The sequence below is a fragment of the Oenanthe melanoleuca genome, chromosome 1, assembly GCF_029582105.1.
Source record: "Oenanthe melanoleuca isolate GR-GAL-2019-014 chromosome 1, OMel1.0, whole genome shotgun sequence".
Classification (NCBI taxonomy): Eukaryota; Metazoa; Chordata; class Aves; order Passeriformes; family Muscicapidae; genus Oenanthe; species Oenanthe melanoleuca.
Genome location: NC_079333.1, coordinates 25,361,189 through 25,613,557, shown reverse-complemented (window position 1 = coordinate 25,613,557; position 252,369 = coordinate 25,361,189). Strand labels below are relative to the sequence as shown.

General features: G+C 43.7%; 10 protein-coding genes across 18 annotated transcripts; 6 read left to right on the top strand and 4 right to left on the bottom strand.

The window, feature by feature from the left end:
- Positions 1-25,753: 25,753 nt before the first annotated feature.
- On the bottom strand, positions 25,754-34,207 carry TENT5C (terminal nucleotidyltransferase 5C). Its single transcript, XM_056499783.1, has 2 exons — positions 34,175-34,207; positions 25,754-31,589 (listed from the first exon to the last, which is right to left on the bottom strand). The coding sequence occupies exon 2, from the start codon at positions 31,556-31,558 to the stop codon at positions 30,383-30,385; it is 1,176 nt and encodes a 391-aa protein (XP_056355758.1). The 5' UTR covers positions 31,559-31,589; positions 34,175-34,207; the 3' UTR covers positions 25,754-30,382.
- A 7,002-nt stretch (positions 34,208-41,209) lies between these two features.
- On the top strand, positions 41,210-44,935 carry DUSP12 (dual specificity phosphatase 12). The gene is made up of 6 exons (XM_056483276.1): positions 41,210-41,907; positions 41,983-42,096; positions 42,169-42,287; positions 43,212-43,308; positions 43,697-43,883; positions 44,383-44,935. The coding sequence occupies exons 1-6, from the start codon at positions 41,639-41,641 to the stop codon at positions 44,542-44,544; spliced, it is 948 nt and encodes a 315-aa protein (XP_056339251.1). The 5' UTR covers positions 41,210-41,638; the 3' UTR covers positions 44,545-44,935.
- A 247-nt stretch (positions 44,936-45,182) lies between these two features.
- On the bottom strand, positions 45,183-75,297 carry ATP6V1A (ATPase H+ transporting V1 subunit A). Of its 2 annotated transcripts, none has more exons than XM_056483254.1 (15): positions 75,064-75,297; positions 62,592-62,685; positions 60,822-60,950; positions 59,136-59,350; positions 58,292-58,429; positions 57,644-57,795; positions 56,671-56,833; positions 55,434-55,542; positions 54,494-54,616; positions 54,292-54,406; positions 53,151-53,214; positions 52,247-52,450; positions 50,515-50,609; positions 49,226-49,397; positions 45,183-47,346 (listed from the first exon to the last, which is right to left on the bottom strand). In XM_056483254.1, the coding sequence occupies exons 2-15, from the start codon at positions 62,671-62,673 to the stop codon at positions 47,254-47,256; spliced, it is 1,854 nt and encodes a 617-aa protein (XP_056339229.1). In that variant the 5' UTR covers positions 62,674-62,685; positions 75,064-75,297; the 3' UTR covers positions 45,183-47,253. The 2 variants fall into 2 exon arrangements, with proteins under 2 accessions (XP_056339229.1, XP_056339236.1); XM_056483261.1 differs by lacking the exon at positions 75,064-75,297 and adding an exon at positions 66,054-66,313.
- Positions 75,298-75,489: 192 nt separating this feature from the next.
- On the top strand, positions 75,490-95,961 carry NAA50 (N-alpha-acetyltransferase 50, NatE catalytic subunit). 3 transcript variants are annotated; one of them, XM_056495792.1, is made up of 5 exons: positions 75,490-75,674; positions 87,970-88,106; positions 88,569-88,688; positions 89,581-89,647; positions 91,960-95,961. In XM_056495792.1, the coding sequence occupies exons 1-5, from the start codon at positions 75,667-75,669 to the stop codon at positions 92,138-92,140; spliced, it is 513 nt and encodes a 170-aa protein (XP_056351767.1). In that variant the 5' UTR covers positions 75,490-75,666; the 3' UTR covers positions 92,141-95,961. The 3 variants fall into 3 exon arrangements, with proteins under 3 accessions (XP_056351767.1, XP_056351777.1, XP_056351760.1); XM_056495802.1 differs by having other exon boundaries at positions 75,496-75,674; positions 87,973-88,106; XM_056495785.1 differs by lacking the exon at positions 75,490-75,674 and having other exon boundaries at positions 87,920-88,106.
- Positions 95,962-99,394: 3,433 nt separating this feature from the next.
- On the top strand, positions 99,395-126,771 carry USF3 (upstream transcription factor family member 3). The gene is made up of 6 exons (XM_056483296.1): positions 99,395-99,490; positions 113,148-113,212; positions 115,122-115,150; positions 117,401-117,483; positions 118,495-118,591; positions 119,672-126,771. The coding sequence occupies exons 1-6, from the start codon at positions 99,446-99,448 to the stop codon at positions 126,130-126,132; spliced, it is 6,780 nt and encodes a 2,259-aa protein (XP_056339271.1). The 5' UTR covers positions 99,395-99,445; the 3' UTR covers positions 126,133-126,771.
- Positions 126,772-135,578: 8,807 nt separating this feature from the next.
- SIDT1 (SID1 transmembrane family member 1) lies at positions 135,579-176,582 on the bottom strand. 2 transcript variants are annotated; one of them, XM_056483310.1, is made up of 25 exons: positions 176,191-176,582; positions 162,528-162,649; positions 161,380-161,550; positions 161,141-161,186; positions 157,798-157,899; positions 156,990-157,073; positions 156,765-156,858; positions 155,527-155,598; positions 155,082-155,175; positions 153,956-153,999; positions 150,103-150,174; positions 148,722-148,870; positions 148,027-148,100; positions 147,462-147,528; positions 146,750-146,823; positions 146,058-146,181; positions 143,592-143,709; positions 143,068-143,204; positions 141,341-141,449; positions 140,110-140,186; positions 139,339-139,385; positions 138,487-138,592; positions 138,079-138,189; positions 137,216-137,329; positions 135,579-136,828 (listed from the first exon to the last, which is right to left on the bottom strand). In XM_056483310.1, exons 1-25 carry the CDS (start codon positions 176,377-176,379, stop codon positions 136,766-136,768), a joined length of 2,460 nt encoding a protein of 819 aa, XP_056339285.1. In that variant the 5' UTR covers positions 176,380-176,582; the 3' UTR covers positions 135,579-136,765. The 2 variants fall into 2 exon arrangements, with proteins under 2 accessions (XP_056339285.1, XP_056339293.1); XM_056483318.1 differs by lacking the exon at positions 162,528-162,649 and having other exon boundaries at positions 176,191-176,276.
- Positions 176,583-180,959: 4,377 nt separating this feature from the next.
- SPICE1 (spindle and centriole associated protein 1) lies at positions 180,960-204,686 on the top strand. Of its 3 annotated transcripts, none has more exons than XM_056488611.1 (17): positions 180,960-181,012; positions 182,234-182,281; positions 183,389-183,535; positions 187,316-187,403; positions 188,198-188,319; positions 189,818-189,903; positions 190,204-190,346; positions 190,575-190,712; positions 191,465-191,730; positions 195,541-195,672; positions 196,318-196,465; positions 197,894-198,118; positions 200,133-200,518; positions 201,622-201,793; positions 203,221-203,323; positions 203,645-203,732; positions 204,552-204,686. In XM_056488611.1, the coding sequence occupies exons 3-17, from the start codon at positions 183,428-183,430 to the stop codon at positions 204,603-204,605; spliced, it is 2,259 nt and encodes a 752-aa protein (XP_056344586.1). In that variant the 5' UTR covers positions 180,960-181,012; positions 182,234-182,281; positions 183,389-183,427; the 3' UTR covers positions 204,606-204,686. The 3 variants fall into 3 exon arrangements, with proteins under 3 accessions (XP_056344586.1, XP_056344571.1, XP_056344578.1); XM_056488596.1 differs by lacking the exon at positions 180,960-181,012 and adding an exon at positions 181,383-181,774; XM_056488603.1 differs by lacking the exons at positions 180,960-181,012; positions 190,575-190,712 and adding an exon at positions 181,401-181,774.
- A 6,258-nt stretch (positions 204,687-210,944) lies between these two features.
- Positions 210,945-221,323, top strand: TRIM45 (tripartite motif containing 45). Its single transcript, XM_056488618.1, is given in 9 exon segments — positions 210,945-211,498; positions 211,501-211,598; positions 213,650-214,185; positions 214,187-214,332; positions 215,277-215,406; positions 217,207-217,321; positions 217,541-217,652; positions 218,443-218,603; positions 219,067-221,323. Coding segments are annotated over 8 exon segments (1,803 nt in total). The 5' UTR covers positions 210,945-210,984; the 3' UTR covers positions 218,595-218,603; positions 219,067-221,323.
- An 8,450-nt stretch (positions 221,324-229,773) lies between these two features.
- On the top strand, positions 229,774-233,465 carry VTCN1 (V-set domain containing T cell activation inhibitor 1). The gene is given in 5 exon segments (XM_056482154.1): positions 229,774-229,897; positions 230,842-231,189; positions 232,383-232,499; positions 232,502-232,660; positions 233,344-233,465. Coding segments are annotated over 5 exon segments (870 nt in total).
- A 2,087-nt stretch (positions 233,466-235,552) lies between these two features.
- CTC1 (CST telomere replication complex component 1) lies at positions 235,553-251,386 on the bottom strand. 3 transcript variants are annotated; one of them, XM_056494686.1, is made up of 24 exons: positions 251,311-251,386; positions 251,089-251,225; positions 249,393-249,639; positions 248,301-248,497; positions 246,580-246,724; positions 245,894-246,196; positions 245,595-245,723; positions 244,708-244,934; positions 243,069-243,225; positions 242,783-242,983; positions 242,418-242,544; positions 242,108-242,222; positions 241,306-241,768; positions 240,880-240,969; positions 240,450-240,593; positions 240,074-240,144; positions 239,202-239,311; positions 238,707-238,872; positions 238,398-238,484; positions 238,152-238,311; positions 237,616-237,680; positions 237,228-237,390; positions 236,962-237,088; positions 235,553-236,045 (listed from the first exon to the last, which is right to left on the bottom strand). In XM_056494686.1, exons 1-24 carry the CDS (start codon positions 251,329-251,331, stop codon positions 235,885-235,887), a joined length of 3,813 nt encoding a protein of 1,270 aa, XP_056350661.1. In that variant the 5' UTR covers positions 251,332-251,386; the 3' UTR covers positions 235,553-235,884. The 3 variants fall into 3 exon arrangements, with proteins under 3 accessions (XP_056350661.1, XP_056350671.1, XP_056350681.1); XM_056494696.1 differs by lacking the exons at positions 251,089-251,225; positions 251,311-251,386 and adding an exon at positions 250,842-250,952; XM_056494706.1 differs by lacking the exons at positions 251,089-251,225; positions 251,311-251,386 and adding an exon at positions 250,660-250,816.
- Between the last annotated feature and the right edge of the window lie 983 nt (positions 251,387-252,369).

The following is a 252,369-nucleotide window of genomic DNA, read 5'->3' as shown; positions in this document are numbered from 1 at the left end:
ATTACACTAATCACTTTCCTGGGCTGTAACATATATATACATTTATATACAACCTATAAAAAGCAAGTGGGTTTCCTTTCTGAGTGCCCCTCAGGGTCCTTAAGTGATTCTATAATCACATCCAAGGTTCTGCTGAAACCTGGAAACTCCAGTGCAATGGAAAACTCCCCTAGTGCTAATACTTGGGAGCACCTTGAGGTCTGTTCACATGTGATTGATTCAGCACTTTTCTGGTGGCTTCTGAGAAGGAAACAGCAGCAGTTTGTGCAGAGCACCTACCACGTGTCCCTCCCACTTCTTTTCACCTGACTGTTTACAGCTGCCCTTGCCTAGTGACTTTTATAGCCAGCACTGAATTTTCCATGCTCCTCTAACGATTTGTGCAGCTTTCCACCCCCGTTAACCATCTGCTGTTTTTCACACCCATAGCATTTCCAATGGGGCTGTTGCAGAATTGAGGCTTGCACTTAATGGGCAGATTAAAGGTGATTCAGAGCTTATTGTGGAAACCAAACTCTCAGCTTGACAGTTTTTAGATTGTTTCTGTCCCTTTAGCTCACAGATGGCTCAGAGTCATAAAACCTAGGCAGTTCTTGTTAGGACTCAGTCTGCACATTTTCCAAACGTGCAGTCATTTTCAGAAATTATTTGGCTTAGTGAAGTGTGAATGTGCCTCCAGAGCACTTGCATAGCAGAAAGGAGATTTTGGCACTGTGCATCTTATTGTGTATATTTTTCCCTTGAAAACTTTGCTTTAAATGTTATCTTTTTACCCAATTATTGCAAATTTCAGTAGCAAAACAGACTGGCATTGTGCTGCAAAGATCCTGCATTTTCCAGTGAGTCTGGAGTTGTGACAATTTACCAGTTTTATGTTTTTAATGGAGACATTTTAATGGAGACATTTTAATGGAGACAGTGAAAAAAACCGAAATCATTGAAATCCTCAGGATATTCACTGCTATTAAAATGTTTCATTGCTTAATTCTAAGATGGAAAAAACTGCATTAAACCAGCTGAGCTGCATTTGTTTTAGGCAGTGATAAACATGGGCCTGCCCTAGTTAAGGGTGGATACAATGCTGTCCTCTGGAAGGTGGCCTGGGAGGCAGTCTATGCATGTCATAACTGTGCATTTTGACATCCCTACCCATTGTAGAAGTCCTGATGAAGGGTTTATTGTCTTGCTTAAAGCCATCTTGCACCATCTGCAGGCTCAAAAAGGGGAGTGTCCTCAGAGAAGTGTATTAGTGTAATTATGAGGGTCATTATTCACCTCAGCATGGCCCAGACTGTTACAGTGGTAGAGTGGCAGCATTGTTGTCAGTAAAACTAAGCTGTGGTGCTCAGGCACTCCTTGGCTACTCCTGTTCTGACAGTTCCTATATTCTTTCAGTGGCACTGCCATTAGATGTCTTAAGTCTGACCATGGACAGGTGATTCACAGTATCTGGGCTTACCTGTTCTCATTTGCCCAGGCTGAGTTTGTAGCAATTGCCAAGGCAGTGACAGATAAATTACCTGGTGGTTGCTGCTCTTGTTGTGTGTTATGCTGATTTCTCAACTGGATGCTTTTGGGAAGTGGCAAGAAGTTGTGGGCAAAGTCAGAGTGTCTACAGGCCTTTGAGCCAGGGTGAATTTAAAGAGTCACAGAATGTTTCGGATTGGAAGGGACCTAAAAAGGTAATCTAGTTCCATCTCCCCTGCCATGGGAGCCTTTCACTAGACCATGTTGCTCAAAGTCCCATCCAACCGGGCCTTGAACAGTTCCAGGGATGGGGCATCCACAGATTCTCTGGACAACCTGTTCTTGTGCCTTGTTTGCCATGTACATTTGAACCTGAACTGTTCTTTTTTCCTATGCTCTGCTGCTCACAAAATCCGAGGATGAAAACAGGGCTGCTGAGTATTTTGGACATCTCTTCCACAGTGGTTGCCTGAACCCCTGTCTTTCCTACTGCAGACGCCTCTGTTGCCTCAGCTTTGCATTGAACAAGGCCTTCTCCCCAGTCTGTCCCTGAGCACCTCTGTGTCTGCAGTGCTGCACCGGATTAGCATCCTGCTGCTGAGAACAGACACTCCATGTGAAATTAATTTAGATGGTTCTGCTATTCAGCAAGCTGATACCAGCCCTTTCCCTCGTCAAACTGAAAAACAAGAGCAAAAGGAGTTATCCCCTTTCCTTGGCCTCTCTGGGATGAATCTCCTGTTACATTTGTGACCAAGCAACCAGCTAGTCCTGGTCTGAAACTTGTTTGCACCTCTAAGTGTAATACAGGAATTCCTGACTATGTTGATCCTGGCTAAATGGGGACTGACTTCTGTTAGCAAGTGCAGTCTTGGGAGAGTAAAGGAATTCTTTCAGCTGTATTTGGGGAAGAAGGCAAGAGGAAAACTACCTGAAACAAACCTATTTGTGATCCTTCAGTGCTAAGGAGGACTAACACCAATATATAACCAGTACTACAGCAGCCGACCCATTGGATAATCTTCAGTCTCTCCAGGAAAGTAATAATTCCCAAATTAGAGGGATGAACAACTGAGTACAGAGACTAGCAATGTGCAGTGTCCAGATTCTGCACTAGGCCAGAGTGAGGATGTGGGTAAGCTAAAGCAGCCCTGAGCCATACTGGACATACTGGAGCAGGTAGAGGCAAGCAAACCTGCTGCAAGGTGCTGTTTCCTTCCAAAGTGAAATGAGAGTAAGATGTTTCATGCCTCAGTATTGCCATACAGAGCCTTCTTTGCTCATGTGCTTAAAATTAAAGCAATGTGTAAGGTGGTGGAGAGGGTGTTCCTCGTTGGTTCCAGAGTTGATACAGCTGCCTCCTCCAGGAGAAGAGGGGAGAGTGCTGTGTAAAGGTTAAGGACTGCAGGGATTAAAATGCTGCATCCCTCAGCCCTCTGCAGAATGGCCTCTGCCTCTTTGAGTACCAGGTGGATTTCTGATAAGCAGTCTACGGCTTGATTCTACAATCTCCCTGAAATATTTTAAATGGCAAAACCATTCTCAATATGTATAACTGAAAAAATGCCAAGACTCCTAATGCAATTTAGACATAGCTATGGAGGAGGTGGCTTTGCTTGGAAGGACATTATGTACAGATACGAGGGGAAGGGGATTGTATCAGATGATCCACAGCAGCCTGTCTGCCAGCACAGCATCTGTTTTTAGTCAGTCAGTCAGATCCTGTTTGAAGCCTTTCTCAGCTGTGCTTCCCTTGAAAACCAGATTCCTCATCCAGATGTGGCAGGACTGCTGCCATTACAGTGTGGTTAGCCCAAGAGCAGCAGAACTCAAAATGTTACTGTGTGCTCAATATTTTCACCAAGCTTTTATGAGAAGTCCTTGCTTCAGGGAAGATGTAGGTACCAGACCCTCACCTCCTTCATTCCTCCCATCTACCACAGTTTATTCCTCTCCTATTTTTAAGGGGGGCTGCAAGGAAGGTTGTTAAATTCCTAACCTTGAGCTGTGGAAGGTGTCAAAACCAGTTCAGTGTCCTCTAATACTGATGCTTCCCAGTGGAACTGGTTTTGGGAGCAGGATTTGGCTTTGTATCCAGGTAGCCAGTAATGGCAGGAGTACCCTGAGCTGGGTCCTGCAGAAATGCTCGGGATAGACTGTTCCTGGACTAGAACCAGTTCTGCACTGTGTCAGTCAGTGTGGTCCTGACACATCTCTGCCTGGTTCCTGCAGATTATTTGCTGCCTGCACACGTGATTTTCAGATCCATCCACTAAGGAAGCTGTGGGCAAATGTTATGGACTTAATCTCAGTCCATTGGGAAGGTTTGTAACTCACTGAGAACTGACATGAATGGCAAACAGAAAAAAGGCTCAGCATGATGATTTGCTCTTGTTGCATCGTTATTTTTCAGAAAGCAAAAGCAATTTTTAAGTAGTTGATAAGAGAAATTATTTAATTGTTAGTGTTTTAATGAAGGTCTGGAGTGATGTACTCAACACCTCTGCTGGAACTAACTGTGTGGCCTGTCACAGAGCGGTAGGGGTCCTGTGTTGGCCATCTTTTCACAAAAATCCCCTGTGTACCTATACCCTCAGGAAGAGGGATTCTGGGTATGACCGAGAAGGTATTCATGATTGCCACAAACCTGAGCTGCTATCCAAGCTGCAGTCCTGGCCTTGCACTGCTTGGTCAGTGCAACTGGGCTGTAATCTGTCCTTCTACTTGAAGAAAGGGCTGAAGATCAAGTTTTTTAAATGTGGCTGTAGAGCTACTGTATCAACAGGGGCATTCACACTTAAATCTTATCTGTAGGTTTGGTTTCCAGCAATGCTGCATAGGAGCAGACAGAAATAATGTATGTGAGTGTCCTGCCCTGGGGGAAGTGCTCGTCCCACAGAACAGGCCCAGTGTGTTCCATCAGTTTATTGTGCTTGTTTCAGTGAAAGAAATGTTTGCAAACCCTGATGCTCATTCTCACCAGAATGTTTGTGCAGCCAGGAGCTTGTAACTCCTGTGGTTTAAAGGTTTAATAGCAGCATCTGGCTGCCATCACAACTTGGACACACTCAGGCATTGCTAATGGTTTGGCCAGAAAAGCTGTTCTTACATCATCTGAACAGGTTTACTTATTTGCAAGCAAGATATTACCCTGTCTGCCCAGGAAGGACATTTCGAAGGCAGCTTTGCATATTGAAGACTAACACTAATGAACATTTCCATAAGAACAGGAAAGGTGAAAATTGGCCCCTTGACTGAATTAATAATGGTAGTAAGGGAAAGGCCTGGCTGGGGTTCATTATCTCTGCTGGTTCTCTAGTTCATTGATTCATTGACACCCTCTTCATGAGATGCGAAGTGTGTAGTCTCAGGCAGGTGAATCCACAGCCCTTGGGACCTGTTCTTTTCAGTAGCAGCCAAAAGCAATAATGAGTGAAGCATAATGCAGCTGCCCTTAGAGGAGTATACATCCTATGTGGATTTAGGAGTTCCTAAAAGTTTTTGGGCCACCTCCTCAGCAAGCTGCAAGGCCCCAGAGGTGAACTAGTAATGGGAGATCCGAAAAGAGAGTCGATGACCCAGCCTGGCAAGTGCTCACCTGAGCACAGAAGAGTGGAGAAAGAAAGTGCAGATCCTGAGCTCATTTGGACCTGTCATTGTTGGTAGGTAAAGCCTCATCAATCCAGCCCATCCAACCCTTGGAGTCTACCAGCAAGGGGCAAACTGAGGGAAAACTGTAGGGCTTAGCTGAAACTCTCCCTGACAGTGCCCTGCATTGCAGGCCAGGGGCAATCCCTCTATTCTGGTCCCAGTGGACTTCGGAGGGTTCGCCAAAAGTGCTGAACAGTACACTTCAGAAACGTGAGCCTCCCTGATTTGTTATGAAAACACATGCAGCAACTTGCACTCACTGTCAGTAGGAAATTTGAACTTGGTAAGAGGCTACTGAGTAGAGATCAGATAATGGTCAACATCATGGTCTGAATGATAATATTGAACAAGAATTTTTCTAAGGCTGGAGCCTTAAAAGAGCACTAAGCAGCAGATCTGCTCTTTATGAGATCAGACAAGAGCATCTGAAAAATGCAAGCTTATTTTATGGTGATGGTAGGATAGCTTCTTTTGGCAGATCCCAGTGAATAGTTACATTGAAGGGAAATGCTCTGTGTCCTGTTGTGGTGACTTTGTTTGCACTTGAGCATCTCTTTGAACTGGACTCTGTTACAGCTGCACACCAAAACATTTTTGAGAGGCTGATCCAAGAATTTAGAAAATAATAATAAAATGTTAAACCCCAAGAACTGACAACCTTGAAGATGAAAATGCAGAGCTGTTCTGCAGCCTGGCTGGTGCAGTAGCAGCCATCAGTGAGACCTGCTGATGTGCCAGGTCAGGACAGCAGAGTTCAGGGTTGTGGGATGGATGCTTTGCCTATCAGAGCACACTGAGACCCAAAGAAAATGATGGAGCAGGTAGAGTTTTTGCAGATGAGGTAACCATAAATAAAGATGCCCTTTTAGACATTTTCAGAGCCACTGGTGCAGTTAGGCAAATTCTCTTCTGCTGCATCACATTTAAATGTCTCCCTCTGTGCATTCTTATCATCACTGCTACCATTAGCCAGCTAAACTGTTACATAGTCTTTACAGAAGTCATAGCACAGAAATTATTCACAATCAGCAATGAACTTTCAAAGTGAGTTACTAAAAATAGATGTTGGGTCTGCCCCCCTGCAAAACCCATGGCTCCCTCCTGCCTCATCTTCCAGTAGCCCAAAATGTTTTCAAGGGGCTCAAAATGCAACACCTTTTCAGCACTTGGTTTGGAAAGGCCTGTTACTGTTTGCTGATGGATATAAGTTATTTTATTGATTCAGAGAGGCAGCAAATTGTACCACTAGAAATAATCCTTAAACTTGTGCAAAACACACTGCAGCCAGCACAAGGGTTTTTGATGCAGGGCTGCTTCCTTAGGCTGGCCTTGCACTGCTCCTCAGCCAGCCTGAGAGAATTCACCACAACCCTGGAGCAACCAGCAAGGATGACAGGGGCAGCAAGCAGTTCCTCTGTCTCCCCACCCCACAGCACAGCTCACTACAGTTTTAAACCATCAATGAATCAAACATGCTGACTGCAGACAGTTTTTTTTTTCAACTGGGGTTTTTGGGGTGAGGAAGAACAAAGCTGTTTGGGAGCCCCCTGGATGCCCCAATTGTTCTTTGATGCATCAAAGCATCCGTGACTGGAGCATGTGCCTGCACCTAGGAATTGCTGGGGAGGTCAGTGCCATGCCCATGGCTGCTTTGCACAGCTGGGAGCTTGCCCTGCTCCGAGCCCTCCATCTCCAGCTGTCAGCATCCCGTGCAGTCTAAACAATACAAAGTTTGCTGTGTCTGAAAAATCCCAAGAGCAGAGCAGATGCAGTCACTCCAGGACAGCAGTAAAGGGACGTGCACATGAATCCAGGAGAATTATTCTTTTCTCCTGGCACTATAGCAAACCCTAACAAGAAGCAGCCATCACGAGCTTTTGAAGAATGAACTCACCAGGAGACTCCTCTGCTCTGATCAGCCTCCAACCTTCTCATCTGCTCAGGAGAAATAATAAACTGGGACATACAAGTTATTTTCATATGCACAGTCGAGTAACCTCACATGAGGAGGACTGGCAGGGAGGATGGGGGCAATGTTGAAGCTGCTGTCCCAAGGACCAGGCAATGCAACAGGGACCTGCATGGCCCACAGAAGTCTCTCAATCCCTTTGGCAAGATGCAGGAGGGGGTCAGGGGAATTAGGTACCTTGTTTCTCAAGACCAAAAGAGCTGTTGTTTTTCACCTGGGCTCAGTTCTGGTTCATGCAGGCCGATTGCCCCAGGACAGATACAGCCAGGCAAATCGCATGTCCTGAGAATATTGTGACTGCCTAGAAAAATAGACAGAAGGAACAGGGTTGTCTTCAACCAAAGAATAAACTTTGAGGATATTATTTGATGGCCCAAACTGTGTTACTAATGGGGATTTCCTTTTCTTTCTTTTTTTTTTTTTATTTTAAGTACCTTTACCTTTTTTAAACCTTATTATTTTTCCTTTAGCATTTGCTTTCCTGCTGGCAGACAATTTTTGAAAGGTGACATCCATTTAGCTTCCATCCATCCTACTGTTACTACTTTCCAAGCCACATAAGGAACAATTAACTTTTTAGTCTAGAAAACAAATTTATAAATAAAATTATCAGGGTGGCCCTAAACCCAGCTGCACACAAATGCAACTACATACAATTGCAATTGCCTCTTTTTTCCAAGACCAAGAGCAGCAATGCAGCTATTTCCCTTTTTCCCACAGAATTTTAGCAACTAAAACTCCTTTCATATTTTGCAAAAGCTCCTCAACTGGGCAAAGCCAGTGATCCAACAAGCACTAGGTTTACCAAAGAAAATTTCAATTCTTCCCAAGAGACAATCCATGTTAGCAAAGCTGAAGTGTGCTCTCCAGGTAGGAAAAGGGCTCTTCCTGTGAAACAAATCAGCCCTTTGCAACATTGCTAATGCACACAAAGTCGTGGGGACACAGTCTTTTTTGATCTCCAAGAGTCCATAGACTACTTGTGGCTCTGGTGAGTTTTAGGTATTGTAGGGCTTTTGCTTTCTGGTATATAAAACCCCCAGAGCAGACAAAAAGGGGCTTGAGTTTGGGTTATTTTTGTTTTTTTTTTTTAAATAGAGATTATAAAATATATATTTGTTGTTTAATCCTGAACTGAGTTCACTTTGCATAATCTGCTTTCCCTAAGATCTCCTGTCTCACTCCTGTTTCCCACAGGAAGAAGGTCAGATAAAAACAGAGATGGAAACCTTGTCCATTGCTAGCTGAAGCAGTGACCACTCCTTGAATTTTCACTAAAGTGCTCCACTTGCCAGACATCTGGAGACAAACAGCTGCTAAAAGGAGCCAACATAAAACAGACCTTTTGAATTGTTTGTTTGACTAAAATATTTTTGAGCCTCTTGCTTGTTCTTGTTTTTCCCTCTTGCTTGAATTGTGCCAAAAGTCTTCCAGGGAAAAGAGAACAATCAAGATCTAATTTACTAAATATAATAAAATTTAAAAAAAAAATCAAGAACCCCAAGTCTGCCAAAGTAGCAGGTATTTGTATCTGCTTCTAAAAAACAAACAACCAAAACTATCCCCCAAACACAGCAACTCTCCTCCCTCCTTCCTCTCACATGATGGGCTAGAACTTCAACTCTGTTTTCTGCTTTAATGCCACTTTTCCAAGAGAAAAGAAGTTTTCAAGTTGGAGACAGAATGAAATGGGTTAATTTATATCACCAATTTGTGCTGAGACTTCCAAAAGCTACCAGAACTGTAGAACCATAGGGTTTAAACCCCTACCTGGCAAATCTCCAAAGGCAAAAAAGAAAGGATAAGCAAAGACACATATAGAAAATTCATAAACCCACTGGCTGCAGCCTGGAGCGCCTGCTACAGAGCAAATGCCATCATCTCACAAACTCAACAGAATTGTCAGCTGAGTCAGCCAAAAAGTGACTAAAAAAACCTAAAAAAAAAACAGATTTGGGCTTTTGGAGGTTTTTAACAAGGTCTTTTCTAAGGTAATATGCAGACAGAGTGTATGGATACAGGCTTGTAGGTTTTGGCGTTTTTTTCTTTCTATCCATTCTGCCTTGTAGTATTTAGCTTAAAGATTATTAAAAGAGGTATTAGAACCCTCCCTGCTAGTGCCAGGCCACATGGACTTGTTGATTCCTGTGCTATATGTTTAAGAAAGAGTGAAGACAGGAGAGTCCTGCCTGCTGTGGTAAAAGAGGAAAAGTTCTGCCATGGAAACCAGGCAAAGAGGTAGAAATGGACAGGAATATTTTATCAGGTTTCCAGGGCTGTGACTGAGATTAGTGACCCTAAAGATGAGGTTGATTTGGGTTGAGGCTGGCAATGAGCTTGGCTGGAGGGACACTTCTATGAAAGCATCACACGCAGTTTCTCTTCGACACCAGAGTCTCCCATGCTTTCACAACTGGACTAACCCTTCCTGCCTGGGAACAGCAAACAGCAGCTCAGTAAACCCCACTCTTTACTATTTTTGGCCCACTTTAACTGATGGTCCTAAATGTCTGGGTCAGCAGCACCTGCCCCAGCAAGCTCCCCAGCAGGCTCTGCCACAGGAGCAATGCCCAACGACACCCTCAGAGCCAGTGCCCATGCTGAGGAGTGCAGGCACAGCCAGGGATGCCAGCACCCAGGAGAGGGGTTAGTGCCATCACTGCCTCCTTGGGACAAAGCTTCTGCAGCATCTGAAACATGATGTAACTCTGAAGCTGCAGCACAACCTTAGATAATGTTTCCACTTCCTGGGATAAATGCCCAAGTCACACGAGCCTGGGGATGCATGTCGGGGTAGTGAGCACTGCAAGCAGCTGGAAGCTCCCACTCAGGGCCTCTCCAGAAGGGCTGTGGCAGGGGCAAGGGTCCCCTCCTGGCATGGAGCCTCACCTCATTGCTTCCTCAAGGCCTTTTCAGGATTTCTTCCTCCAGGACAAAATGTCAACAACCTGGTGCAGAGCTGATGTTTAGTCTGACCTCACTGTACTGTCTCCAGTGTGCTGCTGCCTCTCAGGGATCACTGGCTCTCAGGCATTTTGCACTGCAGAGCTCTCAGACAGTGGCTGAGCAGAGGGGTTACAGCAGCTCCTCCATCAGTGTTGGTTCCCCTGCGAAGCTGAGAGGCAGCTCCTGGGGTCCCAAGTGCTGGTCCAGTCAGGGAATACTGGGGTACTGGCACCCAAGATGGGGCAAAGCAGACAAGAGGCTCAGCCAGCACTGTGAACTCCATCAGATGCACCACGTCTGCCATCTACAGCTGCCATACTCCATGAAAAGCTCTGACTTGCCTTCAAAGAGTCCTTTCCTGTTGCAAAACAGAGGCACTGGCCAAGGAACAACTTACTCACTCCATCCTCTGTGCTCTGTCACTCAGACGTGGAAGCACAAATCCTCCTGGCATCACAGGGACCTCTTGGCAGAATTACACATTGACCTATCCTACATTCCCAAAGGAGCATGCACCTCTGGGCACCACACATTGATTTTTCAGATCGGTTGCAGAGATGGACTATGAACAGCTCAGAACCTTCCTAAGCTGGTAACCAGGTTCACCTACACATGCTCCTCCAGGGTGGATGGGAACATCCCCACCCTGACACCCAGTAGGCTCAGGCTCCCCAGGATGGGTTGGAGATGAGCACAAGCAGCTCATGCTAGCACTGGGCACTCATGGGACTGGATTCAGGGCTGGGAAACAGCAATAAAGAGCCATGCATGGAGCAGGTGCTGCACGAGCCACAGACCCCATTGCAGGACACCACTCAAGTGGCAGATGCTCAGCTGCTGCTGGGATCCTGGTCCATAACCGGGTCCATTCCTGGGCCAGGGAAACAGCAGCACATACAGAATTTTGTTGATAAGTGGCATTTTGCTTGCAAGTCATCCCCCAGCTTCCCCAAGAACTGGGGGAGTTGAAGGCAGCATCCAACATCCCTGCTTAGAGACCCTCACCCAACTCAGCAAGGCTGCCTGAATGTGGCTCAATTTGCCTGTGTCAAACCCTGCAGGTCACCACACTTACAAGGATGGATGGATGGATGGATGTGACATCGATGGTGCTGAGCCACGACACAGACACAAGCACTCTGTGACCAGGCGACAAAAAGCACTTTACTGTTCAGAACTGCTGCTTAAATAACCTCCTTAATGTTCCTCGGCAAGCACTTGTGTTTAGTCCAATAGCCTCCGCAGCCCAGGCAGGAACCCATGGGTCCAAATCCCTGTCTGTTTCCAAATTTGTCCTATCACTGTTCCCTGGAGGACTGTCTGTCCCACCAGGCTGCTTCTCCAAATATGGAGAAGCGATTCACCCAGTAGCAAGGCCAGCTTGTACTGTGACAAATGGAGGTGGAGCAGAGCCCTCTGCTATGGGCTCCGTGCTGGCCATGGCCTCCTCCTACTTACTGGTGCTCAGGTCTGAGAGGAATGTCACATTTGTCTTTACAAACAAGCTGTAGATCTGCTGGTAGAAAAGGTTAGCACAGAGAGGTAAAAGAAACAATGGGAGGGATTACACTGATTGGTGAATGGTAGAAGATATTTGCCTTTACAAACGAGCTGTAGGTTTGCTGGTAAATGAAACTGGGTAACAGAAGATGAAAGAAGCAACAGGAGAAAACTGTGAATTCTGTAAGAATTAAAAATTAAAAGGGAGGGATATACATTAGAGGGAAATCTCAGGTATCAGGCGTTCTGAGAAGTCTGTGCCTCTCAAGTACCTCAGCTAGTGGGAAAAGAGAGAGGGAAACGCGGCCGGGAAAATAGGATAAAAAGGCAGGCTGCGTCCTCCAAAAATCTGAGAGATCCCAGGGGAATGCTCCATGGCTTCTCCCTTTATTCAAATAAAGCAAAAAGGACTCCTCTGTCTCCTTTTTGGAGGTAAATCTCTGGTGTTTGTGGATTATTTTTCCTTACAGGTCAGAGCACAAAAGCAGGGGCAGTAGTGGTTCTGTGGGGTGTAGGAGTGCAGGAAAACGGTGGGGCAAATTCCTTTTCTCAGGTGCAGACAGGAAGCTTCAGTTGCCATGCTGTCTACTGGCATGGGGGAAGAAGAGGAGTAGGGGTAGGAAAAGGGGACCAAAGCATCTTTCAGAAAGGGGGTATCCACATGGCCCGCTCATTCACACACCCACAAAAAATCTGCTTTAGGCACTTTTCTGGAAGTCTAAATGCATGGGCAAGAGGATGCAGGAGGTTTATCTTTCTTTTATTATCCTTATCAACACCTGGGGCACTATGAAAGCTTTCATGCGGCACTTGGCCCTCCAACCTCATCCCATTTTAGCTGCTGTGTCCTCTCACAGAGCTGCTGTTTTGAGTTAGAAAAGGCCACCAAGAGAGCAGCTGTTTCCAGCCACAAGCCCTGCTGCACCTCCCCCCAGAGTCAAGAGCCAAGGTGATAGAGCAGGTCAGGAGAGGGATGTGCCTCACAGGATGCTGACAGTCCCAAAGTGTCCTGGCTTTACCATAACCAGAAGACTCCTGTTTTCGAACATTTTCCCTTGTGGCTCTAACTCTCCTCCAGGGCAACAGGATGTCCACACTGGCCACAGAACCTGCCACCCATGCTACTGTTGTGACAGTGGGGAAGCCAAGCAAGTGCAATATCTTCAACAGAAAGGGTCTTCTCCTGGGACTGCTGATGTTCTGGTGGTCCCTACTTGAGCACAAGCCAGCTTTTGCCTAGATCCATCCCTAGGAGAGCTCTAAGCCTGGCCCTGGGTTCGAAGTTTTCCCTTTCCATTTTCTCAGGCTGTGTGCGACGTACAGGTAACTCATCCCAAGCCATGCCCAAGCCTACAGAGAGCTACAGGTGCCTCTCCTCATGAACAGTCATGTCTGGGACAGGCTGGGAGCATGAGCCCATCTCTTCCAGCAGTTCCCTGGGGCTCAGAGAAGCAACAATTTATCAGTGGGAAACACAAGCATAACCCCTTGTTAGCACCATGCTAGCTCAGAAAGCCAAACCCCACACAGGAGAGGATGTATTTCTCTGCTTCACTTTGCCATACTGTAGGTCTTCTCCCCTGGGAGAAGTGAAGAAACACGCACTTCTGGGCAGTGGCAACCTTCCCCATAGCATCTTCCAGGGACTGAGAGAGAGTGGAGCCACCCTGGATCGTGTCATGCCTCACCAACCCAATCTTTCCACTGTGTGAAAGCTGTGGCCAGGCCCGTCAGAGGCCAAGAAGAGTGATACAGCCCCTCAACTCTTGGTTCTCGAGCCAGCTACAAGGCTGCTCCAAACTGTCAGCTGGGATCATGTTTGGCTGTTTTTGTAGCAGCAGCAGAGGCAGCAATGAAGATGGAGATGGGGAGGGGGCTCTGCCAGAGGCGAGGGACTTGCATGGCACAGGACAAGCCGCCATACCAGGCACAGTAAGACTCCTGCCCTGCATAGCAACAAGGCTGCCTGTGACAGGCTGTTTTGCTGTCTGAAGTCTAAATTTGGCCCTGTGGCCAGCACCCAGTTTCACAGCTGAGAAGCCAAGGTAAGGGGAAGTGAAAGTCACAGGGGCTGTGACACCTGTTCTGCCTCACTGTTTCACTTGTGTCACTCTCAGGAGACCTTGAGTTGCTATATTTGAGTGCTGATTATGTCCTAGCTCTGTTCTTATCCTTGTTTGTGAAGTTTGACTGAGTTCACACACTCCTGTGTACACAATATGCCACCCTCCGGCTGCCAAGGAGCACTCACAGCTGGCTGGGGGTTCTCCCCTCCACCACATGGACACGGGCTCATGGAGAGGATGAAATGCTGTCCCCAGGCCTTCTGCACCACCAGCATCCCAGTGCACATGGGAAACCGGAGAGGAGCTGCTGAAAGCCCAGGCTGGGTGTAGGCCTGCGATTTGACCCCCATGGCAAGAAGTGCCCAGAGATGGCAAGTACTGGTCCCTGTTCTGCAGAGCAGACCACCCTCTGGAAAAGGCAGGACAGCTGACACAGACATGGGGGTCTGCTTTAACAAGGGAGAGGATGGGGTTGAAACCAGCACAGCTACAGAGCAGCCCTGAGAGAGGGATGGGGAACGAAGGCTAGCAAGTGGCAAGTGCAGAGGCTGTGAGGGTTGGGGTCTGTGGGAGAGGAGGGAGAATAAAGGATGGTTACTAAGCCCCAGGCTAGCCTGGGTGAGTGGGGTCCTGATCTCCCAGCTGTCCACCATCAGCATCACCTTTTTACTCCTGAGGGTGATGATAATGATTCTTCCAACCTGAGTCACGCTGTTCCACGGCATGACCCCTCTTCCCTTCAATCCCATCCCATGGCAGCTTTTCCTCTCTGTCTCTTTTTCTGTAGTTGAAGGGACCTTTCATTCTTCTGGGAGAGAAAGGCCATTCAAAACAACTAAGGCTTTCAAGCCAACTCCAAAGACCCTCCACCCTTCTCCTGCCCAGCCAGAGGGGCCACACTGGAAGGAGGCAGCTGAGTCCTCTCTTGACTGGGGGCACCAGCACAGCAGGGAATATATCCCAGTCAGTCAGAGCTTCCACAGGCAAACCAAGAAAAGTCACCTGTGTATTCCAGCTCCTTTCTTCCACTGGCATTTCCCTGGTCAGGCAGATCCAGTTATGACCTCCCTATCCTTAGTTATATACTTGCCTCCTGATATTTTCTTTCACACACTGATATCACACTCTTTCATGAAAACATTTACAGAGGAACCCATACAGCATGGGTCTACCTTGAAATGAACTACCCATTTCTTTTCTACCGTGTCAGGGTGTGTCTCAGTTTGAAAGACAGGTATTTGCCAAGAAAGCCAGGAGCTCCTCCCAAGGTGGAGAATGTAGACACCCCTACCTCCTGATTATTAAAATTTTGGAATCAGGGGCTTTCAGGCAGAGATATGGGGGTGGAATAACAGCTCTTTATTAATATATCTAACCAGACAAACAAACACAACAACAGCTATGAAAATTAACAACAAAACAGAACAGTAACTCAGTTCCAATCCTTTTCAGCTGCAGACACTCATTCGCTGCACTCAGTACCGGTGATGGGGTCAGGGCAGGTCTCACACAGCTGCGGAGGGCTGGGACTATGTCGGCAGTGTCCCAGGTGGGAGAGGATGGAGGAAGGACTCCCCACTCACCATGTGGGCTGTGGCACTTGGCTGAGTGCTTGGAGGTAGCAGCCTGGAGCGGGGAAGGCAGTAGTGCAGTGTCTGACAGCAGAGAACATGGCTCCCGGCGTTGGGATGGCGGGGGGTGGTAGGTAGCAGCACCGGGATGTCTCCCTCCAACCCCACCAGCCACTGAGAGAGAGAGCCAGCGCAGCTACCCTCCCCACCTATTTTGTCACTAGCCATCATGAGCTGGGGCGTAGCCCAACAGGTCCTTAGTATTACAATGGGAAAAAATCCGCAGAGAGTAAAGGGAAATAAAGGAACCAACCCCCAATAGGGGGATTAGAAGTTACAAGTTAAAATACTGCCCAAACAGTGCTGCAAGATTCATAATGTGGTCTCAGGGCACAAAGAAAACAGTCTGAAACAAGTTAGGGAGCTCACACTGTAACATAGAAGAAGAAGGGGGAATGCACGGTTCAAAACCAACATCCAGGTAAGTGCTGCCATTTGAGGGTTCTCAGCTGGCTGCAAACAAAAAACCCTCATGGGTTTTGATCATCATTCACTGAGTGTGAGGTGGGAGCTGAGGTGGGAAAGCTCTTCTCACATTTGTTCTGTTACAGTCATAGACCTGAGTTCTCTCTTCTGTGCAGCCGACTGCTTGTCTGTGCTTTTCGAGAAAGAAGCAAGGAAATTCTTGTGAGCCCAGGCTGCAAGAAAAATTGTTTGACTGGAAGTGTAGTGGTGACCCTGAATGGACACAGAATGGCAAGATTAAAAAAAACAACAACAACAACAACAACAACAAAAAAAAAAAAAAAAAAAAAAAAAAAAAAAAAAAAAAAAAAAGGAATTTCCTGTGTGACAATTTGGATTTTTTTCCTCTTTTTTCTCTTTTCAGGCCTCTGCAAAATAAAACTGGGGTTAAAACACTTTCTTCTCTCTCATTCTGAAAGGCAAATTAATTAGTCCTTATGAGACTCTCTGAGTGAAAGGATTACATAAAATGATATTAACCATTCTATGTTAATGGAAATGCTATGGAAATGCTACACATGTGCCATAGCTGTGAACATCATGGAATATCCCGAGTTGTTAGGAAGCCACAAAGATCACTGAGTAGCTGGATGCACAGTATTTGGACAGGCAACAGGTACAAGAAAAGCCCTGAGAAGATTGGACATGAGACTTCATCTAGAGCTGAAGAAAGAGGCTGACTTCAGAAATGCTGTTGGGAATAGCTTCTAGAAAACAGGCTCTCCCTCTAGAGCCTTGTTTTCAGACCAGGATCACATTGAACATCCCTCCCCATCTCCTTGCAGCATCTCTGCCTTATTTTTTGGAAATTTCTCCATCAAATGAGGGAGCTGTTAAAAGAGTTTATTAGCCCTCTTAATTAAAGGATGTGTGCAGCACCCAAACGTCCTACACACGCACAGGCGCAAACCGCCGGGTCGGGGCTCCCGGGCGGTGTCCCGGGCGGGATGGGCTGTCCCCGCCGGGAGCCGGGCTGGTCCTGGTGCTGTCCGTGGTGCTGAGCAATCCACGCCGCTCCACTGGCACCCTCGGGATACAGGGACACGTCTGCTGCTCGGGTGAAGCTGGCTGACAGGGAGAAAACCTGCCAGCCAGGTAGGAACCAGGAGGAAAAAAAAAAATTCAAAAATCTGAACTGGAATTTAACATTGGAAAATGAGTTTGATGAATGTCTTTTTCTACCCCCTACCAGCTCAGGGGTACCACCATCTTCCAATCTCATTGAGCTCATTATGGTGACTTTTAGCTGAAGCGATCATCTCTCTTGCATACATAGCTCTTTGTCTATCTAATATATCTAATATAGTCCTCCTAAAGAACTTTTTCAGTTTGAAAATGTATTTTTTTCTCGACAAAGTTTTTTTCCTATTCGTCTTCCTCACAGTTTCTTCCTGTAGAGATATTAGGCTTTTAGAGACACATCACAATATACCAAATCACTAGAAGGAATACTCCGTTTCATATCCTAAAGGTTCTCATTTGGATACTCCAAAACCAGCTTCCAAACCCCTGAATGCCTCCTGGTTGAACCAGTCTCAGGTGTGGGCACCAGCACAGATTCAGTACTGACAGGTTTTCTAATTCTGGCTTCTAAATGATTTGGAGTAATTTTCATTCGGAAATAAGGGAGCCCTTGAAGTCTGTGGGGCTGACAGTAACTTTATCCAACCAAAGGTAACAGGAGGAAAATGGTTAAGAGCATGGACTGAATGTGCTTTAAAGATGTGAGTTGTTCCGTGACAAGGCTCTGGCCTCTCACTCAGACTTTCCCCCTGAAGCTCTGCTCCTGCCATGGGAGCAGCACTTGCTGCCACATTCAGACATGGAAAAAACAAAAGCTAGGACAAGTGGGTCACTCAGCTTCATGTGAGAGTGGAAGACAGAAGACACAAAAACTCCTTATCCCTGCAGGAGATGTTTCCACCCTGAAGACCTTTGGCTGAAAGAATTGCTAACACCTAGCTTGACGTAGAGCAGAGAAGACTTGAGCAGCCTGCAAGAATGGACCCACATTGTTATCACAGAACCACAAGAAAGGTGACATGCCTCCACTGGGCTTGAAACAAAATTCCTTGTATTTTTGTCATATTTCTAGCAGTCTGGGATAAGAAGCAATGCTGTAAAGATTAACCAGAGGCTGAGTTCAGGTCCCAGACAACCCAAAGCCAAAGGGCCAATGAGCAGAAAAGCCCCAAACGGGTTTTGCAGCCAGGCACTGACACCAAAGGCTGCCTCGACTCACAGTAACCCCTGGCACAGGCCACAACATTCTGTGAAATGCCATAAGCAGCTTATTTTAGGTGGCTGTATGTCAGGAACCATCAGCCAAAATAAACCCCTTGACTTGCTTCAATGCAACTTTTTAAGAAAAGAATTTATATACTCTTCTGTGAAAGAAAAATATTGTTGTGAACCTGTAATATTTCACAAGATTTTTTAAAAAATTATCTTCACTTCGGAGCATAAGAAGTAAAACATTAGCCTGAATAACAGTCATACCTACATTTTGCTGTTCTTATCATCTGTGGCAGGAATCTCCAGGTGATATCTGGGAGCCAGGCTACAATCAGCACCTACCTGAAGAAAAATGAAAATGGCAACTATTTAATGAAAGTAAGATTTTAGCTCTTTAAAGATATAAGAAGTGTATAACAAAAAATAAAGTAAGTAATAAAAATCCTCTATACGTTAAAACCCACTCTTTAAATATTTGTTTGCACCATTTATAGGGCAGTTACACCTTGTTTATTCAGTGCTTGTCTTCTCTGCTCACTCAATACTGTGAGAATAAAGATTTGGTTAAAGTCTAGGTAAACCGCCAGCACTCTGGCATGTCTGGATTCTCAAGAATCCATTGCTACGGAAATAAAAAGGAAATTAAACCACGGGAAAAATTTAAAAAATATGTTAGGTTTCTATGGAGCCTGATTTAATTTGGGGGCAAGGTTTAACTTGTCGTTTAATTCACGCCATTTGGAGGTAAAGTTTAGTTAACACTTCCTTCACATCATTATGCAGGGGACTGAAGTCCCCTGTGCTGCCTCTCAGTGCTTAGCAGCAGCCCAGGCCCTCTCTAAAATGCCCCATGTACAGAAATCCTCTCCTCAAGAGGCAGTGTGGGCACCACCACCTTTCAGACAGCTCTGGTCACTTGAACCTTAAACACCTTTTTGTGATTTCTCAGTCCTCTGATACAATTTTTAAAAGTAGTGTCATTTCAATGGATGTAAAATTCAGCCACTTAGCCTGCCAGACTGTTTCAAGGAGTGTCACAAGCCAGTGATATTACACTGCAGCCTATTTGTGATGTAATACAATTCAATATGTATAGAAGTGAACCTGCTCCTCTTAGATGATCCCTCTCACAAATTAAACATGGTTTGCAATTTATCAAGCATGCCTGCAACAGCCTGAAGAACAATCATCATCAAAAAAAAAAAAAAAAAAAAAAAACAACAACAACAAAAAAAAACCAAACAAGGCTTATTTTTTCTTTCTGCAGTTTTTCTCTTATTCAAGACTAGATCACTATAGTGCATTGTAACAGTACTTTTCCATGAAGTTTGGGATCTGGGCCTTTTGGCTGTAGTGGACATAAACTCTCTGATGATGATCTAGTATTATAATACTGCAAATCAGTCAAAATATCCCTGAGATGAACTAGAGACGTTTTCAATATTCATCTATTCTTTATTAGCAGTAAGTAAAAACAGCTATCAGGCAGCAAGCACTTTCAAAATAGAAGCTGCTGTTTTGGAATCAAAAGTCATAACTTCACAAGCAGTTTTACAGCAAGACACTTTTCTAGTATCACGATACTGGTAAATGAACTCTTATTAATGAATTTTTTTTTTTTTTTTTAACTAGATGTTCTCACCAGGTACTTAAATTAAAACAAAAATTCAAATCCTGGTCAACTGAAACTCATAACTGTAGTTGCACTTATACCCATACAGAAATCTTTTATTTCTAAGTAGTCAACAAAGTCTGGCTAAACATTCTGAAGGCCACAGTTCACACTGTAAGTGCTGAGGAGAGCCAGTGAGAGAAGAGCACATTTACCAGTGTTTATACTGCAACTGAGTATTGCAAAAAGTTACAAATTATACATGTAAAACATCCTAAGTATGGGCATAAAACAGCCCCACTGCAAGTTCTGCTGGCATGCTGCTGCACTTGGAAATCAAACCTGCTTGTAAGAAAATTGAACACCTCTCTATCAGCTTCCTGGTTCATCTGGGCATTTTTTTTTTTTAACCTGAATCTATTCTATTTGATTTCTGAAATGCAGTACCATCCAGCCTCCCTTTCCCTTCCCACCCCATCAACAGGCAGGACTTCCAAAATACCCACTCCTGGCCCTGCCAGCAGGTCCCTCTGTTACCAAAATGTGATTTTTCCTCTTTTCAGGGCTCATGGTCTGGGAAACATTATTAAATAGATGTGCTGGTTTTGCATGAAGTCACCTAAGAGAAGGGAGGAGGAGCACAGACACACACACAGATGTTTTTTTCCTTCTATGAGAACTTCCTCCGTGGGTTACTGGGGATCAATCGGAAATTTAATTTTATTGATTTAATAATTGACAGCCTGGGAAAACAATTAAAAGTTACTTTGCCTCCATGAATCACATCGGTAAAACTGAAATCTCTCTCTTTTCACTTCCATCTGTGGAACAGGTAATCACTGGCCCGGCCCGGCCCAGCCCCTCCCTGTTATAGATAAAAATGAGATTAAGCTGAATTAAATATGATTAAAATAAGTGATATTTATTTTGCGACTGAAACATGGTCCTTGATAGCCACAACTGCAAAAGAGCAGCACCGAGCCCGGGGTCAGCGTTGGGTGAACACACAATGATTCGAACTCTATCATTCCGAAACAGCTGTGTTCACGAAACAGCTTTAGTTAGTCCAGTTTTATACAGGTTTTCCTTGCCCGGAGCGGAGGTCTTGGTCTTCTCCTGTCATTCAACATATTCATGTAGTTTTCTTTCACCGCGTTGGGCTGGACAAAACCATATCCTGGGAGATGATGAATTCTGATGAGGACATGTCATGGCTTTCGGGAAGGTGACATGGAGATGTATCCTGTCGATCTCCGTTTAAGGGAAACCAGGCATTCAGATGTATTTTTTCCATGGCGTTGATTAAGGGCGCTTATCGGATCCTTGTAGCCTGGCTGCCTCCCTAGACAGGGCCATCTCCACTGCAGATAAGTTTATTAAGTTGTTAATTTGAGCTATCCTACTTTTGTTGGATGTTACAATGATATAATCAAGCGATCTGTGTCTTTACTGTGGTTTGGTTTTAGCCTTTTTGGTTTTTTTTTCTTTGCTCTTACAAATATTGCGTTCTTTACACTGCTATATAATTCTTACACTAATTACATTATATTCATCCATTACACTCCCCATGCAGCCTGGCCAGGCAGGTGGGCTCGGGAACCACTGGAGTCCCCCCCGTTTTCAGCCAGGGGCCCTGATGGCCGGGGCGGGAGAGAGAGGCAGAGACACCTTTGCCACCACGCCAGCTCAAAGCAGCCGTGGGAGGCAAAGCTTTCCCAGCACGGCCTGAAAACCCTTGACACATCTCCAGCTGGGCCTTGCCCAGCTCCCTTCACCTTCTGTGTGCAGTTTTAATCCTGCTAATGCTCGGATAAGACTGCAGATCTCCTGACCTCCCTTGAATGAGAGGAATAGAGCAGAAAGTATACCAAAGTTAGTGAAATAAGAGCCACGTTTCCAGATGGGGAGAGACTGAGGAGATGTCGTGAATAGTTTGGCAGAAAAAACCTTTTTGTGAGCTATGGGGGTGGACTGGACTACACTGAAAATTCCTGTAAATTGTGGAGAAAATACTTGAGGGGGTTGAAGTGTTTGAGAAAAGGATCCTTTGCCCCGAGGGAATGGGGATCTCTTTTCTGGAGACTGGAAAGATGAACAGAGACATTTGACAGAAAAAACAGATGAAGAGAATTTTTGCCTTTGAACAGCTTGCCCTTAAAAGTAATACCCCATGAGTTTTTGACATAACCCATAACACAGCTCTGGAAAGACTGTGAAGATGGGAGGAGTTTCATGATTTGAAGATTTTCCCAGGCTGATGCAAATTGTGAAAGTGAAGACAAACCCTATGGCTAAAACATGAACGAGCTTCTCTCTCTAGAGTGAACTGAAATGATTATTTAAGTGAATGACTGACTGAAGTGTCTATGTATGTTGTTGTTAAGAAATATGGAAGGTGGGGGGGAGGAGGGAGTGATCTGGAAATCTTATTCCAAATTTCTTATTTTCTCTGTGTTATTAATAAATATTTTCTTTATGCTCTTTTAAGTTTTAGACCTGCCTTGTTTTTGCTCCTAAATCCTATCTCAAAGAGAAATTGAGTATATTAAAATTGGCAAACCTAAATCAAACCAAGACAATCGGAATCCTTCTTCTACCAGAGAAGTGCTGCAAGGAGGGAGGCTAATCACCAATTTGAGGCATGCACATCTTTAGCTGGAATATTACTCACATTCAAATTTTCCTCTGCTCCAAAACAGATGCTGGGAGTGTTTTTTACCAGCAAGCAGCATTTCTCTGGAGTAACTCCATGAATTTGATGCCGGAGGCTGAGCTCCATCTGCGCATGTCGCTCCCACTGATCAAACAGGGCTGAGGAAACACAGCCCAGTACAGCTGGGCAGCAGGACAGCTGGAACACAGGAGTCCATGTCACTCAGGTCTGCCAGGCTGTTAGGAAATCCCTTACAGCACTGGACAAACTCCCATAGGTATCACAGGGAATTTGGACTCTGCCTATGGCAGGCTCTCATCCCCAAAATAACTTACTTTGTCCCAGCCTTAAGAAAGACTGTCCAGGAGGACAAAATGGAAGGGAACTCATGGGGGGCCTAGAGATTTACATCAGTCCTGGCAGTTAGTCAGGGCTGTGCAACATTTGGGGAGCCCCACAGGAGCAGCAAGACAGGCAGATGACTGATGAGTTACGAATGTGATGGCAAGAGCAGAAATATGGAGCACTTCAGTTGTGCCAAACTAAAGACCCTTTGACTACTCATCTATTCTTTATTAACAGTAAGTAAAATCAATAAAGGTAGTAAACCTCAAGGACACTTGCAACTGCAGAGTTTTAGATCTGGTGGTGCCAAGGAAAGGACTGAGGAGTTGCTGTTAAGCACTGACAGAATATAAGGTTTCTTCTCTGTCTCTACTCTGCATTTGTCAAACAAATGAAAACTCCCAAAATAACCTGCATCAAGTACGCCTGTGGACTTTGTGCTGACACAGGTTTTAAACCACCTGCAGGTTTCAAAGTGCCCACAACCATGTCATGTACCCTTCAGTATGCAAGAACAATGTAAAACTGTGAGAACTATGCAACACTGAAAACAGCATGATAACAAACAATGAAGATTAATTACTCTGTCCATCCACTTTGTGAGTATTTGCCCATAGAATTCAGACAAAAAAATTTTCCAATACCCCCAAGTGCAAAATACCACATCTGGAAACCAGGAGCACAGATGTTGTTGATAGCAGATGGTAGAAGCTGCCTCAGAAAGCAGCAGATGGAATTTGAAATAACTATGGATAACTGACTCAGCATAAACATTTGGCATTCCATAATGCCATGGTAAAAACAGTGGCAGAGTTTGTGGACATAAACATCAAGAGGCTGAGAAGCAACCTGAGCACTATTTTTTGGAAGTGTGTAGAGCACTGAGCTAACAGCTAGTGCTGGTTCACGAGAAACAGGCACAACAAAGTTACAGAGGAAAATGTTTCCGGCTTCTGAATCCAATGTATACAGCATAAAGCTTCAAGTGCCTATTTTCTGCAGTTCATCCAAGAACTGAAGAGGTAACTGCATAGCAAGAGACCATCTGGGGCTTTTCAGCCTTGTTGATAAGGATGCAGCAATCTACAGGCCAAAGATGAAGTCTAAAGTCCAATGTGAAAATGCAATTGAAATTCTCAGTAATGACCACAGTCAAATATTAGAACAGGTTCTCCCAGTACATGATGAATTGTCCCTATCTTTAGGGCAAGCTTAGGGCACTAACTTTCAGGAGAGAACATGCAGATACAGCTTTCAGAATAAGGTTTTCAGATAAGCAATAGAGAGGGGGTGGGGAAGGGAATTGTTACAGGTGGACAGACAGTTCTGAAGTAAGAAGGGCACCCCCAAAGGGATTAGTCTGTGAGTGTAATTCACATTCCATATATCGGGCACACTCAGATTTGCTGTACTGCATACAGGCAGTGACTAAATTAGAATTCTCACCCTTCAACCCTTCTCTTGCAAGGGGATTTTCCCTTTGCTCGAGGTGCAACCAAGCCTTGGGAGTCTCCTGAAGTATGCAGAAGTTTCCACAGAGGTTTCTCGGTGACAAAAGGTTATTGACACAGACTAGACCAGCCAGTCCTCTGTCTTGGCCAGACTTCACCCAGAGTTTGCACTACTCTATTCTCCAAGCAGTGGGGTAATATGGATTGTCTTCTAATCTACTTACCAGTGACAAAAACAACCCAGCATTTTGCAGCACAGCCCAGGCAGCTTGTTCCTGCTGGTTAATTAAACCACTTAGACAAGGGTCAATGGGATAACACTAAAAAATTTGTAGGATTCCTTAACACACACAAACTACCAGCATAGGCTCTAGCAGCTGCTTGGCACAGAATTTTTGTCAAGAGTCACTTTTTCCAGCATGATAACTCAACCCTTTCCTAGGAGGAAAATCCCTAAGGTTTGGCAGGCTAAGTACTCCCTTGGCTGGGCAGTCTTGCCTATAGGCAATGGAATTTGTTGAGATGAAACAGAACAGATCACAACAGTGCTACTGCAGCAAAACACAACTGCTATGTTTTATACCCATATTCAAGCTGGATAAATAAAAATGCTGTTCTATTGCTGAAAATAGCTAGTGCAGGTATTTAAAGTATTGATGAACTAAATATACTAATATATAATAAGCAATATTAAATAAGAAAAAATGCACAGATTTTTTTTTTCCTCTCACAGGACCAACTACTCTCTCTGTAATGGCACTTTGAATTCTCTGATTTCAAAAATATTAAGTATTCCATCACAGAAGGAAGGAGAAAATAAGTACAGCTGACAAGAGAATGACAATAATATGGAATACCATGTCTCTAATGCCTCACAGCCCGTGACATGACTGAGCTCATCTTGCACAGCATGCAGAAGGCAGAGTTCTAGCAGATACATCAGAACAGGATACTTATTTTCACTAACAATACAACTGCTATAGAACAAAAACATCTTTCTTTAGTTCTCTGAATGTTTACCACTATATAAGCTTTATATGGAACATACAGAGTACTCTGGCAGCACTTGCCTAAGCACAAGTTTTGTTGTTACACTATCATCCTGCAAGGCTGAGCTTGGTATTCTAAAAACATAAGGGTGGTACCCAAAATAACTCTGAAGCTTTCATAGTGTGACAGACAGGAGTTAAGGTAAGAAAGTTTCAGTTGACAAGCAGATAGTTGGTACTGCCCAGCTGCATTATCAGTCCTCTATTTAAGTTCATAGGGAAGCAATCAGATCTGGAAAAGGGACTACACAAGGTTCATGATTACTTCCATGGGATTACACTGCCTCTAAGTTCCACAGAAGTGTCCACTGCAGGTGTTACAAGGTCCTGGAGACTGGAATTTCTCCAGCAATACTTAACCGGGGCTAGAGTTTGAGCTCTGGAGGGGATTAGAAGCAAGCACATGCTCTTTTTAAAGAGCATTTATTCTTTGTTCTAGAGCAGGACCAGATGAAAGGGAAAAAATGGTTCTCTAGAAGCCGTCTCGATAATGAAAGTGAGAGATTAATGTCTTACTTAACTGACTCATCTTCAATAAGTTGAGGCAGATATAAAAAAAATGTACCTTGAATAACATCTAAAGCAAGCATTACTGTGTACCCCACACTATTAATCACCTCAAGTGCACCTGCACACCCACCAGTCAATAAGTCTACAGATACTTTGTCAGCATTATTTAGATGCAAAAATAGCTTGAGGCCAAGGTTGTTTAGCATAAGTTTATTAGCACAAGAATTTCAGCATCATTAAGGTCCAAAACCCAGTTTCCAAGGATGACAAATGAATACAGTAGAACAGTAGACAAAGTTACTGTGACCAATCTCACATTTGGGCTTATCACAAATCCAAATATTTCTAGTACCCTGCTTTGCCAGCTGTAAGAGGGAGGTGAGAGAAATAAAAAAAAACCCAAACTCACTTCTTCCAAAGAGATAAGAGACAGGTTTTTCAATAGGTGGCATCTTTTAATAGTAAAAAAATAAGATAAAGACAGGAAAAAAGGAATTCTAAATTTCAATGGGAAGTGCTGTTTTATTCAGACACAAGCCCAATCCAGACATTTTAGTGAGAAAAACCAGAGTGTTCCAACTATTCCCCCCAAAGTTTCTACTGTAAATGAATGTCCCACTCTATATCTAGCTTCACTGAAAATAAAGAACATTTATGAAGTACACTTAACTGTATTCAATAAACAATTTAGTAAGACTTAGATGTGAGGGCTAGAAGTTTTATTATTCATTTGGCTCTCTCAACGCCCAAATTAGACCAAGCTGCTGGTGGCTGTGGTCCCCTTACTGTTCATTCTCACACTTATGAGTTACAGAATCCTGACTGAGTGAGAGGAATAGGAAACAAGTACCATCAGTACACTGACAGTTTAGAACTAAGTCAGTTTGTCCAGATTCTCTTCTAAGAGGCCTTTTCCCAACTACTCATTTAGAGACAAGCAGAGATCACTATCAACATCAGTGGTTATTCTAGGAATCAGAAACCCACAAAGCCTAGGCACATACCAAATGCTTAACCCCAGAACTCAAGACCAAAATATGGATCTTTGAGTTTCAATCAAAAGCTTTAGGTATTTGGACTAGATTTAAATACTGCTTAGTGTAGTAGGAGGTGATTTATGTGAATGCATGAGGATTTTTGATAAATGGTTATTCAGAAACAAGCAGTATTCGTAAACCCCCAGATTAATGATTGGCTGACTGAGCTGAGGGCAAACACAGCAATAATTAAATCTTTAGCAGAGTAAGCATGAACTATGCTTTAGCTTACAACTTGTCACAATGGCCATGGGTCAGCATAAGGATTTTAGCAAAGTGACTAAAACACAGTCTTCTACCATGTCTCCTTAGTAGCATCTCTAGCAAATAAAAAGGTCTATCTTACAGTGAGGAAGTCACAACAATAAGCTGCAAGTCAAGGGGAACTTGGCAGTAAGTGCTGCCAACAGCTGCTTAACCTCAGACTGGCTTTGTCTTATAAGCTACATGAAGAAAACAGTTATTTTATACCACAGTCTAGTTAGTAGAAACTTGATCCTGAGGAACAAAGCACTGAGTGTTACTGCAGCTTTGTTTAAATGCCACTGCCCAGAGGGAACCTATCAGGTAACAGCCTGAAGTACAGTAGTTTCTCTCTAGCCTCCACATGACATACAAGAGGTAAGAACAGGTTTGCAGAGGCATTACTAGCACTGAGAGGTGACTGAATCAAGCAGGAATGCTAGACTTGGCATAGGGTCATCACTTTTACCTAGTGCTCGTTCTCAAATCATCCCTTGCTTTGAACTCAAACCAGCTAACTCACAGCAAATTAAGCCACTGCCACTCACACCATCAAGCTGCCGGGACAACCCAGAACAGAAAGGGGTAGGCTGCTTGCAGCACAGTGATGAAAAGCTACCGAGTACACCAGCGTTACCTGCCAAGCCAGGATTATTTTGAAGGCAATGAGACAAGCAGTGCCTCAGCAATGCCAAGTACTCCAAGGTCAGAGCAGCAGGTAGTGTGCAGCTTCAGGATACAATTTAACCACTTGAGAGTATCTAAGTATCTTGGTATCAGAGATGGGTTACAAAGCATTAGAATTTCCCATGTGCCAGAGCATCTTAACAGCCAGACAGCGAACACAAGAATCCTGCAAAGCTCAAACCCAGGCATTCAGCTGTTCAGAGAGGAGCAATTCAATGTGGAGCTTCCTCAGAGGCCTCAGCATCAAGTTACATCAGCAAAAGCACAATACTTATGGCAGGAAACTCAGCCTTTTTTCCTTCTCTAGCATTTCTTTTTCCAGAAGATGCACCTGGCCTGATGCTCAGCAGCCAAGGCATTAAAGACTAATAAACAAAGTCTGTGTTTCCAGCTTGTGAGGACTTCTTACCAAGAATCTCACCACTTCTTCCACATGGGCAATGCACAAAAAAAGTTCCTAAAGATCAGCCGTGACATCATAGAAGGCAGACACCTGAGTCTAAGCCCCTCTAGGCAATGGTTCACTTCTGCAATGGTCATAGCAGAGGTTGGCTGCAAACACATCTATGCAAGAGATTATAGTAATTGCAAACTCTCAAGTCTTCTTTCTAGTGACACTCTATATGAGGCCAAGTATTGCTTTTCATACAGGACTTATTCTTGCCTAGGATTGCATTCCAGCAGTAAACTTGCACTAAGTTTAACACATATGACAACACTGGCATCATGTTAGTTTTTTAAAAGTCAAGATCTTAGATGATAGATGTCTTGTCTGTAAACCACACCAAGTCCAAGCCACAGTTCATTAAAAAGGCCAGGTTTGCTTTCAAGTTTAGCCACTTTTGCTGACTAATCAGGAAGCCTTTCATGAAAAAAAACATCCCAATATAATCCACCAATTAACTTGTCTTTTTGCTACCAAAGTTGCTATCAAAACTGTTCAGGAAATTAAGCTAAAGCCTCCTTGGCTACACACTGTCCACTTTGTAGATTGCATCCCTCCCTGTCTTCAGCTAAATCTGAACAGAGAAGTAGCCCCACTGCTCTGTTGAGACAGTCTTCAAGAAGTTATAAAAAGCAGAAAGAACTTGTTGGTCTTATGACGAGCAGGAAATTTTTACTGTCATTTAAGCACAGCACTGCTGCTGTTTTCCACCTTGAATAGCAAACAAACATTGGTCTTCCACCTGCTTTCTTCTTTATTTTCTAAGCCTTAATCTTTTGCTGGATCAGGCGCTTTGGTCTTACAAGCTTGCAGAAACAGTAATAAATAGTCATAGTAATCAAAAAGATTCAGTGAACAAGCATTCTTGAACATTGCAGCAGCACATAATAAACAGTTCTAAGATTTGCCTTTCTAGTCTACATCTCTGGTTAAACAAAAGAAACTCATGATCATGCCTATATGTATTTTACTATTACAGTTCCATGAAAATCATCCAGTTAATAATACCACTATATAAATAACTGAGGAATTTTTAACCTTTCTTGTAAAGCCCAGGAGTCTCAAAAGCAGCAAGTTCAGCATACACCCTTCAGGAAGATCAGCCCCCTGTACCTCCAAGAAAATGTAAACTCTCCCAGAGACTATTCTGAACCCAGGCCCAGACTTTCAATACATACAGGTTCTGTGGAGAGCTCTGCTTAGGGCTTTTACATCTCTTCAAGTGAGGGTTAAGACCAGTAAAAAGGAAGAATTTTACCCTAGCCATTTAAAATGCCATCTCATACAGAGACCTGGTGATACTGATAACCCAGTAAGCTCAACCCTTCAGTGGTGACAGGAAGACAAAGCTTCAGGACCTGTCTGAAGTTGTACAATAAGAAATTCATTTTAGGAGGCACTTCTAGAATTTGTACTGAGGCAGGAGTGCACATAATCCTGCAACTTATAGTGGCTTGGGATTTCTGTTTAGGATTCTTGTTGGTTTTACTGTGGACCCATGAGGAAGAAAATCTGGTCAAACCCCAAAGTAAGAGCTGTGCTGCTTTCCAACTGTACCAAAATTGTTTAGAAGGACAGTCAGGATGCTTGATGCTGAACTCAAAAATATTTTTCTAAGTTAAGTGTTCAAACTGTGTCTCCAATTCTATTTAAAGCTTCAATTCCTCAATTCAAGGACTTTTCACATTACCAAGTTTTAGATTGTGTTTTGGTGTGTTTTTAAAAATGTCACCTTCCAAGTTTTGTAGTCAAGAAAAATTTAACCAGATTATGCTTTATAAATAGACTTACTAAACTATCTTCAACTTCCAAGAAATTAATCTTGAACTCAAGCTAGGACCACATATCCATAGGCACTACAGGAAGCAACATTTATGTCCTCTACAAGACAGACAATATCCATATTGTTACCAGTTCTACATAGTCACTAAGTAAAAGCAGCCCAAGCATAATATGAGCCCAGTCTTGGCACAATTAGTTCAAGAGAAATTTGGCCAGAACTTGGACTGAGGAAGAGTAATGAGGTTAGGGAATAGAAAGAGTTTTGCCACTACTCCAGGAGCAGCTTCTGCTTAAGGCATTTTACAGTTGATTAACCAACCCAGTTTACCTTAGACCACATATTAACAGCCACTTCCAGAGCTAGTACAGTTTCTTAACCACTCCCCTTAATGTTTTGCTGCTGGTTCTCTTCTCCCCGACAAAGAGGTAATAAGGCTTTTTGGCATTTGTAGAAATACACTGAAAGGTTCATAACAGGTCACCTGGTTGCATAATCCCACTGCACACCAGGAAATGGATAGTCTGACACAGTCATGTTTCCATTAGAGAACATCCAACTGACATTATTACTTGTTTACATTTACACTGTGCATCATGGCTTTCAGTAGCCCCCACCCAGGAGCCCTTGAGGGAAGCAATCAATTGCACGGCAACCAAGTGGGGTAGGACTGGCTGTACAGCACAGGGGCACTTGCAAGGTAGTAGTTGCTGAAGTTTGCATCACTGACATAAGGTGCTGGCTGGTAGTAACAGGTTACATTAGTGGCGTTAGGGATGACATTCTGTTCTGCCAGTACCTTGAGTGCCAGCAGAGAAATTAAATTGAGAGTCTGCCTTCGCTCATGTCCCATGAGGCAGACAGTGCTCTCATTCACCACCCTGCGCAGAATCATGAGGTAGTCGTACTTGCTCTTCTCTTCTTTGGAGAAGTGGTTCTGGAGGTAGGTCTCCAGCTTGCGCTGCTGATCCAGGATGTCTGGGAAGTCTATGAAGAATCGGGAGCACATGTAGCGCTCCAATGTTTTGATCTCATCCTTATTCATGGGCCTGAAATCTCGTACTAAGAGGCTACTGTACTTCAGTAGTCCACCACCTCTGATCTCTTCAGGATTTTTTGTAGCTATCAGCTTGTTCTGGAGGTGATCAAAAGCTGCTTCAAAGTCTCCATACATGCTCTCTCCAATCACAGTTGGATGGAAGTGCTCTGACATAGGGGTTTCTGAGTAGTCATAATAAAAGAGCATGGAGTCCAGAATGATCTGGAACGAGTCCACACTGAACTCAAACTGCCGTCGAATGCAGTCTACAAACTTAAGCTCGATGTTTTTGCCATGCTTGTTGGAAAGCGATATCAAGCTCCAACGGTCAGTCTCCGTGTGCACTTTGACCAGCTTCTGGATGTAGGCTTCCTTCAGTGTAACAGGACTGATTTTCAGCTTGCTTACTCCTTCTGGCAGGAAATTCAAGAGGGACCACAAGACCACATCTCGAACTAACTGAAATTCTACCTCACTTGGAAGAGAAACTTGAAAAATGAGATCCAGGTCTTTGCATCCCAACCCATTATCCTTGACCAGGACATGACCAGCTGCAGAGCCATTCAGACGGACATCCTGGACCACAATGCCTGCTTGGCTCAGCTGGCTCCGAACCGTCTGAACAATGTCCTTCAGAGTTATCTTCAGTGTCGGGAAGTTCCCCCGCCCGTGGATCGGAACCACCTCTGTAAGAACTGCGTGCAGACGGCTGACCTGCTCCCAGTTCAGTACACTGCAGGACATGGAGTTTGCTCTGCTACTTCCTTTGCCTGCCATCTTAGGGCTTTTCTTCTTCAAAGGAACTGTACTGAGATAGAATATAAGAAGAAAAAGACAAGTCAGAGCTTTTGTTTGTGCTTCCTAGATCTATTCCTAAGCTCCATTTCTGCCCCATTCACACAGACACAAACAAGAAAGAAATAACTCAGCATATTAATGATTATGAGCAATCCTTTCACTTGAAATGAGACACAGCTTTTCTATTGGTGCAAAAAAACAAATAAAAATATTAGCAGTCATTGTTCTTTTTTTTTGGTGAGGTAGAGTTACTTCAGGAAAGTAGTTTGTGTCAAATGGGAATTACCAAAGATGACACAAGCTTTACCTAAGGCTAAAGTCATCACCAGCATCAGATGAAGAGAGGTGAGCTGCAAAGCACTTATGAGAGTTAGGCTTTGAAGCTGCTTCATGATGCATATAAAACTGCTGCCCAAACTGCTGTCTCAAACTAATACAACTGTAAAAGACCCTCAGGTGCTAGTTTGAGGGCTTAGACATCCACTGATAGCTCTTAAATTATGCCAGAGATACAAGATTTCTTCCTTTTCATAGAACTCTTTCCGTTCTGAACAATCCAGCATCTTTCACCCACAGGATAAAGGCCAAGTCATCTTGTTCCTACAAAAAACTGCAGTTCTTCAACATCCTGGACAGAATTTCAGCTGCAAAGTCAGATAAAAGCATTCAATGGGCACTCTGGTCTTTGTAAGCAACTCCTTACCCTTCTTCAGAGACACTGCCTAACCAAACTACCTTCCTGGAGATATTCATACTTGCCCCAAGTTCTGCTCATTTGTGAAGGGCAAACAAGCTTGTAGCATCTGTGATAAATTCAGATGATGCATGTCAAATTCATGTTACTCTTAACACTCAGAATCTCACTAACCAGACTTAGTCACAGCCTTGTCTGAACATTTTAAGCATAAGAAAATGATCTGATTAGCTGTGACAAGACACCCTAAGTCACCTACCTTTTGTAGCATGTATATACTTTACAGATGTTCTACAGTCATGAACCTCAAACTGGTGCTAATACCCTTTTCTAAGTGTTCCAGGCTTCTGTGTAGCCAAGTGCTTCCTGACAGCTACAGACTGAGGCCTCATCTTCTCCTGTCCCAAGTACTCCTGAAAACTGCAGCTGCAGGTCAGACTAGTCAAACTTAAGCAAATTAACTCTTGCCTACCGAGAATGAAAACCAAACCCTATAGTCTCCTACCGTGCAACAGCACAGTGCATGGAACATTGTAAAGTTACAAAGAGTTTCAAACACCAGCTATTGTAATCTCAGACCTCCCCTTTTCCAGCTTTTCATTTTTGAGCAACTCATTTGACCTGCCACCTCTTCAGATGAAGAGAGTCAAATCCTCGAGCAAGTACACTGTGAGGTTAAAATGCTTCTGGGGAAGTAGCTTCTGTCCTTGAGCACGAGCTGCTGCATTACGAACTATGCTGCCATGGACCACATCAGCACCACCAGGCACAAAACAAACCTGTGGTCTGCAAGATGATTAATCCAGGAAAAACAAGAGGTTCTTCAAGCTCGATCCTTAATGCTCCAACACAGCAAAAACACAAAAGCATCAAGCCTGCCAGCAGTTGCTCTCAGGCAGTTCAAGCGCATTAAAGTGTATTTCCTTTGTAAACTCACTATATTTCCATTAAAACTTTCAAATTACTAAAGGACAAGAGTCTTCCCATGACTTCTAACTGAAGCTGCAAGTGCTTTCAGCTACTACCTCTGAAACTACTCCCTCTCTCCCTTCTCATTTGTAGCTCCCTCTGCAACCAAGACAACACACGCAGCTCACTCAGCCAGAAAGGACTTGGACCAGTGCTTCCAACCTCACCACACACATTCGGTTCCCCTTGGTGACCCTCACCTAGGAGAATAACACACATTGCTGCCCTCAGGGTGAGGAAGATGAAGTATTTCATTTCCAGTTCAGTGAAGAGTTTAATTCTCAGGCTGTCAACCTCCAGAGCTTCCTACCCCTAAATCACTTGTGTTTGCCTACACGGGAAGAGTTATGTTAGTGACAACAGACTCCTAGCAACTCCAGCGTATTTGGGATGCTAGCAGCTCCCATGTCTCTTGCTTCACTGCCAGCCATTCCCTTCACTAGATCTGACACTTGAAGATGCTCACTCCTTGGGAAGAAAACCACTACGGAGGTAGGAGACACTAAGCCATCTTTAATACCGAGTGCAAAGAGCATTGAATACAACGCTCAAATCAGAGGTAAAAAAGAGCGAGGACTACACACCTTCACCTTGGTCACGACTAGGTGCGTTATCCTGCAGCAGCAACTTTCTCCTATAAGACATATAATTTGACACAACACCCAAAAAAGTCCACGAGCCTGTCCCCGCAGAGCCAGCGGCACTGAGGGCGGGAGGTCGGGCTCCCTCCCTCCGTGGGACGCTCATCCTCTCAGCGAGCCCAGCAGAATCCGCAGCGGGGAATCCGCAGCGGGGAACCAGCGTTACGCCGCCTCCACCACCCACAGCCATGACAGAAGCGCTGCCGAGCGCCTGCTCCCAGGAGAGCCCGGCCGCCCGTCCCGCCGGCTCAGCCCCGGAGAGGGGAGAGGAGCCCCGGCCCCGCCGCTCACCTCGACCCCGCCGCTCACTCACCCCGACCAGCCGCGCCAGCCTCGCTACTGCCCGCGACCGCCCTTTATGGCCCTTCACCACCACCCCGCCCCGCCCCGCCCCGGCCCCGCCCGACCCGACCCGGCCCGGCCCTCCCGCCGCAGCGGGGGCGACACTGGGCCGGCGGTCCGGCCGCCGGGTGCTCGGCCCGGGCAGCGGACGGGGGGGCCGCCCGTGCCCTGGAGCCCTCGCCCGCCACCTCGGGGGCTCGCCCCGCCAACTCCACACACAGCGCCCAGCGGCCGCTTCCCGCTCCCCACTCCCATATAAATACAAACTTTTCAAAGGGCCCCTCAGGTCAGGAAGGACGTTGAGGGGCTGGAGCGACTCCAAGGATGAGCAACGGAGTTGGTGAAGGATCTGGAGCACAAGTCCCATGATGAGCGGCTGAAGGAGATGGGGTTGTTTAGTCCGGAGAAGAGGAGGTTCAGGGGAGACCGTATTGCTCTCTACAACTGCCTGAAAGCAGGATGTAGCCGGGTGGCGATCAATCTCTTCTCCCAGGCAACAAGAGACAGTCGACAGAGACGACAGTTTTAAGCTGTGGCAGTCTTAAGCTGTGGCAGGTTGAGGTTGGACATTAGGAAGAAATTCTTCACTGAAAGGGAGATTACTCACTGGAATGGACTGCCCAGGGAGATGATGGAGTCACCATCTCTGGAGTTGTTTAAAGGAAGACTGGATAGGCCACTCAGTGCCATTATCTACTTGCCATGGTGGTGTTTGGTCATGGACTCGACGATCTCAGAGGTCTTTTCCAACCTAATTGTTTCTGTGATTCTGTAAATTTCTGGGCTACAATGAGGAGCTGACTGAAATACAACAGGACTTTCCTGAAGGCACCTTGTCCCAGACAGAACAGTAGTCAGAAGAGATCTCAGACGTCCAGCTCTGCCAAAAAGTTCTCTGTGATGCTCGACTGGAAACAGCCAAACTAGGCACTCAGCCAGAACCTATAAGGATGTTACAGCAGCGTTGAAACAGCGTGCTACTGGAAACTGTGGCTGATGGGCTGTGGGAGGCTCTGTGCACACGAACAAGGATGATGGAATGACTGGATAGGAATCAACTTGGAGATGCAATGTCATAAAAATCAGCTGGTGGTTAATAGTGCAGGGTGTGAGATTGTGAGTTCTGGGGGCAAAATTTCAAAATTACAATTTCTGCTGAGAACACTATGTTTCATCAAATACAGAGGTATCTGCCTTTTGTTAGGATAATCACGAATCAATAGAAATGAGGGGAAAAATCAACACAATCTAGGATAGGCCATCTGATGTAATCCTAGTAGAAGTTTAAAAAGTACTTAGAAAACATTGGAAAAAAATCACCACTACATCTGTTATACTGTTTGGCCATACACAGTCAAGAAAGATGAACTAAAACCTGCACACATATGGAGAAGAGCTGGCCTTGAATGAGGAAATTGGAAAGTTCCTTTTTGCCTAGCAAACACAACAGACCTGCCTTGTTTCACCGACAAAGCCAAAGCTGAGCAGGAATAGGGATGGGTTAGATAATTATTACTTTTACTCCAATATTTCCCCACTGGGATAAATAACAGGAAACAAAATTACCTATTTAAATTAAAGGATAACATTGACACAATAATTAGATTTGAGGCAAGTTACCATCTTGTTGTCCAATGAGATAATAATGATTTTAGAACCTTGCAGGAGGGAAGGGAATAAAACTAGGTTTAAGATGAAGCTAGGAAGAAAATACATGGTGGTATGGAGCTCAACATGAGCATCCAGATCTCTCTCAACGCTTTCTCCCTCTGTTTCTAAATTTTGAAAGAGAAATAGGGAACTCAAAGAGCAGTAGTAGCACAAATAAAAGAAGCCTCTTGTAACCACTTGTAAGGAAATATCTCACCTGGAGATTAAAATAGTGAATGATCTCACCTCTTAAGAATATTTTTCAGCAAGATTTCTGCCTCAAATAGTATTGCCTTTTGACACAACTGATGATTTTGGGCAGTATATTTTCTGTTGCCACATGGGGAGCAACTGAAGTACTTATTAAGAGATATTTTCTATTGGGAATATTTATTAGATACCAATATAGACAAAGATAAACTGCAACCCATACTGCTCTTACAGATGTTAAAGTATTAATCAAATGTTCACACTTTACATTATTTGTTTAAAAGTTTTTATTTCACAAAAACATTTGTAAACACAAAGAGGTATCCACTCTATTTTAGGGTGTTTTCCTTACCCTCTGACTTGCAGACCTTGAGTATTTGTCAAGGGAACAGTACACTGCACAGTACTCTCTGCAGTGAACTTCAACTTCCTGACAATAATCTTGTTCTTTTTAATTGCTTTTCATGGGTACCATACAAAGGGTCTTTGGGATGGGAATTGGAAATGCCATTGAAGTCGGCTGGACCAGGCTCCTAAGTAAATTGCAGGGATAATGAGGAATGCATCTTCGAGTAATGAATGAGCCCATCTACCCCTGAGGAGAAGCTGCCTTCTGCTACACACCCACCTGTCTCTGTGCAGTGGATTATGGTGCCATGAGGATAGAAAACATGGAAATATACTGCCTGCTGCTGAGACAAGAGATTAAAAATCATGGGCTACTGCTTAGGTGCTGTGGCTGCTGAGGTGGCTGACAGATGCCCAGACACAGCTCCAGGGTACAATCTTAATGTTTAGCAATTATTTAGGACTTTCCTGCTTCCTACTCTAACTCTATGTCTAGGGAGAAAAAACGGATTATCCCAATCTTTGCAAGACATACTTTCTCCAAGAATGACTGGGATACAATCCTCCCACAAGACAGTGAGTACTCACAGCCACTGTGCCCCTTTGCTTTTGGACAATTGTCATCTCCCCCTTCTTCCACAGCTGCTCCATCCCTCATCTCTGCCTGTTGCTCCAGTGTTTCCTCCCAGCTTCCTCCCTCCTCCCCTCTCCTGTACCCTTCTTCAGGATACACAGCACTGGATGTGTTTCAATAGGTTTTCAAACAAATGAAGAAGGATCAGCTGGCTCCTGGAAAGCCAGTGTGACAAAGGGAAAAAAGTCTGTGAGCTGCCAAAACAGAGGCAAGTATGGAGTTATATTAAAACAGTGCAAGTTGTTCATTTTTATCCAGTAAATAGGGCAGCAAATGTGGCAGAAGAAACTCACTTAAAAGCCTGTAAGTCAGCTCAGTGACCTGGCACTGTCAGATTAGTTTCCTTATGTGATGCATTGCTGAACGCAATGTGTCATCATAAATCTTAGTTGCTACAGCTGTTAAAGCCATGAAGTGAAGCAGAGTTATTAATACCCAGCAGTAGTAGCTGTCAGGCTCCATTCTGTAATTGAGCATCAGATCTGCAGTTGAAAAACTCTTCTTTTTTGTCTGACATGTGGAGTTACTGCATGTCTGCAGATGCTGAGAGAGTGGAGACAGGTAGGAACATCCCACCCACGCAGGGCTAAGATGAAATCCTCCTGCAGAGTATCAAGAGTGAGCCTCTTTCTCTGTTGTTTCTCCAACTGCCTCTGCAAGTCTGAGGTTTCCTGCTGGGAAATGAAGCAATTCTTCCTCCTGATACATGGATAAAGGTAAACACGTGAATACAGACACGCAGAGTGTAGTTATGTAGGGAACAGCAGCCTTTCAAAAATCAGAAGTTAAATTTGCTGCTACAAGCACTGTGTTTGCTGGAAAGTCCCTGCTCTAAGGGATGGGATGCTGCCATGGAGGACTTCCCAGCCCCCACAGACTTCCAAGCTCAGCAAAACATCCTTTCCCCAAGAGGCAAGAAATGGTACCAGGCCCCTTCACCGGCAGGACCTGTGCAAAGTTCCTGCTGCATTTAGATGCGAGGAAGACACAGAAATCCAGAGCTGCTGTCTCTCACATATGGCTTTCTGAAGATGTCACCACTATTTTGCTGTGTGCCACTCCTGGCAACCCAGGTGTGGGCTGCAGACTCTTCTCTCAAATCCTCTGATAGACAGGGCCCAAACTACCCAAAAGCCCGAAGGAACAGAGCCACCCTGCTGTGCGATGAAAGATGCAGACAAATTCTTCTAGGAGGGAAGAGAGTGTTAAGCCCAGGCCCCCATGCTTTAGCTTCCACAGCAGGAAAATCAGTTTTGCCAGTCTGGTTGTGCTGTGAGGATCCAGAGCAGGCAGCCCAGAGAAGCCTGGCATTTTCCTTTCCCTTAGGAAGCAGCAGGACAGACACACGCAGAGATGGAATGCGCTTGCTGGAGAGGAGGCAGCAGCCCATCATCTGACTGGCTTTTTCTTTGCACCTGAGCTCACCCCAGCTGCCTAATTAGTCACACGGTTTCCTGGAACCTTGGGGAGAACATCACAATTTTCGGTGGTAGAGGAGAAGATGATGGGGGGAGGCGGAGGTGGGGGGAGAACAAGTGTTTGCTAAACAGACTGAAAAAGATATTTACTCTAATTTGGGAGTCATGAGCAAATTCAGGACACGCTGCCTCAGGCTGCAGGTGGCAAATACAGTAAAATGGGGGTGGAGAGAAACAGTGAGGTTTAGCTAGTGCAGTTTTGGTCATGTGAAGATATTAGGTACCGAGCTGTCTGTGGGATCTGCCCCAAGGACTTTGTACTTAGCCCCAGTACTGCTTTCCAGTTTGAAATCACATCTTTTTCACATTCACTCATTATCTACAGCTTTAGAAAGCAGTGTGGAGGGCTGCAGTGCTAACATTACCACTAGACTAGCCTCTTGGGATCTTTCATCAAGCCCTGCTTGGTTTAAGTTGCATACAGTACTGTTTTCCCCTGCATATTCACAGATTTGAAGGTTAACAGAGATTAGTAGCCACTCCTTAGTATTCACATAATACCTGGATAATATAACCCTGCTGTAAAACTCACAGCCCCTTCAGTAACTTGCAATTGTCTGCAGACTTTTTTTCAGATCACTCAAGAAATGAATAATCTGTTTTTTCCCCATGGTAGTTTGCTACAATTGTTATCTGTTTTCACAAGGTCCATACACAGGGTTTTTTTTAATGGTTTTAATATCCACCTGTCTTTCTTTTCAGTATGCTTTTTTTCCCCCTGCTGTTACTGGAAAGTTGTCTGCATTTTAAAATGCTATTTCAGTAAACCTTTTGTTTCTTGCTGGTGGCAGTGGCAACTGGAAGAAGACATTTTGCACATTTATGTAGCTTAAAATAATCTAAATGAGAGCTGTCAGAAACTCCTCATACTCAGATACACAGGCACACCCTCTAGGTCACATTTATGCAATTTAGAACTGATCCGTCCAAAGAGGGGATCTGCCTTTCCCTAGAGCAGCTTGCCAGCTGGACTGCTGTACAATCACACAATCACACAGGCACTAGGGCAAGCATGGGAGGTGAGGCAGGATAGCAGCAAACTTTGAGCACCTTGCACCCTTGGAAACCTTGGAGCCCATCTCAATTACAAAGAGTCATCTCAGTCTGATCAGTGGACAACATGGAAACTCCACAGCTCTGGAAGCTGCTGTCCCACTGCCCATCTCCCAGCAAGACTGGCAACTGGTACATGCTGTCTGCTGGCACTAGTGAGGAAGTGTCTGGTGGATAGCATCCTCAACAGCATCTCCGTGGTGGCCCATCCCTCCTGCAGGACGACAGCTGCTCCACAGTACCCCAGCTCCATCCGCCTCTCCCATGGGAAAAAGATAACAATTTCCCTTCGCAACCAGTTCCAGCCTCACCTTATTAGGTCTGAGGTGACTGCCAGTCTCACTCCTCTGTGGCTAGTCAGCATACTGCAAGAATCCCAGAGGCCCTTGCAGATGTTTTTTGCAACAGTTTTGCCTTCAGCTGTCTCACACAGAGCCACACTAGAACAATCCCTCCAGTGACGGTAATTAGAGCCTTCAGGCTTTCTATCCCATATAGTGGAGATAGGGTAAGGTTCTGTGTCTGAGCCATGGAGAGAGCCTCAGCACAGGTCTGTATAATGAAATCCGGCATTTGGCCATAATAAAAAAGTCAGTGGGGGGGGGAGGGGGGGGGGGGGCAGGGGAGGAGGGGACCAAGAGGATGGAGCCAGGCTCTTCTCACTGGTGCCAGCCACTAGGACACAGGCAGAAACTGATGCACATGAAGTTTCTCCTGAACATGACTAAGAATTTTACAGCGAGGGTGACCATGCAGTGGAACAAGTTGTCCAGAGAGGTTGTGGAGTGAGACAGAAGACAGCTGGCAAACAAACTTTCTAACACAATTTACAGTATTAGAAATCAGGGATCCTTTATTATGAGCATGCTGGACATCCGGAAGGGATCTTCTCCAATTTAGGTCTGTCCAGAGTAAAATTCCATTTTCACCATACATATTCATTGCAGTGTACTTCCTTACTAATACAGAAACATCACTTTTCCTAGAACTAACTTGCATGCATGCACCTCCTACTGGAAGTCCTTTATGAGTGCCCCTGAGAGAAAAGCTAATGTCTTTGGAAACTATTTGATGGGTGAAGGTATGGGTGTTAAAGTCTTTGAAATGTTTTAATGTCTCTGCCAACTTTGGGCAGATTTGTTACAGAGCCCAGACATCTTGGCTTCTGAGACAGACAAGGGTCTGCACAAGTCTGAAATTCTGAGCTTTGGAGTAAAATAGTAGGTTCAAGGGGGAATATGTGGCAAGCGGTTCAGGAAGGCTGTGCCTTCCGAGTACCTCAGCAATGGGGAAAGGAAGAGGGCAACATGCAGCTGGGAGTTTAGCATAAAAGGAGGCTGCACCCTCCGAAATCTCGAGACAGAAAACCCCCTGTGCCCCAGGGGACTCTCTCCCTTTATTCGAATAAAGTCTCGGACTCCTCTGTCTTCTGTTTGGACATAAACCTCTGGCGTTTGTGGATTTTCCTGACACCCCCAGTGTTGCAGATGACCTTGGCTTGAACTTCTCTTGGGGCATGCGCTGCTGCTTCTTGTTACATGGCTTTGCCACAAGAGACACTATATTCCTCATTATCGGTTTATCCATTGGTTGCAGCTACATTTAGCATGCTGTGTGTCTCCTCTTTATCTGTTTTGCTAGCTAGTTATTTAAGTTCTATTTAGCAGCTTAAAGGGGAACTGAAAATCTCTATTCTCTGTGTTCTGTGTCAGGCGTCTCCCTCATTGGCGATACCCCAGGAGCGTCTAGACACAATCCTGTACCATGTGCTCTTGGACAACCCAGCTTGAGCAGGGAGGTGGGACCAAATGACCCACTGTGGTCCATTGCAACCTGACCGACGCTGTGATATATTTTTGTTTTCTGGGCATTTGTAAGGGGTAAGGCAAAAAAGGACGAGTTAAGGCAAACACTCGTGGCTGCAGGGAGAACCGCCTCGGCACGCACGATTACTGCGGAAATCACTCCTTCCAGACTGGCAAGGGAAACGGAAAGCAGCGCCGTGCCGGGGGCGGCGCTTCCCTCCCGCCTCCCGCAGCCATGGCGGCTCCCGGCGGGATGGTGCCGGTGCTGGCGGGGCTCTACGTGGGCGGCGCGGAGTCGTGCTCGTCCCCAGAGGCGCTGTCGGCGGCGGGGGTGGTGGCGGTGCTGACGGTGGACGCGGAGGAGCCACCGGCCGTGCCGGGGGTGCGGGCCATGCACGTCCGGGCGCGGGACGAGCCCGGCGCGGACCTGCTGAGCCGCCTGGATGAGTGCGCCGCGTTCCTGGACGCGGCCCGGGCGGGCGGCGGCGCCGCGCTCGTCCGCTGGTGAGACGGGGCTGTGGCGGGGCCGAGCGCTCCCCGCGGCGGCTCTGCCGCTGACAGGCCGCCCTTGCCTTGCAGCCACGCCGGGGTGAGCCGCAGCGTGGCCGTGGTCGCCGCCTACCTGATGAAGACGCAGCGTCTCGGCTGGGAGGAGGCGCTCGCCGCCGTCAGGGCCGCCAAGCCGGACGCGCAGTGAGTGCCCGCCCGCGCCGCGCCCCCCTCGCCCCCCTCACCCCCCCTCACACCTTCTCGCCCCCGCCGCAGGGTGAACCCGGGCTTCCAGGGGCAGCTGAAACTCTACGAGGCGATGGGCTGCGCCGTGGACACCAGCAGCGTCCTGTACAAGAGGTACCGGCTGGAGATGCTCAGCGAGAGGCTCTCCGGTGAGTGGAAGCATCGCGGGTGCGCGGAGCGAAGTCTCCCAAGGAAGGGAACAAGCTGTTCCGGAAAGAACGCAGAAGGCCCTGTCAGAGGGGCTTGACTTCGAGTGTTGCCCTCAAAGCAGGTGAGGCTGGACTTGGCTAGGGCAAGAATTCATGTTATACCAGCCCTAGAGAATCCCAGCTCATCAGTGGGGGGAAAACGTGCCTTTGAGAGATGCGTGGGAAGTAGGATCTGTAAGGAGCTGAGCTCTTTAGCAAATTGCAGAAAATGGTAAAGTCAATTTGATACTTTTCGTGATTTTCACATTCTTGGCAAAGCAAACAGCATGTTCAGAAAGTATGTCAATGTACTGAAAAAAATAACATGCAAAACTTCAGATAAAGTTGAAATTCAGGTAATGAAGTAAACTTTCATACATTAATTTGCAAAAGATACATGTGCATATCTGTAATTTTATAATAAAATAATAATCTGCAGCTTTTATTGTAAGATTTCAGTGTTGCATACTCAACGTGACAGTGCTGTTGCCCTTTATGTGTCATTGTCCTTAGCAGTTCCCATTTGCAAGCTGACTTCCTGTATTTTGGGCACTAAAACATTGGCACAACTGCTCAGAAACCTCCTCTGCCTTTACTTTCTGTTGAAGTAAGAACATAAAGCAAAATATAGTTATTTTACCATGGTTGAGGCCACAGTCTAGATCCCAGTTCCTTGCCTTTAGCAAATCCCTGTCTTAGGCATGGCAGGATGAGGCTCTTTTTTTTTTACCTTAATGTATTGGAATTGCTGAGAGAACAAATGGAAGGGAAGAAGGTGGCTCCTGCAGGCAGTGACTGGGGCAGAGGCGTAGTTCTGTCTCAGTCCCAGGAGTGCAGCGTGGCTGAGCTGATCTGATTCTCAACATGGTCCTAACCTCTCTGCAGAACCTCAAGACTTGCCCCAAGAAGTCTTTGCAGTTGATCCTACCACTGTATGTCAAAAATTGAACACAGAGATTCTTTACAGATGCAGGAAATGCAGGTATTTCATATATATATAAAAAATGTGTATTTTTATGTATTTATAAAATATTTTGTATTTCTCCTTAAAATGTCGTCGTGAAATCCATGCAAGAGAAGAATAACCTGTGTAAATCAGAGGACATGTCATTGTTGTCAGCTCAAAGATGAGCTGTTGCCTAAGTTTCCATACTGTGTTTGCAAAAAATAATCTGAAGTACAAACCACAAAATTTTTTGTTCCCTGGAGTGGTGCTTGTGAACCTTCTAGACTAATCAAAAATGTAGAATTTGTACTCCTCTTTATTTAGACTCAGGAGACCCATATGCCTATTTTCTATTGTCTTTAGATTTGCCCAGTTAAGAAAGAACATGTGTTTTACTTCTTTTTTCCCATGTCCCGGAGGGCAGACGCGCTCTGTTCCGTAGCTCCAGCATTTTGTCCCACACGGAAGGAATCGGACTGACAGCTTTTGCCCACAAGAGGATAACAAACTCTGCACGGCTTTCTGGGAATGGCCAGGAAAAGTGCACCTCATACTTCATCGAGCCTGTGCAGTGGATGGAACCAGCGTTGCTCGGAGTAATGGAAGGACAGGTGAAGTAAAGAATGTGCTTTATTCTTTGCTTTTTTTTTTTTTTTTTTTTTTTTTTTCTGTAAAGGCAGAACTGTATTTCTTACCTGAAAGGAAAACCCCATGCAAGGTGCTCTCAGCCTTTCTGGCGTGAATTTTGTAGCTTATGGGACGATTCTTAAATGTAAAATATTCTTTCTTACGGAAATGAGCTGGTGCTGTGCTTGAGCTGACAACACCAGACAGCATGTTGGACAGGGTTTACCTGCTGTTTGTTTCTATTATGAGAAAGATTTGTGGGACTTCAGAAGCCTGTTGTGGTCTCAGGTTGACCGAGTCTTTCGACCCTGGTAAAACTTTCTTTGAATCCCACCAGGTCTCAGCTAACCCTCTCTTCTGCCAGGAGAGCTGCCTGCTACCCCCAGGGCTAAAAAGAGCCCTTCCAGTTTGGCTCTTTGGCCTGTTTTTAACTAGATCCACATCAAAACTTATCTTAGACTGAGTCCTGGGTTTTTCTTGCAGCTTCTGTGTCCCAAATGCATGTCAAAGTTGGGCTCCTTCAGCTGGAGAGGGGACCAGTGTTCCTGTGGCCGCTGGGTGACTCCGGCCTTCCAGATCCACAAAAGTAGAGTGGATGAAGTGAGGATGCTGCCAGTTGGTAACTTCCAAATTGCCAAAACCTGAATTCATCACTTCACTTGATGGATTTCTTAATATTTACTGAGAACTACTAGTCCATGGTTGCCAGGAAATGAGCTTATGACTTCCACCCCTTGGTGAGGTAGAATTACTTGAACACCTTCAGCTTGCTGTATCTCTCCATATGAAATATCTATGAAATATCAGGACACTTCCTTCAAAGAGGTGTTACAGAGTAACAAATCTACAAAATAGGTAAAATGTGATGTCATTTATGTTTTGCTGTTCACAGGTGGTCTCCACTCCTTATTCAAAAGGAGTTGCTGTGTCCAGTAGTGTCAAGTGCCCTAAAATGGCACAATTACAGTTGGTTTGCATGCCTGGCAGCAAAAGGCAAACTTACACTTTTATTGTATTAAAAGTAATCCTAAGAATACCTGCCCTAAGAGTATTTACTACTTTGTAACTCTTTCATGTAATGTGTGAGAAGACTCTGCAAGCTGTAATGGAATGGGAGAACTGAAGTAAAGAGTCCATGCCAAATTACTGCTTACAGTTTTAAAGAAATCCCTTAAGTGATGAAGTAATTTTTTTTAAGCAAGCTGTGACCTTTTGTGATGGGCTGCTGTGTACACCACTGTGGCATAGGTTTGGTTTGACATAAGAAAACAGGAGAGATAAAACCTAATTTAAATCAATTTTATTTTCATTGACTTGAACAATTTTTTTTAATTTATTTTTTTACACAATTTCCAGCAACATACATTATGAAATATACAAGATAAAGTAGGTGGTGGGGTTCTGCCCATGTTGTAATTCCTTCCACAGCTGTGGAAGGAAGACTCTCAGGACACAGTGAACATCGGAATCTCAACACTGAAAACAGACACAAAAAGGACAAAAATATATGTGAAACTTTGAACTGGTCACACTTCAGGGCCAGGTACAGCACAATAAATATTAGAACTGCATTATCTTAGACATCTTCTGTAAAGTTTATAACATCCTCTATTTAAAGAGATAAGAACATCTGGTTTCTAGCATGAAATGCTACATTGTACAGTGGTGAAGGGTACAAATGATGAGCCCAGCAAGGGCTCGGATGGTGACTACTCATTCACACATGCTCATTGATAAAATAAGCAGCATACACCAAAAATTTAGTGAGCTGTAAACGTAAGCGTTCACTACCAGAATATCAGCTGGAGGAGCAGTTTCTTTTCAGGAGAACCAAAAATAATCAATCCCTTTAAGTTTCAGCTGGGCTCTCCCCTGACAAACAGTGGGTTGATACCATAATGGAAGTGGCAGCATTTGGTCCATAGCACAAGATCCCTTTGCATCACTACTGTTCAAAGCTGGTGCCGGTGGAAATACTTCAGTGCAGAATTAATGCTCACGTAGGCACTGTGTCACCAACAACAGGTGCTGTCTCAGAACTAAGAAAGCAGTAGGTGGCAGCTGGAACCCAGCTGGGCACAGGATGCCACCTGACACAATTGAGAGGGAGAGACTGGAGAGGATGCCAGCATCTCTCTCTTGCACTCTAGAGCAATGGGATGAGTGCTGGGCTCGGCTTGGGGAGTTTGACAGAAAGGCTGTGCTCTGCTCATTCCTCATCTTCGTCTAGTTTTACCAATAAAAAAGCCCAAGAGACAGCAGTTTCAGCTGCTTGACAGAGCACTTCCAGAGCACAGAGTACATCAGAGCCACTGGTTTCTCTTGCATCGTAATCAACAAGGCAGGAGTAAATACATTTTGTACTCATCAATCTTCCCCCATTCATCCCCTGCCCCCAGCTGAACATCATACATTCCTCTTACACAAGAACTGGGGACTTTCTGTGCCACTACTCAACAGGCCATGTGAGCACAGGTGGAGGAAGAAGGCTAAGCACTTGCTTTCCTTTCCTTGGCATAACCTGGGCATTGCACTGGGGGCAACTGCACTGGCAGAGCACCACCAAGGAAGGACCATGCTGTGGTCAGCACATGTGGCATCACTGTACCTTGCCAACCATGCCCTGCAGTACATGGCAGCAGTCACAAGCTTCACAAGGTAAAGCAGCTGAGTGTCAGGAAATTTTATGGGATAAATGGGACCCAAGAAGGTAAAATTCTGCTGGAAGCTGAGCACTCCAGTGTACAAAATTATACCAGTCGCTTGTACATGCTCATCTTCTAGTTAGTCCCTTCTTGGAGAGGACCAGAACTACCACATTTCAATACCAAAAGACTCAGCTGAGAGACTCAGAAATAACAGAGTAGTGAAGAATTTTTGGTTGTATCAACATGTTATCAGAATATGGTCAAAAGTTCTGTTTGAGAACAGGGAGTTCTACGTCTGATAGTCACTTAGCAAAGTGGCAGGTGTAAATGCCCTTCCCACAGCTCGCAGTGTACTGCATGACTGCATGAAGACCTACACCTTCTCTGCCAGTGCAGCTCAACTGCTTAACAGGAGAGCTGGGAGAGGAAAGGTGAATTTTTTCCCTACCCCAGAAGTGTACAACAGCATTTCTTCACTCAGCCAGGCTCATTCACACATCACTCACCACTTCAGATGCACAAAGCAATGCCAAATACAAACTAAGAGGAATGTTTTTTTGTAAAGACACTCTTTGAGTATGAACAGGGGAAACATAGGATTATTTATCAACTCAAGTACTGTTGCATCATTCTTGTAAGGTAGGGAAGCAGAGGAGCTGAGATGAGGAACTGAGAGGACAAACTGGAGTGGTTACAGAGGTCGAGTCTAGTCTTCCAGACTGCGAAATGCATTCTGCATATCCTCAAAAAGCTGAGCATAGTCCGCCTTGATTTTTGTTTCACCATCTTTAACAGGGTCCTGAAAGAACACAGCAAATAAACAAATCTGTCAGGAAAAGCCCATGGTACTTAAGTCAGCCCTGGTTTGTGACTGCTGTAACCTCTTGACCTCAGGATTAACACTTGCCAACTGCAGAGGAGGCATTGTAGCCGTCTTTGCATCCTGTCTCTCTCACCAACAGCCATAGGGTTTAAATCTCTTTCTCTTCACACAAGTGAGCAGGCAGACTGGGTACTGGAAAGAGATTTTTTCTTTTCTTTTCCTGAGCAGTGGTTATTGCACTGAAAAGCAACTGATTTGGAAAGCAATCAAAAATACTGAGGGTCTTGGCTAGTGCTGTGTGATTTAAGAGCTGCAGTGATAATACCAGCTACTATCTCCATACCAAATGCAGTGCATCCCCAGTAAGTGGAAGAGTTACTCTGACATTACTTAGAGGTTGTTTGGTTCAAATTAAAATGTATTGTGTAATCATAAAAATCTCAAAAATATCTTTGTACAGCTTCATTTTCTCAGAATACTTTTCATGAAAGACAAAAGCAAAAAATGTAACTATAAGCTTTGCTCTGAGGCTGGAAGGTTTTCTCTGCAAGAAGCATTAACTTTCAGGCTGTGAAATCTGTTCAATGTCTTCACCATTCTCCTCTGAGTGCTAAGATCCTCTGGGTCAGTGCAACTCTTGGTAAACACAGAGGCCTTACATGTGTGGATGCACTATTTCTTACATTATCCCTCCAAAGTACCCAAACCACAGGATGCAGAACATTTGATTCCTCACACCTGACTGTTACCTGGGGAATACAATTTGCCTTTCACAACTATTAAAAGTCCAGCTCCACTTAACATATATGCACTGTCTGGATTCCCTTTTTCAGCCATGCTGTCCATTGCTTTGCTGTACTGCAACTGCCTGCTACTGGGCCAGGGTTTGTAGGGAGTGTTTTATTTACCCTATCTCTACATAACCAGCTCTCAAAGAAGCTCATGTCCCCAGGGGCATCTTGTTATGTTCTTGATGCTTTGAGAATATATACCAGGAACCTACTTACTGCAGAAACAAGCTAGTACCCTGCAGGAACAGACTACATTGCCATGGTAGAACATTTAATTCTAAACTTATTTAATCCAATACTACTTGTTCTCTGAAGATTTGCAGTATTGACTTACATGAGTTTTAACAGAGTAAGCATTATATTTCATAGAGGATATCAGTATCACAGGTTATTACTGTCCTACCAGTAACTGCTACACCAGCATGCTCTGGATGACTTTTAGTAAAGCTGTACCCTAAAATGATGGCTACTGAAGTTAACCACAGCAGGTGGCTCCAATTCTTAAGCCCAGGCTAAAGTTACTCCTCCCTTTCCCTCTCCACTTCGAGCAATCTCTTTTATATTAGAGACAGGTATAAGCAGCCTGAAGTTTAAAACCAGGAAAAACTGAATGACAGAAATGTTGACTGAGCTATTTTAGTTAGAAGTTAAGGAAAGAAACCCTCCTGCAAAAATATATGATGTGTCCCATGTTTGGCTTCAGGCTGCTTCTCTCTGATAATAGTCTCCTTAGAACATGTTATAATATTTTACAGAATTTTATCACAAAACCCCCATAGCAAACAAGAAAATATGCTTATACTGTTACCATGATTATATGTAACACAAAAGAGTGCTGAAGATGGGGTTACCAAGGTTGTGCAGTCAGCATCATCTGACCAGATTTCTGCACTGACCATTCCTGTGCTCAAAAACCAATTCTTTACTCTCTTCAAAATGATGGCAAAGAGCCTCTGTTCAGAGACCTTTATCAAAAAGGTCTTTGGTCAGCACCACTGAGTCAGTCTTTCAGAGGCTCTGGAAGCTCACAGGAAGCAGGACAACCCACCTCCTTACAAACATACCTTGAACTTCATGGAGGTAAGTCTGTAGAGGATTTCACTCATGTTCTCTCGGATGATGGACCATGTGATCTTATTGTCACTCTGAGCTGTGGTTTCTACAGCACGGCGTGCCATGTCATAAAATGCAATCATGTTGGAAAGCATTCCCACTGTTTTATAGAAAGGGCAGAACCTGATGGAATAGAAGAGGACCTGTCAGGCATCTTGGAACAGTTAACAGCATTCTCCCCTAACAGAAAGGGTGCCAGCCTACTTTACTCCAGGGATTTTTAATGTATACTGCCAAAGTAGAGAGGCTGCCTCAAATAGGTCCTGCATTTTTAAACAGTCAAATTGCAGGCCAAGACAATCATCCTGAAGCTGACTGAAGCTGAGGTTTCTAAAGCAGTACCCAAACATTCAGGTAAAACAGGAGAGAACACAAACCATTGCTGTACAAGTCTCGCATTTCAATCTGTGCCAATCCTAACAAGTAAAGGAAAAAAATTAGCAGCCAGCAGAATCCTCCTTCCCGTTCTGTCCATCCAGGGAGCAGGCTTCCTCCTAACAGCCTGGGTTGACAGCTCTGCAAGTTTCTTTACTCACAGGAAAGGGAGTTTCCCTATGACAAGAGCATTTCATACAGTTCAATTTTTAATGGGTAGGCGAGTGCCATAAAAGGTATCTCATTATTATTTATGTGCTACTTCCTGTGCTTCCTATAGCATATACACATACCTGCCCTAGTAACCTGATCAAAGGCACACATTTTTACAAAATGATGGATGCCTACATTTTTAGTGATGAAGTACTTGAGACTTCCTGATCTACCTGGGCTGGGGAGTGAGATAAATATAGACAGTTAAAACACAAGGATAGCAAGGAAAGAAGAAAAGCAGAGTTCTCTAGGGTGAAAGAAAGACTAAGAGTTTTTTTGATGGATCAAACTTACTCAAGAATTATGCAATAGTAACTGAAAGCAGATTCTTGCAGTCCCCTGTGTGTTGATGGAATAAACAGGAAGACTTTGGATGTTGTCTGTGAAAAAGCAGTCCTGTCCTCCTCAGACATGCTACTGCAGAAACATTGGCTAACAGACCAATAGAGGAGGACCTGGGAACTCCGAAGGGTTCAGCATGCCTTCAGAAGGGGTAAGACAACATGAATGCACTGTTGAATGGGCTACCTAAGCACAGTTCTTCCACTTCTCTAAGGACAGTAACATTAATTTCTGCATTGGTCAGCTTCCATGTAAAATAACTGTATCAGTCTACACTGCACAGGACTAAGAGTGGCCAATCAGATCTCACCTGTCATAAGGTGTATAGCCATTCTGCTGCAAGAAGTCATCTTTTATCAGCTTGGCAACCTCCAAGGTAATTTTATCTGTTTCTGCCAAGGAAGCCTAGAAAAGTAAGGTAAACAGTTAGGTTAGTACTCAAGTCCATGAAGACACAGTATGTCCTAGCCAAGAACAGATGTTTTTTAGTACCTGTCTTCTTCTCACCCTCCTAAGATAGCATCAGGCAGAACCCTGTCTTTTGGGTACTTCTCACTCCCTGCTATAGAACACCCAATTTAATTTAAGATTAAGATGGGCCAAACAGTCAGTAAGTCTGCTTTAGGTCTATCTGATGATAAAGGGAACTTCCTTCCCACTGTTTAAGACCATGGGAAAGCCACCAGACATTGAAAATGCACATGGATTCGCTATGAGATACATTGAAACATCACCCTCCTACATAAAGAAAAATTCATTTTTATCTTCCTCAATCTTTATGGAAGAAGGACTAGATGTCAGCATGCCAGATCAAGAAACAAGCTAAAGGATTTGGTACTAGTCTGCACCATTACCAATGTCCTTTTCCCACCTGGCATTCAAGAAAAGGAGTTGATGACAATGCCTGTCATACTCCACAGGACAGTCACAACCCTGCTGCACACTGCTGCTCTTGGCACCACAGGTTGGTCTTCTCCATCATCCTTTTGCTAAAGTGGCCTGATTGAGCTTTAAGAAGCCCAACTTGCTTTCTAGACACAAAGTTTGGACCTTCTTTCATGAGGAGACTCACAGAATTCAGAGCTAAAAAGAGAAATACACTGTACTTCTGATTCCCCCTTTCTAAATGTTTGTTGCAGTTGTTAGCCAAGCCCAGACAGAAAAGAACTGTTAAAGATAACATGTCTGAGAAAAAAATCAGCAGTTCCAGTAATTCCATCATAAGAACAACGCCTAGTCATAAGTACTGGCTTATCAATATCCCTTCCACACCAAGGACTGTAAATCCTCATAGCTCATCTGAACATAATGGAATTAAACTACTGTTAAGTACATGCCAGGAACTTGCCAATTACCATATTTACAGTGCTAAGCTGAAACAGTTTTCACTGGGTCCTTTCTGAGAGCTTTCAATGGAAATTTTCCTGTCCAAGTTTAGCTTTCTCTTTGAAACATTGAAGTGAAAAAAAGAAATTTAATGCCTGCAAAATGAAGCCGTATGTCACAGGTTTCCAAAAAAAAAAACAAATGATCACAAGTTTTTTAAAAAGCACACTTCACTTTGTTTTTACAGGCCAACTTGTAAATGCCAACACCTCTGTCCTGAAGCTGGCAACATGGCTTCTAATAAACTGTAACCGTTCAGGTAACTTCAACAGTAAAGATGGGTTTGCATAGTTTCTCTACAAAGACTGTTTCCAATGGAATAGCACTTTAATTTGCTGCAAAGGGCATTTCAACAATACTAGAACACTGAAGCAAGTTTAAAGCAAGCAGTAGGTGTCCCACAATCCCATTTACATAAGAAAAGTAGCCCCAGGCCAAGGCTTAGCAAATCTGAAGAACTACTTGTCATTAGAAGTCAAACAACATGTAGGAAATTTGGAATAAAACACACTTTGAGGTGAGAAAGTGTGACATCTCCCAGTGATCTTCTGTATGCAATGAGTATCCACCAGGTCTGCTCTAAGACATGGTCAAAAGCCTGCACTAACCACAAGGAAATGGAAGATGGCTCAATGACACCACATCTGGTCACTCACCTTCCCCACAAGCTGCACAATCTCTGCAAGGTCCTCTTCCTCCTGTAGGATCTCTTTGGCCTTTGTCCTTAGAGGAACAAATTCTGTGAAATGCTTGTCGTAGTACTCATCCAGGGCTCGCGTGTATTTACTGTAGCTGATCAGCCAGTTCACAGATGGGAAGTGCTTCCGCTGTGCCAGCTTCTTATCCAGGCCCCAGAAAACCTGCCAGAAGCCAGAAAGGTCAATCAGCTCTCCAAATCAAAAGTGAACTAAAATAATTGAAGGAAATTAAAAGTTGAGCAAGTTGGAGTTAATGCAACATGGCAAAGGCTTCACAAATGGAAGCCTGGGAGTCACTATAAAAGTGACATTCAAACAACACTTCTCAAAAAATGATACAACTTTTAAGCTGAGTTCAGATTTATTCAGCTTGAGACTGCTCATGAGAAGCAATCAGCCATAGCAATGACAATATTGGAGTCTAAGTAAAGTGGAGACTGAATAGATGTAACTGCTTTTCCCAAAACTGCATACAGTTGCAAGACACTCGCTCAGCTTCTCTGAGGATTTTTTTGTAGTTTCAATGCACCTATATTAAGAGTGGTCTGCTTTCATCTCAGCTGGAACATACACATTTGCATGCAGCTCAATGGGCAGCACTTAGGAAGGACACAGACACCCTTGAGCAGGCATTGTTGGAACGAATTGCTGCCTCCACTCCCTCTTTCCAAAGGGATCTCAAACACATCAGTTTGAGACCATCTCACAAGGTCACCTTCTACGATGTTAGAACATTTTCCAAAACACCCTACAACGCTGCCTGTGTCAAATCAAAGCCCAGCTATTGGCACAAATGTGCTGAAATACAACCATCTGGAGTCTAACAAAGTGGACAGAAGAGCTGCAACATTGTGGGACGTACCTGAACAATGCCCAGGGTAGCAGATGTGACAGGATCAGAGAAGTCACCACCTGGGGGAGAGACACTGAGCAGGAAGGGATAGGGAAAGGTTATCAGAATTGCTTCCGCAGTTCAAACTGAATTACTGAACATATGACTGACTGCACAGCTCAGCGCAGAGAAACCAGAAAAGTCAACATGATTTCAAGTAAATAACAGATTGTAATACGGTTGCAGAAAGTGCTTGATGCATACCCACACAGGGGTAATATCAAGCATACCGTAAAATAGTTATATCAGTGACTGATTGACAGTATTAAGGTGTAATTTCAGTCACATTAGCTCCAGGTAGTAACTCCAGCTTGGATCATTAAACTTCAGCAATAATGCTGACAGAACATTATGAATACACAGTGCAGTGATTTTACAGGAAACAATATCATAATCTGAAATTATTTTTGATATTCACCTATACAATAACTACTTCTTTTGTGCTTGACACTCCAATACATGCCTTTCCAGAGATTAAAAAACATCTTCAAATCTTAAAAGAAGAAAGACCTTATGTACGTATGCTGTGAACAGCAGAACTAAGCAGAGCAAAAAAATCAACTCTGGATGTTTTTGCAGATGCCAGAGACCCTCCTAAAAACCCAGGGAATCCACTTTGCCCAGAGTATGATACACAAACCTAGGAGAATGCCTGCAGATACCATGCTTTTCACAGCACATCACAGCCTGAGATAACGCTGCTCCATGGAATTCTACTCTATTTGAGCATGAGAGACATAGTTCATTATGTCCCCAACTGCACACACTGCTGCTCCAACTGCCCCTTCTTTCCTGCTCTGAGCATGGTTTGACACACTTTTCAGAAAGATCTAATGACATTCTTCCCTAAGTCACTTGATCTGATTGCTGTGCCTGTGATTCCACACCTTATAGAGCTACCTGTCCACATCAATTCCTTCTGCCTCCACGCACAATTTAACAGCAGTTTTGGATGAACAGAGACTAAGTATCTACCTACTCATTCCCATATTTTTATGTTCTGCAACTGCACAGAGCAACGAGACCTTTTTATCAGAAAAAGGGTACCATGTCATAGAAAAACAGCAAGGAAGAACTGCAGCCAGTGCAGAGGCAAAGCAATGCAACTCACGCTCCAACAATGCTGACACTGCCTTCTCTCTCAGGATTTCCCAGACACTTCACTCTCCCGGCTCGCTCATAGAAAGAGGCCAGACGGGCACTGAGGTAGGCTGGATAACCACTGTCTGCAAGCACCAACACACAGATTCAGTCAAAGGCTCAAAGTTTGAAGGGCTGCATTTACAAGACTAGACTGAGGAAAAACTACTCACCAGCTGGCATTTCAGCCAGTCGCCCTGAGATTTCCCTGAGGGCCTCAGCCCATCGGGAAGTAGAGTCTGCCATCATACTGACATGGTAGCCCATATCCCGGAAATACTCGGACAGGGTGATTCCTGTAACAAAGACAACAGCATGCTGCAGGATACAGTTCAGAAAGGAATTCTACGCTTATGTGTTCTCAGAAAGATGCAAATAAACAATATTATTAGAGTTTATATTTTGATGGAAACAGACAATGGAAGTTACTGTTTCTTCCTGCTTATGTCCCACTGTTTTGGTTTTTTTCTGTTGCCATTTATTTCTTCTCACTCTCCTCATTTTTGTTTACAAACCACTCAGACTCATCTTACATTCATGTGTATTTCTTTGAAGAGACACTGCAATGTCCCTGATGCTACTCTTTCCCTCACTGAAACCATGAACAAAGACTCTTCTTACTGTAAAATGTCTCCTTCCCTTTCCAACCACCAGAATACAAGAGTGAAAAAAGGTCATGTTTTATCCGAATTATCTGACAACTGTTCATAAGAAAGAACTTTAAAAAAAAAAGCATTTAAGAGGCTGCAAAGGAAAGATCAGTCTGCCAACTCAGAGAAGATTATTCCTGTCCAATAAGTGGCTGTACTTGTCAGCAAAAAGCTAGTCAAAACCTAAAGCTTACAAAATTAACACATGCAGAAAACCTACACAAGTCCTGGCACAGTAAGTTCACCTTATAAACAAAATTTACTCAATATTCAGAAATGGCAACTATATGCAAGCAAGTCAGATTCAATTAAGATACTAAGACGTGGTTTAGGCAAGATCTGAAAGGATTTACTTCTGAAACTAGACAGCATTCTCCATATGGCAATCTCAGGAACTGAAAATATTAGAGCACGACGGCTTGCTTTATACACATAACTTCCTCTATCCTCTTGTAAATCTTACCAGTATAGATGGAGGCTTCTCTGGCAGCCACAGGCATGTTGGAAGTATTTGCTACCAGAGCTGTTCTCTTCATGATGCTTTCTACCTTGCCATCAACTTCCATTGTTAACTAAAATGCAAGAAAAGGAAAAACACCCAAACTGTAACAGTAGCAAGTTTTTTTGTTAATTTTTCACTGCTTGGTGTTTTTTTACTGTTTTACTTGCCTTGTCTCAGGATACCCTCCTCACAGCTATTCTACTAAGAGCAGAGATGAGATCCAAAATTTTAGGGTATGTTGGTTTGTCTTTCAGACTGCACACAGCTTAACTTTTTAATGTACATGCTTCAGCCTCACCTCATCTTCTGCAACTGCCAAATCCCTGCTGATCCCATTCAATAAGTAATGCCAAACCCGTTGCACAAGGAAGCACACTGTCCTCTCTCAGATTTCCAGGCTGAAAGAGCTAAAAATTCTTAGCCTCCTGTCCTAAGTCCATTAGGAATCAGAGAGCTTTTTTCCCCCATCTGCAAGAAGCCAAATTAGTATTTGATAGTTCGACATAAAACCACATCTTTAACTTCAATGAAGCCTTACAAGCACCTGAACAATAGAATGCACGCCTTGACATTTGCGTGGAATTCTACTTACGAATACCCTGAGATTTACCTTCTTCAAGGACACCTCAGCTTGACTTTCCCATCTTGTCACCAATCAACACACCTAAACCTTTTACCCCTTATTTCTGACAGTGAAGTTTCCATCTAATACTTCTTACTATCTGACCCGGGCACAAGAACTGGTAAACCTGTTACTTTGGTTTGTTTTTTTTTTTTTATTATTATTAACAAGGTATTTTCTACTTCATTCAAAAGGTATTCCAAAGCTCAACATGTCAAACTAATATCTGGTAACTGTATCACCACCCTGAAACTTATAAATGGATGCTGCATTTTCTAGAGACACGACCAGTGACAGGTAAGATGCTTACAACTGTGCTAAATTCTTCTCTGACATTCATTCTGGCTTTATTTTAAACAACTTAGAAGGTACACCAAAAACCAGTCCAGAAACTTATTGAAGGGCCACTGAAATAATTCTTGAACAAGCCAAAAGGGATTTTTGCCAGAGCTTCATGTCAGGCAAGATGATCTTTTCAAGTCACTCTACCAACACAATATTTTACTCAGTTACAATACCAGTATGATAGCAAGTCTTCCCAGGAAGGTTTACTCTCCATGAACTCTCCATACTAACCTCAGGAAAATCTCTCAGTACTTCAGACATTTCATTTCCTCGTTCTCCACAGCCTACATAAATGATGACATCACTGTTGGAGTACTTTGAAAGAGACTGTGAGATCACAGTCTTTCCACAGCCAAATGCCCCAGGAATCGCTGTTGTACCTCCTTGTACACACCTGAGTAAAGATAAAGGACTGATTTGCAAGGAACTAAAAAACAGCTCTTTCCCATCTTAGAATATATTTTCCACTAGAACTGCCTCACCAAAAGCAGAATGACAGGAGTCACATTCAATGCTCTGAGAGACACAGATGTATTTCACTAAATCAAAAAATCAAGGGATTAAACCATCCTTTTCTTTTCCTGTCCTTTAAGTATATGACTTATGCTGATAGCATGACTTTTGGGCTTGAAACACAGCAGTTTTCACAGCTGGAAGCTGCGACGGAACACAAATGCTAAGAAAAGAACAACTGTACTTAGCTGTGCATTACAGAAAAAGCAGCACAATATTTTAGGACCAAAATAACTGAATTCAGTGTCTTAGAAGTTAGCTGCTTAAATGAGCAGCTTGTGTTACAGTTAAGTGCAACAGTTTTCCTAAGTGGCAACCTCAAAATCATCGGAAACTATACATCCTCAAGACCATGGAAAGATATCCTACTCATGCATTCAAATGAAGATACCAAGCTTGAAAGTTCTAGCCTCTCTGCAGATGTGACACGGTTATATGTCAAGTTTATGCATGCCCAGTCTTTTCTAAATTAAAGCACTAGAACAGTTTTGTTAAACTTCCTTTTTCCACCAGTGGGTTCACCAGCCAAATAAAGATGAGAAGTTCAGCTAAATATTTTTTAAGATTATGCTGTGACACATGGTGAAAACTTACCCTTAAAAAAAAATCTAAGGCTCTAAGGCCTCCTGCCTCTGCTTCCCCCCTAAGAGTGAGATTTCTTACACAGTAGAAAAAAAAGGGAAGTACTTACGGAAAGAGGGCATCCAGGACTCGTTGGCCAGTTAATAAAGGATGATTGGCTGGTAACTTCTCAGTCACAGGACGGACTTGACGTACAGGCCACACCTGCACCATCGTGAACTTCTCCTTCACACCTTCAAACTCCAGCTCTAACACAACATCCTAATAGAGCACCAGACAGGAAGTAAGCAAACAGCTGCACGCTGGACCAGCACACAAATTCTCATCTTAACTACTCTGCACAGCCTTTGGTAATACCACAGAGCTCTTAGAACCTCAACATGCAACCATCACCTCCTGAGGGAAAGTTCTTTCCTGTATTTACAAGGCCACTTGGGGAAAACAGTGCAAGATACAGCATACATTAAAAATATGCTTTTGAAGAGCAACTGAATTTTACATATTCATAAGATACTTAGATCCCCACAGAGGTCATCAAACATGGCATAGTGAAGTGCCATTGGGAAGCCATATACATAGAAAGCAGCTGCGCAAAATAATAATGCAAACTCTGCAGGCTGGGTAGCAGAAGTGATCATTAACTCAGACACCTCGTTGCATGAAACACTTTAGCTGGCCTTACGTAGAACAGAAAGAGTACATCAACCTTATAAAAGGGACATGGAATATACCAGCAACTGCTGTTTGGGAGACTTACTGAAGCGTCATAGTTTCCTGGAGGAGCAATGTATGTAACTGTACCCCTATTTCGTGGGGGCAGCATGATTTTGTGTTTGATCAGGGAGTTTTCATTCACCACACCATAAATATCTCCACCAGTGATGTGGCTGCCAACCTAAAATCAGAACATGTCTATTAGTCATAACTTTTAAAAAATAACCTTGACAAACTTTAAAAAAATACTACAGCTATTAGGCCTACCACTGTGATCACCCCTTTGAAAAATTCCTTGTTACAGCACAGTAGCTCATTTACATAACTCATTACTCCAACATCACTGCTAGCAACACTAGCAATGCCTTTCAAGGCTCAGACAGGAGCAATTACTGACAGACAAGAATTTTCCTTGTTTCTTTTCCATCTCTCAACCTAATGTGCTAAGAAGAGAAAGGATAGCATAGGCTAACCTGCAGGGTTGGAAGAAAGATGCTGCAAAGGGCTAAAGCCACATTTTCCAGCTCTAAGACTACCTTCACCATTTGCAAAATGTGTGCTGCAGTCATTCTTTTTCCTCAGGTAACACCTGCTCCTGCTAATGCTTACTGCAATTCCATGAGTTTCTCTATGTTTGGTAAATACATTAAAACTCTGTAAATTTCTCACATGCAGCAGCAACACACCATAAGTCATATCAAGTAAGTTTTGGTGATTCCCATCCAGTCTCATACATCTACTCCCATCTACTAGCACTCCTTTTGGCAAACTTCGATAAATGTAGAATTAACCACAGCTCCAAGCAGTCACAGCCTTAGCACACTGCTCCAGGCCTAAGCTCTGGGTGTAGAGGAGCAAGAGGGGAATACAGGATTGTCAGAACCTACCCGCAGATTCTTGGAAGGTGTGAAGTCCCATTTGATATCTCGGCTCAAAGCTGACACGTTGACACCTCTAGGGATATAGATACTTTTGGTCAGAGTGCTGATGTCCAAGAGAGGTCTCTGGATACCATCAAAAATAGCACCCATAATGCCAGGCCCCAGTTCCACTGATAGGGGCTTCCCAGTACGGAGCACAGGATCTCCTACAGAGACACCAGCTAGAGATTTGATGAGGAAAAGTTTGTCCAGAATAAGGGAAATAAACCAGGCAAAAGTCATCAGGTTCACAACATCAAGCCCTCAAACTCCTTTTCTGACTTTAAGGTAATATTATTCTCATATTACGCATTACCATTTGAGAAGCATGTAGGCTTTATGCTAAATTCTGAATTTGCTCAAACAGAAAAGTTCACCATCCTTTAGAGGCAAAGTAGTGACAAATATTCTGCTTTACGCTCATTTGTTCAACTGCTGTTGGCAACTAATGTCAACTAATACAGATGAGTTCACTGGAGTGCCAGGCAGTGGGATGACAAAACATCAGACATTTCTTATGTCTTCAAACCTAGAAAACAGATTAGGCTGTTTAAGTCAGATAATGTTAGGAAATACAGAATTTTTCACTTCAGAATTTGTTTAGAGAACAACTGTTTTGATCTTGAGCCTTGCACAGCTTTTTTCAACAGCAGCCTAAATTTTAAAAGGCATTTGTCTAAGACCAGCACTATTGCTCTCCTGCTCTGTATCAAGTTGTCAGCTCTACGCACTACCTAAACTCCAAAGATGCACAATGGATTTTTCTCCGCAAAGGGCCAGCACCTTAGAAGAAGGGTCTGCTAGAATACAAAAGAAACTTCCAAAACTTATACAAAATTCAAAAGACTAAACACAAGTTGACTTCAGAGAGGCCTATGACTTGAGTTTCTGCTCAAAAGGAAATTAAAAGTATAGTCAAAGTAGTTCCATGTACTGATGGAAAGCTATTTGATAATGTAACAATGATGCCATCGAAAATGATGAGTTAGCAGGCAGAGACAGGACCTAGTCAGCAGTTTACCAGCAAGTTCCTCAGAACCAAGGTTTAGGAGCCAGCACAGCCTTTTGTCTAGGCTCTACAGATACACACAGCCCCCTTGGGAGGGGGAGAGAGGCCTGGCTTCAAGTTTTATATCTTATCTTCTGACATTCTCTCATATATATGTAATAAAAAAAATATATTTTCAGTTGCCTAGATTTTAGAGTATATGCTGGACCAAGATGCTGTAAGCCCACTGCAGAAGAAGAAGTGTAATCTATTATACTTGGCAATATACTCTGTCCAGAAGAAGGCATCCTGTCCACTTTACATTTCTTACTTAAGCATTATACAAGCACAGGTATCAAAAGCAAAGAAAAAGATACAAGAAATATTGCTTAGTTTTGCCATTTATGGTTGAGACTTGCCAGTTGCCCTAACAAAGAGGCATTAAATGCATTTGAATTCTAAGGTACACTTTGATTTCCAGTTAAAAAGCCTCCTTGCTACACAGCTGCACAAGGTAAAATTCACCTCAAAACCATCAAAATTTACAAAACACATGCAGAACAGACTTCCTGCCAGAAGCCAAAGTATCGAGGGCTTATTTCCATCCTCTTTACCCTAATCACCAGTACTCTGGACTGGCACAGAGGGAGCAGTGAAAAGGATACATGTTTCTTCATACACCTGGACAGTTGCCAGATCACCTTCCAGCCGGATAATCTCCCCCACCAGTTCACTGTGTCCTACTCGTACCAGCTCATACATGGCAGCCCCGGCCATGTTGCAGGCCGTGACCACTGCAAAAGACAGGCACATAGGTGAGTTATTATTCCTGCAGCTCAGGAAACCTACCCATCACAAGCCAGTAAGAACTGCACAGCATAAACCTAGTATTCACCCATATCAGACACATATACTTGACTTCACAGAAGGATCCACAACTCCTGCTATTTCTGATTTAAAAGTCAAAAGTTTCCTACAGTTTTCACTCTATCCTTTATCCAGAGTAAGAGGACACTATGAGAATGCAGTAATTCATAGGACAATTCAGGCCATAATTTCTCTTATCTATCTTGACAGATTGCAAATGCTGAGGGTGTGAGATGCTGTGAACTTGGACAAACACGTTCTGTAGGCACTTCTCCCTTGCAGTGAGCTGGGCCACATTCTCATCTGATTAACTTAAAATACACAAGAAGATGGCAAAACTTGCCTGATGCCTGGTAGTTACATAAACCTGTGGCTGGGGTCCAGCATTTTCAAATCACTTAAACTTCTGTTTACCTTGGTAGCATCTGGATGCTGACAAACACTGATAGATCAAGCCAAGGCACCTGCTAAATATCCTTGCATCTAAAGTGATGCCTAGAAAGCTTTTAAGAAAACACTGTTTTTTGCTTTATTTTGAAGTAAAGTGATACCTATCTTAGGGCACTTAAATTAACTTCCAACAGATGAAGACTGTTGTGCAGCATGTTTTGGGCCTGTAATTTCCCGTTAGATTTCAGCAGGTCATATATGGAGTCCTGGCTGCTTTAGAACAAAGTTTATTATGTCTTGCATGTTATGATCACAGTAATGCACACAGAATTCACATATCTACACAAAAATACATTTTCCACTTCTTGGGAAAGAAAGCTGTGTCAGTTTAAAATTGTTTCCAAGTACCACTTCTGCAGTTACGGAATTTGCAGTTAAACAATTTCTGCCTATTTAAGTAATGAATTTCTTATTCATTAAATGTGATGTGTTAACAAAAATATTTGCTAATCTTCTGTTCTCATATTCCCAACCTTTCCATCAGCTCTTGAAGAGAATGCAGGAAGGAGCAGAAAAGCCAGCAGAGTCCGCATGTATTCAAAAGCTGTTGCTATCAGAGCCTAAACTATTTCAGCTGATAAAGAAGGAAGAGTCCTCCTTCTCCCAGCAGCACTATCACCACATTCTATCACCTTCCCTGACTCTTATGGCTCCTTGCTGAGCTCCCCCAGCCCATGGTGCAGTAAACAGAACAGCTTGATGCTGACAGGGACTGAATATCTCAGAAAGCACAGGGGAAAACCTTGAGTGAGAACGGACTACATATTTCATACCCTTTCAGAGAAGCTTAGTACACTGGGCCCTGCAGATATCCAAACAATGGGCTTTATCTTATAGAGAAAGCTTACCTTTTTTTATTATTATTGTTTTTGTTCAACTGCCTGCTTCTGCTCATTACATTTTTTTAAGGGTTAATTAATAGTAATATCTTGTTAGCAGATTTTTTAATGGTTTATCAGACGGTAAGTCAGAAATCCTTCTTTAAGTCTCTCACCCCAAAAAAAAAAGTATGAAAAATACCACCCAGAGCTATTTTATACTTCTGTGTTTCCAACTGAAGATTAACAAGATCCTAGATAAAACAAAAGTTATTACTTCCTTTACAAAATAATACCTACCAGGTCCCGAGACTCCATAAACATAGCCAACAAAAGCCTCTCTGTCCTCGTCACGGATTTTGGGGAGTTTTGAGAAGTCCATTTTCCTGTTCAACTGAACAGCAGAAAAAAATAAGAGTCAGTCCTGAAGAACACAGACATGTAGTAAGTTCCTCCTCTTCCCTCTGCTCTCTTCTTATTTCCAGTTAAAAAGAATTCTGACTTCATAGCCTAAACCACTATGATTTTAAAGCTGTAAAAAGTGAAAAAGGAACTGATTTAAACAAACAAAAGATCTGAGATTCCTTGCTGCAGAAACACAGGGGTAGAACATCACTCCATAATATGGTCAACAGAATGCTACTGAACGAAAAAGATGCAGTGAAACAATTCCCTAATACAGCTGAATTGCTTTTAAGTTTGGTAATAGGATATTTAAACAACAGAAAATCTCTTTTGTATTCCATCTCATTACCTTCCTTCAAAATATGGAGTTTTCCATGATTCTGAGTGAGCAAGAGAATGTTCTGGGTCTACTTTACTGCCACCAGTCTCTAAAATGCAATACTACAAATATTAACTGTGCAAATTCAATTTGTGCTGAATCACAGTATTTAGAGAAAGAAACACAGATTTTCAGGAGCACCAGCACACAAACATGTGAGTCCTTTCCATGTGTCTCACAGCTATGTATTACACAGTCTTTGCTTTCAGTGAAACCCATGGAGCATTACAGAAGAATTGTGCTGCATAACAGCCAAACCCCCCAACTTGCAACAGTTAACAGGTTGGCATCTCTTGGCAGTAACTGTTTAGCAAATCTAAACAACTGGCACTGGAAATTTTACCAACAGACTTCCTCAATCCATATTTGTCCTGTGGCTGACAGTTGGGCTGTCCTGCTTCTGGTGCAGATCAGAGGATTTAATGGTTTTGCTTTGTGAGCCCTCATCATGCTGTGCGTTACCTTGGAAACTGATGGGTGTTAGAGAACTGTAAGGCCACACTCTTCCCATTTCTCCTGTACAGACACACTTAGGACATAGCAGTGGTGAAAGGTGCACTATGGTAGCCTCAGCACAGAGCGCTCCTGTGCTAATCAACAGCAAGGCTCCTGGTTTGGTGACATGATCTGGGAGGCATCTGTTGATACTCACAGTCGGTCTTTGAGAGAAGCCTAATCTAACCCAGCATCTTCCACAAGGCAGCAAATACATAGGCATATTCAGGCTTAAAAACCTGGCTCGTGTACCGTAAGCAGGGCAACAACTATATTGCCACCCTTTCCTTCCAATTAAAGGATAATTTTTGCCTATTCTTTGAGAGCAGTAGCTGACATCAGCTATTCTTGAAATCCTACAACTGTTTTCCAGCTTTTTAATATGAGTCCTCTGCCCCTCGGTCTCTTTACTGGTCTATAAATTTTAAATTGGTGGCACTACTCCTCAAGAAAAAGATCTCCCATGATTCTGAACCCCTGTCCATCCTGAAGGAATAGCTTCTTCCAGGCTCCATGTCTCTGTGCACTGTACTGTCTATCATGGCTGCCACTGATTTATTCCACAGCAGCCACAACAGTTGATCATGGCTCAATTACCACTAGCTTGGAGCAGACCTGCTAATGGGTCTTGAGCCCAAAGGCTAAGCCAGATATCCATTAGATCCCGCTACCCCCCATAGTCATAGGTTATCTTTCACACTACCTGGTGTTTAGACCCAGGAGAAAATTTTAATTTCACTGTTTTTTTTCCTCAAATACCTCTTCTGACAAATGGCAGAGGGAAGGTCCTTGCAAGGCAATCTGCAGTTCCGGAGCAGCTGGTATGAGCTGGTTCTGATCTAACACAACTATCTCATCTTTTTTTGCTTTTAACAATTAAAACATTGCAAAACTATCAAACACAATTGCTGTTCACACAGAAAGAAGCAGCTGTTCTTATAAGTCCAAATCAAACATTTACTTCAATATACCATACAGAACAACATCCAGTGTACTACTACTAACCTCATCTCTAAAAGCACAGTAGAGAGTTAAACCACATTCTCATAACTGAATTAGTGACACAGCTTGGCAATTAGGCAACGTCCCATATGAAAGAGTCAAATAACAAAGGCAAGGAAAAGCAGGAACACTGGGCCAGTTCCAATTTAAATTAACTTTTCTTCATAATAAAAACCTGCTTGAAGCAACCGTTCATCTTTTAGGGAGGCAGGTAAGAACCTCAGAACAGCCATTCTGCCGTTAAAACACAACATCCTCACGGCCAGCACCTGCCTCTCTTGCTCCTGTGACTGCTCTGCTCCCTCTCTCTTTCTACAGCCACCTTTCCAAATTACTGGCCAAGCCAAGTAAAAGAGCAGGGAATTCCTCTATTAGACCACCTAGCAACACTGTCTTTACCATGATCTCTAGCATCTGCACCAACAGCTTTTAAACACATACTTTTTAACTATTTCAAGTGTAAAAGATGCGAATTCTCTAACTTTTGTTTCACCTCCACTATACCTCCGAATTACAGCCAACACAAAGCCAGTGTTCAGACAGGCTGACCTCTTTTTAAGGGTCTATACATCTCTTAACACTGAATACAAATAAGGGGAAAAAAACCAACCAACCAACAAAAAAAAAACCAAAAAAACAAAACCAAAAAAAAAAAAAACATCCTGTTATTTATCTCTGCATCATTTTCTTGAGCTTGTGTACTAACACTATGGATTTTCAATTTATATGGAAAAGTCCTTGAAGGCCAAAATGCTGCATTATCTTCCTATGCTGTTAGATGTTTTCATTGCCAGTACTCAAAGAAAATTAAATTAACTAAAGCATGACTGTAGCCACGGCAGCTGACCATTTTAGAAATCTACAGAGCCCCTGACACCTTTGAAAGGCCTCTTGCCAGCACAGGATATTAGGCACTATATGCAATTCCCTCATACAAAAGTCTACTAGCACATCTACATAGGATATTAGCTTGATTTGAATTCCCTTAAGAGTAAAGATGCATCTTGTATCCTTTACAATTTATATCTTCCTTATCTAAAACAGTTCACCAATTGATTTCAAAAATGCTTTTAAACTCTAGCAGTCATATTCTGATTAACAGAGACAGAAATCAAAGTATTACTTGCAGAAGAACTTTCTCTGACTAAAAGGTAATTTATTACACTGATTTTAAAGTCCCAATTAAACAAGAAAGAGCCCATAACCTGAGCTTTCTATCTTGATTTCTCCTCAGCACAGTAATGTGTTTAAACAGTAGCCCCAAAGCAACTGCCCCTCTCAGTGTTGGAGAAACACATTTTCCTTTACTGTTCCTGGGTTTTGCATCTAACATTTGATCAGACTCAGAATTTACAGGATGAACTGCCTTAACACAAAGATCTTTTCAAAATTCAGACTCCGGTGAGATTTTTTAGAAGAAGCTTTCTTGCAGCAACGAAGAAAATCTATGACAATTTTATCACATAAACACAGATCCTTACCTTATTTTGCAGAAGGAGGGAGTACCAAAATCCCACAAACCCAATTCAAAAGCTAGAATTCAGCAGTGAAGCATCACCACTTGCAAAATAATCGTCCTTCTAGTGCCCCTACACAGAGGGATGAGAAAGCCTGCTGCAGTGAGGAAAGAAATTTCTGACACACAGCAGAGGCACAACCACCTGACTTGATGAGTCATCAGTCTCTCCCTCTCTCTCCCACCAGCACCGAGGAATGCCGCAATAGCAATTCCAGCCACCTCGAGCCCAGCTGAACTCCCATCTGTGCCCTCCCTACTGCGCAGGACCGAGCAGAAGAAATTAAAAGGCTTCGGTATTTGCATTAAGGGCCCCCTACAAAGCCAGGAATTCCAATGTCCCGAGTGATGCATACAACTACACAAAAATCCTTGAAAGAGGTGCATGTTTTCTGCTGGAATCCATTCACCTGCCAGCCCTCCAGAGTAATATAGCTATGTCAGTGTGTGCTGTGCTCTGGAAGAGCTTAACAGAACAACTGTTTAACAACAGTCTGTACAGGGATGTGCTGAACACCCTGCAATACTAATTGCTTGAGCATGTTGAACAGTATTGATTGCCTCCAGGAGTCTTGTGGGGTTTCCTTATGCTCAGAAGCCCTTCTCCTGGCCACAACTGTACAACATCTAGCACCTCAACAAAGATCCCATCCTGAGTGACAGCTGCTGTTCAGAGATCAACAAGGCATTGCCCAGTATGCTGAACAGAACATGGGCAGCTATGTGATCCCTCCCCAAGAATCTGCATGAAGCTGAAGAGTTCCCTGCTGTCTTCACAACTTCTCAAGTCTATCTTCACAAGTTCTAGGATTACCAACACTTCAAAGCTTAGACACTAACCACAGCTGTAGTGAACAGCACAGTATCAGTAATTCGGTTACATCAGTGAGTCACCAGTAGTAGGAATCATTCTGCTGGAATAACTTTGAACTTGAAGGTCACAGATTTTCGTACATCTGAAACAGACTAAAATGTTTTGATTTCCAAGGATAGAAAAGTGAAAATATAAGCCTTTACATTTGATATCCAGAAAAATTAAAACCTTAATGGGCATAAACAGTAAAATGTAGCAAAAGAGTTTTCTGAAGAAAATAATACCTCCTCCTTTTCTTAGTAAAAAACCTAACCATTACAGGATAGTAAAGATCACCACCCACACTGGACAATCAGCTTAGTGTCACATTGGAGTGATGCTTCAGATTCAAGACTGCCAACATTTACCATGTTCACCTGAGTAGACTCTGGCACGGTGCATAAATCCCAGTGTCCAGCTGCATGAAGATCAGTTGCAAGGGTCTCATAAATAACAGGATAATCACTGCCACAGATTTACTGTAACTAGGACAGTTTAAACTTCCCCTTCTAACAGATAACATCTTAAAGAGGAAGTATTAAAAAAAATACAGTGCCTGAATTACTAGACAAATGCAGAAGTTCAGCAGCATTGTCATATCTAAAACTTGGGATATTGTCCCACAAAAAACAACAAGCCCAAAATTCTAACAGGTCACTGGGAAAGGAAGCCAAATAGTATTCTCAGGAAACCTGCTCCTTCACAGTATGCAGTTATAATTTTACTATAAGACATCAGGGAAAATTATTCAGATTTCTCAGTCACTAAAAAATTGAATTGCTGAGGTTGGAAGGCACCTCTGGCAATCATCTACTTCCAACACCCTCACCCAACAGCTCAACACAAGCTGATGTAGGCTGCTCAGGGCCACATCCAAATGTGTTTTGATTACCTCCAAGGAGGAAGACACCACAACCCTCTGTACAACTTGTTCCAGTGTTCGGACATCCTTGCAGTAAAAGTGCTCTCCTATGTTTAAAGGGATTTCCCTGTATTTCAGTTTGTGCCCATTGTGTGATGTTACTTAAGTAGGTACCACTGAGAAGAGCCTGGCTCCATTTTCTTTGCTCCCTCCCATGAGGTGTTTATATACTTTACAGTAAGATTCTCAGAACCTTCTCTTCCTGAGGCTACATAATCCCAGCTCTTTCATCTGCTTTTCCTACCTCCAATTGTTTAACAGTCTTTGTGGCCCTTTTCTAGATGCACACCATTCTCCCATGTCTTTCTTCTACTGGAGAATCCAGAACCAGACCCAGCACTTCAGATGTGGTTTCCATCAAGTTTAACCAAGGTGAAAAACCACCTCCCTGAACCTGTTGGAGAGATTCTTACACACACAGCCCAGAATACTGCAGGCTGCCTTTGCCACAAAGGCACATTGCCAGCTAATGTTCAGCTTGGGGACCCACAGTTCTTTTCAGTACTCAGTCAGTCCTCAGCCTGCAGCAGGGTATGTGGTTATTCTGCCTCAGGTGCAGGACTTGGCACTTCCCTTTGTCAAACTTCATGGGATTCCTGTCAGCCAATTATTCCAGTGTGTCCAGGTCCCTCTGTATGGCAGCACAACCCTCTGCTATATCAATCCCTTCCAACTGTGTTATCTGCACTCTAATTAAATCAGGCAGGAGTCACATCCTGTGCTCAACACAGCCATGTGGCTCAGTCTTCTCATGACACAGACATGGTGAAGCAAACGTACCAACCTTCCTTCTGAGCTAGAAAGATTATTTCTTGAAGTCAACAATATGGACATTTTTCCACTTAGTTATTCATACAATTTCAGTTGTCACAGGGCACTTTGAGGCCATCTCTGCTCTAGATAAATCCGGAACCTGCTCAAGTGATGCTCAGCTACACACTGTGGACCCATCTGCAATCCTACAAGATCATTTAGCTTCCACATAACTTGTTCCTTGGGTTCCTGTAAGCCCCTTCTTCTCACATGAGGCTTGCTTTGCTCAGCACATGTACAGGGAAAGCCATGTGTATTCAAGGAAAGAGACAGGAAAGAGAATTATGCTGCCACTGTCATTGCAGCACACATGATGGCTACAAAGTGAGACCATGCAACACTGAATTCATGAAGTCCACCACAAGTTCCTACTGTCCTCTTCCTAAAAACAGATGAGGATTTCGCTGTGAGCATGCCAATATGTAAAAGTTTATACTTCAAATAATCATGCCTTGCACACAAGCTAAACACATAACAAGATATTTATATTTGATACATACATACAACATAAAGTATGTATTCCTAAAGCAAGGGTGTGAAGTCTGTCCATGAAAACGTACCACCATTACAAGCTGTTACTCAAACACCCAAGCTTTTATTCAGCAGCTTGGGAAATTCTGTCAGTTAGCCCAGAACAATACTAGGACAAAGCTGTTTGAACATGACCAAGAAGTCAGCAGCAAAAATAAAACCAGATAGAAAGTCTGGCAAGGTGTTAATTGCGTAACTGCTTTGACCCATTGAAGATCTGATCAGCTCAGTAGATAAGCGGCCTTCAAACAAACACAGCTATCGTGCTATATCTAGAATTGATAGATTCTAGCTAAATCCATTAAAATACTCCTGTTACTAGAGAAAACCACATTGTCCATGTGAAAAAAATGTTCTTCAACTGACTCATATGCTACGGTTTTCCATAGCAGGGTTTTCTATACCAATTCTTTCCTCTCAGCTGTGCCTTCTCCAGAGGAGGAAATTGATGAGACTCTCCTTATTTCTTAAGTGCTACACTGCTTCATAATTTTATTACTGTGAAAAATGTGATATTCCTTTCAGCCTGCTACACATTCTGCCCTTCAGCTTGATAGACTTTCACATGGAAGAAAGATCTAATGCAACTGAAATCCAAACCATAACACAGAATACTAACACAAAATTCATTTCTCTGTTCTACAGAAATCTTTTCTTATCCTGATCCCGTCATCTAGCTGCTAGGGCTGAAAAGATATGCAGCCATCTGCTCAGTGCAATGCTCAGTCATTTCCTCTAGATGAACAGTTTTCATTAACCTCACTAACATTACTGCCAAACTAAAACTTACCCTAGCTTTTATTAAGTAAAAGTCACTTTACTTTCAGGTGTATTTGGTACATTTACTTGAAATACTTTTTGTTGCTCTAACCTTTAAGATGACAAACATTAAAATGAAATGAAAACATAGGTGTACGCAATTATAACAGCAAACTTTACCACAGTTCAGCAGAGCCACTTCTGAAGAATTGAAGATCTTACCTCAACAGACAAAAGGCATGCAATTTGACAGAACAACTGTTGCTAGATTTTTAAGTCAGGCTCAGTTTCACATGCAGAATCGCACAAGTTGTTTGGGCTCATTAAAACACATTGTATCCTCTTTAAGTCTCACTACTGCCTAATCTCTTCTACCCAGGTGAAATTGCTAAAATACTGAGTATGAGTTTGGAATAAACATTTCGTTATTACTCCTAAGTTTCAGATCACCTTTCAAGTTGGGATACTATGGAATCTCCAGTTTATTACGCAAGGTATTTGACAGCTAGTTTGAAGAGATGAACCAGGAGTGAGTCTGCATGAAAGTCCTTGAGAAAGATTCAGCATCCCTAGCAGATAGAAGTACTCTTTTATAGCACCTTTGGTATAACGAAACACTTGGTTGGAATCACAGCACACCTATTGGCACTGGATTCCAGTAAAAGGAAATTAGGCCGAGGCTGACTTTTCGTGTAGGAAAACTGCATCTCTATGTTTTAGAGTAAGTTAAGCTACATTTGGAAATTTTATGTTCAGTTATCTGAAATATTTACAGCCCCTTTAGAACAGCCAGAGGCCTTCCAACATATTAAATTTTAACATTGTTTAAACCACCTATTGTGGTGTTTGTCTGAATATCTACCAGCTCATGCAAATTTATCTCATGATAACAAAACCCTCAAAATTTCAAGGATCTACAGGCAATTCACATAATAGAATTCCCTATTTAGACAACTTTACCCACGTAGTCTGCAGTTAGTCTAAAATACCATCTTATGCTTTTTTTTCTGAAGAGCTGCTTTTTAAGGTCTTACTTTCACAGTGGGAAATAAAGTAATGATACAGTGTAACAAGAAAAAGGAGCAAATGCTTGTCCCACTAACTGAAGTTCTTGGAAGATGCAGTTTCTTTGCTCCGATATTAACCAATTGTCAAGTCATTCTTCAGGGTCTTACACAAAACTTGCATACCTGAAAGCTTTTATTCAGCTATAAGAAGTTATTCCCATAAAGGGACAGCTGCCTCTCTATGAAGTCCATAGACTTCAAAGGATATGGCTTTTCCCATATCCTTTCTATACCTCACATCCGACCATCCCAACCTCAACAGGATTGCTCTTCATGCTTAGGGCACAAAACATAGACCAGCCTCACAGACATCTCTTTTACATGAACCACCACAAACCACTTCAGTAAGCAAGCATAGTTTACAGCAGCCTAAAGATGGGACACAGCATCTTCACAGCATATTTTCTGGCATTTTTCAGGGGATGCTCTCTGGCAGAAACACAGTTGGGCATACTGGTCAGCTGAAACTCACCAGAGCACCAACATTTCAACTTAGCTATGAGAATCCTTACAATGTGAGCATTTTTCAATTGATTAGGAAGGACAAAGATAAGGTTTTTATACCACAGAGACCCTCCAGAACATCACTTCTCTCGAGCATTTGTATCTGCAATAGGTCTATTTCCAGTAGGCTTTTTAGTTCATTTACCTGTTCAGCACAATGACTCTCTGTTAACTGGGGCAGCTTCCCATACTAGTTTTGGTCCTTGTTTATTACTTTGGATACATTAACAGACTGCCCAAAATGTCATAAACTATTACAAAATTCAAAGAAGGGTCACTGTCACACAATTTATTTCTGAGCAGAGTGAGCAGTGACACTGAATTTTACCATTACACAAGTTCAGAGGAGTAGTCATGCTGATGAAGCAAGCAAATAAATTCAGAAGCTAAAACTGGTCTTTATCTGCCATTTGGTTAAGTGGTAGTAACAAGATCTGTTAGATTTTCAGGATTTATCCATATACATCTTACTGGTTTTCAAAGTAAGTGTATCAGTTGAGTAAAGCCAGACCTCAGAAGGCAAAGTCTGCTAGAACAACTATGTAATGTATGGCTATCTAAAAAGCTGGCAGCAAATGGTCAATGTTTCTAAGATAAAGGGTTGTTGAACTTGAGAGCTTGACAAATACAGAGAAGTTAATGCTTGGATGAAATAAAGTAATGAAACAAAAATTATTTATGGAAGTGCAGGACTTAAAGCCATGAGAGATGAACAAACCTAAGAATTTGGTATAAGCATAACTGTCCACTCCCAAAGGGAAGAATGGAGTGAGCACATCAAAGACAAGCAAAAAGCTTTTTATATCAGCTTTTTATACCAGAAGGTACAACAATAACAAACAGAAGATCCAGTCTAAGCTGGTTTTGCACATTGGACACTTAGGTGATTATTGGCTTATTCTGTACAAGAAAAAAAAGGCTGGAAAGTTTAAATTCGTTCTGCTGCTTCTCCTAGAGCAGAACACCATTTCTCTCTGCCCAGCTGGAAGGCTAAAGAAGTCACATGTTTTAAGATGTCAAGTAAGAATGAATGAGCATGATATTCCAGTTGACTACATGGTCTGTTTTCCTTGGTAAAATTCCAGCCTAAAAAAAAATTATGTGGATATCATTGTTCAACAATGCCTCAATATTTCCAAGTCTGAAATCCCCCACTTTTTAACCAAAGAAACAAGCATGGAGAAAAGAATATATTTCAGGCAAGGTAGCATTGGTTTGATGCACGATTTATGTTTTGTAAGGTTATCTTGAAAAGACAGGGAAAAAAAAAGAGGGATTTCTACTTGGTCATAAGAAGCATTCAACATTTTATGGTCAACATCAAAGTAACCAAAGACCCCAACTAGGTTATCCTGTAATCCTCTTACTCTTTCTAGAAGAATAATTAGGGACACAGCCATAGCTCACAAACATGCAATTTAAAACCACAAGGGAAACCCATCAGTAAGAACCTTCAGAGCCTGAGAGCTCAAAGACAAACCATTATGGCATCAAAACAAATGGGGGCTTGAGAACCCAAAGAGAACACAGTATTAATGGCATCAAAACACAAGGGGGAATTCACGGTGCCTCTGAAAGGAGCTTCAGGTGAATCATCTGGTAACCTGCTGGTCTACAGCACATTTGGATAACAATGTGTAACACCAGCACCCATGCAAGTCTGGAAGATAAATGCATGACATCACACTGAGAAAAAAATTTTGAGAACAGAAGGACACATCTGTGTCCACATTGTAAATCAGGGTCATTGATGCATAAAACTGTTAATATACATTTAGACCAAAATAAAAGATAAATTTAAGCTAATACTCTATAAAAATTAAGCAATACTAATTACTCATGGCTCAATCCTATTAGCACTACCTATAGAAAATAATTTTTGGTTTGGAAAATAAATGTCAAGGCAGCATTTACAGGAAACCCAGATCTTGTGTTACTATTGCAACATAAGACTACAACCCCCCTTTGAACAGTCAGCTGACGCCAGCAGCCATTTTCCACTCTTGCTTTAATTTCTCCTTCCCTGTTCTCTCAAGTTGATGTCCATGGTGATTTAGTATTTCTGAATGTCAGACTTTGCCACCTGATCACAAAATTAAGACTGATTTTTTCCCCACATAAAAGAATAAAGCTTTCCCAGAGGACTTTGCATTACAGACTGACTGTCATAGCAAAAATAATCTGCAGTATTTTTGGTAATTCAAAGATCTGTAGGTTCTGATCTCACGTCACATATTCTTACATAGAAAATGATAAAATATAGATACTATTTAATATTTATATTTGCTGGTCGTTGAAAAGGCCTTTGAAAGTACTGCAGAGGAGCCAAACTTTCAGCTGCTGCAGATCTGCACAGTGCAGAAGTCAGCACAAATACAACACAACTTAAAACATACTGAAGATCTGCCTCAGTTACTCAAACTTCCATTTGCAAATGCCAGTTTGTATTTGGCACGTTCTTGCTAATAAATCAGTTCTAGCAGTCTGTCAGCAGGTTTTCCTACTTTTCCACCCCTTCTCCACTTCATCAAGCAGAATTAGCATTTGAAATACCATGCTAGATCAAATAGCCAGTGTACTTTGCTGAAGTATTGTATTACAATGAATAAAACGATCACCAAATTGCTCTTATGCCCAGCAGGAGTGCAAATTCTCTGAGGGAAGACAGTAAAATCATAGGGAAAAATACTTTACTTTCTTCCTAAGAAAGTAAATCACTTTGGGCAACTGGATCTTGACACACGTGCCACATACTCCAATGTTACAACTACTTGTAATACGAACAATATCATCCAGAATCCAGTCACACAAGATTTCTTCCTTGCCTTTAAGTGAATGCCAAGTGTGATGATTGGAACACCTCATCTAAGGGAGAATTTTGTCACTGGCTACAGGAATAGGAAGCACATCTGATGTGCCACCAGGCTATTCAAGTACAAAACAACAGCGGGGCTCTTTTGCCGCGGATGGGCTGCAGTGAGAAGCCCGCAGCAACATTCCTCTTCCATAACCTTGCTGCTCGCTCTCTGCTGGGCTGCGGTCAAGGCACCGAAAGATTCAGATCCACCCACTCAAGATGGTGGGACGACCTAGCACTGGAATACAGCCGCTATCACCCCGTTCCTTTTCTGTAAGGAATTCTGGCATAGCCCTAAAACATCTCATTGGGCTCTTCGACGAGCGCCAAGCAGGTTTTTCATTCAGGGGCTGCTTCGCTTTCAGGTCTCTTCTCCCTGCGAAGCGGGGCGGTGAAGCACATGGCCGCCTCCAGCGGGCTGTCCTGCGGAGACACGGCTCTGTGAAGGTCGGCTGCCCAGCGCCCTGGGGACACCCGCTCGGCAGAGCCGGGAGCCGCGCTCCCTCTGGAGCGGCTTACGGGGAGACCGCGTCCTTCCCGGGCAGGGTCCGAGCGGGGCGGGGAGCAGCGGGAGCCGACCCCCCTTCACCGTAGAGTAGGACAACCCCCGGGCGCAAGCTCGGGAGAGGCGGAGGTGCACGGCAGGGGAGAGGGGGCCGAGCGTCTCACCTGGGCCGGCCCGGCGCGCCCAAATCCACCCGAGTCCCTCCGGCGGCGGCAACGGAGGCGCTGGATCAGCTGACGCCGGGCTCCGCGCGCATGCACCGCGCAGTGCCGCGCCGCAACCGGAAGCGCCGGGCCTGAGCCGTGCCCAACTCCGGGCAGAGCTTCGCCCACACAGCCCAGGCCGCTTCCGCACAGGAGTGCACCGGCCGCAGTGGGGCGCGCTGACTGGTCGTTTTGCACCACGTGACGGCATCTCCGCCCCACCCCGCCCCCGAGATACGCGGGACCTTCCCATTCTCCACCGCCGCGCGGGGCGCGGCGCGTGCGCGGCGAGGGCGCGCGGGGCGGGGCGGGGCAGGCGGGTCATGGCGGGCGGGGCGGGGTCGCGCGCGCGGCGTGAGGTGAGGGGTCACGGGGCGGGGCGGGGCGGGCGGAGGCCCATGTGGAGCGGGAGCGGGAGCGGAATCGGGATCAAGATCAAGATCGGGATCAAGATCAGGAGGAGAGTGAGCCGCCCACGCTGAGTACGGGGAGGCCGGAGCCGCACCCGCACCGCCGGGCCCTGCACGCAGCCAGTGCGGACGCCGGGCAGGCCGCGGACGCACCATGAAGGGGTGAGTGCGAGGCTCGGCCCGGGCAGGCCCGCCGGGGCCGCCCGGGAGGGGAGCGGGGAGCGGGGCCCTGGCGGCGAGGCGGGCGGGAGGCGGAGAGGGCCGAGCGATGCCGCCGCCTCGGAGCTCGGGGAGTCCTGCGTCCCTCCCACCCTCTGGGACGGGGCCCGTGGCGGGTGCGTGCCGAGGAGTCCCTTTGGGCGAGAAAAGCCGACGGTGCCGCCGCTGGCGCCCTTTGGCGCCCGAGCAGGAGCTGCCCGCGGGGCTCCCGCGCCGTTACGATTGTGTCGCTGCCGGGGCGAGGATTCTCCGCACTCAGCCCCGCACTGGAGCGCGCGGGACGCGGCGGCTCCTCATGGTCGGGGGGAACCTGCCCTGCCGGGAGGGGATGCTGTCCGGCCTGTCGTCCCTGTTTGGTCCTTGTCTGGCGGTAGCAAAGAAGCGCCGCTCACTTTGCGAAAAAGCTGCCAGCCTCGGATGTGTGTGGTTTTGCAGTGCTATTGTGTGTAACATCCTCTTAGCGCTTCTGTTGTTTTTTAAAGTCTTTAGTTGCTACGTGGAGGCTGTACAGCGTGGATGGATGGCAAACGAGATGTGTTCTATGTCATGTTTCTGTAGCACACCCGCTGCTTTGGGCCTGGCATTGCTTCTCTCTGTCTCCTGAAAACTGGAGATTTCAAATCTGGTTGGCTGAAAACACTTATTCCCTTCTCAGTGGAATGAGGCGCCGTTTTTGTACAGGAGAATGGAGGCCTTTACACTAACAGTTGTGCTTTGGTGTCAGATGACCTGCCTGACCTTGTCCAGGTCACTTTGGGACAGGTTTTTAAATGTATGCTAAGCCACCTCATGTTTATTAATTTCAGCATCACTTGTGCTTCACAAAATGTGCTTGTTCCAGTTGTGCCTCAGTTTCTTCATAGACACAAAGGAAGCTTCCCCCATCTGTTTCTCAAAAGAGCATTAAACCAGTCCCTTTGAAACTGGTGTTATGCAATGATGGGTATTATTATTCCAGTTTGACAGCTTAAGGCAGGGTGAATGGAAGCTGAATCACTTAAGCTTTTACTAAGAAATGGTAAGGGGTTTAGCTTATTAGCAATAGGGGTGAGGTCATACAAGACTGCTTGATAACAGCCTCTTAGCTGGTTCTTACAGCATGTAAGCAGCTTCAGGCATCGTGAGGGGCTGGGAGGTTGTCTGTTGAAAGAGGTTCAGGGATAATTGCAAATAAACTCTCAGCTGACATAAAATGGTGTGTTTGGGACAACCTTTTATCCACCTGCACCACCCTACATAAAATGGGGCACGGCGGAGTTTGCAGGAAGAGCAGCAGCACAGATCAGCCAAGATGAGGTGGCAGTTGACACGATCCTTGTTCCACAGTGCTCCCGACTGAACTGGGTTTCCTTTTATCCTTTATTGACCGTTCTGCCATTTGCTGTCGCTTAGCATTGCTTTGGTTGTATGTCAGTCGTGGGACAGGGTTACTGGGGCCTGGATGTGTGAGTGGGAGAGCAGCCCAGGCGTGTCAGGCTGGAGCTGTGAGGATCTCCTGCAGGGCACGGCCAGAGTTGTCTGCCGTGCTCAATGCTCCCTGAGGAACTGAGCCTGGCTTTGCTTGTACTGATCAGGAGTACTCATTTCATGGACTTCTTACTTATTTTAACTTTTTTTAAACTAAAAAGCTATGGAGAAAAAACCTGCATACCATTCTTCTGCTTCCAGTGCACCAAACTTCATTTCTGTTACTTTACTTTTACTTGTAGGCAGTTTTATTTCTGGTTCAACTGCTTTGGGTTCTGTACTTGGTATTTCTGCTCTTCTTGGTACTCTTTAATCTCTTTGAAGAACAGCATATTACTGTCCTGCCAAAACACTGTTAGCATCACACAGCAAGTTCTGTTGCACGGTAAATTCATATTCCTTTGCAGATTCTCATATTGAATCCAGGTGTTCTCTAAGAATTCAGATGGAGGCAAATATGCCGACAGAGCTCAAATTGAAAAATAACCCCATTTAAATACAATGAAACTCAAAGGACTAGATAATAGTTCAAAAGGAATGTATAAATTACACAGGGGTACTTTGAAACAAATCCAATTTTTTTTTAAATTACAAAGATCAGTGAAGATCCTGTCAAAAGATGGGTCCAAAAATAGATCTAAAGCTTCCACTCCCAGCATACAGAAACTGATGGGCTTGAAGGGATCTGGTCTGTCTTAAGTATTGAATCCAAAATTGTGGACTGACTCCATCTGACTTTTTTTCTGGGAATGTATGCACTGCATTATAATCCACACTACAAAATGCAGAAATTATTTTGGAAGCTCTTAGGGCAGCTGATGTTTTATCAGCTGCGATTATGAAGAGTCTACTTTGGCAGAGAAAGAATTAAAAAAGAAACTATCCAGTTCACTGTCATCAAATTTCAGATCTAAAAGACTGTGTAGTCAACATATGTTGCTTGCAGTCTTCTTTCTTAGCTCTCTGAATTTGAAATACCACATAGATGTGTGATGATAATACATAGCAGGTTGTAGTATCTCTGTCATCAGGGTGTTTGAGGTTGGGTGACCTCTTCTGCCTAGGACCTCTGGTTTCAGAAATAGTGGAAGATTTTTGTGCTTTCTCAGCTGCTTACAATTTCGTGGATTTTCTCTTATTTGATGAGTTAAGCACCTGCTTCTGAACTGGGAGCTGCTGTTAGCTTCCACCTGGTTTTGTGAGACATGGCTTTATGTTCACTCTATCCTCACCTTCTGAATAATTTTGATAGATTAGGGTCTCATTATATTTCCCTTTTTTTCATAAATGTGACTTGAAAAACTGAAGTAATTCACTGCTCTGTTAGTGAATCTTGTGATTCTCTAGAGATTAATTTATTTTTTCACTTATTATGTGTTATTGCTTGTTCTTGAATTTGAAGATGTATTTTAGAGCTGTGTTTGCATGAGGAAAAATACTAGTGGAAGGGACTCAGGTTCCACTGTCTGTAGTAATCTGGCTGTTTTTATAGAGCAGATGCAAATAATACTCCCTGCACTTTGCTGTTTTCATGGTGTTGATTCCCTTGTTGCCCAGTGGTTTTAATTACACTTGTTATTCTGCTGGTTTTAAGGAGAGAAAACTAAAAGTCTTGCATTGATTCTTGAAAATTTGCTGATTACTGTCCATGCCATTTGATATCTTAAAGTAAGGGTACATTTCTGACTTGTTTCAGATGCCTATGAAAATAAGGCATCCAGCCTTTCCCTGATGGCCTTCCCTAAAAATCGCATTACATGAGGCTATTGCAGGACCTGTATGCTCCATTGCGTGTGTGTACCTGCAGTGTGACCAGGATTGCCACATACATGGAGCTGGTAGTGTGTGTTACAAGCAGGGCCCAGTGCCTGTGATCCTGTGCATGTGTTATTTTGTCACATTTTCCAAATCCCTCTCCAGTTTTGATGGGAAACACCTGGGAGATTGTCAGGTTGTAGCACATCCTGAGCCATGTGGTGGAAAACTGAAACAGGGAGTGAACAGAGTGCTGTGTGTTAAACCAGCCTTAGAAATAAATGTGCACTACTTTGGATAAGACATTCCTAGGAGATTGCCTCTCAACTTTGTCATGTTTGCAGCTAAGTCTCAGATTTTGTAGTTCCTAAGGGTCCTCCTGACTTGCTGTGGAAGAGTCCTACGGGCTGCATTTTTCGCAACAGGTACCTGCTGCCCTAGAGAACTTCCTAACCCTGAGACTTTGTAGGCTTGTGCTGCTCTGGCTGCCTTTGTAGGAGAGACATCACAGCTGGGGAGTACTGAACATAACAGAAAAAATACTATATTGTTTTTCAAGTGTGGAGAGTCATTATGGGTAAGCTGTGATACCTCTGCTTGTTTTGCCCAGATTCAAGGAGTAAACCTTTCAAGGTCTTGAGGATGATCATGTTTCTGAGGAGAACAGGGAAGATTTTTTCCTCTCCTGAGTTAGTATGACAGAGTTTGTGCAGAGCTGCTGAATTGTTTCCGTTTGCTCGGCACAGTGCTAAGCTTAACACATATGGGAGGAAGTTCCAAGTTGATGAGAAAACTGCTGAATGGTCGTGTACAGTGGAGGTGGGACAAAAAGGGTAATTAAGCTTGAAAATCACTTTATTTTTAGGCTTTTTCTGAACCTAGAAATGTCCAAGTATGAGCTATAATCTGCATTTATTTTCATGGACAGTAAATTTAGACCTTGACTATATGCAAGCTTAAAAATTACTTAACAGCTTCGACATGAGTTTATAAAAAACTCAGTGTAGTTTATTATAGGTACTTTAACCTGATTTATGACTCTGACCACTTTGAGTTTAATTACATAACCAGATGAAGGCATTCCACAAAGTAGGAAGGATTGGGAGGGTAGGAAGATAGTAGAGGAATTGTAGCCATTTACTGAAGCACTTTAGACCCTAGTCTTGTGCTTTGAGTACTGTTTGACTATTTGGTTCTTTCTGCATGTAGATGTGGCTTGGTAGTTTGGGACATTTCTGTGAAAAATGTAGCAACATTAGTTGATAACCATATGCCACAGACTCTGCTGCCATCTCCTGAGGACAAGAAATGATGCATCCTCCTTTGCCACACTAAATCTCCTTTAAAATGGGGAATAATGGGTGATGAGTGAGCCAGAAAAACACTTCAATCCAAGTGGAAATCATTCAGAAATTGAAGAGCCTGACCATTTGGAAAGCCTTAGAAGTGTTCAGACCAATAATCTGAGAAGGCGCTAGATATTGTTGTCCAGGAGAGGAAAGAATATAAAAAGTTGGATCTTTGTTTGTTTGGGAATTGATAAGAGAGAAGTGCAGTACTTCCTTGCATCCCTCCTGCTCTAAGTGAGGCAGGCAATGTCAGGATTACTTTCTACTCCCGGCTGGAAAAGAAAAATGACCCATGTGGGAGTTGGTTGTAAAGCAGCAGACGTTTGTCAGGAGGGTGTTTGAGGCGGGAAAGCCAGGAGTAAGAGAGAGTCTGTGCCCAGAAGAATACCTGATTATTTGGAGACTCTTGGCCTGGAAGACCTGAGAGCAGAGAAACACAGCAGTGAAATGGGGTAACTGTGTATTTGTATCAAAGTACATTGAATTACTTCATTATGAGAAGGAAATTATACTTTAGGCTTTTTTGAAAATAGAGCCAAAACCATTTCCACAGCACTGTCACTAGGCAACTAAGATTAAGATATTTGAATTTTCCTGGGGGCAGAGTATTTCTTTAATTAATTGAAAATACTGTGCTTCATAGTAAGATCTTCATGCATGAAGTACTTCCTGAGCTCATTTGGCCTGTCTTCTCCTTCTCTTTCTCCTTGTTTTTTTCCAGGCTCCATGTGAATTTTGGCCCTTAGCAGACTAAAATCCCTAACCCTGAAAAAAATTCTAATTTCCACCATCTGAGCATTGTATTTATGTTCTCTTGAGAGTATGAGACCAGGACAGCAGCTGAAGGTTCGCGAAAGTTTTCTCTAAATGACATTTGGAATTGTCGCAAAGATCACAAATTAAGTTGAAAATGGCAGTTAAAAGAGATTTTTTTTTGGTTTTAGATATTTGGCACAAAATTTATTAAAGAACAATTAATTCTTAGTGAAAATTGGGAGAAGGACCGGGGGTGTTAAATGATTGCTGCCCTAGAAGTGTTTTCAAGGCAGGCACATAAAACTGATAGCACATTCAGTTAATTCTTCACAGTATGTTATTAATATAATGTGTGATTTGAACACCTTGCAAAACCCAACTCTGGGACTGCAATCCAGAGTATTGGTAGGAAACCCATAATGAACTGACTTTTTTTTTAATCACTGGAGGATTTTTTTAGAGGACAAAGGTATTTTTAAAGAAATGCATTTTCAGTGACCTATAGAAATAGTTTGTGTGAAGCAGAAAAATTTTCTCCTGATATGTCAGTTCCTGAGTTTGTTACCTATGTACATAAAAGAAGTGCCCTCAAGCTGTATATCTCTAAATAAGGTACTTTGTAAACATCACTTCTGTTTTGAATTTGAAGGTAAGCTTCTATTCTTATCTAATGATCATCAGGTACTTCATGAACACTAATTAGCAAAGGGTCGTGATTGTTGGATCTGGGGACATTGAGGATGTTGAAAGGAACAATTATCTATAAGGTGTCTCAAGATATAGTTTGTAGAGGCACAAAACTAATTTCGAGGAAAGCTCAAATTTCAAAATAGTGAAGTACCTCTGTTTAGCAATCATGGATCAAAATCAGTGTTCTTGGGAGCTTACTTTAGAGCAGCAACGACGAGTTAGGGTTTCTGGCAGCCCTTTATCTGCCCTTTTTCTATGATTGCAGACTAGTTGTTTCCTCTTTCATGTGATATTGGTGTACCTGGGATAGGCTGATGAAATATTTACGCCTTAACGTTGTGAGGTGCTCTGGAGCAGCAGAATTTTATGGACAACTAAGTGATGAATGTATCTGCTTTTCTATTCTAGACCAGCTACATTTATTTTTGCTATTTTAGAGTCTGAAAATTCTGTCAGCTGGGCATAGTGATTCCTACTCTTTGCATCCATGTACAGAATAAGATAGCTTATAATTTTCTAAGGAAAATTTATTTTTCACTTGAAGATTTGAGACCTAGGGCATATTTCAGCTGGAAAAACTGAGGCTATTATAGCATAATTTTGCTTCTTGCATGTGAAGACTGCCCAGTCTTTTGTATGTTTTGTGGTCATGTTGAAGCTGAGTAAATTATATAATATCCAGATATAATGAAGAAACTTGGCTGTAATGTGCTGTGTATTATTTTTCATTTTTTTGATGATAAAGGAAGAGGCAACCAGGGTCTGATGTATGTCTTGGGGAATTTTGATGCATGACATTGAAACCTGTTCACAGTGAGATCCAGTAGACTTGCAAGTCTTGAATGAAGTCTTCTGGTAATTCTGATTCTAAAATTGCTTTGTTTTCTTCGGTACATCATTGTGCTCTTCTGCAGGCCAGAAGTGGGTAACATCCAGCAGGGTATCAGGTGTCATGCAAAACATGTTTTCAGTAGTAAGCAGGACTAAAGAAGATCAGGGGTCTCAGAGCAAGTTGCTGAGACTTTTTGCATGCTAGGTTTGTATTTATCCTTCTGGCTTTCTGACAAGTGAAGCAGAGTAGATATGCAGCCCACAGATATTTGAGATAATTGAAAACATTCTGATCTGCCCACAAGAACTAGACTAACTTGTGTGTGTAGCAAGACAGCTTATCTATTAAAAAAAAAACAACAAACAAACCCTAAAGAAAAACAAACCAATCAAAAATGCTACCAAAATCCCAACAAAAGAGCCACTAGGAGAGGCTCTTTTGGCCTTGGAGTAGAATCCAAGCAGGGCCACACTCTTCAGGTCTGTAACCTTCATAGTTCTGGTTTGGTGTTATTTTATGAGTGGATTATGCTGTCTAGACTCCTGATTTGACTTGGAAGTCAAAACAGAAGCAATAAAGCGAGCTGGCCACTTAGCAGGTGACAAACCTTCTCTGAAGTCCTCTTAATTTGTTAGGGCCCATATCTCTGTGCTGCCTCTCCTGACTTACTCCTCAGTAAGTTTTGCAAGTTTCAGATACAGCTCTGATAAATTTAGCCTACCATATGCCTTCAGTAAGCCTGAGCCCAGCTATCAGTTACATGGAGATCTGTTTCAGTCAGGCACATCCCTCTGGGGAGAGACTTGCACTATTTCAAGTTGAATGAGACTGAGATTCTTACAGCATTAAGAAACTCGAAATTTGCTCTTTTTCTCCCTGATGTTGATTCTAAACTAGTGTTCAGCACTTGGTATTCCCAAGGAGTGAATCTGTGCTTCCTCTTGAACTGTAGCTGGAAATTGGCTGCCTCTCGAGCTGTCATTCTATATAGCAGGTCGCCTTCAGTATATCTTGAGCAGCAAAAGGTAGTCCTAGCATAAATAACACTAATGTCTCATGTAGCCTCTGTTGCTTCCACCAGTATCAATGTAAAACATTGTAGGAAAAATAGACTGTTCAAATCACCTGTAAGCTGCAGGCAGAGCAATGCAACTGCAGCAGGACTAACTAGATTGCATTTGGTCCTACAAAACGTATGAAGCTTTTTCTAGCCAGTGCCTGGAGGATCTTAAGACACTGGCATGCAAGAGCAGGAGGGTTAATGTCAATGTTTTGGGTGCTCATCCAGTTTTGTGGATCACTCTTCACTTCTGCTCTTACATCACTGGGGATGTTGCTGTGCACTTTTAACAGATAGTAGCCTATGTACCAGGAACTGATTTCCTTTACTAGTGAATTCTCAAAGTGTTTTTTTTCCCCAGTGACCAAGTCATGGAAAGTAGCAGTTGTGGAAAATGCAAACGTAGTCCTAGGATATGTCAGGAAAATACTTCCAGTAGTGACAGAAAAAACTTACTGCCATTGGACAATAGCGTTGGGCTGTTGTAAGCAGTTTTGGTTAGCCACGTTTAAGGAAAATCAACTTTAATCAGAAGGAATGTAAGGAAGAGCTAGTATGACAATAGTAGGAATTAAGAGCCAGTCTTACAGGAAGAGGCCAGGAGCTTGGCTTTAGTTCGTAGAAAGGTACGAAGAGATCATGACAGCTCTCTGAAAAGACCTGTGCAATGGTCCCCCTCGTCTCCAGACAGCATAGAGGTAGATTTGAGTTAGTTATTACTAACTGAGAATAATGGTAGCTTGAGAATAGCCTTAGAGTGGAAGATGTTTAAGTGACTTCAGAAGACTCTATTTCATTGAGAAAAGTGTGTGGATTTGTAGACTACTGCAGTAGTAAGGGGCCTGACCTGATAAGCCAGGAGTACTTCATTCTGTGCTAAAAACAATTGCTTGGGATAGGGTGACTGGCTTGTCCCGGCTTTGATATCTAAGATGGAGTACAGTTGACTGTTGTATCCTCCATGGAGTGCCATTTGAGCTATAGGGTGCCAATAGCAAGTGTGGATCTTCTTAAGAATATTAGTGGTATCGTAGGGTAAAATAATTTGTTAAGGAAGAGCATGTTCCTTCTGGGCACTTCAGGTTCTTTACACTTTTTTATGTTCTCTCATATGCTAATTTGAGCTCTTAATTTTTTTCTTTGCAATAGCAGAGGATAAGTGTTTCTGGTACACATAGTTGGACTTTAGCTGACATAGTAAACTTACTTAAGTTACTGATTTGGCTGAGACTTCACTTGAAGAAGGTCTAGTTGTAAACAGCTGTTGAAAATAAACAAACTAATAACAAAAACAGAAAAGACCCCACAAAGCTGCTTGCTTTTCTGGTGAAAAGAAGGGAGTGATAATTTTGAGTCCTTTGTTACAGGTGCTTTGTCTTGGCTATTTGGAGTAGTTTTTTAAAGTCAAGTATTAGGATCAAAGTGCATGTCGTTCTTTGAATTACAAAGTGTAGCACAATATTCCTAGACTGTGTTCACAGATGTACTGGATAATCTATATCCCTGTCCTCCTCTTGCACAGTACTTCAGTTTAAACCGGGGTGAACTGGCACTTCTGCTCAAGAACCAATTAGTTCTGCCTATGATAACCTTTTTTCTCTTCTTTATGCTGGCGGAGAACTTGTTTGGTGAACACAGTCAAGGGACTGATGTGGGTTAAAACTAAACTTTCTTTTTTTTTCCAGGTTAGTTTTAATGGGTGTTGGTTCACCACATTGTTGCACAAACATTTGTGGCAGCAAGAGGACGGAAATGAGTGGCTTAGGAACAGCAAGACTGCTGCTTTTGGCAGCAGTGGGAGCTTTCTCATGATTTTACTCCAGACCCCACTTTTGCCACACTGTACTCAGGCAAAATGATGATTTTCATTATGTGGGTCTTCCTTTCTATGTTCTTATTTAATTTATGTATTAAATGGTTTTGTGCATAATAGATGTGGTATTGATTTAATCAGACAGTGTTATACATTAAAGTAATTTATGGTTTGAGTACACGCTATTTAAAACATATATATTTAGCGTATTGATTTATGCTTCCTGCAGTGTTTTTCAAATCTCTTTCATATTATTCTCCATCGTAAGATATGTCCCTGGTGCAGTTCTTGCATGGACAAACCAGATAGTGACAGAGCACAGGAGACAAGCAGCAGGAGATGGCAGGAGGCAGCAGTGAATGTGGCAAGTGGTGAGAAATAGGGGAAAATCCAGGGGCTTGAGGAAATGTGTCAGCAAGTGCTTTATAGCCATCTACTGACAGAGCTCATTTCTTTGGCCTGATGCCAGCCTCAGAGGTGATGTCTTGGCTCAGCAGCTCTCAGCCTTAGACTTTGCTGCTGCATTTATTTATTTGTTCTCTGTCTGAAACCTTCTTGGTGGAGATACATTTTCTGGCCATGTTCCCTTTCTTAGCCATCTTCTCCTGGCTGTCTGTGGTAATATATTTTAGTCCTGTTACACTGTCATCATAAATATTTCATAGTGACTGTCTTCTAATGCCTGGTTTGTTTGATTAGTAACTAATTAATCTTAAAATACTATTAGAAAACTCTACCTGGGGATGGTCTGTGTCAGGGATTTTTGCTCAAAAGGAGACATGGTGTATAGGAACTGTTGTGAGTTCATCATGCTAGTGTTGCTGATCTACTGAAACTTGGAACTACTAGTGGTTTTTTGTATCACCAAGGTTAATATAGTGTTATTTGGAAAAGAGGTCTAGGCTTTCAGTAACTGAGTAAGAATGTGAGGTTTGTCTCTTCACTTACTGACCTCCTGCACTGCAGCTCATCTGACCTAGCTGGGTAATTGACACCTGCTCCTTTTGGTTTCTATTGTCATGCAAACTGCTGCAAAAGGGGCTCTTCAATCTTCTCTTCCCTCCTAGTACAAGATTATTGAGCTGCCTTACTCCAGCAAAACTCTTCCACTGCCACAAATATACCCAGGAACCCACATGCTGCAGTTTTACTCCTGCCCTTTGTGAGGAAAAGGCAGCAGCACTGCTGGCTGGGGTCAGAACTTGCCTTCCACGAGCCGGAAGAAGGTCTGTTGTGCTAAGCCGAGCAGTTGTGCCAAGCTGGGCATAAAACAAGTACTACAGTTTCTCCGCCATCTAATAACAGTTTACGCTGGGAGTACTTCCGTAGTGTGAGAACATCATCCTTATTAGCTCAGGACTTACTTTGTGTCAGAATATAATTCTCAAACGGACTTGTGCAAATGGCCAAACATGAAGAAAGGAATCTTGAGAACAAACATTGTCTTTACTGCTGTTTGGGCAGAAAACAATGTGGTTGCCCATATCTATTCAGTAAAACAGGGCTGATACGAACCTGCAATTGTGTGCTTTTCTAATTCCATGTGCACTGGCTTTGTACCTGCCTACATATTCTGGTGGCCATTTGGGAAAAGATTTTTATTACCTTGGTCTTTTTATTTTTCATTCTTGTTATCCTTGTTAGAACTGCTTGCACTCATTCAAGGGTAACTAATCTCTTTTTTGATTTTTTTTTTTTTTTTTTTAATTCTGCATGTATAGTGTTTCTGTCGGGAAGTTAGAAAAGAGAGAAGCTTGGTCTGTTTCTTCTCAGTATAATTCAGTGTATTTTAAGGTTGTAGTTCTGCTCTCAGCAGGAATAAAGATCTTAGTAATGATCAAACTAGATGTAGGTATCACCTTGAGAAGGGCACACTTGCATATTAACAGGCTTGATATATTTGTTGTGTGCAATACTGTTGGTTTTTAGAGACAGATGTCTAGTAAAGACTTTGTCTAAGCATAAGCTTTATATTGATAGGTGGTAAAATTGAGGCTGTCTTTGAAGCATGGATAAGTACTTCATTTCCTTGGTCTCTGTTCTAGATTTCTCTAGTTTTGTTCTAGCTTTATTCCTCACATATTTTCTTTGGTTGGGATTTTGTTTTGGCTTGGTTTTTGTTTGGGTTGGTTGTTTTGGGGTTTTTTTTTTGTTTTTTTTTTTTTTTTGGTAATCTTGATGATCAGAGGGCAGATGAGTGGGATAATGCTAATACTTCTGCACAGATGCATGTTCTCCTGTTTCCCACCCAGTAAAACCACACATATACTACAGAACGTTAGTGTTTAGTGTGGCCTGAGAAACTTCTGACTGTATAGAACTGAAACTAGGTTTGGGACTTAAATCAGCCACCAGCATAAGACTTGATTGTATGAGTTTGATGGGGCAGTTCAAATATATATTGAGCTGACTATTAGGTGGGACAGTTCTCTAAGCATAAGCAAAATAAATCATCTTGGGCATCCTTAAAACTGTTGCAGTATGGCAGATGTTAAGCATGTTTTGATTTGTTCCAGTAGCCGGATCGAGCTGGGAGATGTGACGCCACACAACATTAAGCAGCTGAAGAGGCTAAACCAGGTCATTTTCCCTGTCAGCTACAATGACAAGTTCTACAAGGATGTACTGGAGGTTGGCGAACTTGCCAAACTAGGTACAAATGTTCTTGCCAGTAATTGTGGGCTTTGTTGGCAGAAGCGGTCATCATTGCTATCCGTAATGATTTTGGATAGCAGTTCCTATTTAGTTGGTTTACATAATGAAAAATAACTGTTTAAGAACCTCAAAGAAGCTGCGGAAGGTTCTGCGTTCAAAGTAGATTACATCCCATTGGGAGTAGGCATGTTTTCTGTTCCAGAAGAAATCAGTTGTGTATTGCCAGCTTACCTCCTGATGTCATTGCTGGTTGGTGTGAACAGTAATAAGCAACCACTGTGTCAAAGCAGCACTGGTGACTTCATTCCAAGTGTGAATCCACAATGTATGTTATTTTATCTGGGTAGGAGAATTAGCAAGAAGGGAGGGAGGGAAGAAGGAAGATATAGGGTGTAAATGAAAGAGCTGTATGTGTAGTTTGAGACTTGTTACTGATAAACCTTTGTTTCCCTCCTGGCAGCCTATTTCAATGATATTGCAGTGGGAGCAGTGTGCTGTAGGGTGGATCACTCCCAGAATCAGAAGAGACTGTACATTATGACACTTGGATGCCTGGCACCCTACCGAAGGCTAGGAATAGGTAAGGAAAGTCTTCTTTTGTATATGAGGCATCAAAGAAACCAAATTGCTGTCCAGCTTTCTAAATGCTCTTTCAGATTTTTAATCGACTGTGCACTTCAGACTACTGATTTCTTTGGAAGGGACTTGGGGAAAAGAGTATGATTTATCATGTGTTCATTTTTCCCTACCTTTCAGAAATGAACTTCGTGTAGAAATTTTTAATTTGGGATTTCAGATTATTTTAATCTTAGTCATATATCATACTGTGTGTAGCCAGTATGCAAGTCATACCTATGTAGAACACAACATTCCTTCATTGGCTTCTCCTTTCACTCTTCTAAATGTAGGGGCTTTCTATTCATTTTGTCTTTATCCTTACTGATTATTGCTGCTCAGGGGTAACACCTGCTTTTTGTCTATAGTGCATTTAATTCTTTGCTCCACATTGTAAGCTCATAGGACAGATTAATCAAAACCTTAGAGTAATCAGTTTGCTTTGCTTCAATCCGACAAACTGGATTGAAAAGATAACTTTATCTTAAATTATTTTACTAGGTCTGTAATAGAAAAGCTTCCTAGTGTCCTCACTGCTTTATACAATGTTTTGGCTATATTTTGCGCTGAGTTTGAGACTTTGAAACTATTATTAAAATAAGTTGATTTATACATATGCTTCTGGGCTGTTGTGATTTGTATTTCTTCTTCAAAGAAACAATGAATTAAGGTTTATGAGCAGTCAGAGAGAGAGAGTGAAAAATTTAACATCATGTTTTATTTGCCTTTCCTAGTTTTCACACTATCATTTTAGTCTACCTACAGTTAACCTGCCTCTCCTCAAGGAAGCACCTCGTGAAGTACAGACTAAATTGTGCCCTTCTAGTTTTCTGAAGTATGTCTTTATCTTTTGTCAGGAACTAAAATGCTGAATCATGTCTTAAACATCTGTGAAAAAGATGGCACTTTTGACAACATCTATCTGTAAGTAAATGAGTTACACTCATGCATTCTTTGAGAGATGATAAAGGTAGATGTGGGAGCAAAGGGATGGAGATAAGTGTGGGTTTAGTGTATATTTTAGTGGCGTCATGGAACATCTTGTAAGTACTAGCAAGAAAGCCAGGGGTCATATTCTGGGCTTGTTGTGTCATGCTGAGAAAATCAAAAGCGTGCTTGCTTTAGAAAAAGTTCTACAAATTTGCTGAACTTGAAAATAATTTACTTACAAAATTACATTCTAGAGCAAAATTCCACTGTAAGACCCAAAAGAAAAAAAAAGTTTTACAAAGGATTTTATTTTTGTCATACAAGGTCATCTTCAGAATGGAAAATACTGCAAGTTTTGATGCATTTGCTTTTTGTCTTTTATGACAGCACTCTGTGGGTTAGAATATCAGAGATCCTTGCAAACACTCAAAGTTTACATTCAGCAATAAGGCCCAACTGCTGTTCCCATGCTTGAACCACTGCCAGGTCATCTATTTGTGCAGCAACACAATAAACTACATCAGTGCCCTGACCCAGCTGGGGAAGCTGTTTTCAGTTTTGTTTCTGGGTATTGTTTTTTCATTTGTGTTTTTGGGTTTTGGGAGTGGTTTTCTTGTGCTTTGTTTTGTTGTTTCTGTTTTTTAAAATCAACTGCATGTCTGCGTAAGTACTTGGCACAAAGCAGACAAGAGAACAAGGACTGGGGTAGAGGGCAGTCACCCCAATAGTCTCCGTGGAAACAGAGTCTGAAATCCATAAATACCAGAACTATGCTTTTTCTTTGCTGCTGGTTTCACACATCTGCTTTTTCCTGTGCATTGGTGTCTGTGTGGTTACCAAGTGATGCAGTTTTTGGCCTGATTGCTTCTCTGATGCAGTCTCCTTCATGTCCATCACTGCCTTGGCTGTCACACCAGTGCAAGCATGATGCACTGCTAGGGATAGGCCCACAGCAGGTACAGCTTGGATGGACTTAGATTGTCACAGAACTACACCCCCGAATACTTGCCAGGACTGTGGAAGATGCTTTTTGAGGAGTGTTTCATTCACTGATATCACTGTAAATGGAGTGACTTTCTCCTCAAATTTAGTCCATTTCTGCCACGGAGGTGTGAACTCTTTCACATCCTCTACTGTTGTTGCTTTGTGCCATCTCTGTAAGAGGAATGCTTTAGAGGTGTCTGAGTAAAATTGCTTTTGGCTTGTATTTCTGCTCACCTGCTTTAGGAGAAGTGGTAATGAACTCTCTGAGATGCCTGCTAATGGGACAGGAGCTTTCCCTTTTACTTTCGCACATTACTGTGTGAACAGTGAAGGAAGTGGTTGCTGGTCCTAATGCAAAAAAACCCCAAATCCTTAATGATCCTTCTTTACACTTCCCAGACTAAGGATTCTGGCTTGACAATAAATAACCCCCAAAATTGGGCTAAAGTTCTTTTAGTGGCCCATTGATTTTATGACTGTGTCTATTGCTTGTGCGTCTTCTATCTGAAGATACTATGCAGCTTAGCACCAAACTTGGTATCAGTGCCTAAATTTGTCTTTATTAATAAAGCTCCTTTGTAGCTTTTTTATGCTTATTTGGCTTAATACTAAGATCTTTTGTTTTGTTCTGCTGTTGCTTCCACGGTTATTTTGGTTCTATGGTTATGCAATGTGTTGTCATGGCAGTGATTCATGAACTTGTGCAGTGTCCACTGAATTTCAGGAGTGTTTAATGAATGCCTTCTGTTGAGCCTAATATTTTTCTTTATCTCTTATTTTTACTTTTTTTTTTTTTTTTTTTTTTTTTTTTTTTTTTTTTTTTTTAACAAAACTTGTGCAAATAAATGTCCTGGTCACTTAGGATAAAGAACTGATGGCTGTTTGATTGCCAACTTTGTGTTACAGTGTGTTGGGATCATCACTGAGACAACTCCTCTGGTCATCTGCAAAGTGTTACTCTACAGGAGGTTAAAGCTGGCTTTACAGTGCAACGCTGTTATATGTTTCCACAAAATATCTGCCCATATTGCTTTATAAAGAAAAATTGAAATTACTGAGGTAGTAGTGCTTCAGTCTATCTGCTATTTTGTGTTCCTTGAAAGAATTTTACTGAGGGGAAACATTTACTACTATTCACAACCACAGGCCATCCAGGAGCTGAGTATTAGCCCAGAATTAAATTGGGAAGACCAACATTTCCAGTCTTGGATTTACACTGCTGTTCCTGTCTTTATCTAGATATCTGCTTTTCTTGTCTTTGACTATTCTGAGAATGGAGGTAGAATACTGACCCCTGTCTCTCTGTCCTTTTTTTGTCCCAGGCATGTCCAGATCAGCAACGAATCTGCAATTGACTTCTACAGAAAGTTTGGCTTTGAGATCATTGAGACGAAGAAGAACTATTACAAGAGGATAGAGCCTGCAGATGCTCACGTGCTGCAGAAAAACCTCAAAGCCCCTTGTCATGGCCAGAATGCAGATGTGCAAAAGACCGACAACTGAACAAAACCCCAGTGGACACTTTCTTGCACTTGCTTGTCGCCAAATAAGGAAAGAGAGGCCTTTTTTTTTTTTTTTCTTTTTTCTTTTTTCTTTTTTTTTTTTTTTTTTTTTTTTTTTTTTTTTTGATTGGTGGGTGTTTTGTTTTTTTACTCCACCCCTTCACCTTAATTTTTTTTCTTGACCTCTCTCCAACAAAATGTAATGCTTCTTCCAAGGATTGTCCAGTCACGTTTGGGGTTGGGTTTTGGTTGGTTTTGATTTTTTTTTTGGTAGGGTTTTTTTGTTGGTTTTTTGTTTTTTTTTTTGGGTTTTGTTTGTTTGTTTTTTTGTTTTTTGGTTTTTTTTTTGAGGGCGGGGGCTTTTTTTTGTTTTTGTTTTCTCTTGGGGTGGGAAAAGGTTTGCAGATCTCATTTAAGTTTGAGGTATGGAGGGCTTGAGCAGGTTATTCTGATGGCAAGTTTTCTTCAGAATTATTCTTTCAGTAAGCAGAATGTAAACCCAATGGGGGGAAAAAGGCAAAGCAATATCTTGTCCTTTGACTCCTACATTATTGTGTTTTTTATAACCTACAGGGTACTTTACTCTCCCCCATCCTTTGAATGCTACTTCAGTACTTCCCATTCTTCCTTTTAATCCCCCCACCTCAAAAAAGTATATTTAGTTCTTCCCAATATTTTTGAATATGGCTTTTTCTTCCATCTTTTGCTGAGAAGGGTGGGCTACTTTACCATACCTTTTCACTCTGCCTGGGCTGATCTTTTTGAATGCTTTTTTTAAATACTCCTCACCCAAGCTGGTGCTACACTTCTTAACTGACCGAGAGGAGGATTTAGAGTGGTTTGTTTCTTCTTATTTTCATTTACTCAACTCCCAGCAGACTTTTGCCAGAGTAAGAGCTAGATCTGGTGTTGGCAAGAATGACCTTGTAAAAATATGAATCCTGAGGCAACACCCTTGCTTTAAAAATGGGTGAAATTCTGCAGGACTCATTGACAGTTTTTTCTATGTTGTTGGGATGGAAAAAGTGACTTTGACCAGCTTACCAGCTTTGATGACATAAGGCAAGCACCTGTCTCCAGATAACTTTGTTACAGCTACTGAATCTGTGGTGACAGATGTAAGGGTTGAGGAAACCAGGCAGCAAGGCTAAGGCGGCAGACATGAAACTGACCCTAATCATATAGCTTTGCAGGGTCTCCTGGATTTGCTTGGGATTGGCTTGACTTGCTGTGTTTATGAGCTCCTTTGGGAGGAGGTGGTGAAGAACTGCACGATTTTGCTCCTTTGAAGATTATGTTCCCCTTTCCCCATTCAGTAGTAATAATGCAGTTCTCCTCTGGTGAGAGGGAGTTTGTGGAGCACCGGAGAAAGCAGCATATATTAGAGCATTTTATGGGTTTGGAAAATAGGCTGGCTGGCTTCTTCCTAGTACTGTAACCTTGAGGCTACAGTAAACTGTACTAAGCTATGCTTTGCATCCTTTCATGCTTCATTTGCGTGAATACCAGTGCTCCTTTCTAGGCACTGTTGCCAGCAATTTTATGTATGCCAATATAAATACCAGCTTGAGCTTGGACTCTTCTCCAAGCATCTGGGAAAGTGCACTGAGCTGAGACAACACCAACCTGCCCCATCCCCCATGTAGATGCTGAACTGTATTCTTTTCCTGTTTGTTTTTTAATGTTTATATCTGCATCTTGAATTCTTCCACTCTGAAAGCCTCCAACCTGTAGTGTGCATTGCAGCATATCTGGTTAGTAGGTGCTGTCCAGTCATTAGAAAGTGACTTGGGAACCAAGGATTCCAGGATGGGAATTGTGGTGAGGCAAGGGATGGCACCCCTCGCTGCGTGGGATTTGGTCTTTGATACACCAGGGGTGACTATATGAGCTGCTACACAATTACTCTTTTGACAGAGGTGTGTAGCATTTGTTGGAGTGCATATTGACAGAGCTGCACTGGAAAACGGCTACTTAATTTGCTGAGTTTGCACTAATGGAGTCCTGGAGATGGGCAGATGGCCAACACCAGCCCATCTGCATGGCCCGAGCACCTGTGTTTGCAATGCTCAGTGGCAGACTCTGGCTAGAAAGATGCAACCGGTTCCCTTGGCAGAGGCAGCCTAGTTCTGACAATTGCTAAGGCCTGCTCCTGGTGGTTATGCAGGCAGTCCAGCATCTTTCTAGAAAGGGATGTATCGAAGCACAATTAGCTTGTCATATGCCAACATAGTTTCCCTGGCCATCTGTAGACCAAACCAAGAGGAGTATGTGGAGGGAGAGAGAGATAGGATTGTATTTGAGGCTGTTTGTGCAGCACAGCTGTAACTCAGACCATAGCTGCCTCTGGTGCCAAGCAAAGTGCTCTTCATTCTTCTAGAACTAAGTGGTAAGTGTTTGGGTTGGGTAGATGGGCGTGGGGATATGAACTCTTAGGAATTGCTGTTGTCGTAGGCTTCCACAAATCAGTGTGTTTCACAGACAGTTTTTCTTCAGGTTTAAAAGTACAAGTCTGATGTCTGAACTTACTTGGATTAACCTTTGTTTGTCTCTTTTTGCTTTGGGCTGCCATCATTTTATGAATGTATCCATGAGAACAATTCTTAAAGCTCCTATTCCACAGCAGGCCTTCCTCACTGTAACTTCTGATAAAACGTTTTGTAGGAGGTGGAAGAGAAGAAATCTAAGACATCTTTTCCCGGGCAATTAATCCTGGAAAACAGTTGTTGAATCTTGAATACAAGGTTTAATCTGAATCTTGAAAGAAAACTGTGTTCCTTTACATGGATAAGGGCAAGCGAAGGTCAATAGTTCTGGATGGCAAGCAGTTGTATTTTATTAGTCTATCAGTTGTGTTGAGTGAGGGAAGAAAATGCTGTATCTTAGTGCTGTTACCCAGAGACACTGAAATTGTTTGAAGTGTGGGCTTACTGCAGGAAGTTACTTTGATTGTTGCTGCAGGAGGACATCCTTCTAGTTTGAAAATAACAGCTTGTGAATAACTGAATTTATCCAAAGTTGGGAGTTTCAGTGGGGAAAAAAAAACCACCAGCGCTCCTGTTCTGGATGAAGATCTAGCAAGAAAAATGTACGTGACTAACAGCTTTAGAGTGTAAATTGTGCATATACAAGTTATTCCTGAATCTCTGCAACTGGCTTTGTCATTCATCAGTTGAAGTATGAAGATACAGTAGTATCAGTACAGAAATACTCCTATTTGAGGAAACCATGGTACAGGAGAAAAAGAATAACCCAGAAGAGAGATCACTTGTTTTTGGGAGGGATAAGGGAGAGAATGTATTTAGTGTATACAGAAACTGTCTGAGTTGACATGATGCAGCTAATGGTTAAACCTGCCAACTAATATGACATACTTTTACAATTGAAACAAACTTACATGATATTCTGTTAAATCTTGATGGTGCCCTGTGTCTAGTAAAAATTTGATGCCCCAAACTGTTTTATTCTCCCCCATGTTGTAATCCAGGGTCAGCTGCTATGCACAATGTCTGTGTTTTGTAAAGTGTTTGCTGACTTGGATGTTTCTTTTGAATCTTCAACTGCTTCCTGATTAATTTGGCTAAGACCACCCCTAGTCTCTTGAGTTAAGATTTAGTGAAAGGTATGTTGTATGCAGTTTACAGATGCATTCTCAATGTTACAAGTTAAGTTGCAGGGGGTGAAAATTCTTTACAATAAGATGGTCCATTTTTAATCTATATCATTGCCCTTGTACATCAGGAGCATGTTTTTGTTTTTCTCAAACTCTTTAGAAATACTGTTCAGAATAAATGTGCACTATTTGAGTTATGTCATTTACAACTTGTCATGTGCATTTTTTTCTGTCCAGCTGTTTCCTTCTTAATTCAGATATCGACTTCCTCAGATGTTTCATAAACTCTGTAACTCAGAAGATTACTAACATGAACTGTATGTTGGGCTGCTGTGATGAATGCTAAGGGTATCTGACAACTGTGCAGAGTGAGGTCTGTTTGTTTGTTTTCCCTGAAGGTATGAGCCTTTCCTCAGAAATCTTCTGTCTTGTGGGGTAGGAGGGAGGAGAGGAACTGTTCTGGAATATTTTTTATTGATTAGTGAGCACTTTGGATACAAACAGATCAGGTATCAAGAAGTCTGGTTTGGGCTTTATAGGTTAAAAAGTTTCAAGTATTCCAATTAGCTGCTAGCTATAGCAAATCTTGACCAGAGTCTTTGAAAAAATTATGGTCCGTATTTATAAAAGTGACTGGTCTTAGCATGCAGCACATACTCTTCCCTACTGTCTTTTCTCATCAATGTGTTTAAGTAAAACTCATCTCCCTTCTTAACAATTCCAGTCTCTTCTGTTAAAGCTACTTTTTTCTGTAATTTCACTGTGCTCCTCTGCTTTGAACTGCCATTTATGAAGCGATGAAATTGCACTCTGGTTCTGGATAAAGAGGTGTTTCACTAAATATTCTATAGTGTATTCTTTTCACTTAAATAAGTTCCTCTGGAAACTGCTTTATCAACAGATGGAGTTGCTGCATATTCATTAGAATAACGTGCAAAAGCCAAGCTCAGGCTCTGAAACTTGTCTGCAGTCTTGAGTGGCTGCTTCCAGCTGTCTTCCCTGACCTCTGCTGGAGGGCCTGGAAACCACAGCTGGAAGTGAACTGCTACCAGAAGTGCAACCCTTCATCACTCCAGTCTCATGAGCAGCTGCAGAGGCTGGAAAACTTGCTGTACTTAAACTGCTGCAGCTGTTCTCCAAGCCATTTGACTTTTATTGCTTTGTGTTTCTTTCCTTCTCCTTCCTCATTCCAGTTGCCTTTTAGAACAACTTGTACAATACTAGGCAACTGAGTTTTCCTTTACAGGGAAACTAGCAGGTACTCCTGATCATTTATGTTGCCCTTTCCCAAAGCTGTGCTGGTTGTACAGGCACTCCCATTCCCATCACTGCATTCAAAACTTGGGTGTTCATGGCACCTCTGTAATCACTCAAGGTGTGCTGTTATTTCTTATTTGTTATGGTACAACTATTTAAAGAACAGTTACCACAGCAGGATCGAGTGAGTGAATGGTCAGTCATTCACTCCATGTGGAACATTGGGATTGTTCTATCTTTTAATCAGTTCTCTGTCCCTGTGAGGGCATTATCCTCTGATCCTGCACTATCTTAGATTACTTTAAAAAATCCCTGTCCAAAAGCTCTTAACGTTAAGTCCTTCTGAGAATCTACCAAACCAGTCTTGTCAGGTGAACACTGTCATCTGTTTCTGGCACTATTACTTTCCCTTCTATAGGGGTTCTCTAAATCTATTCAGCCCATCTTATCCAGATGCTTTATAAGGGACAAATGACCTGTCTTATGTTCTTTTCTCTTGCTCCTAAAGATGCATCAATTCAAAAGATATTTTTATTCTGCCTTTTTCCCTCCTCCCCAGGGCTTTAACACTTTGTAAAAGTATTCAGCTTTGCTACCATTCTGCCTGAAGGCATTGTGGTATCACCAGCTGAAGCTCTCTAAACTGCTGAGTTGCCAGCTTTCTTTCACTCCCTTGAATGTACATGACCCATAGTTGAAGAAACTCCTGCACTGACCTGTGTTCTGATTACGTTTTTGGTTAAGACTATCTGAAATAAAGCTGCAAAACTTAACTTATTAAATGAACAGCAAATTATCTATTCAATATAATACAAGTATTTGTACAAAAGCTGTTTGTTTTCTTTTAACTATCTTGCGATATGATTGTAAATCTCTATTCTCCAAGACAAGCAGGCTCCTGATACTTGGCAGGTTCCTGTTGTACGTAATTTCACCTGTGCATTTTTGCTACAGTATTTCAGATATTTAACCCTATACTGGTATTGACCATTTATGAACTCAAACACGCTACAGAGTGCAAGAGTGTTAGAAGCTAAATTTGTTTTTGCTGCTTTGGACGGGGGTGCCTATTTAGTGAAAATCTTCACCAAAAACAGCACACTTCCCTTTAGAATAGAAAACTTCCCCCTCAGTTTATATTCACTTTTCTTCCAGTTGGTTGTGTCATATCAGAACTAAAGATTATGAAAAGCAAAAAAGTGCTTTTACATACTTACATTTTCAAGCTGGTATTTATAGTAATGTTAGAATTCCTCAGCAAAAACAGCTTGGGCCTGAATTTTCTTCACAGCTTGCAAATGGGCTTTTCACTTAATGTCAGCTGCAAGGTTATTTTGCAAGTGGCAGCTATTCAAAATAAAATGGTTTGGGTTGTTTAACATCTGATTGCTGCTATGACTCATTTCAACAACAGCAGAGTTCTTGGACACTGCTTCAGAAACTTGTCCCTGCTCTTTCTAGTGTAAGAAGGCATATGGATACAAGATGCTTTCTCAGAGAAGCAGTTGAGGCTGGAACTGGGAAGCTGCCTTATGGATGGTAATTGAATTAGGCGTTAGCAGGAAGTAAAGTGAGGTGGGGGGAGTTATCAATGATCCACAAGCCCTCATTTCGTGGATAAAATAACACTTTACCTAAACTCTGATTTAACTCTCGAGGAAGATGGAGGGTGTGCCTTCTTCCCCAGTAATAAGCGTGAGCAGAGCATGTGACAAAGTTAAGGAAAAATGCCTATTAAACCATCACTCATAGCACAGGACAGTCACAGGACATGTTTGGGTTCCCTGTGAACAGCTCCATGTGGCAAATCTTTAGCCAGCCTTTATCTTTGCTCTCCATTTCGTTCCAGAAGGCTGATTGCCGGGGACGTTGTTTTATACTGCTGAGTTTCTCACATACATTGCGGGTGAGGTCGGCGAAGGGCAGCTCTCCGGTGATTCTCGCCCTGGCAGGACGGGATTGTTTCATCTGACAGCAACGCACACAAAATAACACACGGTCCTTTCCACATCACCCGCGCCGATAATGCTGCGCAGAACCAATGCTCCCCATCCCAACACGGCCGCTGCCCCTTTAAGAGCTGCCGCCCGCCCCTCCGCGCGCCTCTTCCCGCTGCCCTCATTGGCCGTCCGGGACGCCGCTCCCCTCCAGTTCCTGTTTCGGCCACCTTACCTTGTTGACGCCAGTGTCTGCCTCCCTGCTTTCTAATTGGCCCGCGCCGCCAATGTTTGTGGCGGCGATTGGTCCGCGCCCGCTGTGCCCCGCCCAGTGGAGGGCGAGTGACTCCCTCTCCAGCCTGGCCCTTGTTGATTGGCCTCGAGGGCTGGCCCCGCGTGCAGCGATTGGCTGAGGCGTGAGCAGCAGGGTGGGCTGCGCGGGCGGGCAGTGGCGCGGAGGCGGCGGCGGGGCTGGCGCGGGGTGTCCGCCCGGCGGAGGATGGTGCCGGCGCTGGGGCCGCCGCGCAGCGCGCCCGGCCCGACCGTGAGTGCCTGTGGAGGGACTGGGTGCGGGAGCGGCAGCGGGGGGAGAGGGACCAGGAGCGGCAGCGAGGCCGGGATGTCGCGCTGGGCCGGGGCCGCGCTCGCCCTGGGATGCCGGTGGGATCGGTGCCCTTTTGTCCGGCCCGGGTGTGCCCAGCCCGGCCCGGGCAGGGGCTGCGGGGCCGGGACGGGCCGAGGCGCAGCTGCAGAGCGCGGGCGGCCCTTGCCGGTGCGGGCCCTCGGGCGGTCGTGGCTTGGTGGCGGTGCCCGGGCTGTGCCAGGAGTGGTGTGGCTGCGGGGCTGCCCGTGCCAGGGCTGGGGTGAGGTAGAGTCGGGGGTAGCGGCGGTGGAGGTTTGGAGAGCGGCGTGTTTTTATCGCTTTGCGGTCTTGGTCTTGTGAGACAATTGAGCGTGAGTCGCCGTTCAGGGAGTTCGTTTCGGCGGTATCAAGAGGTGGGCACTGCATTTGAGCCTAGCATCTTCTCTCCCGCCGTAGTGGGGATCCCGGATACGGGATCTTAGGTACATCGCGGCCGTGTGCTCGTGTTTAGTGACACCCTAGCGGGAAGTCAGCCCAGTTCAGACCATGATGTGCGTACAGGGCCAGCTTTTTTACTTGCAGAGTTCGGTCACTCGCAGCTAACGTTTCTCGTTGGGCGTGTTTTAAGCTTAGTCTCCTAAGGAAGGAGGTCTGATGGATGTTTCTGTCTAGTCCTTCTTTGCCTGATAATTTTAGCTCTCTGGCCAATTTCTATCAAATTTGCTGGTAACAGAGGCTTTAAAGAGTTGGAAGGCTTCAGTTCCATGAAAATCAACACTGACAAACACAGAAGTGTTTGTAACTCACAGTTACTGTTCACATTAAGGGCAAGACACCTAAAATGCAGCTCCCTGTGACCACACAAATGAACTGAGTCCATTGACATAGCTATAGTTGGATACAGCTGTGGCACATGGTGCCCATTGTCCAGGGAACTCTGTGGGGGAAAACGAAAAGTAAGGCAATGCTTGAGTTTCTGTCCATAAGTTCAGAAATCACAAAACTGTATTTTTGATTCTCACATGATAGCTTGGACTTCCATTAGACTTCATCTGATGTGCAATTATTAAGTACTTCAAGCAGTGATAATGATGTCACAGTTAAGCATCCAGAAGTCAGGTAATGTAACAGTTTGTTTTAGAGGCATGATTTTAGCTTACTTTTAATATACAAGTCATTGGACCATCTTAATAATAGGATTGTGTTATGTAACACTTTAACCAGCTGCAGAGCTTTGTTTGTTGATCATGAATTGTGTGCCATAATCAGAGAAATCATAAGGAAGAAAATTCCTGTGAGTAAATGCTTATTATTATAAAGATTTAGAACTTCTAACTTTTGATTTTCAGTTAGTGCCATAAGAGTAACTCATAAGTACATACATTTGACAACTGAAAATATATTTGTCACTGAATGGGAAATAAGCTTAGAAAAATGCTTGTGTTATGAGTATGATTTGTAAGGTGCTTGTATCCAAAATATGTCAGGTGTGTGAAATAGCACAAGAACATTGCAACTTTTGAAGTGTTTGGAAATTACTTATTCCCTTAGAGACTGACTCATTCCCTTAGGTTATGGATACACGGGAAGATTTTAATGGAGTAGATGAAAAATGGTGGTGGATCCTGGAGGAGTCTGACAGCTGCAAAGAGATAATTAGGATGTAGGTTTTTGATAGTGATGTTGCTGCTTTGATTCCTGGTTTTCCAAGTAGTGTTCTGAGGAGCTTGCCAGGGACAGACTGAAGTGACTGTCACTCATGTGGTCCTGTGATATGTGCCTGGCCCACGCCTGCTGTGTGCATTGTGGACCTTGTTTGTAGCTGAAGTGTAGCTGTAGTCTGGAATTCCAAGAACATATTGGGAGCAAGAAGGCAAAGATTCTGTGACTGAGTTCTGCTGGCTGAGCTACTCCAGCTGTTTTTCACTTCAGCTCTTCTTAGGTGAATGTAGGGGATGCTCCTGACTCTTTTTAGGCAGAAGAGTTACAGAGGTACTTTTCTGAGCATTGTTCAATTGTTGACAGTTTCTCCCATGTGCTGAAGTTGTAAGAACACCTCTGGCTTCCACATATTGAAGTATAATGAATTAGGCTACAGAGAGATTTGGGAAAGTGCATTCTAAATATTTAAACATGCTTTTAATTTGCAAAATGCCTTGATACAAAGTATGTGACATTGTAATCAATCATGTACAGCTTGAATCTGAATTACTGCAATGTATGAGTTGAAGCTCAATGCTGTAGAAGGAAACAGACCTGTGAGGAAGTCAAGGACTGGGACATGCTGGTTTTGACAAGAGCCATTCTGTGGTTTAATTTTTGTACAGTAGTACTTTTTAAGGTCTTAAAAATAACTTTATAACTGACACCTGGCTGGTGGGAGGTATAGGTAGCTCAGCATTTGATATGATGGGTTTCCCAATGAATCATGGTTGGTTGTGTCGCAAGAACTTGTGAAAAGTACCACAAAGTCTGTGCCACTTTGAGGGACAGTGATATCTTTCAAAATAGTAAAACATGTTCCTTAGGATTAAATTTGATTAAAGGAATCACAAACACAACTGAGATGAAGAATTATAAAATGACTGGCTATATTGTGGATGGACAGTCCATTAGGGTGGAGGCAAGTACACTTCTTCAGAGCCTTGAGACTTATAACTGGAGTTATTATAAAAAGATCAGGAACGTATTAGATAGTAGGCATGAACACATTTACACATCCATTTTCTTTTAAAAACCTGGGTTGTATGCACAGCTTCACTGGCGTTTTCATCAGGGACAAGGCTCAGTAACGTTATTTAATTGAAAACTGCCTCATCTGAAACGCTGACTGTGATAGGTATTCAAGTTTACTGGAGGGAAGTGTTCAAGCAGTGTTCAAGTTATTTCAGATTACAGTAACACATGTAAATGTCTCAACTCCTTGATTAGGAAATGTGCCCAGTTTATGTAATGAGGACCTAACTTGCGGTTTAAAATACAATTCCAGCTTTTATGTTGGATATAATGTGTCCAAAGTGTACTACCTTACCAGTGTAGTGCTGTTGTCATGCTTAGAGTAAGCACAAAAGAGATCCTGCTGTGTGCACAAGATTGACAAATTGTGTGTGGACTGGGTTTGTTTCCTGTATGAAAAGCTATGGCTTTCATACTTTTGCAATAATTTACTTTTGCAATAATTACTTATGATAGCAATCTCTTACATCAGCCACGGTGGGTGCCATTGTGATTCAGATAAGAAGAAAATACTAGGCTGCTAAAAATGTTTCATGCTTCCTGGTAACAAGTGCCTTTCTCATTCAGTTACCTGAACTTCTGTCAGGTTAACTGACCAACATGAAAACCATGAATTGAAATCAGCTCCATCTAAGAGCACATCTCAGTTTGCTGGTATTCCTGTACCTGAATGGGTTCTTTGTGCTTCATCTCTAGTGAGGCTGGAATCATCCAAGTATGGAGCTATCAGCTTTTAGGTCTAAATCCAGGTTCCTCAGAACCCATGATCCATTTTTCCAGGTTTTGGTGTGGTGGGTAGTGCCATAAAAAGATTATAGAAAACATTGTCCATTAACCTGCTGACACACTTAATAGCAGTGTAAAGGTTTTATGGGAAGAGGAGATCTTAAAGATTTTTTTATTCTTCAAGTAACTGAAGTTTAAGTGAAAATAATATTGTCCATTCAGGGGGTCAGCTGTAGTCTGTAATGTGGTTGGCTTCAGGGACACTTAATTCATCCAGCCTTCAACCTTTGAAGTTGGACTCTGCTTTGCTTTCATGCATCAGTGAAGTTGTTAGCTAGAAGTTGAACGCAGTTCTTGTACAAAGCTTCATGCTACATTCTTCTTGCTCATTTTCTCCATACATGCTACATTCTTCTTGCTCATTTACTCCAGTAGTAAAATGGTGCTCCAAATCAGCAACAAGGGACATAATTTTTTCACTGTTGGAGTATCCCTAGTATTTAGGGATGCTTTAATTCAGAAATGTTTCAATATTATGTATGTATAGCATAAATTCTTCCTTCTTCCATGTAAGTCTCTCACCTGCTGGAAATTCTGGGACTTCTTGTGTAATTGGACAAGCTTAACTAGTTTTGGCATCATCTTGGGTCATAGTTTCACAAATCCTAAGCCAGCACTGCCACCATGAAAAGCAATCTTGTTGTTTCAGTGTACTTATTTGGGAGTGTGGGGTATCTCTGTGATCCTTTTGCAATGTAAATTTTAAGTTGATGTAGTGTTCTCTTCTGGCCTCCTAGGTGAGGAGTGGCAGTGAACCAGGGGAGAGGCTACATCTCTCAGCATTATTTTGAAGGACTTGGGACAGCAGGGGAAGATAACCATCTCAAGGATTTTCCCATTTATTGCTAGGAGAAATGGGCAGGAATTTCATGCAGTTCAACAAGGGCGAAATCCTGCACTTGAGGAAGAACAAATCAGTCCACCAATATATGGTGAGGGCCGTGCAGCTGGAAAGCATCTTGGCAGAAAAGGAACTGGTGGACATCAAGTTGAACATGAACCAAAAAAGTGTCCTTGAGGCCAAGGAAGCGAATGGTCTCTCTTTGATACAGGAGTGTCAGTAAGCTGAGGGAGTGATCCTTCCACTGCACTTGGCACTGGTGAGGCTACACCTGGCATCTTGTGTTGAGTTTTGGGTTTCCAGTACAAGAAAGACATGGATGTACCATAGAGTCCATTGAAAGGCCTCAAAGACAGTTAAGGTACAGGAGCATCTCTCGTCTTGAGAGGCCAAGGGAGCTGTGATTGTTCAACCTGCAGAAGAGAAGGCTCAGGGAGAATCCCACCTGTAAATTGTCTCAAGAGGCTTTACAGTCCATATTACTTTGTGATTTTTCTCTTTTATTCTGGGCAGGAATGGGAAGACCCTGTGTTTTCTAGCTTGGAAATATTAAGTATGTGAGCTATCCCTTACTAAAGAATGCAATGGAGTTCTCCCACTCCTAGTTTCATAGCTCATGTATAGTAATTCTCCTAAGCTAAATCAGTAGTTCCTAAAGTAGTTCCTGAATTATTGAATTCAGGTTTTCTACAGATTCACACCTATTAGTTGTATTTTCTTCTGTCTAATGTATGTTGATTTTGATTTTAAATTTCTTCTTGCTTTCTCTGGTCATCTGGGCTCAGATAACTTTACTATGGACCTCTCTGTTAATATAATTAAAATAATGTACAACTTTATATCTGCCAGTATTATTCAAAACTGTCAAACATCCAGATTGCAAGATGAGTCCTTTATTCCTGGAACTGAAGTAATTGCCCCATGCACCCACTTCATGGGTTCAAGAAAAAAATCTCTGAAAAGCAAAGGTGTAATTGAGGTTGTAAAGGAGAATAAGCCACCTTCTGTCCACCAAAACATTTTGTGAGCAGTCTGCCTATAAAATGTACGTTGCAAAGTTGTGGAGGTTTTGTTTAGTTTTTTTTGGGTTGGGGGCAGAGTGTGTGCTTGTTTTTGAAAGCTCATTAAAGTGCAATTAGTGAGTTTATTCGATGAGCTTATACATTAAAACAGAAATTCTGTTTTATGGTACCTTCTACCTCAGCCATTTTTGCCTTTGGCCCCTTAAGATTCATAGGGAAGTCCCTTAACTCTGGGAGGGCAGTGTTTGTAACAGAATCTCAGGATTGATCTCTTCTTTGTCTTGTAGTGGAACTTTGTCGTGCAGGCCCATAGAATATTGCTTCCTATATCATGAACCCTTGATGAGTTCTTAGTTTGTGTCAGGTTTCTCAAAACCCAGGCCTGTAAAATATTTGAGAACTTGACCCTGTAATCCTTTGTACTGAATGATTCATATCTGAAAAGATGAATTTAAAATTTTGACACATAAACTCTCTGGATGCCTTGAACATTTCGGTTCTAGGATGTTTTGCAGTGCTTGTTAGTTAGGGTCCTCAGGAGAGAGCTGAAAGGCAGTTTGGCATGTGTCAGAAAATGACTTGATATCTCTTAGGGACCATATGTGGTTTTATGTACAGACTGTGTGAGGATCCTTTGTAGTTGCAGATCAAAAAGAGCTCGGCTTAAAACCAAAGCATTGAAGCAAGAATACTGCTCTGGCTAAATCATTGTAGCCAAAAAGAATCTTTTTATGTTGTAATTCTAAATTATCAGGTTATGTGGTTATCAGGCTCTGTGATGAGGTACTGCTCTTTGGATAGAGATTTCATTTGTAGATAAGGTGACATGAGATAGCAGAATTGGACTGGCTCTCGCTGGAACAGGTTGCCCAGGGAAGCCGTAGATGCCCTATCCCTGGAAGTGTTCAAGGCCAGGCTGGATGAGGTTCTGAGCAATCTGGTCTAGTGGAAGGTGTCCCTGTCCATGGCAGGGGGTTGGAATGAGATGATTTTTAAGGTTCCTTGCAACCCAAACCATTTTGTGATTCGATGGCTTACAGCTTCTACATTTGTCCAGTCAGTCTTTGGTGTTTCAAATGCAGCTTTCTTATATGGATGGATTCCCAACTTTTAAATAACTATCTTGGTCACAGTATTTGGAGACCATGATGACTTATATGTTTCAGCTTTTTTCAGGAAAAGAAGTGCTTGTTCTTTAGGCAACATGCTGCTGCAAGGTTGGGCTCACCAACAGCTGGTGCTCCTGGGCTCTTGCACAGGAGTGAGCTCTCTCAGCCTGGTGCAGGCAATCTTTGCCATCTGATACAGGTGACCTAACCCACACAGAGGTGATGACCTGTGTTAGGAGGAAATTGCTTGCAATTCACTTTGTATCCACTTAGCTTTCACCATCAAAACACACTTGTGGCTCCTTTCAAGTGTCAAGTCAAGTGCAGTGGAATTAGATGTCTGTCTTCTCTTTGAAAATCATTTTCTGTTTTGAGGTGTGGATCATTGGACATTGGAAGCCAGGGAGAGGAGCACTGTCTTGCAACATAGAGACATTTCTCACATTTTGTCACTTCCTTAGAGAAATTGCCATGTGGTAACTTGTGAATCTTGGCACAATACATGGAGAGCAGGGGATCAGGAGGATTTCTCTGGTCATTCCTTTTTGATTTCTTAAAGAAAAGAGTGTCGTTCCCCTTATTTTGATCTGAAGTAGCTGGAGACATGCTTTAAGGTGAGAGCTCTGTTATTTGTGATTCTGGCTTGTGCACTGGTTGCATAATTACAGCTCTTTAGCTCCCAAATGCCTGCTTCCCTTTAACAATTGCTCCAGACCACAGGAGATCTTCCTTTACTTCCACAGTGTGCACTTAGGTTTATTTGCAGTACCAAGATCATCTGCGCAATGTGTGAGGGTGGCAGCAGCTCTCATCTGGGTGAAAATGTGCAGATACTTCTCCTTAAATATTTTCCAGACCATAAGCAGTGAGTAAGAGACTTGGTTCTGTGGACATGAGCTCTATCTCTGCCCCTCCTCTAAGGCTGAAAAAGAAATTATATTGTACTTAGGAAGACTTGGGAGGGAACAACAGTAGAAAAGTTAGAAGTTTCTTGGGGTTTTGTTTTGTTTTGTTTTGTTTTGTTTTGTTTTGTTTTGTTGTTTTTTTTTTTCTTATGAAGTTTTCTTAAACAGATCTGGTCAGGATTTCTCAGAATGACCCTACACCGATCCTGTCCTAAAACCACATGTTACTAAATGGTCAGTGCAATTGCCATTGATATTTTGAAAATTACAAATGAAAACAAAACTAATGTAGATATGAGGGAATATCACTTGAATAATTACCATTTCTCTTCCTCCAATGCTATTACAAAAAAACCCCAAAAAACTCTAAACATTTTATTTCTAGTTCTCTTCCATGTTCTTATATAAGAGCCTTGCTAAAACCTTATTGCTTTATGTCAGCAGGAGGAAAAATACTAATGTATTTGAGTTTAGATAATACAAACAAAAGAGGCAGCATAAAGCTATCTAAAAGCAGTGAAGTTTCTACCTGTTATTTGCAAGCACCTTAAAAAAAAAAGTTGCCCTGTGTAACAAGTTTTAGCTTATTGGCTTTGGTTTTCTTTTCGTAACTTTTGCAGAAGCTCTGGGAGCAGTTTGGTTGGCCTGGGAAACTCTCAGCTGGTTTGCATCAGGACTATCTTCGTCAGCACAAGGTGGCAGTGCCTACTCTGAGCCAGCTGGTCAGCATGCACATCCATGCTGCAGAGCTGGTCATACACCCAGCCCTGTCCAGTCCCTTACCTGACTTCACTCCTTCTCCTCTGCTCACTCCCAAATTTTTGTAAACATCTGGGAACTTCGTCTCTTTGAGAGGTTGCAGTTAGGTCAGTCAGTGGGCCCAGCTGTTATGAGGGAGTGGATTAAGGGACACAGTAACAGGGAGATCTTGATTTCTTCTGAAACCAAACTGATAGATTTTTTTTATTCCTCCTATCAGGAAAAATAATATTTTTCATTTTCCTATATGATACTCTTACCAGGTTGCTTTGATAGGCTACAGTAGTTAATACACACAGGTAACAATCACAGAGGTAAACTTTGAGCTACATTTCCTGCAGTCATCTTATTAGGTAAATACAAAATTAAAATAGAACCATTCCAAGGGGTAATAAAGAAAGGGCAGTAAATTGTGCCTCTTGATCTCAAGGGCACCTTGCTTGTCATTAAAAGCTTGGATTAAGTCCCTGATTTGAGCTAGCCTTGTTCTAAATCATGCATGGAAGAATGGAGAAGTGAGCTCCAGCAGTTGCTTGGATGAAGAAGACACTGTCACAGGAAAAAAGCATTTGAGTAGTTCTTATCTGTGCCTTAGAACTGATCTTAGCTTTACATTAAGGCTAACATGAGGCATTACAAAACCAGTAAGAAATCTGAGGTTGCAGCAGTGTGACAGCTTAAGCTTGCTGAAGGATATTAAGAGAAGAAAGATTTGGACTGCTGGTAGGTTTGTAGAATATGTTGTAGTTGCATATAAAAAAGATTCTTTCTGCCTAATGCAGAAGAATGGAATGGCTTTACTAATTTGAGGAAGATTGTCTTGTACAGCCAAAGATAACAGATTGGAATAATTATTTTCTTTTTTAAAATGAATATTAAGTTTGGAAATAATTCCTAAGTAAGGAATGAAAAAATAATGCCTAATAAAGTAGTCTAAATTAACCTTTTCTTACATTTACTGAGTGCATTTTTTGAAGTAGAGATTTCATAAAATTTGCTGAATAATACCTGGAAAGATGGGTGGTAGACAAGAAGGTGTTTAAATAAATTGGTTTTAAGTTTTATACCCTGTGTTTCAGAACTATAGAAGAGATTAAATTATGTTAAATCTTCAGAACACAAAGAATCCTTTCATTTCTGAGGATGACATTGCATTTCAATTAAAATCAATATTTTGAGTTGACATTGTAAAAGCTGTTAACTACATAAAGCTTGAGGGAACTAAGTAAATATAATTTATATAAATGATGAGTTGCTGCTTCTTCATCTGTTTTAAGAATTTGATTTTTGCTGCATTTTTCTCTGCAGACAACATTCAGCTAAGTGAGCATATTTTATAAGTGAACTTAAAATACGTTTGTCTCTGAGCTTATGAGGCAAATACATGTCTTCTGCTTTAGAGAATCCCTGAAGGGATCTTGTCATGAAGAAGCAATACCTGATGTGGAAGAAGTAAAGGGAAACCCACTGCCAAAGCTCTGGTCATACAACAGCTGAGGGGGAGAAATGGGAGACAGTGTAAACATTCATCAGCCCTTAGAAATCTCCGCCTAGGCAGTATTTTTATTTTCTTTTTAATTCACAAAGCCCATATTTTCAGCAGCCTTTAAGAAAACCTCCTCCCTGGTATCGCCAGCTTTAGCTGTTTTGTGGAGTATCAAATAAAATGAAAAGGTTTCTGTCCTTACAGAATAAGAATAGGAAAAAACAATCTCAGTTCACTGTATTTCTCATGGTACAGTTATCAGTAGAAGGCCAAGAGCTTTATACATGTGTTGCTTAACAAATTTAACTACCTCTTTTTAGTGGCACTTGAAATAGTTAAACTAATTGATTAATTAGATAATGTGTATAGCCTTCCTTTTACCTATTGGGACCACAAAAGTGGGAGCATTGGTTGAGTGGTAAACTGATAAACTTCACCTGAAGTAATTCCACAGTAAAGCGACATTAGGGTAACAGTCACAGCATTCCTATGCCATATTTCCTATATGAAATGGGCTGTAGATCCCAGCGCAGCTGAAGCTTATCAAATACAGACTTCAAGTTTACATTTGTCAGGCTTATGCACTCAGTGTGGCAGCTAATGGCTTGAAATGTGCAGGGAACAGCATCACTTGGAAGAAGTTTACTGATATAATTTCTTAAAAATGGGCAGAGGAGGAAGTGGGGTCTTTGACATATAATAAAGATTTTCTGTTCTTTTTCAGGAACAAAAAATGGTTAGAAACTGTATTAATAAATTGCAGCACAAATTTTCACTTAGGCCTTGTCTATCTATCTTCCAGAATGCTCTATGAACAATGAATTGCTGAATCATTTCAGCATCTACTCAGCATGAAGAAATAAGGCAATTAGAATATTGTGTGTATCATGACTTTGGGAGATAGGGATGGCTGCTGTTAAGAATGAGAACTTTGCTGAGTGGACACAGAAGAAGCCAAACTGTAGTAGTATGTAGTAGTATGAAGAACTACATAGGAGGGAGAAGTGAGTGCTCTAACTTAGGGCAGGGGAAAGATGGGGTTGTGAATGTGTTCTGGACTCCTGCTGGAGTCAGAACAGCCATGTCTGTTATGGGGAGGGGTATTTGTGGATGGGTGCTTTTTTACGCCCTTACCTTCATACAGTTGTGTTTTATCTGAAGCCCTGCATGGAGGCTGGCCATCTAAATCCACATTAATGCTTTCTATGTTAAATACACTGCAATACAGAAATAGTTCTTTGGTTCTCAAGCTGTATAAATTTGCAAGATTAAAAAACTATGGTTGCTTGGTGAATATATTAGCCTTTCAAAAATGCTAAGTTCACCAAAACTAAGATCTCTTTTTATATTTTTGCTTTGATTTCCAGCATATTTGCAATGGTCTCATAATGCCCAATAACTGACATCAGCTCTGTCTTTATAGGTAGTGCAGAAATCAAGAAACAAGGTATGTGAATGCTGCACGATACAATCCAGCATCTTCCTTTTTCTAAGTATGTTTGAGAGCTTTGCTTTACCAGAACTATGCCCACGTGTTCACATCCTCACTAAAGAGAAGCAGTACTGTACACTCTAAATTAAGTGACCTCTTTGTCCTCTTGAGTAGTTTTTTCACCTGCTACACAAAGTGCTGCCTCAATGATGGATACACTAGTGTAGTATCACCAGCAGCTGCTCTGCTTCTCCTGCCTCTGCTGGTAGCCTTAATGGATACAGATTTTGCTGGGGTGCTTTGGCGCCCTGGACACTGCTGAAAGGATGTGTGCTGGCTTCAGTCACTCTGTGTACACCTGAACATCTCTCTGGTTCCCCACAGTGTCCAAGATAGCTGGGCTCTAACCAGGTTTTATTTTTTTTATAATCAGAATCGCTCATCTGCTAAAGTCTCCCAGCTAACCCCTTCCATCATCACCTGGTACAGTGAATGCAGCTAGAATCAGTGAGAAAATACTACTGACCATCACCAGCTGTATGCAGGAGGGATTAGTTATAGATGCCTTGGGTGGGAAATTGGCTTTCCTGGGTTTCAGAGTTATGAGTTTTTACTAACTTGGACAACCTGGGATAACAACTGGTTTAATCTTACTACATATAAACTCAAATAAATTTGTTAGTGAAGTAAGCTAACTGGGTTTCAACAAGAAGAAATCTATCTTGTTTTTAAGATGCGATAACACAATTTCTAGGAGTATGCACCACTGCTTTCTCCGACAGTAAAAGACTGTTAACTCTGTCAGGTGTTTTCATAATTTATGCAGGGGATGGTCAGTGAGCACAGAGAAAGCAAAGTCTGTGAAGGGATATAAATAGAAAGTGATGTGCTCCAATTGCTGGGCTGGAGAGGGCTGTTGTGGTTGTGTTTAGGTAGGGAAATGGAATGCTGTTACTCAACTTAGAGAGGATTGTGTCCAGTTTTGTGGTGGTATGAACACTGTTGTGTGGGTGGAGTTGAATTATGTTCCTGAAATCTTCAGGCACTTTGAGTTCCCTGAGTTGGATCTATTCATAGGTTGTTTCTTGTTTACTTTATTTTATGGCTTTCCAACATCTCCCAAGTTTTCCCTGGAATGTAGAAAGTACGTCAAGATTAGAGTGGTAAACAGCATCAGCTCTAATGTTTCTCATCCTCTAATCTTTACTGAATGCACTACATTCAATTAACTTCTAGAATATAAAGACTGAAAAGCAGTATCTGAATTCAGTTGTGATACAATACAGATTATTTCTATTAGTTTGACACACACATACACACAGGGGTGTGCAGAGAGCACTTTTTAAAGTGTATGCTTCAGTGCTTTGGGAGCTCCACAGGTGTCTGGCTTTCTGGTTTATAAGGATATTAGTTTGGGGGTTTGTTTCTGTTGTCAGGGCTGGTAGTGGTAGGCTCAGTTTACATTAAAAACTGCTTGATGTTTAAAGTTATATTAAAAACCACCCCCACTTCCTTACGGTCCAAACAAACCAGACAAAGAAATACTCTAAAGATATGAAGCCTATTAAAAGAATCCAATGTGCTTTCCAGGAAAAGCCAGGGAAAGGCAAAGCCACGAGGAGTTTGAGGGCCCATGGGAAGAGTTGCAATAACAGGTTGGTTAGTGAGAGAGTGAATGGAACTGTGAAAGTAAATATGGAGCTCAGACATCAAAAAACAGTTCTATTTTTTCCTGTTGTCATCTCCAGTATATGTCACTTGCTCTCCAAAATTAATTTCTCTGCTAGATATGTGTTCAACCATCATTGACTTAATCTCATCTTTTGTGTATTTTTATAATATTATTGTTTGTCTAAATGTAAGCTACCAATCTGTTCAAGATGAGGACAAGTTATGTGAAATTTATTAGGCTGCTATTTCATAACTTTAACTGAATTTTACATATCTGAGAACGTAGGAGGGTCATTTTAATCTGTACAGTAATTTAAATAATTTTAATCTGTAAAGTAAATTTTAATCTGTACAGTAATTTAAATAAATAACTTGCTTAATGGCAAGTAAGTTTTCTAATCTGCTGCATTAAGAGCACTCTAAATTTGTAGTTAATGTCCTCATTGTAGCTTGTTCTTTGCTTAGCATTCGTGCTTTATTTCAATACGGGAATTGAGTGCAGATTTAGGGAGGAAGGGCTGATAAGAGAGAGTTCAGCTGTTCCTCCTCCCATTTGAAAAACAGTCATATACTCTTAACTTCTCTTCTTGTTTGCTTAAAGTGGTTGGGATTATAATAGTTTTTGTATTTAAAGTAATTGAAGAAATGGAAACCAATTCATTACAGACAGGTTTTGCAAAACATCCCGGTAGGCAACATGCTTGATTTTTAATGTCACAAAATCAGCTGCTCTGAGTCAGAGGGATGGATTTGTGCCTACATTGTAATAGGGCCCTGTCCTTGAGGTCCAAGGCAAAGCCTTGTAAATGTTGTGGGCTAAGAATCCAGAAAAGTGCAGGAGTTGTTAATTCCTTCCGTGATTTTTCCTCAGGCTCTCTTCTCTGAAACCATGCCAGAGATGACAGAGAATGAGACACCTACTAAGAAGCAGCATCGGTGAGTTTTTGTGGGAAAATGACTATTTTGTAGCCCTGTGGTCTGCAGTCGTGTTGCAGTTACGAAGTTTCTAGCTAAATAAGGGTTTGGCAATAACGGTATGGACAAGAAGTTCTTTATGTTCATCAGGGTTGATCCAAAAGTTTCTCTCTTGCCCTGTCTATGCCAAACTATTTGTTAAAGACATATCTATCAGGGTCACTTAGGCAAAAGAGATTCTTTAATTATTTCACTGACTATTCTTATGTGTGTAAAACTGTGTCGCTGCCTTGGTTAGAGCACAGCCTCTATTTTTGTGGAGGCTCTTGTAGATATCTGGGGGCGACTGTACTAATTTTGACAGGGTAATTTAAATCTCTTCCTCAACTCCCAGTGGAATCTGGGTCTTACAGCTCAAATCTCTGCTGGAACTTAAACTTTGAGGTTGTACAGCAACACTATGACCAAAATTTGTAACAGTGACTCAGCACTCACTCCAACTTTTCCAGAGTTTTGTATTAACATGATTGGTCTAATGTGTGATTAACTGGGGATTTCTTCAGTCCTTAGTTAAACACAGCATTCATCTTATGCTACTAACCACGTAGGATATGATTTATGATCAAGAAAAGCTCAGAGAGAGCATTGCAGAAAGTTTTTCAGTCTTCATGGATTTCACGACTCCTTCTTACCTAATAGAGTATTTTGTGTTCTGTAATGGTAATGTCAAACCAAAGGAGAACTGGGTCTCTCCAGTCCTTATATTCTTGTGCATATTTCGTATTAACAATCATCTTTAAGCGTTATTTCTTAGCAGACGTCTCTGGGTCTGACCTGTAACAGTAACATTACTGTTTTGTAATTCTTGGCTTAAATTACTCTAGGTGCACACTATCTTTAGTGAGTTACCAGAAATAGGTATCAACTCAAAGCATAAAGGATATACTTTGCCTCATAGTAATCACACCTCTTCCACATGTATCTTGCCTTCTTACCTCAGATCTTGTTACATCTGAACTGTTCTGTAACAGTCGTAAAGGACAGCAGAAGATGCTACTCTGCTTTTTGCATACCCTAGCAGACATATAAACTGAGAATGTGCTCCTAGACAGAAGTTTTTGAAATTGTTTTTTTTCTGGAATTTTGCTTTTTCCAGAAAACACATGCTTTGCTTTACTGTACTTCCTGGAAGTATTTGTCTTAGTGCATGTGTATAGTACATCTTACTTATATATGTAGTGTATATATTTGAAATTTATTGGCTACCAGTAAAGCAATTTGGGTCATTGCGCAATAGTCCCAGGTGAACATCTGAAACCAGACACAACCCTTACATACCCAAATCATACCTATTCAGAATTTTCAGACAGTAAAGAACAGCAGCTGCAGAGAAGCAGTTTTTGGTTTCTCTCACAAAAGAAGCCTCTTTTACTCCAGAAGCTATGATGTTTGAAGGCAATGTGGCTGGAAAATCAACTTGCATGGTAAAGTTTTCTCCTGTTTCAGTGATCCAGTGAATGTAAAAGCAACATTTCAGACAAATACTTAACTATCTTTTTCCTCAGAAACGAAACTATTTTTTTTAATCTTTGGTCTTTTTAAACACTGTTTAATAGGAACATAAAAACCCAGCTTTCCACTATAAATATAAATATGAATATAATATGTACCAACAATCAAGTGGAATCTTAGAAGTGTACCTTGTTAAGTTGCAATTGATTTAAGTCTGAACATGAATGAATTTTTGTTAGAAACTTTTTAATACCAACGTCTAAGAACATCTGATTGTGACTTCTGCTGTTCTGATTCACAGAGCGGGCTATAATATTCAGTATTTTTAGCTGTAACAGAAATAATAAAATAAATATTTGTTTGTATGCAGATCTTTAACCTTCAGTTTCACATGAGTTTTTTACTTTATGTTTCACAGAAAGAAAAACCGGGAGACACATAATGCAGGTAGGAACATCATGCTCTGCTGGTCTGGAAATAAGCACAGATACTTTGGAGTAGTAAAACATAGTTTGCCTGGGGAAGGTTCCTTCATAGGAGTTTAGTACACTGAAAAACCTCACCCTAGCAAACACCTTTCTGTGTCCTTGCATAAAATATCTGTGCAGATTGGTTCTAGTTTGCTGTTTTCCACAGTACCAAGTTAAAGTATGAGGAAGCACCATGACCCTGCCTTTCCAAAGCTAGTAAATTAAGAAGTAAACAATTTCAGTTGTGATCAGTTCCAAAGGAGAACAACTGCACAGGCATTCACATGCAACTAATATCCACCTCTGTCAAAACAGAGACAAGTATCCTACCTGAGAGCTTTAGAGGCTCCCTGGATTACACGTACTCCTCTAGTCTATTCCTAAGGCACCCACACCCCAGAAATTCTGTGCAAATATTGGCTGTATGTTGCAGGAGTCGCATCCTTTGGGCAGCACCCAGTCAGTGTCTAGCACCAATGGCATCTTCTACAAGTAGGAACACAAAGATGGACTGGAGAAGAGTCTGGTAGGCTTTGGCCTGGTTTATCCATAGAAGTTGATTGCAGTTGTTCTTTTACTGAACAGCAGTATCACGTGGTCTTCACAAACTCAGCTAGAAAAACCACTGAGGAGTTTCCATATGAAGCCTGTGCAAAGTTGTACTTGTTGAGTGTGCTCAGCGTGTAGCCAATTTCTTAAGTATTAAGAAGAATCAGGAAACAGTCTTATCAAGTTTACTTCTAAGATTGCTGGCCTCATTGGAATTCCCACTTCCTGTTTCACTTGTTGATAGCTTTCCAAAATCTTTGTCACCTGGGTTGAACTCTGCAGTATGTGGAGACCAGCTCCTTTCAAGCCTGTACTTTCTTAGTCATTAGTATCTGGAAAAACTTAGGACAGTGTTGCAAATATTACCAAAAAAAGGAGTAGCATTTCACAAATACTGGTATCTGTAAGTATGAGTAAGATATATAAAGTCCCAGGTGTCCTATGTTTTAATTTTTACAGAGGTGCTCTAATCTATGGTAAATTTCTTGCATAAGAAACCTTATCTTGCTGCATTTAGTGTATTTAGGCATGTCTGTGTCAATGCCAGCAGTCTCTCCTGAAATGCAAAAAGAGATAAATTGAAGTGACAGGCTGCTGAAATAAGACTGTTTAAATTAAATTAGCAAGTCTTTTGTAAAGGAGCAAAATGAAATACACTCACCTGCAGGTCACAGTTTGTTTCTGTGTGCCACCAAAAGCAGAGCAACTGCACAAATCAAAAGCTTCATTCACCACCATGAACAAACAACACAATGGTTTGAGTCCTGACAAAGCCATGACAAAACTTTTTTCTTTTTCTTTTTTTTTTTAAGGCATGTAATAGTTTTAAGTTTGTATAGAACATGAAAATATTTCAGTAAAAAATAGCTACATAAGAATTTACTATATTTGAAAGAGGCTGACTGTCGTGGATTGAAGAGATACTGTCTGTAGAAAAAATGCCCATTGCACTTCTAGACTTACCCTTGTGCCAATATTCAGACCTATTGAAGAGGTAAATGGTATCACTAGAAGACTATAAATCAAGCATTTTCTGACTTTCTCCAAAATGGGTATTTCACTAGAACTAATCTCCATTTAATATTTTCTTTATTGCCAGTCAGTTAGACTTTTCAATGTAGAAAAGAGTAACTGATAGTATATACACCTAGAGCTTCAGCTCTGTTCAGTATTGGCTGGCTGCTCTGTTAATATAAATTTAAAATTAAGTCTGAAGACTGATAAAATCTACATTATTTCTCTTTTGGTGCTAAATTTGACATTAGAATTTAAGAGGCATGGGTTTGCTTCCCAAATGTGAAACTGATTCTTTCCATGATCTTTGTTCATTTGCTTTTTGTATGCCTAAATGTTATCAATGTATCTTATGAAGAGAGTGTCATAAAGCTGTGTTAGAAAGCAGTTTTAAAACCTGAATTTTGAGTTGTAGGAACTTTACATTTTCATGAAGGGGTCCAAAATAGCCCCACCTTTTGAAGGTATAGCTATTTACGTTATGACTCTTTGATTCCACTGAGTATGAATTTGATAATTGAGATTTACTTTAGAGGAACTTTTTTCCTCACTCAAGCTACTCCAGGTTCCAATGTGTATTGAAATAATGGTTTTATGAGCCCTTTTGCTGCCATTGTGCTGACTTGCCTAACCAGATAACACAGTACATATTATTTTTGCTTAGTGGAGAGACATCGAAAGAAGAAGATTAATGCTGGGATAAACAGAATTGGAGAACTCATTCCCTGCTCTCCAGCACTTAAGCAGGTGAGTGTCCATCCAGAGGTGCATACAAGTTTCCTGTCAAATGTTCAAATGTTTCTTTGTCTGTTGAAGTATAAATACTTATTTTACTATTTGTATTAGCAAAAAGGCAAAACTATCCAAATCAATATACTCAAAAATGTCACTAGTTATTAGTATTTTAAAAACTACCTGCAATAGAGTTTCTGTTTGGAAGTGGAGGTTCTTGTGAATGCTGTTACACAGATTTTAAGCATTTTATCTGAAAGTGTTGCATATGACTGCTTATTTTTGTCATCCTTCATATAATGGCTTGAAAGCAATTCAGAAACTGAAATTATAATAATAGTAATTTAAGACACTCTCCTTGCAAAAGATGAAGCAAGACAAATGCTCTGAAGTTGATGCACAGAAGCATCTTTTTCAAGATAGAGGAATCCCCTGCAGAGACTGTTCCTACTGAACAGTAGAAGAAATTAAGTGAATAAAGGTTTTGCAGGCAGAATAAGCATAGTTTCATAGAAAGATGATTGTGGATGGGTTATTTTCTCTTACCATATTCCCTAGTACACTGCTTTCAAAATTATGCATCTAACTCCCTGGATTGTTGTTCCATGTTTGTTTCCTTTCTAATAAAATATTTACAAGGCAGTATTCTGGAAATTTCATGTGGTGTGTATGTTTATTGGTGAACATGAATTTTGGGCTGATCAGCAAGAAAGGATGCTGGCTGTTCAGGATCTGTGGCCTTAATATCTACCTCTGGGCATCAGAAAGTATCAGCTCCAGCACTGAAAATGTTACTCTGTAAAATCTCACAGCATTTTAGGGTCAGTATCACTCACAAAAGCAACCAAAGCAAAAAACAACCTCAAAAAACCCCAACTCAAACCAAAAGAAAACAAAGCTTAACCAGTGATATTCAGAGCATGTTTTTAATGTAAAGACCTCTTGGAGTAAGTGCAGCCTCATCACTAATGGATTTACAAATTCTAGACTTTTCTCCTAGTTTTATATATATGTTTTCTTTTACAGAGCAAGAACATGATCCTGGATCAGGCCTTTAAGTATATAACAGAAATGAAAAGACAGAATGATGAACTTCTGTTAAATGGAGGGAACAATGAGCAGGGTAAGTACAAATGCTGGCTGAGGGCTCTAGAATTTCTGTCCCTCAGTTCTGCTGTCTTTCTGTACTGACTAACAACAAAGCCTGGAACCACAAATGGGAATCCCAAGAAATTATGCACATACAGGAAAAATACCACTGCTTAGAATATTTTGAAATAAAAAGTCAGCAGTAAGCCCAAGTGAGTGTTCTGGCACGTAGCTGTAAGATAATGAAGCAATTGCATTGTGATGTACAGTAATTACAGAGCTTTTTAGGTGATGTGGCATCATCTGGTAAATTCTGCCCCAGTTTATTCTACTGTAGTGATCAGAATGATTTCTGACAAACTTCGGTTAGATTTTTCCATTGAAAAGATAAAGTTTTCTTAATTTATAAAGCTTTTTTTTTCTTTGAGTAGCTGTAAAAGTTATAACCACTCATTTTATAAAAATATAATGCATCATATAGAATTTACTTGAATAGATGTGTAAAAGTATAGTGATGGAGGTGTGAAAAAGTCTCAGAGCTAATGTTGTGGTTTGTGATTTTTATTTCTGCTTTATTATGGTTTTCCCAGTTTGATGAGCCATCTCTCAAGTGCATTACCAGTTTTTGTGGCTTTACATGAGTGCTTTGTATTTAATTTTGTGCATAATTTTTGGATGTCGTGAAACTTAATTTTTCTGGAAGGCTGTAAGATTATCAACGAAAACAGTTTTGGTGTTTGCAAAAGAGCAGAGAAAAGAAAAAGATTAATGTGCTTTTCTTTCTTTCTGGAATTAAACCATTTTGATTAACATTCAGTTTCATCTGAGTTAGTCCTAATGTTTTTTCTTAAGTAATTTGATATATCCTGCTGTTAGTAATGGAATAGTCTTTGAAATTCATTCACTTTCCCATTCAGTAGAGAGACTTACCAGGATAAGAGCACATAGGTTGTGCTAACCATTTGAAAAGAGCATACATTATTAATAATGTATTCAATTTATTTCTACAAATTATTTCATTACTACACAGTGTTTACTCTCTAAATCATGTGGTAACATTATTTCATTATTTGTTCTGGTGCTGATGTAATGGAGCACTCTCACTGTTTTGTAGCTGAAGAGATAAAAAAACTCCGGAAACAGTTGGATGAACTGCAAAAGGAAAACGGGAGATACATTGAGCTACTGAAAGCAAATGATATTTGCTTGTATGATGACCCTACAATCCACTGGAAAGGAAACCTCAAAAACGCCAAGGTCTCAGTTGTTATTCCCAGTGATCAGGTTCAAAAGAACATCATTGTCTATTCAAATGGGACTCAACCCAATGGAAATAACCAGGGAGCGTCTGTGCAGGGAATAACATTTAATGTTGGTCATAATTTACAAAAGCAAACAGCCAATGTTGTGCCAGTTCAGAGAACTTGCAACCTAGTGACTCCTGTGACCATTGCTGGTATTTATCCCACAGAAAATAAGACATGGTCACAACCTACAGTTTCTCCACTGGCATCTGCTCAGACACCTCCAGCAGGTAATGTTCTTGAGCTCCCCACCCCAGAGAACGAGCGAGGTGTGCCCACCACTGCTCCTGCCAGCTCACAGAGCACACCTCGACCTGCAGCAGAACGGGAACTACAGTGTTCTTCAAGTAAAGCACCACAGATGGAGCAAAATCCCCCCAAAAGCAAAAATGATGAGGAGGGCACTAAATCAACAAAGAAAACACTCCTGCAGGGAACCAGCCTTCCTTCCAGTGCCTCTGTGGAAGCCTCCCAAGTTCAACAGGTGAATGCAACTTGTTCAAATACACACAATTCCAGGAGTGACATCCAAGTGAGCTGTGCCATTTCAGCCACGGACACAGCTTGTGTGCCACCTGTGAAACTGTCTACTGCAGAGAGCTGCTCTTCTGCAAGTGTCCTCAAAAGTATGGATGTGGTCAGCAGTGCTGGGATGCCTGCGACATCTGCAACAGAAGGAGTTAAGGCTGTGACAGCAATAAGCACTCTGGCTGCCAGTCCCCTGGAGAACTGCTGGTCTTTTTCAGGCTCTTCAGGTGTTGGCACTTCAGACTTGAAAAACATGAGTAGCCTTACCCGGATGCCTTCAGCTGGGAACACACAGACCACATGGACAACTTTGCAGCTGGCAGGAAACACTGTTCAGCCACTGAGCCAGACCCAATCTGGGATAATGACTGCTGTCCTCAATGAGCCAGTCAATGGTGCTGGGACTGTATCTTCTACCCACAGCAGGCCTGTGACTACAAGTATCAGTTTGCATGCTTCTCTGCCTGGGGACGGCCAATCAGCTGAACAGATTGTAGTTACCTTGCCCTCATGCCCACCCGTACCTATGCAGCCTTTAATCAGCCAGTCACAGGTTAAAGCTCAGGCTGCAGGAAATATCCTTCCATTAAACTCAGCTATGCAGGTGATTCAGATGGCTCAGCCAGTTGCCTCAGCTGTGACAGGAGCACCAGCTAACCAGAATGTCATCATTCTCCAGCCTCCAAACCCTGCTCCGTGCCCACCCATTGTGAGGGCAGAAGTTCCCAGTCAAAATGTTAGTCAGCAAATTGTAATTATACAAGCTGCAAATCAAAATCCTCTTCCCCTTCTCTCTGCTCAGCCTTCTGCTTCTGTAAGAGTTCCTGTGAATGGACCGACTGTAGTTGCCAACTCCAGCGGCTCCATGCAAAATGCCTCTCTTCCACAGACTTTCGGAGGGAAACACCTTGTCCATATATTACCAAGGCCATCTTCTTTGCCATCTTCTAGCTCTACGCAGACATTTTCAGTGACAATGTCCAACCAACAGCACCCTCAGACAATCTCATTAAATGGGCAGCTTTTTGCATTGCAGCCTGTGATGTCTTCATCTGGAGCTTCAAACCAAGCCCCTATGCAAATTATTCAGCCCACCACCAGTGAAGATCCAAATACCAATGTTGCCCTCAATACATTTGGAGCTTTAGCTAACCTCAATCAAAGCATATCACAAATGGCTGGACAGAGCTGCTTGCATTTGTCTCTCAGCCACCCCACCAATCCTGCAACTGTCAATAAGCAGATTGCCACAGTCAACTGTGTGTCATTGCCAACTTCTGTGGCATCTTCAGTGCCTGCAGAGGTTTCGGTATTAACCAGTGCATCTAATTCCATAAATGCTTCCCCTCAAAAAGCGGCTGCTGGTTTGCCATCCAGTGCAAAATCAAAAAGGACAAACAAAAAGCCAAGCACTAAGAAACACCAAGCAGTCAATAGTAAAGTGTCCTGTTCAGCAGTTCCTTGCAAAAATGCAGAGAAGGTGGACTGTGGTCCTGTGGAAACGGTAGCAAAGCCTTCAAATGGCAAAGGGCTGCCAGAAAACACCCCAGCAGTGTCACAGGCTGTAACCACATTGCAGGTGGGTGGTACAGCTGCATCGAGTGGCGTCAGCATTTCTGACTCTCCTTCCAAGGAGACTGTGATCTCTGAACAGGCAGTGAAAACCCCCTCTGCTCCAGAGCCAAGCTCAGCAGAGGGGCCTACTTCCTCCCCGCTGGAGTCTGTAGTGTCAGAGCAGTTGCTGCTTGCCCCACCACCAGCCAAAGATGCTGCTCCTCATCAGCAGGCCCAGGGATCTCAGAGCCACCCACCAACGGCCTCTGAGTTGTCAGAGTCTCCCAAACCCTGCGAACCCCTCAACACCTTAACATCCTCTCGTAAAGAAGCACAGGTGACACATTTGCAGGTTGCAAATGGGACTTCTGCAGTACAGAGCAATACAGCAGGTCATACTTCCAAGGCAGGAATTATTTCGGAGTCCTGCAATGTTGCACAGGATTCCTCAGTGGTAATGCAAGATGCGGACTTGTTAGAAGGACAGGGTCTAACCAAAATGCTGTCTGATCTCACAAAAGAAAGAACAGCTGTGGAAAAAACCTCTTCATTTGCTGTTCAGGGGGAGCATTCTGATTTTCCTATGGAAAACTCTAAATCAACAGAATCAAATGTTGATTTTCCTGAGAAGCAGGAACTCTTGCTGATGAACACGGAAAGTGATACTGTCTCTCAGCCTCACTCCTGCATCTCTGATCAGGAAGTAGTGAGTGCTTCCCTTATCACTAGCAGGCAGGCGGATTCCCCCATGTCAACCAGCTCTGGCAGCAGTCGAGGCTTCTCAGTTGCATCGATGTTGCCAGATACCACCAGAGAAGACATCACAAGCAGCACCTCAACTAGTACCTGTAACAGCTGCACATTTTCAGAACAGACTGACATTGTAGCTCTTGCAGCGAGAGCTATTTTTGACCAGGAAAGCCTTGAGAAAGGTGGAGGGGGAATACAGGTTAACACAAGGGTCGTAATCTCTAAGTCTGAGGCTGCACCTTTGGAGAGAGAGCAACAGCCTTTTAAACCTCAGTCAGTAAAAGAAAACAATGCAGGGCCACAGGAAGCAGCCCCGAACAAATTCAGTGCTCATGAGACAGTACCGACAAATGTCGACAGGCAGGTTGAGAAACCAAGCTGCTCTGTAGGAGGTGTGGAAACATCAAACACTCCTTTGCAGATTTCCACTTCTCAGACACCCAACATAACCAGTCTAAGTGTGAATAATCTGATACACCAGAGCCGCATTGTCCATCCCCTGGTGAGTTGCTCAGGTTTATCCCAGTCTTCAGAGCCTGGAAGTGTTCCTGCAGCTGTGAGCCTCTCCCTTCCATCTAGGACATACATCAATCCGTCCCCAGGACCTACTCTGATGAGTGAATATGCTCAGGAACAATTGAATGCTATCAGGGCAAGCACCATGCAGGCACCCCAGCTGCAGGAATCACACTTAAAGCAGCAAAATCATGAAGGTCGCAAAGACTCTGCCAAGAGGGCTGTTCAGGATGACCTTCTGCTTTCTACAGCAAAGAGGCAAAAGCAATGCCAGACAACACCCATAAGGCTTGAGGGGATGGCACTGATGAACCGGACACCAGAGGGTATTGCTGATCAAACACAGATGCTGGTTAGTCAGATTCCTCCTAATTCATCCAATTCAGTGGCACCAGTGAGCAATCAAGGGCATGCTGATGGCCTCAATAGGTTATTCCCACCCAACAGCAATTTCGTAATGCCGACTTTGAGACAAACTGAAGTTCAGTGTGGTTCTCAGCCACCGCTTTCAGAGCAGACAGGGCAGCACTTGCAGCCAATTCAACATGCCCCTGCCCAAGGCATCTCTCACCTTCACAGTAATCACCCGTACCTAAAGCAGCAGCAGGCTGGGCAGTTAAGAGAGAGGCACCACTTGTACCAGCTGCAGCACCATGTCACTCACGGGGAAAACTCAGTCCACGCTCAACCCCACAGTGTCCACCAACAGCGAACGATACAGCAGGAGGTGCAGATGCAAAAGAAACGGAATCTCATCCAGGGAACACAAGCCACACAACTTTCTCTACAGCAAAAACACCATGGAAATGATCAAACACGGCAGAAAGGTGGTCAGCCCCATCCTCACCACCAACAAATGCAGCAGCAGATGCAGCAGCACTTTGGAGCTTCCCAGCCTGAAAAGAACTGTGAAAATCCTGCAACAAGCAGAAACCACCATAACCACCCTCAGAGCCATATCAATCAGGATATTATGCATCAGCAGCAACAGGATGTTGGCAGCAGACAGCAAGGTTCCACTTCAGAACACGTGTCAGGGCACAATCAGATGCAAAGACTTATGACCTCGAGGGGCTTAGAGCAGCAAATGGTGTCCCAGGCTAGTATCGTAACCAGACCGTCAGATATGACATGCACCCCTCACAGGCAGGAAAGAAACAGAGTTTCCAGCTACTCTGCTGAGGCTCTCATTGGGAAGACGCCCTCTAATTCGGAGCAGAGAATAGGAATATCTCTTCAAGGCCCCAGGGTTTCTGACCAGCTTGAAATGAGAAGCTATCTTGATGTTTCTAGAAGTAAAGGCCTGGCGATTCATAATATGCAGGGCCGCTTGTCAGTCGACCACACAGTTGGCTCAGATGTGCAGCGTCTTTCTGATTGCCAAACATTTAAGCCCTCTGGACCCAATCAACAGCCGACGGGCAATTTTGATGTACAGGCTTCAAGAAACAGTGAAATCGGCAATTCTGTGTCATCCCTCCGGGGCATGCAGTCACAAGCATTCCGAATAGGTCAGAATGCTCCGCCATCCATAGAGAGGCAGAAGAGACTGCCCTACCAGCCAGTACAGAGTATTCCAACAGGGAATACCCTGCCGTCAAGGGAAAATGAAAACACATGCCACCAAAGTTTCATGCAGAGTTTGCTCGCCCCTCACCTTGGAGATCAAGTCAGCGGAAGCCAAAGATCAATCCCAGAACATCAAAGGAACACACAGTGCAGTGCCTCCTCCACAATTGAGTACAACTGCCCCCCAGCACGGGAGAGTGTCCACATCCGAAGGGATGGTGATGGCCAGAGCAGGGAAAGCTGTGACATGTCCATTGGGGCAATTAACACAAGGAACAGTTCACTGACTATTCCTTTTTCGAGTACTTCTTCCTCAGGAGACATTCAGGGTCGCAATACAAGCCCAAACATCTCTGTACAGAAGTCCAACCCCATGAGGATGACAGACAGTCATGGAACTAAGAACCACATGAATACACCTGTTTCCAGCAATATGCATGGAGGTGTGAGGCCAACTCACCCTCACCCTGCAGTTTCACATGGAAATGGCGAGCAAGGGCAGCCTCCTGTTCGTCAGCCAAATTCTTCAGTCACTCAGCGCTCGAGGCATCCTCTGCAAGACAATGGAGGTTCTAAAATACGTCAGCCTGAAAGGAATCGATCTGGAAATCAAAGACATGGGAATGTCTTTGACCCTAGTCTTCCCCATCTTCCTCTGTCCACCAGTGGCAGCATGATCCTTGGGCGCCAACAGTCCACGATAGAAAAGAGAGGAAGCATTGTCCGATTTATGTCTGATGGCCCTCAAGTGTCCAATGATAACACGACCCCTGACCAACATACTCTCTCCCAGAATTTTGGATTCCCTTTTATTCCAGAGGGTGGCATGAATCCACCAATAAATGCTAATGCTTCTTTCATCCCATCAGTCACTCAGCCTAGTGCCACTCGGACACCAGCTCTAATCCCAGTAGATCCTCAGAATACACTGCCATCCTTCTATCCACCTTACTCTCCTGCCCACCCTACCCTCTCCAATGACATTTCTATCCCTTACTTTCCCAACCAAATGTTTCCAAACCCAACCACGGAGAAGCCAAGCAGTGGAGGTTTAAACAATCGATTCGGATCCATTTTGTCTCCTCCCAGGCCTGTTGGTTTTGCTCAACCAAGTTTTCCTTTGCTTCCAGATATGCCACCAATGCATATGACCAACACATCGCACTTATCCAATTTTAACTTAACTTCCTTGTTTCCAGAAATAGCCACAGCTCTTCCTCCAGATGGCTCAGCGATGTCGCCTTTGCTTTCCATTGCGAACACATCTGCTTCAGATTCTTCCAAGCAGCCCTCAAACCGCCCTGCCCATAATATAAGCCATATTTTAGGTCACGACTGCAGCTCAGCTGTATGAAAACTGGCAAACTGACTTCTGGTCCGATGTGTTGTTTATATATTTAAGAAGGAAGCAGATCCTAGTGGCACCTCTGGAGAGACCATTCACAGCATCACTGTTTATTTGCCTAAATGTACATATATGGTACTTTCTATATTTAAATACACGTCGTATTTCCACCCACCTTACTGACTCTAAAGCACCAGTGCCTATAGCAATGCTTACTTACTAGGAAATGGTAAGGATGCAACATTGAGAACTGTGCAAATATTGGTTGTTGATTTTCCAACAATCAAGTTTGATGTCCCATTGTCCCAAGGTAAGGGCCGCCCTCAGTAATACATGGAGTGAGAGCATCCGAACGGGAGACAGGAAACAAGTGCTACAGGTGTCAGTTTGTCCTGACGTGTTTACCTGAAACTGCAGAGGAGCTTGGAATGGTTTGGGTTTCTCATTTTCCTTTGTAAAATATCTTCAGGAGCTTCAACACAACTCAAGTCTGTGTTAACCCAGTGCTAATTGGAAAAAGCATTTGTTGTGCAGCTTTTGTCTGTCTCAAGCTTGTCACGTACACTTGACTTAAGGCTGACTTTACCTGGTGAAAATTACTGTGTGCTCCCATGGTCAGCAATTAAAAATACTGTTTTAGAAAATTTAGATTTCTTTAACCCATGACTTTCTGTTTCTAAGAATCTTGTTTGAATCTGTTTCAACAGTGGCTTTAGTTACTGCTGAACTCAGTCGATGTTTCAGTGTAGCTGATGACTCCTGGTGCAGTCACAGAGTCAGCAGCTATGTTTGTTGCCATTTCATTTTTGATTGCTTCAGGTTACCTCAGGGTGGGTTTTGTACCTTGTTTAGCACCTTCTTAATGTCTTTTTGTTTTTCCCCCTCTCTACTTTTCTTTGGCCCATGGTCTAACACCAGCTTTCTGCTTTGTGTGAGTGATAGCCCATTGTTGTACCAGGCAGCACATGGGAGGAGAACCTGTCCCATCCCACAAAATGAGTGGAGATTCCTGAGGGTACAGGTTTTACTTGATATTGCTGATAGGATTGAGCTTGAGTTAATATCAGTACTCTGCACTTGAATGCACCTTTTATCTAAACCTGTGTGTTTGTGTCTGAAGGAGGAACATGGATGAATGAACGTGTGTGTTGAGAGCGAAACACACAGAAAGACATTGGGATTTGAAGAAGGATGATGTGTTTGTAGATGCATGAGAGATGGAATGAATGTGTGTGCTGGCTGAGTCTCCAGTACTTTCAAAAATTTTGGACCTAATTCTTTTAAAGGAAAGGGAAGAATTAGGTAAATTCTATTTATTCAATGTCTCTGCAATGTGCTTTTTCTTCTAACAGGGCAGAAATACTTGTCTGTTATGTGTTTGGAAGTACCATTCTGGGTTTGATTCTTCAAACAACATAGTAACTTCAGGTTCCCTGGCATGCAATCATCTTCTGCTTGCTTTTGCTCACCAGTGCATCAACTTGTTGCTTCTGGGACCTGTCAGAAGCTCCTGGTGAGGGCATGGGCATGAGCAGGCTCCCTGGGATTTTTTGTTTTGTTTTGTTCTTTTTGAAAGGTGGAAAGGAAGATATTTCTTATTTCTCCATGTTCAAGAATAGGACCCACAAAGAGAGACCTAGAACAGTTCTCCACAGCATGACTGCCCAAGACTTTGGTTTTGCTAAGCCCTTTTACACTGATTCAGGAAAGTAATGAGGCTTTAGCATGAAAAATAATTGGGCTGTGTCTGTAGTCTATCCTGACAATGTCTCTGTTCTTGTAACCTGCAGACTGGTGTTTTCCTGCAAGGTGAAGTAAAACAGTTCTGATCCTGGTTGGGAATCACAGAATCACAGAATTAATTAGGTTGGAAAAAAACCTTTGAGATCATCAGGTCCAATGCATGACCTAACGTAACACCTCCTCATCAACTAAACCATGGCACTGAGTGCCACATCCAGTCTTTTTTTAAACATATCCAGGGATGGTGACTCCACCACCTCCCTGGGCAGACAATTCCATTGTCCCATCAGTCTTTCAGTGAAATTTTTTTTTTTCTGACATCTAATCTGAACTTCCCTTAGCACAGCTTAAGACTGTGTCCTCTCATTCTGTCACAGGTTTCCTGGGAGACCAACCCCCTCCTAGCTACACCCACCTTCAGGTAATTGTAGAGAGTGATAAGGTGTCCCCTGAGCTTCCTTTTCTCCAGGCTGGACAATCCCAGTTCCCTCAGTCATTTCTCACAGGGCTTGTGTTCCAAGCCCCTCACCAGCCCTGTTGCTCTCCTCTGGATGCGCTCAAGTGTCTCAAGGTCCTTTGTAAACTGAGGGGCCAGAACTGGACACCTCACTCAAGGTGTGACCTCACCAGTGCTGAGTATAAGGGAAGAATGACCTCCCTTCTCCTGCTGGCCACACTATTCCTGATACAGGCCAGGATGCTGTTGGCCCTCTTGGCCACCAGGGCACACTGCTGGCTCATGTTCAGTCAGCTGTCAGCCAGTACCCCCAGGTCCCTTTCTGCCTGGAATCATTATTTAATTCAGGTGGAACTTATCTTAAGTGGTGCATCAGTTCTCTGTTTCTTACACGTAATTGAGTATTTCAGTTCACAACAAGACAATTTCTCTCTGCCACAGTGCAGTCACCAAGTGGCAGCCACTGGCCTTTGCAGGGGCCAGGGGTTATGAATGAGTCAGTTTTCAGCCTCAAACCAACTAAGGCAACTGCAGGTCTGAGTGTGCCCTGGTGAGACTCTTGACCGAAGGGGTGTCTATAGTACAGTAGGTCTCAAAGGGTCTACCTCAGGTGGTGAGTTCTGTAACAGTGACTGTTCCATGGGTTCTGGATGGTTAGGATGGGGATTGAAGAAGCAGCCACTCTATGTGTATTACACACTTGTCTGGTCTTTGAGGAGGGAAGCAAATGTGCTTTAAATGGAATTGTGTGTGTAGCAATGGGTTTGGCTTTCAAGACAAACTAGTGAAAAATTAAGCCCTGGCTTCTAGCGTGCTCATCATTCCAGACATTCACAGAAAACTGTATTAGTTTGATGGGGAAACTACACTATTTTATGATGGCTTTTAAAACTGGAGAGAGCTTATTAACTTAAACCTGTTGCAACACTTGAATGTCCACTGATCCACTTGGCCAGACAGGATTCATCCCAGAGTACTGAAGGAGCAAGCAGGACATCCAGCACGACCCTGCTCAATCTTCTACAAAAAATCTGGGAGTCTGCAGTCAGGAAGGTAGCTAGTCTTATTCCAATCTGCAGAAAGCACATGAGGGAAGAACACAGGGAAGTACAGACTGTGAGAGTCTGGGTTCCTGGAAAAATTGTGAATATTATACTGGGTACTGTTGAAAGGAGTTTAAGGAATAATGCAGCCATCAGGCATGGGCAACATTGCTTTACTGAAGTCCTGTCTAGCTAATTTGATACTCTTCTGTGATAAGGTCACCCACCTAGTGGATGAAGGGAAGGCAATGGATGTAATTTTTCTGCATTTTAGTAATGCTTTGGATACTGTCCCTCACAGCATCCATCTGGACAAGTTGTTCGGCTGCTAATGGGATTAACAGGTTCATGGTGTGGTGGGTGAAGAACTGGCTGAAAGGCAGAGCTCAAAGGACTTACAGTGAATGAGGCTACATCTGCCTGGCACTTGGTCACCAGCAGTGTTGCGTGAGGCTCAGTTCCAGGGCCAGTTCTATCCAATATATTTATCACTGATACGGATACAGAAGTTGGACACACCACTGGCAAGTTTGCTGATGATAACAAACTTGGAGCTGCTGTGGACAGATATTTTGGAGAGGGATCTGGATAGACAAGTCAATGTCCTTGCTCTCTGGAGCTTCCTGGCAGGGGAAGTGCAAAGGGAGATGCTGATCTCTTTTCCCTGGGATCCACTGACAGGACATATGGGAATGGCTCAAAGGGGCACTAAGGAAGATTCAGACTGAACACTGGGAAGCATTTCTTTACCAGGAGAGTGGTCAGACACTGGAACAGGCTTGCTAGAAAGGTGTTTGATACCTCAAGCATGATTAAGAGGCATTTGGACAATACACTTAGTTGTGAAGTAGATGGAGGCACTCCACGCAGTTGGAGTGAATGATCACTATAGGTCCCTTTCTACTGAAATATCTGTTCTATTTTCTTATTCATCCATATTTACTGCTGTTGTCTCAAGGTTAAATGCAGTCCTCAGTATTCACAATAGAATATGTCAGCTGTGATTTTATTTGGTTTTATTTCATGCTGCACATCATTTTCTGAAGAGGCAGTAACTGTCAGTAACTTTCACATGCACCCTTTCTGTTTACAAAGACAACAAAAACCAGCACCTCCTTGCTCACAGAATGCCTACAGTGCAGGGAATCACAGCACAAGCATTACAGCCATACAATGACTGTTGGGATTTTGCAGGAACTGCATAATTTTGCAGTGTGGCTGAGAAATACTTACTGTGTGACCCTTGGTCTTCTCTGTATTTTGTTGTGACAGGGTACTTTGTCATCCTTCTTAGGCCTTTTTCTGAAACCTCACAAGACCAGGGTGGAGAAATATAATTTCATTCCTCTCCCTGAACATGGCAATTTCAGTTGAAGCTTTGTGTCTCTTTACATGCTGTCAGTGATGCTAAATGTGCCATGGTGTTGGTGTGAGATCAGGAGACTGCTGTGACAAGAAAAGTAGGCACACCTCTCTGTGAGGCCCTCATATCAACATATTCATCCAAATTCTGGTATTTGCACTGCTGACTGGCCTCTAGATAACTTTTAATTAAAGAAAAATTGCATTTGTTGTGTAGCCTTTTGGTGTAATTGACCACCCAAGATGGGCTTTGAATGTTGAACCTGGCCTGGTCCTCTGGTTTGAGAGCAGCTTGTGAGTTTCTGCAGATAGAATGATTCTGGTTTTCTTGTTATGAAAATCATTTGACAAGCAAATACATTTTCTTCAGCAAGCATCAATGACATCAATTTTCTTTTTTTCCTGAGGACTATCTGGGAACGAACAGTTCCTTTGTTTTTCAAGGTGTACTTAGAAAAGATTTTGTGGGTTTAGCTGTGGTTCATTAGCCTGAGAATGGCATTTTCTCCTCCATAATACTTTTTTTGAAGGTTACTTACACAGGATTTGTTTTGGCTTTGAAGGAAGGAAAAATACCCAGTACCCCTTAATTTAGAAAAACCAGCAGCGGAAGGGAAGGGTTAGGCACTAACTCTGGGGTGGGACTGCCACACCTGACAGGCATTGTGTGGCTGTGGACTTCAGCTTGGCCTAAATGTCTTCAACAAACAATAGTAAATAATACTGGGCTGGATTGCATGTATGTCAGTGAAGTCATATTAATCCCTTAAACAGCCTGGGAGAGTAAGAGCAGAGAGAGACTAATTGGAAAGCTGGCAATAAAATAGTAATGTGTTAATATTTATATACCTTTTTCTAGAGAGAAAGGACCTCATTTAGGAACAGTTAAAGAAAATGAGAACTGACGTGATTTGAGCTGGAGGCTGAGCCTTACTAGAATGAGTTTTCCAGTTCATACTTCCAGCTTGCCACTGTGCTGCTGCCCAGGTGGAAAAGCATCTCTCTGAAAAAAAAGTAAAAGCACAGTGCTAGTCCCAAGCCTCCAGAACTTTGCACAGATTTCCTACTGCACTTTAAAGCTGTGCTGCTGCTGCTGCTACTGTGGTTGGTGTCTGTAGTGCTGTTGCAGGAAACAAGTCATGTGGCAGGGCAACTTGCAGAGGGCATGGCTGGAGAAGAGGGGCCATTTAATTATTTCTGGTCTCCTGTTGTCCTTTCACCTTTTCTGAGTACTTGTGCAGTCCTGGCCAAGGACTCAGTCAAACTCCCACTGATTCTGGATGACTGAGTGTGCTAAGAGCTGTCATCTTCTGCTGTTCCCCTAGTAAGTTTCATGCTCATCACTTTAATAATGATCCCATATCCCCTGGCAAGACAGTAGCATTGAATCTGTTTATACCAGATCATTCAGATTTGTTTTCTGATACAGTGCTATAAGAAGATCCATTCTTTGCTATTACCTGACCTGTTACCACCTACTGCTGTTCCCTTCTCTCACTGCCATAATCCAGCATGGGTAGCAGACACAGGTTTGTGTAAGGGTGTTTTCAATCTCCTGCTGCCTCTGCAATCTGTAAATTGGAAACCTCAGAGCACCAAGGTTTTATTCCCACTGAGAGAAGCTTACTCTGTGAACTGGTGAAAGATTTAGCAAAGGTTTTTGGTCCTGACAATATAAATTCATACTCTCTGCGAGAAAGCCCTGCTTAATTACACAGACACTGTTTATTATTTGCTGATACCAGTTTTTCTGAGATAATTTTTTTTATAAGGCGCTTTTTTCTGCCTCACCAGAAGTATCTTTATGAGAACATTTCCAAGTTTGCAATATGTGCTGCTGTTCTGGCAATCACAAGTGTGAAACAACAGAGCTCGTGGGGGGTTGGACCCTGTTCCTGCCTGCTCACTGTGAGAAGGGAAGCAAGTATGGATTTTGCCACAGGAGATTAATCAAAGATGCTGTTGTCCTCCACAATGTAAATTACTTATATTCAGTCCAGAGTATTCTGCTGTGCTGCTGGTTCTATACAGCTGTAAATGACTTGGATATGGTCCCAGTGGAAAATCCTTACTATTTTGTAATGGAAAATAGGAACTCTGCAGTAGAAAGCTATAATGAATGAACAGGAACATCATCTTCCAGTTGTAAATAAGATCTTGATCTGTTTATTTTGACATCTTTTTACAAATACGTTGCATTCAGGTGTAAATATCCCAAACCATGATCTTATTCAGAGTTCTGAGATTTCTATTGTTAAATGTAATACTTTGTTTAATAGTTGTAATAATTATTTGTATAGATATGAACATGATAGTATTTTATTAAAAAAAGGAGAAAAACAGTCTTTGAATATTGCGTTCCTGTTGGTACTGCTTTCTTTTCCACGGAAAGCTATGCCATTCACTCTTAAGTAGAGGTAAAAATAAAAGCTTTGCTTTGAGACTGGGCATTTACAATCAGAGTTCTCCACTGATGTACATTCTCTGCATATAGCAGAGTAATGCACCATATTAGCTGGAGATATAAAACTACATAATTCAGAAGAAATAAATACTGATTGTGTAGAATCTAAAAATTACATGGCAGGTGCTGTCCCTGCCATGGTGACAGCGATCACTGTTGAGATACAACTTCATTTTATAAAATGGTTCTCATCACAGTCCCCTTGCATTGATTTGGAAGTGGTCTAAGACAGTTGTTTTGTCACCGTTTGAAGCTAAAGGATGCAGTTTGGATGAGAGCAGTAGAGACCCATTCAAGGTAAGTAAAAGCTTTTGTGGGAAATTGCACAATACTGGTTGACAGAATTACAAGGAAATAATTCTTTTCAGGGGCTCTAGAACACCTAGCTTGTAAACCTCAAAATTCTTGCAGGCGTGGAAGTTGCCTTTAGGAAAGGTCTTAATTTTTAAAATAGGCTGAAATTTAGTATTAAGATGGAGGGGCTTTTGTTCCTTCAGTGAAAGCCAGTGTACAGTTCAGTCATAGCAGAGGGAAGGGGAAACAGGACACAAGGGAGCTGCCTTCCTCTTTCACTGCAGTGCATTCCCCCTGCCTTGGCTGCTCTTCTGCCAGTCCAGAGGCTAGAGGGAGAGTTGTTACAGCTCACATGACTCTGGCAGTTTTCCTAGCCTGTGAGGGGATATTAGTATTGTACAGAAGCTGTTTCCTTCTGCTTTCAGTTGTACTGGGCAGAACAATTTTACCTACATTTCCTGAGAAAACAGGGAATATATGGAAGGTAAGGAAGAAGATTTTTACAGTGAGAGTGGTAAAACACTAGAACAGATTGTCCAGAGAGGTGGTGGATGCAACATCTTTAGAATGGCCTAGTTGGACAGGGGTTTGAGCAACTTATTCTAGTAGGTGTACCTGCCCATGGCACCATTATTTCCCTTTCAGGAGTTGTGACAGCAGCTTATCCCAAGCATGGGCACAGCAGTGGGAAGCAAGGACTCCACTACCGGCCCATGGGCAGCAAAAAGGCCCCCTCACCTCCCAACACAACTGCATGATGCTGCTCTGCTTTTACCCCTACACATCTCTCTTTCTGTGAGCAGAGAAAGGTGAGAAAACAACAGCATAACCCCTGAAATAAAGGAATGAAGGTCCTCTATGTACACAGCAAGCTGCTCTTCCTGCCTGAGGGCAGTGGCCTGGAGGACAGCAGCACTCAAGCTGCATTTCTGGGCACTGCAGAGCCAAGCGTGCCTGGGACAGCTGGGAGCACAGAGTGCCTGCGTGCTCAGCCAGACCCGCCAGCAGCCACAGCCATCAAGGGCTCAGGCACTAAGTGGGAGAGCTGAAGCATGAACAGAGTCCAGCAGGCAGGGAAAAGCTAAGAGGAAATTTTAAAAATTGATGCAGCAAGCTGGAAGCAGCAGGGAGACGATTCCAACCCTTCCTCCCATCTCTCAAGCTTGGGGTGCCTTTCCTTGTATTTAATTGAATTCTGTCATGGTTTTCTGTTCGTTCTGTGCTGTTCTCCAGCCTCCCTCTCCGTCCCTGCTATCACTTAACCATTCCATGCTGTGCTCATCTCTGCTCAGCCCAGCGAGCCCATATGCTGTTCTACCTCCTACATCGAGACTTCCAACTGCTGTTCAACATTTTTTTCCTCACATTTCAATTTAGAAAAGATAACTAGCTTCCTGTCTAGAAACAAATACAAGCTTGGAATAACGTCTGAGACTACAGATTATGAAAACACAGGGAGAAAGTATATTTTATAAAAATGTGTCCTCAGAACTGGACAAATTTGGGGTAACAGAGGTCCTCCTTCAGTCTACCCTGACACTCTTCACAGCAGCACAGCTCTGCTTGGGAAGATGACTGGCAGCTTCTTGTGTCATTCCTCCTCTAGCCCTCTCCTCACCCTGCCCGAGGGACTACAGTGACAAACAACAGTGTCTATTCTTTACTCTACATAGCCTCACAAAGGCAACTTGGTTAAGAGAACAAGCAGGTCATCCACACCTATGCTCTGGAAACGCCTGTGACAAACCCAAGGATCGCAGCAGTCGTGTGACACCGCTGGGCACCCCTCTGCCCTGACTGCTGTCTCTGCAGCTGCTGAGAGCAGGAGCAAGAAGAATTTAGATCACCCTGCAGAGCAGGGAACCAGGAACATCCATTTTATTGACCTTCTCGGCAAACTCCAACTAAGAAAAAAATAAAAACCAGCAGCTGGTGCAAAACTCTTCAAGGAGATACAGACTCTTGGAGTCAAACTTCACCAGAGTCATCTGCTTTAGTAAGCAGAAGTGGAATGAAACCTTTGCATTACTGGCTACATGCATATACACCAAAATAAAACTGCTCAGGCAGACAAGGATAAGGACAGCAGGCCTCAAAGAATGCTGTTTAATTGCAAATTAACAGAACAGGTCCCATTTTAGATGCAAGGCCTGAAATAATCCATACCTTATTCTTGTTTTTTTTTAAATAACTAATAAACTGGAAAGAATGCAGAAGCCATTTAAAAACTCATTTCACATTCAGACAAGTTTGGAGAAGAAAATTTGGTCCACATCATTAGTTAAAGAGCTCAACTGCCCCGAAATCTTCAACCTCCCAGCCCATAAGGGAACCTGCTTTGCCAAGTTGTCCAAGGCAAGCTCACGAGAGGAGAAAGTCTGAGGCTGCTGGAAAACCTCCCTGTTTTACCCTGCCCCTTTGGCAAGGCACACAGCAGCAGCTAAGGGCTGCCACACAAGGCTGTGGCTGTCCTGTGCCTCAGGGTCACTTGAGGAGAGCACATGTGGTGCCATAACAGAGACCAGCACACTGCCAAGCGCCAGCACTGGAGCTGCCAGAGGAGTGTGGCTGCTCAACAGGAGTGACTGAAAGCTGCAGGAGAGCAACGTAGAAGGCTCTGAGTCTGGCAGAGCCCTCACAGGCAGCTCCAGTTCACCACCTCCCACCAATGCTGCAGCCTTGGTACCATGGCTCCCCACTAGCTACGGAAGGAGTCTCTTCAACAAAAAAGGAAAAAAAGCACAGTGTCCCCACTGTCACCTCAGTTTGGAGTCCTTTGTTCCCTCATCTGCTGCAGTACAGGAACCAAATGCTCTCCCTGTGCTGCTGAAGGGACTCTCCGAGGGCAGAAGGGTGCAGGCATTAACTCCCTGTGCAGGAAGATTTGCATGGCACTTCTCAAGTCTGCTTGCCAGAGAGGAAGTGGAGCACATAAGCAGGAAGGAATGGAAGCAAAGGTTTTTAACATGCCTTCCTCCTGTTTCCTCCCCCTCACTGGCTCCAGCACCCACTGCACCCACAAGACAGAGGGCTGTGCACTGGCCTTGGCCTCTGGATCAAGCCTGCCCCAGAGGATGTGGCGGGAAAGGCGTAACATCGTCTTCCCTCCTGGTTCCACCTCAGCTGCCACAGCACCCCTTCATGCCTGCTGTAGGATGTGGTTTCCCTGCTCCCACTGGGCTGTTGGCTGTGGAAACAGGCTCATTCTCCACAGACACCAGTGCCCAGTGCTTTTGGCTGAGCAGTTTGGGACACCTCTGTGCCCCTGTCCCTGGGGTCTCAGAACACTGGGATCTTGTCCCTCCGCACCGTATCCAGGTCATCATCTAGGGTCAGCAGGACCTGAGGAAGAAAGTGCAAGCCAGATTCAGGTCTTGTTAGCCAGGAAGTCTTCCTTTTAGATCTCCAGGCCCTGCCGTTATGGGAGGTATTCACAAATCCGTGAGTCATTGGTCACAACAGCAGCTCCTCAGCATCCCCACAACAGCCCCAGAGAGAATTTGAGGCCAGGAGGCACTGGGAGAGTAATAAGCTAAAGGAAAAAGTCTGATCCCTGATCTCACTGACAAGGAGCATCCCACTGTGAAGGATGTCTGGAGGTAGAGCCAAGCAGAGGAGCTGGGGCACTTCTGTGGAGTTCTGGAGCAGTCACAGCTCCATGTGGATAGAGGGGAGCAAAGTGAGAGGGCAAGGCCATCCAGCAGAGTGGGAGGGCTCAGCAGGACTCACCAGAAAGGAGAAGAACAAGGCAGCTGCAGAGAGGAAGTGCCAGACATCGTGGTCATCGAAGAATCCCAGCAGGATACACGGCCGGTTCTTTTCCCGGGACTCTGCTGGAGTCTCCTAGGAGGGAGGCAGAGGGTCAGGACCTGATATCCACCCATACTGGGCCCTTGCTGGCCACACTAGACCCTATAGGGATCACCCTGTCTTAACCCTCCAAGCAGGATCCAGGAAAAGGTGCTGTGCTGGCCAGAAACGTGGCATGGGCAGGCCAGAAACAACACAATGTTATACTTGGACCTCAGAATGGATCTGGGAGGACCACAACCCACATGCAAGGGGAACCCTCTGGTCAACACATCTGAGGTCCTGCAGCACAAGTTGCACAGCCTCCACCAGACCACTCTATAGCAAGCCCCTCACTTCCATGGAAATGGATGTGACATCCTGTTAGAAGGTATCCAGTCAGGATTTAATGGCCTTCCAGGTCACCAAGTGCCCTAACAACCCCAGGCAGGTTGACCTGGTTGACTCCAGGCAGCCATCTGCTCCAGGGATTTCTTCCACCAGCACTGGTCAGGATTTTCCCAGTTTCCCTTTCAGATCCCCAGCTCCTTCTTTGTCCCCTAGGAAAGATCAGTCACCTCCAGATCACCTGGTAATAAACAGCCTCTACACAGCTACAGTCATTTTTGGCCCAGCACATCTTCCCATGCTCCTTCACAAGTCTGCTAAATGAGTTGAACCCTTTCAGCTCCCCATGAGCAGCCCAAGACTCTTCTCCAGAGTCGTTTTTGTGCAAAACAAACACCAGGAAGGAAAGATGATGAGAAAGAGATGGACAAAAGAAGAGTAAATGGGAAATTTACCTCCCAGCTGCTGAGGGTCTGGAAGAAGAAGTAGAGGGCAGCTGCCCACACCACTGCTGTGGCCACGATGCAAAACATGGGGATAGGCAGGAGTTTCTCAGAGCTGCGGAGCTGCAGACAGGGACACACCCTGAGTTCTTTCCAGGGCACAGAGCACCGGGCTCACACACCAGCCTGTACTATCTGCATTTGTGAAGGGCTGACCACCCCCCAAAGACACAGTCCAGCCACCCCTGAAATGGCTACACACCATCCCTCCCCAACACCCCGTCCCACCCAGATCCCCACAAAGGTCCTTCCACATCCCTCTGCAGCACCACAGGAACCCAAATTGCAGCCAGATAAAAGGCCCATCCTTTCCCTTTGGAGACAGGGTCCTCAAGGACAGCAAAAGCTGCCTCCCGTTACCTTCATGATGATGTAGAAGGCCAGATACAGCAGCAGGTTACAAATGAAGATTCCCAGTATGTAGGAGGCAAAGTCTCTGGGCCGATACAGCAGACCAAAGATAGCACTGAGAGAGAGGACAGAAGGGATATCAGGCAGCTGCTGTCACTGGGGACAGGGTACATCCCAAACTGACAGCCACACACTGTTCTACTCCCACACCAGGACTGCGGGACACTACACCAGTGCCACAGGTTCCCAGTTCCCTGTTTGCCTCTGCTCCCAGCCAAGGAAATTTAGCCATAGTCAGCTGCTGAAGCAACTGGAGACTCCAAAGAACAGGCAAGGGCCCTGGATTGCTTCCAACCCATGGCCAAACACATCTCACTTGGCAGGATCTGGCCCTAAACCATACATTTGGTAGAAGGCATGTCCCTGAGAAGCAGCTTTAGTGAAAAGCATAAGCCTGGGGCAGTGATTTTAGATCTCATCCAAGAGCTGATCCCTCTCCATGCAGTTAGTGCTCAGTCAGGCTCTGTGACTGAAGGGTCTGCCAGGTCTCCTGAACCTTGGATGTGCCAGAGATGCCCCAACTCTGTGGGAAGCACAACACTGCAGCACAGTACCAGGCCAGCCCTGCACAAGCTCCCTCAAACACAAGCCATGAGACACCCCCAGATGAAACACTCAGGGGATGCTCCATGTAGCTGTAGTGCTGCACTGCATCCTATGGATCTGGCTGCCACCCTCAGATCAGCCTGCCTGCCAAAACACGTCAGAAGGGCCCCAGCACAGGATTACTGCACAGACACTGTTGCATCTGTCCATCACTTTGGCCACAAATATACAAAGCACCAACATTCCAGTACTTACAAGGACCAGTTGACTAGGTTTCCAACAATGAGCAGCACCATCCTGTCCTGGAGAAAAGACACTGATGAACATATAAAATGAAAAGAGTATGTAAAAAAGCCTTTGCCTCAGAAATTCAGGAGAGCATTATGTGAGGATTTGGAGTCCCGTTCCTGCAAACACATATGCACCTGGCTCTGTGGGAGCTTTTATCAGATGGATACTGCTCTGACCCTCAAAAATTTTAGGAAAGTGTTGAAAGGAGACAGGAGAATAAATAAAAAATTAAGAAGGATGCTCATACAGATAAAAACTCCATGTGGCTTCAAGCCATAATTAGCACTCTTTGTTAAGGAGAAAGCAATCGCTGGGACATAACAGCCACCATTTCTTAGCTTTTTGCTATCTGCCCTGAGATGCTGCAGAAATGGCAATTGCTTTTGCTTAAGCCACAAACCCAGAATAGCTGCAGCCTTCCCCAGAGAGGATGCACTGCACAGAGCCTTGTACCTGTTCCTCTGAATGGATCCTCCCAGAGAGCAAAGGCAAATCCTGTCATGCTTGTATCACCTTTGCTCTGATGTTTTATTCACCAAGGCTGAGATCAGGGGAGGCCTGGAGTTTGGGGGTAAACCACTCCAGCAGAGACCTACAGTTAACCAACCATTTTGGGGGAAGGTGACCAAGGGAAATGAGGACCATCACTTTTTCAAACAGCCCCACCTCTTTCCTCTGCACATTTCCTAAAGAAGTGGGGAACTGCTGAGAGGTGCTGGTTAAGAAGTCACCTACCATGTACATTGGTCGGCTGCACTGCTGAATACAGTCCGTGTACAGCACCATCACTGCTCGCCGAAATATACCCATGTCTGTCAAAGGAAAGGATAAAAAGCCTGAACAGCCAGCACAGTGAGCTCTTAAATGCCTATAAGGAAGAAACTAACACCCACCAGCTGACAACAGAGAACCCCAGGTGTCAGCAGATCCATGTCTTGCCCTTTGGAAGTGGTCTGTGCTGAGCAGGAGGGCATCCATCACAGGTGTAGATGGCAGTTCACCAGAACAACAGGTTATGACAAAAATTTAAAAACCCTCTCTACACTAGAACTGCCCAGAAGTCACACAGGCCCTGCCTGTATGTGTAAAGAGGCTGGCTCTGCAACCCCATCTCTGGAAGAGAGGTAGGTGAATGCAGGAAGGGGGAAAACTTCCTTCAATGGAACAAGCTGCCAGAGCTGGGAAACAGCAGAAATAGGCCCCACAGGCTTCAGAGGGTCCTAGAGGAGCAGAGCACACTCAGGGCACTCCTGCTCTCAAAATCATTGCAGAAGCTTCACTGCAGAGCCATCAGTGGCAATGGGGATGGACAAACATACATGAATACATATGTTCCCCTTTAGGCACAACACAGAGCTTGAAAACACTCCTGCACCAAGATCTGAGTTTCCCTGTGCTGGATCACTCACTGCCAAGGAACAGGACTGGCAGTGCTGCTGGCAAACTGGTTTCACTTCCCAAGAGCTGACCCCAGGTGGCACACAATCCTGCCTCCCCACCCACATCCATGCAATCCCTGGCTGCTATACCTCAGCACAATCAGTTCAACAGGAAAAAAAAAAAAGGAAAGCTGTGGACAGTTACCTGAGTCAGGGCCATCTGAGGCAGACAGGGGCATAAGAGGAAGAAGAAATAGGTCTATAAGCACAGCACAAGAGCCAGGCTCCCCACCAGACCCTCTTCCACCTCACTCCATTACAGGGTGTAGGTCACCTCTGAGCACAGCACTAGGGAGAACTGAAGCTGAATGGCAGCTCCCTCAGAGCCCAGCAGTTCTGCCACACAGAGCACACAGCTCCTGCTGATTCCCGCTGCTCTGGGAAGCACAAGAACTCCAGAGGCCAGGAAAGCATCAGATGGATGAGAGGACAGGGTAGCCCAGAAAAGGGGTCACAGGACTGCTGCACAGGTGAGGACAGGAGGCCCCCACACACCCAGAAGGAGATGGCTCAGTCACAGTACTCACCGATCTTGAAGCGACCCATGTAGTAGATCTGGGTGCTGAGAGCTAGTGAGGCTAAAACGTGGATCATTGAGAAAATAACCCAGAACCACATGTCATTTTTTCCAAATACCTGAAAGCAAAGACATTTTAAAAGTAAACTGAGCCCTCTTTCAGCAGGACACTCCTTTCCTGTCCTGTATCACCATGGGACATTAAATAACCTCACTGAGTACTGAAAAACCCCTAAATCTTCCAACCAGAAAACAAATTCAAAACAAAGTTCAGAGAAGCAAGAGGAGCTCAGCATCCTGGAGAGGAGACCATTCTTTCTGAATGCCCCTTTAGACAAGACTGGATGGATAGAAGCTGGCCCAGGGAAAAGAAATGCCGGGACTCGAAGGCCAGGCAAACTCTCTCTGCTGAGCTGGGCAGCAGCTCTCTGGCCAGGAGGTAGATTTTTACAAAGGCAGTCAGGGAAGCAACCATTTCTTTAATAACTGTACTGAAAAAGACCCAAAAAAGGACAGAACTGATCTGCAGGCATTGGCTCCTACTGTGCATTCTCATTTTATTTAAGGACTGGAAGTAACCTGCCAGCACAGGTTAATGCTACATTAAAATCCTAATTTTTCCTTCATACAAGAAGGAGTCCAGAAACTCTGATCTGCCATCAGGCTGTGAACATTTCATTATCCTGAGGCAAAGCACTTGCCTGAAATTTTCACTTTGTGTGGGCAGAGAAAAAAACCCACATGCCAAAAAGCAAGCAGAAAAGTCACCTCTCCATGAATGGAACAAAGGAGACATGCTGCTTTCAAGCTCAACTGAATAGTTTTAAAGCATCCCACAAAAGAAGACAGAGCAATGCATAATAAAGTCTCAGTGTTTTGAAACTTGTCAAGATCTACCACACCTATCAAGAGATTCTTGGGAAGTCACAAGGTCACCAACTCCTCCTGCATGCCTTATCCCACAGACAGTCTCGTAAACAGAGACCTCTGCATTATGTGGTAGTGAGGAGCTGACAGCCCACTGGGATCTAGCTGCTAGTTCAGAGCAAGAATTCCATGGATTCTGCCTGGTTACTGATGAATGAAAATGAGTCCTTCAAAAGAAGAGAAGCAGAGACCTCCAAGGTAAAGCACAGTTTGAGGATTCTGGTGAGCCCAGCTCAGTTCTTGCAATGCTACAAGCAAACAGGCAAAGTCTTGTAGCTTCTGCTCCAGTGCCCTTCCATAGGCAGGTACTCCAGGAATTTGCCTGAGAGTTCCCCAGACATTATGCTAGCCCTGCTCCTCTTCAGAGATAGGAAAACCAACTGCAGGAGCTGTGACAAACAGCATAGAGAAATAGGCACAAGCAACTAGGTATAAGACATCTGTTTTGGAAACCCAGCCAGCCTCACCCCTCTTTCCTCCAGTGTGACTCATGCCACAAGAAGACCATCTCTCTGCTTGGACATGTAGATCTGGATGCATTAATTTCTCCTCTGGAGAAGGATGGCATGTGGTGGGCAAAGCCCAAAAAAAGAGCCCACCTAGAGGAAATTGTTCTGCTCTTCTGCTCCCTGAAAACTCAGGGAAAGGAAGGAGGAAAGACCAGCAGAACTGACAATTCAAATGCTAACAGCTGCGTAACACACTCTTATCCTACTCTGCTTCTTTCCCCAGTAATTTTCACACCTAAGCCATGTTCCCAGCCATGCCACCTCCTTCCCAGAGAAGCAGCCAAGTAAGAGGGAGCCATACCACTCCAAGGACAGCCAGGGAGATCACCACAGCAAACGAGGCATAGGCAGAGTAGGCACTGGCATTGATGTCTGGGTGCCGGGTCTGGTAGAGCTTGAGCATGCAGAGTCCTGCGATCATGTACATGAAGGAGGTGTCTGTGGAGGGACACAATACAAACAGCACAAACAGTTACCGCCAGTGGCCCCAGAAGGCTGCTCCAAGAGCACACAAAGCTATTCAGGATCTGTGCCTGCCAGCCTTGGGTTTGGCCCTGCTGCTGCACTACACTGTACAGCACTTGGTACTTTGCCACCTTGCAGCAGCACATCTTCCATGCTCTGGGGCAACAAAAACTAAAGGGGATCAGAAAGTAAGTGCCCACAGGGCATCACAACCTCCCGACTGAGCTTTGAAACAGGCAGGTTCCAAGAAGACTTGTAAGGGTAGAGAGATGGGGAACTCAGCTGAGTCAGCACTCAGCAAGAGATAGAACATGGTAAATCCTAGCTCCATTTCAAAAGGAGAAAGGAAACTCCGCTTACCAAACTGGAAATTGGAGTAATTAGGGCAGACGTGGTAACAGGCACTGAGCACCCCTTCCATCATCAGAGCAATGCCCATAGCATAAAAGAGACCAAAATGCTTTGGGATCCCATAGTCCTGGAAGAGAGCAGAGCTGTTTAGTAAGTGCCTTCACTGTCCTGATCACAGGCAAGCTGCCATTCTCCATCACTTCATCCATCCTAACTCCTAGACAAGTCATCCAGTCACCAGTGCAGCACAGTGTCCTGTGTGCAACCATAGGCTCTGGATTTAGACACATGGCATAGTCAGGTGAATCCACAGGCAGCAAACCTAAGCTAATCATGCTGAAGTTTTGATCTGAAGACTTCAGTGTCTTGGTACTGACATCACGAGACTGAAAATCTCTGTCATGTACCTCATGCCATGCTACATCCTGCCCAAAACTGAGAGAGGACTGACCAGAATTGTTCTTGTGGTCAGAAGGGTCTTAGAAGCACCTGAGCAGAGCCCATCAGCCAATGTGAGAAGGCATTCCCATTACAATTTGGCCAAGGTTTCACCTGAAAACCATAAGCAGTAGACCCTTACAACTGTGTGTTGGTTTCACGCGCTAGGGGGTGGAGCCGCCTGAGGGAAGCTGCACGAGGCCGAGCGTAGGAGGGGCTGCACCGTCTCTGAGGGCTTCCCCTGTGAGCTGCGGAGACCAATCGGAGAGCTGGTTTGGTGATGGACAGCTCAGGAAACCAATTGAAGGTTGTTTCATTTTCACAAATCACATTGGATTAAGTTAACTGCTCTCTTTCGGCTTCCGGCTCCCGGGAGGTGTGGTGGCCTCTGGCTGGGGGCACTGGCCCCGGGCTCGGCCTGGGGCCTGGTCTGACCCCGGCTCTGCGGGGGCCCGGCTCAGCACCCCAACCCCAGCTTGGTGGGGGGCCCGGCCTGGCCGCATGGTCCCAGCCCCCGGTCCCCCCTCCCTGACCGCATGGCTCTGGGTGGCCCCGCGCAGCCCAGGCTCAACTCTCCACATGGCGTGGCCGAGAGGGGGAAATCAGGGAGCCACCAAAGGCTCTCCCTTCCTCCTCCTCTCCCCGTTCTGAGAGAAGAGGCCTCCAGCTGCCCATGTGGCTTCTTCATGATCTGGATACAATTTTAATTTCTTTATGCCTGGATAAGATTCTCGATCTCCTGAGCTCCCCTGAATGAGAAGAATTGAAGCATGGAGACTACAGAGGTCAGCAGAATGAAAATAAAGTTCCTGGTGGGAAGAGACTGAAAAGATGCAACTGATACATAGCTGAAAGCCTTTTTTGTGGGCTAAGGGGATTGTGACTTCACTAAAATTCCTTTAAACTGTGAAATATACTTGGGGAGGTTTTGATGCTTAAGAAGACTTTTTGCCTTGGGGAAATGGAGGTCTCTCTGTTCTGGGACTGGAATATGAACAGAGACATTTGATAGAGAAGGAGATGAAGAGAATTTTGTTTTTCAGCAGCCTGCCTTTAAAAGTGGTACCCCAATTGTGTAACATAACCCATAGCACAGCTCTGGAAGGACTGTGAAAAATGAGAGGAGAGTCATAATCTGCAATTTTTCCCAGACGGATGTAAATTGTGAAGGTGAAGACACCCCCTAAGCCATAACTAAAAAAAAGATTTTTCTCTCTTAAGTGAACTGAAATGAATATTTGGGTGGATAACTGACTGAAGTGTTTTCTGTATGATGTTGTTAAGGAATGTGGAATGAAGGGAGGAGGGAATAATCTAGGAATCTTATTCCGAATTCTTTTTTTGTGTTATTAATAAATTTCTTCTTGTACCTTTTTAAGTTTTGAGCCTGCCTTGTCTCTACTCCCAAATCCTATCTCTAAAAGAAATTAAATATATTAAAATTGGCAAAACCCAAGTCACACCATTACAAACTGCAAATGCCTTTACTTACTACCAAGCCCATAAGAACATAGCTGTCTCCAGAAACTAACAGCACCTCTGTCCACAGGGCTGCAGATTTCTCCATCATCTCCCACAAGAGACTACAGAAGCTCTGGCTACAATAAGCTCTGCTTCAGAGACTGAGGCAGCCAAATTTCTTCAAGTTACCATAAGCAGCTCTTGTGTAAGCCAAACCAAACTTCACTGTAAAGAGAAGTATCTTGGGACACACCTACTGTCCCAGTTCCTCCACAGCAAGTGCTGCAGGAAAAGCCAGTCATGGGAGTCCTTCCTCTATTAATCTCCTTGTCTTCACAGGCCAGGGCTGGGTCACCACCATAGCAGTATGAACATACTGTAAGCAGTAAAGAACTGAGGTGTGAAGGAACATAAGCATCCCATCTAGACTCTTTTGCACAGGAGGAAACAAAGAGGAAGATTCAACCCTCCAGCAAAGAAGACAAGTGGAAACCCATTGTGTATCACTCTGGTTTTTACGTTCACTTCACCTTCCATGCCTCCACTCAGCCCCAGGCAATCAATCACGCTTCCTACCAGGGTGTAGATATCTTTCATCTCCATGGCCCGACGGTGGAGGATGTCCCTGCGCAACACAATGAGGAGGAAGAGAAAGCCCAGCATCATGTGGCCCACGTTGCTGAGGATGTTGTTGAAGGCACTGCAGGAAAGAAGAAGGTTTAAGACAAAGGCAGAACAGCAGCAGGAAGTTGAACCCTGGGTTGTGATAAGGTGAATCCATTTTGCTCCCCCCTCCATCACCTTCCACCTCAGCAGCTGCTGAACTGCAATTTTTTATACTGAATTGTAGTTTGAATAGTTCACTTGTCCCAGTTAATTTAACTTCTGCGAGATTCCCAACTCTGGGCTTTCTTTGCACTTACACATTAATTTAGAGAAATGCTACACTGGAAGGACTGATCTGAACTTCTTTGCAGAGCTGCTGCTCCTTGGATACAAGTGTCCAGTAGAGCATGGGAGTACCTCATTGCTGTGCCAATGATTTTCAAGGAGCACCCAGGTGCCACAAGTTCCAGGGTGCACTTGTCTCACTGCAACAGAGCACCACTGGTGAGCAAAACACAAAGATCAGAGTCCTAAACTTCCAGTGGTCTTATCAACACTACTACTGTGAGCCTGGGAAGCATAAAATCCTGACCTGGGCACAGGACAAACACTCAGGATGCATGAGACAAATATGCAGTCTCACAAAGAAAGAGCTCACTCACCTCAGCACCCCAAGGGGATGAGCACACAGGAAGTTGTAGTAGCAGATGTCCTGATTGCCCGTCACATTCACTACCTGAACAGAGAGCAGGTGGGAGGCCTGGCATTAGCAAATCCTCCCAGCTCTGGGGAGTTTGCCCCATGCAAACACCGCACAAAGACAAGATGTACCAGGACACAGCCTAGCTCCAGCACTGACACAGGGGAGTGCTGACATCTGCAAGCAAAGCTTTTAGGGGGGGATGAGATGTTGTCACGGGCCACAAACCTGATAACAGTCTCCAGAAAAAACATTGTGTGCTCTCAACCCCCCCACTAGTAGACCTGCTTGCTGATATCTGCATAACAGCAGGATAGCAAAGCCTGGGAGAAGGGAGGAGAAATCACAGCAAACACTACAAGTTGGTTTCAGCTGTCTCTTAGAGATAACATCAAATTCCTCCTGTCTCTAAAATGAAACAGGATCTAAATGACACATCAGTTGAGCAGGAAAACAGCAGCACTCCCACTTCCCAAGCACAAATAGCAGAAGTGCAAAACCCAATGAGCTAAGTTCACTGTAACACGAATACATGAAAACAGCTAAGGTAAGCTGCTCGTCACACAGAGCAGAACTCCTGGGTGATCCCAGTTTCACTGTAACTGTCATCCTTGCACAACACAACCACAGGGCAAGTTTAAAGCAAGAGGGGACAGCCATGGAGCCAAACGCACCGTCTGGTAAGTGATGACGAGCTGGATGACCGGCAGGGCGTAGAACACCGCAATGGTGATGATGTTCCTGCAGAGAGAAAATAGCAGCAGCAGTTACACACACACCAAGACCAGGGGTGCACACCCAGAAGAGAGCCCCACAGAGCTCATGGAGGAATGTACACACCTCACTGCTCAGGGGTGATGATCCCATTGTGACCCCCCTGAAGCAGAGAAGCACATGTGCTCATGCACACAGGAGCAAATGCTAACGGCACAGGAAAAGACAGGATGTTGGCCACAAGCTCACGTGTTTGAGTGCCAGTTTCTCCCCCTTCCCACTATGTTCCAGTGCACTGGTTGTTACCACACTTAAAAGCAATGATGCAAAACAGAATCCATTGCCAGGATCATGCGTGCACTGATCCTGAGGTATGTGGGATCTGCAGTTACTTAAATTGGAACAGGGTCAGAATGGGTAACAGGATAGTTCAGAAGTGGTTCAGAAGATGGGTATGTGGACAGACTCTACAACCAGAGACTCTGGGTCCAGAGTTTGGGCCTTAGAAGTTTGCCTTCTCCTTACCAGAAATAGATTTTGTATTTTTTGCTGACAATCCTTCGGTCTTTCCTGGACAAGTCTGATAGGTAGAGGAACACCTAAAACATCAGTGGGTGGGGAAAGAGGGAAGAAAACAAGAGAACCAATGCAGATTACAGATGCCAGTAGATCTTGACATATTTGCAGCTTGGTGGTATTTGGACTGGTTTTACACAGTGAACTCACTGTGTCCCTTGATTCTGTGGGAGGGAGTTCTGCAAAATCCCCGGACCTCCAGGAATGGCTCCAACCACACAAAGCAATGCAGGACGACAAAGGCAGGCAGTTTGAGAGCTGCTGACTTAAAGCCCCTCTGTACATCCACTGTAGCCACACTACACTACTTGTATTAAGTAGCCACCTATTGTTGGAGATTATTTTCTCCCTATCTTCACACCTCTGTGAACTTTCTGGAACACTCTCTGGGCATTTTTCTCCTTTCTCAACAGTCCCCAATACATTTTGATTTTCCACATTAAAGCACTCACTTCAGCAGCACTCTTACCACAGTGGGAAAACTTTCAGTGACTGAAAAAAAGACTAAGAAACACAGTATTAGATGAAATCCACCCTGAAAGGGAACAGGATTTTTGAGATTTCACTGAAGTGTCCAGTTCTGGTCATGGCCTGGACACGCCCATAGCCCAGCACGAGGCCCACAGCTGCAACACCAGCCATACCTTAGTGCGGATGATGTTCTTATCACTCTCAATTTCTGGCATGGTGTCAAAGTCACTCTCCTCCTCCACAGAGCTGTCTGTGTCTGAACCAGCTGGGGGCCTGCACTCTGGGGAGGACAGCTGACGTCCACCACTGGAGTTGGACTCATCTGGGCCAAAGTGGGGAGAAGAAGACAAGCAGGGTAAAGGCTAAATCCCTCTGTGCCCAGCAAGAATAAAGCTGTCCCCGATGCTTTGACAAGTTGATATGGCCATTCAGGGAAAAAAAAAAAAAATTCCATGATCCCAAACCTCCCTAAAAGTTTTAGGTGATCAGCTAAGAGCAGTTTGAAGGACCATTATCTTCCACTCTCTGCAGCATTTTAGTTTTCACTCTGCTTTTATTCTATTACTTTTCATCTCTCAACATTTTTACTCTCTACTAGCCTGGGCTCTGGAATTCTGGAATTCTGAGACAAGACAAATAGCTATAGAGAAAGAAGTAGACTGCTGGGGGTCAAAAACACACTCACCTAGTTAACCTTCAGATTTTATGTAAGCTTTATGTATGTCTAAGCTTTTCTAAAAATACTCTAAAACAAAAGACAAAGAAGAAAGTCAACTTTTCAAAGCAGACAGAGTATCAGCTTTGTTCCCACTGCATCCCCGCTAGTGGTCACATACAGGACAGCAGGACCTGCCTGTACTTCCCACAGGCTGGGCAACTCCCAGCTCATTGCCCACGTAGACATGAGCAGAACACAGGCTTCTTCCTCATTTCCCAAATGCTTTTAAAAGATTTCTTCGGAAAAAGGGAAAAGAGGGATAAAGCAGTCATTAAGCCCTTAGGAAGGTTTTTTTCTCCTCTGCTGACAGGGCATGATTCAACTGTGGGCAGTATGACATTATTTCTTCCCTAGTGAAACCCCTGGAGGCAAGAAACTCCGACTGTGTCTTGCTTTATGGCACACAACCCTTCAGCCTCCCAGGGATAGGCATGCTTTGGTTTAAAGGCAGACTGAGCTAATAACAGGCTCCTAGAAGCTTGCCTGCAAGGGACCTTTGTCAGTCACTGGTAAATGTCCTGTCTGAAGCAACATTGTCACTCACAGCTCTCAGGTGACTGTAGCTTTGTCTAAGACACATTTTCAATGACAGTCTCTTGGGGCACCGCTTTCAGATTTGCCACTTTTATTTTATGTAGATGCTTTTCCCCAAATTGCAACCTAAGCCTCATAAACAGCAACTTGGTGGTTTGAGGTTTTTGTTTTCCTAACAGTTGCAATTATGCTCCTAAGGTAGCTTGCAGATTTATTCTCCTCTAGTGTGAACCACCCTAAAAGTGCCTTCCTCCTCCCCAGGGAGAAGTCTCCCTGTGCCCCAGTTCTGGAATGTACTGTACCAATAGCACCGTAGCTGCTTCCCTCAGGAGTGCTGGCTGAGATGGGGTGTGAAGAAGTCATCATCCCAGATCCTGCAATCAGGAAACAGACCCAGGAGGGACAGTTAGTTTCATGTCAGTGCTTCAAAATGTCTCTGAAAGGAATACAAACAGCTTGAAGAGCTGGAGGGCTTGGGAAAAAGAACATTTCTCTAAACAGATGGCAGTCTCCCTCTAGAGCATACTGTGCAAAAGGGAAACCCTTGTTTTGCAGTGTGAAGGAAACCCATTCCCTTCAGCCTCTCCCTATAAGGTGCCAGTGAGACTGGCAGCACGAGCCCCCCTCCAGCACCCTGTACAGATAACACTGTGGGGCTGCAAGACTAGTAAATTTTAGAGCAAGTCTCACAATGTCCTTAACAGCCTTCTGAATTTCTAATTCTTCTCTTTCCCCATCTCATGCAACTCTTCAAATACCACTATCTTCAGCTATCCCTGGAGGAGTCACAGACTTTGGCAGGACAGCTCCTACATAATTTTAACCAATCAAGGAGAACAAAAAAAATGTGCTTTATGCAAAAAGTGGTAATGATCTCATGCTGGTGACAAGAAGGGCAAGCCTTTGAGACTAGGAACATCCTGCCTCCTGCCCACAAATATGAAGCAAGGAGGAGGGCTGTCCTGGCTCCATATTCCTTCTTTGCTTCCAGTGGTGGAGCTGAGTAACTGACCCACAGGGCACAAAACAAAGCCAGCTGAATCCCTTCACTGAGAGGTCAGTCACAAAAGGGAGGGAAGCAAGGGCAGCAGGAGCAGGACCACATTTTCCAGTAGTGACAAACAGTGAGACAGGACCACATTTTCCAGTAGTGACAAACAGTGAGACAGGTAAAGCTGCTTTAAAGCTTCACCTCAGCAACAATACCATGTGGTCAGTCAGCAGCAAAGCAATGCAGAACATGGCATAGTATTTAAAGCCTTACTGCAGGCCTGGCTTCCCAGTACACAACTGGTCTCAAACTGACAGGCACAGGCAGACTGCTCTTTCCAGCTGTAAATTCTGGGGATTTCTGTAACACCTTGCGTAAGTTTTTATATAGTTTTCATTAGCCACAAACATAATAAGATCTAAAACTTGTCCCTGATTGACCTCAAGTCAGGGAAGCACCCATACAGCAATGATATTTGATATTTCAAGTCCCAATTACTGTTTTTTTTTGGCATGTCTGCTGTGCTTGTTGGGTTGGGGGCTAAAACTTGATCTCAAATTTTGTCTCTTTTACGCTCCTGCCCCATCCCTCTAACAGAGGAAACAAACAGCTCAGAGGAGCATCAGAAATGAACATGACATGGACTGAGCACCAGAGGGAGGGCTCTGGCACACTGCAGCCCCCAGATGACAGCCCTTGAGCCCTGAGCTGAGACTGGCAGAATGTTGTTGTAAATTGCTGCAGGAGCAAGATGCAGCTTCTACTCATCACCTCCAATCTAAACTCCCTCTCTCATGGAAGCTTCTCCTTTTGCTTTAAAAGTCATTTGGAAATCCAGAGCACTGGGAAGAGGGCAAAATCATTTCCCTGTGTTCATGGCAGCAAGGCACAAGCACAATTCCTAGGTTTGTCAGTCCTGTTCCACGAGGATACTCTCTCCTAATTTTAGACCAGGCTTTATTCTCTCAAGTGACCTGCCAACCTTCTCTCCCAAGTTACCAAAGATTTAAATCTCCACAAAGCAGGCAAGCCAAGGAGAAAAGGCACTCTGCCCTGTCTCTAACAGCCACGTTGGACCCAGCTCACCCACTAATTTCTATCCCACTTCCCACTGTGAGTCAGCAAAGTAAATGTACCACAGCAGGCGTGGTTCCTCCAGCTATTGCCTCCACCAGATAGTAAGAATGAGGAAGGGAAGGTGTGCCATGGGATTAAAAGAAATGTGAACCAGGGAAGCCAGAAACAAGAGGAAAGAGCCACATGGAGAGGCAGGACATTCCAACCAATGGTAAAGAAACAGTGCTGAGCACTTCCCTCTAGTTCCTAGGTGAAGAAAAGGAATGAGGAGTAATGAAGAAGGCAAGATCCAGGGGTACTTGGAGGAAAAGAAATTCCAAAGGGTGGGAAGGGGAGAAAGAAAACAACAGAGAAAATCGGTGTGTCCACTGATCTGGAAGACAGGGAAGATGCTAATTACCATTTTATAAGCATCAGTCATACACACCCAGAAGAGACAATAGATGAAGAAACAGCTCGTGGGCAGGACATGATTCCTCCCCAGAGGAAAGGATGTGGCTGCAACATGCAGGGCCAGGTATGTGAAAGTGGCAATGGATTACAAGGGAGAGGACAGGTCACAGAAGCAGTAGGTACCTCTGGGAGGAAAGCTGTAAACTATGAAGGAACTATGCCCCTCTCTCCCTTTGCAAGGATGTTTTTCAGTAGTCCTCCCTGCTCAGCAACCCAGTTCTCTACTCTCCAGGTCCATATTCAGTCCAGCATCTGTGCCCTGCAGCTTCTTTGGGAACTTTCCAAATACCAGAATTTAACTTCCACCTCTCAGCAGGGCAGCTTAGAAGGCAGCTCCTAAGCTGGCTTCAGCACATTAAATCTCAGCTGCAGTATCAGCAGCACTCCCTGGGACTTCTGGTCTCATTTGGCTGAGACTGTGCCTCCTTGTCTTAGACAGTGATTCCTTGTCAGCACCCTGGAGCTCTTCCACAGCTTTGGACAGGTCCCTTCAGCTTACCCAAACCCCCAATGCATATGCTTTTCCCATTTCTCCAGTGGCTTAAGACCTGCTCTTGTTTTACAGCAGGATCCATCTCAAATGATATAAAATTAGAATATATTTATGGACATTTTTACAGTTCCCAGTTCATGTTGTGAAAAAAACCTTTCACGTGTACTCCAGATACAGAGATATATGTGGATCTTAGTGACTGACAAAGCAAGTCTAAGAATTCAAATGCCTCCAGGTCCTCAGCAGAAATATTAAGCCAATCAATGCCAGTCAGAGTGAAGTTCCACTGCTGATCCTTTAAACACAGCTCAGCAGTTATACTACCACACTTATCTGATGGTATGCAACAGACTGAAGAGACTGAAAATGCTCGGCATCAAAAAAAAAAAAAGGAATAATATCAAGAACCTTTCAATGCTGCCAAAACAATATCCTCTCTTCCTCAAGGAGAGAGGAACACACAACCTCAGCACCAACACTTTGGACTTCTTTGCAGGCACTAAATATTTGATCAAAATGAAAAGACACCCACATCCACCAGAAAGCAAGAACTCTCAGTGCCCCCCATGCATATGACAAAAACTTCCATTGTTCACTGGTAGCTTCTTAGATGCAGCTCTGTTTTTGGCTGCAGCTTGTGGAAATGTGGGTGTGCCACAAAGTAAACCGAATCCAATGCCAACACAAACATCATAAACACCACTACCTAACTCTGTTAGTCATTCATTTACCTGGCTGTCTGCAACTTCCAGTGAAAAACAATTTAACATTTAAATTCAGTTAAGACCTTAAAAGACTGTGCTTAAAGCATAAGAGCTGACATACTCAAAAGTGCCTTGTTTAAAAATCAACAGACCTGGCATCAGGAACATTAGCCTGCAGTCAGTCTAGGCAAGGCTTGGCCTTCCTCTACCCCTTTAAAAGGCAGCTCCTAGAGGCAGGAGTCAGGATCAGGGCAGCTGGCTTCAAAGGCCCTCTCCTGTGAGAGCAGAGAGAAGCTCTAACATCTTTCCTCAGCACCAGAGACTATGTGAGCTGCCAGGGAAGATAGCTACAGGACCGAAGGTACTCGACTGACAGCCTATCCTTTGCCTGGCCTGTGCTGACTCAAAGCTGTCACACGACAGTGAAGAGACCTTACCATGTTCAGGATTTAATCTCCCAGCTGAAGCCTTCCTCTGAACCCTGCAAAGCAACAGACAGCACTCATGAGACAGCCAACAAATCTCATCACCTGCCAGCCATGGCACGATTATCTAGGACACCAATAGGTCAATATGGTGCAAGCTCTAAAAAGCCAAATAAAATCAACAAAAATAAGCACAAAAGAAACAAACATACACAACAACAAAAAAGAAAAATACTGTCTGAACTAGACACAACTCAGCCATGACTACTTGCTGTCCACCTCTCTAACTTCCAAAGCAACAGAGGACTTTTTTGCCTCCTCAGCTATCCACCAGAGGCAGGACAACCATTTCAATGACTTATCCCATCCTACATTGCTCAGTATGTTAGGAAAGACCCTCACACCACCCTTCCAAACCCATCTTCCCTGCTCAGAGGGCCGAGCACATATGAATCTAGTGAAGGGCTAGTGGGATCTAGAGGCACTCATTAGCATGATGCTTAAGAAGCCCGTATCACCTTCCTTAACACAGATGTCAAGCAGAAGATGGTAAAAAGCAACATATTTCCAGACCACAGAAAAATACCAGCAAATAGGAGCATACACTTAAATATTTCACTGAATTGTTCAAGTGAAATGTATTTTCATTAATGTGTCTTGAAGTTAAGCCATGCCCATGCAATCATTCTTCGCAATGCAAGCCCAGACAACAAAGTTTGGGGCAAGGAAGGCAGGTAAGGAAGGAAGCCAGCATTCTTGGGACTCCAAGGCCCTATTTGTGCCACTGCCACTTATTGCAGTACTCAGTCCAGTGCGCTCTCACACTCCATATTCCAGACCGGTCCCTTCACAATTCCCACCTGCTGCCCAGTGTCCTTATATAAGAAAACACAGGGCTGGGGGAACTGCAAGATCTAGAGAGCAGACCCTTAGATTTCCATCCTTCCCATGGTCCCCATAGTAGAGGAAGAAGTATTTTCCAGCAGATCGCCAGAAGGAGCCCACTGAATAGACATGGACTTCTTCAGCTGCTCTGCTTAGATGCTTGCCACCCCACTCATCCCCAGTTTTCTGCAGGGTGTGGAGTCCCTCATGATAAGAAACAGAAAGGTTTTTCTTTTATAACCCCTCAACTTACCTAATGTAGTGCACAAAAGCAACAACCACTGAGCCCAGGTAGAAGGAGAAGAAACTCAGGAAGCTGAAGAACATGGCCTGGACATAAACAGACTCTGAGGAAAGATAAGGGATCAGTCAGGTCACAGAGCAGGAACAGCACCTCCCAAGGTCAGCACTCTTCCCAATACCACCTTGTAAAAATGCCCAGCCCCAAACAGCCCTTCCAAACCCATCTGCTTTCTTCAAAAGCAATTGACAGAAGCTGTTCAGCATTATCTCCCCCCATTTCTAGCTGGTGTGCCACACAGCCCTTCCTGGAAGGGAGCAGGCTGCAAGTGGTTTTCTCTCCTCTGCTGGTGCTTTCTGCACCATTCCTTCAGAGGCTGCTGGCCCAGCCATACCCCTCTATTCAGAAGGGTCAAATTCCCCTGTAAAGTTCCATTGCTCTGCTCAAAGACACTGACTTTTAATGGAGGGCACAATTGTCACTTGAAGGTTCTTTGTCCGCTGCAGGTTCCAGGTACGGTTGACATTCCCTGTGAGATGCACAGTGTACAGCAAAAATAAAAACAATCAACATTAATGATTTCTGGCACTGACCGTGATTCTCTGAACTTGCAAAAACAACAGGGTCTGGCCTTTCACTAAAATGTGTGGGTGGTTTTGCTTTAAACTGTTCTCTGATCTGTCAATACACAGCTTTCCCAAATATTTCCCACTTCTTTCCTGTTTGCAACCTGTTTTTCAGACTAGAAATCCTTGCTTGAGCCTTCCATATATTGCTTAAGTCTGGATGTCTGAATCCCAAAGGCATCTCATCTCCTATTCATTTAATCCCCAAAGGAGAGGGAGTCTCATTACAGGTAGTGGGAGCCTATTTTTGCTTTTGGCCAAATCTCTGTGAGTAAAACACTTTTGTGCTACTCTAGAAACTTGCTCTGTTTCTGCAGAGCGTAGCACACCAGCTTTGCTGACAGCATTAGGATGAGAGAATGACACCCCAAAGGGCACAGCTCTCTTTCTGTAAGAAAATTGGGGCAGAAAGGTGGCAAGGGAGTAGTAAAAAGCTGTTGAGGGAGCCAAATATATCTGTTGATTTCAGTCTTGCTTCTTCTATGGGGAGGAAACTTTGAAGCTTTGAGAATAGAAATGTTCCCACTCCAGTTACAGCCACCACATGACTGGTGGAGACTTTGCTTTTATCACTGCCCAGCAAGTGGACACAGTGTTTTCTGGTTGGAAAAGACACTAGAACAAGTATTTTGTAAAATTATTCTCCCAAAATTACCAATTTTTCCTGTTCCCCCCAAATTCAGAGCTGTCACAGCAGCAGGAGATGATGATCTCTGCAGGAACTGAGACTCCATGGAGCCAGGAGGATAATACAGCAGCAGGGAGCAGAGGTGAGAACCAAACAAAAAGCATTGCCTAGATGTCTCCAGTATCTCCCAAGGAACTAGTGGTGCTGCTGAAAAGCACATAACCCCAGCATGCCAGGCACTGCACTAGCCAGCCACTTCCTGCATTTATCAAGACTTTTAACCTGCCCAACAATATCAAATTGATACTTCACTCTTCCTCACAACTACCTGGATAAGACCTACATAATCACCCAGTGGCATCCCACAAGAAGGTCCCAAAAGACACCCACTGCTCCATCACTCAGAAGCAGCCATCAAATCCACCTCCCAGAACAACTTACCATGAATTGAAGAAGGCACAGAACCTCCACAGGCATAATCCTCTGGCTTGATGACGAATACAACAAAGAACTGCTCACCTGGGAAATCTTTTCTCTGCACAGAAGGATGGAAGAAGACAGAAAAATCCATGAAACAAAAAGCCTCTCCCCTCCAAGAGGCCAGAGGTCAGGTTTTAATTGCTACACAGGCACCAATAAACACTGGGACACAAATCAGCATCTCACCTGCACTGTTATGGCTGCCTGCTTTGTCATAGACTGATAAACTCCATTGAACTCCACATTATGGTCCAGGTCATACACAGGGCACTAAAATGGACAACTAAGGGTTAAACCAGGGACAACATCCAAACTATTTTCAAAGGAAGCCAGCTGGCAAACACAGCATGAAACAGCAAAAAAAAAAAAGCCCCAGTGGGGGTATCCAAGGGAACAGAACATCGTATATCTCTGTCTGCTCCTACACTGCAGGACCCTGTATTATTCAGGGATGTGGGAAAAGAAAGTAAGTATGGGGCTATTTTCCAGCTGCAAGCAACAGCCTCCATGACAGAAAACACCCTAGAAAATGGGATGAAATATATAGAAAGGAAATCGAACTGGAAAGGAAGAAGGACATGATATCTGAAAATCAGAATTTCCCCAAGCTGCCTTGAACCAGGGGAGAGTCAAAAGAACAGGACTGTTCCCTCAGCCACCAACACCCCACCCAACACCCTCCATGGAGGGACAGACCCATATCACAGGGCAGGAGGGAACCTCACAGGAGAAATTCCCTAGATGGAATGTGTTCCATACGTATAGGCTAGCTTCTTCACCTATTTATAACAAAAGTCTGAGCTGCTTGAACTCAGCATCTCTGTCTTGGCCTTCTTCCCACAGAATTTTCATTTCTCTTTCAGGGGCTCCCTTCACCACCACCACCACCAGAGTAAAGCCCTGCCTTGGGCTTTTCCCTCTGCAGGGCACAGACCCCTCACAGCTGGACACAGCTCTAGCAGGCAGTTCCTTACCCTTCTCTGCTTAGACTTACCACAATATCCTGGACAGAGACAACAGAGCATGGGTAGGCTGCATCAGATACCACAGTAATAATGACTGAATCAACATCCTGAGGAAATTTGTACAGAAAATACTGCAGAGAAAGCAGAGCACAAGAGTCATGATCCAGAAATCATCCTTGGCAGTATCTTCAACACTTTCCTACGCTATCTGAACAGGCCTAGATGGGCTTTGGTGTTGAATGTGGATGGTTTTCTTTAAGAAAAGTGAAATTTCAAAGATTAAGACCTTATTGAAATATTAAGATTTGATTTCATATATCAAGACTTTATATATATTAAAATATTAAGACTTTATATTTTCAAACATTAAGACCTTTCACTATAGAAGAGCAGACTAAATATATACACACAAGTGTCCCCATTGCACAGTATGCCATTAGACACAAACATCTTCAACATGCAAAACTCAGCATAGCTCCCTTAAGCTTTTTTCCACCTGATGACGCTAAAGGGACTTCATTTTACACCTCATTCCATTTTATGTTGATATGAGCAATTTCCAGATGCTTTTATACTGCTGGCTGTACTTTTTTATATGGAAAACATCACAGAGCTTTCTCAGATGGATTGCCTCAAAGACAGACTGTGAATAGCATTAGGTCAAATGGCTGAAACTCTGTCAAGAGTTTAATAAATAAATGATTGATATTAGTTGTGGGATTTAGGGTTGTTCGTTTGCTCTGACAACAAAGCATAATGGGGGCTTCTCTTTGCACTTCAGCTTTGAAAACAATTCAAACTCTAAAAAAACTTGAGAGACACTAATATCTGGCAATATTCCTACTTTTCTGTTGGGGGGAAGGAATGGCCTCTCCTTCTTTGAGAAGGCTCACAGGACAGTTTATGGGGTTAGAAAAAGTTTTTTTTTCAGATCTGGGCAAAAGATGTCCCAGGCAATATCATTTTTTGTATATTTGTCCAGTAAAAAGTTTGATGCACTGCCTCAGCCAGCTGCTGGAGAAGTGGGCCTCCTGTGCCTGCCCCAGCAGGCAGGCTTGTTGCAAGGCTCTCACCATCCCACTTGGAAGCCAGATCCTGAGAGCTCAGGATCCAAGCCACAACTACCACAAGGGGCTAATGGGCACCTCATACTCCCTCAGAGGGAACAAGGCTGAGAAGAGCCACCAGCCACCTTCTCCTTTCTATATGGTCACTAGGCAGCCACTGCTGCCACACTGGAAGCTACCACCACCCCTGCTCCAAAATCATCCCCTGAGACTTTCCCAATTGTAGAGCTTCCTTTCTGGCACATAAAATTTAAGTGCTGAGCAAGGGCCAGCTATTTCATATTTCTCTTCCCCCATGCAATTCCCAGGAATTATGGCCCCCAAGTGGGAGAGAGGGGATAAGCAGGAAATCACCCAAGCCTTTGCCAAGTTGCCCATTTCTACTAAAGCATTTATTCCTACCACCCCTCTCCAAGCAGGGTCCCTTCCCTGCTGAAGGAGTGTTGGCTCCAATCACAAGTTCCTACAAAGTGCAAACTCACCGAGCCAGTTTCCTTAGCAAAGCACGTTTTGTCTGCACTGAACAATGACACAGGCAGACTGAGCTCCTTGGTTTCTCAGGGGCACATTTTCCCCTTGGAAAGTTTTAGGTGTATGAAGACCACCTTTCAGTGTTCATGAGGACACTTCTATAATTTCCTCTAAGCCACACTTGTACCAGGGCACAAGGGCATTGAGGCCAGCAGTTCTCTTGCACACACTGCAAGTGTTAAAAACACGTCCAGCCAACGCTTCTCCTTAAACAAGCATATCCAATTTTTGCTTCTGCCCTCAGGCACAGGCCAGGTTCCAGACAACATCTCCTTCAGTTATTATGTCTTTTTACAACACCCATCTAGATTTTAAATAATCTTTTTTTTCTTCCCCCTGTAGACTGCTTAATACTTTGACTTACAAAAACCTCAGCATTATATCAATTAAGAAGCAGTCTTCTATTCCATACACCTGGTTATTAACTAAAAGTCAGGAATCTCGTATTGTTAATTGTGACAAAAAAAATCAGACCACAGTCACAAAGTAATGAGCACTCATTAAGAGTCACCATCATTCCCTATGTTTCTGTAGTATAAAATACTGCATGAATCTGCAAACCAGATTAAGACATTTGACAGCAAAAAGGATTGGCTAAGATGCCTGGTAATACAAAACCTAAAATTAAATGGTGTTATTAACAGTCAAAGTGACAACAAAAACAGAGTCCCAGACAGCCTTGGGTAAATCACACACCTTCCTAGCTCTACAGGTTCCTGTATCTCTACAGTTACTGCCAACAGCATTTTCATTCAAGAGAAGATTTGTATCTGCAGTGCTCGAAGCAAAGCTGTTCAGCTGGAGGTGCTGCTCATACATGCTTCCTTCTGAACTAACAGATATATTGATGCCTTAAGTTTTAGCTTTCATGTTTTCCAGATTCTGCATTAGTATAGAACTCTGAATTAATATAAAGTGTTAGCAAGTTCTTCTCACAGTTTAGTTAGACAAAACAATCCTTTTCCATCCCAAGAAGACCAAGAGAACCAAGGACCTCATTACAGCTTCTGGCCCAAAAAGTGTATAACAACAGCGAACTGAGGAGAGCAATCTGAGAGGCTGAGACTTCATAACCTGAAGCTGTAATTGGACAATTAACCCCAGTATGTAAAAGGACCAAAACTTATAAAAGTGTGAAAACATGTGATCCGTCATCCATCTTGGGTGCAGCCTTGGCCAGGCTCTTGTATGTCCAAGGTGTATTCTTTGAAGGCCTTTTAATAAATACATACTTTATTCCTTTAACACTGTCTAGCCTCTGTTCTAGGTAGCCTCTCAAGGCATCAATACCAGGCATTTCATTTATCACCTTGCAGCCTGACCTGCTGCCCTGAGCAAGGAATAGCAGTCTACTGCACCTTTACAGCTTATTTCTGTGTTTATTTTTTCCAGTAAAGACTGCATCTTGACAAGTTTTGCTCCGATAAGTAAGCCAGAACTGGCAGGAACACAACACTGATGTGTATTGCCTCACAGAAGTGCAGCAGTCCAATGGCCTCTGGAATTCTGGACATTTCTGGGATTTCCTGAAGTGGTAGTATCATTTATTTCCTCTGCTCATGTGTTTTGGGAGGACCCAAATGTGTTCCTAGAGTGACTGAAGCACTGTTATCTCTCCACTGTACCCACAGGAAACTCAACAGTAAGAAAGTTTCCCTGCATCCTAAGAGGGAAACTATCTAGTAATAAAAGACTTGCTATCTCTAACAAAAGATCACATCAATTACTTGGAGTGGTAAGACATACAAGCAATCTACACAGGATTCCTCCTTACCTGGGGCTGGGAAGGGCTGGCAGTGAAGTTAAAAGCTTTGTTGGTCCTAGAAAACAAATGCCAGAATGTTGAAGTCTAAAACTTTCAGAGCTGGAATACAGACAAAGTACCCTCAGATTAAAAGATTATTTTTTTTTCCTGAGAAGGAAAAATAAGGGAAAGATAGGCAGACAGATCCTTCAGTGATGTTCAAGTGACACATGAAGAAATTGCATTTGTATTCTCACATCCCAGCTTACTCAAGTTGGAAGTTCTCCAGCCTGGTGACTAGCAGCTCATATGCAATATTGAATGGTGCCATGGAAGCGATGTCCACGAATATAATCTGATCAGAGGGTCTTGTTTCAGGTGTTGGCTCAGAGGGACAGAGGGTCCGACTCACTTCTTGGTAATTGTAGGTCCTCTGATACCTACAACAGCCAGGGGAAGGAGGGAGGAGAAAGTTGGAGGGGAAAGAGAGAGAGAGAGTGAGAAAGATTGCAATTAAAAAGTTTTTCAGCACTACTAAGAATGGCATCATTTTTCCCTTGCTTGCATAACTGAAATCCTCATCTGAAAGGCAGGAGCATTCACTCTTTTATTCAGCATTCAAGCTCCACCTCTGCTGCCTCTTGCAATCTGCACAAGGGACTGGTCATCCTCAACATTTCACTTCCCTCGGGGATGCCCACGACAGCTGTGGATCTCTAACATCTGCCATTTAGTGGAGGGAAAGAGAGCTATGACAGCTACCCATTGTCTGCATCAGACAAAACCCTGCAAGATATCTGCTGCTGGCACCAGGATTCAGCCACAGCATGAAGCTTCACATCTTAAAAGGTCTAAGGTGCCTGAAAATTGTCTATTTGCAGCCCAACAAGCTCTGGGGTTAATGAAGATACAAAGCAGCATTGTTTTCATAAAGAAGCAGCCCCAAAACAACTATTCCCTAGAACAGACTTAATGCAGATGTTCCTGAGGTAAGAAACAAGCTCTTTTTTCCCAAATGTACTGTTACACAGAAGTTACAGTGCTCTTTCAAGAGCCTGTCTAAACCTTGCCCCAAACCAGAGCCCAGGAACTACCTGCACACGTGGTAGGCAACTGTGGAATGATAGCAATGATGTGTGGCAGATTCAGTGACTGGTGCCACAGGCAGATAGCCCACAGACAAGCCTCCTGGTACTCTATGTACATATCTGAGAAGCTAAGAGCCAAGAACAGGCTGCCAAGTAAGAGTTTATCTATCAAATCCTGGTCTTCCTACACCCAGCTGGCAGTGAGCAAGAACACTCTGCAGCCAAGCCCTGCAGTCTATACAGGTTACAAGATGTAGCACATGAGGGAGGCTGCTGATGAATACAGCTGGTGGAGGAGTGTGTCACAAGGAAGAGACGCCAGTACTTACAGGCCTCGAAGAATCAGTGGGACCTGCCATGACAACACTCCCTTCTGCTGGCGAACTACAAACAGGACGGGGTATCGGAGGTTCTCAGAGCTGCTGTTCACATACACCCGCACTGCATCTACCTGTGGGAAAAGAGTATAAGCTGAAGGCAGAGAAGAAGGCAGCTTCAAAACTAGGTGGGAGAAGCCTTTCCCCCTTCCTCAGTCTGACCTAGGTGCTGACAATACGCACAGGGAGATCAGCACTGTTTATCACCACACTAATTACTCAGATCTGGAAGTCATTTAGAGAAGTGCCTCTCTGCTGATGCTGCAGTCCAGAACCAGAGCCCTGTGCCCAGGTCAGAGGTGAGAGTCAGACAAGATACAGTGAGCAAATGCAGACTACACAAGAGAGTTCAGAAGCTTCTGTTGGGAGCAACCTGCATAAATTATCTTCCACAAATTAAGCAAACAGACGCAGACACACATGACAAAGACCCAAAGATACAACTAAGAATTCTCTTGCTGAGACTCTAATGTATCCAACTCAATCAACATTACTGGGTAAGTCACAAAGATGACATCAATAGCCAAGGATGAAAAAGCAGATTAGTAGCTGGCACTCATGTAAACAATTCCAATATGACCATAATCCCACCTAACAAAACAGGAATACACTGCTGACTGTCCCTCAAGCAGACAAGAAAGGCTGCTTGTGAGAAAGGCTTTTAATACACCAGCAACTGAAATTTCTCCTTACATTAACATTGGGGGCCACCACATGGTTGCAGAGGTAGGACAGCTGTGGTGTAAAACACCTTCAGTTCACTATTTGAGAAACAAGAAGTTTGTCTGCACCACATGGAAGTGCCACCATTTCCACTTGAAAACAGCATCCCTTCAGCTCCCTCTCCAGAACTGTAGACACTGATCAAGAATACAAAATACAAGAGTGCATAACTCATCATATGATAAGAAATAGTCCATCTCAATTAGAGACCTTGAAATAATGAAAGCATATTAAGTAGATAATATATACACATTTTAAACCTGCCACATCCTGAAAGATTATAATGAATTCTCACTAGATCAGTGAAAGACTTCCCACAGATATTCTGACTTTATACCCTCCAAGAAGAGTAAAGATACAAGGAGGTGGCACCTTCTGAAAAGAACATACAGAATTAGCAAGGTAGAAGAAGGAGACTTATCAGATACAGCAGCTTGTTCTTACCCTGAGACAACAGTTTCAGAGAAATTACATACATCTGCAATTCAAAGTCAAAGAAAATTTCCTATTTATTCTTGTTTGGTGATTCTAGGATCTCATGGGAGTTGAGTCTAGTAGAACAAAACACCTCCCTGAAAGCCATAATCATTATCAGTTTTCCTGACATCACCATAATAAAAAGGTGACAGCCACCAATTCCTAAAAACTTAGGTCTTCAACAAAAAAAACCCCAAACAATTTAATTAAACCCCCTTGAAACAGAAGGGCAGACATTAGATTCTCTTCCCACTGCCTTCTGACTTCTAAACCTTTGCAAAGCTCATTTGGCCTGCTTTCCAGTTTTTCCTTCCAGTCACAAAAACTACACATGAAATTTTGTTTACAAGTATACTTCACCATAAGGTGCTAAAACAAAGTTAAGAAAAACAGCACCACAAAGCAAAACACCAGAAGGGTATCACCACAGGCAGCACTGGAAGGTAACTCAGTGGCTTCCTAAGTCCCTGTAGCTGCCCTGAGGGAGCCAAGCCAGCACACATTGGTGTAACTTGGAAACACGGGGACTGAACTGAACAAACTCCTGCTTGTTTGTTGGTGTTTGCTGTGACAAGGATAAGGACATGAACGAAATGACTGGAACTGAACAAAAAAACAAATCTAAGGAGCATGAAGACACAATGATCAAGCCACTCTCCTGCAAGGACATGGAACAATTCTCTACCCATGGGGAAAACACACAAGCCAGTATCACTGCAAAAAGGACACATTTCAGCTACCTGTCCAGCAGCTTTTTGCCCATATAACAGTTCAAGCAAGCCCACCTCCAGAGGTGAAGTGATTCTCACTTGACTCAGGTTGGATATGGTTCTGTGAACCCTCCAGGGCTCAATGAAATGGGGAGCTCACATGAAACTCATAGCAAATAGCACTATTGGCTTATGTATCCTCAACTATCCATTAATACAAGCCAGAGATTGGGAAATTCTCTTCTCTGTTGATGTCATGAATAGAGACCATAACCCAGGACATGAGTTATGCATATATTGCAGATAGTCACGTCATCTTAATTGTACATGAGTACGTGTACATTAAATTAATACAATTCATTCCCAGCCCTCTCAGCCTCTCTTTATAGGAGAGGCATTCCAGTGCCTTCATTGGCTCTGCACTGGACTCACTGCAGTAAGTCCATACCTTCCTTATGCTGGGGAGACCAGAACTGGACACAAGCAGGATCACCTAGAGCCAGCTAACCATGGATGGAGACTCCACAACCTCTCTGGGAGACTTGTTATGGTGACTGACCATCCGCAGTAAAAAAATACAGTTTCCCATCTATCCTAGAGAAGGGCAAGAGAAGGGAAACAAAAAGCACTGGTGATTAATGCTCTGACAGAGAAAAGCCTGAGAAGTGGGAAGAAGTCCCTTCCCTCTGCTGTCATCCAGTAGCCAGACCTCTCACTTGATTTCCCTCTCTCCACAAAACTAAGTTCATTATACCACCTAAAACATTTATTTGGCTTTGCTGCTGATTCCATTATCTTATAACACATGTAGGAAATAGGAATATCAGAAGAGAGAGGTAAGAATCTCAAGACTCAATACTCTTTTAAAATCTAAGCACTTACCCACATGAAAACTGGTATATGCCACATTACTACCATAATGACTTCTCTACATCCTTACTGTGCTCAGCATTCTGTATTTACTCTCTTGCCCTGCTCTCCTAAAAGTCCATATTCAGGTGCCTGATAATATCTGGGGCAACATCCAGCTGCATCAAGGCAAGACCACCTATGGCCTAAGTATGGGCTCACAGATGGGATCCACTACACTTCTTTCCTCCCTCTCACCTTTCTCTCTGCACACTATACAGGCAAAGCTGCTTCCCAAACCACATTCAAACAAGGCGCCTCAAACAAAGCAGCATCAGAAAGTCAGAAGCAACAGTCACGAGCAGCTCATTAAGAAGATCCCACTGTACTTGAAATTTCACCTCAATATACCAATGATTCACTTGCAATAAATACCTCTGTACCTGCTAGATTTGCACATATCCAGGTCAATCAGGAGCATCACACTGCCTAATCCCATCACCATCTTTATAATAAAGTCCAAGAAACAAACAGAGTGATTAAGAAGCTGGACAGATAGCAATTGAGGTTCCAGTCCATCTAGTTATTTACACTGCTGCCATCACCACAGCAACACAGGGCCTCTTGTGGGCAGATGCTGCACTTCCAGTGGAGGGGTGCAGCTCTGCTCTCCCATCACAGGATCTCAGGGATACAGCAGCAGCTCCCAACAGCTTTGATTAATGGACATCTTTCTTATACAACAGCTATTTCTGCCAAACACTGCAGTAAAACAAGTGGGATTTGCCTGCTAGCCAAACCTGCACAAGAAGTTCCCAATTTATGGTTGAAAGCTTTGAAATAAACTTGGGCATAAGTCCAGCAAAATGTAGGTGCAATTATGAGGAAACTTGGGAAAATGCAGAAAGAATGACCATCTAACTGCAACCAGGGCTTCTCTTCGTCTGTTGTCACTCACGCTCCAATTCAGCGCTACATATTAAAAGTAACCCTAACTGGTGTCTTGGAGAAAGACATTTTCCCTGGCAGGATGAACCGTCTAGCAGGAGCATCACAAGGGACAGGGATAAAAATGTAACATCTATGAATGGACATCAATGCTTTTTTAAGCCTTCTTCTATTTGACCTACCTTAAACTTTTAATCCATGCTTTGCTTCCAGATTCTCTTGCCTTAATACAGACAACAAAGATTTTCATGCTACAGATTTAATGAATTCACTATTGAGCCAATGCTAGCAATCCCGTCTTTACCTTTGAAAGTTAGCACTTCGCATTTGTCTTCATCAAAATATTTTTAGAAGAGTGAAAAGAAGCAGGAGGTGAAGAAAAAAAAAGGTGATTTATTTACTTCAAACATGCTTTCCCCCCCACATCTTTCCAAAGGTTATTTCATTTTAAAAACAAGCAGTTCTAATGCAAGAACCCTTCCCTGCTACAGAACCACTGCTCCCATCACACATACCTTTCCCTTCCAACACAAAACTTTATGTAGAGACAAGAGGAACTCCAGCGAGTGAGCCATGTCTTAATTTAAAATTATAATCATTGCAAAGACTATGAGCCTCCTCTTGATCCATCCCCACTCAGCACTGATGGGATGAGGAGGAAGTTTTGCCTGTGCAGTAACAGGGTCAACCAGGCTGCTGTCACTCCAGCATTGCCAGCACTGCTGAGGGACTTCACTTTGGAGCAGATCATTGCCAGCCCCACGGAAAACTAGTTGCATCTTCCCCTTCCTTGTACACTCACAGTAGGAGGCTGGCTACGTTGGTATTATAATATAGTTATATATAATATTATATATATATATATATATATATATATATATATATATATATATATATAATTATAATATAGATTTCATCTGCACCCTCCAAGTTGAAACCCTCATCCTGGGAAACAAACTTGTGTATCAAATTCTCCCTTTGACAAGGCAGGCCCTGCACAAACATTTGTCAGCAATAACCATACTGCTGGCTTTTGTGCTGCAGGGCTGAGGCAGGGTCAGGACTGTTTTAGAGACTTCTGCTCCTCACATTCCACCCCAGTGCCAAGGCTCTGCTGTCTGCAGGGGCTATTCACCAGCCATGATAGTTTTCACCGGTCATGATAGTTTTGTTTCTCAGATGACTGACCTTGAAGTTTCTCCTGTGTTTCAAGGTGGACAGAGTAATAAGACAGCTGAATAAAGAGAGCACTCTCGGCTCTGTGTAAAAATGTGTTAGACCAGGAAAGACAAATATTTGTGCTTCATTTCCACCACCACCATGGAGATATGGGGAGAGAAGAAAAGAAAGGAAAAATAGCACAACTGAATTCCATTCTCTAGATGGGAACAGGCAGAAGGAGCCAGCCCCAAATTTGCACAGCTGAACAGAACCAACATGGCTGCAAACATTAAGCAAACTACACCAGCCTCTTGTTGACATGAAAGAATCCTTGGACTGATTATTAAATCTCAATTTCCCACAGAGATTATACATCATCTTAAGACTGTGGGGATGTGAATCTAAGGGCAAGGCCAGAGGATGCAACAACAGTTTGTGCTGTAAGCAAAGGTTTAGAAGGGCTTTAGCATGGATTCCTTTCCAAAAGTTCTTGCTAAGCAAAGCCTTTGAGTCACACCAGGACTCCACCACGCTCTCCACCACGCCCACACGCCAGCCGCTCCTTGCGAGCCGGTTGGGATTACCAGTCCATGTTGCGACAGCGCCTGGTCGTGGGCCTGCCAAGGCACCAGGCCAAGCCCGTGGGCAGGGAACGCATCCGGCAGGCAAACACACAGACGGCTGCTCACAATGAAAGGTCTCAGTGCGGGACACGTGTACAAAAGCCACTGAACTGCTGCTGCTGGCTCTTGCACAAGAAAGAGGTGCTTCTTTTTCTACAGACCCTGAAATTCAGGGAAGCAGGGTTGAACCAGATGAATTGAGCAATTGAGGCAGTGAATGAATACCCCATCAGCATTGAACTCTGACGATCTTCCCACTGACAAGGCAATGGGAGAAGCTGAGACCTGGAAGGAAAACAGTTGAGACAGTGACAGGTTTTAGAGAGCTTCTTTTCTGCCATCTCATGAGATGTGAACACCACTCCTGGCTGCCAATAAAATAAATGGAGCTCAGAGGATCATTCCCTTTCAGCCTTTCTCTGTCTCTGCACTCCAATGTCAATAAGTCTTAATTGCCAAAAGCAATCTGTCAAATAACCTTGGCCCACAGTTTCCTCCCAGCATTTCTGCCAGAAGTATTAAATACCTGGAGCAGTATAAATGGAGAGAAAGACTCTGGGTATGTCAAGCACAGCCTTGAAAACATTAACATAATTGCTCCAGGATTAGTATTTTTCATTAAAATGTTTCACTCTATGCAAATGTGCCGTGTGAACTTACAATCTGCCATGGACTTTCCCATGAATTCACTTATTTGCAAAAGTATCTGTGAAGCATAAATGGAAGTAAGACAAATATAAAATATGATCATATTTATCTTTTTCCATTAGTGAAATTTTGTCCTCTAACCAATGTCACCAGCGAGTCTCCTGGACAGCCAGAGGAGAAACTGGGAGCTGCCATGCTGGATGAAGTAGGTACCTATTTCTGAACACCCTCAGACTTCAGGAAGATGTTAAAAAAAAACCAAAAAAAAAAAACTATTTTTAACAGTCAGTTAAGGAACAAACTACTCTGCAATAATTGCATCTTCCTAAACCACAGCAGCTGGAACTCTGGGCCAGGCCAACTCTTGAAATAAAAAAGTTTATAATATTTCCAAATTGTAACCTTGAAACTCCAAGCTCCTCGCAGTAACTCCAGGGATTGCTGTCAGAACTTAGATACCTGGTTCTTTCTTGGCTCCCAAGTTCTTCACTTCAATAACATTTCAGATGTGGATTGAATTACACCTTGTAATGCATGATGTCTTATTTTTAAACTATTTTCCATTATTTTAACTACACTGAAGTAGCTATTTCTATGCTCAAAAGAAAACATCAGTGTAAAAAAAGGAAGGCTGTTTCTGAAATCCTCTGTGGTTCTCCAAGTATACATAGCACAAAATTATGTTTGCTTATGCAAATGTACTAAACTATCTTTTCAAACTGAGCAGATGGCACACCCTTGCAATACACCTTTTACAGTCTGCACTTCGATTCCTTAAATATCCCCTGAAATAGCAGATGAGATCCATACAGAAAAAGCTTACCTCCCTACCAACAACTTCTGCACAAGTTATTTGAGGACATTTCAGCCTCTACTTACAATGCAAATGTATAATAAATTGCTGCACTGTTCTTGGAATGAGTTCAAACTGAAGAGAGGCAATTTGATGAAGTTCCTCTTATTCAGAGTTTGTTTTCTTTTTTAATCTAAACATCTTGGGGCTGGGGAGGGAACAACATAATCTGATCAGCTTTGATTTTAAACATGACAATGTTTAAAAGAGAAGAAGAGAATTACTAAGCTTTAGAATGACATTCAAATTTAAAAGAGATGCTTTAGTTCAAGGACAAGTTACCGAGCTTGACAGCATTAGCTTACACATTAGAAATAAAAATAAAATTCTTGCCAGCACCACAGTCACCATCTGAAGATCTGCAGGCTACCCTGCAAGAAACCAGAGCAGCTTCCAGTTTTTTCCCTAAAGCCTGCAAACTGATAGCCTCTGTCAAGACATACTCTCTTTTTGCCTCCTAGGTAGGGAAACCCACAAAGTGCAAAATCCTAGAAAGATAAAGACTAATTTGAGGGGATCTCAGTTGCTTCTATCCCCAGCCCAAAGCAAAGCCACACCCCACATCATTTTTTCAACTAAGATATCCCACTTTTGTCAGTTTTCAAGACTTTATTTCCTGATGCAAAAAGCAACAGCCAAGATTGAGTTTTTAGTAGATCCCCATACAATTTCTCCCATAGTTTACTTTTGTATTCCCCTGTAAGCAAAAGCTTTTTGTGTGACCCTAAGCAGGGTGAGGAGTGTTCAAGAGAACCCACTGAGAAGCAGCAAGCACATTCCAAGTTCTGTGTGCGCTACACTGCCTACGCTATCACCTCCTAGGGTTGGCTGTTTTCTTTAAGAAATATAAATTATGTACACAAGTTACTCCAAAGGGATTCTGTTGAACCTTACTCGCCTTCAGACATCATATACTATAATTAGGTTTATTTTTTTTTATTTGACTTTGTACAAATCAATGTCACATAAGGCATTTGCTATTAGGTTCCAGAAATGGTATGCTGAGGTTCTTCCAGTGTCCTGTGGCGAACAGACTAGAGCCAGCAACCAAAGAGCAATAGTGTTCAGGCCCTGGAGATCCTGTAATAACAGCAGCTTTACTGACATCAGGAGATTTCTCATGCAAGCATTTGTAATCTTCCCAATTTCTTTGATTTTTACCAACATCTTTGTGGCTGGACTTGTTACAAAAGACAGAACTTCACCTGTTGTCCTCACTATAGCTCAAGCTCAGCCTTCTCCAAACAGTGGACTAAAGTTCTATTGCATGCATGGTGTAGCTGTGGACTGAAAGTTGGGCTGGAGCCAAGACTAACATTATGGAGAACATGTGCAGGACATCATGGGAATACTTCAAGGTAGTTTAGTTCCAGCCTGAAGGGTCCTACATGTGAAACCCAAAGCCAGCTCAGAAGCAAGAGGTGAAAAAATTGCTCTAAGAGTTGTCATAATAGACATGGGCGCTGCTGGAGTGAGACCTACGCTAGCATGTCAAACAGAGAACAGCAAACACAGATTTGATCACTGCCACTTATTAAACCAGGCTGCCCTGTGTAGCAGATCAAGGACTTACCCTGCAGCTAGGACAGGTGGCTTTGGTCTGAGCAAGTGACTCATCACACAGTTCTAGAGGAACATATGGGTGAATTCCCATTCTGGCGTCTTGCCTAAAGGATAACAAGTGCAACTACCATCCACACCTAGGAAACAAGACCCATTCACTAGAGGCCAGAGGAGCACAAATGCATCGTGCTCTTTGGCTGAAAAAGGCACTTGGTGACAAAATTTAAGGCATGTAATTGGAAGACTTGTGATCTTCTTGCTAGTGTTGATACCGCTCTTCCTTTAGGACAGTCAACTCTTTCCTATCTGCAACTCCAGAAAAAATGAAGGGTAATAATGGTAGCAACTCCCCCAGTAGCACACAGCCTCTCATAGACTAAAGGTAATTTTTTACCCATCACTCCTCAGATAGACTTCACAGACAAGACACTCACTCCAGGGCTACACATCCTCACACTGCACAACTGCTCAGCAGAGAAGCCACAGCTTAATCAGCTGTCAATCAATTTATGGTAAGTCGGGCCATATGGCCAAACTGAGACTGGGGCTCTCTTCCTAGTCCTGGCAAGGGAGGAGGAGGGAAATAGCACCCACTCTTTCTCTTAAAATAGGTGCAGCCCACTAAACAGCTGTGGAGTTCATCACAACCAACATGTATTGCATGAAGGTCCAAGAACTGTGTCTGGATTGCAGCAGCTTTGCCTACAAATGGAAAGTTGGAAACTTGTTCTCTGCAGAGATACTTGCTTTTCTAAATATAGTCCAAGTATTTCCCACAACATCCATTCAGCTGACCTGAGCTCCTATGAGGAAAAATAATTTCTGTTGTCTTCTTCCTCGTGATATTCTTCTCGACAATTTGCAACAGGACATACCAACCTGCACAATATTAGTGTAATTTGTGTTTTCAGCAAATTAACCATTAGCAACTGCCAGATTTTACAATGGTGGAAAGCCTCATTCACTTTGAATTCCACCAGTACTCTCTCACACACACACTAGGCTTTTTGAAAACCCTGGTATTACTACAAACATAGAACTAAGCAGGTTCTCTTATGTGTCACATAAAGCCTTCTCCAGTCAGTGGTAAATCCAGCAGAAAAATTCTACAGCACGTTTTCAGTCTTCTGAGCAGGAATGCATTGCACATGCAGCTCCAGCAAATCAGCAAAGGTCTCCTTCCATTCTCCCTCTCAAGTACGGAGATGTTGAACATGTGGAATGAGCGTGCTTTTTTTTTTTACCCCCATCCTGGAAGTCTCCAATGTAAATAATCCTAAAATAAAATAAACCTGTTTGCACAACTAATTGTTCACCAGGCTTCTAACAGTGCACATCTGCCTTTGCTCTTAGAGCAGAGGGCATAGCAACAAGTGACACAGTTGGTTTTATTACTATATTTTTTTTACACTCAGAGTTAAAAATTAAACAAACAGCTGTACAGATGGAGAAATTTCAAAGAGCAGCTAGAAGGAAAAAAAGGGAATTTAAAAAGCAGTAAGACTACCCCACTACAAATCAAGAGTTTCCACCATGAGGAAGGAGTTTGTCATGTGCCTTTGTTCACAGGCCAACTCTCTAAGAGAGTTGCACCTCTTTGGAGTAGAGGTGGGTTTGCTTCTCCTCAGCACAGCTTTACTTTCACAGTTCCACCTCAGCAATTAAGGCCTAAATCCTAGTACATAAAAGACTCTCAGCTCTCCTGCCTCAAGTGTTTCGGCATAGCACATAGAAAGGCTTTTCCCACTCCACAGACAGAGAGAAGAGACCTGGCAATATATTTACACACTAAAGTTTCACTCAGGTGATTTGGTCTGCATATAAGTATCATCCTTTTCATTTTACCCACAAGTTGTCCAGAAAGGAAGCCACATGTGTCAAAGCAGCTCTACTGCAGAGCCCTAAGTTGTGGTTTCTCCACCTTGTATATATCTTGCAAATACTCCCATGGGACTCACTTTTTCCCTCCTGCTTTGCATGCATTCCCATATCCCAAGGACTAAGGATAATGATGCAGATGAAGAACATCCTCTGAGATCAGGCAAGCACAATACTTTTCAGAAGGCAGCAAGTCTCTAAAGCACCAAACAAGAGAAAAGGTCTTGTCCTTTCTCTCATCCATCATTCAAGCACTGCTCTATTCAGCTGTATTTTCAGATGTGCCTGTGCAGCCATAGCACATCACTAACAAGAAAATTTACAGAGGGTTGATGAATCTCAAGCCAGCCCTCACATTTTGTCCTTGTCCCCATGTTTTCCCTTGCTTTCTAGGCCTGGCCTCATGACAGAGAGCAGCAGAGGGGGAAACAGCAGAATTTACAGCATCATGAAAACAAATTCCTGTTTTCAGAGCCAGATCACTCCAGAGCTGACTTTGTTTCAGAGGGGACAGCAATCAAACTCATCCACTGCAGCCCTTCCATACGAGGAATGCTCTTTTTATTCAATTAACTTTTCTGTAACTAAGGTTAATTGCCCATGTGGTATCTGCCTTGAGTTATCAGAGGTTTCTGGCTAAACTGCCATCAGCAAAGAGACAGGAAGAGACCGAAAAGACCAGGAAGAGCAGAAAGCTCACAAGTGGCAGGCAATTGGCAAACACTGGCTGGTATTCCCTCATTAGGAGTTCAAGGCTTAAGACTGTAGCAAAAGGCAATAAACTAAAACACTGAGTTTTTGCAGGACTTGTATTCACTCACAAGACCCAACACCAAGAAGACAGCATGTCCCTAAACATCTTCCCAGCTTCTACATAAGAAAACCCTGCCCACAAGAACTTGGTGATTAAAGCCAAGATTTCCACTACCAAGCGTCTAAATCTTGAGCAACTCTCAACAAAAGGGAGACACAGGAACATCAAGACAGCTCAAACTTTGACCATGCCAGCAAGAGGAGATCCAGTCACATTTTTATCTCAGGACTGCAGCTGGGAAAGGGGCTGCACACAGCCACAGCCAATCCCCCCAGTCAAGGTCAGTCACCTTCCACTGGTTCATCTCAGAAATGGCACCTGTGGAGCACGTGAGGAATTACAGAATTGGAAGATCATCTTCAGAGATCATCTAGTCCAAACACCTGCCTGATTAGATGAGGTTGCTCAAAGCCCCATCCAACCTGAATATGAACACTCCCAATGATGTGTATTCACAACTTCTCTGGACAACCTGTTCCAGTGCCTCACCATAAAAAAAACCCTCTTCCTTATGTCCTACACTTTTTCAGTTCAAAACTGTTGCCCCATGTTCTGTCATTACGCTGTGGAAAGCTTTTCTAGATCATTTAATAAGCTTTTTTTATACTGAAAGGCCATAATGAAGTCTCTCCAGAGCCATTTCTACCTAGAACCTGTTCTAGGCATCCCTCATCAGAACTTTTCCTCTGAAAGTCCATCTTTTGAAAGGGTTCTTGTCTTCCAAACATTTTTCCTAGCAGGAGCTGGTTGTATGGCCCTCTAAGCATATTCATGGCAGGTGAATTGCAGCTGAATTCATGCTTGGTGAATTCTGCGTTGAAAAAAATATTAAATCTCAAACCTGAATTTTCCCTTTTTAGATATGCTATTGGCCCTATCTCTGCAGAGTCTTCATGTTCCATTATACAGGATCATGGAGATGAGCCCATTAAATCTCCTGCTTAAGTAAGGCTGTACTGAGCAGTACAGTGGCTGTACTTCATAGCCACTGGAACAGCTTAGTGTCCAGAAGTAGCCTAGAAGTTGCATTTAGGTACCTGCAAACACCACTGAGCAGCCATGCACTTCTTCCCTGCCTCCTCCCACTATGCTTTCACTGTAGCTCTCCAGGAGAGAAAGCTTTTTTTCCAGAAGGTGTCCAGCAAAAAACACATAGCTTCAAAGAGAACATTAAACTGAAGGAACTATTAATTTTAACTGAAGTTAGTATTTGTGCTGTCTCTGCTAAAAAGCCACAGACAACTGCCAATAGGCTCTCATCACCCAGTACTTTTAACACCTGAAGAAACCTAACTTACACCTTGACCAGCTTCCAAAGGAGGCTCAAACCCAAAGTGTGCTTTTGACCTCCTGAGATCATTGGTGACACCCAACAGTTACGTAAGGCTGGGCTCAGTTGCATCATAGCCCAGCCAGCCAACTGCTGGCCCATAAATACCAGGTGCATTTTATTACATAGTATACAGTGTGGGAAAAAGCCATGGTTTCCATTTTCTATTGCTCTGTGCAACTGAGGACAGGAGGGAAGATTCATGTACACAGTTCACCATCTTTTGGTACATCAGATCATCTTACTCAGCAATTAACGCCCAATCCAAACAACGAGGGCAGTTTCCAAGGTACTACTTAGCTACTCGAGATAAACACGACACATAAAGTGGGGAGGGGGGAACCCGCAATAACTAGGTATGCATAAATGACAGGTTTATTTCCACCATCAAACAGCCATGGATGGCCCTGGCCGCGCTGCCCTGCAGCCTCCTCACACACCTCTGCACAGCCCTGCCTCACCTCCAGGGCTACCAGGGGAGAGCACCCTGATCCTAGAGGAAATACACAGTGGGGAAAATGGCATTTAAGACGGCTTATTAAGTGCGCATACACATACACATTTTTTTTTCTTTTCCTCTTTTTTTTTTTTTTTCAGTTTGGCTTTTTTGTGGGTTTTGTGATGTTTTTTAAAAAATTCTTTTTAATGTAGTACTATTATCATTACAACTCCCTTCCAGACTTTAAACGCATTCTGCTACAAGAACCGCGGGATATCGAACCCCCCTTTGGCGGTGGGGGGCACCAAACCAACCGCACACCCCGCAGCTCCTGAGACACCGGCACCGTCCCAGCCCACAGCCCCGGGGAGCCCTGCCCGCGCCGGGGAAGGTGGGAAGGAGCCCGCAGGTGCACTGCGGCTCCCGACCACCCCGGCAGCGGGAGGATGCGGGCAGGACTGAGGGAGAGCCCGGCCAGCTCCCGCACAGCGGCGGAGCCGGCACCTCCCCGGCACACATTCCCCCGCAGCCAAGAGGGTGAGGGGGACACGGTGCTCGCCCCGCGGCGGGGAACCTGGCGCTCCGGGGGTCGCTCCTACCTGCCCGGGCTCGCTGCGGTAGGCGAAGGCGTAGACGTGCTCCGCGCTGATGTTCACGGCGCCCCGGTAGACGTGGCCAAAGGCGCCGGGAGCGGGGTTGTCCCCGGGGCCGCCCCTCGCTGCCGCCGCTGCCGCCCAGAGCAGGGCGCAGAGCAGAGCCCCGGGGGCCGGGGCTGCCCTCCCAGCCATGCGCTCTTTCCTGCCGACCCCGCGGGGCGCCTGGACTGCGCGTCCCCGGCACGGCGGGCGGCGAGGTGCTCTATCTGCGATTTAAATAAATAGCTCGGCGACACGGACGAGAGGTGGCGGGGGTAGCGCCGCACATCCCCGCCCCTCGCCGGCGCACGCCGAGCAACTTTCCCGGGGGAAGGACCCTCCGCCGGCCAGCGGGGCGGAGAGGGGAGGGGAAGGGAGGCCGGCCGGCCCAAGGGAGGAAGGTCTCCTCTCTGTGACCGGCCCCGAATTCTGAGCCCGGCTTAGCAGCTGATTGACAGGGAACTTTTCCCCTTAGGGAGCCGTGCTGTGAGCGCAGGGACACGCTGACATCGTCAGGCACGTGGGGATCAGCATCTGCAGGGCTTCAACGCTCCTTGGCCACCGCGTCAGGGGCGTCCCCGCTCCATATTCTGCCGGCTTGCTGGAGCTGCAGCTACAATCCTGTATGGGGCGCTCACTAACCTCTATTTTTGGCTTCTCATAACTTTAGGGTAAATGGTTTAGTTGGTCCTTTAGTTCAGCCTAAAGGTGCAAAAGGCAGCAGCAAATGTAATTTCATTAATATGAAAATGGCTTGGTGCATCTCTTCTTTGCCTCATCCATGGAACTGGCTACAAACCATACTGTGATGCTCTTAACCTTTTCAGCAAGATGAGAGACACTGTTGGGCTGTGAAAAGGCAAGGGATCTCTCACGGCTTAACCCTCCTATGGTCTTCTGTTGAAAATGCACCTAGGAAATGTGTCAGATCCCATGGTATAGGGATGCTCTTTTAAGTCAGATAAAATAGAGTTTTACTTATAAAGCAATCAGAAGGGTTTTTCAGGCTGAAGATAAACTTTCAGAAGTCACAGTTGTATAAAGTCAGCCTGCAGTCTCCAACTGCAGTGACTCTGGCCCCAGAAGCTTTCCACAAGTTGTGGGTTTTGTTTTCAAGGGCAAGAGATTTCCTGGGGGGTCACTTGTTGTCTTTGGAGGAAAAGCTGCAAAGCTCAGCAAAATGAGCCAGCATGCCTTGTGCTGCCATTTTGATCTCTGAGCCCTTGTGTAATTTCTGCTAAGAGAGAAAACTAAACGATTGTCAGTCAGTTCTGTTCATCTTGAAGCAGGGTTTAAGTTACCCTGCCTTTTTCCAGAGTCTCAAGAAAGTCTCATTAAGGGTAAAATCAACCACTTGTGATCTGCTGGAAGATGGAGAACTCAACACAATAATTTTGCCTTTCAGCTTGGTATATCTTGCTCTGCAGACCAGGAGACTTTATGACTCTATCTTGCCTCTTAACAAGACATGGCTCAACCTGTCCTTGGGGGACTTCAAACAGTGGCGGCACTGAGAGACTTGTGGCTTCCCCTCCCTATCCTAAAGAGTCCAAGGCTCCCGAACCCTACAGCTCCTTTCTCACCGACTGCTCTCTGCAGATGCCCAGGTCCCTCTGCCAGGGCCAGCAGCCTTCTAGTGTGTGCTGGAGGGAGGGCATGATGAAACTCGTCTGCTCCCAGAGAGGAAACTTCGGGCAACAGGAGGAGGTAAAACAGATAAGGGCCATGCCTGGTTCCTCAGAGCAATGGGACTGATGGCACAGAGATGGTATTCTGCAAACCAGGGTAGCTGTGGCGGTTGCAAGTAATTTTTGCATCATTTGGTGTCATGCATATTTCAGATTGGGCTATCAGTGCATTGTCCCTCTCTAGTTGTGTTGGTTTTGTGGCAAAAAAAGTGGCTCTTCATATAGTCCACATTTTCCAGTGCAGAGTTATGTTATTCTTAAAGTGCTTTCCCTGATTAGATGTACATTATGGTATCTTACCAAAGACTACGTATTTTCCCTCATTTTTACTTTGAGAATTCAAGTTTTCTAAGTGTCATACATTGTTCTTATGTTAATTTCATTTCACTGTTTTGAGGCTCTTCCTGTGATTTAGCAGTGGTAAACCTTTGTTGAAATCTTTGCCTCCAAGGTGTGATACTGCCTGACTTGGTGTTATTTGCAGAAGTTTGAAGTCAATGTTCAACTCCACCATTCAAGTTGCTAATGAAAGTAAAGAATCCTAGGAGACAGATCACATCTCTTAGTTTGATATACTTTCCTATTGAAAAATAGGAAATTTTAGGGAAATCGGGAAATTTTAGGAAAAACAGGGAAATATCCATTGCAGCAGTTTGGGAATTGCTTTTAACTCATACACTCCTCTCATGTTAATACCGCCTGAGACCAATTTGCCTTTATGAGAGTGGTGTTCAAGACAATGTCAAAAGCCCTACATGAAACATGTTTCACCTATTCCTTTCAGCACTTACTAAGTCAGTTATCTCCAAAGAAATAAATTTGGTTAGTTTGACATGATTTGTTCTGGACAAATGCAGAGTGCCTGCTGCTTATCACTTTACTGTTATTTAGTTGCTTGTACACTGATTGCTGAACAGCTTGTTTCATTACTTTTCCAGATAACAAATGGAGGCTGGCTGACTTATAACACTTCACTCAGACCCTTTGATGAAGATGAGTAGCACAATTTTCCTTTTTCATTACACCCGGATCTTGTTCTCGAAGGTAGCGTGTACTTCGGAAGAAAGAACCAATCCCTCTAAGAGACAGTATTCTCATCCAGATTACACCATGGGTCTGAGTCAGTGGAAGTGATCTTGTATATGCCACAATACTCTGGCATCAGGAGCCAAAAGGGCCAGATGCTCCCTTAAGGGATAGGGATCTGAGTGCCACAACACAGAGAGGGGAGAGAGGGGCAGAGCAGGGACCTCACTGGCCAGGGCCCCATCTCACAGGATCTGAGCAAAACAAGCAGAGAGGGTCTGGCTATGGAATCAACAGAGTCCAGATTGGTGGACAGGTCAATAGCAATAGGTTAGGTCTGAGGTGAATATAAGTTAGTGACTCAGATCTGGTGACGGTAGTCAGAGATACACACAGTCTCACCAGCAGCAGGCAAGTCCCCAACAGTGAGGCAGATCTGAGATCTGGGCAAGAGTCCAGTCAGCAGGATACAGACAGGGCTGCCCCATGGCTGTAGCTCCAGCTCAAGCAGAGCCAAGGACCAGAGCCTCACCTGAAATGCAGCTGGCTTGTGAGGGGGAAGAGATCCTTCGCTGAAGCTTCCCCACAGCCCTGATTCTAAAGTCACTGCAGAGAAGAGGAGCAGCCCTCAGCTGTGCTGTTTCTAGGCTGCCCATGAGCCCAGGGTACCAGACCTCCAGAAAAGGGGATGATGCTCTTGGGCCAGGGTCTCTGGCTGTGTGGAGAGCACATATTTCCTAAAAGGACACATTTTTCCAGTATAAATAAAGCCCAGGGTTGTGAGTGTTTCAAGACAAGGAGGAACTGTGCTGGATGAGAGGTTCTTAAGAGTTTTGAGTTTTTTGTTGATTTTTTTTTTTTCTCTATAGCACAAAAGCACAAAATCTCATTGTTGGGAACAAAATAACAAAAAACCCACTCCAAACCAGTAAAGAAACTACATTTCCCCTGGTAACCATGGTTGCAAAAATATCCATGATAGAGGATATTACAAAAGAATTCCCTAAATCATACTAACTTAGAAAGGGAAATAGTATAAATGGATAATAAACCAAATTGTTTGGAAACCTGGTGGTTTAAAAATACTGTTTGCTTATGTAGTCTCTGTCTTATGTAAGCTCCTCTGCAAGTTAATAGATGCTGTAGATGCTCAGTTGGCTTCTGCAGAGATAATACCACATTTTCAGACTATGTTGAAAATGCAGTGTGAAGAATAAGGAGAAGTGAAATGTAGGCTTTAAAGATGCCTGATAGAACCCACTCCGACTTTTCTTATAGGTGGGCAAAATGTTTGAGAATACGCTGCTTGAACGAGAATTGTGTCTGGCTTGTATCATATTTGCTTGTATTTAACATTTATGTTTGATTGTAATTAATAGCAAAAAGGCTTAAGAGGTTTCAAAATAGATGATGTAATGATGCAATTATGCTTTTACTGGTTTTTTTCTTCAGTAGGCCTTGTTCTTCAAGACAATTTAAAGCCATATTAAAGAGAATTCCAGATGTTCCCTTGATTTATAGTTTTGTCTTCCAGATTTTCAGACCAACACAGATTAATGAATTGCCTCGCATGCATTTCTCTTTCCACAAGCTGAACTCTGATGATCACTTTCAGATGCATATGGTACTTATGCTGAGCGTCAAGATGGAAACTGAAGTCGACCTGCAACCTCCACATTTGCAGCACTTCATTAGAGCCAATTACTTACTGAAAGTATTTCTCTAATGCTTTTCTCTCCCCTCGTGATTTTCATCTTCACTTTGTATCACATGAAAAATGATTCCTTCCCTCAATACATTAACCACTACCATCTGCACCTTCACATGAACTTTTTTACAGTGATGCTGGTAAAGCCAGAATTACATTGATGGGGACCCTAAGCAGCAGGAAATCTTGGTGAAATGGAAATGAATGAAAAGCTGATAAACCTTATGCCTTTAATTTCCAGCTCCCACAGACAAAATATTATGCTCACACTGTAAGACAAATGTTAACTGTGACCTTTTGGAGTAATTACATCATGTCTTCATCTGTGTAGCAGGGAAGTGGAGGATCTGTGGCATATTCTGGGGTAAGTCTGTAGGGAATATATTGCACTTATGTGTAAGCTATTTGACTCATTTCAGAACCACCAGTTGCTTCACAGAAACCAGAAATTCCTTGTGGCTATGTAAGTACACCCTTCCTCGGTGGCATAGGTAAAGAGATCTGTTTGTTAACTTTAAACAAGGGTCACTCTTTAATTTCATATCACCTTAATTCCATGGTTTGTGTGACATTCTGCTCTGAACCACCTACAACAGCATCTGAAATAAATTTTCGCACGGGGAAATTTCCAAGGCTTCCTCAGAGGGACACTGAGAGATATCTTTGGAGGGTATTTGCAGCGAGAAGGGATAATAGTGAAGCGAACGCGTAAAAAATTAAGGCGAGGCGAGACGGAAGACAAGCGATAACGCCAAGAGCAGCTCACGTGGAGTGGGCTGGAGCGGCCAAGGCATTGCTGTAATTAAGGGAGGCGGTGGGGGGGCTATTCCCTGCAGCCCTGAGGGAGGGGGCAGAGGCTGCTCCCTCACAGAAAGCCCGAGGGCCGCAGAAGCCGGTCCGCCACTCCTGCGGCGGGAGCGCAATCCAGGAAAAGGAGAAGCAGGAAGAGGCGGGCGGAGGAGGCCGCGCTCCGCCCCTCCCTCCAGGGCGGGCCGAGAAAATCGGTCCCGTCGGCGGCGGCGCTCTCGCCTCTTCCGCGGCCGCAATGTCTCTGCTCCGCGGGCCACGGCCCCGCACCGCTGGCAGGAAGGGCCCCAGAAAGGCGGCGGCCAAGCGGGACTGGGATGTAAGTGCTCCCCGCTGGCGGGCGGCCTCTGCGGGGAAAAAGGCCCCGGAGCCTCCGTGCCCACGGCTGGGGGAGCCACCGCCCTCTGCTGGGGCTGCGCCGTGGAGACCCCCAGGGTGCGTGTGGGTTCTCCGGGCGGGCAGACACGCCGTGTGCGAGGGGGACACGGCCCCTCTGGTGTCCTTGGCCCTGCTGGAGGCCAGGCCTCCTGCTTACTTGGGGAAAGAGCGCGCTCAGGTTTGGTGGAGGTGTGGCTTTTAGTGGCTGCCCCGCCGAGGGTGGAACGCATAGTGTTCTGCAGCCCTATGAAAGTGCTCAGCAGTATCGTGTTGGGCTAATTATACTGCACTTTAAAAGTTGTTGGAGTTTTGGTGTTTTGTTTTTTTTAAATAAAACCTTTTAAAAGAAAGTTTGCTCTCAGTTATGACTCTTGACGTGTTCCCTGGTTCCTGTTCGCAGAGTACCGTCCATGATTTGACAGTGCACCGTGCAACTCCTGAGGATATCGTAAGTTTAATAGCAGTCACTGCTCTGTCCCTGTGGCAAGGATATTTAGCTGGTTGTCTGACATAGAAATGGCTTGCCATGCTTATGGGGCTATTTTCTGCCAATGTTTCATCTCTTTTTCAAGCTTTGGAACATGTTGACTTTTTAGTGCTAGTTTTTCGTTTATGATATTGAGCATCCCCAGGTCTGACAGTTGGTAATTTTCAGTTGCTTGTTCCCACTGGGAAGCAGTAGCTGCAGTTTTTATTTCGATAAATTGTATGCCGTCGTAAAAGCATAAAACGTAAATAACGTGAAAGGTCAGCAGATTAGTTGAAGGTCTTAATTCTGGGAAGGACTGAAAGATGTCCTTTGTCTGAGGAGCCTCTCTAATTCTGAAAATACTCTATTTTTATTTAAACGATTTAACACAATTTCTTTATACTGAGTGATCTTTTTGTTGCGAAGTATGTGAATTCTTTGCAATAGACGGATCATGTGTATTTACATTAATTACATTGTATTTATTGGTATTTAAATGTGTATTTGCATTTTCTTGATAGCACTAATTACTAGGATGGAAGATGTAGTATGAGCTGTTATTATAAGTTTTGACAGGTCAGGATAGATGGTCGTAGTAGCAGAGAAAGACTTGGTTCTACAAGTGTTTCACTTGATAGCTTCTAGAGACTTTAGGAAGCACCTTACGCATTTATTTAATTCCTTTGTATTTCAACTATATTTTTAATATAGAATCTAATTGTTAGAAGAAGGGAGACATTATGTCTGGTGCCTGACAATGGTAAATCAGGAAAATGCATTGTGTCTCTTTATGCACCTTACAGGTGCTAGTGTTTGGGTTTTTTTTCTCTTTACAGCTGAAAAAACTTGCTGGGTCAGTGGGCAGACAGAAATTGAGACTTTCCCCATTCACCTTTGGAGTTGCTTTAAATTTGACTGGCATTTTACACTTGTGGGTGTTTATAAGGTTGTCATTGTCACTACGTGAAATTAACATAAATAATGTTCAGTGCATGAATGATAAAATCAAGAAGAGCTCGTTAGCTTTGCCCTGCAAATTTTGCTTAAGATTGTTTTTTTGAAATTATTTCTTTTATGCTTCTGTAGCTCCGTCGCCATGAAATACACAAATCAAAAAACAAGGCAATGGCACGTCTGGAACTCCAAGAGAAAGCACTGAACAGAAAATTGAAGAAGCAAAAACAACTGGATGCAAATTCCTTGGAGAAAAGGAAACTGGCTCTGATGTGTGAGGTAAGAGCTAAATTTGCACTTGAAGCCTGCTGCAGGTGATCTGCAGCACTAATGGAGAACTGCTCTTGCACATGGAAGCCACAATTGCTCTTCTTGTTGGGTAACTTTATTTCCTATGTGCATATGCTCTGTGTGCTGCATGCATGCAGTGATTGGAGTAGACTGGATTGGAGTGACAAACCACCTGTTACATAGAATTGAACATTTGACCCAGGTTGCCTGGCTATGCCCTCTGTTATTCTCCAGGCCTCGTTTCATCTGAGCAGGAACTGTTTGCAGAGTTCACATATTGTAAAAAGTATGTGTGTTCTTTGAGTTCTTATTGCCAGCTTGCCTTTTCTTCCTCATTCCTAGCATTTTTCTTTGGCATAAATATCAACATTTTTTCATCAGGGAGGGACACTGCTTACTTAAAGAGAGAAGGTGCAGCATCAAGGGGGCTGAAAGAGTGAGGAAAGAAAATTGATACAACAAAGGTTGATAAGCTATGGCTGACAAGCTTGTCATCTGAGGATTGAAAAGCTTGTTCTCTCAGCATTCTAAAGCACTCTGACTGTAAATATATTATTGAATTTGCTTTTGAATATTGAATTGTTGCAGTAAACCCAAGCCTAGTTAACAGAGAGAGTAGTTGTCACTGAAAAATGGTGGTAGATCTTTTTCACATGACAGGTCATTCCTGTTATGAAAACTAAACTGAAAATTACCTTTCAGACCTCTCTACTCGAACAGACTGAGAATTGTTCGTGCTGATAAAGAATGATGATGAACACTGTTCACTTAGCAGTTAAAATAAACATGATCTGGTAGTTCTGTAAAAGTTCAGGGGACTAACCATCACAAACTTCATTGTTTGATCGCTGAGAACATTCAAGCATAGACAAACAAATGGAAGTACTTAGAATTGAAGTCAAATTTCTATTTGATCCCTGGTTCTCTGCAGTTACAGTGGAATTTATGTGTTATGGATATTTTGTTAATCAACCCTCAGACGTGGGCTTTTGTTACTCAGGTACTTTTCTGCCGAGCATATTTCAGCAGAGTATTCAAAAAACACTGTGAACCTCTACATGACTTTCCCTAATGCATCCTTGTTTAAATACTGCTTCCATGCAGATATTAGTTATGTGTCACAAAAGGTAGATTAGACCTTCTTTTTGAGATTTGGCTGGGCTGCCTGTTATGTGACTTAATTCTTTTGCAGATGTGAAACTCATGTTTAGGAAATAGTCTTCTATATTTGTTGCTGTTTCTAATGAAAATGCACACATCTCAATTGCTCCTGAGTGGTTTTCCCTTTTATAGTTAAGGGATTAGTTTATTAAGTTTACTCTGTGTCTACTTCTGAATTGTGAAAAGGGAGACAAAAAGAAATTATGCTAGGCACGATGAAACAGATCTGCTGCTGCTGTTTCAAACACTGGTATCTTCTTGTGTGTAGAGAAAAACAAAACAGATAGGACAGTTACCATTTTCACCTCTCCCTAACTTAAATCCTGTTAATTGCCAAGTCCTGTGTTGTGGGTAACTGTCGAGACTGTCTCTCTCAGTAGAGCACAGCCACTGAGAATTGTTTCCTTGTCTCTGTTACCTTGGTGATCTTTTTCTTTTAGTGCTGTTAGTGTAACTTTCTAAGCTTCTTCAATCCTGCTCAACTGCAAAAAACTTGGAGGCAAAAGCTAAGAAGGTGCTCCTATTAGTGTTGTTACTTATGTGTGTTGAACAGAAAGACGTTGCAAAAGAGTTATAAAATGGATAAGCAAAAGTTTAATATTTTGGGGATTCTTCTGCCTGAAAAGCTGAATGAAAAGATAATGAGGTCACTCTGAAACTTAAGACTGTGAGTGATTAAGTACCACACTGATTAGTCCTGTAACAACTTACACTTAAAATAATGTCAGTGCATTGCACCAAAGAGTAGAGGTAAATGGGATAATGAGAGAGATTTTAGGATGAGTTCAGTTTATTTTACTTTGATAACAATCTGAAACGGGAGGGAAAGTGATTTTTAATGAAATTCATAGGTGATACTAAACTGGGACAAAGCACACTGCTCAGTGAATTTGTCCAGGGCATGTAAATGGGCCTAAAGGGATTAGAGAATGATATCACTTTTTCTTCTCATCACAAATGAATGTGAGCTAATCTACCTTGGGAACAATGCTCTGAAAATGTTCATAACATGTTCAGCAGGAGGGTAGAGCCTAGGAACCTGCTGATGCCAAAAAAGATCTAGTGAGGAAAAAACAAGCTACTCAGGATAATTTTTGTGTGATTATACATATCACTAATTTTAATTGCCTTCAGGAAATAAGTTTTTCTTTCTATATTTTTTTCTTCTGCTAATTTGGTATAATAACTTTATATAAAAACCTGTATTGTTTTGATGTCCAATTGCTAAATGGAAAGGCTAGATATAGTTTGTATCACATGTGAAAATTGAACAGTGGTCTGGAAAAGGAGATATGTGAAGTGCTTGAAAGGTGAATATTCACTGATTTGCTAAATTACTGTCTAGAGTAGAGAAGTCTAATTTACTGCAGTGTAATGCAAGCTCAATAGACTAGAAAAACATGAAAACTCAGATATGTAGGGACATTTTGTGATATAGCAAAGCATGTAGTAAAGTAGGGAGTTGAGGAGAAACAAGTGAAATGCCATTGCCTAGAATTTTTTGTATGAGGCTAAATGTAAGCCAGCAAACTTACTGATGGACATTAAGACTGTGGAAATAACAGCATAGAGTACTGTGAAATCATTTCAAAACAGTTTCTTATGATTCCTGGAGGAGCAAAAATTGTCAGTCAGTTTTCAAATTTTGAGGAGGGCATACATGAGCCTTTTCTAAAGTCTTCTAAAGTACTCACAGTCTCTGAATCAATTTGATGAGCCATGATGAAGTAGAGGTCACCAACGTGCCTCCTCTTGGGTGTTTAAGAATATGTATCTTCTCCCCAGGTTTTGGGATATGATTTTACTAGTTTTCAATTTCCAACTTTTGACTGAAGCCAGGAGTCAGTAAGGAGTTTAAATTGTGTTCTGCTCACAAAGCCCTAGTCAGCTCCATTTGGCTCACGGTAGCTGGATGCCTCTTGCTTTGCACTCCGAGACATCCTTCCTTAGGAGGCAGCTGTTATGATGGTCTTCAAATACTAGACAGAGACTTTGGGAGAGAGAATTTGAATACAGAAACTGCATCTTCTGGAGATTCCCAGAATGTCTTCTGATGCCAAATGTAGTCAGCTCTGCTTACCTCTGCTTGAACTTTTGGTCGTATGTGGCTTAAGTTTTAGGTAGGATTTTCAGGAGGCAAGGCTGAGTGAAACAAGTAGTCTTAAATTGTTTTGAATCTCATCAACTAGTACATGTTCTGGTTGTCAGATGTAGGTAAGTGTTGTATGACTTAACATTGAGATCAAATGATTTGAGGATGCTTTTTAATTGCTAGATATGTCTTTATTTTGATGAGCATGTTATAAATACCCAGATTGTGTCAGGCTGGGAGAAGAAGAGGGAGTAAAAGAAAGTCAGTGCTAATGTGTGCCTCAGAAGTAATAACTGTTTAATTTTTCAGAAAAAGAGTATGAATTCTAGTTACTCAGAATGAGGTATAATGCTCTGATCTATCTTTTTTAGGATCTAATTGCACAATACCAACTTTGCAAATGTTCCTCTTGTTGGCTGTTCTCTTGGTAACTGCTTAGAGGAAAAATATTAGAAAAAAAATTAAGAGTGTCAGTCTGCTCAGTACAAAATTTTCTTTATGCACTGTACTTTCAGATTCTGTCTGATCAGTACCATTTGCAAGATGGTCAGGTTATGGCTGTGGCAAAAGACTTGCTTGGGGATGCTCCTCGCACACGAACAGGTAGAACATGTAATCTACTTGTGGTAGCACATTTAAGATTATCTCCTTGCTTTCCATGGATAGTCTTGCTTCACAAAACACATTATTTTTAACTGCTTTCATCTCATTGTCTAACACAGTATGATTGATCCTGTTCATGTTGGATGAAACACAGATGAGGCTATCACCTCTCATGGTATGGAGAGAGTGACTGATGGCTGATTATTCCACTATACTGGTCCACTGTGGAATTTCACATCACATGCTCTGAAACATCTCATGCTCACCATTTCACAGCCAAGCTACTGCCCTGTGCAGAGTACCAGTTGGAGCTGCTGCTGCAATAGTTCTGATTTTCATTGCTGCATGAGCTGAGTCTTTGCTCTTGGATATGGTTGAAGATTTATCAGCAATTCCTGAATGAGGCTTTTCTTTGCTTAATTTGACTTGTGGATCCTTGTGCTGCTGGAAGGCAGGACTGGCTGGCTGTATATGAAATCTTAAACCTAGGGGTTTGTCTGTGTAGGTTGCTGTTCTCTTTTGTTCCTAGTGACTGTTTGATCCTGAAAGCTGCTTCTGCACAGGTGGGAAGGATAAAAGTTGGGTATGTGGCCCAGTGTATGTATTAAATTAACCCTATGGTTGGTCTTGGGTTATTGTTTAAAGTGACATCCTTGTGACTCCTTTTTTTTTTTTTTTTTTTTTTTTTTTTTTTTTTTTTTTTGTGAAGTACAGGAGCTTGATTTTCAGTACAAAGTGGGTCAACATAAGTACAGACCAAGCCTTCTGTTCTTCCCTTTGTTTAATTCCTTTAGGTTTTCCTAATGTAACAATGGCTCCTAGCTGTGACCTAGAATCATCTCAAGGACCCATTGTACAAAAAAGTCATCCTCCCAGTCAGCTTTCCATCCTTAATGAATCTGTCATGGATTCCCAGGTGATGTATATTTTGTTCCATGCGTGAATGTTCTGTGGCTTTTTTGTTTGCACAAAATAAGACTATTCAAAGATAGTTTCCAAGCAGAACTAAACTGGTTTTTGTTGATAACATTTGTAAGAGACAAGGTTAAACAGAGGTGATTTTCTTTTATGAGACTCTGGGAATCGTGATTTTTTGATTTAACCCTTGGATATGAGAAACGAGAGTCTTTATGTCTTCTAGAAGCTCTCTCACATTATCATACTGTCTCTTTTAAATTTTGAAATTCATTATAGTCTAAGAGAGGAACTTCTGTGTCACTTACTAATTGCTACATTTCAGAATATGTTTGATTTACCAATTATGTCTGGATATATGGGGACACAGCCATTTGTATCTCAGTTCACTCCACAACCTTGATGAATCCTACAAGTTTAACTTTTAATATTTTTTTATTATTTTACATTTGTTCAGATTTGTTGTAAGTAATTTAAAATTGTTCAAAATTTAGTTTAGTTTGCCTTTGTGCTCTGTTTACTTTCAATAACATATTGTATCAGGAATGCTCAATGGGGTTTAAGAACAGGTATGTGATGCTCCAGGGAAACTTCCCTCCGATGAAGACCAAACAGGCTGTTGGGAGCTAAACTGATGGTGTCATATTCCCGTGGTTCTCCCATTTCCTACTATCTTGCAAAAATATCTGTAATTTGGGTTGTGGTACTTCTATATTAGAAGTGTTATTTTGGTGTGGCATTTGTTTTTCAGTTTTTATAATATGAGGAGTGAACTGCAGCACCTTTGTAAGCTGTGTTACAGAGTGCATGCTGCAGGATAAGCTGCAATTTTTAAAAGAAACATGTACTGATTGTCTGCCAAGCTTCTGTGAGTTATGTGCCTACAAAAATCACAGTTAAAGGCTATCTGGTAAAACCTACCCAGAGGCTCAGAAACCCAGTTTGAGGAACCCTAATTCCAAATTTGGTTGTTTCTATTTACTTATAAATGTAGTACAATAGGATTGTATTTTGTTCTGGTTGCATTTTACACACAAACTATAAATGTAATTTTGCGGGTCTCATTATGAAGTTGTTTAGCTAGTAATGTCAAATGACTGAATTTTTACAAATGCTATGGATTCAGGTTCTTTTTCCATATTTTGCTGGCTGTATCTCTATTTTGGTACAGCCTTAGCAGCTTTACTTTTATCCTCTAGTTTGCATGGGTTTTCATATTTAGTATTAATCATACAAAGAAAATATTGTTTATTGAATTAGTCACTTGCTGTGTTATTTTCAGAGACAATTGTCAGAATCAGTATTTCTTAGGTACTAAAGTCCCCCAGAACTTCCTACAAAGGGGTGTGGGTTTGAGGTTTTTTTTTCTGTGTATATTTAAGTATGTTTTGGAGGGGAAGAGCAAAACAAATGGTTTTGGTTTTTTTCTTGAAACAATCCATAAGATTGGTCTCTAACTTCTGATTTCTGTTCTGTTTTCTTTGTTGCCTCTTGAAAAGGCTCTGAATGAAGAGGAGGAGGAAGCATTGTTAGGAGAGGGACACCATGACGTTTTGGGTTTCAAATCCAGCTTCAATTCTGATAGGTCAGTACAAATATATCCATTCAGGTTTCCACCTGCTTGACACTGAAAACAGATAGAGTTAAAAGGATGTTGAATGGGGATATTTAGTGTAGTTCTTTTGTTTCCCTTTCCCCTTCTTTCCTGATCTCAGAATTCCAGGGAAAGGCCTTGTTGTAACATTGAGACTGGAAATGAAAGTGAGCAGGGAACTCACCTGAGCAATTGCAGATAGTTTTAGGGAACTCTGATTATCAAGACAGATAATCTGGAATCATGCCATTGTCCTGTTACAAGTCACTGCTATTCTTGTTTTGAGTGCAGGCTACTTCAGTTGTTGAGAGAAGATGATGCCTTGGTGAATTCTCGGTTGTGGGTTGAAAAGAATATGAGAAAAACTTCCTTATCGCAGGAATCAAATGTGCTTTGGACTCCAACAACTGTTTCTTCTTCATTGGATCAGTCAGGTGGGATTTGCCAAATCACAGCAAGGTTGTTGCGCTGTTCATAGGATCCTGTCTAGAATTCCTTTCCTGAGTGGGGGTGAGAGAGAAATGTATGCTAATTTGGCTCAGTATTTCCAGACTAAAAATCCAGCTCTTATTATAAATTTACTCTAGAATATATTACTATTAAAAACATGCCTGAAATATTTCATGTGGGGTTTTTGTTTGTTTGTTTTGTGTTTAAATCAGCCCTCAATGCTACCAGTGTAATCAAGAGAACCCATTCAAGACTTTGGAATGAAGATGAAAAGTCTGTAGACTCCAGTGACACTGTGAGACAAGTGCTGAACCCAAACTCAAGGAAGCAAAAGCAAATTGCAGCAAAGAGTTTAGTACTTTTAAAAATAAAATACCCTTTGTCCAATGTCCTTAATGTCATAAGAAAATGTGGATTGGAAGGAATTTTTGGAAGACATTGCTGGGCTAATATTAAGGTTTGATGAGGGGGTCCTTAAGTTTTGAGCATGTCTAAGGCTGGATGTTCCACAGCTCCTTGTCAAGTATATTTCCCCTGTTCTGAATGTTCATTGGCAGAGCCAAGTCCATAGGTATCTGGGAACCATAAAAACGGCCCTTTGATGCTCTCTGTTATCTTGTTGGTCATGGAGTTCTCTCCTGTGCAGGACTTTTCTAGTTCTGATCCAGTTTCGTGTTCTGTGCTGCACATATTAAGGATGTATTCATCCCCATATTGTACACGTTTGTGAGGGGACTGACATCAGTGACAAGCTGTAACATGAAAGGAGAGTTGCTTACTGAGGCAGCTGATGTTTTTAATTAGCAAACTATTTCCATGCATTTAACTGGAAAGAAGAAAAGTACAAACAGGTGTATCAAAGATAAAAGCACCAAACAGTTGTTGAGAGGTATTGCTGTGGCAGAAGAAAATGTTTTTGAGGATCTGAAATTAGCTGGAATGACTGGGGGATATTCTTTGATGGTCTGTTTCCTTTTATGGCAAGAGAGGGCATTTCCTTTGATTTACCTCAATAAACAATAAACCAATTTCATTGGTACTACGAAGATCTCTACACAAGCTGAAATTCCAACGACCTTTTTTTTTTTTTCTTCCCCTTCAGTGAAAAGAAAGCAAGCTGCACAGGACTCTGCTAGACAGAAGAGAGGTGATTCTCCAGCTAATTTAATCCAGACTGACCTTCAGAGGGACAACAAACCCAGCCTAGATGTTCTCAACCACATGATCCAGGAAGTAGAGCGTGAACTGGAGGAATATGAGCAGAGTACAGGTCGTGAGGTCCAAAGAAAAGAGAGAAGTGAAGGCCTGTCTGGGTTTACTCTATCACTGGTGAACGCTCTCTGTCGTTTGATGCGCTACCTCAAAGAGGTGAGAGACTTAGAGCCGCTCCTGAGAGTGAATGAGGAGGGGTGTAAAGTTATTTTACGGATGTGAACTTTGGTTTTCTCTGGCTTCCAGTCATTTTACATTGAACTCTGATTATCGTTGCTTGTTACTAGGTTGGTGTGCAATTAGGAGTTAAAATTGTGGTTTGTCAGGAACTGGTTTCTTAGGAATTGATATCCCTAGGGAAAATGGAGGAGTTGACTGCAGTGAATAGTCTCTGAGTCTAAGAGCAGAAAATATCAATTGAAATAATTTTAAATGTGCTATTTACATATACTCAGAGTTGAAACAGGGTAATAACTTGTCCTAGTTTGAAGGACAGGTGCCTGCCCACAAAGGCAGAAGCTCCTCTTTGAAATAGAGAATGTAAGCCCCCTCCCTCCCTCCCGAGTATTACAATTTTTGAATCAGGAACTCTCAGGCAGAGATAAGGGGGTAGGAATAACAGCTCCTTACTAATATATCTAACCAGACAAACAGAAACAACAGCAGCTATGAAAATTAACAACCAAACAGGACAAATAACGAGTTCCAGTCCTCCCAGCCGCAGACACACTCCCTGCGCTCGGTCCCGATGGTGGAAGGCGGGGCCGGCTCCGCGCTGCTACGGAGGTGGCAGACGGGGGCGGGGGCGGGGAGGGGGAGAGGCGGCAGTGGCAGCTGTGTCCAGCGTAGGAAAAAGGGTAGAGGAAGGGCTCTCTGCTCACCGTTTGGGTTTTTTTTGGTGGTCAGCTGTTGTCTTAGAGGTAGTAGGCTGGAGCGGAGCAGATGCCGATCAGTGTCCCGCAGCAGAGAGCCTGGCTTCCCCGGCATTCTGACCGCGTGGGCTGGAGACTGGGCAGTCCTCCTCCTCCGACCTCGCCCGCGAGAGAGTCGCCCCGGGAAGCCAGCCCCCACCTACCCCTTTGTCTAGAGTCTTGAAAAGAGCCTGGGTGTAACCCGGCAGGCTCCCTCAGCATTATGATGGGAAAAATTCTTTAAATTGGGACAGTAAAAGAACAAGCCCCAACACAACTACAAGATTGTTTACAAATTCATTTTCTTCCTTTGCCTCCCAAAGGTGATGCTGTTGTCACCAGAGCAGTAGACCCAAACCTCCTATATTCCTTAGTCCTCTTTTACTATCCATAACAGAAATTTAAGCAAGAATGATCTGAAGTGCTCGCTGTAGCAATGCACAGCTGGGAATTAATGGAATTCCATAAAGAAGACCACCTGTGTGCCACATACAAGCTTTTCTTATAAAAGAAAAGGGGGAAAAAGTGTCTTCTAGTTCATCTGTATCCCAGAGCTATCAAGAGGGAGCAGTGCCTCACACATTCATTTGGTCTATGTGACATTTTAAACCAGATTGTGATAGTTCCTGCACTCTTAATAGGTGCAGCAGAATATATTATCTAACTACTAATGCTGTATTTCATAGCAAAGGTAATAGATCTCTAATGGATGTGGAACTGTCTTACTTTGATTCCTTTTCAGTGTATAATTGAAAGGGAGGAAACCCATCTTATTTTAAAATTCTGTTGGTTTTTTTTTTTCTTACCAGATGTGTAATAATTTAATCCTTGTATTACTCTGTATTTGATCTGTATGGAAGAATCTACTTTGATTAAGTCCTGGAAGCAAATAGTAAATAATCAATCCAAGAGTGAAAAGCAACTGCCATCAGAAGATAGACTTCAGCTGAGAAAGTCTTATGTTTTAAAATGTGTTAATAATGCTTGGTCTTTGTTAAAATTGTAATACCAAGGCAGGGAATTAAATTTGGTTCTTTTGCAGTTATAAGGAAGGAACTTAGAATTTCAGTAGAATGTTTTCTTTTTATTAGGAATACATCAATTTAATAGCATCCAGTTTGTGTTATAAATGTAATTGCATTTACAATCCTGTTTAGATTATCTTTAATTTTTCTACAGAAATTAGTCATTCCTGAGCCTCAGACTTCTTTCAAAGCTGCTCCCATAATTTTTCTTGTGTTACAATTCCATCCTTCTAGAACTTGATTATTGCAGAGTTGTCTGCCACACTCGTAAATTTACTACCTAAATTCTTAAGTAACAATATGAAGAAGTCACTTGAGCTGCATAATGTGATTAATTGTATTTAGGCTTTCTTAACAGATACTGCATTCATAATCTAAAGTGACTTTTCTCCTTTTCAGGGAGGTTTAATTACAATTAGAATTTAAGAATTTGCTGGGAAGAAGCCCAGCTGGTCTTGAGTGTTTCATAAAACCTGGTCTCTGTGATGCCTGACATAAATCAAGCACTTGTGTGCACCATCTGTTTTGCCTAGCTAGCAGAGTTAGCAAAATTCCAATGCCTGAATTATAACTGGTAATGCTTTTTGAGAAAACGATTTTGCAGGGGATATTTAGAAAGCCCCCCATTTTAGTTAGACAGTCAGTCTTCATGAGGTTTCAAAACTTTTAGGGAGATTCCCTTTTTTTCCTTCCAGTTTGGCTGCAGAAAATCAGGAGGATTGCAGTAAGGGATGTTGACTAATTTAGTCTCAATTGTATCTAAAAAGTAGGAAGAAAAACTTGACATCAGGAATCTTCCATGAAAGTGTGTTTATTAAGTGATTAACAAGCTAGCACCTATAAGAAGGAAATAGTGAATACTGGAGAAAAAAATAAACTTGTGAAACGTTTATAAAACAGTGTGAAATTCTTAAAGGGAAATGACTAAATCTGAATTGGTTTCTAAACTAATTTTTAGTTCACCTTCCAAATGTTAGAGTTAATAATTTACTTCTCACCCCCATTCTGCTAAGAAAGCTGTTTCTTTGCCAGATCCATGTGACAAAACAGTATGGGCATATTCCCTGAATCTGTGCAGCCCTATTCCCCCTATCTGCTGCATGTTCTTGTGCAGCTCCTGTAAAGCTCACGAGGTTAGAGCCACACTTGGCAGTGGACTGGGATGAAAATACTTCTTTCAGGGTATACCAGACCTAAATCCTGCCTGGGGATAGGAATGGGTGTTAACCCTGATGCTCTACCTGTGCATAAATATAAGAGTTGCTTGGAAGCTTTTCCTCCAAGACTAGGTTAGTGCTGTGTAGGATTAGTAGATACAATGTGATCTAAGACATCCAGAAGCTTCATCACTGCTACCAGGGAAGAAGTGCTTCTTTTGTGCTTTGATTTTTGAAAAGAGAGGGCCAGGTACAGGATTTTTTAATCTGTTTTCTGAGCCAGCATACTTCACTTGGATCAATACAAAAAACCCTGTTCTCTCTAGCTGGAAGTGAAACAGAAAATGGAAGATTTGCCTCTCGTATACCTAAGGGAGGTGTATCTGCCTGTCTTTGTGTCTAGTGGCAGTATCTGTGAGTTAGTCTCAAAAATATTCATTTTTTTCATTCATTTCATGTGGATACAGAGCTGTTTGGTCATTCTACATTTGGAAACCTGTAGAACCTTTTCTCTCTGACGGAAAACTTTAGAAAGCAAGTACTTTCTCCTTTACTTAGTCAAATTTGTCTTAATTAATTAATTACGCAAACTAAAGATTAGACATGAGTAGCACGGGATACTGACAAGCATCAGCACACCTGGAATTATTTGATTCCTGCATGAAGATGTAGTGACTTCTTGGAGGAACAAAGACCAGTAGTAAGCTCTCTGACAGTTCTCAAGCTCTGACAATTTGATTTTTGTCATGAAATTAATGAAGTTTAGCCGTAGTGGGAAGAGCTGTTGCATTATGTCATAATTACGCATTCCTGTTTTCAAATATGAGTCTGTATTGGTTTATAGTAAGTTTTCAATTTTTTTTCCTTCTTTAGACTGAAATGCAGCTGCATGAGAAAGAGATGATGAGCCAGCAGCAGGAGGAAATGTTGAATGAACACAGAGAACTGATTGATGCACTGACTGCTGAAGTTCTTCAAGTAAGGGAAGAAAACATTACTATGCAGGTACTGAGCCCGCATTGCTCCTTACTGTAAGGATTGTGTTAGAATTCTGAGTTCTGTTGCAAATATGGGCTGAGATGCATTATCTCATCTTCTGGAGATTTTAACAATAAACTGAAAGAAAGTGATAAAACTGAATGAGGAGCAAGAATTACAGTAGCAGGTATGAGTATGAAATGTTTGGAGAGTCATTAATTTATCTGTATTTAACTTCAGAGCCTGAGATAGTGCTGGTTCTGTGAAACTGAACTTCACTTTATCCATCTAAAAGTTTAGGCATCTTCCTTCACACTTCTGTTCTGTTTTACACTACTGTAGCAATGAGTAGATGTAATACTACATTTTTCTTTTTTTAGTTTGCAGTGGAGGTAGATTTGATCAATGGCTACATTTAGAAATGGTGCAGTTAAGAAACCTTAGAGAGGAAGTGATGTCATGAGTAAGAAAAGGCAAAACAAATTATTTATAAATGAGAAACATGGAGATAATAATACTTAATCCTCACTGGAATCTTACAGAATCATGCAGTAGTATTAAGACGCCAAATTTATTTTCAAGATTGCTTGTTGTATATATTTTCCTAATTTATGTTGGTAGAACACAAGTTTCTGTAATTCTATGTATGGTTTTTTTTTTTCCCTCCTTTAGAAGAAGCTTCAGCAGTACATGACAGTAACAGATCAAAAGCTGATGTGTCTCACACAAGCATTTAAAGGCCTTCCTTTGGTAGAACCTCAAAGAGAACAAAGTCCAAAACATTTTGGAATTGCAAGCAGAGGCCCAACAAACAGCCAAGGTGTGTGCATAAATGTGTGACGGATGAAAGAGGAGTTGTTAGTTTATTCCTGTAGTGGAAAATCTGGTATTTAATAGATATCTGCTTGCACAAGTACTGCTTGCATGAGCATGAATGTCACTTCTGCAAATTCTGCTGTAAGCATAAATAAAGGAGAATAGCTTTCCCCCATTAAGATGGCTTCTAAAGTCGGTTTCATTCCGAGGGTCCTAAAAAACCCCAGAAACCCCAAAAAATCAAACCAAACAGAATCAGGATCTCAGCTTCCTGTTGCTGACAGTCTGAGATTGGTACTTTCATAAGACACTAGAGGTCACTGCTGGCCAGAACAGCAGGAGTTGAAGCCCAGAACCAACCAGTCAGAGAGGTCTGTCACTTGGTGTTTGTGACTTTATGTGAGAGGGGAGTGACCAGCTGAGTGGTATGTGACATGGAGACTGGCTAAGCTGAGCCAGTAGATTGGCGACCAGACTAACCAAACGTGACTGAGCTTGTACTGACCATCTTTTACCACTGAGTTTTCTCCCAGCCATCTTTCCTGGTCAATTGTTTAAATGCTTTGCTTTTGCTCCAAGGACAGTAACTTCTTGTGAATCCCAAGATTTCTTGGAGTTACTTGTTTGTTTTGTGAATCTTTCTGTAGCTAAAAGCTTTCTTCCTGGAGGAATTTTCTTCTTGGAAAGAAGCCACATACCAGATCCTTTTTTCTGTGCTTTACCCAGGCCTAGTAAAAGCAAGCAAAAATAAATCACCCCAAAATATAAAATCCAAACAGTCAGAAAAGCACCCCTCAAAAAAATCCCAACCTATCACCCAAATCTTCACATTCAACAGCTCTGCAGCACTAGAATTTTCAAATCTTTTTTCCTTACTTTCCTTAGTTAAATAGAGAAGAACAGCTACCTTCTTTTTTCTGAGGAGATGTCTCATTTGAATTAAATGATAATAAGATAAACAGAGCTCAAAAAAGCCTTGAATTGTTTTTTACACCATTGTTGCCATCAAATTTATAATATATGGGGCACTAGGCCAAGTGCATAAGTCTGATTTTTCTCAAGAGGATGTTACCAAATGCAGCTCAAATACCTGTTCAAGTCACATATCTGTAAGTCTTGTGCATGAGCTGTAAACAGATCTCATGCTACTATCCTGAAATTGTGAGGCTTTGTGTAAGGGTTCTTCTTGCTCTTACAGCCAGTAAAGATTTATAATTTTCTTGAGTGAAAGAAATCTCTACCTTGGCATCAGAAGAAAGGAAAGAGTATGTGCAGAACATACTCTAGTCTGTCTTTTCAGGTATCTGAATATAAGAGTTGTTATTGATATTTTTCCTACATTGCTATTTTACTATAAGTAATTTTATTCCTTTTTTTAGTTTTGTTTTGTTCATTTGTTTAACTTTTATCCCTGCTTTGTCTTTTTCTTTAGAAAAACCTGATGTGACCTACTCTGAGCCCAGGACTGATGCAGGCAATAAGGAAAATACGCTGAAATTTCCACAGGAAGAGCTTCCTTTCACATTTCACCCACAGCCAGGTGCCTCAGGTGATACAAGATCTGGTAGAAGTTTTCCAGCTCACGTCTTCCAGCCAGCTGTGCTGTTGTCACCACCACAGCAGAAGAGCAGTCAGGGATTATCTTCCCTTCAGAATGGTGAGATCTCTCTGACCGCAGTACATTTGAGTGTGTGTTTTATGTTACTGTTTCAATCTCTCACTACCTTTGAAGATGTGTTTTCCATGGAAGATGTTTAATCTGTGCCTAAACTTACTGGCCCTATAGCTGGAATCTCCTACTGCTGCACCCAGGTGCGCATTTCTTTTATTACTGTGCCTGTTGCTAGCGAGTCTTTACACTTCTTGTTTTCCATCTCCTGGTAGCAGTCTTGTCAGCAATCCAGACTGACATTTTTATTCTGTACTCATTTTGATTATCATATCTGTGTGATTGCTGAAGCATTTTGTTGATGACCTACAGCACATTGTTTCAGATTTCCATCTGCTGATGGTGTAATCTAGCCCCCATCACCTTTAATGATGGGACCACTGAAGCCTGGAACTTCTCTATTTCTTCAATGCATGTTGCAGACACACCAGGATGTCTGTAGGTTGTGTGTTCCTGCTTTGAGCCAATCTTCCCAGCAAAGGGGTTTTTGGAAGCTGTTGGAGCCAGGTTCCCATTGAGCTTCATTTAATACACAGGAAATAGTTGAGGAGATCTTGAGTGAAATTATGTGGTTCCAGATAACCAGGTAGCTCACTCTTGTCTCAGTATCCATGGGCTTTGAGTTTTTTAGGTTGGTAGGTCAGTTTTGGTTCATAGGAGGAAGAAAGTTCATCAGGATGATTAGGGAAGGTGCTTCTCATTTATCCTTACTGAAGTGAGAAGGAAGAACTCTGTGATTTTAAAACTGAGCTATTTCCTGCTGCAATTGTCACTGTAAGCACATGCATCCCACTGAACATGCCAGGGCCCTGGATAACACCCTTGTTGAGAGTAGGATAGTTACATCTATGGTCAGAGTGATGGTGACTGACTAGAAAGAGGGTATAGGACTGGGTTTTGGGGTTTTCCTCCTTTTCCCTCCCTTTCAGCTGTTATTTTGTAAGTCTTTTCCAAGTCAGAAAAATAACCAGAAGTCCTTCTGATTTTTAAGGAGTTGGCTGGGCAATTGGAAGTTTATATCTAATTCAGCCACTTGGTGAGCTGCTGTGCTGTGAGGAGGTACATAAATGAACTAAAGGTCTTTTTATACAAAGAGCTATGTCTGATTTCAATCCCATTCAGAGCTGTCAGATATCTTCTGTCATGGGAAACAATGCTGACCTGTATTCCAACATTTTTCTAAAATATATTGTTATTGTGTTAAGACTGATGCTAAATGGCCCAACAAATGTTAGACTTATTCAATGTTTCTTTGTGCTCGAAGATTCATAAAACACAATTGAGTAAATTTTTAAGTGTTCATCTCTGTTCAAGAGGCAAAAGCTAAAGCTTGATACAAGCTTGAAGGAATGGTCTGTTTGGTGTTTGAAGCATAGAAAATCTGGTTTTGGTCACAAAAGTCAACTTGGACTTAGAATGTAGCAGCAGGCAGTGCTGTAGCTGTAGTCATGTCTCTGTGGTGGTTTATCTTTGCTGATGATGACCACAAAAAATACCTGACTACTTTTTTTGGCCACAGTGCTTCCTTTTTAGGGCTAAGTAGTTAGTTTATTATCTTGCCAAAAGTCTTGTTTTTTTTTTTTTTTTGTTCTAGGATCCTAAAAGTTTTTTTAATAACCCAATATAAATACCAGAACTGAAACAAAAACTTAGTTGATCAGGTAAGATATTTGAATTTTGGAAAATGGAGGACTAAGAAGTAGTATTTGATCTGTCATCTAAGAAATTCAAAACAGTTTACCTTCTTAGTGACTTCTCTGTCAATCTCTAATTAAATCATTTAAATGTAAGACTGCTTGCAATAGGATATACTCACTTGGTGAATTCTTACAGCAGGATATTGCAGAGAGTGGTTTTGATCAGTACCATAACACCATTCAGGCCAGATGTTACAATTCAAATTCCTGCTTATTAGTAATCTGATGCAATAAAGTCACTGTTAGTTTTCTCAGTGAGGATCACGTGTCACTTTCCTTACTGTTCCTTTTTTTTGTGTTTGTAGTGTTTGCAGCCATTTCCCAGTCTACTGAAAGAGAGCCGTGCAAGGAAAGGAGCTTACCTTCTTCCCTTGGGACACAGAGCACAACTGAGAAAAACTGCCCCACCCCTCGAAGGCAACCAGTTCCTCCTGCAGACAAAAACTTGGAGAGTTCCCGTGAGAAAATCCATCTGTCCTGCCCAGGTGACACTGGAAAAAACAGCACAGCTGAAGAGTTCCTTCAAAATGGTGATCTGCTGGGACAGATAGCTGAGCTCACACAGCAGAATGCTCTCATTAAAGCTCAACTGAGCAAATTCAGAAGTGTCCCTGGAGACAAAAGTGATTGTCTACATCAGCCAGACCTGATACAAAATGCAGATCCTAGTCCAGACTCTTCACAAGGACAGGTCAGAATTTAACAGGAGAAGAAGCCTGGATCTCCTTTTTGCTGATGTGCTTTCCCATAGTTTACTGGTGCCTTCTCGTCTTTCATGTTGTTGCTTACTATCTGTTTGCTTGGAGACTTGTGATTTTTTTATTATTATTCCATAAGCAGGTCAGCAGTAGTTTCTCCTATCAGGCCTATGTTGTACATGGGTTCTGAAGAGTGTGCAGCACATTTCTATGGTTATGCTGCAAAAGGAGGAGGTGGTGTTGCAATGTGATCCAAGCTCTTGTAGTTTGGATACTATTAGCAGTGAAAGCACTGCACCAACCCATAACTTCTTGTCAATGCATATTTATGCATTTTAAATAAATAAATAAATTTATGCATTTTAAATATGTGTAAATGCATATTTAAAGCCATGACATATATCTCTTCTGCTACTCTGACCCAAAAGCTGATGAGATTCAAGTTAGTGCAAATACATCTTTTGCAAGTGTTTGATTGTAGTGTGTGTGCTTGTTGGGTCTGTCTTGTCAGTCCTCTTCTAAGAAAATCCAAAGATTTTGGGAAAGAGAGACCTTGAAGGCTCCAGTTTAAGTGGAAAAGAAATTGACCTGCAACTAAGCAGTTACTCAGTAGGATCCCTGTGTGTGAAGTTAACATCACAAAAACATCCCTCCCCTTGCTATTGTCTTTTGTTCTATCACAGTGGTGGATTGACTGTTAAATTAAGGATCCTGAAGATTTTCAATTTCTTTATATAAATGTAGGCTGAGAGTGTTGTCACTTTCCACACTGGATTATGTTGTGTAATATTTAGTCATTTGGTTGTACAAGATGATGCAAACTCTGAGTGTTGTTTCTGTGGAAGTGATTTATGAGAGGGAGGGGAAGAGGTCAAAGCAATCAAAACCTGGCTTAAAGATGAGAAGAACACTTCTGCTAGAAACCTGCTTTGCTTCCCCACACCCTTCTGTATGTACGTCTGATTAAGTATATTCTTAATTAGTTATTTAGTATATTCTTAATTCTTAAGAAGTACTTGAAATATATTGTATGCCCTCCTTGAGAGTGAAAATTGTAAGTTTTTCATTGGAAGTAATTATTCCATTATCTAACTAGAGCCATTTCATGGTGTCAAGGAGCTTGGAGAAAAGAATAGCGGAGCTGAATCGCCAGAGTACAGAAGCACGGGATAAACTGTTGCAGTTGATAGACCAGCAGAAATCAGCTGCTTCTAACATGGTCCCTCCAATGCTGTCTCCGTTTCCAACCCCATCCCTGAATTACACTGGTAAGTACCCAGCTTCAGGAGAAACAAGAACTAGTAAGACAGTGTTTTTCTCCTTTGGAGAGTCCTTATCTTATTGCATCAGTGGTTGTGGTCAGCAGTACACTTGCTGTTAATGGCTGTGTGGTACAATATATATATTATATATATTTGTATATAATATATATACAAATACTCCTTACTTCAGAGAGCTAAATATGCATCTGCTAAAGTTATATTCTTACTAATTAGTCTGCTGCAAGTACAGTGTTTAATGTTAAGCCTGCTCTTTGCTATGTTCTTGTCTGAAGAACAGATGCTACATTTTGACATTAGTAGGAACTTCTTCACGGAAGGGGTTGTCAGGCATTGGAATGGACTGCACAGAGAGGTGGTGGAGTCACCATCCTTGGAGGTACTTAAGGAAAGACTGGATGTGGCACACAGTGCCTTAGTCTGTTTGACAAAGTGATGTTCAAAGGTTGGAGTTGATCTCAGATCTGTCTTTTTCAACTTAATTGATTCTGTGATAGTCTCTGGTGGGCAGCACTGGGCTTTTTAATCAGTCCTCTATAATGCAGAATCTTGAATGAAAAAGACTTAAGTATTTGCATCAGGCTTCTTAAATTCATTGCAGAGTGGTTATCCTATTCTCAACCACATTTCAGTTTTTGTCTTTTGGGTACTTTTTTCCTTCAGACTGTCTTGCTCAGATACTGCCCATGATAATAGAAGGGAATAACTGGAGCTTCCAGTCATGTAAAGAGGCAAATTAGCTTGGGGAAAATACTTGCTGGTTCAAGATTCATAGATTAGCTGCCGTATGTAACTACAAAAAAAATTACTTTGCAGGAGGTCAGGGCTGCTTTATATTTTCATGGAGTCGTTGTCATTACAAGCAGAACTGCATGTGACCATGTATACTTGCTTTGTTTTTGGGACACCTGTCCTTTCCCCTTGTGAAACCACACAGGATGTATAAAGGGGGAAGGACTTGGAGAGAGGAAGGAGGGGGAGAAGGGACCAGTGTCTGAGCATTTGCGTGTAGGGGCCTAGACAGTGACTCCTGGGTTGGATGATAACACTTTCAGTGCTTGTTTGGCTGTTGTAATGTAAATTCAGCATGGTAAGTAAAATCTTAAAGGAACAGAGGTAAGAGATCAGAAGTCTCTAGGCCTCTAATTGCAAAAAGAACAGAAAATTTAACTGTAGAAGAATCATTTTATGTAGGTGAGCATTGTCTGTAGTTGCTCTGAGTCTCTGCTTTCATTTCAGCCATTTTCAAAAAAATGGGTATGAGGGTGATGTTTAACCTGATATTTTATTTCTGGTCTGTATATCTGCACAATTGGGAAGAGGTTGTGATGCCTCTGAAAAAATGGTATAACAAAATGAATTTTGTGCAATGTTGCTGTGTTCTCATTGGAATCAAGCAATTATTTATTGCCTAGAAAATGCAAGGAAGACAGTTGAAGTCCCCATTCCCGTGGCAGTGGCTGTGGACAGCTCCAAGAATGACAGTGTTCCCCATGCCAGTATGACCAGTATGAGAAGGTAATAGTTCACTCTTTACTGTTTCATATTTGTAGTATCTTAATTACCCATGCAGCAGAAATTGAACACAATGGAGAAATTGCCATGTGTTTTTTTGGCTTTGTGGATTTTCCCTTACTTTCTCACATTAAACTCTGTGAGTGGGACAAAGGTCTAACAGCTTTTTCAAAACTTCCTTTGTATCTAAAATATATGCAATCTGGCACAAGACAGATGGCACGTGTTGAAGACTGCTGATGAGTCCTAACTCAGGATCAGAGATAATATTCTAGTAGTCACTTCCATTTTTCACTTTTTCAATCTTATTTTGAATATTTCCAGGTCTATAGGAGACTCCAGCAAACCTTGTTCACCTTTAAGTGCTGCAACAGAAGGTGCCAAATTAACTTCTGTCAGCCAAGGACCAAAGGTGAGACTCAAAAGTCTTCAGCCAGACAATTTTAATATGTTGTCCTAAAAGGGAAAAGATCATTGTAAGATGGATGAAGTGAGGAGCGCTCTAGCCTGTTGTAAATATCCCAAGGCTATTTTTAATCAATTTGTGGCAGGTTAGATTAGAGACAATTGGTAAGAAGAGACCTGAGAACTAGTGACATCCATTATTTTCTGCCACAGAGTTGTTTACCAGTGAGCAACTCTTTTCTCCTATGGCATCTTTGTGTGTTAGAATTGGAAACCTTTGGAAGTCTTTCCCTGGTGTCTCCAGAGAATCTCAAGTCATCATTATCATGTACTGGTAAAGCCACAGTCAGCAGGCAAACAGTCTCTTCCCTAGCTGTTGAACAAGTCATTTGCTAAAGGATGAATAAATCCAAATGTAAAGAGGAGGCTTCAATCTAGATTTCTGACTTGTGATGTGCAAAGAAAAGGATAGTCTGCAGTGAGATGCTTTCACAGGGAGATCTGTAGTGGTACAGACTTATAAACCAATCATAAGAGCTGTTTATAGGCTTGAAAACAACCTTGAGAACATATTAATAACCTATTTTCTGGTGCTCAAAATAACCTAAATAAATACTGATAAAGAGAAGAGAGTTAGGGTCCAGGATTTCCTATCCTTACAGGAAACTAAACATCCCTAGAAGGGAAATTTGAAATTATTGAAGTAGATATGTCTTGAAGTTGGTGGTGTGATTCCTTCCATGGTGCCAAAGGCAGACAACAATCCTATCACAAGTCTATGGGAAATTTGCTTTATATGAATCTCAACTGGTTTCTTCTTTTGCAGGTAGAAAAGCAAAAAGAAGAAGGATGGTTTGCATTGTCAATGCATGTTATGTAAAGGAGGCTGAGCTCAAGTCCTGTATTTTTAAAATATTTTTAATGAACTACAAATAAATCACAATCTCTCTCTTTCTCTACAGATGTACAGTTTAACTCTGAAGTGTTTTCATGTTGGTGCCATTAGTGTGGAAGGGTCCATGTGCTTATTGTATTTGTGCCTTACAGAGCAGTCTAGGAAGCCCTGGGAATGAGTTTCTGAGCTGGACACACTGCTGTGACCTTACACCTTTTCACCAAAAATTCTTTCCTAATCTCAGGCTGCTGGAGCTTTACACGTGAGCACCTTGATACCTCTGTTAGATACGCTGAAGGAAGGAGGTTTTAGAAATTGCCTGTGAAACTTTCTGGAGTGTTTATTTGCACAAGATATGGGAATAAAATATCAGGAGGAAGTGAGATGAGGGAAGGTACTTGTGTTGAAAAGGAACCTGGAGATTAGGAAGCCGGTCTGTTTCTGGTTGGTAAGGATTTGCATCAGGAAGAATTTATTCCTTCTGTTATTTACAGTTTTTCCCAAATGTTGTGTTTTCTGTGCAGTTAGCATGTTAGAAATTGCATCTGGACTGGAGAATTGCTTTTCAAAAATCTAATTTAATATTTTTATAGTAAATATAAAGTGACTGAAGTTGAAATCAGAATCTTTACTCACTATGTACTAAAGTATGTGCTCTTTGCTATAACAGAAAACTGATACATATAATTGTATTAAGCTGGTTGCCATGTGTTTATGTAATATTCTAATGACCATGGTTCTTATATTGGTTTTATTTGACTTTTTAAAGTAGTCATTATTTTATTAATAATGATTACGTATAAAATGTAAGACTGTGTGAAAATGCTTCGTTATCCTAATCTTGTAGTAAACCTTGCCTAAAACATTTATGTTGGAAATCTAGAAAATGAAAATAAATTGCAAGTCTGGGAAAGAAAACAGCTGCAAGTATCGAAACCAGACTATTTTTTTAACTGTGGAATTTTCTCCTAAAGATAGCAATAGGGTGGAGCCATCCTTTGTCCTTTTAGTCAGTTCAGTTTTAGGAGAATGGAGAAAAAGTTGGTTTTTTTTTTGCTGTTGTTGTTGGTTTGTTTTTTTTTTTTTTTTTTGTTTTTTTTGTCTTTGTAAAGAAAGGGTTCTTCTAAACAGATCTAGAAGATGAAAAAAAGTGTGGGATTCAAAAGAGGATATGCTCAAATATTCATTGATGCTTTCATGGTTTATTTTTCCAGTGTTAACTTTGGGAAGTGAAGAAGGTTTATATTTCTGTATTTTGTGAAATAACAATTAAAATTGCTTGGAAGAAATCTCTCAACTCATGAAGAGACAGGAATGCCACAGTTGGGATGGGAGCTACATAACCACAGTGCCACAGGTTAATGCTGTTGCCTCTGCTAATGTTTGCTACCAATGCTCTATAATTAATCTGAGAATTCCTTTTAGGATACAGGATTGGAATTAATCCTTTGAGTAGTCTATTTTCTTTAACTTGGAAGTCTCAAGATGGAAGAGACACTTCCACTCCAGATGTCTCCAGTCACCTCCCACCACTTCCTCCACAGCCTGTGACTTCCTGTGGTCCAGGCTGGGGTCACACAGTGTTCCATGGCTAGAAATCAGCTGCCTTGGATGTCATGGAAGTGTGTTTGCTGGAATGCTGAAGGCTAGTAAAGGTCAAGGCAGTGTCTGAGGAACTGCTAGTGCTGTGAGTTTTATGGGGGGTGGGGACTTTTTTTTGTCTATTCTAGACCAAGAAACAAACTGCAGCTGTTGCTAGAATTCGATTCACCAACTCAAGCTTTGCTGCTTGATAAGCAGGATGACCTGTACCTGTCTGAAACAAAATGCTGATTCTCATTAGATTGACACCTGCTTCTGCAGGGAGCTAGTCTTCCTGCACACCTGTTGCAAGCAATCAGATTTTATATTTCTTTGTACATATATGCATAAAAGTATGCTTGATCAGACCTCATACTGACCACAAGTCCCATTGAAGTGAATTCCCTACTCTTGCTGCCCTGCAGCAAGGCCACATTTTTGTTCCTAGCTCTATGTCAGTGAAATACCCTACTGTAATATCCTTCTGTCTTATGGTCCCAGCAATGAAGAGAAAGAAAAAACCCAACAATTCTATTTGTCTTAGCATCAGTATTAAGTGGGCATAGCACCAAGCCTGATAGTTCAAGAAGTGATTGGATAATACTCTTGGGTACATCGTTGTTCTTAGGGCTGTCCTGTGCAGGGCCAGGAGTTGGAATTCAATGATCCCTGTGGTTCCCTTCCAACTCTGAATATTCAGTGATTCTATGATCTTTTGCGTATGGAAACTTAAAGCCTTTCAAATAACTTCCCTCTCTCAAATGGCTGAAGGGAAGCTGAAAAAGATCAGTGCCTGACATCACAAAAAACTTGTTTCCTTAGAAAAGCCTCCTTGGAAAAAATCCAGCTTCATCTTTCCTTCAGAAAATGTAGGCAGTATTCAGGAGAGATTAAAAAGAATATATATAGCAGCAGAAAGCTGAAAGTGGCAGCAGGTGCCTGGAAGGCTGTAGGGAGGCAGAGAAAGCAGGAATACCTGGTCAGAAGCCACAGCAAGGGCAAGTCTGCACAAAGCCTGCAGCTGCTTTGGTCTTCAAAGAGCTGCTGCCAACTGAAAGGGGTAATGCTTGACCACTTCAAACTCTGTGTTTCCTGTTGAAAATCTGGAGGACAAGGGAGATCCGCACATTACTTTTGCTGCTTTCTTTCTGTTTCAATTGTTACCACATCTCCATGCCCTATCCACTTCCTGTTTGCTACTTTAGGGTCGAGCCAAGCCCATGTGTGATGATTAGTCAGTGAGTGGCAGAGGTTTAAGGCTGCCAGGAGTGCTGTGGCTGCCTTCCTCCTTCACCTCTCCCAGGCCACACTGCAGTGGCTGAAGTCCTGCTGGACCACAAGTTTGATATATGATAGTAGCAGCTGACAGAAATGTACTTTGGAGTCCAGCATGAAAATGAAGATATGTGGGCTTATGTTAAATGAGAACTTTAGATTCAGTTTTGTTTTGTCTCCAGAGCTCAACACAAGCCTGAAGAGAAAAAGCTACTGGCAAATTTAAAAGAGTGTGTATATGTGCAAAGGGAGATGTTTGGTAGTGAAGGTGTTTCTCTGAAGAGTGAATTGCCCTATGAATGTTTTGTAGAAAATCAGTGAGAAATCCCAGGACAGAAGTCTTCTCTCTCTGTCCCAGGTGGTGTTCCCAGGTAGGAAGTCAGTGTTGTCCTTCTGCTGCAGCTGTTACATTAACCCATGAGCCATCAGCTCACAGAAATTTTGTCATGTGAGGCTTGGGCTTGGGCAATTTACTTACGTGTATTTTGAGGCCCAGCACAAGTATGTGCTGGTACCTCCTTTTAAAACATCCATGGTTTTAAACTAAAAGAGATTTATGTTAGATGTTAGGAAGAAATTCTTTACTCGGAGTGTGGTGAGTCTGGGCATCAGGCTGGAAGCAGAAGTGAGGGCTGCAGATGACACCAGCCTCTGTGCCTTACAGAAATTCTCTCACCAGTCAAATGCCACATAATTTCAAATGCAACTTTAGCTGAATGAGGGAGAGATTCTGCCTAAACTGGGAGATGTTTGTAAATGCTTTGTTGAAGTTTCCGGATGAGGTTGATAAAAAGAGGAAGAGCTGTCATCTTCATAGCTGGAAACAGTTTGCATGGAAACACATAATGATGCATCAAGTACTCCCAGACCAAGCCTGGCAGCTCTGCCACATTCAGAGCAGTCTCTGAAACACCGTAGCTCCCAGGGCTGACAAATTCACAGCAAAACTGGACTTGTTCATCAACAGGAAAGAAGCCAAAAGTATATTCTACTTGTCTTTTCTTTGTAAATTCCTCCAAGTAATTTTCTACACTACTCTGGCTGCCATTATGGTAAGCTCTGGCACTTTGAGAAGTTGTCAGGTTGCTGTCAACAAGTCATCTTGGACTTTTCTGCAGTCCTGTTTAGTAATGACTTTCATTTCACCACTTTTTGTTTGTTTCTTATGGCAGGATATCCAGAAACAACTCCCTAAAATTATCAGAGTAAATAGGGAATGCATGAGGCATCCAATTAAAAATTTAATAAATGGGCTATACCCACTCCACTCACAGAGTCTAGGAGGGAAATTGTTCTTTAAAGATTTTCTTGAACATGATATAAGAAGCTTTACCAATATTCCTTCAGAAAAAGATAAATGGAAAAGCAGCATAAAGCTTTCCCCAGGCGTGGCTAATTAGGAGATACAATAGAAACTAGTCAGAAGTCTTTAACGAGAAGGAAACAAATCTTCCATATCTCAGTGTAATGATCTGGTGCTTAATGATAGGAAATGAGAAACATAAACAGGAATAAGAGGAAGGAGCTGGCAGTAAAAGTACAGTGGGGAAGGAACAAATCAGCCAGAGCAACTACTCTGGGAGGCTCTGATAGACATCATTGACAATAGGGGCAGGAAAACAAGTTTAAAGAGGACATCATTTCAAGGAAACCTTGGGTCAAATGAGAATAATTAGCCATCCATCAACTCTTGCGGCAAAAGGAAAACATTAGCTTAATTTTAATGACATTTTCATTTCTTCATTTATCCAGCTATGCTCCTTTATTGCCCTCCAGTGTCTGTAAATTAATACATTGCTTTTTCATCCATAAATTTTGATCAGTTACAAAGCAAACTCTAAATTATCAAAGATGGGAGAGGGTCTGTCTTGCAGTTCTTGCAGTGCTTTGCAGACCAATGTGCTTAATTGAAAATATTCAGAGAGCTCCAGTCCATTGAGTTGCCTTCCACTAGGATATAGTGGCACAGGGGCTTCCTCCACTGACTGACAGTACCCAAGAAAGCAATATTATGGGAAAAGTAACCAAAGTGAATAATGAGTTTGTACTAATGCTGTATTGTGGGTCTGGGTTAGTTTAGTTAACCTAACCCAGTTAGGTTAGTCTTAACTGGGTTTGTTTTTTGTGGTTTGGTTTTTTTTTCTGCTTTTTGTTTCTTACCCCAAGTCTCACAGGGCTACCTCAGCCCATTTCACAACAACTTCCTCTAATCATCCCAAGAGTGCTCCTGCTTTGTGCTGCTAGCTCATAAATACATTATTCAGCAGCAAGCTGAGTGCTCCAACCAGGGCAGGTGCTCAGATCAGCAGGGCTGGATCCTCAGCTTTTTTCTGCCACCGCCAGTCATGGCTTATTCCACCATCTCTCTGCAGCAATGGAAGATGCTGCTTTTCTCTAGGTAGCTCACCTTTTCTGCACAAGGGTGACGTTATGACACTTCCCCTGTTTTCTTCCCACACCTGTTTACTATTTATTTTTAGGCCCATTTACTATTCTTTCCTCCAGCACGATTAAAAGAACTACTCTTTCTTTGTGGCAGTATTGAATATTGTTATCAAGTCATCTTGTCTCACAATTGCTGCAATTTTTATCCTCTCTAACTTCTGCAGCCACTGCACTTGCTAATAGTCTAAAGAAGGTTGTTTGGAAATCTTCTTTTGATTGGCTTTCAGGTTGTAGGTACTTCATTATGACCTAAAACATTGATCTTGTATTACAACATAAAAGAAATGTTTGAGTGTATCAGAAGAAGATGATTCCTGTATTAAGCCATTTGGCATCAGAGTGGCATTAACATCTGTTACAGGGGCAGTATCTGTTTGTGTTATATAAAGATATTAAGTATTTATCTACTGCTCTGTACATGGACTCTCTGGTTCTAAAAACAAAAACCTGACTGGAGATCTTCCTGGTTGTTGATTTTTGACCTAGGGAACTGAAACTCCAGAAGTCTCAAATGCTTTTCACATTACATTGCTATTCGAAAGAGGCAGCAGGATGGGGCAGGTAAGATACTGAATGTCCTGGGCAAACTAATGGAGCAGCTGGTAAAAAGTTCAATTATTATGGGCTGAATGTGGTACACTAGAGGACACTTTAAAGAGCTTTTTCAAAACGAGGAAAATTGGTTTCAGTCTTTGAAGAGCTTACGCACCAGACTGATAGAACCGTGTAATGCTATCAAAATCCAAGGGGCATCATGCAGGGCTTCACTGACGTTGGGCTTTCCAAGCCTGCCTTGTGCAGTATTCCTTATTTCCAGGTGCAGTGAATGAAGACAGCCACCAGCCCATCCCGGTGGGCAGTCGCAGGGAAGCCCGGCCGCCTTGCACTGTCTCAGTGAAAGTTCCACCGCTCTCGCTCAACTGTGCTGCGAATTTTCCAGTGATCCGAAGGAAAAATTACCGAGGCCTGAAAGCGTTCAGCAGCCCGACAAAGAGGCTGCAGAGGCCAGTCAGGCGGTAAACATGGAAGTTTTGAACTGGAAACGTGATCTGCAGGCGGTGGGATGGGAAGGAGCCGTTTCCTATACAACCGTCGGAGACAACCCCGCAGGTGCCAGAGGAGGGGAGTAGCGGGCCCGGCCCTCCGCGCCTCGGTGAGCGGGACAAGAAGGGCCGCCGGATCCTCTCCGGCCGCCTTCGCCGGAGGAGGAGCGGCAGGACGGGCAGCAGCAGAGTCCCCTAGCAGCCTCCGCCCCTCAGCGCGGCTGTTAGGGGGCGGGCGGCACCGGGCGGGGAACGACCCCGTGGTGTGGGGCGGTGCGTGGCGTTGCCCAGGGGAGCGCGCGGCCGAGCGTCCGAGAGGGGTTGTGCGGGCTGCTGGCGTGTGGGCCCCGCGGCGCGCCCAGCCCTGCGTGTCGCCGCGGCTGCTACCCTGCCTGCAGCCACCGCGCGAGCCCTGCCTGCGGCGGCTCGAGCCGCCGGACGGATCGCCGGGCGCCGCCCGCCCCGTCCTGTGCCCGGTGTGCGACGCCGAGGTGCCGCTGCCGGCCGGCGGCGTGGGGTAGCTTCCCCCGACTGCTTGGCCGGGGCCGCGTGCGACCTCTGTGCCGATGGGGCGGCGGCCGGTCGGTGCCTGACGTGCGGCGTCCGCCTCTGCCGCTTCTGCTGCCTGCTGAGGGGCGGTGGCGGGCCCGGGCGGGGACACCGGGACACCGAGGCTGGGGGCGGGCCAGAGCAAGAACTGTCTCCCGGTTTTTACTCACCGCTCACCACCCCTGCCTGAAGGATGCTCGCAGGATGTTCTGCACTCGAGGACAAGCAAGCTGCTAGCGTAGAATCATACTGGAGTTGGAAGGGACCCAAAAGGATCATGGAGTCCAAGTCCTGGCACAAGACAACCCCAGGTATTCCACGTGCTTGTGAGTGTTGTCCAAACACTTCTTGAACTTCCTGGGAATAGGTTCATCAGCCGTGTTATTGGCCATTAAGTCCAAAATCAAGCCACCTTTGCCCCGTCGTGGTGTCCACATGCTGGTTTGCATCTCAGTTTAGTATTACTGTGCAACAGACGTGAGTATGAGCAGGTGCTAGTAGGACAAGAGCCTCACATGCTGTATTGTCCCACTTTGGAAAAGACACATCTCCCAAAGGAAAATGGGGAAATGAAGCTGCTGCTCTACCTCTCTCTACCTCCAGGACCATTTATAGTGTGTATGTGTAAAGGCACTCCTAGGCAAAATGAAAGGAGAAATGTGGAAGTCCTGCCTAACGTGGTTGTTACCTGCTGATGATCAATCCATGTGCTTGCCTGCTACATGTTGTGGAATTATTGCAGAAGGAAGAGGTAACTGCAGAAGAGTTTGGAGTTGAAGAGCAGAGGGATGCAGTGGCCTGTAAGCCAGGCAGAGAATAGTGAGCACTATAGAAGAAAAGTGATGTAAAGCCTGAACGGCTTTCTGAAGCAAGGAGGTGACAAGCAGAAGCAGAAAAACACCCAGCAGCACATGCCAGGGAAGCCTCAGCCTAGGTTAAGCAACTCAGCCTATTCCCTCCACGTTTGCTGCTCTTTCTGCTTGATTGGCAAATTCTTTCCCCAGAAGAAACTGATACATATTCCTCCCTACCCTGCCCCCCTGCACGTGCTTTCAGGGAAAATTCAGATTTTTGGGGAAAATGTTTAGGCTCTTAGTTACCTTTCCACTTTGGGTGTAATTTTCAGCATACCATTCCAATTAGCTAATGCCTCATACCCCGTGGAGCCGCTGAAGAGTGATTAGAGACCTTGAATAGCAGCCTGCTGCTCTGCCAGGGGTAACTGCGGAAGGGAGGAAGCAGCAGAAAATTTTGCCCTGTGACCTGCTGTCATTTATCATTTTTTCACCCCACTGGCATCTACAGACTCTCACTTGTTTTAGTTGATGTCAGAGCAGAACAACGGCTAAGGAAAACCATTTTAAAAGGATTTCGTGGTCTGTAGGGAAGGTTTCTATGGTTCTGAGTGCCATGTTTGTGCTCCTTGAAACAAGTGAGAGAGGTCTTAGGCTGAAGTCATGCAACACTGGAGGGCTTTGAAAATGTGGTGGATCCAAGAGAGGCTAGTGGGAAGCAAAAGGAGTAGCATAAGAGCCTGTGGTGAGGTTGCTTTGTATTATCAGAGCAACTCTGCAGAGCTTGGTCCTTGGAGTATGTTTTGCTTATGGCTTGGAGCTTCCATTGCAACTGCCACAAGTCATTAGTGAAGGAGACAAGTAAGGAGAGGGGTGGTTTACATCCTTCTCAATAACTAACTTCCAATGTCCAAAATTGAAGAGAATGGAAATATTCTAGTGCTGCCCTGTGACATGGTAGATGTCTGGGTTATAACAGGTTCTTCGTTATAACAGGTCCCATCCAAGTTTGACTTTTGGAATAGTAAATGTTTTACTTTTTGACTGTCTTCTGGCAGTGGCCTGAATTAGATTTTCTCCTAAGGGAGAAGGTGTCTGAAATCAGTGCTGACCATGCAGTCAGGGAAGTTCCAGGAGCCTGAGAGCAGTCCTTAATGAGCTCCTCCTTTGTGTGGAGCCTAGTTCTCAGGAGAGCACAAGTCCTTTCCAAGAATTTCAGTGGAGACGGGGGAGCAGTGCACACTATGACTTGCAGCCTGTGGCAAATAGGCATTTGCAAAGGATCTCAGTTTTTGTATTTTGTATCCAACATGCATAAAGTGATTGGTGTTTGCTCCTGCCTAGGAGACAGAAGAAAACAGCCTCCCATGCTGTGATAGAACTGGAGAACACCAAGGACTGCAGCCAGGCTGGGAAGCCTCTCCTGTGCCCCTCCCATCCCACAGAGGAGCTCCAGCTGTTCTGTGAGCAGTGTGAGCAGCCCGTGTGCCGGGAGTGCGTTCTGCACAGACATCGTCAGCACCCCTTTTACTTCAGCAGTATCATCCACAAGCACGGGGACGCCCTGCAGGAGCTGCTAAAGAGCAGCCAGCAGCACATGGACACCCTGGAGGATGCGCTGAGCCAGGTTGATGAGATGGGAAGTTCTGTCCGCAGTCATGCAGAAGCTGTGGCCAGGGGCTATGTGAATGCAATTGAAGAGCAGATGCTGAAGCAGTTGGAGGACTTGAAGGTGCAGAAGGAAAACCTGCTGTGCTTGCAGAAGGCCCAGCTGCAGCAGCTGCTGCTGGACATGAGGGCAGGCGTGGAGTTCACAGAGCACTTGCTGATGAGTGGCTCAGATGTGGAGATCTTCATCACCAAAGGGGTGGTGTCCAGCTAACAAATATAGCACCCACCCCAGTGTGGATGATCGGATCCAGTTCTCTCCTCACGAGAGGGCAGGGCACTGTTGTGGCTACGAAGTTTTTGGGGCCATCCTCAATAAAGTGGTTGATCCAGCCAGATGTACCCTGCATGGGGAGGGTAATGTGGTGCTGTATACAGCAGCTTAATGGGAGTGCACTGCCCCCTGAAGTCACCCCCCTGCTCTCTGTACCCACATGGTGTGCAGCTCCTGGTACTGTTGACTCCCTGATATACAGGCGTTGACCAGGGGCAGAGGTAGAGCTCCAGCAGAGGTTGTATTGCCTGCCTATGGGAGCTGTGCTGGGCAACTTTTCTCATCCAGACATGCAGAGCATATGACACTGCCCTCCACAACATCACCAATCTCAGCATGGGGCTGAGGCATGAGGAGGGCTCACTCAGGGAATGGGAATGGCACCTGCAATAGCAGGACATCATGATTAGCTGGTGGTCCAAGCTGTTCTGCAGGATGAGCCCAGGCAGATCCCCTTTGTGGCTCAGTACGTTTTTTCCCATTACAGCTTCTGCTAAGATTGCTATAGGAATGCCTGGCAATACCTTGATAATTTTATGAATATTTGCTCACTAAGGACTTGGAGCTGGGCCAGCAAACAGATAATGTTCAGACCATCCCACAGAGCACAACCTGTTCTGGTCAGTAATGGTCTCTGCAGGGCAAATGAGACAGACCCAGGGCTTGTTCGATCCCTTCTGTGCCAAGCCGTAGGTGTTGAGTTCTCTGGGGCACAGTGGCGTGCTGTTCCTTCTTCCTATGGGTTGCATGGTGCCAGCTGGGTTTAGAGTGACAGGCAAAAGGCCCTTGTGGTCCATACAGATCTCTGGGCTAAACCTGCCAGACATCTCTCAGAACCTATGGCCTCCACTCTCTCCTGATACCCAGTCGTATGTTGACTTTTCCCTGTGAGTGGAAGGAAAGTCCTGGCTGTGCTCTGATGGGGCTGCAATTCTGCAGAATAGGTGGGAGGTGGCAGTCATGGCTTGGCTTGAATCCTTTGTAATTCTGTTTCTTTCTGACTTGATGTTTTGTTTTTTATTCCCAGTTCTCCACAGTGCCCGTCAGAACCAGCTGAGTGGCTTTACCCTGCTGTGCAAGAACACTACAGGGGAGCACATGGGGCAGGGAGGAGAGGCTGTCCAGGTCACCATCACCCACAAGGACAAGAGGGACTGGTGGGTATTTCACTCAAGAAATCCCTGGTCACTGGCTTAGCCTTTCTGCCTCCCTTATCCTGGCTCCCTCCTTGCTTAGGTGAGTGGGAGAATGTGCTTCAGCATGCGGGTCAGAATCTGTAGAGGAAAAGGCACTACTCTTTTTCCTACAGTGCTTTCTACTGATTGTGCTTGGCTGGACAGTGATTGCTGAGATTTGTATTAAGTCTTTGAGTGATTTGGGCTCCTTAAAGGATTCTGCTCCTTGTGTGTGTTGCTCGGCAAGGTCAGAGGGAGCTGTTTTTCCTTCCCACTCCTCCCAGCAGACCCCTGGGGCTCCTGCTTTTGTTAGCACCTAATATGCATAAGTCATTGCAACCCCAGTATGACAGTCACAAGTCAGACAGAGAGTTCACCAACCCCATCAGCCTCTTACAGCTGATGGAAGTGTCTTCTTCACATTCTGGAGAAATAATCTGTGTTGTGCTTTTGTCCTTTTTCCTGTAGTTGCAAGCATTGAGTACTTTAACATGTTTGAAGGTTTTCTGGCAAAACCAGGAAAGGCTGCACTTGAACTCCTCAGTGTTTCCACGAGGAAAATGACCAACCAGAAAAAATTGTAACTGTTTCCAGGCTATACTTGTCACTAAGGAGCAGCCAGGCACAAAAGCAGACTCAGCTGGAGGTTAGTTCTTAAAAATATAGATTGTTTTATAGTAGCTGGAACCAGATGCCAGCTTTATTTGTTCCAGGAACACTCACGATGGGATGACCTGATGAAAAAAAGTGACAGGGTGCTAAAACCCTTTGCTATGTTGACAAAGCACACAGAAGCATTGCTGGCTGTACAGATGCTTATCAATACAGCATCATTGATAATTATGATATTATTGAAGAATATTGTTCCAATGTACCTTCCTTCCATAAGTGTACCTATGATGTAGGATGATGCGTGCCTGAGGGATTTCTGGATTTCTCTTGGTGGGGTAGAGGTTGCCACGTTAACTCAGTTTCTTGTCCTTGCCTGTATACATTTGCTACATGGGTTGCTGAAAGCTGTCTGGCTTTGCTTTGAGGAACAACAGCTGCAGAGGAGCATCAAGTATCACCACAGAGTTCATGGCAGGAAATTATGTAGGCAGCTGTATTGATGTGTAGTGTTGGGGGTGGGGAATACAGACTGTCATGTCATGGGGCCCGGGAGACTAATTAGTGGGGATTAGCAAGAACAGGTTCCTGTATGCAGAGCTGCCTGATAATTGTCTGTGAAAAGCTTTCCATCTTCCTGTGAAGCAGGCAATTTATCCTCAAGTAACCGGCTGAGTCTTTCTCTCCAGCACTCTGTTCATCAGGGCTCCCTGTGAAACACAATGAGCTTCACTACGAAAAGGGAGATTTTACCAGCAGTGTCCTAGAACTCCTCAGCATTGAAGGGAAGAGTTGGGATCAGTGCAGTTGGGACAGTGGTTAAAGTGATTCAAACCTACCCTATTATATCCTATCTTCTTAATGGCGTTTTCTGGAGGTAACTGCTTGCTGAAGCTGTGAATTTACCCCATTTCTGTGGGCTCTTATCTGATGGGATAATCCGACTTGTAAGTGTGCTGTGTGTCATCTTCTGCCTTTTCAATGTGCAGGTTGCTACAAATCCTTGCAGTGCAACTGGCTTTGTGTGACTTCCTTTGTATAGTCATTGCAGCTTCCAGTAGCAGGGGTGTGTGAAAGCCACACACCAGGCCAATCTAGGCCAAACTCCGGTTTACATTCAAAGCAATTTTCTGCCAGTCACTGTCCTCTTGGATTTCTCTCCACTGTTCACAGTGCAGTCAAGCCAACAGTGTGTGATAATGGTGATGGAACCTACTGTATTTCCTACAGACCTGAGGAGCCAGGCTTGTATGCTGTCTGCGTCTATGTGAAAGAGCAACATGTACAGGTAGCATTTCTTGTTTCTCTTGCACTGCTTCTTCTTTACCTACTTTTCTTTTCTTAGACATTTGTTTTAAATCTGTCTAAGGTTTACTTCTACCACGTAGCAGTTTAAGGTTGGGCTTAGTGATCTGTGACTGACAGGGTCACCCACATGGTATCTGAGATGCAGACACATCTGACAGCACCCACTGCAGCAGCCTCTTTGTTTGCCTGTCCTCTGCAGGGCTCTCCCTTTACTCTGATGGTGAAGCACAAGTTCCGTGAACACCAGGGGGTATTTCACTGCTGCAGAGGCCAGAAAGCCGCTCGCTGTGCCTGTGGTGGGACAATGCCAGGTGGGTGCTCAGCTCTCCCTACACTGTTGGGATCAAGAGGATTTGTTGCATCGTGTCCTCTCTGGTGGATGGAGGTGTGAGGAGATATTCTCACCCAACTCCCGCCTTGGACGTGCATGAGGAATGTGGTAAACTGTGCATACACATGTTGTGGTGGGGTGACTGCAGCAGGGAGAAGTGCAGCAGGACACACGAAGGGTCTTTGTGGCACATCCCATAGAAAGAGATCCCAGCCAGCTGTGCAGGAGGTGGGGCGAGGCATCTCAGCCTTTCAGCTCTTCTGAGTGGGGCTGAGCAGCATTGCACCTGTGTTCCTGTTCCAGTGCTGGCATGTTGGGAGCTTGTGGGCTGTGTCACACAGTGGCCAATTCTGAAGAAGCCTCACTCCATGTTTAGGCCAAGAGTTCAACTCCCTTACTTATTTAATCCCAACCATTTTCCCTGTCCTTCACCTGCATGTGTCATCGTGTGTTTTGTGTGTTTCTAGGATAGAACTGACTTCTTTTTTCTGTGTTTGATCAGTGTCTTTGGCCACAGCCACAAGCAGCTGGCATGGGGTTCTGGATGCCTATGTGTTGGTTTATTCAACAGGCAAGGAGGCGGAAATCATCATCTTTCTCCAGCTTTTAAGATGAGTTGTTCTTTCTTTATGGAGCCCTAGAAATTTTGGCTTTGAATATGCTGTGTTCTCCTCAGAACATTTTAGAGAAGTCCTGGGGCCAAAGCCTATAACACACCGGGATCTTCTGGCCCACTTTGGGTTGAGCTGCTGGTGCCTCTGCTCTTGCAGGTGGGTACCAAGGCTGTGGCCACGGGCACAAAGGTCACCCTGGCTGCCACCACTGGTCATGCTGTGGACAAGTGAAGGAGAGCTCCAAGTGTTTGTGTGAGCCACCCAACGACACCTCACAGAGGAGTTTGCTCAGGACAGTGGCACTCTGAGCAGCCAGGTGAGCTCCTGGGAGTTCAGGACACTGCTACTGGCTGCTCCAGAAGCACAAATGATCCATGAGGATCTGTATGATTGATCCCTGCATAGCCTTGCTGCCAACAAACAGTGTGATGGGTGTGTGTTGAAAGGGGAGGGTGAGGGAAAATAAAACTGTGGCTTATGTTCCACCCAGAGGTGTGTATGCAGTTATTTTGTGCTCAAACAGGAGCAAATTCTGGGAATCTGCTGCCTACACTTCTGAGGACTTGTGGCCCGTGGGGATATGCTCTAAGGGGAAACTCAGTCTGAGCAGTTGCCTCACAGGAGGGTCAAGAAGTGTCCTATTCTCCAGGGTCAACAGCCTCTGCTGTCCTTCTTGATGAGGTTAAAGCTATTCATTGGGGCACATTCCAAAGGGTTTGTGGTCATGCCTTGGAAAGGCTTGGCAATCTGAATATGGCTTCTGCCTCTCTGTTGGATACGCATCTGGATTCCAGCCTTGGATGTGTGCACAGTCATGCTTCTGGAAGCTGCTCTTTGTTTGCAACTCCTACACTTCCTCCAGGTAAACTGTAGTCACATTATATCCTGCCTACAAAGTAAGGGCAAGGTGAGTTAGTAATGTATTTGCAGAAAGGCCCAGAAAACCTCATGGCATTGATAGGAACAGGAATCAGAGTATCATTCACCTGCTCTGTATGTTCTCCATGGAGATGATGTGGGACACAGTGCTGCTGGGTCTGATACGAGAGCAAAGGGAGTGCCCCGCTCACCAAGGGAAGATCTGGGGGCAGTTTGAGCATCAGCAGGAGTCACAGACACAAGTTTGCAATTGTCTGTGCAGAGCTGGAGCACAGGAGATGGAACACGGCAAAAGTCCTGGATTTGGCTTGTACAACCTTGGCAAGGCACTTACCAACCCATAGTTGGGGAAAAGACGTCTGTGATGAGGAACAAGAGGCACTCCACTGGAAGAGCAATTGCCACCCTGCTGGCTGCTTCCAGTTGCTTGCCTGGGTGAAGCAGACACCCTGAATACCTTCCTTTACAAAACACATTTCTGTCATTGAGGCTGGGAGCACCACTGTCCTGAGGGTAACCTGCAGGTGTGTTTGCTAGGGACTCCTAATTCTGCCTGAGGAGCTGGGTACAAAGGTCCTGCTGTTGGTCACTTAGGGAGAGAAATGCTGCTCCACTGTCCACAGCAAGGACTGGATCTTGCCTTCTGCATTATGACAGCTGGTATGTAAATAGTAGAAAGCTGCACTGTCTCTTTGCTTGTTTAGCCTTGAAAGTCTCTCTTTAGTTGTTTGTTCCTCTTACAAAGCCAGTTTTGGAACTCCTTCCCAGCAAAGGAGATAGATATCTTTAGATAGTTTAAATAGTTTAGATATCTTTAGGTAGTTTAAATCTCCGAATTAGGCAGTTTAAATCTCCAAGTTGCTGAGTCTGAAATTTCAAAGTGAAAGTTTAGTTTGAGGTAACCTTTAATGGAACAAATAGCTGCTCATTCTCATCCTTGCTATGTATGGAGTTGTGAGATGTTACACAGTGATTCATGTCATTATGGAAATGCACTATGGGATCAATATAAACAAGAATACTGCATTCAAAGTAAAGCATGGACATGAGACATAGGAAAAGACAATGATTTTGTTATATCTGTTAAAATACTTTTCTGTGCTTTTTGGTTTATGTATTCTTACTTTGACACTATAATCATGAATTGTATCCACTTTTTATGTATAAGGAAACACAGGCTTGTGCGAACATGAACAGACTTGTCCCTGCTGTTACCTGCTTGCTAGGAGTGTAAGCTGACAACATGTTAGAGCCTTGTTCAGACCTGGTGGGGGCTTGTGGCCACTGCTGCCTGAGTCCTAGCCAATATGTTCAAGCTTGTTCATACTTGTACCCCAGCACAGTGAACATGTCACAGCCCACCAAGAAACTGCCTATAAAAGGGGCAGTGACCAAAGGTGAGATGGACGTGATGGCAGAGCACAGACTCCCCATGTCCCCAGCACTGCGTTGCCTGTTCCTGTTTATTAATCAACAGATTAATAAATTGCCTTATTGATTGACCTACCTGGTTGTGGTGAGTAATTTATAACAGAGTCAATGCTCAGTGCAGAATGTGATGTCAACCAAAATGCCTATTTTTTGTGTCTTTCTAACTCTTGCTCCCCACCCCACTAGGTGTGTTGTTTTTTCTCAGAGCCTTCATGCTGTCTTGCAGACAGAACACATAAGGACAGCACTACATTCTAGGCACATAATTTCTGACTAAAAACATCTTAGTCCTCTCAGACAGAGAAATGTGTTTTCTCTTTGTATTAGGTATCCCTTACACATGCTGTCGCTGATTTTTCCAAGAAACTGTCAGAATTATACCAATGAAATTTAAAATCTTCAGGATGTGGATAATGTTATTCCCCCTGAGCAGGGCCCCTGGGACGTACTCCCCTGAAGACAAAGAAACCCCTGAAGAGGATGCCCCCCCTTTCCTTATCTAAACTTCTGTTATCTTTTAGGATTCCTCTTGGTTTTTAAAGTAGCTAAGTGTTTGGTTTTTTTCTTACTTAGAATTTTAAGGTAATTGGATAGCTTGTAACTTGTAGTTTTTATTGGTCAGAAACTCAATCCTCTAGAAAGCTATAAAACCCTTTTGTTATACAATGTAATTGGATTTTGCATGCGGATCCCTTCAGAGAAATAAACGATCTTTGGAACTTCTGCAGCAAGGTCTTGGAATCTTTCAGCTGGTTTTGCAACTGTACTGCATCAAGGACTTTTCAGAGCTATCCAGACTTGTAGCTAAAGGCTGGAAACCCCATCTAGCCCAAACAGTTACATCAGGGAACTTCAGCTCTCCATTTGACATGGGCAGAACAGTTTTTGGACAGTTTGGGTCAGGCCCTGGTATTGACTTTTTCTTTCTGTTAGGCTTGAAGGCCCAGTTGGTCCCAGGGATTAGGAAGTATTGTCCAGCTACCACTGTATGCTTGGTGCTTGTTGTGCATGAGGATATCTTGAAGAATCATCTTGAAAAAAGACGTTTAATGACCTTAATCACTTGGGGGGGGGGGGGGAGGGGGGGGGAGAGGGGCTAGGTTGGAGTGTCCTCCCTTTGTCTGCCAGCAGCTTTTGCCCTTGGTCTTTATAATTCAGAGTACTTTGCAAATGAATACATCCTTCTGATCTGCTGGAGTCTGACATTGGATCCCAACAACCATTTCCAAGATGGGCTTCTAGTGCTCTGTTGATAAACACCTGGGTCAGGGGGTGCATTAAGAAGTGTAGTTAGTCTGCTGGGCTATATGATGTTATTTCTGGCCATCTGGTCCTTGAGATAATAAAGGTATTTTCAAGACAGACATGAACGCAATGCTGACAGAACTGCACTGGTAAGTACTGACTTTTTTCTCTCCAGAACAAAAGCTCTTGATAAAATTGCCTGTCTCCAAAATCTGTGGAAAAAATGAACATGGGCTTTGGATGTCAAGAGAAGAGGATTTACTCCCTCAATAGGGAGAACAGTGTAGCTGGAAGAGAAACCATGAAGAACAAGAGACTGTGGAAAGCCTGGAAGGATGCTTGGAGGCTGAAAGATTCCATGTAGGGTGCTTCCGGAGGTATCTCTCCTTTGAAAGGCTGGTGACAAAACTGCACTTGTGCCTTTGTTTCACAAATGCCTATTTTGTCCCAGAAGATCTCAGGAGCAGAGCAGATTCTGGCTCAGATGGGCTGCTTCTTTTTCCCATAGCAGAAGGTGGTTCACAGGGGTGCACTGATGGAAGTGTGTGGGAGTCCAGAGTATTCCTCTGGCTTCCCTGGAAGGTTTAAGACCCCCCTGGCGGGGGTCCCCAAAGACCCTCGAATGAGACCCAGGTGTCTCAGGGGCTGGATTTAGCTCCTTGGAACAATTTACCAACATTGAGAGAAGAAATGCAAGCCACAAAAATAAATAGAGTGTAAACTAGACTGTTAGAATGTAGAATTAGCAGATTTCTAGAATGTTTGTGATAAGGGACACATGGCCAAGATGGAGAATTGGGGGTGTGGATACCTCTTCCTCCTTCTTCTCCGTGTCATCCATGCTGGGTGACACGCTGGCACTTTTAGATTGGATGAGAACAGATCTGGACCATGTAACAAGATTGTATTGTATTGGGGGTCATTTGTAAATACCTAGTACGTAATTTGGACTATAAAAGATAAGTCCTGCCTTTCTCAGGCAGATTCTGCCCTGGACGTCTAGCGAGCAGATCGCTGTTCGCTGGACAAAGCATTCCTGAGATAAGGAACAATAAACAACCATGAAAACCTCTAAGAACAGCCTCCTGCAGTCTCTCATCGGCGGGCATCGGAAAGAGCTGGGTTCCAGACCACCTGCATGTCCTCCAGAGGTGATCTCAGGTCTAAGGAGACACCTTGGGATGTGACAGGAGTGCCATGTCAGGACAGATCCACATGCAGCGTGGAGGACTTTGTGTGTTTGCGGCCCTAGGTGGCTCAGCATCTCCCTCTTCGGAGAGGTGAGAGCTTGTTCTGAGTGCTGCTGCTTCCAGCTTCCCTTCACAGGCAGGTGAGGCTGAGGACAGATATTGCCAATAAGGCAGTGTCAAGTTCTCCTTCCAGATCAGTAGTGTTCTCATTTGTGGTGCTTCTCAAGCACCTCTTGACATCATTATTACAGATGTGGGAACATAAAGCTGGAAAGCACTTACATTTTGGGTCAAACACCAAGAAAAGCTTTAATCTCTTTCAGCTTGCTGGCTGCCTACACCTCTGTGGAATGCTCTGTCAATCTTGGCTGCTGGTCAGCTTGCCACAACTCCATCTTCTCCTTCACTGATAGCTCCTGCAGCATTCCAGTGACACCAAGAAGCAGACATGTTTTTCCAACATGGAAGTAACGTTGTTGATTGTGCAATGGGGTTTGCTGTGGCTGACCTGGAGTTAAGTGGAGTGGAAAGGGGACACCTTGTCTGCCCACTGCACACGTAGCTATAAATCAGGTGTCGCCACAGTCACTAATCCACTGTCACTGAGGGCAACAAGATATTTCTTAATGTGCATTTCCCATCAGGCCACTGTGGCCTAGAGCTATTCTTAGCTTCTTGTACTGTAGTACTTAATTAGGAGAGGCTTAATAATCAGCAAAATGCTGATAAATAATGACGATTTTTTTTCCAGCTTATCATCACTGACCAGTATTGATTGATCTTGATTTTAACCTGTGGTTATTGCAGAGAAAGTAGTTTGGATTTTTTAGGTGCCGGACTGTTTTCAGTTCCTCTGGGCATGCTCAGCTCTGCATGGGAAAGCTGTTCACTCCCACCAACCATCCAAATTTACTGGAGATAGCTACAGACTGTCAAAAATCCCCTTTTTTCCATCTTCCCTGGAACACAGTCCAAATGTAGATGTCAGGATATACAGGTTCCCTTTTGGGAAACTGAAAATGGTGGTGCAAGCTGCCTTCTCTTTTCTACTCTTTCACAACCTCTCTGCCCTTCTCAACCTGTTATGCCCAAGAGCTACTCATCCTGCCCCCAGCCTCATCTGAGACCAAGCCCAGAGGGGAAAACCTGCAGGGTTTTGCAGGTGTCAATTTCTTTCCTTTACGTGCTCCAAAGTGCGGCACACTGGCAGACCTGAGAGCAGCAGGAGCTGGCCTCAGGGTGAGGGGGAGAGGTGGTTTGGCTTTAAGGGATTAAACAGCAGTCAGAAAAGGGGCAGCTGCAAACCTGTGTGGCTCTGAGAGCACTGCTGAGCTCGTAGGAACCTCTTAGCACAGCACAGAGAGGCAGGAGAGACTCACAGTGCAAATGGGGCCAGGAGGGGGACCTGCAGGTGGGACCTCTCTGCCCAGTGCAAAGGAAGTGGTTGGAGATTTTTGTAGGGAGACCTGAGCTAATCGTGGTTATGACACAGCCCCTCAGTGATGGGTAAGCTGCAGATATCCTGGGACACTCATGCACTCTAACCCCAGGATTAGCTGGCTACCAAACCACAAGCTATTTTTTGTCTTAAATAAGACATGTTTCTTAAATGGATGTGTGGGAGGTCTCTCCTCTTGTGCCAGTGTCTAACCAGGCCACCCTGATTGTGACTGCCCTGGGGGAGGGGGGAGTTGTGATGCTCAGTGTTTCCTCATTCATGAGAGTTCAGTGCTTGGGCTCACCACTACTTAGCTGCATTCAGTTATTTAGGCAGGACAGCTTGGGAGGATATATCATGCAATGGACAGGGGCTGTGCTGAACAATGTGGGACCTTCAGGCACCTGGTGTTTGACTTGTCTTCACAGATGCTGTGACCATGGCATACCAAGGTCAGGTCATTTCCTGGAGATATGGTACTAACTGCACTTGCCTTGGCAGATGGGAGGGAGGAAATCGAATTTTTCAGACTCTTGGGATGTATCACCCTGCTGTTACCTGTGTCTATCCCACCAGAATGGAACAGCAGTGGGGAGAGGATAGGCCACATGTGAACAGAAGAGACCTCACACATAAGCTTTGTCACATGGAGCATCAAGGAAGAACTAAATATTAACAATATTTAATTATAAGCAATATTAACTGCACCTTTTCACTGACAGGAGTGAGGTTGTCTGTAGACACAATATCAGAGTGTAAATATTCCCTGGGCACTGTATTCCTCATGTGTCTGGAATGCATGTAATAACCAGCTCTGTTATTCTCAAGAGCCCAGCTAGCCTTTGTCAGGGAAATAACTGATGGGTGTGAATAAGTGCACATCTGTCCCTTGCTGCTCTGAAAACCTTCATCCTGCTCTGCCAGTCCCTCTGCCTGCCCTGCCAGGCAGCAGCAGGTTACTGAGAGAAGCAGGCTTCCTGCAGGGGCATTTGCTCTTCAGGCTAATCCTGAAATGCAGAAACAGACCAGAGAGGAGTGAATTTTCCAGGAAGTTTCAGAGAAGCAGTGGGAGATTTCTGCTGATTTCAGGAAAAAACCAAAACCAACCAAGGAAGCAAAACCAAAACCAAAAAAATCCCAAACAACAACAACAACAACAACAACAACAACCACTGAAGTGCTGAAGAAAGTTGGGTTTTGCAATCATCAGCTGCATATTGCAATTGAAACCCTGTTGTTTTGGGTTACCACTGTGTCGGGGGTTGGGGTTTGTTCCCTTACTTTTCCACCTCTTTTGGAGAATTTTTCCCATTATCATGCTAAGGAAGCCTGCTGGGCTGCGCTCCCAGCTCCTGATTGCTCAAGATAAAGGGATGGGCAGGGGCTGTCTCTCTCGCTCTCTCTCGCTCTCTCTCGCTTTCTCTCTCGCTTTCTCTCTCTCTCTCTCCCTCTCTTTAGCTCTCTCTCTCTCTCTTTCGCTCTCTTTCGCTCTCTTTCGCTCTCTCTTTCTCTCTCGCTTTCTCTCTCTCTTTCTCTCTCTCTCTCTCTCCCTCTCTTTCACTCTCTCTCTCTCTCTCTCTCTCTCTGGTGGGGTTTCAGGGGTCGGGGGATCTGCTCGTTTCCATCCGAACGCGGAGAGCCAGGTTCTCTGCTGTGGGACTCTGCCCTGCCATCTGCTCCGCTCCAGCCTCGTACCTGTGAGCACACAGCTGAGCAGCAGGACCCAAATGGACGAGGACCCTTCCTCCATCCTCCTCTGATGGACCCTTCCTCCATCCTCCCACCTGGGACTCGGCGCTGCCGCTTTGCCCGCCCCGCTCCCGTCTGCTCTCCGCAGCTGCCCGGGCCCTGCTCCGCTTTGCGCACCGGGACCGGGCACAGGCGGAGTGTCTGCGGCTGAAAAAGGGACTGGAACTGAGTTATTTCTTCTGTTTGGTTGTTAATTTTCATAGCTGCTGTTGTTTCTGTTTGTCCGGTTAGATATTAGTAAAGAGCTGTTATTCCTACCCCCTTATCTCTGCCTGAGAGTCCCTGATTCAAAAATTGTAATAATCAGGAGGGAGAGGGCTTACATTCTCCATTTCAAGGAGAAGCTTCTGCCTTTATTGGCAGATGTGGATAATACAACTGTCCCTAAAAATGGCCCCTGGGATCTCATGCCCTGAGACAATGAAACTTTTCATGAGAAATGTTCCCCCCCACCTACTAAAACCCCTGTTATCATTTAAGATTTCTATTGGTTTTTAACTTTACTAGACGATTCGTCTTTTCTTACCTAGAATCTTAAAGTAATTGGATACTTCTCAACTTAAAATTTTACTGGTTAGAATCTCAATCCCCCTGAGCCCTATAAAAACTCCTTGCTATGCTATATATCCGGATTTTGCTGGTAAAACCCTTTGAAGAAATAAAGCTACCTTGGGAACCTCTACAGCGGCTCCTGAGATCTCATTCCTAGCTGGCTGAGAAGCTGAATTCTGCCTCGGGGTCCCCCAGAGCTAACCTGACCCTGTAGCAGCTCGAAGCTAGAACCATCCTAGGCCTGGCAGCTACAGGCAGACGCCTGTCCTTCAAACCAGGACACACTGTCATTTCTTTTCCACAGTAAGCTCTGATATAAGGAGGAAGACAAGGGACCTTCAATATTTTAATCTTCCAGTTCTTTTGACCCTCTAAGCCAATTCCTGAAGGAAAATTTAGTCCAAATGGAGCTAGAGATCTGGAGGATTAGGACTGCTGCCTATCACAGTCAGGCTGCAAGCCTCTCCCTGTCCCCGGGCTGGGATCAGCAGCATTCAAGCAGGGAATGAATGGATGAATTTAATGCCAAATTTGATTCCAGTTTGATTACAAATTTGGCTGATGAGGAGCAAGACTATGGAAAATAGGCACAAAGTAGCATGCCACAGGCTGCCAGATCGACACTGGGAACTGAGGGTGGTGTCAGGGCTCCAATTGGAGAAGCCTCAGCCCACCTTCATCAGTCCGTTTCTATTTCTCCTTGTCCTTCACAAGGGATGTTGAAGTGGGCAGTGTCATACCCAAAATTGCTATTCCCTCTGTGACAAGCAAGCTGCTTTTTCAGTCAGCCCTGCTGGTGCTCTGGAGCAGGGTGGGTAGCCACTCTCTGGGTGCAATACTAACAATGCTTTGCAGCTATGGGGGCAGGTGGCATCAGCACAAGACAAAGCATTGGTGTGGCCTGTTTGTGCTGGTTTGTGTTTGTCTGTGAGTAAACTGAGGATGGTTTTGGACAGAAGAGTGTGAGGGCAGAGGTGGTGCTTAGGCCAGAGGGTCCTTTCAAGGACCAGAGGTAAGTGTGGTGGCACTTGAAGCATTCAAGGACTGCACAGCAGGACAGCCTGGCTGCTTATCCCACATGATATACCTCCTTGCATTTACTGTAACCCTCTGGGAGCATCCCTCAATTCTGAGGAATTTCTTCCCTGCCTGTCCTTGGGAAGAAGGATTGTAAGATATGGGGATAAAGGTGAGTCACAACTGTTGTGTGACAGCAGTGTGACTGCTGCTTGCTTGGTGCCTCCCAGGCGTGGGAGCTGAGGCTTGTCATGACAATCTTGGCTGAGTTTATAGCAGCTATCTCCCTCTGGGATCAACTCCCAGAGTGGAAAGTGGTAGAGCTCCTCAAGGATGTTATTCAACATACATGACACATTTGGCATCTTCCCCAGAACAGGAAAGCACAGGCTGTTCCATGGTGAGCCTGGCTGGGACCTTGAGTGACTCAGGACTGAGCCCCGTGGGACATAGGAAGGCTTTGCTGGAAGCATCATGCTGCAGGATCCACAGGAGCCATCAAAGTCCCCACCCCACAGGCCCCTGGGTGAGGCAGTGGCTGAGTCCCCAGCTGCCCAGTGCCCATGGCTGGATGATGTCCATTGGCTTTTCTCCCAGTAGGGTCAGCTGTGATCCACCATGAGGGATTAGGTGTAGAACTGCTGTCCATCCCAGCCATGACTGAAAGCTGGTGACAACAGGGAAGAAGCCAAATGTGACATCTCTCAGCTCTGAGGGCATCTATAGGCAGAGCTTGGTATGGATGTGAATGTGCATATGGATTTGTATGAACCCTTATCTGGAGATACCACATATTTTGGTGAAATACAGAGGTCTGATCCCTTCTGAGCATATGCAAACAGGACTTCCTCAGACGACTTCCCACTGGCTTTAAGGATGTGGATGCAAGGGAGACTGGGAGAGCAAACAAGTCTGCAACATGTCCCTTTTTCTCTATTCCCTCTTTTGACCCACCTTCCCTTTCTCCCTTCCCTTCTGCTCTCTGTGGGAGAGGCTTGTTCACACAGTTCTCTAAAGTTCTGTATCAGATCACGGCATCTGTGGAAATTGAGCAAGTCACAGATGCAGGCACACATCAGTGGTGGGAAGAGTCCCTGGTTGTAGGGACACTGATGGACTCCCCTGCGGGAAGCTACCCAAAGTGTTGGTACAGTGTGCTGCAAACCGCTAAATGCTGCTGGAGCAGAAGGGCCGTGACCTATCGTGCTCTCTGGGCTTCTCCTCTGTGAGGAGTCTCTGTGAGACTGCTGGGCATGAGCTCCAGGATGTACCTGTGAGTTGTAGGGAGCTGCTTCAAGGCTTGCTCTGGCTGGAAGCTGAGTTTGCTGCCGCAACCCCTCAGTCCACAGGAAAATGTGACCTAATGACAGCTCCAGTGGCTGTGGTGGGAGTCCCTACCCAGCTGTGTTCCGGGTCTGTCCAAGGTGGGCTGTGCCAGAGAGGTTGAGCTTGGCAAGGCTGGAGCTGTGCTGATCGATGACATGCTTCCTTTCTTCTCCTCTGGCATGGCTGCTCCACTTGTGTGGCTTGGCAAGTGGTCCTCCCCTCCTCAGTCTCTCATTCAACAGCCCATTACCGATCTCCGATCTCAATGGAGCATCCCAAATCCAACCAGCTCAAAAAAATGGCCCTGTTTCCAGACCTCTCCTGCTCATACTCTGCCTTGTTCCTGGTTTCTCCTGGGGTCAGAGGCATCTCTGATTTGCTCACTCGCTGGTCACTCACCAAGTGTCAGCATGGATTGCCTGACTTGCTAATGCACCAGGGAATGAAGAGAGAAGCATCCTCCACCGAGGCCACCTGCCTGCTCTCAAAGGCAAAGCCTGGGTCTCCTGCCACAGCATCACTGTTGATGACAAGTGCTGCTCAGCTGAATGTTCATCATACTGTGGTCATGTGCTTCACCCATTTGCCTCATTCTGGGTCTGGGGCTCATCTGCCTCCACCTCCTTCCCACAGAAAACTCTGCAGATGGACGGTACAGGCATGGGCTGTGAAGGAGGTGGGCTCTGCACTAGTCTTGTTGTTTCCTTTTTTCCCAATAGCATGACTACAGTAATTGTCATCCTGGCTGCAGTGATCACCCTGATCATTGGTTTCAGTGTCTCAGGTATGTGCCTGCTCAGATTTCTTGCAGTTACTGGTGGGGTGATGAACTTCTGCCCTGCCTCTACCTCCGTGTGACCATCCCAGGCACAGGCTGAGGTGTGATCATGTGTGGAAGTGCCACCTACCACCCCTGAACAAAGGATAGGTAGGTGTAGTGCAGCCTGTGCTGCTGGAGGTATAGTGGTGTGCCAGCTGAAATTTCCTTGGGCTTGGAGCCCCAAACCTACACATAAAGTCCTGCACATACTGTGCTCATTCTCCCAGACAGGATGGCATGATGGGATGGTATTTATTGTGAAATCAGAGAGCATCTGCCAGGATGGGGCACCTTTCCCAGGTCCATCAGAGACAACAAAAATATGTTGCTGTGGTGTTGGCTAAAATGCAACTTCCTTGGAATGTGCTGAGTGAGGATGGTAGAGGAGGACTGCACAGGAAAGAGGACCTGGCTCTGGGAATTCTCAGGCTTGCAGCTTAGGATTTGAGATGCTGACCTTTCTTAAATGAAAGAAAAATATTTGGATTTCAATAAGGGGGAAAGAACTGCTATTTCTCTGTCAGCATTATGCCTTCCAATCACATTTATATTGCATAAAGGGAGGTCCTGACTAAGAAAAGACAAAAAACCCATGCTTTTCTGGCAGCTGCAAAGAGAAAAATCCCTGATACATGTAAGTAAACAAGAAAATACCACATTAATTCTTCTCACACAAGTAAAAAGAGCTACTTTTTGAAGCACTCTTTTGCTAAAGAAATACTTCTGTGTTTTATCTTGGCATACAGTCCATGAGAGCTGACCTCTACTAGCAGCACTAGTAGCTGCCACTGGTGGCTTTGCCACATGCCAGTGCCTCAGGCTTGGGTCCATGACAGCCACAGGGCAGTCTGGCCTTTCTCCAGGCTTGCTGCCCACCTTTCTCCTGCCTCCTTGCTCTCTCCTTGCAGGAAAACAATCCATCAGTGTGATGGCGCTGACATCTCCAGAGAACATTGGCCAGTGCAGCATCCTGGGCTTCACTTTCAAGCCTGACATCCAGATTGACAGCACAACAATCCAGTGGGCCAAGGAAGGAGTAGCTGGGCTGCTTCACGAGTTTAAGGGTGGGAAGGACCACCTGCAAGAGTAAGATCCGTCCTTTCAGGGCCGCACGGCCGTGTTTGCGGAGCAGGGAATGGGTGGGAATGCTTCCCTGGAGCTGAGGGATGTGCAGCTCTCCGATGCTGGCATTGACCAGTGCTCTGTCACCACAGCCAGAGAGAGTGAGGAAGCAGTGCTGCGGTACAGGACAGGAGGTGAGGGCTACACCTCTAGTGTGTGGTTAGTGTGGCTTGGTTGAACCTACCTGTAATTATGGTGGTGCTGCACCTCTGAGTAGGGTATTTTACTGGCTTTTACAGGGATATTTATGGTCTTACTCCCTCTTTTGACATTCTTGTTCCAGAAAAGGTTATAATCTTGATAACGTGGTAGTTTTTTCTTTCTAGGATTAGGATATAACTCCAGCCAGAAGTGCTGCATAGTAAAAATTGTAGCATTTTTAATATATTTTTTTTAATATATTTTTCTCAGTTTTTCTAAAGTATTCGGCTTTTAAAAATTACTACCAGAGCAACAAAACTCTGATATCATAGTTATCTAAAACATTACATATTACATAAAACATTACAAGAGTCAATCCTCAAGGAAAGGTCTGGAAACCACCGGGTCTAGGGCCTCTTCCAGTGGGATGAATTTAGCTGTAATAACAAGTCGCTTCCCAAGTGGTCAGCTCATGTGGAGACTGATGGGTGAACCCCTTGAGGGTCTCCTCCAGACTGCAATCTTTGCACCCTCCCTCTTAACCCTGTGGCCAAAATTGCTGCCCTACAGTTCAAATTGGGTGAGGAAAAGCCCTCAGATCTCTCCAAGTGAAAGAGGGTTTTGGCTCAAGCCTGAGGCTTGCAAAAGGTCCACAGGGATTTTGTCCCCCATCCCTCCTTGAAACTTTATGAATCTGTCTGCTTTTGTGTTGCTTGATTGGATGTTTAAAGTAATCCACACAGAAAAGGCATTAGAAAGAACATGTGAAATGTTGTGACATAGCTGTAATAACTGTTCTGTGTGGACAGACATGTTCCTTTCCGCTGGTTTTTTTTAGCTCATCCTTCCACCAGTTCACCTCCAGGTCCTACCACCCAAAGCCAAAGTGTGAATTATCTTTTCCCCATTATTAGGAATAAATGAAACACACTAAAGCTGTGTCATGACTGCAGCAGGTCCTGTCAAGTTGGACTGCCATGTCCTAGGAGTCCTTATATCCCTTGTAGTCATCCTCCCATGGCTCAGCCTGTACATAGCTCTGTCTGAGCCAGTTTTTAGCTTGGCTACAGGCAGTGCTGTGCAAGCAGCCTAGAAATACCTGGAACTAGTAGATGCAGTTGGGTATTTCCTGCCCAGTTCCTATCACTTTCCTTGTTTTGACTCTCTCCTGTTTTCCCTCCCAAAGCCTTCAGCATCCCCATGGTGCAGGTGGAGAACAGGAGCCATGGGGACACACTGCAGTGCAAAGCCCTGCACTGATTCCCTTGCCCTGCTGTTCACTGGATGGCCTATGGTGAAACTGGGAGCACCTGCCCCACGCTGCCAACACCAGCTATGAGCTGAACCCTGAAAACATCACTGTGAGGGTGGTTTCCCTCCTGCACAACATCACTGCTACTGCCATCTACACCTGTGTGATTGAAAACAGCATTGCCAAGGCTATGGGCAACATCAGAGTGACAAGTAGGGTTCAACAGCACCCTGAGACCACAGGCATGGGGGAGAGATTCAACATTGTTCCTGGTATACAAGGGGGCTCCTGCAGCAGCTGTGTCAGTCAGGGAAGGGACTGAAAGCATGGCTAATCCAACCACTTTTGTCTGTCCCTGGGATGAATGAATGAAAGGGTTGGTGTTGGCTTCTGCTATCTCATATGCTTCTCATGGTACTGATTGTCACCTTGCCATGGGGACAGAACTGCCAGCAGACCAAAAAGAGGGACACACTTCAAAGGAGTGTATTGCTTGGAATGTTAACCAAAACTAAACCAACTAACCAAACCCCACAGATTTTGACACTTTTTTAGCCAGTTCAGCTTAGAGCCAATTCATGCACCAAACCAAAAGGCCCCTTTAGTGGTTATTGATGACAATTCCGCTGACTCTAGCCCTGTTTCTTTATTTAAAAGGCTATTTTACTCACAGAAAATCAGACTTTCCAAAGGTCCCTAGTATATTCTCCTGTTCTACATGAGGAGGACTGTAATGCTTCTACAGGCAGGAATTCATTGCAATTGGTCTCCAGTACAAGGGGCAGGGTCTGTTTTCAACCATATTCAGAAAAATGGGAAGGAATAAAAACACACTTTATTCGCCTTTCCTGCTGTGTTCCTGTACTGGTTGCATCTCACTATTCTTCTGCTACAGATTTCAGTGTTACAAAGGTGACCAACTTGCAGCTGGTGAACCTGAATGCAGAGTCAGTGCCATCCTCCTTTCTAGCTTGTCACTGGATGCTTTTGCTTCCCTTGTACCTGCTGTCAACATAAAGCCTCTAAGAAGCAATTGGAACCTCTGCAGCAGCAGACCTATCCCAAGCCTACCAGAATGGGAGAATATGTCTTTCCTCTCTGCCCATCCTTTCCCCATCCCCACCTTCAGGTGGGACACATGGCTTGTCCCTCCCACCAGCTTCTCCCATCACTTTCTGCAACCACAGAGATCCTTCTCTTGCACCATCAACTCTCAGCTCTCACTTGTCCCCTCATTCTCTTTCCTGTGCACCCTCTGGACCTGGGCTGCAGTTTATAGCTGCAAGGCCATAAAAGGGCTTAGGGCTTTTTCCTCTCCCTCCCGACTCGCAAGACCTGTACAAGGCTTGCTTGCTCCCACTTTACTCATACAACTGCACAGTCCAGTGTGCTATCTCCAGTAAATACTACAGACACCTTGAACATGGTTAGAGGGAGCTGCCAGCCTGAGCAATCCCCTGCAGAGCTGGAATAAGGAGGGCTTACACAGTGAAAGCACAGGACAGCTGCCTTCAGTATTCATCAGCTTTGGCTCTGGGTGATAGGACCTGGAGGTGAACTAGTGAAAGGATGAGCTAAAGAAAATCAGCTGAAAGGAACACAGAATAGTTATTACAGCTACACTGATGGCAGGACTCACTTCAGGCTTTCCTCCCTCTGGGGCTGAGGACTTCAACAGTTCCTGCCAGTTCCAGAGCACACAGTAGCACAAACATGAAATTAGCTGATTTTTCCTGTGTTATTTCTTACCCACACCAACAACAGGGCACTTTGTTTGGCTTCACAAAGAGAACATGGAATGTGATAAGGAGAATTGTAAAAAGGAAGAGTTCTGATTGCAGAACAAGATGTTTCCCTTGTCTGATGTAATACAGTGACCAGAACTCTCATCATGGGCAGAAGTTCAGACACAAACAGGAAAAGGGTTTCCCACAATACAGCTGAGAACCGCTCCTTCAGAGTACTAAAAGCAAGCAAATCTTAACTCCCCCCACAAAAAGATTTGATTCACCCATCTCTTTGCTTGTGATTCTCTGACTGTATTAATAAAACTGTATACAAGAGAGCCAGTTAATCTCCTTCATCTTCTCGGAATGCTAAAATCAAACTCCCCTCTGAAAAAGGTGTGAATGACAGAACAGTGATGGGTTAGAAAACTGCCAGCAAGCTTGGAATACTGTGGCAAAGACAAATCACATTTAAAGTCCTGTATGAGGACTGATGATTGCATTTGTAATGTGAAATAAAAGAGGAACAGATAAGTAGACACCAGACAGAAAACTAACATACAGTGAGGAGGAAAAGGAGATTAGTAAGATACTACTGGAAGGTTCAAATTTAGAAACAAAATTATTAAACCCAGATAGAACAATAGAGCCTAATTTTCCTTTTTATTTTTTAAGTAAGTATTATCTAGTACTTCCTATTTCTTTTACTGTGTTATTCATGTTACAGGACTACTTTCAGTTACACTTTTTAACCAGATTGGATCTTTGTCTTATCACTTAGGGTTAACATTGTCCTCAGGCTGAGATAGTTTATTTTGGGTTGGGCTTTTTTTTGTTTTCTTTCTAGAGGGTGGAGAGTAAGCTTTAGTAAAATCTTTTCTGTTTTGCAAAAAGCACCCACAGAAAATAAGGCTGTCACAGCAACATTTGCAGGAACTTCTGCTTTAAGCTATTTTGGCAACCTTTTAGGACGGAGTCTCAGAACTTTACTGAATGGTGGCATCTATCAGGTCTTGTGCCACTCAAACTTTAGTCTCAGAAGTGGATAGCAGGCCTTGAGAGGGAAGATACTTCACTCATGCTCAATAAACCCACTACCTGTATCACAGCTCAGTGCCTGCCTCTTCTTACTAGCCCCACCTAAAGTTCAGGTTGCTGTTCATAAACTGCAAAACAATGCCCAAATAATCTTGTCATTTAGTACTATGATGTAGTCTCTAAACAGCAGCTTACTCACTTCCCTTCTCTTCTTGAAGAAGATGCTTTAAAAATGTAATTTTAATAATTTCAGTTAGGTTAAGAAGACCATACCCTGTGGGAACTGTAATATAGCAAGTAAACCTGAAAACTAATGTAGATACTAAAACAGATGCAGTGTTCTTTAAGCAATATTTTCATAGCTTTATTTAGTAGATACTACTACCACATAAAATTCACACACTGTGCTCCCCAGGCCCAAGGCAAGAGCTGTCACACAGGAAGCACTGAACATCTCTTTCAAAACGCAGCCCAGTATCACTGGTTGACAATGCCCCAGAGTGAGCATTCAGAAAATCCACAAATCACAGCAGCTGCTTGACTGCACGCTTCATCCTGTGCTCACAGGCTCATGCTCTCACTGGAAAGGAGATTTAAAAAGCTCCTGGATCCCAGTAGGCATTTGCATAATTCATCTCCCACTGGGAGAGATATTTAGCAGTGGCTCCCACTCAGCAGGAACTGGATGTCCTGCTCATCCTCTGGCTGTTCAGGTAGTGTAAGGCATCTTGTCCCACTTCCTCCACCTTCAGGCACAGCAGGCTCGGACGAGGCCCTACTTGTGACACGAACTCCATTTCACCACAGCGAAAATTCCGCAGCTGCAGGGGAGCTGCAGGAGAAGGATACAACAGGTAACACCTCAGTACAGGGCTCTGGCTCTGCTCTAGCCCACAGCTGCAGAAGCTGCTGAGGGAGGGAAGGTCTTGCAGCAGCTGCTAAACCTCAAAGGACAGTATGATGAATGATTCCAGCAAGGCAGATGAATGCATTTTATCAGTACTCCTCTAAACTTGGAGGAAACAGACATTCTACACCGTGAAATGCTGTGAGTTATGTTTTCACAGAGCTGATGCACTGAGTTTTGTACATTCTATCAGTATTAGCAATCTGCCTTTACTGAAGTGTACATGACAGCCAGAAACAGTCTCCACTGCAGAGCATTCTCTGGTACGCTTAGCAAATCAACCCCTGCAGTACCTGGACTCAAATTTAAGCACTAGATACTTGTGCAAACAGTGTGAATTAGTGTGAAGAATGTCCCCTTAACACAGCAACTGCATAGTTATTGCAGCATGAGCTCGAACCTCAGCACTCATGAATTCAAAACACTTCAGTGTTGATTTCCAGGTGAGGATTTCCAGGACTACTATTGGCCCTACATGCTGTCCTATCTAAAGTCAAAACCCACATGATTTGAGAGATCTGCAGAATAACTGGCTGATCAGATTCCTGTCTCAGACAAGGAGTGGGAGTCTCTCAAAAACAGTTTTATATTTCTGTGTGAAGTAGAGAAATTAATGTATGTTGTTCTTGTGATTTCCATAATACTTTTTTTCTATTTCTATAGCCATGGATCTACTAAGACACAACTTAGTTCTGCACTACAGAAATCAAAATCCCAAGAAAATCCTTCAAAGATCCTGCTTTGTGGGCAGTGAAGGCACCTCTCCTTCCCCAGGCTGATGAGATGCCTCCTCCCTTCCTTCCCACACTAAGTATTAGAAAAGTCAGCTGTTCTTGCTTACCAGGCTGTAGGATCTTGGAGGGCTTCCTGTCTAGGCTGAAATCCAACAGGATAGGCCGACATATGAGAGGACTCCTGCACAGATTCCTTAGGTAACAAGCAACAAGATCCTCGAGTTCCTCTAGACACTGAGAAAGGAAAGAGTGTGTTGCCAGGAGTGTTCAGAGGGAGGCACGGAGGCTCTGAACACTCAGAGCAAAGGGAAATCCTGCCCAGCTGAGACTTGAGTCCAGCAGACTGCAATTGCTGCTGGAATAACCCACTTACCCCTGTTCCAGGAGCTTCCCCATGATGAATGCACACGCTGCCCCTGCTCTGCACACAGTTCTGTGCAGCTTCCCACTCAAGAAGGCTCAGGCCTAGCACTTCTGCCACATGTTCATTCCTGCACAGCACCACAGCTTCACCTGTTCCATCCTCCACCAGCACCCTGTGCAGAGAGCAGGCAGACTGGGATCAGAGGGAGGGCAGGACGATGCGTGGCTCCCTCACAAGGGTCATACCCCAGACAATAGCTCTCAGTAAAACATCTCAGATGTGATAACTCCATCTTTGCTATTCTGTACACATCCCATCCTTGATATGATATTCCCCCTCCTGTTCGTGGTGTAATTTGTCCCCACCTCTTCCCACACCCAATCCCTGCAGCACTTACCGTGCACTGGCTTGCCTCACTCCTGTTTGTGATGGACATGGAGGATTGTGTCGGGTGCACCTCCCCTGAAGGAAGAACAAAGTTACAGCTATGTATGGATGGTGTAAGTGGGAAAGGGAAGGGCTACTGCTTATTTTAACCCTTCTCTAATCAAGTGTGCAAAGACGTAAAGAATTTCATTTCCAGTGAGTGTCCTGGAAGAAGTGTATATGGGGAGAAAAATCACCTTCTGCAAGGTGCTGATCCCCAATAGCAACAAACATGAGAAGAGCAGAACATTAACAGAGTACGACTGTCCTCTTCAATGTCCTCACTTTACCCCCAGTCCTACCTGCCAGCCTGCCTGGCATCAGATACATACTTCTAATCAGTTATCACTGGTCCCTTTCTAATATGCAAGTCCTTCTCAGACACTGGAAAAGAGGGTTTACAATTGAGATAGGAACTCTCATTTCTTCTACATGGTAGTAAAGGATGTGTGAGAGTAAAAAATCTGCAAGACCTCTCACAAACTATGTTTGTGGAAGCTTGAATACCTCTTTGAAGATGCAACTGCAAAGTGAGCAAATCCATTGCAGGCACACAGTGAGTACACAGGACAAGTGGCATAAAATCCGGGCCTGGGCCAGGTTTTGCTGCTGAGGTCTCAAGCTAGATAGAAACACTAGTGAGGGGGATGAGGCTTCTCCTGCAAGACTAGAAGAAATAGGAATATCTGAGAAGACTGGAACACAAAAGCCTTTCTTGGGACACTGTAACATGAGACCAAACCCAACACTTACCTAGAAGGAAAAGGTAGGTGAGAAGCTGGCAGAGATACAATGCTCACACAGCTGGAGGCAATGTATGTGCAATAAACATTATGGAATCTGCAATATGAAAGAGCAGACGTCAGAAAGAGCTCACAGAAACCAAACACTCAAATTTTCTTGGGATGGCTGGGCTGATTTTCATTTGTTACCTGGTAGGAAAATAATTTATGGTAAGGGATTGGGACACATGAAGGTTTGGACAAGGGATGAGAAAAATCCACAGATTAAGAGATGGTTTCAAGACAGTAAGAGAGATCAGGGCTCTAAAGACAGAAGCACCTTGAGATCTTGCGTTCCAAGTTCTGGAAGAGGAACTTGGCTCCAGGTAGCAAACCCCAGAGATGCTGCAGGTAGGTGGCAGTAATGTAAATGTCCATCACAAGAGGGGAGCCTGCAGCAGCTGAGACACTGAGCTTCACGCTTTGGTCCCTGGATAGCAGAGTCCCTGAGGAGGCACAGAACCACACAAACCATGAGCTCACTCACACAGGCAGCATGGCTGTCACTGAGTTGGGCCTGCTAGATGGGTTTTTCCTCCCATCACAATGAAGCTATCACAGTTTCACCTCCCAAGTTTTCTGGTTATTGCATTTCCATTCTCATCTCTACATACACAGTGTGCAGTTTCCAAGCCCTTTGACATGCAACAGGATGCAACATCCTGGTGTACTTCCACTATTCCCATAACAGTAGCACAGTTAGCCAAGTGCATTGGCTCTGAAACAGAAAGAAGCAAGAACCAATTTGTTGTTTCTCAACAGGCCACAATCTTACCTTTCTGCTTTGGAAGGCCAAGGATCACAGGTGACTTCTCATTCTTGGGAGAGGCACACAAGGTCCTCTCCATGATCTCACCACAGAAAGAAACAAGGGAACCTGTGAAACTGAGAAAAGACCAGGATTTTTGTCCTGCCTGAAGACAAAGGGAATGGAAGAAGGCCTAACTTCAAGAATGCCACAAAGCAGAGCACTGTTGGTTAAGTAAGCCCAGTTTCTGGGGAATCTGCCCTTGACAACCTGAGCTACTGGATTGAGGGCAGCTTGCTGCAGCCAGGGACAAGAGGCCCTTTACCTTGCTTTCTGTTGCTTCAGGCTCAGCAGTGAAGACAAAATTAGAGCCTTCCTATCTGCTGAACTCCTAATTGTTTTTCTGAATTAGAGGAAAAAGCCAAGCAAAGAAAACACATTTTTCCATAAAGCATTGGTGAAAAATCCAGTGTACGTGAATATCACCCCAGACTAAACATGCTTTGAACAGAAAAGCTTCTAACCTTAATATTTATTTGAGCAAGGTCCACTAAAATAATCTAAAACAAAACTAAAAAAGTCCTATACATTCAGTCTGATTTTCCCTGCTGTGCTTGTTTCCACATCTGACAGGAATTTGGCAGACACCTTTGGGACTTAGTCCACACCAGAAGTAGCTGAACCATTTTCTAGACACCATTTTGCAGTTTTGTCACCTACAATCCCTTTATCTTCAAAATCCAGGATGGGAGAAGTCTGAACTACTAGCACACAGGTTCTCCAAACCATATTCCTAGGGGGGATATTTAATCGCAATTTAATATAGGACTTCCAAACAGAATTACCACAGAGCCATTCCCTAAGACACAGTTGCTTTTAATTTGGGGCAACCAACGTACCTGCTGCTAAGCACTTCTGGAATGGAAACAGTTGTCTGGTCCATGCCTGTCAGCATTGACATGGCTGCCAGCTAGAAGTGAGGGAGACACAGCCTTAGATGGTTTGCTGTTTACAGGCATCCCAACCAGAGCAGAAAATACAAGCTCCACAGCAGAAAAGACAAGCTCTGCATACTCAGAGCTAGGTCAAGCAACTCATGCTTCTTCTCTAGATGAATTCTGAAGCAGAAAAATGTGACGCCAGCAGCAGCCTTTGATGGAACTCAGAGCAAAACAGTCTCATCAACAAGATACTCCATAGTGATAATTTTCGAGCTAGTTCTGGAGAGATGTACAAGGAGCCTGTAAAAGCCCTGTGCAATAAGGCACTGCATACCTGGCTCTCAGGCAGACAGGAGATCCAGGTCTCATGCTCTAAGTGCCAGCTATCTTGGACAGGCAGGCACAGTGGGCAGGATGGCCTGCTCAGGAACATTGCTGGCACAGGTGGAAAACAGAGCTTGTCAAACACTTCCAAGTCCTAAGGTAAGAGTGGTAAGGCAAGACAGAAGACTATTAGAAGGAAGGAGATTAAAGTTATATAGGGAAAAAGTGAAGAACAATGGTTTACAGAACAACAGAAAAATCCCACTGAACTCAGAGCTCTGAGAATTTTAATCAAACACAGAGTGAAATCAGTTTCTTGGAAAGACAGAAGGAAATTCCAAACCTCAAAAACAGCTTAGTCACCCACTGACTCCTTTGACTCCCACATGCAGTTCAGCAAAAGTATCCAAGAGAGTACAGCACGACAACTTCTCTCTTACCGAGCAGCAGGGCACAACAAAGCGATACAGTCCATCCATGTGCAGGAATGGAAACCATCGCAGAGACTTCCCCATAAAGAGCAGTAGTGCCTGCCGGGGGAAGGGACGAGAGAGAGAGAGAGAGATGGTGATGAGAACTGTTAGGTATGGAATGAAAAATACAGTAAAGACAGCAAGCCCAGCCCAGAGGATGTCTTGATTGAGAAGTAAGGTTAGCACTACCAGGAGCAAGAGAAGATAGATGCATTTACAGGAAGGTGACAGAGAGGAGATGAAACTTGCTTGGGATGCAAGAAGGAATTTGCCAGTGCAAACACAATTGTACCCAACACAAAAAATACTTTCCCCTTGATACTAAATTACCACATAGGCTCACTAAGGAGCCAGCTCCTAGACTTATCAAACCACACCCAAAAGCTGCCTCACTTCTTGCTGCATCACACCCTCTTTTCCATCACAGCCCATCTCCTCCAGCTCTGATAGGTTCCCAATTTCTCTGGGGTGGCTCCAGAGCCGTGGTCTGCCCAGCCACAGCACTGTGACTTGGAAACTGCGCTGCAGCTCCTTTGCTTCCTCCGCTTCTTCTGTGGACAGTTGGTAATTGCGCAACATGAGACCCTCCTTCTGGGTAACCAAGAACAGGTGAGATACACAGCTCATTGTTCTGGTGCTGCTCTGGTCCCCCTGACAGTTCTCATCTCTGCCAATATTTGCCTTGGGATCCTCCAATTTCAGCATTTTTGCCTCTGGAGTTTCTAGCTCAGATGTTGTGCTGCCATCTTTCTTCTTCCTCAAAGAGGAGCTGTTTCCCCTCCTAAGGCCTTTCTGGATTTGTCCTTCAGCAGCATAGAGAACCTGGACATCCTCAAAGTAGAACTGCACATAGACACTGAAATGACAAATGTTAACAGTGAAAGTTCCTGTTCCTGACACATGGCTGTCCAAAACAAATGCTTATCTAGGAAGAACACATCTGGTGAGTGCCCTGCAGGTACCCAGTAGGAGCAGTGGGAAAGACTGAAGTGGAGGGCAGCTCCCGGGCTGCATGTACTCTGAACAAAAGGGAGATGGTGGCTTTGTTGCTGAGAAGGAGCTCTTTTTATGCAAATAGCAAAGAACAATTGCTTTGGCACCGAAATGCTGTGTTGGTAAGAAGGCTTACCATAGTCCAAAATATTCATGGAACTGGAAGTGATGATTTACCTGCACACTGAATAAAGGGACTAACCTGGTTTTTTTCTCTCTCACATGCTCTAGATTTTCTAAGTGTTCCCAGGAAGGAAAATCAGCCTTGAGGAATCTCTCCACTACAAGCTGGTAGTTTTCCACCTGCAAGAGTGATCCTGCCAACACATCAGAGAAAAGAGCTAAATAAAAAGAGAACAAAAAATCAATAAGGTAAATACCCTCATTTTAAAGTCACGAGGTCAGGCAGCGACAGTTCAGCATCTCCACACTATGTCTCTTCTTCCTTGTTTTGGAGATGGAAGGCAGAAGAACAAAATCTCAGCACCCAAATACAATTTAGTGGGACATACCTAAGACAGCAGTCTGGGCAAAGGGGCTGCCATCCTTATGGGCAATCACACAGGGAAGTGTGCTGCTTCTGTCCTGCAGCTGGAGGGAACTGCTCCTGGAGGAGACCCTCAGCACACCCAGGAGTATCTACAACAGAAAGGAAGCCTCAAAGAGTATCATACAACTCTGACATTTGAAAGCCATAAATCAAAGTGTTTGTAGCAGCAGCTCAAATTCAGTCATTCAGTTTTCAACATGCCACAGTGAGAAAAGCAATGTTGCACCCTAACAGGAGGAAGAGGCATGCACTGGACAGGGTGCTGGAAGGCATGATGAGAACCAGGAGCTCTCAAGGCAGAGACAGGAAAGAGAATGAGGCACTTACGACTTGGGGCTGGAAACTTATTGGTGAGAGTGTGCAGTAGGACCAGGCCAGTCTGCGATTCAGCTCCTGGGTGCCCATATGCTGTGCCTCCAAGGGGGAAAGCAACTGTGATGGACTGAAGCCTTCCCAGCTTTTCTGTTCTGCCATGTGGCGAACTGCAGACAGAGATGGGGCCTGGCATGGAGGGTTCAGAGTCAAATACTTTGAACAAAAGAGAGAAAGAACGAATCAGCTGAGTTTTTCTCCATTAGACAAACAGGAAAGAGCTCAAAGAACATCTACTCACTTTCTGCAGGGGACACTGGTGTATTTTTGATAGAATTTCTTTATAAATATCTCTTGCTTCCTCTCTGTCTGGCACCATAGCTTGCAGAAGGGGGACAAGGAACTTTTCAGCAGCTCCAGAGCTGAGCAGTCGACGGCGCCCAAAGAAACAAGAGAACCTGAAAAAAAGTTTTGACCATTAAAAGCACAAGCAGCCCTTGCATTTTACTGATTTTTGCATCTAAGTCAGGGACTCCTGCTTGTTTTGAGTGAATACGCTGTATAGGACAAGAACTAAAGAGATCACAAAAAACATGAAGTGATTAAGAAACAGAGTATTTAAGGCCGATGCAAATTATGTTGGGCAGACAAGGAACAGGAAAATCCACAAAAATGCACAGACTGGCAAAATCTCAAAACTCAAATGGCCAGAAAAACAAATGACATGAAGATAATCTCCCTCTAAGCCACACAAATGGATCTCCATGCCTTTTGGCTGGGCTTGATACAATTACTCATGTTAGGTACACTTGGCTTTCTTTCACAGAATGCATAAAAACCACAAGTCAGAAACAACCATGGACTATTCTTATTCCAATATTTTCCTCATGTAGAATTAATTTCATAAATCTAGCTTACTGCTTTTGAATGTCTGAAAGTGATCACACCACCAGCCAAAATATGACAGAAAGTGAACTCAAATGAAAAGAGACAGCACTCACTGGAATAATTTTTAAGCAGTACCAGGACTGAGCAATCACATTTAAAGAAAGTGGAAAAGATAATAAAACCTGAAACTTATAGCTAGCATAATTCCCAAGGCAAAACTGAAGCCATTTGATTGGTAGCTTGTCAAAATTCCACAGGGCCAGTAAAGCACAGGAACACTGAGCATTCTATAAACTGCTACTTGACTGAGAGCAAAATGTATATACTTTAAAGTCCAAGGCAGCAGTGACAATGATCAGCCATAACTTCTTCAGAACAAACACAAATATTTTCACTAATAGAAGCCAGAAGTAAACCCAGAAACTAGCCCACAGCTATCCTGTGAACAGAGTGCACCATCAGGGAAAGCAGGAAGCCATCTTGAAGACTTGGAGGTAAGCATGGGTGGGGAATCTGCCAAGACAGAGACTCTCAAACAAATGACCTCACTCCTGGCAACTCTCAGAATATCTCAAAGGTCTATGCTGGGCAGCTGCTGCTGCTTCTGTGCACAGACAGGACACAAGAGCCTTTATATCAGTTGTGATGTAGTTATAGCACCAGTTTCCAGCTTCAGCCTCAGTGCCCACCTTGATTTCCCAAGCAAACAACATTGGCAGGCAGACACCCCTAAGGTGCTTGCTTATTTCAGGTCAAAGCATTCCAGGCAGGATTATGTGAGTAGAATGTTCAGAACATTCTGAAGCACTGCAGCTTCCCAAGACCTGCACTTGAAAAATGCACTGGCTTTTCTCATAAGAGCAACTGCGAGGTAACAAGCAACGGGACATGATGCGAAGTCTGGATAAATGGCTTACTTAGGCCAATAAACCAGAAGTAATTGCTGCTTGTAGTATCCAAGCACAGTAATTTTGTGATCCTTTGGTCTAGAAGACACCCAGGTAACCTACAAAGCACATTTAGGCATAGCCTGACTTCAGAATTGTCCTCACCTCTCCTCAAATGTCTCCAGGAGGCTCACCAACCAGAGGTACAGTGGCATTCCAAGATTGAAGCGGAAGAGCAGCTGTAAGCAGAGATTTCCTGAAGAGGCTAGTGGCTGGTAGGGGGTGCTGAGCCTTGAAAAACTCCTCAGCACAACCGTGGTGCTCAGGCAAGCACCAAGTACAGTGTAAGGGAAGGACACCAGAGGCTTCTGCAGGAGGTGGACGTCGATGAGCTAGGTACATAGACACAAGAGTGTAAGAGAAGAGATAGCCAGTCTGCCACTACTCCTCAGAGCTGTTACCCTGTGGATACTGGTGAGAATCAGGGAAAAACACAGTTTGAGTTTTCCCAAGCTACTCAAAGGAAAACAGAAGGGAAAGAATTAATAACAAAGATTAGCACCTGGTGTTGTGAACAGGAGAGCGGATGAGGAACATGATGTTTTGGTAAAGGCATGTTTACAAGAGGTGTTGCCTTCCTTGGACCAATGGGCTTGGTTCTGTCCTTGGTTCTGTAAACCAGTCTATAAAAGCATGTCTAATTCTGCAATAAAGTGCTTCTTCTGCTTTACAGAGGAAGCCTGTGTTGCTGTGTTCTTTCACTGCTTCCTAGCTGTACAGCGACATTATCCCACCTTAAATCTTTTCTGTACTGGATTGTCTATAATCAGGCCTGAGGCACCAAGAACAGTTTAGAGAGGAATCAGATAATAATCACATCAACTCCCATGTCTGAGTCTAGGCAGTAAGATCTCCAGTTTTATTCCATTCCATTCTTGCTGAAATAATTTCCATGTTCCCGTAGCCTTCTGTTGACTCACACACTCATAAGCCATCCCAGGGCTTGAGCCTTTTCCACTAAATACTTCATGACCTTGCAAATCTCAACTTACCTCCACACAGGCTCCCGGTCGGAGTCCCCTTGCAGAGTTCAGCAGTGGCTGGTAAGCAAGGCACAAGCAGACTTGGTTATCCAGTAAAAACAGACCAGCTTGGACATGGAGTATTTTGGTGATAAATCCCTAAACAAAAAGCAAACAAAGTAAGAGGACTATAGAGAGTCCCAAAATATAAGAGACTAACAGGCCTTAGCAGCAAGAAAACAAATTCACAATGGAAACAATGCTCCTTGCAGGCCAGGAGCTGAAACCCCAGTGCATGAGGGGTAAAGAGTAAGACTATGAATCCTTACCACATAGGAGATGATCTTGGACTCTTTGGTTGATCTTGGCCTCTCTTCTTCAGTCCCCAGCTGCAAGGAGCAACTGAGCCGCTCAGCAGACTCAGGGGAAGAAGACAGAGTGGATTCTCCTTGCCAAGCACTGTTCAGTGGCTGCTCCCTCACCTGCTCTGCACAGTAGGGCAGAAGGCACGAAGAAACACTGGTGACAAACACCATTTGTCCAGATTTCTTCAAGCTGGACATACTCAAGCCTGTGACTGTGTACCTGTGACCCAGCTGGAGGACACGATGCCACAGCAGCTGGCTGAGTTTCTAGAGCAGAGAAACCAAAAGCAACATCAGCATAAACTCCAGTGAAAAAAGTTCTTCCTGACCTAAATAATCCCACCCAAAAAACCCTTTTCCACACAGGGCATTGCCCCACACTTTTAGCAAAAAGGCTGTATCTGCAAGATGTTCAGGGACACTGCAACTGCATGAGGGAGAAGGATTGTATTTCTGCAGGGCACAGAACTAGACTTCCTACATACCAAGACTATTGTACACTGGGTGCAATTAAAAAGATATCACTAGTAAAATAAAGAATAAATAATAATAATAAATTGGGAAATCAATGGCAAGCTTCAAAGAATTAATCAGCTAGCACATATATAGATCCAGACACTGAATTTGTGAGCAAAATTCCAAGGACTTACTTGCACCAGCACAGGGACACAAACAGCGGAGGCAAAGCACTTCAGAAACAGAAAGAAGAATGTCTTGTGGTTAACGCAAAGGAGAGGCCCGAGTCTGGTCAATTCCCCTGCTACAGTAAGCTTTGATCTTTTCTTACATGGAATCCTAGAGAGCAATTGAAGAGGCAACTGAAATCCAGAGATGAAAGGAAGCTCAAAAGTATCCCAATTGCAAAATAAACAAATATGCAGCATGTACTTGCTGGGAATAAGGGATCCAGCAAAGTAATATGGTCAATCTCTCAGAGAGGTTTTCAAAACAGTATTTGGCAACAAAAGTTGTACTTTACCTTTTCTATACTAAATATCTTTGACATTTTAGTATTTGATGACAGAAAGAACAGAAGAATAAACTCACACACTCCATGACAACAGCCAGGTTATGAAAAACTTTATCACAAACAAGAAACTAATTTTTTGCCTAAAGGAGAAGAAAAAAGTCCCAAGCAATTCTTCTGCAGAAAACAGAACTCAGATTTGTAGGTCCATGGACCATGACACTATGGAAGCTTTAAGCCTATAAATAAGAGGCCTGAAAGCAACAATGAAGTCTTTCTAACAAACTTGACACAGAGTGAAAGAGCAGCAAAACTGAAAGCAGATGAGAGGTGAGAGACATGGCATTTCTTGAATCAATCCTATTTATAGTTTCAAACCTACATTTCAAAAAAAATTATGTTGGTAATTTTCATTCAGCTCCTATTGGACTTGAATATAACCATCCCATTTACTATGAATAAAACCAGTCTTGATTCCTAAACATCTAAACAATTATCTAACTTTATGACTTTAAAAAAACCCCAACCAGTAGTAGACACACAGTAGTACCAGCACCTCACTGTAACATTTTTTGTTGTAACATGGAAAATCGGTCAGGTATTAGTCAATAACAAAGGAGCTTTCTGTTAAAGGCCTGAGAACACATACTGAAATATGGAAATACTTTGTTTAGAAAGGTCCCTTGAGCTAAATCAAATACTCAAGCTTAAAATTTCTTTCTTAGAAGCAGATAAACCAAATCAAAACAAAAGATAACTAAAAAGAAACTAAAGCACCATGATTAGTGACATTTTATAGCAATTAAATTACACCAAGAATTCTCTACTCAAGAAAGTAAAACATGATCTAGCACGACTTGAAATTATCAACTTAGTAAGATTTTCAATTCCGTTGGCTCATTTTCACATACTGTAAACTAAAGCACAGTCACTTCTACCAGTTGACATTTCACTGGCACTTTTATCTGAATAATCAGATAAGAACTTGACTAGTGGCACATATTAACATCATAATACAATACAGGATTACTGATTACTTTCAATTATACTTTTGGTTCACTGGAAGTTCAAAAAAGTAAAAAGTTGAGCTAATCAAAAGAGTGAATTTTAGCCTCAAAGGTGGTTGAATCAACACTGTTCTAATACTCCTTCTATAATTTCAATTATATCTAGAAATACTTATAATTGGTCTTATTTTTTCAAATAAAAACTTCCAACAAACTCCTGGGAAACAGATGATGAAAGAAAAGTGGCTTTGTTGTAAAACTTTTACTTCCACCACTTGTTGGTATGCTTCCAAACGTGGCAGAAATAGAATTTGTCTCTTTCTAAACCAAGTGCTCTTCATGTTACCTGCCAAGCCAGAGCAACAGTGCTATGATGGAGTTGGGCACAGGTGTTTACCTGGAGGTAAGCAGTGGCTCAGCTGACACTGGGGAGGTGACTGGAATGTTGTAAAGTACTTCCTTGGGGGCATTTACTGGCACTGGATCCACCAGGATTTCCAAGTACCCTGTTGCACTCTGGTCTGTCTGTGGTATATATGACCAGCTTGGGAAGACAAACAGTGACTCCAGCCACTCGAGTTCAAAGTGCAAGAGCTAAACCAAAAGACAACAAGATTGAAGCTTGAGATGAATTTCAGTTTGCCTTCTCAGCACTACTTACAGTGTTCATTATCAACACACCCTTGCACCTGCATCACAAACTCTTGTCCTACTACCGGGCTTCATCACTAAATGACAGCAGTGTTTCCTGCCCACTCCCTTACCTTGCACTGAGAACTTCTGTCCTTCCAGATGCAAATCTGGATCAGACTTGCTGAGCTCTACAGCTAGCACTTCTTCGTTATAGTCACAACCTCACAGAAAAGTGATAATTAATTCACTTCAAGGCTTAGTTATTTTAGACTATTTTTCTAAAATTCTTGTCTGCTTTCTTTTGCATCTGTGTTTTCAGTTAGAAGTTCTTACCAATATAACATTTTCCTAGACTTTGTCTCCTTGGAAAGCACAACTTCACTGCTCTGTTATCACCACTCTAGGGGTTATTTGTTACCTCGACTCCACTTGCAATTACCTTCAGGAGGCTTTTAAGTCAACTGTCATGCAAACTATTATTTCCTGAAAGTATGTCATCAATGCATCACTGAACATGCAGTACAACTCTCCAGAAAATTATTTCTGCTCCACTAGCTGGAATTCAGCAAAGAGTGGGAAGGTCTCCCAGGCCACCTTGTACTGTGGTGAATTTAACAGAACTGTACTGACTGCCTCTTTTCTGCATGTCAGTACATTCAATATTTCTTCTCCTAGCAATGGCAATTTCACATGTTCTGTCCTCTGCCCAGGATATGAGCTTGCTGTTTCCCTGCCTGTTAGAGTGTTACTTCCTTCACTAGACTCTGGCAGAACACATGAAGCCCCTGGTGGATTGTGACACTGCCCCAGAAGTGGGAATAAACACTTCTGAGAATCCCTCAGACCGAGGACATACCTCACATGGAATTATCCCAGTACTGTCCTTCACATATAGGCAACCATCTGCCAGCTTTTCTTTGTCTTCTTGCCTTCCATCTACTAAATAGCCAACCAGGATCAGGTAAGTCCTTGGCAAAGTGCTCTGCATGGGTAAAGCACCTTGTCCTTGATGAGACCATTCCTTAAATTCATTAGTGCTCCAGCTCAGGTGGCTGCAGCACGGTATGTGCTGCTGATGCTGTAGGTCAGAGATGGAGATGAAACTGGAAAAAAAAACAACAGGATGTATGAAAAACTCAGTTTGCAAACTACCCTAATATCAACACTGAAAGAGCCAACACGAACTCTTCTCCAGCCTGCAATTTTGGTACTGGTTTGCAGTGAGCTTCACCGACACTTTCGGGTTGTGAAACTGGAGCTCTATTCACAATACCCATTTGCTCAGTAGCAGAACATAATCAAAGGGTGTGAATTTGAAGAGTTTCACTTGATTAGTCAGGGATCAAAAGTTCAATGCAACAAACTAGTGCAGATAAGTGGTGGATCTGAATCAGCAATAAATAGTAATTAGATATAGAAAAATTAATCAGAAGACATAAATTTATGCAGGTACTTATGCTGTGCATTTTGCAGGAAAATGAACAGGAGATTAGCTGAAACTGTTCCACCTTCAGAAACAGAGCACCACCAGGAATAATATGGTACCTATGATACACAAAAGCACAGCATTGCTCATGTTTTTGTCAAACGTGCTGAGTGCTTTTTGAGAGAAACCAGAACTACAGTAGGACACTGGCTCATGGTTATCACACACAGAAGCAAGCAGACTCTTTGTGCTCCAGAACTTGGTGCTTAGCTGTGGATGTAGCACACTGCTCACAAACAGACCACTGGCCTCACAGGAGAAAAATATCAAGTACCTTCAACTCTTCGTTATAGATTCTCCTGAATATAAATCAAAGTCTGCTTTAAATGTCATAAAATACACAGGAAAAAATATGGCTCAAATGAGATAGGTTTAGCTGGTGTGAAAGATCAATCCCTACATTTATTAACCATTAGTTAAAGGTCACAAATACCTAATCAATTCCAGCTGACCTTTTCTCCCTAAATTGTGCATGCCAGAGATTTTAATTCTCCGACGATTTGGAACAAGAAACAGATCCAGACAAGCCAAACTTTCCAACATGGATATATCTCAATAAGCTGCGTGTTCTTCATGATGGCGAGCACCCAAAAGCCTTTTATCAACTAAAGTATGGACCATGTTATCCTAGATTCACCTTTTTTAAGGGCGCACACTCGAACGCTGAGCTCAGCTGGCCAATAGGTTCGCAGACCATGCCCAGGAAGATCTTCCTGTGCGGACCAGCAGGGTCCAACCAGGAAGCTGCCGTGCAAACGCCGTACAGTGCGGCAGCTCGCCTCGGCGAGATGCCCCGCTTTGGTTACACGCTCTACCTACCGCAGACAGGCGGACACGGGGCTTAATCACACCGCAAGGGCGGCGGGGGGCGCGCCGAGGCCAAAGAAACGCGTGCGGTTACCCCTGTTCGACACTATCCCTCCCACAGCCGGCATCCGGGGCGGGCATCGCGCAGGAACGAGCTCTGACGAGCTCCCGGGAGGGCCGCGCGCGGGCACCGGACTCCACCCCACTCCTCCCTTCCCTCTCCTCCCTTCCCTTCCCCTCCCCTCCCCTCCGCCGTCACCTGTAGCCGACCGGCAGCGTCCCGCCCGCGCTCCCCAGGCATCGCAGCACCGCCTCCAGCGCTGCTGGCTCCTGCCCGTCTGGCCCCGGCAGCGCCCGGCGAACGAAGTCCCGAGCCGCCCGTAGCCAGCGCTGCTCCTGCGGGGGGAAAGGAGAGAAGGAGAGAAGCAGGGTCTCAGGCGGGCAGCGAGGATGGCGCGGAGCCTCCGGGCCCGTCACTCACCGCCGCGCCGGGCGCCGCCATGACAGCCCGCGCGGTTCGCGCCGTTGCCGCGGCGACGCCCCCTCCTTGCCCCGTCCCCTCCTTCCCTCAGCCCAATCGCCGCCGCCGCCGCTCGCCGGCGGTTCCCGCCCCTTCCAGGCGGGCTGCGGGGCGAGGAACGGCTCCGGTGCGGTGTGGGATGGCGCTGGGCCGGTGCCGGGCGTCTACCGGCGCCGCTCTTCTGCTCCCTTCCGCAGGTGGGCAGGGGAGAGAGAACAAAGCGAAAGGTTCGCGGGTTGAGACAGGGACGGAGGGAGATCACAAATCGATTACCGCTACCGGCAAAGCAGGCTGAACTTGGGGATAATAATTAAAATTACTACGAACAAAATTGGAGCAGGATAATGAGAAGTAAAATAAATCTTAAAAACACCTTTCCCCTTCCGAACCTCCCTCACCGCAGCGGCACAGGGAGAGAGGGAATGGAGATTACGGTCAGTTCATCACACATTGTTTCTGCCACTGCTCTGGGAGACAGGGGTCCTTTCCTTGCTCTAGCAGGTCCCTCCCACCGTCTTCTTCAAGGTGAACCTTTACCACGGGCAACAGTTCTTCAGAGCTGTTCCAACATGACCCACTCTGCCACGGGGTGCATGCAGTCCTTCCGGAACAGCCTGCTCCAGCGTGAGCCCCCACAGGGTCACAAGTCCTACCAGGGAACCTGCTCCAGTGTGGGCTCCTTTCTCCGCGGGTCTGCAGGTCCCTGGCAGGAGCCTGCTCCAGCACAGGCTCCCCACGGAGTCAAAGCCTTCTTTCAAGCATCCACTTGTTCCAGCATGGGGCTCCTCCATGGTTTACAAGTGGATCTCTGCATCCCCATGGACCTCCATGGTCTTCATCATGACTGCAGGGGAATCTCAGCTTTGGTGCCTGGAGCAGCTTCTCCACCTCTGTCTCCACTGACCTTGCTGTCTGCAAAGTTGTTCCTCTCACATTTTCTCACTCTGCTCTTCTCTGGCCACAATTACATCTGTGCAATATTTTTTTTTTTTTTTCCTTCTTAAATACGTTATCACAGAG

Coding starts and splice junctions, on each gene's coding strand:
- TENT5C (XM_056499783.1), bottom strand. CDS start 31,558: ATGGCAGGCAAAGGAAGTAGCAGAGCAAACTCCATGTCCTGCAGTGTA.
- DUSP12 (XM_056483276.1), top strand. CDS start 41,639: ATGGCGGCTCCCGGCGGGATGGTGCCGGTGCTGGCGGGGCTCTACGTG. Junction 42,097..42,168: donor GCCGCCAAGCCGGACGCGCA/GTGAGTGCCCGC, acceptor CCCCCGCCGCAG/GGTGAACCCGGGCTTCCAGG. Junction 42,288..43,211: donor GCTCAGCGAGAGGCTCTCCG/GTGAGTGGAAGC, acceptor ACCTCTCTGCAG/AACCTCAAGACTTGCCCCAA.
- ATP6V1A (XM_056483254.1), bottom strand. CDS start 62,673: ATGGACTTCTCAAAACTCCCCAAAATCCGTGACGAGGACAGAGAGGCT. Junction 55,543..56,670: donor TACTGAGAGATTTTCCTGAG/GTTAGTATGGAG, acceptor CTTGCATTTTAG/TTAACAATGGAAGTTGATGG. Junction 47,347..49,225: donor TTACCTCCATGAAGTTCAAG/GTATGTTTGTAA, acceptor GTGTTCTTTCAG/GACCCTGTTAAAGATGGTGA.
- NAA50 (XM_056495785.1), top strand. CDS start 87,935: ATGGCAGATGTTAAGCATGTTTTGATTTGTTCCAGTAGCCGGATCGAG. Junction 88,689..89,580: donor CTACCGAAGGCTAGGAATAG/GTAAGGAAAGTC, acceptor ATCTTTTGTCAG/GAACTAAAATGCTGAATCAT. Junction 89,648..91,959: donor ACTTTTGACAACATCTATCT/GTAAGTAAATGA, acceptor TTTTTGTCCCAG/GCATGTCCAGATCAGCAACG.
- USF3 (XM_056483296.1), top strand. CDS start 99,446: ATGGTGCCGGCGCTGGGGCCGCCGCGCAGCGCGCCCGGCCCGACC. Junction 99,491..113,147: donor GCAGCGCGCCCGGCCCGACC/GTGAGTGCCTGT, acceptor ATTTTTCCTCAG/GCTCTCTTCTCTGAAACCAT. Junction 115,151..117,400: donor CCGGGAGACACATAATGCAG/GTAGGAACATCA, acceptor ATTTTTGCTTAG/TGGAGAGACATCGAAAGAAG.
- SIDT1 (XM_056483310.1), bottom strand. CDS start 176,379: ATGGCTGGGAGGGCAGCCCCGGCCCCCGGGGCTCTGCTCTGCGCCCTG. Junction 141,450..143,067: donor CCCTGGCTGTCCTTGGAGTG/GTATGGCTCCCT, acceptor CTTTGCTTTCAG/GTATTTGGAAAAAATGACAT. Junction 138,190..138,486: donor CCTTCTACATCATCATGAAG/GTAACGGGAGGC, acceptor CCCTGTCTGCAG/CTCCGCAGCTCTGAGAAACT.
- SPICE1 (XM_056488596.1), top strand. CDS start 181,694: ATGTCTCTGCTCCGCGGGCCACGGCCCCGCACCGCTGGCAGGAAGGGC. Junction 200,519..201,621: donor CAGACTCTTCACAAGGACAG/GTCAGAATTTAA, acceptor TTATCTAACTAG/AGCCATTTCATGGTGTCAAG. Junction 203,324..203,644: donor AGTATGACCAGTATGAGAAG/GTAATAGTTCAC, acceptor GAATATTTCCAG/GTCTATAGGAGACTCCAGCA.
- CTC1 (XM_056494686.1), bottom strand. CDS start 251,331: ATGGCGGCGCCCGGCGCGGCG. Junction 239,312..240,073: donor CCAGAAGTGCTTAGCAGCAG/GTACGTTGGTTG, acceptor GTCTTTTCTCAG/TTTCACAGGTTCCCTTGTTT. Junction 238,485..238,706: donor TTGGAACGCAAGATCTCAAG/GTGCTTCTGTCT, acceptor TTCATATTGCAG/ATTCCATAATGTTTATTGCA.